Source organism: Pelodiscus sinensis, chromosome 2 (assembly GCF_049634645.1).
Source record: "Pelodiscus sinensis isolate JC-2024 chromosome 2, ASM4963464v1, whole genome shotgun sequence".
NCBI lineage: Eukaryota > Metazoa > Chordata > Testudines > Trionychidae > Pelodiscus > Pelodiscus sinensis.
The window spans coordinates 112,689,518-112,977,875 of NC_134712.1; the positions used below are offsets into that span (position 1 = coordinate 112,689,518).

General features: G+C 43.5%; 2 protein-coding genes and 2 long non-coding RNA genes across 16 annotated transcripts; 2 read left to right on the top strand and 2 right to left on the bottom strand.

Moving 5' to 3' along the window:
• Positions 1–957: 957 nt before the first annotated feature.
• On the top strand, positions 958–21,551 carry SSR1 (signal sequence receptor subunit 1). Of its 2 annotated transcripts, XM_075921287.1 has the most exons (9): positions 958–1,145; positions 8,369–8,487; positions 13,706–13,793; positions 14,011–14,273; positions 15,123–15,199; positions 17,247–17,325; positions 18,225–18,318; positions 19,049–19,063; positions 20,287–21,551. In XM_075921287.1, the coding sequence occupies exons 1-9, from the start codon at positions 1,067–1,069 to the stop codon at positions 20,352–20,354; spliced, it is 882 nt and encodes a 293-aa protein (XP_075777402.1). In that variant the 5' UTR covers positions 958–1,066; the 3' UTR covers positions 20,355–21,551. The 2 variants fall into 2 exon arrangements, with proteins under 2 accessions (XP_075777402.1, XP_075777403.1); XM_075921288.1 differs by lacking the exon at positions 19,049–19,063 and having other exon boundaries at positions 960–1,145.
• Positions 21,552–47,574: 26,023 nt separating this feature from the next.
• RREB1 (ras responsive element binding protein 1) lies at positions 47,575–224,428 on the bottom strand. Of its 10 annotated transcripts, none has more exons than XR_003087285.2 (13): positions 223,586–223,909; positions 144,767–144,880; positions 141,530–141,729; positions 135,019–135,108; positions 132,664–132,827; positions 104,839–104,983; positions 103,566–103,705; positions 81,516–81,705; positions 76,399–79,147; positions 67,192–67,356; positions 57,325–58,062; positions 49,556–51,407; positions 47,575–48,095 (listed from the first exon to the last, which is right to left on the bottom strand). XR_003087285.2 is itself a non-coding variant. In XM_006138792.4 (13 exons), exons 2-13 carry the CDS (start codon positions 223,623–223,625, stop codon positions 50,887–50,889), a joined length of 5,256 nt encoding a protein of 1,751 aa, XP_006138854.1. In that variant the 5' UTR covers positions 223,626–223,666; positions 224,311–224,428; the 3' UTR covers positions 47,575–50,886. The 10 variants fall into 10 exon arrangements, 9 of the variants coding, with proteins under 9 accessions (XP_006138854.1, XP_014436903.1, XP_006138853.1 ...); XM_006138792.4 differs by adding an exon at positions 224,311–224,428 and having other exon boundaries at positions 47,575–51,407; positions 223,586–223,666; XM_014581417.3 differs by adding an exon at positions 223,942–224,191 and having other exon boundaries at positions 47,575–51,407; positions 223,586–223,786.
• Positions 224,429–227,887: 3,459 nt separating this feature from the next.
• Positions 227,888–249,278, bottom strand: LOC106733045 (uncharacterized). Of its 3 annotated transcripts, none has more exons than XR_012901662.1 (4): positions 249,036–249,277; positions 240,185–240,320; positions 239,196–239,432; positions 227,888–232,848 (listed from the first exon to the last, which is right to left on the bottom strand). It is a non-coding gene; the product is annotated as an uncharacterized LOC106733045 (long non-coding RNA). The 3 variants fall into 3 exon arrangements; XR_012901663.1 differs by lacking the exon at positions 227,888–232,848 and adding an exon at positions 235,721–239,098 and having other exon boundaries at positions 249,036–249,278; XR_001369291.3 differs by lacking the exon at positions 227,888–232,848 and having other exon boundaries at positions 235,721–239,432; positions 249,036–249,266.
• Positions 249,279–277,500: 28,222 nt separating this feature from the next.
• Positions 277,501–281,452, top strand: LOC142826766 (uncharacterized). Its single transcript, XR_012900999.1, has 2 exons — positions 277,501–277,751; positions 281,066–281,452. It is a non-coding gene; the product is annotated as an uncharacterized LOC142826766 (long non-coding RNA).
• Positions 281,453–288,358: the final 6,906 nt, after the last annotated feature.

Here is a 288,358-nt window from a genome sequence, read left to right on the forward strand (position 1 = left end):
CTGCCAGCGACAGGCCAGCTGAAGTTGCATGTGGCAGTGGCACCTCTGGGAAGCGGCGGGGCACAAAAGCTGGGGTGCTGCGGGTTGGTCCCACAGTACCGCCCCTCACCTGAGCGGCACTGCAGGACCAACCAGGCAGCACCCCAGCTGCTCTGCCCCAAGGCTTCCCCAAGTCCGCTGCTGGTCACTTTCAGCAGCGGCAGCAGCGGACTTGGGGAAGCGGCGCGGAGCAGCTCCAATTGTCCAGCTGGCCAGAGCACTGCCAGGTTCCAGTTGGTGCCGGACTATTGAGCATGCCGGACCACTGGATGCTGGACAATTGGAGTTTTACTGTACTATGCATGTCTTTACTGGTTTGTGCCTGGCACAAGCGCACGCAACTGCCATTAATTCCCATGATTTAAGAAAGAAACCACCAAATACTAGAAAAGTGTCACAACATAATCATGAGTTAGCAACACAATAAAACCGCAATCTCAGCTTGTGGAGCTGTCAGGTCCTGGTGAACGATGCACGCTGGAAAGACCCCAGTGCCTGACATGTCCATTTCATCAGTACCCAACGCTGTGCCTGGCGCACGGACCCTTTGGGGACAAAGGAAGCTACCGGGGCAGTGACAGACAACAGCTCGCCGGGCCCCTACTACCACAGGCTGTGCCTGCTGCGCTCCAGCGGCCTGTCTCGGGGCCACCACCGGCAGGGCGCTGCGACAGCCTCTAACACCAGCTCCTCCGGCCCCGCCCTACGCATAAGCGGGGTGGGCCCACGATAGTTTTGACCCAAGCACAACTTCGCACATGCGCAAGGTGACGCCTTTGCCTGTGCGCGCTAGGGGCCTCGAAGACCAGAGCGTTCCTCGTCCTGCGCATGCGCCGGCAAGGCCCGCCGCCAGCGCGTACGTGTTGAAGTCACGTGATCCTCTCTCGCCTCCCCGGCGGAGCCACGTCCTCTGCGGTTGGGGGGCGGGGTCGCAGAGCGTGCGTGGCGTGAGGGCGCCAGGTTCCCGGATGGAGGCGATCGCCATTTGGGCAGGAGCAGCGGCGGCAGACGCTAGGTGGCTGTCACTATGAGATCCCTGACCCGGCTGCTGCTGCTCGTGCTGCTGGCCTTCCCCGCCGCTCTGCTGCTCGGCGGCCGCGGCCCGGGTGAGAGCTCGCGCGCGCGCGCGACGGGGAGACGTTGGGATTTGAAGTTCGAACGGGAAACGTTAACCGCTTCCTGGAGCGCGCGAGGGGCTGGGCCTGAACTTCCCCGGGTGGCAGGAGAGACTCCGGCCTCCTGGCCATTGAGTGACAGCCCGGGATCCCTTGTCCAGGCTGGAGGCGGCCAGGTGCTTCGCACAGCTTCGCTGGGGCGGCCGGGGGGCGCGGGCAGTTCCCCTTAGGGCTGCGCTGCTCGCGGGGCTGACGTGTCACCGGTCTCCCCGCACGCCGCTACCCCTGACCAAAGGGCCCCGCGGCGGTAGCTTCCCCCCGGACACGTGCCGCGCACCCCGCTGCCTCCTGGCCGCAGGGCCGAGCTTGGGCTTTGGCCCCGCTCTGGTGGCCGAGTGTTTTTCCCCCGGCGGGTCCGTTTGACGCCGCTGCCAGGCGTGACGACCCCCAGCGAGCCTAGGCGGCAGCAGCAGCCTCGGGGTCAGGGACTGGCTGGCTGTCGTGCTGGCTGGCTCGCCGGGGCTGCAGGTTGCGCTGCAGCTGTGTGAACAGTAACTTTCGAGCAGACCTCTCCTGTTCTTAGGGGGAGGGAGGAAGCATTAGGTCAAGCCCCAGTAGGAACGAAACTTGGCCGTGTGACTAAGCACAGAGGCTGCTAAACCTAATTGCAGCAGGGAGTGCTTGAGAGAGCTCCAAGGGTCATTTTCTGGAATCGCTGCACGAATTGAATGAAGCATGCTTTAATTTTACAAGAAAATGCATTGGCAGCCAGACTCTTCTTTTTCCTTGCCCCCACGTGTTCTTCAAGTAGTAAAACACTGGTGTCTGTTTACACTACAACTTTATCTGATTTATGCTTTGAAAATTGCTGATATTAAGTGCAAGAGGGTTGAAGGACAACGCTCCTTGCACGCTTTTCTGCCTGGGTACTGCCGAATATAGCATATGTTCTTCTTCCCACAAAAAAGGCTTTTTTTTTTTTTTTACTATTGCCACATCATCATTCCTTCTGAAATCCATTGAAGGGATCACAGATTAAAGTATTCTTTAGGAAGCATATTTATGTAGTGAGATACAACAGCAGGCACTGGCTGTAGTTAATTTAGTATTCGCAAGCTTTTAACTTTCTGAAATTTTCAAGGGCTGAAATTTTAATTGTGGGTAAGAAGTACACTTGATAAGTTTCAGAAAGGTCCCTCGAGAGGCTCACTTTTCTGATCTGTAAAAACTAAGACTTTTTTTATTCATTTAAAATTTGAATTCCTCAAGTGTGCTAATTCTTTGAAGATTTGGGCCCAGATCCACAAAAGTTGTAGGACTTTTGACGCTGAGCCTTGTGACACCTAATTTTTAGATGCCTAGAAAATCATAGGAATTACACTTGAATTTAAGAACCCTGATTTAGGCACCTAAGCTCCTAGATCATAATCCACTTAGCCAGTCTAATAGGCAGGGAACTGCGTAAAACCAACCAGAAAGGTGGAAATAAGTAATGAGAGTCTACTTTAAATCCACATTTTTCTCTAGTCCAGAAGAGGAGGATTGATCCTGGTAATCCCATACATGGAGCAGTTTGGGATGCCTGCCCTGGGCCCTTTGGCACCCTCCCCAACTGTCCAATCGATGGGACAGTCCTCCATGGTGATGTGAGGCCTGAGAGGTTACCTGGGGGTCCCAGCATGGGGTGGCAGCAGGGGTCCCTTTCCGCATTCACTGTAGCACCATGGTCACCAACCAGTAGATCGTGAGCTACCGGTAGATCTCAGGGGCTCTAAGAGTAGCTCTTGAGCCCTCTCTGAACTGTGCATCTGCGCAGTACATTTACATTAGATTTCCTCATTTGAGGAGCAGCTACTCACTGAGCAACAACACCGGTGAGTAGCTGCGAGGAATGGTGGGAGCTGGGAGGTCGGGAGGGCTGAAACACCCCAGCAAGCGGATTGTGGCTTTCACAGCTGGAGCTAGGCACAGCCTCCCTGGGCTGAGCGCAGGGCAGCCGGGCTGGAGCGAAGAAAAGCGGCTGCCCGGCCAGCTGGCCATGGTGCTCAGCCAGGGTGCCACCAAGCTCCATGTGGGCAGGCGCAGAGGAGAAGCTGCCTGGCCTGCTGGCTGTGGTGTTCAGCCCAGAGGAGGCTGAACTGCGCTCCAGCTGATTGGGCGGCTTCCCCTCTGCGCCTGCCCACGTGGAGCTTGGTGGCACCCTGGCTGAGCACCATGGCCAGCTGGCCAGGCAGCCGCTTTTCTTCGCTCCAGCCCGGCTGCCCTGCGCTCAGTCCGGAGGTAGTGCGGGTCAGAGGCTTCCCTCCGTGGCTGGTGTAGGGAACTCCCTGCCCCCAACCTTGTTCCCTCTCCTCTGCCCCAAACTTGTTCCCCGCCCTCCTGCCCCCCCCCCCCGCAGAAACTTGTCCCCCAGAACCCTGCCCCCCCTGCAGAAACCAGTTCCTTCTGGCACCCTGTCTCCTACTACAGAAACCTGTCCCCCTGCTCCCCTCTGCAGAAACCTGTACCCCCCAGCACTCTGTCCCCTGCTGCAGAAACCTGTCCTGGCACCCTGCCCCCTCTCCCCTGCCCCCACTGGCACCCTGTTCCCTGCTCCAGAACCCACTAGCACTCCTCCCCAGTACTGTGTCCCCTGCTCCCAAATGACTTTTCTATGGGTCAGTGACCCCTGACTCAAGGCAGGTTCCTTGCTATTCTCATAAATAAAGACAATGCAGAAACTTTTTGTGTTTAACATAATATTCTATTTAAAAATGAAGCCTGGCCAACAAACCCCCAATTGGGGCCAAGCCCCCATCTGGTCACAACCACTCCTGCACTCCCCCTTCCCCAGACCATAGATCTGAGCCTATAAAACACTAGAACCTCATGCCCTCAGCCCCTCACATACCCCTACCCAAATTCCTGCACCCTCACATCCGCAAGCCTGTGGCTTGCTTAGTATCCCAACACTGCCCAGCCTGGAGCCCCCTTCCAGAGCCAGTGTCCCCTTCTCCACCTCCTCCTGCATCCAGATTTCCTCCCAGAGCTTGCACCTCTCACCCCTTCCCACACCCAAATCCCTCATTCCCACCCCAGAGCCTACACATCCTGTCACAACACAGCAAGGGTCCAGCTAGACTGCAGGAGTTTTTCAGGATTCTGGAGATATCCCAGAAAAACTCTTCTGCATCCAGGGTTGCGTTTGTTCTTCCGCTTTTTTAGTGGATGAGCAAACAGGCTCTTTTGGTCACCCCTATATTCCTCTTTCCACAAGGAATAAGGTGGCTTCTAAAAGAAGGGTTTTTTTTTCTGACATTTGGTCCAGTGTAGACAGGCCAAATGTTGGAAAAACCTCTTCCTACAGAAGAATAAAAAAAATAAAAATAAGCAGCAGTATAAGGATTGGGGATAGCAAGTGATGGAGAGGAAGAGAATAGAGAGGGTGGGGCTTCAAGGAAGGGGTGGGGAGGTAGATCTTGGCTTGGTCTGTCATTTAAAAAGTGATCTTGGGTATAAAAAGGTTGGAGACCACTGCTGTAGCATCTGGAGTTATGGAAAGTGGAGTGACATAGCAGCGTGCTCTACTCTAGCATCTACCAGCCAGGTTGCTGTTTTTCCACTGCAGTTGTGGGAAGCAGAGCAACCCAGCCCATTGTACTCAGCTCCCTCGAGCAGCACAGGCCTTGGGGTAGCACAGCTGGCAGGGGCATTAAATTTCCCGACGCTGTGGTGAAGCAGAGTGACCTAGTTGGAAGATGGTGGCAGAGCAGAGCAGGCTGCTGGGATGTTCCACTTCTGGTGGTTTCTGCTACCACAGTGCAGGATGGGTCGATCCCTGCTGTCACCCTGTGCCAGGCCTCCCTCTCTCTGTAATCCCTCAGATTATGACTCTTGGGGGAAGGGGCTTTGAGCAAGGGATGCAATGGTGATGGACTGGAATAGGGAAGGAATGGAACGGTTGCTACAGGTCCCGTACCCTGCTGTGGCTGGCCTGTAGAGACATCTCCCACCACCTGCCCTCTCACCCCACCTCCGCGTTAAGCGTGATAGGGTGATTCATTGCCCTCCATGCTCTGCAAAGCTGCTGGTTTTCTGTTTATCTAAAATGAATGGAATATCTCCAAGTAGTTTATATTCTCCTGAACCGTGTCAACAATTTTTGGGGGCTTTACAGTCCCATTATACTAAATTAGCTGGAGTTACTCAGCGTTGCTCGGGAAGCCGGAGGAACAAAATGTAGAAAAACAGTAGTCCATTATCTTTTTTTTTTTTTTTTTTTTTTTGGAATGGTAGAAAAGTTGCACTGATTTGTATAGGGCTTAAAATATAGGTCTGCGTCATTCCCGGAGGGGGTGCAACCCCGGGTGGAGGGGTGGTTACATGCGGGAGGGGCGCCCGGACTCGCGCCAGGGGCTGCAGGTGTGCGCGTGGGGGCCAGGGCACTGTGTGCTGGCGCGGGGGGAAGCGAGAGGAAGAGGATCGCTTATGTAACCTCGCAGGAGCGGGCGAGTCCTGGATGGCACTGGGGGCCACAGGTGGCGGGCACAGGACGTAGGGTGGGCGGGGCGTCCCCTGAAGCGCAGCGTGGTGGGTTACATTTTGATTTTTACAGCTTGAGCTCGGGCCCGATCATATCCAAAAGTACCTTAAAACCTTCTCCTGGAGGAAAGGTTATCCCATGCAAAGTCTGGTTGTGGCAGCTCTTAGTGTGTCCAAGTTATTAGCGCACAAACTTATAAACATTCTCCTTTATATATTAGATTTTAAAACATTATCTTTCCTACTTATTTCTAGGTAGGCTGATGACTCCAGGCCATGCTCAGGTTTTGGGCCCATGGGGGAAATAGTAAAATTGCACATGGATTGCTGTTGAGTGTATGAAGTAAATAGTAGGGATGTAAAACAATGTTAACTGAGTAAAGGGGGACAAGTTTGAAGGTGGGGCTGGAGTGGCCTGCCTGCTGCTGAGCTGCAATGTTCTTTTCCACCCGTGCACCCCACAACAGAGGCAGGAGCTATTTCAGCCCAGCCAGAGCAACCCCTGCCTGTGGCCTCCCCTGCCATAGGCGTTCAGTGAGAGCAGCCCCAGTTTGTGGAGCGCCCTGGCCTGCCATGGACAGAGGCTGCTCCGGCCAGGATGACAGCACTTCATGTGGATGGAGGCTGCTTCAACAGAGGTCCAGTGCACTGCAGGCAGGGGCTCCTTCAACCTTACCAGTTAACTGATTAAACCTTCACATCCCCATATAACTTTGCTGTATAGACATAGCCTAAGTAATTTCGAAATAACAGCCCTTATTTCGAAATAACTTTCCTACTGTCTAGACAGCCAAACTGCTATTTCAAATTTATTTCGAAATAGCGGAGCGCTTATTTCAGATTTGGTAAACCTCATTCTACAAGGAATAACACCAAATTCAAAATAGCTATTTGAAATAAGTGCTGCATAGACACTTATTTCAAAATAGGGGGCCTTCAGCCTTCCCAGGGTGCCCTGGTGGCCACTTTAGTGTCAGCTAAGAACACTTCTCTCCCTCCCTGGAGCCCTTAAAGTGGTAGACTTTGGCCACAGTGCCTGTGCCTGTTCCAAGCCTGCCAGGCCAGAGCCAGCAGTCACTGCCCCTGACCCAGTAGCCCCAACACATGAGCCAGCAAGCCACTGGCAGCCAGCACTCCACCGCTCCCCAGGAACCTGCCAGGGCCCGGAGAAGGCGGGCGCCTTCCTTGTCCAGGGTGACGATCATGGACCTTATTCAGGTTTGGGGGGGGATGCCCCCAACGTCCATGATCTCCGTACTAGATGGAGAAACGCGTCCGTCTATGGCAGGATAGCTGCAATTCCCCCCCCCCCCCCCCCAATTTTGTTAAATAAAGAGTGTGTGTTCATGAAAATACATGTATTTTATTTGACATCAGGAAGGGGGGTTAGGGAGGGGTAAGTGGAAGGATGTGAGGGAGAATTGAGGCACAAGCCCCCAGTGGGGCAGACCAGGGAGGCTCTTAGTGCTCCTCAGAGTGGAAGCTCTCTCGCAGGGCCTCCTGGATACTGACAGCACCCCGATGGGCCCTCTCAGATGGCAGCCTGCAGACAGTGCAACCAGGCTTACAGGAATGTGTCCAAGAGAAGCACCAGAGTGCCCAGGGGCAGCTCTGGCTCCATGTTGCAGAGTGCTGTGATGTCCCATGTGAGGGAAACCAGAGCACGCAGACACACAAATGCTTTGCTGTCCCTCATCGAGGTAGACAAGCAAGCAGGAAAACCTGGGAACCGGCTGTTTGGGGGGGTCCCTTTAAGCACAGACCTCAGATAGCCTCAGGCAGCAGCCCCACACAAGAAGTCCTAACCTGGTGCCCTGCTGGAACTGGTTCTGGCCAGCCTTAAATGCAATTTAGAGTCCACTCAGTGTGGACGCACTATTTTGAAATAGCAGAATGGTATTTCGAACTGCATTTTGGGTGTAGACGCGTTATTTTGAAATAACACTGTAGTGTAGACATACCCTTAGAGAACACTTTCATATTAGTCACAGCAAATGTTATAATAGAACAATGAGACGTTCATGGTAAAATCAGGTGTCTATAAAGCAGTTTGGTTACTTTCTAGTATTGTAAAACACCTTGACAAACCTTATATTAACTTTTTTCTCTACAGCTGTGTAGAGAGCTTTAATTTGTTTTGAAACTGCGAGTATGTAAATTAGTAGGTTTTAAAAACTTAATAGAAATTGAAGGCTCTGAACAGATAGCGATTTCTACTTATCTAGACCAAAACTTTTTCATAATACAGTAGATTTCTGATAATCCGGAACCTATGGAATTTAGGTGGTGCCGGATTATCAGATATGTCGGACTATCAGGAGGTTCTATAAGCAGGTTATATATAATGTATACATTATATACTGTATATAAAGTGTTAACTCTTTTTGTTGTACATACTGTATACAGTATACTGTAATGTTTTAGTTTTTTTAAGCCTTTTACCCTTTTTGCTCAGTTCAGCTGCTGCCGCCGCTGTTACCTTGTGACTTTTTTTTTTTTTTGCCGAAGCTCGCTCACTAGGCTCCTGCCATTTTGATGCCGGACTATCGGATGCCGGACTATTGGAGTTTTACTGTATTTTGGAATTAAAATGTCAAGCTATTTATCTCCTGCTAGTAAATGAAAGTCTTGGAAAACTCAAGTACACCTATGAAAAGTGACGTATGGTATTTCCTTCTTGTTTTTGTTACTAGGTTCAAGTTTACTAGTTGCAGCCCAAGATGCAACAGAGGATGAAGAAGCAGTGGAAGATACAGTAGTTGAAGATGAAGATGATGAAGCTGAAGTTGAAGAAGATGAACCCACAGACTTGGTAAATGTGCAGATTGTTTCAAAGTATTAAACAGTTTCTTTATGCTAGTGATTAGATGACTAGAAATGAAGTGGCCAAAGAAAAATATAATCAAGGACCATAGAAATATTTTCAATTTGGACAACTAGGAAGGATATAAGTAGAATAACTAAATAGCAATTGGAGCACTGATATCTTAAAAAGAGAACAGTTAAGTGAAATTGCACAGTTCATACTTTTTCCTACTTCAACACACTTTTAAAATATAATGGTATTTCTTCAGTGTAAATGTGGTTTGTTGTGTCTCTTTGAAAGTTCACTTAAGCTCTCCAATAATATTTAAAGTCCAGTTTTGGGGCCTGTTTTTGCTTCTATTAATTTACATCTGTAATCTGAAATGAAATTATCTAGTACATTTGTCACACCACCTGAAATGTCACTTTCCTTTTGAGGCAACTATTTTGAAGTTTTAAAGTGAGATGATTTATATAGTGTAATTAGTCACCTCTGGAAATTTTAACCTTCAGCTGTTTAATACCTCTTAGAGGCTAATCTCTTAGGCTACATCTACACTGCAGGCTTCTTGCGCAAGAACTGTTTTGCGCAAGAGTTCTTGCTCAAAAAGTTCTTGCACAAGCGTGCATCCACACTTCCATGTGCTTTTGCACAAGAGCATCCATGGCAGTGTGGACACTCTTGCGCAAGAAAGCTTTGATGGCCATTTTAGTCATAGGGGTTTTTTGCGCAAGAACCCAGTGTTACCCATCCATGCTGCCTTCTTGTGCAAGAGCTCTTGCACAAAACAGTTATTGCGCAAGAGGGCTTATTCCTCGTGGGGAGAGGAATAACTCTTGCGCAAGAAACCGCCTTTTCCAACGCTTTACTGTAAATTTACTTGCGCAAGAACGCACGTGCAGTGTGAACACTTCAAGTTTTTGCGCAAGAACAATCGTTCTTGCGCAAAAAGCCTGCAGTATAGATGTAGACTTAGGGTATATCTACACTACAAAGCTATTTTGAAATGACTAGCACTATTCCAAAATAATTCAGTCTGTCTACACAGCAGGCAGCTATTTCAAAGTACTGTCAAGCTGGAGGACTTCTTACTCCGACTCCTGTAACCCTCATTGTATGAGCAGTAAGGGAAGTCAGAGGAAGAGTGCTCTATTTCAAAGTAAGTGCTGTATAAACACTCCCTATTTTGAAATAAGATATGCAATTGACGTAGCTCAATTTGCGTAGCTTATTTCAAGTTAAGCCCTGTTGTTTAGATGTACCCTTAGTATCAACTGATGTACATTAATGCTAAGAAATTAAAATACAAATATTAGGTGTTTTTGGGGATGGGAAAACAAGGGAAAGTGGAAACAAGATGAGAAGGGTGTGTACATTTTTATATTTAATGAAAGCAAAGAATTACTTATTACAGTAGAGTCCCGATTATCTGACCTAAACGGGACCGACAGGTGGTCAGATTACTGAAAATGTCGGATGATAGGGACTCTACTGTAGCCGGCGCCGCTTGGTCCCCATCCCTGCCTGGCCCTGGCCCCTTCCCTCCCTGCAGCTCCCTTGCGCGGGCCGGGAGAATGGCCCCGTCGCTGTCCTGGAGCTCCTGATGCCGCTCCTGCTGGTGCCGCTTCGTGCCCCGGAGCTGCAGGCATAGCGGCTCCAGGAGCGCGATGGGGCAGCAAGTGGAGCCATTCTCCTGGCCCGCACTTTATCCGACCCCGCAGCTCCCGGGGACGAAGCGGCGCCGGCAGGAGCGGCATCAGCGGCTCCAGGACAACGATGGGGCAGTGAGCGGGGCCGTTCTCCCAGCTCGCGCCGTGGAACTGCTGATGCCGCTCCTGCCAGCACCGCTTTGTCCCCGGGAGCTGCAGGGTCGGATAAAGCGGAATGTCGGATTACCAAAGGTCAGATAATCCAGACTCTACTGTATCGCTAGGTAAATATTTGCGTTTTACAGGTTTTCATCAAATTTGATACCCTTTCATACTACAGGTTGAAACTCTCTAGTCCAGGACCTGATGGGTTCCGAATGAGAGAATTTTCTGGTCTGTGGGAGGTCAATATTGTCAAGCAGCATTACCAACATTTCCACTTCTTACGGGTCAGTTAGAGGACGTTTAGGGGTAAATTAGAGCTAAATAACAGCACAGAACACTGAGAGGTAGGATTGGTGGCTATAAACAAACTTTGAGACCATGGGAAACTTGGCCACACCTATGAAAAGTGGACATCTAGCTAACTAAAATCATTCTGGATGACAGATATTTCTGGATTAGAGAGGTTCAACCTGTACATGACGAGTTTAACAGCAGTAAGATACTATTCAGCAGGAATTAAATATTGGTAGAACTAATGAAACTCATTCAGTGTACATCTTTATTTAACCACCCCTAGTAGTAAGTTGCATTAAAAACATAGAAAGTTGAAAACTGTTAAATATGGTGGTCAAACAAAATAGTATCACAAGATGTGGCTTTGTATTATAATATGAAAGATCTATCTTTCTGGTTAATGAGCTTAGTTTTCGGGTTAGTAAGAGAATAGAGGTAATTTTCTGGAAATCTTAGGGATAAAGTAGTGAATGCTTTAAAAAATGAAAATAGGTCACTTTAGTTTGCGTTTGATTTTTTTTTTCAACTAATACTTGGTCCAAGAATAAACATAAGAATATAAGCTTAATTGAAGCCTAACCTTGACCAGCAAGTTGGCAACATTTGGTTAAAAGTAACTTTCACACATTTACAAAAAATCATAAATCACATAAAAGTTATTCAAATAGAAAACAGTATGACGAGGTGAGGTGTATCTCATTTCAAGGATTGTAGCATCGGTAATACTCTTACCAGTCTAGAAACATCTTTATTATATAGAACTGCTGCCCTTAAGAGTTCCTAAATCAGTGAGGGGCAATCTAGGCTGTAAATGGGCCATGTGAATGGCCATCCTTTATCTCTGAGTCCCGAGATTATCATAACCAAGACGGTCTACCAGGATAGGGTAGTTTTGCTAATTGTGCTTGCATACCTAGAATTTGCAGGTGTGCTGTTTGAATTGTAGTAGCACTTCGATTGGATCGAAGAGGGAGCACGTGGTTCTCAGTGTTGTGTGCAATCAGCATGCCCCTCGCTTCATGTCACTTTTATAAGACTGATTAAAAAAAACCTGTGCAAACAAAAACTGGCAGAATCTGGCCACCCTGTCCATGGGCAACAGTAAACAAAATGTCTCATGGGCCACAGAGCGTCTGAAAGGGCCACATGCAGCCCCAAGGCTGCAGGTTAACCACCATTCTCCTAGATGAGCTGTACCAGCATCCCCTACCCTACCTTGCCCCGTGGGTCTGCTGCAGAGGCGGAGTGGGCAGACAGCTCTATGTGAGCCAGTACATACGGAGAGCTGGCTTGAAAGCTGGCTTCCCATGAGATCCAATGCTTGTGGGGAGCCTGCTTAAAAGTAACTGATGCAGAGGTAGCAAGGAGGGGAGTTCATGATGTTAGGATTAACTGATAAACCCAGGTTTATCGGTTAACCGTTTACACGACAATATGCTATCATTCCTAAACACTACTTTGATTAGATCTAGAAGCCTGCTTGAAATCTTGAAGTTATTTTTAAACAGTGACTCTCCTGTTACTTTAATCAGAAGTCTTATCTTTTAAGTAGAACTGAAAGATGTTTAAGACCTCGGTTGAGATTGTCTTCTTTGTTACAGTTGACTACTTCTGACTCCTAAAATGGTGTCAGAGTACCACGCTGCTTAAATTATTTAGTTATGTCCTCAAATAATGCAGAGACAGTACTAACTTTTACACCTCTCTTGGTTGGTAAACAGGGAGGTCTGGTTTTGGCCATTTTTAAGTAGTTACTTTAAATGTATTAAGGAGATTTTTAGCATAATCCTATACAGGCAGTACCCGGGTTACATCAGTCCGACTTAAGTCGGACCCCTAGTTACAAACGGGGGTTGGGGGGCGCAGCTAGTGTGGGGTGCCTCCCCCACTGTCGCTGCCTCCAGCAGCGCGGGGGGTGCTTCCCCCCCAGCAGACCAGGGAGATGTGGAGCTAGCGCGCCCCTCCTCCCCCAGCAGACCAGGGAGACGCGGAGCGGCTTTTCTCAACGCGGAGGACGCAGGCAGCGGGACCGCGGCGTGCCTAGGCGGGACTGCCGCCCGTGTCCTCCGCGGCAAGAAAAGCCGCTCTGCGTCTCCCTGGTCTGCTGGGGGGGGGGGGGGACGCAGCCATTGCACCACCCCCCTCCCCAGCAGACCAGGCTTTTCTCGCCAACGCCTGGGGTAGAGCAGCTGGGGGGCTGCCGGGTTGGTTCCACAGCGCCGAGGTGCGGCGCTGCAGGGACCTACCCAGCAGCGCCCCAGCTGCTTTGTCCCAGGCGTCCAGATTCAGCCACTGTTGAAACTGATCAGCGGCTGATTCCAGGAAGCCCGGGGCAGAGCAGCTCTGCCTCAGGCTTCCTGTAGTCAGCCGCTGGTCAGTTTCAGCAGTAGCTGACTTGGGAATACCTGGAGCAGAGCAGCTGGGGTGCTGCCGGGTTGGTCCCACCGCGCCAAGGGTCGGCGCTACCAGACCAACCCAGCAGCACTCCAGCTGCTCTGCCCCAGGCGTGTCCGATTCAGCTGCTGCTGGTCAGTTTCAATAGCGGCTGAATCTGGATGCCAGTTCCGACTTACATACAAATTCAACTTAAGAACAAACCTACGGTCCCTATCTTGTACGTAACCCGAGGATTGCCTGTATTGCACAGACAGTTATTTACAAGAAGGATGACATGTTCTGGGTTTTCATTTTATTATAAAGTAATTAGATGCTGAATGACAAAGCAGCCTTTGGCTTAAACCAAGCTCTTTGCTCCTTTTAAAAACTAGAGTACAACCACGTAATCAGGGAATACCGTACTCCATAATTTTAGATTACCACCTTCTACGTAACTCTGGTATTACAGAGCCTATGAACTTGCTAATTATGCAGCATTTAACTTTCAATGGTGACTTACATGGCTGGAGAACCAGTAGCTCAGGGTCAAATTGAAGCAAACAGCCCGCACCATCAGAATGGTTCTGCAGTATCAGCAACTGTAAATGTTGTGTGGCATCCTGTCACAAAATTAGTGGGACAAAATAAAATATTACGCTTAACATAAGATTCTCATAAAATGTGCACAGTCTTTGCTTCACTGTTTGTTATAAGTTTTTCAAAAAATTCTCTTGTCTTAGACAGAAGAAAAAGAGGAAGAAGACTTATCAGGAGAACCTAAAGCTTCACCTAGTGCTGATACAACTATTTTGTTTGTGAAAGGCGAAGGTAAGATGTGCATGTGTCTGTAGCAATCTGTCAAACACTTGACTGTTGCTGAGTGTTTGCTAGTTTTAAATGCCATTACATGTGCATAAAACCATGTTGAAGCTGATAAAATGCTGTAGATTTTTTTTGGGTCTGAGCTTAAACTGGGATTCTTGTGCACTTTAACATTGATATGAAATATAAACTTTTCTAACCTTGAAATATTGTTATGTTCTAGACTTTCCAGCAAACAACATTGTAAAGTTCCTGGTAGGCTTCACCAACAAGGGCACAGAGGATTTTATTGTTGAATCTCTTGATGCCTCTTTTCGGTACCCTCAGGACTACCAGTTTTTCATTCAGAATTTCACAGCTCTGCCTCTGAACACAGTGATCCCACCACAAAGACAGGCCACATTTGAGTACTCATTCATCCCTGCGGAGCCTATGGGTGGTCGTCCCTTTGGACTAGTTATAAATCTGAACTACAAAGACTTAAGCGTAAGACTGGTTTCAGCATTACTTTTACTTCAAATTTAAAGTGGAATTGGGGGCAGGAAGGGAAAAGCTAATCCAGTTGATAGTTTTTTAAAAGCATTTCATGTCTGCGTAGATACCATTAAATGCTTAGACCAACTTGTGTTTTTTCTGTTATGAATATGTATTAGATTCTGTCTAATATTTTGTGTGCTATAAAATTACACTTGAACTTACATCAGCTAGGGACATTATGGCACTTAAGGATAATGAATGGTGCTCTGTAATTATAGAAAATGTTGACTTTTTGTTGATGTATTTCCTAAACTCACTGAACGAGATTTGTATAGTCCTATGAGTTTGAATGAGTGAGTAGTGTTGGCAAGTGTTGTCATTTTCTTTTTAGAGGAAGATTTATCATAGGCCATAATGGGAGTTAGGTGCATGGCTTCCACTGACTGTCAGGAAGAATTAAACATGTAATTGCTTCTTGCACCTTTGAAAGTTCCCTGCAGTGAACCGTTTAGTAAGAACCTCAGTGCTCAATAGAACTTCTCTGTCATACCAGAAAGGCATGAAATTGGTAATAGCCTTTGTGCTAAAGCCATGGACACTGTGCTAAAGCCATAGCACATGTTCTTATGGAAGTTTTTTATATAGTTACCAACAGTATTGCTTTGCAAGTCTTCAGCTAGCTCCAGTTTCAGAACCTCTTGCAGAATTTTCTCCCATAGCTATATTATTTGTCTTTTGTTGTGAGCTAGTCAGTTCCTCTGCTTTCCATATAATAGTTTATCCTCAGCAGAAATTAAACTGTTTTTCTCCTCCTTGGAGAGGTTAAACTGTTTTTAGAAATAATCATCATTATTGCAGGGCAATGTGTTCCAAGATGCTGTCTTCAATCAAACTGTTACAATTATTGAAAAAGAAGATGGATTGGATGGAGAAACGTAAGAGAAATTTGAATTTGGTTTTGTTGGCAGCAGTACCTTAATTGGTGATATTCTAGATGTGGTCACTTAAATGCTTTTTGTCCTCATTTCATGGGATGCTGAAAATCCCATAAGGCCTGATGATGGTAAAACATTTAGAGGAGGGGAGAGGAAATGTTAACTGAACACCTCAGAAATAAAAACTGTACATTCATGTTTAGTGTGAAATAAAAATGATTGGGTATGTAGTTCTCAGACTTCAGAAATTCTATACATAATTCATGTTTCAGAATATAGCAGTATTACTATTCCAGATAAGATAATTTTCACTACTTTTCACCTTGGAGATCCACATTCAGAGCATAAGTATGGGCTATTGCTAATTGCGTCAGTCTTAGGCTGTATTCCTAAGTAAGATTATTTGTATGGAGGAAGGACGACACAGAGGGTTCATAATATTGAGATGAGATTCACATTTTGAAGGTTGAAGAAACCGTGATATAACTTTATTTGAGGCACAGCTTTAAATTAGCCTAAAGTTCTTTTCAGGTGGTAACATATAAATTGAGTTAGTCTAATTCCTAGCTAACATGCGCTCATTAAAAGTTTGGGGAAATGCAAAGAGGTAAAGGTAAATTCCTATGATAACAGAATTACTTGCCCCTGGAAGTAGCTTTCAGCTACTTTGTGCAGAAACTTACCTTTTCTGCTTGATCTGCAGATTAGAGAGATTCATTATAAGCATTTAACTAAATTGTTGGGTCTTTTAAAGATGATGTGGTGTTCACACTACTTGTTAAATATACATTAACATATTGAGTGAGATTTTCAAAATCATCTGTCACTTAACTGCTTTTGAAAATTCCATCTTTTCTAATAAGCTATTGAGCGTTTATAGATGTGTGTACTAGAATGTGCCTGCTTTTTGAAAACTTGGGGTTCATACATTCTCGGAATTGCTTGTCAGCTTCAGCTTGTGCGACTGGTTAGTTTAAGAGGGTAATTTACTGTTCATAAGAATAAGGGAACATAATCTCGTAAAATAGAGATTTTAAACTACATAACTGGAATCTATGGAAAAAAGAATTCCACTATCGCCTTAGTCTAGGAAATATATAGGCTGTTTCAGAATTCAGTTGTAGAACACTCTTTCCATAAGTTCTAATTTATGTACCCATTTCCTAATTAGGAGGCTCTCTGTCACCAGTAGAGATTTGAGGGTATCCTTGCAACATGTACATTGATGTGGAGCAGTGTTTTTTATAAAGTACCCTTTAAAAAAAAAAAAAAAAAAGGTACTACCCATACCTACAGTTTTCAGACACACACATTTTTTTTCTATCATTGAAACACATTTGTTTAAACAACGTAATTGTAGCCAGGCAGGCGATGAAATTTTTGGGTGTGTAAAGTACAAAAATAATAGTGCTGTAAAACTTAAACACAAATTCAGTTTTCTCCAACTTTCAGTTGTTGACGTACCCTACAGATTTCTCTCGAGTACCCCTAAGGTACCACTCGTATCACTGTTTGAGAAACACTGATGTGGAGAGTAAACTTATAGAAGTGATTCTCATAGCTTGTGAATCTGATTAGTAAAGTTAGCAGACATATTCTCTCACATGCACACAACATCTTAATGTGGCATGATACGTTAATTTTAGCAAATGTGAACTTAGAGAAATGTCAGTAGCTAAATACATATTTGTTGAAAGCTGCCAAATGGCACACTTTTGTTTAAAAAAAAAAAAGCCATTTTTCCAGGTAAGTTGTGCTTACTGTAACTGATCAGAGTCAAACAACTCTAATTGGTTTACTCTTTCACAGAAATTTGTATTAAGGATCATTATTTCTCATCATCCATTCTTTCTCCTGAAAGAGACTGGAGAGAGATTTCATAAAATTAAAAAAAGGATGGGGGTGCATGTAAAATCAGTGTCTGCAGAGATTCTTCACCGACCTGATGAAATTTCAGCTGTTACTTTACATTCTTTGTTTTAAAAAACTGATTTGACTTCGAAGTGATGACCCTTTGCAATTCTTTTTCTCCCTCTTACGAAATAAGAATCTTCATGTACGTGTTCCTGGCTGGACTCGGCCTACTTGTCATTGTAGGTCTTCATCAACTGCTAGAATCTAGGAAAGTAAGTAAACAATTATGTGTATGTGCTTGTTTATCATATACAGTATTATGTTGATGCTGAACTATTAACTTCCAAGTTTTGTGCCATTGTGAAAATTTAACTCCAATAAATTCCATTGAAGGGACTTTAAACAGTAATGTCTTATGAGCTATTTTCTAACTTTAAAAAATATGCTGGATCAGCTGCTTCTCTACCATTATGCATTTGCTTAACTTCTTCCTCCATAACAATGTGTGAACCTTCTGGAGTAAAAGGCCCTGTTTTTCCAAAGGGCATACAGCTATGAAACTACATTTTTATTTGTTTACAATCTCATGGAAGGTTTGTATTTACAACCTCATGGAACCCCTTCTTCATTTTCTCCTGTTATTACATGATCAGCTGTTAATACCTTGTCTTAACTTACATTATTCCAGCCGGAAAGGTTAGAGTATATTGCTATATGTATGTAATTGAACTTTTTCGAAATGATAATAATTATACTGAACATAAGAATAGTGTGCTGTAGATTTGTGCTTTTTTTATACCCATCAGTGTTACAGTGCAGTGATCTGTATGGGAATCTAGATATAATTCCTGCCATGTGGAATGAGGATAATCAGAATTTAAAAAGCTTAAGATCTGACACCTTATGAGTTTTGACAAATTACTTGAGCGAACTTGAAATCTTAAATTAGGTCACAAAGAGGGTTTGACACTAACTGTTCACAAGATTAAACTGTATTATTTTATGTTTGCTTAATGACAGTTAGCTGTCAGTAAGTACAGTAATTCCTTAGTTAGGTTTAATACCGAATTAAGAGTTCCTTTAATTAGGTTTTAGAGCTTTCTTATGGAAAGCAGCTCTGTGCATATCTCTCCTTGTGAGATAAACATATTATTGCCTCAAACTCTTCCAGAGAAAGAGACCAGCACAGAAAGTAGAGATGGGTACATCAAATCAAAATGACGTTGACATGAGCTGGATTCCTCAAGAAACTTTAAATCAGATCCGTAAGTAATAAGCCTTTTGCAACTGGAATACTGTTCATTTGTTTTATCAAAATGCTAAAAATTTTTTACCAGATTCTTAAGCCACCTGCTTCATGAAACAACTTCAATCTAGAAATGTCTTAAGCATATGCACTTGTTTGTCATAACTGTTTTACGTATTACACGGTAATTGGTTATTTAAAATGAGCTGTTTTTAAAGGTGCACTCTACCCACACTTTTATGGAGCTAACAGTGGCTGCACCACAAACGTTTTTTCCTGTCTGCTAGTAACTTTCATTAGATTCCATCTTACCAGTTAGCTAGAAGTTAAGTCCACACTAGGTGTTACATGACAAGTGATCTCTAAAAGCTTTACCAAAAAAAAAACCCCTTTTGTTACCTATGCTTTCATATATTGGCTTTAAGCACTGCTAACCCTCCAACCAAAGTTTGATCTCAAAAATCTTAAGGAGTCCTACTGAGAAGTCCATTTCCCAGTAATGAGGATTCAGTCTGTAGAATGAACCCATCTAAGTTATCAAATGAGCATCAAAGTGTGTAATCTTGTACTTATTAAATACAAAATATTAAGGTAAAGTGGTATAAGTGATATTCAGGACCCCATTACAACAACTTCTGTTAAGAATGCTAAACCCAAATTCAGTTTATGAATTTTTGTAGGCTGTTTGAATGCCTGTGGATATTTCTAACTTCTCTTTTGCTGTCTTTTTTCCTTTCCTGTGGCTTCAGGGCAGAGTAGAAAAGGTGAGGCACTTAAACTTTGATGGTGCTTTGTAGTAATTAGGGGCTTTTACTATGCATCTACTCTAACCGGGCTCTGGTAAAATCCTAATTAATCACTGAATGTGGGTGTCAGTAATAGCATAAAAGCACTGGTAAGATTACAAGTTTGATGGTTGCAGGTAAACAATGTATTAAAACATCTAACAGATATTGATCCTCCTTTCGTTTTCATATTCTTGTGACTCTGTTTTGGTAGTCTAGTTAAATGGTTAATTAGGTAACCATGTAACCCCTGAAAATCTCAGCAATTACACACTAAAGCTTCTACCTCATACTGCAGAGCCCACAGCATTCTTGGGGAGCCTGCATATAATGGTTAACCATTAAATGGTTATACTCTTACAAGTGTGTAGGTTTTTTCCCCTCGTAGTACTTCATAGATGAAGGCTGCAATTGAAGAAAGATTTTAGCGAAGAGAACAAAAATCATGCATATGGCACAACCAAAAAAGTCTGAAAATTCTTCTAATCGGTTTGCATAAAAAGCACCCCTAGAGCAAAAGACAGTTGTAGAACTGCCATAATCATTTTTGTAAACTACCAGGATTAAACATCAAATGATTATTTTGTAGTATTGTAGAGCTTGAATAGTTCCTAGAGCCACAGGATTTAAAATCATCATGGCTAATATCTCTTTTGCCTCACTGAATTCTGATGTGGTTACCTCAAAACATTGAATGAATACGTGATTCCAGCTGTCAGAGCAAAGCATTAATCTCTGGCAGTTATGCTAGAAAATAGTATGCAAATTCTGGAAAGTGTTTTTCACAGAAAGGTAGAAACTTTCTAAAGTGTATTGATTTTGGCATAGCTTTAAGGGAATCAGTAGAGCATGTATTCTTTGTAGCTGGGTATAGATCAATGTTTTGAATGCAAAGTACCTTTCATTAGTGTATATTTAGCAATTTTATACAAATAACTAAATATATTTAGTCTTGTGAGGTATGTGTTAAAGAACATGAAGCTTATTTAACTTTAAATACTGTGCTAATAGCATGTTCAGAAACAAGTAAGGTTTTCTTTCATTTCAGATCTTCCTCCTGTAAGGCAGTGTGCTGGAAAGCCAAATGGCAATTTCCATTCTATTCAGGAAAAGCATGAGAAAACAGATTACTTAATTTAAAAATGTGCTCTTTTAATCTAAACTACTTCAAATAGTATAACTTGTTTTCTCCTTTTCTTCAGATAAAGCTTCACCAAGACGGTTGCCCCGCAAAAGGGTACAGAAGAGATCAGTGGGATCTGATGAGTAAATGTTAAAACAGTTTAGCCTTTACTAATCTTTTCCCCTGCCCCCCCCTCCTTTTTCGGGATTGGAGTAGTGCACAGAAACCATATCAACATGAGGAAAATACTACTCGCTATTTGGACTGACAAGTTTATCTGACCATAACATTGCTGAAAATGTACTTCTCGTCCCTTTTTTAAGATAACAAAATTGCTTTTGGGGGAGTGGGAGGAGAAATAAGTTAACGATTAAGATTTGTGTGTATAAACAATTGATCTTTACAGAATCATTGTGGTACCTGAAATGTGCCTTTAGAGTCCTATATAATGCTGGCTTGTCATCTGCATACCTTTCTAAAGTTTTTTTTTTTTCAGAAATCAAATGTGTAGCTGCCTAATCTATTCTGATTGTATCCTGTTTGTATAAGAATCTTCATGCATTTTTATTATGTAGTATCAAAGCTATGAACTTCATTTTTTGCTGCCCACTTAGCTTAGCTACTTAAGATTTTTTGTTCCTGTTTCAGTGATGATCCACTGATTATATGAACTTTTAATGTAGCTAGTATTCTAAAGGCACAGCCAGGTGTAACTCCTTTTAGCAGTATAGAACATATTTTTTGCTGCTGTTTGATATAATGCGCACACTGTGAGACCTAAGAATCCAAATGTATTTGTATAAAAGTTAGAGGAATTTTTACAGCGGCAAAACTTGTGAAGCATGGAATGGTATGTAATCTATATAAAAGATTCTTTTTACAAAAAACCCCACCCTGTTACATTTGTTTAAATTGTTAACTTATTGACTTGTGCCAACAATTCTGATATTCTGAACCATAGAGGTGACTTCGGAATGCTTGCTCAAATAATTAATAGGTCCCAATTGGTGTTCAGTGACTTCCCCATGCTTACAAAAACCTAAAAATCAGATAGCAAAATGTATTGAGTTTCTGAAATTATATTTGATGCAAAAGATGACTGTCTTATAAAACTATTAGGCAGAGACTATTTAATGTACAGTAGAGACTTTTTGTAATCCAATTTTAATTTCAAATATAGCCTGCAGGTGTACAAAGCTGAGTTCTTAACTGGCAGTAAAAAGAAATTAACTTTGACCCTTTATTTTGTGGCATTGTGTGAAGTACTCAAATTTTGTTGTAAAAATACTTTTTTTTTTTTTTGTATTAAAGTAACTGAGTCAGTGAACTGACATATTGGCAATACCTAAATCTTACTCAGACTTTAAATTGGATTGGGCTTCATGCAAGTTTAGTTTGGCTTCCTTCTTCAGATTGATTCCAGTACATTCTCAGTTAAATACATGCTAGTTCAACATGCATGTATAGCTGCTTCGCATATTTTAAATAGAAAGGTAAGAAAATATTTTTAAATAAGGAAGGAAAGATACAAAGCTATGCATCCTCAAATAGAATTTGTTTTGTGGAAGACTCTAGTTCCATGATTACAATAGAGATCTGTCAGGCTACGTCTACACTGGCCCCTCTTCCGGAAGGGGCATGTAAATTTCACTAGTCGTCGTAGGGAAATCCGCGGGGGATTTAAATATCCCCCGCGGCATTTAAATAAAAATGTCCGCCGCTTTTTTCCGGCTTTTAAAAAAGCCGGAAAAGAGCGTCTAGACTGGCCCCGATCCTCCGGAAAAAGCGCCCTTTTCCGGAGGCTCTTATTCCTACTTTGAAGTAGGAATAAGAGCCTCCGGAAAAGGGCGCTTTTTCCGGAGGATCGGGGCCAGTCTAGACGCTCTTTTCCGGCTTTTTTAAAAGCCGGAAAAAAGCGGCGGACATTTTTATTTAAATGCCGCGGGGGATATTTAAATCCCCCGCGGATTTCCCTACGACGACTAGTGAAATTTACATGCCCCTTCCGGAAGAGGGGCCAGTGTAGACGTAGCCTCTCTAAAAATGTATAGAAGTAATTTTAGTATAGACAGACAACTGGATTTTAGTCTTGCATTCTCTGAGACAGTAAAAGGAAGGAACATTCTTATATAGATAGGTGCTTCTGAAAATCCAGTTTACATACCTGTCTGAATCATTAGGTGCCTAAACACCTTTAAGGGGAAAAAAAGTCCATCTCTTTGCTCAGGTTGGGAAATGCAGTGAATTGGGACTTAACTATAAAACAGAACTTTTTCTTGGTGCTTATTTCCTGATGTGCTTTTGTTCTGCAGGGACTGAGCATCTGAGCCCATGACAGATGAACAATACCTGTAAATCACTTCCAAGCCCTGGGTCTGAAACAGGCCCTAAGGTCTGAAACTACCTGACTGACACTACTAAACTACAAACTTTCCTGTAAATGAAGTGTGAAGTATTTTGACACTTGTCTTGGTGTGGAAAGTAACTAGAAATATCTACTTCCCTTTAACAGTGTTTGACTTACAAACTTGACAGTATAGTTTGACAGTAAAGAACATTGAATTACCACATTTCAAGATCTAAAAGATTATTAATTCTTGTACAGGCTGATCATAGTAAATCAAATAGACAATCATTTGAAGGCTACCTTCAAAACAACAACTTTGTACCTCAGCTAATGCAACCAACCAGCCATTTCAGCTAAATGGAGGATGATTTATCAGGTCATTCATACTACTTATTCTGCAAAGCAATTAAGTCATTAGGGGAGAAATTGGCAGCACCCCTTGCTGCTTAATTTTGGGATTATGCCTGGTACTTAACTTCACTAAGAATTTTTCCAGCATGTAGTGATGAGCAATCATCATATTGACAGAAATGTTAAGTTTAAGTCTGGAAATAGTGTTCTCTAATGTTTGTTTCCTTGAGACTATGGAAACGAGGACAATTCTGAATGTGAGTAGTTGTGTAGGAGACAGTCTTCGCCCAGGAGGCAAACCCATGCACTGTACAAAAGCAAAAGGATCACAACACATTTAGGCTATGTCTACACTGGCCACAATTTCCAGAAAAGCCATGCAAATCAGGTGAGTCAGGATAGGGAAATCCGCGGGGGATTTCCCTATCCTGACTTACCTGATTTGCATGGCTTTTCCAGAAATTGTGGCCAGTGTAGACATAGCCTTACTCTTCTGGGGTAACATGGATATAATTTGGAATAACCAACTTCATTCACTTTACTGTAAATGAGAAAGAGGACTTCATTCCTTAAACTTCTAAAACCGTTAGATAAATGGTACAGCTTGAAGTTCCCGAGATTTAATAGGAGCAGCTCTTAGACTACACAGTGCTCAGGTGAGTGTAGATTTTAAAGTAGTGTTTAGAAATATAACAATGCTTTCATTGAAGTTGAACTGAATTTTTGATCTTTCCCAGTTGTGAAGCAACTTAATGTAAATCTAAGAACAATTGTCAGTGGAACAGCTTTCAAAAAGTTGTATAAATAAATTGTTTAACTTACTGGTATAATAAGTTGGCTTTTGAGAGCCAATTCTTTAATATCTCAAGGTCACACTTGGACCCCCAGCCAGTTGGAGGGGTAAAGAAGGTGGCTTTACATGGCACAAAAGGAAATGGGGCCAATCTTCAAATGTCTAAGTTTGTATGGGGTGTTGTGGTAGAGGCTGGGTATAATATAAAAGGAAAGCATATTAGTGGAGGTTAGTGTGCTAATTTTACTTAGCAACTTGAACTGCAGAGAATTTATTTTATAGTTAACTTCTTTTCAAGGCATTACTTCCAACACAAGCAGGAAATGTTTCTAGTACAATTCACCCTTGACTTAGGGGTGGGACCTAAACCGGAAGGGGCAGGGCCAGGATGCTTCTGGGCTTTCCCCCAGACCCTGGATGGCCTGGGAGTGGGGGAGCATGTGAAGCTTCTTCCTGCCCTGCCAGGGGCATAGGTGCCTCATGGGAAAGGGGGGGTAGTGGGACTCCCCCAGACCAATCATGGGGAAGCTAAGAAGTATCCTGGCCCTGCCCCTTCTGGGGCAGCCTGGAGCCATTTCAAATTTTTAAAGTGACACCCTGCCAAAAATTATTGCCCACTCTGGTCTATGTACTAGTCTCTAACTATACAATTTGGTTGTATGGGATAACAGGCTACTTTACCTCTGCAATTGTACACCTGAGTTAAGTATTAGCTTTTTAAGGATTACCCATATTACTTAAAGGTCATAGTTGGCCTACTTATGAAATACTGGGCATGTTTATCAGGTCACTAATCAAAAAAGAGAAAGTTGTTAATCTTTCCCACAGGAAAACTTGCATTAAAATTAGTTTCACAACATCAGTGCTCATAATAGCATGCTATTCATGTGTGAGTATCAAACAGTTCATGTTATCAGTGCTCCTTTTTCCTTCATCCTATGCTCTTCAATTGCTCTATTACTGAATTTTTGACTTGATGGAGATAAGCACAGAAGTAAATCTGAGTGAACTGCTTTCCAGGCAATTCTGATACAGGAGTAAGTGCTTGAAGCCATACTTACAAATGGAATTTTGTATGAAATGCTATGAAGGACCATTGCTAAGTAGCTACAAGCACAGATGAAGAAATTAGATGGAGAATATTGTAGTGATGAGCCTTTTGCAGATTTAGTATGAATTTGGGAGACCTTTAACAAGGCTGTACTTAGTGTTACAGATCTGTGAAAAGGGAATAATACTCAGTCTTTATGCACTGTTTATAAAGGACTTTTGAAATCCTGAATGGTGTTCAGAACCTATAACTTACACTGAAGAGCACTGAATTAATGGCAGCTGGAGGGAAAGGTCAAATATGAGTCCCAATCTCATAAGTATCTGGGAGGGAGTTAATGTTGTAAAGTTCTTTTGAAGATGAAAAATGCTAACTTAATAGAAAAGCAGCTAATGTATACTTCTCACGAGTTTCAATATTGTGCTGCAAGACTTTGCCCTACGCTGATTTGCCCTTATTATTATTCACTGCTTATATGGAATAAAGTACAGCAGCCATAGAAATCTGGATTTCTTTATATACATATACACCATATTTTAGCAAAATATATGAATAAAGAACCAAAAGGAACTTTTACTATAATGAAGTGTAGGTTCAGAATCTGACTACACACTCTTTCCATTCTGGCTGCAGTCCTCTAATAATCTTAGTCACTTTTTCCATGTAAGCAATTTAGTAACCACAGCAATGTTATGATATTGAATGGGGGCAAGAACATGATCCTTACAGATACGGTTTACGGATCCACTTTGAGAACCAGTGAAGGGATGGCCATTCTGGACAACTGAGATTTCAGCTCACTGAAGTTGTACCACAACTAATACAAATTCAATTTACCTTACCTGCAAAAACAGTTTGAGAACAAAATCACTCTTGAAACAACATCTCCGATTTTTCTGGTGAAGCAAACTTGAAATTTTTAGCATTTTGTAGTTTGTTTTTGTTAAATAAAGTACTGGTATAGCACTAAAGTCTGATTAGTATTATGTAATTTTTGTGGGTGATGAAGTAATTTAACCATGCATACACGTTTAAGCTGACTTAAAAACTACTGTATTGAATTGTTGGACACAAACTAGCAGACTTAACTCTGTGGTAAAGAATAAAGTACTTGATTGAGATGGAGGGACCAGCAGCACCCACTGAGAATGTAACTTATATTCACTCTTTATCCTCCTTGAAACACTTCAATAAGACATTTAAATTTACAATTACCAGGAAACTTTCAATTACCTTCTGCCAGCTTGAAAGGGTTTACGGATTCCTAAATGATTGGCTGCAGCTAGGAGGCTGAAACAAAATACTTAAAGAGTAAATTCATGGTCTGTTGCCTATACTGTAATTCATAAAATCAAACTTTCAGAGAACATATGTACCCTCCCCACTCATGTTAAGCTTAAATTGCTACAATAAGGGGCAGCAGAAGTAGCAGTTTTCAATTTTCTAATGTTTGTTTTCGGCTACATCTAAACTACACCCCTCTGTTGACAGAGGGATGTAAATTAGACTTATCGAAAGTGCAAATGAAGCTGGGATTTAAATATCCTGTGCTTCATCTGCATAATGGCAGCCACCGCTTTTTTCGAAACGGGGCTTTTTGGGGAAAAAACAGCAGTTCAGAGGGCATTTTCAACAAATGCCCCATTTCAAAAAATGAGTACAGGATCTTTCAAAAATGCCCCATCTAAACTGCTGTTGTTTTTAAAAGCCCTGTTTTGAAAAAAGCAGCTGCTGTCACTATGCAAATGAAGCATGGGATATTTAAATCCCAGCTTCATTTGCACTTTAGATACGCCTAATTTACATCCCCTAGTTGAGACATAGCCTTAACGACTGCAGCACCAGAAACCATTTTGACTTATACTCCGTGTTAGTCTTAGGTATCCATTCCTGGCACAAGTATTCACATAGGCTATGTCTAGACTGGCAAGTATGATTTTGCGGAAAAACTTGCCAGCTGTCTACACTGGCTGTTTGAATTTCCGCAAGAACACTGACGATCTCGCGTAAGATCGTCAGGGTTCTTGTGGAAATACTGTGCTGCTCCCGTTCGGGCAAAAGCCCTCTTGCGCAAATGATTTGCGCAAGAGGGCCAGTGTAAACAGCACAGTACTGTTTTCCGCAAAAAAGCCCCGATCGCAAAAATGGCGATCAGGGCTTTTTTGCGGAAAACCGCGTCTAGATTGGCCACGGATGCTTTTCCCCAAAAAGTGCTTTTGCGAAAATGCTTTTAACAGAAAACTTTTCCGTTAAAAGCATTATCGGAAAATCATGCCAGTGTAGATGTAGCCATAATCTAATGCTGGAATACAAAACCACTAGACCAATGGCCACTAACCAGTGGATCTTGGAGCCTCAGATAGGTGAGACTGATTTGGCCAAGATGTTATCAAGGGTAGCATTTCAGCTGTACCCTGCCCCCGCCTCAGACTGCTGTGCAACTCCTGCCCTTTGCCTTAGAGTTGTCCCCTCAGGAGCCTCCCACTTGCTGTGCAGGGGAGAAGAGGGGCACTAATGTTAGGGTGCCCTCTCTCCCACAGACGGGCGAGGGGGCAAACAGTACTTGGGATGGAGTTTGAGCTGCTTTTGGGAGTGGTGCAGGGCAGGGGTGAGCTTGCCTTAGCCTCACTTCACCAGCACCCAGAAGCCACCTGAGGTAAGCAATGCATAGCTGGTACCCACATTCCAAAACTCTACCTCAGTTATGAACTCCCTCCTGCAATCCAAGCCTCGGCCCGAGCACCCCTGCATCCAGAGTCTACACCTTAGAACCGTGGTCCAACCAATCAATCATGATCAACTGGTCGATCGCCAGTGTCCAAAATATCAGGCAGATAAGGTTGGTCCAATCCCCTAAGGTTTGACACTAAAAATGGACACATTGAACTTGGTTTCTGTAACTATTTAACTTAATTCTGCTAGTGTTATATTGGCAAATGTTTACTGACCAACACAATCCTTTTTTACACTTGAATATAAAATACAGCATTAGAATTTGGTAGTTAATGGAATACATGTTGTAATAGTCAAGTTAGTGGCTGCTATTAAATTCAGTCTTTACTAACAGTTAATACTAAGTAGTCCCATTCCTCCGAGTCTAAAGCTAGGGCAAACAGTGTGGTAAAATAGCAGTTATGGAAGAGGTAATGACTTGGATCTTACAGAGAAAAAGTTAATTACCAGCTAAATTACAAATTTTGGCTTCCGCTTTGATAGGTTGTACAGTTAACATAGAAGAGGTGCTATCTCACTGCATAATGAACACAACAAAACAGAGTGTGTATTAAAGAAAAGAAAAAGCCTTTCCCTTAAATGCTAATGAAACTGGCAATCCTTGGAAGTGAAGACACTATTCAGTCTTACAAAAACTTACAAAATGGTATGTGTAAAGTATAGAGAATATAGGAGGTAAGGTAAAGCAGGATCAAGACCAGATTGATCAGACAGGGAACATGTGACAAGGCAGGCTTAAAAGACAAGAAAAGCTAAGCCAATCATAATTATTTTCAATGGGTGCAGAAAAGCTCACATCTCTCTTACATTCATGAAGAAGCAAGGTTTAAGTCAGACAACAGGAACCACTATTGCAGTAGCAGAGAGGAATGTGGTATGGTCAAGTATGTTAAAAATTAACCTTGCTCAAAGTACACAATTGAAAATAAACAATATAAAGAAATTCCCCAAGTGACAGAACCTTAATGTTACACTACTTGCAAGTGAAAAGCTGCCCAGCTTTTAACCCAACATAGCCAGCCAAACAAGTCACAACAAACACTCCCAAGGCATTAATTACCCAGAAACTCTCAAAATAGAGCAAATGAATAACACAAATGATGTACAGATCCAAGAGCTGAGACTTACAACACTTCCACCACCATATGTGTGAAACAACATATTGGAAGAATACTTAGTTATCAGGTCTTCTGCACCTCTTCCGTTCTGGGTAGCTCTGTCCACAATACTAAACTCATGGTATAGGCAGCTAATAGGAAGTGGCTTCCACAATCAAAGTGAGAGTGCTGATCCCCTCATCATGAAAGGTACGTGTGGTCATGGTCCTCCAGTCCTCTCTCAGATGGACACTTTTGGAATTACCACCAGAAAAACCTTCCAGTTAAATACTTCTGCCTTAATAAGTCAAGTATTATTATTTCCCCACTAGCTACCCTAATAAATTAAATACTCTACCTGCCATCATCACTCCTTATATATTCACAGTCCTGTACTTCACTGGCATTGTAAAATATCATGTCAAAGCTTTAAACTCTAGGAGTTGTTTAAAAAGTGACAGGCAGACCATCTCCCTTTGTATAGTCATTCAAAACTGAATACATCTGTTTGCCTTGCTCTCTTACACATACCAGTCTGCTTTTTTACTCCTTGTATCTTGCAGAGCTAACACAGCTAAGAGGCAATTTGCTGTATTCCTCACTGTGACTGGGGAATGCCAGGGCAGACAAGTTGTGCACTTTGCTCTTGATCCCTGACAGGGACAGGAAAGGGGAAGAGCAATCACCCACCCACCCACACACACAGTCCCCCGGCCAGAGCCCCTTCGCACACCCCAACCCTGACTCCTGCACCCTCCCCACACATCCCCAGCTCTCTGCTCTGAACCCCTCTTTAAGGACCGGAGCAACACTGGGTAAATGTGCTAGTAAATATAAGTGGTTGTGACATACAGGCAGTCCCCGAGTTACGCGGATCCGACTTATGTCGGATCCGCACTTACGAACGGGGCTTTCTCGCCCGGGAGCTCGCAGGCAGCGGGACCGCCCAGAGCGCAGCGGTCCCGCCACCTCGACCTCCGGGGCGAGAAAAGCTGCTCCGGGTGCCCCTGGTCTGCTGGAGACGGTCCCCAGCAGACCAGGGACACCCAGAGCAAAGCCGGGGAGGCGGAGGGGTCCCACGCCTCTGAGGCTTTGCTCTGGCAAAGCCTCAGAGGCGCGGGACTCCGCCACCGCTGCGGCTTTGCTCCTGGTGTCCCTGGTCTGCTGGAGACGGTCCCCAGCAGACCAGAGGCACCGGGAGCAAAGCTGCAGCAGCGGCGGGGTCCTGTGCCTCTGAGGCTTTGCCATAGCAAAGCCTCAGAGGTGCAGGACCCCTCCGCCTCCCCGGCTTTGCTCCGGGTGTCCCTGGTCTGCTGGGGACCGTCTCCAGCAGACCAGGGAGACAGGGAGCAAAGCCGGGGAGCACGCGGGCAGTGGACAGCCCAGACCAGGGAGACGCAGAGCAAAGCCGCGGAGGACCCGGGCGGTGGGACCGCGGTGGTGCGTCTCGGTCCCCCGCCTGCGTCTCCCTGGTCTGCTGGGGGGGGGGGGCACAGCTAGTACACCTCCCCCCAGCAGTCCAGGCTTTTCTCCGGACGCCTGTGGTAGAGCAGCTGGGGCGCTGCCTGTTGGTCCCGCAGCGCCGCTCCGGGTGCTACTGGACCAACCTGGCAGCACCCCAGCTGCTCTGAATCTGAATTCAGCAGCAGCTGAATCTGGACGCCAGTTCTGACTTTCATACAGATTCAACTTAAGAACAAACCTACAGTCCCTATCTTGTACGTAACCCGGGGACTGCCTGTATTCTAGTGTCGTGGGGGGTGGGGAGAGGAATCTTAACTCGTGGTCATGGGATAAAACGATCTGCAGCAATAGAGAAACAAGTCAGAAAGAGCCCTATTTTCATGTTAATATCTCATGCCACACCATGTGTTCAAAACATGAGCCTGGGATAATGGACCTCACCTCATATCCTAGTCTGTGCCACAAATGAGAATGAGAGGCTTTCTAGCTTTCATCCTAAGCAATCCAGGGCCTTCCTTTGGCACCTATCTGCAATTTGAAAGCATTATTTTTGGACAGTCAGGTGCTAAATAACGTTTGACCATGCTACACAGAATATGGAGGCAACTGGTTATACTCCCTCTTTTGGTGACCTGTATGGAAGAAATCTATGGTTCAGTGTAATCTCATACACAACAGCCCACCACACACAGCCAAACAACCACTTAGCAGCCTTCCTTGCCTGAACAAGTCATAGAAACAAGTGCCAGTAGACGAATCTGACACCATTCCCTACTAGTCAATCATTTAAAACTCTCTACTTAAAACCAAATACAAGAAGGGACGTAGGTTCTGATCCTCCATTTTCCTGCACCTTATGCAATCATTTACACCAGTGCAAAGTGAATAAAAAAAATGCTACCATGGTGCTGTGGAAGTGTTTTTAACTAGTCCAAGTAACTTCACAATTTCTTTGCTCCCTAGTGACTTGATTGTCCATTCCAGATATGTAAATGATAACACAAGTGCAGGGCAAAGTGAATGTAAAATAATACCAGATCAGAATGATAGCTTTGCACAAGTATAAGTGACTGGACAAAGTCCAGGGATTCTAGAGAATGAGATCACAGTGGCTCCAGTTCTGGGAAGTTCATAAACAAATGCGTAAGTCTGTCTCTATTAAGGACTGCCCTTAAGTATATCCTTAACTATCTAACCTCTATGGAATTTACACATGTACTTCTGCACTCTCCCTCAATAGGGATTTTTTTAAAACTAGGAATATGTTTAATAAAAACATAAAAGGTCCATGTACTGCAGGAATCTGTATGCTTGCTGTGTACAGGTTTTAATAACTTAAAATAAGTCTGATTGCTGCCTCAACCTGCTTGGTACACATCCATTTGCCTTCAAAGGTTGTAAGAAAATCAGTGTAATCTGTCAAACCTGCCATCATTTTAAGTCTTGTCTGTCACAGAGATTTAAAAACAAGGAAATAATCCAGCAAATTCCAGGACTGTATGATACACATATGTTCCTACAAACTTCATTTACAGAAAAATGTGTATGGAAGTCAGAGAACAGACATATTTCTCATTCAACAACCAAGACTGCCAATGCACAAAAGAGCAAAACCAAGTCTCATTTTCCTGAGTGGCAGTCAGCCCCACTTACTTCCCCAGAGATCAAGATTTTAAACATTTCAAGTAGACCATAAAACCACCAGTTAATCTGCACCACTTGGGTGAACTAGTTAAGCATTAATTAAACTCACAGTAAAAAAAAAAAAAAAAAAAAAAAAAAAAAAAAAAATCTTACCACACATATTACTAGTCTGAAGATTGTACAGGCAGTAGTACCACAAACAGCCAGATGGGGGATCTCCAAAAGCAAGTTACTGTTCATGTTAGTAAAAGGTAAATATAAAATTTCTTTCCACCACACTCTGTATAAAGCAGAATTAAATTGAATGAAAAGATTGCAGATTAAACTGACCAGGTTTTTAATCCTTTCCCAGCATCTGTAGTCACATTTTTTTTCTCATCTCCTGTTGCATATTTGTTGTATGGTCTGAAGCGATCATGTTTTGATTATAAAATAATCTCCTGAGTGTGACTTTACATTTGGACTTGGTCCTTATGCTAATGTTGCAGTAGTACCATGGAGGGTAACACTGCCATAATGTGAGAGAGGCTGGGCAAAATACAATAGGCAGCTACTTGGTAATACAACTAAGTAATTAAAAAAAAAACACACTCACCAACTTCAGTCTGGATTCCTTATTCTTTTTCTTGTGAGAAGGATTTGATGATTAACAAGAAGAAGTCTGCATTTTGCATATTTTGCCTGTGGACAATTTGTACCTGAAAGCAAAGTTGTACATAAAACACAAAATTTGGGTCCAGGGGCTACTGAATGCAAGTGCATGATGACAAACTGTATGTAAGTTTCACCCACATTGCAGTTCACCGTCAGTTCCAAACCTCATCAACTGTGCTCTGCAAGTCATGCCAAACTCTGCATGGTGGTTTTTGTTATTGGAGGAGGAGATCAACAACTTCCTTAGAGACCTAAATCAGGATTTCAAACCCAGCCTCTAATGCTCCATGCCAGCTGGCTAGGTTATTAGCAATTCTTTAGAGGAGATTGGCCAAGTTGTGCCCTCATTTCTGTGGTTTTTGGTGAGGTCTAAATCTGAGAAGAATTTGACCCAATTAATCTACAAATTATTGTATATAACATGGTCATTCCAAGTGCAACTGACAAATAACCCATGCTGAGCAAAACACTTAATGCTGTCACCTCTTTATGGTGACCAGCAGAGGGATATCAGAATTCCCTGCAAGGAACTGTAAGACCTTTTAAGCCTGGTTAACACAATGTTTGTACAGGTGTATCTATTTTGGTTAATGGTAATTTTTAATACCAAAATATTTATGTCTGCATCCACGATAGGGGTTGTGCTGTTATATAGCCACTGAGGCTATGTCTGCACTACCTCTTATGTTGGTATGAGTGAGTAAGGCTATGTTTATACTGCACTTTTGTCAGTGGTAAAACTTTTGTCAGTCAGGGGTGTGAAACCCCACCCTCCACCCACCCGACAAAAGTTTTACCAATGAAAAGTGCTAGGATGGACTGCGCTTTGTTGGTGTGAGATGTTCTCCCACTGACAAAGTTACTGTGCTTTGTACAGTGGGAGAGCTCTCTCCTGCTGGCAAAGAGGGGCTAAAAGAGAAACCTTATGACTACACAGCTGTGCTACTTGTAAGGTACGCAGTGTAAATCACCCCTCTGAGCAACGCAAGTGACATTGACGCAGGTGCTGGTTTAGGTGTTGTTGCGTTGGTGGGAAAGCATCTGCTGACAAAGCTACTGCCACTCACGGGGGCTAGAGTAGTTAAGCTGAGGGGAGAGCTCTCCCCCATCAGCACAAAGTGGCTACATTAGAGAGCTTACAGAGGCACAGCTGCACCACTATAAACTCTCTCCTGTGGCCAAACAGAGGGAACCAACCGGAGGGCACCCCGCAGGGATACGGGCACTGTGTCCATTGCACTCCCAGGCTACGTCTACATTGGCATTATTTTACGCAAGAACTATCTGTGGAAGAGTTCTTGTGCAAAAACTCTTCCAGAAGAGAGCGTCTACACTGGCATGTGCCTTTGTGCAGATGTGCTTTTGCACAAGGGCATCCATGCCAGTGTAGACGCTCTCTTGCACAAGAAAGCTCTGATGGCCATTTTAACCATAGGACTTTCTTGCACAAGAAATTAATGTTGCCTGTCTACACTGGCCTCTTGCGCAAGAACAGTTGCACAAGAGGGCTTATTCCTCAGCGGGAGCATCATAGTTCTTGCGCAAGAAGCGCTGATTTCATACATTAGAATGTCAGTGTTCTTGCGCATGAACTCGCGGCCAGTGTAGACAGGCAGCAAGTTTTGGCGCAAAAGTGGCTGCTTTTGCGCAAGATTGTGCCAATGTAGACACAGTCCCAGCCTCCTCTCTTCACAGGCCTAAGTCCAGGCCCTAACTCTGGTTCTGCACATTGCATTCCCAGCACCAGCAGGCCAGCCTATGGCTCCGTCTCCACAAGTGCTGAGAAGGAAGTGTAACTGGTTTCTTTCTTGGAGGCTCACACCTAGTAAGAGGAGAACAAAGAGAAACCTCAATACTTGGCTGTTTAGAGACTCCCATCATATATATAGTAGCCCAGTGTCCATGAGTCTGTAACGCTGAAATGCTGGCTGTTCCCTCTGGGCGGCACTGTTGCTGAAATGCTGGCTGTTCCCTCTGGGCAGCACTGCTGCTGAAATGCTGGCTGTTCCCTCTAGGTGGCCCATGCTGCATGGGGAGTGGGGGGCCCAAACGGCCGCTTGCTCCCTCTTGGTGGCCTGGCTGAGCGGTGCAGAAGTCAGCCGAGCGCCATGGCGGGAGGGGAAGGGGGCGGGGCGGTGATGTGCAGCATGACGGCGGAACCAGGCCCCGCCCCCTGGCCGTGAACGTCACCGCCCCACCCCCCTTCGCCTCCTGCCGTTGTGCTCTGCTGACTTCTGCGCCGCTCCATCAGGCCGTCACGTGGGAGCAAGTGGCGCAAGCGACCATTTGGGCTCCACAGTCTCCATGCAGCACAGAGAGTGTGGAGCCCAAAAGGTCATTTGGGCTCTATGGTCCCCCGAATGAGAGGCAGGAGAGGGAAGAGAAGAGAAAGAGAGACAGAGAGAGAGGCAGGAGGTGGAGGAGAGCTCAGAGAGAGAGAGGAGGCAGTAGGAGGAGCGAGAGACCGGAGGCTCAGGAGAGAAGACCGACATGGAGGAGAGACCTGAAAATCCCATCTTATGACGGGCTAATTGGCTAGTTAAAAAGAATACACTAGAGTTTAAGACAGCTCATCGTGCTGACTAGATGTTATGGAGAGGAGTGCCTCTCATGGGTTCAACTCACTGCCACAGCCAGTGTTCCCTTTAAGATTTTCCATCCATGAGCAGAGTGCGTTTTGTCTTGTGCACCAATATTGAGGTCACGTGCGCGTGTGTGGACGTGTGCCACCATAGCACCCAAGTTATAAACCTCTTCCTTTTCCCCCTCTGCTGCCATGTCTCCCATCCTCCCCTCACCCCATCCGCTCCCCTGGTGCCTGCTGCTGCCTCCCACCCCTCATCCTCCTCTGCTGTCCTGGCTCCTGCCCTTCTCACTCCCCTCAGCCCTCCTGGGACTTGTCCCACCTCCCCATCCTCACTGACCCCTGCGCCTGCCCTTCCCATCCCCCCTGTGCCCACCCCTCATCTAGCTCCCATCCCCATCCCCTCTAACCACATACCTTGCTCCAACCCCACTGTCCTCATGCCTACCCCTCCTTTCAACCACTCTTCTTCCAGCACCCACTCCTTCCTCTTCCTTTCTCTTTCCCACATTGCCCCTCCCCTCTCCTCTCCACTTCTAGCATCACCCTGACCCCTCCCCTCCCCCCTCAACACCTTCTTATCCCCCCCCCCCACCTCCTCTCCTTTTGCTCTTTCCCCTCATTGTCTCCTCTTGTCCCCCTGGCATTTGTGTCTCCTCCACAATGGCCCTGGGTGCCTTCCCCTTTCTTCTCCTGCCCTGGCTCCCTCCTCTCCCCTCAGCACTAGCCCCTTCCCCTTAGTTATCCCCCTGCCCCTTTCCTTATCTTCTGCCATCCTGACACCTGCACCTGCTGGGTGGGGCACTATGGCAGGCAACGCCGTGCGTGCTGGGGCTTGAGCCAAGGCCTTGGTGCAATTTTTAGTACTGTGGCCTAGGCTCCAGCAGTTGCCACTGAGGCTGTGTGATGGCTGCTCAGCTATTCCTGGGGCAGGCAGTTACCCACCATGCGGACCCACCCTCAGGAGCAGTAGGGGCCACAGCTACACAACTTGCTGAGGGGGCGAGCAGGAAGGAAATTCTTGGTGTGCGCCCCTTACAGGGAACCCTGGCCTCAACGCCTCCTGCCAGTCCTGCTGGGAATTCGCTCTATCAACCCCCCAGGCACCCTCTGCTAGCAGTGTCTCACCACCATCACTTCCATGCTGTTCCATGTCTGGACCCACCTTGATCCTGATCCAGGGCATCCAGGGCAGAGCCCCATTGTATTGCCCCTCTCCTCTCCCAGGGGGAGCAGCAACCCACAGTCTTGTCACTCACTTCAGAGGACCCACTGCAGTCCACAGTGTGGCCTCTTACCCCAGAGGCAAACTGCAGTCTTCAGCCCTGGCAAGTGTAGTGGCCGGGGGAGAGGGGAGGGCGGGGGGAGGGAGAGGACCAGCCTCACCCACTATCCTGGACCTCAACCCAGGGACCCTTTAGTAGCAGCCTCTCATTATCCCTCCTCCAGTCCTAACATCACCTGCTTCTCTGGGTTCCTTCCCCACAGCCCCAGCACCTTTTGCACCTGACCCAAGCTCTCTTCTACCAGAACCTTGAGCCTTTCAGACATAGCAAGGCCGTCCCTACTGCACAGCCCTCTGGGAAGGAAGGAAGGAAGCCAGCCAGCCTTCCCCCTCAGATTCCTTGCAGTAGGCTCCCTTTCCCTGGTCTGCAGCTACCCTTTTATCAGGGTCAAATGTGCCCAACTTATCTGTAGATGCACCTGTGGCTGCCTGACCCTTAGCCTCTTTAGACTGTTTTTAACACTTGTAGAGCCAACATGAGGCAGATATCCTGTTATAGTGCCATAGAAATAATTTAGATTACATAAATGTGTCTGTAAATTTCCTAAGAACTCATGCATACACAGAAATGTCCTTTGGTCTCCCTAGACTCATTTATTTATATTTTAAAATTTATAAAAGCTTCCCTGACTCTTATTCAATTACTATGAGAGCTACAGAAGACAAAATGTGCTAAGTGATTCCCTGGGCTCATTGATCCGCAACTATCTCTATCACATTAGATAGCTTGGAACTACCTGTCAATATTTCACGTGGGCAGGGTGCAGGTACTTCTACCTGTGAAGCTGGCATTTTGCTGACACTTCATCAGACGGGATCCACCTGCTGAAAAGTAGAGTGATGAATAGAAAATGCATCTCCCAGTTAGACAGCATAGGAAAGACAATGTCTTTCTAGCAGATGGTTTAGAGTAAATCCTTTTCTATTTACATTTCTGGTTTTATGTTTACCCAAGCTGGGAAGTTTCTGTTCTAATGCATTTCTAGTTTCCTAGCTTACCTCCTTAGGCTTGTCCCAGTGGCAGTTGCCTATTTTATTAACAGTGTCTTGTTTTTAAGGCATGTGTATTTGATAAGAAATGAACAGAATTAATTTAAGGGCCAAACATTCTGCCATCAGTTACACTGGTGTAAATGCAGGACAGCTCCTTTGACTTCAGTACCCTGATGTTACACCAGCACAGCAGGGGAGAATCTGACCCTAAAGACTCAATCCTGCAAGGTTCAAAGCTCCCTCTATTCTTCCTGAGGGCACTTCACAGGACTGGACCTGTAGTAGCTGACTCATTTCTATAGTGCAGTGTAGTAGTTAGAATCTCTCTTCTACTACCTGGCAGTTTTCCTTACAATGACACTTTGGAAGTTCCTCCCCCTCTTTATTACTCTTTCATCAGTTCTGCCGAATCCTAGTCAGACTCTGATGTCTAGGAGATTTGTAGTGGTAGCAATAAAACAGGCTGCTAACAAGGAACTGTTAGCAAATCTCATAGCATCCCGCTGCTGCAATAGTTCATTGAAACACTGCCACAAGGAGCCTTTCTAAGCAAACTGTAAGTGGTAGCCAGGGAATTGCTGCCATCTCTTTTAATTAAAAAGGATATTGGTTAAACTGAGTACCTTCATCATCCAGGCAATGGCTTTTGCCAGGCAGGGGCTGAAAAAAAATGTATAGTAAGGAGTCCAAGAAAGCCAGGAAGACATTGAAAGATGACAGGCACCACCCTGGGTACCATTGCCAAATCCACAAGTGATGACATAAACCAATAGCCAAAGCAGGAGGTATGTCTACACCAGTGTTTCTTAAGCTGTGTTCCGTGGCACACCAGTGTGCCGCAAGGCAGTCAGAGGTGTGCCGCGGAGAACAACACAGTTCAAAATGGCCACCCTTAAAGGGGCAGGCAACTTTTTTCCTCAATAACTTTCCCCCCCGAACTCCTTTTTTTTTTTTTTTTTGCTCAACAAAAACATTGTTGGTGTTCCTCATAAAAAAAAATTTTGTTTGATGTTCCTCGGTCTTAAAAAGTTTAAGAAACACTGGTCTACACTGAAGAGTTTTTCCCGGAAAAATGGCTGTTTTTCTGGATAGACTACACTTATGTCCACAAGGCTATTGCGTTCTTTCGACAGAAAGTCAAAAGAATGGAGGGGTTTTTCTGACAGCCGTAAACCTCTTTCTCCGAGGAAGAAGCCTTTCTCCGAAAAAGCTTTTTTGGAAAAAAGCAAGTATGGACACGGAAGAGTGTTTTTTCGAAAGAAGAGGCTTCAAGAAAAAAGCACAGGTGCCCTGGTGGCTACTCCATCCACAGTAATCACAAATGAAACGCAAGTGTCCAATCAATGTAGATGCCATCTTTCGAAAAAGCACATTGCACATCATCACACTTTTGCTGTGTGGACGCTTTCTTTTGAAAAAATTTTGTCCAGAAGATCTTTTCCAGAGAAGCTTCTTCCGAAAGAAGCTTGCAATCTAGATGTAGCCAGGGAGGGCATTCAGTGCCAAAACCTACCCCCCGGCCCTCTAGTCACCATATGGATCCATTTAAAAATGCATTTCTTCCCCTCTCATATGATCCTGGAAGGGCACTCTAGCATTGGTAGGCCCAGGTCTGGGACACGGCCACATTAGCAGACCTCATGGGCTATGTCTACACTGCGATACAAAATCTGTGGCAGAGAGCCTCAGACCCTGGGTCAACAGACTTATGCTCACAGGGCTTGTTGTACAGGGCTAAAAACAGCAGTAGACCCTCCCTCCTGACTGGGTTTCGGAGCTTGGTTTCAAGACCAAATTTCCACAAGCCCATTTGCATCCTCAACAACTTCAAGAGAATGTTCATGGCCTCTCTACCATTGACTATTACATGAGCAAGGGAAAGTGAAAGAGAAGGTAGCTCTGAAACCCACTAGCCCAGGCAGGATGGAGCGCATTTGAGGTTTGTCCACATTAGGGATTTTTGCACTGATGTTGCTATACCAATGTATTACTGAAGTCTCCCCAGCGTAGAGGTGTAGTGCTTGTCTAAGGGGAGGCATCCATGTGATGAGTAACTGTAGCAATGCCAGTGCAAAGTTTTCTAAAGTTCATGGCAGACAGCAATATTTTAGCGCAGGAAGTGAAAAATGTAGTTTTCAATTCAAATGGTATGTGAGGTAGCAAGAAAGTTACTGCTTTTCTCTCAACTTGGATAAGGAAAATAGTCATTAATGTCACATGTATTTGTTTACAGTTGATTTCTGATCCTTTCCACTTAGAGTCCCATGTCAATCCCCCTAGTGCAATGTTTGGGTTGCAAATGCCACATGAAAATGTTTGTTAGTGAATACAAATAATCCAAACTCACTATTAGAACAACAACAAAACCCATCCAAAACATTTTTAGGTTGTAGGTTAAAGACCTGGGGCATTTTTATTGAAATTTGTGGCCACATTTGAACTGATGGCAGCCCTTCCTTCATATGCAGATCTTTTACTCTTGAGCTAATGAGAGGAAAGGTGAGCAGACAGCTGCGGATATATATCCAGAGTAGGACAGAAGACAGTTTTAGAGTGTTACCTAGCTCAGTCTAACACGTGTGCTGTAACTTGAGGCAAGATGAGCCTCTAATCTGTGCTACTGTACAACTTACCTTGTCTACGTTACAGTTATATGACATGTATGTTAGAACAAGGTAACACATTCTAACCTTGCCCATACTCTGAATCCTACTCTACATGAACCGGTTCTAGAAAGGCACATTCACCTGAAGGAATATCAGTGGTGTAAATTGGAAGCTCTTTGGCATTGTCTTTTTGTTCTCTGTTTGTACAATGCTTATCACAATCAGTTCCTGGTCTATGACTGGCATTCTTAGGCACTACCACAATACAGGTAACATACAACAACAACAAAGCGGTACTAATCACCTGAGAGCCTTTTGCACAGTCCAGACCTGATCCTCTGAAGTGCTGAGCACCACTCACAGAGTACTTAATGCCTTCACTTTAATTGACTTCATAAAGGCTTAAGAGCACTCAAGCTTCTCCAATGTTTGGGTGGTTAGCAAGGTCTTCCTGAATAAGCCTGATAAATTCTGTTTACCTGAACTTCCTGAGCCTGTTTTTCTGCCCATCTCTAGACCCAGAAGAGAAGCTATAAATGCTGAACATACTTGAACAGTTCTCTATGTTCATGCTGCTGACAAAAGCATTTTTGACCGCTTGCTTAGCTCTACTGCTCAGATCATGTATCATTAATGAGACTAGTATCAGAGGGGTAGCCGTGTTAGTCTGAATCTGCAAAAGCGGCGAGGAGTCCTGTGGCACCTTATAGACTAACTGAAGTGTTGGAGCATAAGCTTTTGTGGGCAAAGACCCATCCAAACATTTTTAGGTTGTAGGTTAAAGACCTACAACCTAAAAAGGTTGCTTCGTCAGATGCAACCTTGCATCTGACGAAGTGGGTCTTTACCCATGAAAGCTTATGCTCCAACACTTCGGTTAGTCTATAAGGTGCCACAGGACTCCTCGCCACTTTTATTAATAAGACTGTCTCTCAAGGTTCAGAGTGAGGGTATGTCTACACTACCACCCTAGTTCGAACTAGGGTGGTTAATGTAGTCATACGAACTTGCAAATGAAGCCCGGGATTTGAATTTCCCGGGCTTCATTTGCATGTTGCCAGACGACGCCACTTTTAAATGTCCGCTAGTGCGGACTCCGTGCCCGCAGCTACACGCGGCACGAACTAGATAGTTCGGAATAGGAAGCCTAGTCCGAACTATCTGTACTCCTCGTGGAACAAGTTCGTATGACTACATTAACCACCCTAGTTCGAACTAGGGTGGTAGTGTAGACATACCCTGACATTTTATATTAGCCAGGACACACTTATAAGTGACCTGGCTATGTTCCATATTCTACCGTGGGCTGTCTGCATAAGAATAGTACTGCCTGAAAAACAGCCCAGGGCAAATTATTTTGCACTTATCATATTAATTTTCCATTATAATATTATGGATATAATCAGACCTTTCATATTGAAAGGGCAAATTCTTCTTCTCAAACTGTATTGCTTATCTGTTATCTATTGGATTGTCCATTGTTTTACCACCATCTGATGGTAGGCACTAGAGAAGGCCAAATATGGTTATTATCCAAATGGCAGATCTCTTCATGGCATATTCTTCACTCCTGCATATAGAACTTCCCTTTGGGTGAGTGGCGGGGCTCCGATTAGAACAAGTGACAAACATGGTGTGGAGCTAAGTGGACTGCCTTAGAGATCGGAGTAAAGGGAGTTTTCTCTTCACGTTTTCCTGTTGAGAAGATCCTACTTTCAAGTAGGAATAAGGGATCTTCCGGAAAAGGGCTTATTTTCCGCAAGATCCCATCTAGACTGGCGCTTTTCTCCGGCAAAACCCTGAGCCGGAAAAAAGCGGCAGCCATGTTCATGCAAATGCCACGGGGGACATTTAAATCCCCTGCGGAATTTGCAATTCCAAAGTGTCTCATTAGCATCCCTTTTACGGAAAAGGGTGCCAATGTAGACACAGCCTTATAGTTTCCACTGCTCTGATTTTTTAACCAGTTGTGGAGATTGTCCTGGTCCACACTACTGAATTACTTCAACACAATACAAGTACGTTACTCAGAGGTGTGAATAATTCATACCCCTGAGTGATGAAGTCATACTGGCCTAAGCACAGGTTTAGACTGCACTATGGTGGCAGAAGAAGCTCTCCTGCTGACATAGCTACTACCTGTAACAGAAGTGGATTAGCTAAGCCAATGGGAGAGGCTAACACTGAAGTCTTGGTGCACCTCCAGGCTGAAGCAAGCAAAACCTATGACTGTGGCTTCTTGAAGAGGATCCTTCAGGAATACAATGATACCTCAGCATCAGAGGAGAACACAGCCATAGCAATCCACAAGGCACTGCATAAAGATGGGGCAGTAGTACCCTTTCTGGTTAGTGTTCTTGCTTGCTTTCTGTGGTGGCCATTCATGTGGTGGCCACACATGAATCCTGTAAATTGCATTGGTGCAGCTCAAGAACTCCATCTGTGCAAATCCCACAAATATTTCAGGGATATTTCCAATCATTACAATCCTGGAGGCCAGCACAGTACTAACAGCCTTGCAAACTTGCATATCTACTGTGCCACCTGTGGCTTTACCAACCTTGCTCTGACTGACATCCACAGACTGTTACAAATCTGCTGGTGGCCTTCACGGAGCAAAGGCCACACACTTGTCCTTCTTCCACCCCTTTGACCCATTATCTGCAAGCATTGTCATGCAAGAATAGGCCATCTTCATCTGTCCATGGTGTTTACCATCTTCTTGGATGCAATCCATCCATCGCTTCCTCAGCTTTCTTAGATGCTCTTTCCTACCATCCTCGTCTGAACCAGCAAAGTCATGCTTCCTAGATTTTGCCAGACACCTCATAAACTCTGACTTCCACCCTAATGCTTTCATTTTGAAATCTGTCACTTCATGCAACTCCTCCTATGGTACAAAGAAATCACAAACACCTAGTGGGCTTGAACCTGCCATCTTTTTACCCCTTCCATAAAGCATTGTGAGGTGCACTGTTGCACTTTACATTTGGGCTTTTAGTCTCACTGGCATACAGTTGTTATATATAATACCTGAGATGTTATTGCACATTCTTCCAGCACTCCCTGGTGTGGACTGTAACTCACATTCATGATCACCATCTTCTGCCACCCAGCAACATAACTGAATTGGGGTCAGTCTGGTTTAATCTCTATGCCATGTTCCTTTTCAACCCATGACAGCTTAGCTGGTCATATCACTGATTTACTATTTCCTCTATGGGGTTGTTTTTTTTTAGGCTGTCCTTATCACTATGCTATCTGCATAAAGCAGCTTCTCACCTTTTCCCATCAGGATCTTCCTATTCACACCATCCAGCAATGTGATAAAAATCAGCAGACTGAATGCCAACCCTGGTGCAGTTCAACTTTCACTTCAAAAGGGACTTGTCATTCCAAAATATGTTTTGATCACTGTTTAGTGGCACCAGCTGGGGGGCTGGGACTGGCCACTCAAGCCAATATATAGCACACAGCTGCTAAAGTGCCATAACATTTGGCTCAATTTGGTGCCCCAAATTTCATGGTGTCCTATTCAGCTGCCTGGTTTGCATATTGGTAGGGACAGCTTTGCTGCTAGGTGTTCCTGGGGCAAACTATTGGAAAGTCCTAACATCTTCAGGTACAAGAGATGGTTTAACAACAGGGATATCTGCTGCTTCTGTGGCTAACTGCTTTTGTGGCATCCAAACTAGAGAAACGCCTCTGTTTGGCCCGACTTACATTTTCTGGTGGAATCTTTCCTACTTTGAATGAGAACAGATTGAACAGCCTTCGTACATGAATAATTGGGTCAGATGATCAGTCATATACCAGGGTGTGAGGTACAGAGAGTTTGGGTTGGGAGGTTTGATCTTGCCATTCTTCCGGGTTAATAGATCTAAGAAGGGATGGATGCTGTTGGAAGGGCTGGCATTCCTAAGCAGACCAGAAATCAGAATTATTTGAACCAGCTGGGTATGAGAATGACTCCAGCTTTATTGTGACGAATCTTTCAGAGAATCTGCAGGAACATGTTTGGATTGTTTTCTGCTTTTCTAGGTCCAAACACTTTGTGCTCCGAAACCACACCAAAATTGTAAGAGTCACAAAGAGGGAAGCTTTGACACTGGCAACTGACGAGATACTCAGGGACTTGTGCAAATATGACTCTACCCTCTGTAGTAGGGCAGTGGTCACCTCCCCTCCTCTGAGTCAGGGTGTATCTAGACTACAGAGTTTTGTTGACAAAAGTGGACTTTTGTTGACAAAACTATACCTGCATCTACACTACTGCTGAGTTCTGTCGACATAATGTCGACAGAACTCAGCAGTTTTGTCGACGCTGGTAAACCTCATTTTACGAGGCATAACGCCTTCTGTCGACAGAGTTTCTGTCGACAGGTGTTATTGCATGTAAACTGTCCTTTGCGTCTACCTACCATGTCGACAAAGCAGTTTGCTTTGTCGACAGAACTGAATGTAGTGTAGACGCTCTTTGTCGACAGAAGTTTTGTCGACAAAAGCCTGTAGTCTAGATGTACCCTCAGAGAGAAGCCACACCACCTCACTACGTCATTAGCATCGCTGTCTAGTATCAATGGACTTGGTGAATCAGGTGCTTGTGCCCTCACCATCTTGGTGATCTGGAGCACCAGTCTATAAGTGCAAGTGCTCACAGCCAATGAGTTTATATGTTCTGGCTCTGAGGCAGGGCTGCACTAACAAGCAGTCTCTAGGCCCACACCCTCAGGACCTAGACTGTGCAGCACAGCACTCAGCCTGTCTTCCTAGCTCTGGCAGATGACAAACGTTTCAGCCTACGGGAGGGAGGCTGCTGTCCCGGAGTTGGGGTTGGCAGAAGGGCAAGAAGGGTACGTGGACCCACCCTACCTCACCAGGTCCCAGCCCAAGGCCCTAACAGTGGTGGAATGTGGGTCAGCAGGAATTCGCCCACAACATGTTGACATGGATTCAGGCCACAACCCAACCAGACAATAATCTAGAGTCTAGTGTCTCTAGGCAACAGTACCCCATCTACTTTACATTTAACCGGTTAACTAATTAAACTGGATTTGACATACCTAATGATACTAGTTTTGCAAATCACTCTGAGATCTCTGGAGGGTGAAGTACTTTATCCAGCCCTAGCAGGCAAGGCTGTAATACTAAGGATTAAGACCTTCTTTTAACATTTGGCCTCTAAAGGCAATCGAGCTATGGAGAATTCAAGTCCCTCACCCCTTTCATTAGGCAATGAGATGTGCCCTTTTGTTATCTCTTGCTTTTCTTTATGCCATTTCCTTGAATATTAACACAGATCATCAGTCTAAGGGTGCTGCCTCAAGCTCATACAACATTTACACCTACTAGGTGGGTACAGGGCCAGTTCCAGGAATGTCAGGCGGCAGCTGGATTTTCAGTTGTATTCAGATAGTTGTAGCTGCAACAATCAAAGTCCCTTGAAGTCTACACCAGTGACTTGTTTTTCTTAGCAAGTTTCCCTACATTTCTGAATCCCAAGCATCAATCTCCACAAATGCAAGCACATTAATCAGAGTGGCAGGTTTTCGGGAAGTCAGAAGGCTGGTTCTTCCTGTCTTTTGCTCCGGTTGACTCTGAACAGAGTGTATGGAAGGATTTCAATTCATCATGGGGATAAGAAATACAACTTTAAGGAACAGAATGGGTCACATGAATCTGTCCCAGTCTCTACTCATTTCCTATTCTTTCTCCACTCCTTGCAAATATTGCGGGTGTGCCTCCCCACTACTGCTATTACCTAAGAAGATAATGGCAAATACAAATATTTTTATTCTTTACCAGAGATTTCTTTGCTGAGTTTCTGTCTTCTCTTATCAACATTTCATATTGCTGGGAATTCATTCATTTAGCTCTGGGAGCAAATATTGGGCTTTTACACACCTCCTACATTTTGAGAATCGCCTCCCATTCCCTCACCCCTTTTGGATGCCAACTTTATGCTTGACACCACTCAGGAAGGTAGGGATCTGGTTCCCTTCCCAGCAGAGATGCCCTTAATTCTCAGCAATGGTTCCCTGCAGTGCTCTGTGAAGGAGCAAATTCAGTCTTTTCCCCATGCCTGATGGTTGGAAAAACCATGCATATAGTTGGCACTCAAAAAAACAAGTTGAAACCTTCCATACTTATAATTCCAAAACAGGATAGTTCTGTTGCCCACTCTGTGGGAGTTTTGCTTTAAAACATCTTATGCCAATAGAATCAAAATAATCTATGCAAAGCTTAAGGTTTAACTCACACGTGAAAGAACAAACAGGTAGCATTTTTGGCATATAAAGGTAACACCGATAGCCCCAAATTTCTTGGCACTTTCCTGACACCTCTGCCAACTAGCTGTCAGCCCTACAAATGGTCTTCAGAAACAAGTGCCACTACGGCAATGTGAAGACTAGCAGGAGCAAAGTAAGGCAGGTAGCTGCATTGCCCGGTAGTATTATTTGGTTTCTTTCCTAAACTGTTGCAGAACCAGTTCAGGAAAAAAGAAATCATGGCAATCACTGGGCCAAATTCAAATGGAATGGAAGATAGTGTAAGTTACATGTCAGCAAATGGATTTCTGGGGAGCTTAATTTGGTGTGATTTAAATATAAGAGGCTAACGAAGGGTGTAAAGTACAGCACCACAGACTCCCTTACACGTCACTTCACAGTGTTAGAAGGCAGGAACAATCATCCAGAGGGAGGGAATTTTTAAAAAGAAGCAGATTCTGAAACTCCCTATTTTTCCATGGGCATCTTGAGCCTGACCCAGATGGTCATCACTATCCCGTGAAAGGCATTCTGTGTGGAGGTAGACACAGCACAAGCTGGAAGGCCACATTTATCTGGCAAGCTAAAATAAAGCAATATTCCCAGGTACTAGCACACAGCTGTCTACTACATCCTAAAGATACCACAGCTATACAACATTTGGAAAATGCAGCCATGATGGTAGCCATCACTAAACACCTATTTCATGTATAAAGAATACTATTTGTACAAGTATAGTACAAACTCCTAAGAAAGCCATTCACTTACATCAGGGGTGGCCAACCCATTCTGGGCAAAGAGCCAAGATATCAGTGGATCAAGCGTGAAGAGCCGGGGCAAAGTTGGGGTGAGGGGTTGCCCCTTTAAGAAAACACGTTTAGTGGCTTTTTGGCCACAGCAAGCTCCCGCTGGCTGACGCCATCTTTACCAGCAGACACCATCTTTAATGGCCACGCCAGACTGCTCCCCTGCCTAGGTCAGCACAGGGAGCCAGGAGGAGAGGGCTGTTTTTGAGGTTGCAGGGGTGGCTTTACGAGCCATGGGTGGGGGGGGAGGCTTCGCGAGCTGCACCCTGGTGGGAGGAAGTGCCACATATGGCTCACGAGCCGTGGGTTGGCCACGGCTGACTTACATGATCATGAAGCTGCAGTTTAAAGGTGGAAACAGGCTAACGTTGAACATCTGAAAACTGTCATCATCAAAATTTTGCCTCAAACTTTAGTTTAAATTTTGACCAAACCCTCCCCTCTAATCTCCCCCACCCCCAGATTTTCAAAAGTTGTGATTTGCCCCAAGCTGGTTGGAATACTAAGTGACAAAAATGTTCAAAAATCTTTTGACCATCTCTAGTTCAAACACAGCCCAACAATAAGGGAGAAAGTAAGACCACCCCTACACATAAATTAACTCTGGTTTATGTGTAACCCTTCACAGATAGGCTTAAGAGCAAATTAAAACAAACCCAACAAGAAGAGTCGTGTCCATTTTGCAACCTATAATTTTTAAATATAACATTTTATTGCTTAGATGGTTTGATACAGAACAGCTTTACTTTCAATTTGAATTTGGAAGTACTGTACAACTGAATAAAGAGAGGAATAAAAGTACCAAAACAAATGTGTGATTCTCTGTTCATGTGGCATAAACCAGTCTTGTACACAACTCGTAGCAGCAGTTTAAGTTCCCTTTAGAAAAAAATATGAATTCTACACATTTATTATTGTTTCCTGCATGGGCTGAAATCACTAAGATTAAATTTCCTTCTTGAACAGAAAGGAGAGAGAGAGACACACACGCACACACAGAAGGGGAAAGAAGATTATGAATCATTCTGAAAATGGAATCAGACTGTCACACGGCTCCAAAAAGCCATTTGAGGATAGTCACAAAACATAAGTTTTCTCTTTTTGCGCTTTCACAGTCAAGTGCTTAATGTAGTGATTGAATTATTTCAACGCTAAGTCCATTGCAGCTCTGACAAAAGAATTTCAGAAGATCCATTTTTTTTGTAAAAGCCCTGAGAAAGGAAAAATAAAAGGATTCAAACAAAAAAAAATAGAGAGAGAGCGCGACAAATTAGCTGAACATGCAAACTAAGCCTAAGATTCACCCATAGTTTAAACATGTTATAAACTTCACAGTTTAATATTGGGGAAAAAACAACAACAGAAGTTTTCTCAGTCAAATTCAACTAATGAAAATGTCAATAAAATGTGGCAAGACCTTATAATCTACTAGGATATAGATAAAGGCTAAATAAAGCTTTAAATCAATAGTGATTATTGCTAGCAGATGTCCCGGCAGACTGCTGGGAATTGATTACTTGCTACATTGTTCTGCAGCATATAGTTTAGTAATGGCTTCTCCCCCACAATATTGCGCGGTTTAGTGTGGAGAGCTGCAAAAAAAATCCCAAGAATTAAAAATAAACAACAAACAAAAAAACCAAAAATACCCAAAATAATATAATTATTATAATAGTAATAAAAAATTAAAGGATGTGTGAACCTGTTTAAACTAAGTAGAAAACACCAGGTAAAGTTTTAAAGGAATCATTGGTTCTCATATTTATTAATCTGAAGTAACTTATTTCAAAACTGGTTCATACATCCCTAATAAAAAAAAAAATCACATATACCTCAACCATTTTTTCTTATTTTAATATAAGAGAATATCACTTGAGAACATTTTTCTTCCTTTGAATTCTGTGGAGTTGGATTTCAGTCTCCAGAAATGTGTTGATATCTCTCTTCTTCCAAGTCTAAGGAAAGCAGGACATGCAGGCCCGCTGACGGGGGGAGCAAATGGAGCAATTGCCCTGGGACCTGGGGCTCCTGGCCGCTGCTACTGCATCAGCAGCTGGAACCCCAGGCTCTTTAAATCACTGTGGGAGTACAGCTCCGTGCAGCCCTGAGGATGGGGGTAAGGCTCAGTGCCATAGTCCAGGCAGCGCTGAGGGCTGTCTGTCCTATCCCCATCCCTTCTGACTAAGGGCCTTCCAGGGCATGGAGCTGCCCCCCCACCCCACCTTGCCCAGGAGCCTGTGGCAGCCCCTGAGGACATGTGATTTTGCAGGGGAAGGGAAGGGAGGATCACGGTGTGGGTGTGGGGGCTAGGTGGTACAGAACGGCACAGTGAGACTCCGGCAATACTATGGCTCTGTCTGTCCGAGAGATCATGACCGAAGGACAACAACAGAATGCTGAGCATACCTAAAAATGCACAGCTACAGTAGGATACATTTTGCTTAATTTAGTAAATGAGGGTGGTTGGAATATCTCCTGTTGTAGGCAACAGGAGGCCTGTGGAAAAACCCCAACTCCCAGCATTAAAGTAGTTAAACTATCAATATGCAATTTCGGAACACACACTAGTCTTCAAGCATCAACCCCAAAACCTCAGGAAGAAATAGTTGTTTTGTTTTAATTTATTTTATTTATTTTAACATAACATGTTTTATATTTGTAGTTTTATTACCAGTAGTATTTTCTTGCTTTAGAAAAAACGGTAGCAAGATCACGGTAAGGCTCGCATTTCTTTCTTGCTTTCTTTCAGCTGGAAGACTGAATAACTTGCTCATTAGTAACAAATGTCATCACTGCTGTGATCGGAACCAAACTACTATAGCATTTGCAGTGCCTTCCTCACGCACTTGGGGAAAAGGGAGGAGGGGAGACGATCCTTTCACGACCCTCTCCACACACGGCCATGCAGGCACGCTATCACTAGTGAGATGTTCCCCTGTACATTTGTGAGGATTACTTGCTGGCCTCCATTTGATTCTCCAGTCAGAGGAAGGCTTCCATTTAAGTACAGTAGAAGAGCTGCAACATGAGAGGGGAATTGGTGAAAGCTTAAACAGAGGATCCAAGCTGCACTGTAGATCTCCGAGGGCAAATATTGCCCATTCGTTTCTGCTGACTGCAGAGACTAGCAAACTGATGAATTTATAAAATAATAATAAAATAATAATAATAATATATTGAAGCAAATCAAACATATATAACAGCGGGTGCATAATTTCCATAGGTTAAATTGCTATGTAACTCTTCTCTGTGTACTCAGTCCACAATGGCCAGAAAGAATGTCTTAAAATGGTAACTACACCACCATTTCTAATGCTGAAAAGTGGAAACAAGTTATGAGGTTGAAAACTCTTTGTCTTTCCTGGTTTTGGCTTTAACCAACTTTGAATACCTTCAATGACCATGTCATTAATACCTGTAACTGGATTAATGCTCCATCATATGGCAAAATGCAAGAACACACATACTGAGAAAAATCAGCATCTCATCTGTATTTCCTCTGGCTATCTCACTTGAAATTCATGTAATTTTCTTCCAGTTATTGGCTGTGGTATCCAAGGGCTTTCCCCACCCCACTGCCCCCATTTCCAGCTCAGAGAACAAACACAGCGACTATCACAGATATACAAGAACAAGCTCACACACACTCACACACACACACACACACACACACACACACACACAAACACACCAATACAAAAGGTAACATTAATGCTTAAATGAAAAAGGTCCTCTTCAAATAATTCATTAAAATATTACAAAAAAATCAATTTTTTGGGAAAAAAAATCTATGATACCAAAAGACCTAATAAAGTAGTAAGGCACTCAGATCAGTATATACTGTTGTCTCTTGCATTATTATACTGAAAGGCATATGGCACTGAATCCAGTCTGCCATACTATCCCACAGATGAAGGTTACTCTTACAAAATATACTCCAAAACCTTGCTCTGCTGGCTTTTGTTTGTGTGCTGGGATAGGTCCAATTTCATAGCAAGAAATTCACTCAACTCCCAAAAGCTGTGGTGCATTATCTGCAGAGGCAAGAATGTGATTCATGGGAGATTTTTTGTTGTGCATCTCCAGCAAGTCCTGAATGAAACCTGACGGACTCTCGTGATCACAGTTACCCCGAGATTCCTGATCTTTTGTGATCTGTTTCTGTGCATTCTTGCTGGACTCCGCAAGGCAAGTACTGGATATTTGTCCAGGGGTTTTCTCCTCTTTGCAAAGGGAATCCTTTGCTACATTGGCCAGACTTTCTTTTCGGTTTCTAGAGACAGATGAATGGTTACCAAGGCCTGCAACTGAGTCACACTCGTTTTCCGAGATGGGGTTAGTGCCACTGTGGACCGACTCATTTTCACTGTCTTCTTCACACCTAGACTGAGTTTCCTCTTTATCACTCTCCTTTTCATGGTTCCTAGCATTCTTGACTTTCTGGTGTATGCGCTGATGACGAACCAGGCTGTGTTTCAGAGTGAAGGTCCGTTCACAGGTCTGACATTTGTATGGTCTTTCTCCTACGATAGAATTAAGATAAAAACATAATGGTCAGATTATAAATACATTTCCCTCTCTTTTCAGGACAGTACAACATACAAAACTGCTCTAGAAAGACACTGAACAGCCACATCAGACTTAACTGTCTTATTTACAGTGTGGGGGGAAAGGTAGGTGGTTTGATTTCAGTTATAATTTAAAACGGCTAATTATGTACTGTAGATAAACAGATATTGCTGGGACATAGATGGGGAAGATGTATAAATAAGCGGCTTAGGGTTTGCAGATACTTGGTTTAGTCTTGTATTAAGAGAAAAGTTTGTATTATAATAAAGTGCATATAGTAATTAACTGGGGCACAGTATATACATTAGGGATGTTAAATAACGGCTATTACTGTAACCATATAGCTGCTAAAAATTTTAGTGGTTACACGGTTACATGCTGGCTCACTGGGAGTAGGGCTGGCAGCCAGTGCAGTCCCGGCTGCTGGTCCCACTCCCGGGAAGCCACCTGCTCTCTGTGCTGCAGAATCTCATACAGGGCTGGCGTTTAACTGTTTGGGTTACTGGTTAAACCATTACAGTCTTATATCCTTAGCATAAATAACATTGCGATTTCCATTTTCAGCTGTCTCTGAGGGGCTAGATTTGTTTTCTGTGGATATTTTAGGTGAGGGACTAAGTTACATGTTCTTTTTTAGCTGTTGGAAGGAGTGGATCTGCCAAAGACCATCAGTCCTCAAACTGACCCTGGGATTGTCTGATTTTTTCCCCCACATCTTGTATTTAGTGTAGTCCCAATGTGCACTGTAGGATTCCCTTTTATGTCACCTGCTACTTGGATATCAAGGCCAACAGTTAGGTTACTAAATAAAAGCCCTGATTCAGAAAAGTACTGAGCTTCTGCTTGGGAGTTGCACATAAGCAGCACCTTTGAAAATGAGGCTGCTTTTTTTTTTTAGGTGTGTCAATTTTAGGCACCAACATTTGTAGGTACTGGCTTTATTGAAATCCTATACTAAAAAAAATGCTTGACTTGCGACTTCAGTAGCAACTGATATTTACAACTCTATCTAAAAGCTATGTAACCATATGGTTTCAAAATCTGTCTGTAAAATGAATTTTTATGAATTTACCTCCAACTACCCTACAGAAAACACAAGACAATGATTTTACAGAATTCTTCATTCTTGCCCATGGCCAGCAGGATCAGGTAGAGAGAGCGCACATCCAGCTCATATGGTTATTTTTTGTTAAATCTTTAGCCATCATATAAACCTCATAGGATTCTAAAGGCATCTGCTATAACATGTATTTTTAAAGGGACAATGCTGTAATTTGGGTTGATGGGTTAGTAATCAGACACACTGTATTCAGCAGCTATAATAATCCATCATGTCTGTTAAAAGTCTATGCCCTTAAATGAGCAACTGTTCTCCCAGAAGTGAAGAAAAGTCTTGTGAAACTCAAAGATGTTTGTGAAACTGAGCCAATGGCATTGATGCAACAGGTTTTTTTACAGGATTAATCAACTGCTCCACTTTCTCTTCCCCGCATCCCCCAGAAAGAATGGAAATTACCACAAAACACTAAAGATTAGCCCTGGGTACAAGTAGGGAGGAAGGGACGCAAAGATTGAATGAGGCTGATGGGCCCAGTTTTACTGGGCAGCCAATATTTTAAAAAGTCAGGCAGCATGTGAGAAAACATTTCTTCCTCAAACACAAGTGGAAGGATGAACATTTTACCCACAAATTATTAAACTAACAAGCATGGAACTTGCTTACAAATGAGTCTACATATAACAAAACTCCATAGAATCATAGAATACTAGGACTGGAAGGGACCTCCAGCGGTTATCAAGCCCAGTCCCCTGCCCTCATGGCAGGACCCAGCACTGTCTAGATCAGTGTTTCTTAAACTTTTTGAGACCAAGGAACACCAAACAATAATATATTTTTTTTATGCGGAACACCTATGAAGATTCCCCCCCCCCCCAAAAAAACCATTGTTGTCAGACAAAAAAAAAAAAAAAGAGACAAAAACAAAAAAGAGGTCGCAGCACATCTGCGAGTTGTTCACAGAACACCAGTGTTCCGTGGAACAGTTTAAGAAACACTGGTCTAGATCAACCCTGATAGATGTCTGTCTCACTTGCTCTTAAATATCTCCAGAGATGGAGATTCTACAACCTCCCTAGGCAACTTATTCCGGTGTTTAACCACTCTGACAGGAAGTTTTTCCTAATGTATAACCTAAACTTCCCTTGCTGCAATTTAAGTCCATTGCTTCTTGTCCTATCCTCAGAGGCCAAGGAGAACAATTTTTCTTCCTCCTCCTTGTGACACCCTTTTAGATACTTGAAAATGTCCCCCTCTCAGTCTTCTCTTCTCTAAACTAACCAAGACTAATTCTTTCCATCTTCCCTCACAGAGCATATTTTCTAGGCCTTTAATTAATCCATCTCTTATTAAGTAAAATGAGAGTCCAATAGCGATTCAATGTGTAAATGCTGAGCAAGCTTCAAAGCATGTAAATTTATCAGAGGTTCCCGAGTCAGAGATTAACTTTACTCTCAGAAGGGTCTGGTTAGAACCAGGAAAAAAAAATTTCTTTTTGGCAAAAATATGTTCACACAAAACTGGCAAAGTACTGCAAAGGAACCCTACTGTAACTCAGAATCTGGCCCTGTTTAATGCTGCACAAGCTCTTTCGTGCACTACACATCCTGCCTCCATGGTCAACGGAAAGGAAAACAAATTATGCTAGTCTGGTATGATTCCACTAATATGATGGCTTTTAGATCTTTTTAAAAATGTGAGTGCAATTCAGTATTCATAAATGTGAAGAGACCACAGCAATGGATTGGCCCATTCTTAGTAAAATTAATGAGAAATAATCTCATCCTGCCTTGGAGGAGAAATGCACTAGAGAGGGGTTCATGGCTCTTCCATATCTTATTTTATTCTTCCAACAAAGCATTGTACAAATTTCCCCCACACAACCCTGCCACTGCACCTTAGTCTTAACCCAAAATATTCTTACCATGCTTACCCTAGCCTTCTTTTTTGTTTTATTAATAGGTCTTTTTTTAAAAAGAAAACCTTTCAAGAAAGAGAAAGCATCTCATAGATTTTTGCCACAAATAAATTTGAATAAACAAGGGGAAAAAAGTCAATGTAAATAACTGAAAGAGTCCCCAGTTGGGGGGGGGAGGGGGAGGAAAGAGAGGGGGAGGACATCACAAAGACAATTTTATAGAAACAACAAGCCATGCAGCTAGTTAAATGTATTACATTTGGGGAAAAAAATCACGCATTATTTTTCAAGACTATTACAGAAAAAGTTAAACTGATTAAAATATATTTGAAGTTACGCAAAGAAAGTGGGAGAGTAGGAGAAAGCGAAAGAATCCAGTAATAAGTCCAACAAGCCTTCAGGAACAATGAAAATATTCAAAGTATCTGATGCATGGATTTTTGAGGAGCTAGTCCTCAGAAAGCACAAAAACACTATTTGGGTCATCAGAAAGTGCTATGTTAGACTTCAGAATCCTTCCCCCCAAGGCTTTCTTGAACACAGGTGTATCTTACGATATAGTGATTTTGTAATGGACACAAATAAAAACAAAAATGAGACCAAACTAGTTTTTCCTTGTGGCACCACTAATCATGTTAAATTGCGGTTAATTGACTAGTCAAGTAGTTGATGGAATTTCTATCGACTACTTGACTAATCGATAGGCACTTCCACATTTGTCCTTTGAGCACGCTGGGGCTCTTGTACATTTCAAAGGAGGAATGTGGAACTCTGCCTGCAGCCCAGGGCCAGAGGGAAGTCCCTCAGGCGTGCCTGCTTTGAAATGTACAAGAGTCCCCAGTGGGGGCTTTTGTGCATTTCAAAGCCACAAAGCCCTCATGGAGCCGGGGTCAGTGGGGGACTCAGTGTTCCCCGCTGACCCCAGGCTCCATGCTGCGCTGCATGCTCCAGGGTCAGGTGCGGACTCCCTAGCAGACCTCAGGTTCAGCGCGGCATTTCAGTGGAACCCGAGATCAGCTGAGGACTCCCCAGCTAACCCAGGGATCCGCACAGCATTTCCTCAGAACCTGTGGTCAGCTGAGGACTCCCCAGCTGATCCCTGTTCAGCTGAAATGCCGCACAGAGCCTGGAATCAGCTGGGGTGTCCCCAGCTGATCCTTTGGGGTCCATGGCGCTGCCTCTTTGAAACACTGAGGCTGACCCCGGGTTCTGGGGAAATGCTGCATGCAACATGGGGTCAGCTGGGGAGTCAATGCTTCTGCGTTTCAAAGTAGCAGCACCGCATAGCTGATTCCCAGCTCAGCTGTGCAGCACTGCCGCTTTGAAATACTCCTCCTTCTGCCCTCTTTGCTGCCTCATTTGATAGAGGCAGCAAGGAGGGGGGCAATTGACTAGTCGACTGACAATCTGATAAGCATTTGCTTATTGGATAGTCAACTAGTCCTTAAACACCACCACTTATTTAGCCATGAAAACTAAATTCACTGCAACGCTTATCCTTCAGGCTTGTAGCCCAATTTTCAAAAGTCATTTTCATTGACATCAAGAGGATCTGTGGATGCTGAGCACTTTGGAAAAGTCACACTAGTGAAGATTTGGTATGGTTTTTTTTAAAGACTTCAATCAGAAATTGGTTTTACATTGGAGAAATTAATACGTTAAGTGTCTTAGTGTGGGTTACTTAAGTGAAGCTTCACCTCTGATTAAAATTTAAATATGAAGTACCCACATTTAACTGGAAAATATGCATCAATGAAAAGTTATGCCAAAAAACAGCACACAAAGGAAGTCCCTTTTCCTGATGTCATTCCAGCTTATTGGTAAGTGAAATTAAGTATGCTAAAATTCTACACATTTGGAACAGTGCGAATGATTCCCATCACTTTGGGCTCAAACTTGTCGCACACTGCAATGTTGAACAATATGTTATTGCATAAGCAGAACCCCATTTATTCCAGGACAATGGCACAATGAAATCACCAGAGGGCATTGTACAAAATTTATTCAACCTGTTATGCTCACGTTCACAGAAAGAGCAACGGCTGATCAGAGTGTTGCCTCTCTCTGAGAGACAGCGAGGAGTGTGAGCAAACTTATCCACCATGGCAGGGAAATGCTGGGTCTGTGGAATCATATGATAAACGGATCCCATTCCTCCAATGTATTCCATTTATAGTGTCATTACACTCCAATGTGCAACACAATATAAGAGAAGTGCAGACACACAGAAGGGGAGAAGCAGCTGGATATAAAATCTGTTCAATAATCTCCCCGCTCTCTCTTGAACTCCAAATTCCACAGCACGATAAGTGGAAAAATAACCCTTTAAAAATGTATGCTAAATACTAACCCCCCCCCAACACACACACAGATAAATATATAATTAACAATGTATTCCCACTGAGTTTTCAGAAGATGTACAGGATTTTGAATGTTTACCCTTCTCTCCCCCATTCCTCTCCTATCCATTTTATGTTGCCACAGAAACTTAAACTCGTCTCATAACATAGTTTGGTGTAGGGATGTAAAATTCCATTTAATTAGTTAGCTGGTTAACTGATTAAATCAGGGCAGGAGCACCATGGACGAGGGCCTGCTCCACTCTGGCTGCTTCTGACCCTGTGCTGGGCTGCCGGCTGGGAGCCAGCATCCTGCCTGTGGTGGGCCGTGGGGCTGCTTCTGGGTAATGGTTAACTGTAACCCAGTAAGCATCACCCATTAAGATTAACCAATCACCTGTGAGTTAACCATTTACTCACTCACATCACTATTTGCTTGTGCAGCAATTAGAAATCCTGGCTACTACTGAGCTCCATCAGGCTGAAGAGCTCAGACAGGATGCTGACCAAAAGCAGCAATCTCCTCCCTGCAGTTGTGTTCCATGTTCTCCCCTTACCTGTATGGGATCTCATGTGTCGTGTCAAGTCCTGTAGAGACCAAAACCGCTTGTTGCACACAGTACAAACTTTCTTCCTCTTGTCTGCTTTTGCGGTACTCTTAGTCCCATTAGTCTTTGGCTTTTTGTCGTCATCACTCTTCTCAAAGGATTTTCTCTCTGTGCTCTCTCCCTCAGAGATGCTTTCACTCTCTTCATTCTCCTTTCCTGTGGTGTCACAGTCCACAGAAGATTCTAGCACCTTTAAGTTCATTGGGGGCTCTTCCTGATCAAGAGAGGAGTCCTGCTTTGGGGGAGCTCCAGCTCCACACTGAACACTTTTGCTTTCATCCTCACTGCTCTTTTCATCCTTTCTGTCCTCACGAGCATGGGCCTTTTTGTGCCGGCCAAGAGTGCCAGCAAATTTGAAGGTTTTTCCACAAACATCACAAGCATGTTTCTTTTCCATCTGAGAGCTGTTACCTGAACTCTGGTCACTCTCTGCCAGCTTAAAGTCCATCAGCTTGCTGGCAAAATTGAGGTCAAGGCTTTTGTTACTTACAGAGTCTTCTTCCGGTCCCTCTTCATACTCATCTGCTTTTTCTTGTGCAGCCTCTTCTCCTTGGGGTGAGTCAGCCTTTTGCTCTTTTTTGGGACTGCAGTTGTTTTCCGGTAGCTCCGTTTCTTCCTCTGGGCGCTCTCTCTCACAAGAGGTCAAATCTAGCACCGCACCTAGAGTCTCCAGATCTGACTGACTGTCTGTAAGCAAAGAGAAGGAAATTTTTATCAGTCAGTGATCCTCCACCAGAATTAACTACATGTTCTGTGAAGGCATTACAGACTTACTAGCATCACTTCTAATTCATTCAAATTATCTACTAGCCATGGCTAGTAAATGTACAGCTAAGAAGAACACAACAACAGACACCCAAAATGAGGCCATTAGGAGTTTGCAACTACATACTTTCTTCTCCAACATAGAGCTACTGGGTTCTTGGATCTCAGTTTCATTGAGCCATAGCATAGTAACTCTCACTACAGAGAACAGATGGTAATGCTCAGATACCAAACAAGGGAGGTAAATGCAGTACAGGCAGTCCCCGGGTTACATGGATCCAACTTACATTGGATCCCTACTTACAAACGGGGTGAGGCAACCCCGCACTAGCTGCTTCCCCCCAGCAGACCAGGGAGACGCGAAGCTAGCGCCCCCTCCCCCCAGCAGACTAGGGAGACGCGGAGCGGCTTTTCTCAGCAGACACCTCAGCTTGAGAATAAAGGACTGAGGGAAGTGAGGTGTGGGAGAATAAAACTGAGCTCTGGAGAAATGTTTGGCTAGAGTTTCCCCTACAATATGTAACAGTTCCGACTTACATACAAATTCAACTTAAGAACAAACCTACAGTCCCTATCTTGTACGTAACCTGGGGACTGCCTGTACTATTATAAATGCATTCCAAAGATTTGCCATTATTTATTTATAGAACAGGAAAGCTTTATGCATTCTAAGAGACTACTTAGTCTATTTAAGATGCAGTTTCTACATAATGGAGCCCCTCTGCAAAATAAAAAAGTGCAATTAATTAATGTAATTAAGTGTTAAAGATTATTATATTCCAAATTTGGGTAGACAAGAGATACAGGTCTTATAGCGACATACATCTGACATACAGAGATCACCACGGAAGTTTGTGCCAATAAAGGATTCAGTTCTCTATAGTGAACATATTTATAAAAATGATACCACAGGCTAAACCTCTCTAGTCTGGCACTCTCTGGTCCAGCAACATCTGTGGTCTGGCATGATTTTAGTTAGCCAAATGTCCATTTATTGTGCAATGTGGTCAAGTTTCCTCAGTGCCATACAGTTTGTTTACAGCCACCAGCAATCAGTGTTCTGTGCTGCTATTTATCTCTACTTTACCCCTAAATGTCTTCTAAGAGCCCAGTAAGCAGTGGAAGTGTTGGTAATGCTGCTGGACTAGAGAGGTTCAACCTGTACTAGGGATATAAAATCCTGATTAATCAATTAACTGCTTAAAAATTAGGACTGGCTGTCATAGCTGGCTCCTGGCCCTAGCCGTGCAGAGCTGCCTGTTGGCTGGCTGCCTCACATGGGGGTCTGGCTACCCATTCACATCCCTAATCTGTATAATAAACTAAGGCAAAACCAGCAATGAGCGACATCACCCACTGATTTGTAATCCCTGCAACAACCAGAGTGAGTTAACTGCAGCAAGGGAAGTTTAGGTTGGACATTAGGAAAAACTTCCTAACTGTCAGGGTGGTGAAACACTGGAATAAGTTGCCTATGGAGGTTGTGGAATCTCCATCTCTGGAGATATTTAAGAGTAGGTTAGATAAATGTCTATCAGGGATGGTCTAGGCAGTACTGGGTCCTGCCACAAGGGCAGGGGACTGGACTTGATGACCTCTAAAGGTCGCTTCCAGTTCCAGTGTTCTATGATTCTATCAACCTCAACTACTGTGAGACTCCCTGCTTTTATCAACTTGTGTCATATTCTTAATATTGCTTAAAACACCGCTTGAGTTAAATTCCTTCTTTTCTTTAAAGAAAAATGGAGGCAGAAACAGAGAGCTTATAAATGCTATACAAAGTGTGTTTATGTAAATGGAATATAATCCAGATTTGGATGGCAAAATTGAGAATGATGTACGGAATGTAATTGTAATTATTGTGCCTCTTCTCAGTTAAGATTACAGGACACAAGCAAATCAGGTTACCAAAAGCCATGACTCTCCTTGCTTTAGTCAATTGTTTGCAATGTTAATATAAACCTAGACGTTAGTATTCATCAAGTGAACAGTATTACCTTTTATTGTTTATCACAGATCTAATATTTTTAAATGTGCTCTATGTACTCGCAACCAAAATGTTGAACAAAATAACTGTGGATTTAGTGTTTACCTTCAAGTCAAATAGCTGCTTAGTAACTATAGAGATTTTAAATTCTTTTCTCGCTGACACATACTCAGCATGTAGATTTTGTCTCAGAATTGCCTAGATTTCTTATGGACCTCAAAATGTCAATCCAGTCCATTGCATTGAGGCAGAACTAAAGCATTATCTACACCATCCCTGATCTGTCAGCAAGATGCAATCTCATTTGTTAAATCAGAATAGATTAGTTTACAAAGGTCGTTAAATGTACCAAGGACCATTGAAGTTTTTAGTAGGACTCATATTCCAACCCGTGAAAACATAGGACTCAACCATAAATTGACACACAAGAGATTTTAAGAAAAGAGAAGACTCTTCACAACAAAGATCACCTGGAAGTTCTTCATAAATGTTTGTGTTCATATGTTGCCCTTTTGGATAAAATTAGCACACAGTTTATATATAGTGGATTTTCAAGTTGGAAATTACAAGAAAGACTTGTGAACAAACGAGAGGGCCATCTACTGTCATTTGAGAAATTGAACTGAAAATGCTATGGCATAACTCTAAAATTAGCACTGCTAACAGAATATTTATTATATAGCAGAAGTGGTATTCATAGAAAATGCTTCTAGATATTGTGATATTTAAAGTTATCTACCTACTGGTTTTATGGTGGCATTTCGGGCAGGGAAGCAGAACTCCACTGCCTTCTCAAGAGAAAAGCCTCAACTACAGTGATGACCCCCTTATTACATGACAGGCAGAGGTCAAAACAAAAGGGAGGCACATGACAGGTTCTTGAACTACAGGCACCAGTAAATCATCATCATCACTAACCAATCTATGTAGAATATGAGTGAGAGGGGCAAAGAAAACCTGCATCCACCCCAAAGACCTGTACTAGCCCGGGGAAGTAAGGGCAGGTCACAATGATCTTGAAATATTGCAAACCATCCTAAAATGGCTGCCATGTTCTATTACTGTCAATGGGATTGAAGCCATGGGTTGACCCTTAGCAAGACAGGTGCTATCTCCCATTGTTACCAATGGTTTGAAGCCAGGGTGGTCTCAGTGAAGATGTTAAAAAACAACAAATAGTCCTGCAGCACCTTAGAGGCGAACAAAATATGTAGATGGTGTCATGAGCTTTCGTGGGTACAACCCACTTCTTCAGTGAAGATGGCGGCCCTTTAGTCACTACATGAGGGCCTGGAAGGGATCAGAATTGGAAATGCCAAGAATGAGGCAGTGAGGGCAGCAGGCAGAAATAGTATGTTAGGGAACAGGAAAGGAAATTAGGAGGACTCAGAGGACGGTGGGAAGCAGGAGGTGGAACGAGGGGATGCTTGGATGGTGAGCATGCTGAGGCTAGCCCCAGCTGCAGGGGGTGCATCCTCAGCCTGGCAAGGTGTACTACAGGGCTACTCAGCTTTGGAAGCCCTGAGGGCCACAATGATACTCACAGCACATGCTGAGGGCCGCAGCTTAAGTGTGGTTGCATATACATGCAAATATAAATGCAAATATATTTTCTACCTCTGGGGGGTAGAAACGCCAACATCCTGTACCCATTTTTCCAGCCAGCCCACGCACTTGCGTCTTTCAATGCTCACCTTGCCTGGGAGACGCCTCGTTGTTGTGGAGCATGTCCCCAGTAGAGGCCATGTTCAAAGGATCCCACACACGGCCCACATGTTAAGCCCCATGTAAACCCAAACCGCACCGCGGACCACAAACAAATGAGCCGCAGGCTGCGTGTTGAGTAGCCCTGGCGTACTAAGTAGGTGCATGCTGCCATGTGACCCAGGATGGGCAGCAGGGCCATGGAGACCCGAGTTAGGAGAGTAAGCAGGGTCTCTCATCCCTGTCCCAAGGCCGCAACTGAGTCCAATTGATGAACCCACTGCACTTGAACTAACTGTCAACTTCTTGCTTATTTGGAGCTCCGAATGTTGGCATGTGTGTTTAACAGAAGGGCAACAGCCTTCCTAATTTTGGATTTGGAGCTGCCTTTGACCAGCCAATCATCGAGATAGGGATAGCCTGGACCCCTCAGGTAAGCCGTTACCATTGATATGCATTTCTTTCTCCCAGCCTCGGGGCCATGCCAACCCAAAGGGGAGGTCAGTAAACTGGTTATGGTTCAAACCTACTGTTAACCTAAGAAAACACCTGTGGCCATCGAAGATCATGATATGAAATACGAGTCTTTGAGGTTGAGGGTGGCATTCAAATTTCCCAGATCCAATTTGGCGATAGGGATAATCAAAGCCAAGGAAACCACGAAAAACTTGAGCTTTACCAGATAGCAGTTCAGGTTTTGCAGGTCCAGGATAGGATGAAGGCCTTTTTTTGTTTTCAGAATTAAAAAGTAATGAGAGTAGAAGCCACGGCCTCTGTTCTGGGGCAGTACCTCCTCCACCGCTCCCAAATAGAACTTTCCTACCTCCTGTTTAAGAAGTTTCTCATGAGAAGGATCCCTGAAGAGGAAAGGGGAGGGTGGGTGGAAAGAGAGGGTAGAAGAAAGCTGGAGGGTACAGTCATGCTGCACTTGGCTAAGACTCAATAGTCCGGTGTAATAGCTCTCCAGTCTGTGAAGAAGGACTGGAGATTGGCCAAAAACATTTGAGAAGGATCCGATATGAAAGATATGTCGCCCCCAGGTTCATCCTCAAAAGAGGTGTTTGCCAGAGGGCGTGGCATGGCTGGAAGAGATGAAATGATCTACAGGTCTGATGCTTCCCAGAGATATGGGTTTCTCGGAGAGAAGAAAGACAATCTGTGTGGGGGGGGTCACTAAGGGTACGTCTAAACTACATAGCTCCGTTGACGGAGCTATGTAGATTTGTTTGTTCGGCAAAGGGAAATGAAGCCGCGATTTAAATAATTTCAGTTTCATTTGAATTTAAATGGCTGCCCCGCTCTGCCGATCAGCTTTTTGTCGGCAGATCGGGGCAGTCTGGACGCTCCCCTGCTGACATGAAAGCCCTTTATCGACCTCCCCAGTAAACCTCATCCTACGAGGCATAATGGGGAGGTCGATAAAGGGCTTTCAGGTCGGCGCGGGAGCGTCCGGACTAGCACACTGAGCCGACAAACAGCTGATCAGCTGTTTGTCGGCTCAGTGAGGCAGCCATTTAAATTTAAATGAAGCCGCAATTATTTAAATCGCGGCTTCATTTCCCTTTGCCGATCAGCCTAATCTACATGGCTCCATCGATGGAGCCATGTAGTTTAGACACACCCTGACACAGGCCTGTTGCACCTAGCACATGCTTTAAAGCCAGGGGAGCAGGGATGCCCATCCCCAGGTGTGTGTGTGGGGGGGAGACTAGCTAACCATTAAGTACAACTACTTACAAGTTATTATCAACTGGAATGAAACTAGTTACAACTTAATAGACTACTAAAGCTACAGCCAAAGCTGGAGCATGCAGTTCAAAGCACCATCATCACTGGCAGCAAGAAGGAACTGAGGGAAGTGGGAGCTCAGTAGCACCCTATAAAGAATAGCATGTGCATGCTACTGCAGGTGGTGTTGGAGCAGGGCCCCTATGGATACTGCTGAGGGAAAATCTTCTAGCACCAGTGCATGTGGCAAACACAGATGCCTAAGTCAAATGGACATGAGGAAGCACTTGAAGAAGAACTGAGGGTTATAATGAAAAAAATGTTTTATACTCATATTAATATGAGTAGTTACTATCAGGAAATGGCTTTATAGTTTCCAAGGAAGTTACAGAAACCCCATTCCCTAACCCTAACTGCAACCCCATCCCATAAGGACATTTATAAACTGGAATAGACAAAACCAAGGAACACTGCCTCTCATAGGTGTAAGATGACACATTTTTCGTTATCATCTGAACAGCTTCCACTAGGTGGAACCATTTAGCAAGTTGTGGGTTTTTTTAAACACATATGGTACACTTTTTCTTAGCTCCATCCCTGAAGTGAACACTTCGAATCCCAAGGGTTTATGATACCTAAACTCTAGAGTTATTTTTTCCTTCATCATATTCACTCAAAATATAGATGACTGTTATCTCCCCTATTAAATCTAGTCACCTTTAATGAGAATAGTACACCATAAATATAGCTAGTTTGAGGATTTCAGTCAGATTCCTAAAACCCTTCCAACTAAAGAGAACATTAAAAGCATAAAAGGACAAGTGCAATTTATTTAAAATAAATAAATCCCATTAACTTGTAATAAATGAGTGTGTGCATACTTATAGTAACTGGTAAAAAACCAAGATGCTACAGGTTCTGCTCCAACAAAACCTTCAAGTGTATAGTCATTATTCATGTGAACAGTGCTACTGACTAACATGAGGGAAAATGTTAAAGCCTAAAACCATGTTTTTATGTCCCAGAAGTAGAAATCACTATTTGAATACATCAGAAAGTCTAGAGAATTTCCCAGCTGTTTTAAGGCGAATTCCATTATTTAAGCAGGAAAGTGTTTTTATGCTCTATTGATTTAATGCAAATGGGTCTTCTATATAAGATTCTCTACTAAATAACAACACTTGCCTTAAGACAACTTAATGGCTCTAATGCTAAGCAGCTCTTCCTCCTTTCTCACAAACTATGATCCTGAACCTGCAAAATTGCTATGCATGGTAGTTTTGTAGACCAGAGAGACTGTAATGTCAAGCCCTCTGTCCTGCTAGAAACTAACAATGATCTTTTTAACATGTACTGGAGGCTGCAACACTCATCACACCATCAACATTCTCTAATGCAGACAGGACTTGAGAGATGTAAGGACAAATCAAGAAATGGAGATTTCTAAGCAATGGTAGATTCTGCTAAACACAATAACTATACTTACCGTAGTAAATACTTGTTCAAAAACCAACTTTTGGAAAAAAAAATTCCACTTTGAAGAGCGGAGGTTGGCTTATGAATGGGTTCTAAAAGGCAGAGCGACAGTGGGAGATCCAGTGTGAGCCAGGACATATCAGTCCTGGCTCGCGCCGGGTCCCTGACGCTGCGACTCTGCTTTTTAAATGTAGATTCTTACTACATTTAAAAGGCAGAGTGGCAGCAGCGGACCCAGCATGAGCCAGGATACAGCAGTCCCAGCTGCCACCGGGTCTCAGATGCTGCGGCTCTTACTATATTTAAAAGGCAGAGCCATGGCATCTGGGACCCAGTGTGAACTGAGACTGCTGTGTCCTGGCTCACGTCAGGTCCCTCGCTGCGGTTCTGCCTTTTAAATGCAGTAAGAACCTTAGGTGTCTGGGACCGAGCCCCCCCCCAAACTTACAGAGAAAAAAATGACAAAAAAAATCACTGGCCTGCTTATAAGGTCCCAGACTGCTGTACTCTGGGGTTGGCTTATAAACAGGTCAGTGACTTTTTACCATTTTTTCTCTGAAAATGCAGGGGGCCGGCTTAAAATAAACAGGCTTATGTTTGAGTATATACAGTAGAGTTTGTAAATGTTTGCCTGGCAGTGGTTCTCAACTTTCTCATACACTGTGGACCTTTTCTGAAATATATCTGTTTCTCTTTCTGTACCACAGAATAAAGAGGCCCTCTCTTAGCTAACCCCCAGTGCCAATTCCATACCTTCACTGCATCATTTAGAGCGGGGCTATTCAACATACAGCCCGCGATGTGGTTTGGGTTTACGTGGGGCTCAGCATGCGGGCGGGATCCTTTGCACATAGCCTCCACTGGGAACATTCTCCACAATGGCGAGTCAATGTAATGGTCTTCTGTTGATATGCATTTTAGTAGTTAAATTCCTGGACTGTCATTGCTCATTAAAAGTGCTGTCATATGGGTGGAAATCGGATAAATATTGCATTTTATTAATATCAGCAGAACTGTTTTAAATGGGGCCTGCGTGTTGTGTAGTCTTCCTTTAATCTTTGTATTCATGCCTGTCAGTGTGAAAGAAGCTATTTGCATATATATTTTCATGTATATGCAACCACACTTAAGTTGTGGCATGTGCTGAGAGTATCATTGTGGCCACTACGGCTTCCAAAGTAGAGTAGCCCTGATTTAGAGCATAGCATTTAGTCACAACAACAAAACAAAGTCACTTTCCTATGTTAGATATGGATATTTTATTATGCCTTCACACACACACACTCTCTCTCTCTATCTCTCTCTCTCTCTGTGTAGGTCTTCACATTTATTTCTACCAATTTTTTTCCCTCAGGCCTGAAATCTGACTTTGTCTCTTCTGTATTGTTATACTTTTCTTTGTTTATTCTTTATGGTTTCTCTCTCACCTAGGAAGTAGGAACATACTAGGGTTGCCAGATGGTCTACCAAAAAATACCGGTCACCCTCTTCTGGGTACATCTACACTGTAGGCTTCTGGAAGAGATCTTCCAAAAAAACTTCTGAAAGAGAGCGTCCACACTGCCAAAGCACATCGAAAAAGCAATCTGCTTTTTCGAAAGATAGCATCCATTCAGTATGGATGCTATCTCACATTTAAGCTGTGATTACTATGGACGGAGTGGCCACCAGGGCACTTGTGCTTTTTCCTCTTTCCTCTTCTTCTGAAAAAACTCCTTCTTCCATGTCCACATATACCTTTTTCTGAAAGAGGTCTTTCGGAAAAGGCATTCTTCCTTGTAGAATGAGGATTACCAATGTCAGAAACCCCTGGCGTTCTTTCAATTTTCTTTTGAAAGAACGCAATAGCAGTGTGGATGTAAGTGAAGTTTTTTCGGAAAAATGGCCATTTTTCCGAAAACCTCCCTGTAGTCTAGATGTACCCTCTATTGGAAGATAGAGGTCTCTCCTGTGTAGTCAATACAGAAAAAACTACTGAATAATTACAATTACCCTTGTTCCTATCAGCTTGCCCTTTCTGAACAAACACCACTCCACCCTGAGAAAGCTAACTAAAGCCTTGTGTCATGCAGCAATGAATTTGCTTTGCTTGTCTTCAGTCTCCAAACAAATTAATACAACTTGTCTTGTTATTCTGAACAACCTGGAAGAACTACCTGTGCTATCATGAGATCCAGCATCACTTTCTTTAGACTGGGGGATAAGCCCATTTCTTCTCAGAGAGCAGTTGGCAACTCCATGTTTGCGCAAGAGGTGGCGTTCACAGTTAGATTTGGTAGAAAAGAAGACATCACATTTTTGACAGGGGAAGGGCTTCTGACCTGAAGTGGGAGAAAAAAATATTTATCTATCTTTCTAATGTGTAATAAGAGCCTCTCTCATTTCTTGCTGGTTTGAGACCACGTGTGGTTAATGTAGAGGAAAAATAATCGTCACAACTAAAATTCCATCCTTTTATGCTTGTGTGGATGAAGTTCCCTCTCACCTCCATAGTGTCCCTGGAAAACTACTACAATACACTAAGCTGTAAGCTCCTCAGTGGAGCTCCTCACTGAAGGATCTTTTCTTTGTACGCGTTGTGTCACTGAGCGGATGCAACTTCCCTCTGAAATCACCGGGAAGGCTTTTCCAATGACTTCAACAGAAGCTACATCAGGCCCTGAGTGAACAGCAATGATCATCTCCCTGCAGGAATATGGTCTGCATGTTTGGGATAAGAATTACAAGAGGAGTAGAATATGTAAAAGCTAGAAAAGCAAAACAGAACTGAGTACAGAAAGCTTTAAAAAAGCTAAAGCAAAAACAAATGCCATGCAGTGGAATCAGAACGAACAGAAACAGGCCTAAAAGATACCCCTCTGAAGAAGGAAGAGGTGGCGAAGAAGGCTATGTATAAAAGGAAATCAGATGCTGCAAGAAACCAAATGGTAGCCTCACCACCTTCACACAATGCAGAGAATATGGTCACTTTCCTTACTTTAATCTTCCATGAGTTAGGTTCTGAGCTAATTAGCATCTGAATCTGTATTAGGGACTAATGTGTCACTTAATCCTGTATCTCACCACTGAACTGTGGTAGTAAGATGGCGCTCTTTGTTGTACTGTGTTTCTTTTCTTTCTTGATTTTCTCAGTGTGGATTCAGCGTTCTGCAAGTGGCATGTTATCACTGTCTACAGGCTGATAAAGTGTTCACTTATTAGCTGGCCAGCTAATTATGTTGGCTGTAAAATTAAGACTTGAAATATTTATACCATCTTTGTCTCCACTTGTACTTGGCTCCTTTCCATAATCCAAATATAAAACAGAACTTCAAAGTGGAGGCCCTTATGCAGTTTGCTGCACGTTCGCTCTGTGCAGTTCCATGTTTCTCTGCATATATGCAGTAGTATGGTTGGTTTGAAATGATTTATAACTCAGAATCAGCTTCTCAGATTAGAATCTTCTGACTATTTCTAACATGGAAAGATTTCACACAACCATCTTTGTATAAAACAGTCTCATATATTTATAGCAGTTACAACCTGAATCATTTGTTCTTCTGACCTTAGCACAAACACACACATTAGGCTGAGGTCTTGAGTCCGAACTACAAATCCTGCTTGTTGCGCAAAATGTACTTCCCACACATCCCTAATAGGGATGTAAGCGACTAGTTGTCTAATGATTTGACTAGCCGCTTTCCCTCCTCTTGCTGCCTGTATCAGAGAAGAGCAGTAAGAGGGGTGTGTGTGTGTGTGTGTGTGTGTGTGTGTGTGTGAGAGAGAGAGAGAGAGAGAGAGAGAGAGAGGGTGTGTGTGTGTGTGAGAGAGAGAGTGTGAGAGCTGGTGCTGGCTGACTTACAAGCCAGTCCCCCCCAGCACCTTCTCTGCAAGGGGAACAGGGGAGGCAGAGGGACTGGGCATGAGCCGGGAATCAGCTGATTCCTGACTCATGACCAGTCCCCTGCACTGCACTTCAGCCTTTTAAATATATTAAGAGCTGCCAGATGGCTCTTAACACATTTAAAAGGCAGAGCCCCAGCGGGGTTAGCTCCCAGAGACAGAAGCTAACCCCACTGCAGCTCAGCAGTTCTCTCCCCCTTATCAACTAGTCAATGGAAATTCTATCCGCTAGCTGATTAGCTGGTTAAATGCCATTGAACAGCCCTAATCCCTAAATATTTTGCGAACATCAATTTAAACTTCAATAGATTAAAGAAACACTGTTAGGCCTCAGAATGGCCAGAGACTTTGGAGTCTTTAAAATAAGAACGTCAAAACTGGACCATTCACTCTCCCTCTTTTTTTAATTAAAAAAAAGTTTTACATAAGAAAATGCAGAAAACCCTGGGCAATACTTTTAATAGTAATGAGGATTTTTTCCCCCCTCATTGAACTGAAACACTTTCTCAAAAGTACTAGTTCAAATAGACTCAGGATGTGGCACTAATTCTCAGAAGTTTGTCCAAACTTCCACAATTTTTAAATCAGGTACCAAATTACATGAAGAGACAATGTTTTGGCCTGCAGGCTTTTTCCCTGGCTTTAAATAACAATTGTTCTTGTGAGAGGATACCTCCTGGAAATAGATGCTTCAGCTTTTTAAAAACTGATTAGGAATGAGTTTGTAGTTTTAATTATTTAGTTTTTCCATAAAGACAATCCTTGCTTGGCCTGAAGCTTGCACATTTGATGTAAGAAGACTTATTGTGGAACTCAGTAAGCAATGCAAAAGAACTACTGTCAGGGTCAGGCAACTTTCAGAGAATCAACCTTCAACTGCATCTATTTAATACACAAAGTTATGAAACAATTATAGCATAATGTAAGAGTTTTTTTTAAACTTTCTTAGAATCAGCTTATGGTATTTTCAAAATTCATATATATTTTTCTACTGTTCCCATAAGGGGAAAAAATTACTGAGACAAAGTGTTAAAGAGAATACATCAATTCAAAATTAGTTTGCTTCAGATTTGGTTATTAAAATAAATACTTTTTAAAACCTCATTATTAGTTACTTTTCTTATTGGTGCCATTTTATATTTCTCAGTATGGTCAACAAAACAGACTTGTCAGTCTCATTTTATTTATACAGGCTGTCCTCGCTATAAGACCAAGATATGTTCTAAAAAACTTGGACTTACAGCAAAACCACTTTAAGAGGGGAATTTTTTTCCAAATGCTGACTTCCATTTGCACAAATTGTTCTTGGTTTTTTCTGCACGATTTAAGAGTGGAGAATAGGAGGACTTATAACGCATCAGTTCCTACAAGCGTCAATGACTTTAGTGAGGAACGGATGTATACCGGGGCGACTTATAGCAGGGAGGGCCTGTAATTGATTTCATTTCAGGGTCTACTGGTTACTTTGCAAGGTTTTTAAGTCAGTGTTTATTTGTTTAAGAAAGTGCTTCCACCAGTAAGTCTGAGCTACATCTCAATGTTAAAATGTTAATGTCAAAAGCTCATTTTTAAAACTTAAACCATGGGCCAAATTTGATCTGACAGCATCCATTAAAAGAATTATTCAGAAAGGTTTTTAATGAGCATGCCACTGATTTAAAATACATACGATTAACCTTCTGTAGACTCAGGGATCTAAATACACCAACCTTTTTTTCCTACACCATGCACATGCAAGGAACAAAGTGAAATTAACCATCTCCAAGGCACCTTCTTGTTTATTTCACTTTACTTTTGGAACACAGAGGAGGAAGAAGGGAAGAGAAGCAGCAGGGATGTGAGGATGGGAAAAGTAAAGTGAAAGGAAAGGAAAAGGAGCAAATGCAGTCAAACAAAGAAAAATGAAGACAAATATATTAAAAGGACAAAGGTTCAGGTACTCTCAGACATAGTGGTACTGATACCACTTCTATGCTCTTCCAAATAAGAGTATACCTGACCCATTGATACCCAACTGCGAGGTGTGCATCACAAACCAAACCAATGGTATTTCATTTACAAAACAAATTCTTCCATAGAATATTTCCTGCGGTCGCAGAGATGTACGGAGGTGAAGATGGGGAAGTGGCGGAAAACTATATATGAGTAGACCGTGCAAGGGATGAAGCAAGAAATATGGAGAAGACAGATGGGGAACTTAATGATGGTGCAAGACACCAGAAATGAGGAGGGTGCAATGGTGCTCTCGCAGCATGAAAGAGGAAGAGGTCAGCATGCCAGGGAGTAATAACAAGCATAAAATAGATACATTTTAAACTTTCTGAATATTTGTATAAACACACTTGTTTAATGTTTGTATGTGAACCCTAATTTAATGGTTGAAATGGTGGAGCTTTTCCTCAGTAGAGTGCTGATTTGCTACGCTAACTGGATAATTTAAATACTTGAGCTTGGGACCAATTGCAGATAAATAACAGATGGGGAAAGATTATTCACCACTTCCCCTACAAAAATCAATCTCTTTTATTTATTTCATAACTGCTTACTACAGAAATATAGGAGAATGTGGGGATACAGACAAGTGGCAAAAGCCAGGACTGTAGGCCTGGCTAGTGAGAATACAGTATCAAGATTTCCCCCTAACTCCTTCAGATCTGTTGAGGCTAGGGATATTAAAAGTTGTTTAAAATAGTAACTGAGGCTATGTCTACACTACGGGGTTTTTCCGGGATACCGTATCCCGGAAAAACTCCACTGCGTCCAGAGAACACGTCTGTTCTTCCACTTTTTTTTTTTTTTGCAAAAGAGCAGATGCACACTTTTGGAAGCCCTGTCTTCCTCCTCCAACAAGCTCTTTCGAAAGAGGAGGCTTTTCTGAAATTTGGTCCAGTGCAGACAGGCCAAATTTTGGAAAAGCCTCTTCCCTAAAAACTATCGGAAAAAGGTACGCAAATTGTGCTTTGCAATTTGCATACCTTTTTCTGATAGATCATTGTAGTGTAGACATAGCCTGTGTAACTGCTGAAAATCATAACAGTTGCAAATGCTGCAGGCTCTGCAATCTATAGCTTAAATAATCTTTATAATGCAAAGTCCACAGTGAAGCCTCCCTAGGAGTGAGGAAGAATTTAACCCATAACATTAATAAGTAAGCATTGTCTTAGCGGTTAATTAAACTCTCACATCCTTAGTTGAGGCCAAAAGCTTCAAGTATTTCCACATTAGGGAATGTATAGCAAACTGAATAAAATAGTCATAGTTTTGATTACAAGATTATAAGATTACATAGTTTTGATTACAAGAAGGCTAAATTGTTTGAATGTTTTCTGACTTGCTTTGAAGTCCAACTAGCGCTACACAATACAATCTGCAAGAGAGGTGTGGGGAAACGGTTTGTTCCCAAATCTTCTCCTAGCCTGAAGCTGTCCTCCCTCAAAAATTCCTACTGCATAGCTTTTACTGTCACACTTATCTCTCATCAATATTGTATCTACTATACCTGGTTCCCCACAATTTTTTCTATATTGTCACACATGTGACAGAAGGCCCCATTAATGTTTCAAAATATTTACATATTGTTTTGGTTATTCACAGTTGCCTTTCTGACCAGTGCTTTGTGGGCCTTCCTATCTCACTACTCCAGGGTCAGCCTGTTTAGTCTCTGAGGCATTGTCTACACTAAGTTTTTTGTTGCACTGGTATTCTAGTGTTACCCACGCTAAACTGCATGAATGCAAGTCATAGTTTATATCAGCAAACCACATCAACACTAGGAACATATGCCAGTACAGTTATACCGGTATCACTACACTGATGGCTAAAAATCTCAGTGTAGACAAAGCCAGAATGTATCAGGCTGAATCTGAACTAATTGTAACAATCACTGTGAGTGGTGCCATGAGCAGAGCGGCTGGTCAGAAAGAAGGAGGAGACTCAGCTAGACAGACCACTGGTCTGACCCAGTCCGGCTGTTTTTATTTTTTGTATCTGCCTCACTTAATGCTATCAGGGTATGTCTACACTTGTACCCTATTTCGAAATAGGGATGCAAATGTAGGCATTCGAAATAGTACATGAAGCCGGGATTTAAATATCCCATGCTTCATCGGCATAATTGTGTCCGGGTGCTCCTTCGAAATCGTGCTATTTCAAAATAAAACGCCCTGTGTAACTGTGTTATTTTGAGAGAAAACCCTTCTCTTGAAATAACTGGTAAACCTCATTGTATGAGGAATAACAGTTATTTCGAGAGAAGGGTTTTCTCTCGAAATAACGTGGTTACACCAGCATTTTATTTAAAAACAGCACGATTTCGAAATAGTGCTCGGATGCGATTATGCTAATGAAGCGTGGGATATTTAAATCCCAGCTTCATTTACTATTTCGAATGCCTACATTTGCATCCCTATTTCGAAATAGGGTGCAAGTGTAGACATACCCTCAGTGGCCAGCCATCAACGTAGCTGTAATGGTGCAAGTCCCTAGGGTAGAGAAGCAAAGCTGCTATATGAACTACTGGAGCTTAGAGATAAGGTAAATTCCACTAGTGCATGTCATGACTTATTGTGGTTTCCTCTGTCTACACTAGGTGTTTCACTGGGGCATGAACTTTGACGGCTAGTCACTGATGGCTGAAAGCCAGTGCAAACCCCAAGTGTAGACACATCCTAAATCTAATGTTCTGCCTCACACACTGGATGCTGCTTTTTATCCTCTTTGAAGGGGGGTGATTTAGAAGATAATTAAGAGAGACCTCAAACACCCTTTACCTCTGAAAACAAGCTGTGTATTTAACAAGACAGAACAATCTGTTCTGTGCAAGGCAGAAGATAATAGTTTTACTGTTCTGCAAATTACATGCTCATGTCACCCAAAGTGTACTGTAACAGGGATTGCTCTATGGGTCAGAGTGCATTTAAATCTCTTACAAGCAGTAAACTCCTTTGTGAATTGACACTACCTGGTTAATGTACAGAATTTCCATGGGAGAGAGGCTTGCTTACAAATGCCTGTTATTCTTCTTCTGGATGTCAGGATTTGACATTCATTAACACAAAAGCAAATGCTAAGACTTAAACTGCTATTTCTCCTCTTTAAATACAAGAAAAGACAGACTAGGGGTCCAAGACTGCGGCTTTGCTTCTCTTTGTACCGGGATGAGAGTCTACTCCTTGCTTGCTGCAATGCTAGTAGAAAAGGGGAAGTAAAAAGCAATGCAGTATTCACCGCAACATTCACCTCCTCAAAATGCCCTTGCAATATAAAAAGTCAAATTTGGTTTACACAGCAACACAATATTAAGAAAAAGTTCAGAGGAATATATAGTTAAATCTCCTTGCTTCAGGGCATACACCTACCTTCTAAGGCTATGTCTGCACTACCATAATAACTCCCAAAATAACTACTTTGAAATAAGTTTATTCCTCTTTACTAGAAGGAGTTATTATTTTGAAATAACAAGCCTGTTATTTTTAAACAACAGGTTTGGTGGTGTGGATACTCGCCGTATTATTTTAAATAAGGAGAGTTATTTAGAAATAACTCCCCAACGTAGACACACCACTAATGTCTGGGGGTAGGAAGAAACATCCCCTATGATGCAAGTTATTATGTAGCTGTTCATTTTGATACTTCTTGCACCTTCCTTCCAAGCTGCGTGTTCCCTGTAAGCTGCAAGGCAGCCCAGCTTCACAGGTGATTAATCAGCCCCGCCCAGTCAGAGGCTCAGGGCTCCTAGCACAAAGCTGACTGACTGGGCCAGGCTGATTACCTGTGAAGCTGGGCTGCTACACAGCTTAGAGGGAACACTGCTAGCCACTATGAGCAACCAGTACCAAACTAGAGACACCATTTGTTTGATTCAGCATAGCACACTACTCGCCTAGGCTATGTCTAGACTGCAGGCTTCTTTCGAAAGAGGCTCTTTCAAAAGATCGCGTCTAGACTGCAGGCGGATCTTTCGAAAGAGAAATCCGCTTTTTCGAAAGAGAGCACCCAGCGAGTCTGGATGCTCTCTTTCGAAGACGGCCTCTTTACATTGAAGAACGCCTTCTTTCGAAAGAGGAACTTTCGAAGGAAGGCGTTCTTCCTCGTGAAATGAGGTTTACCGCCATTGAAAGAAAAGCCGCGTTCTTTCGAAATAATTTCGAAAGAACGCGGCTTGAGTCTGGACGCAGGGGAAGTTTTTTCGGGAAAAGGCTACTTTTCCCGAAAAAAACCCTGAGTCTGGACACGGCCCCAGTTGACTACTCTACAGGCACTTCCACATTCCTCCTTTGAAATGTACAAGAGCTCCCACTGGAGTTCTTGTACATTTCAAAGGAGGAATGCAGAACTCCGCATGCAGCCCAGGACCAGCGGGAAGTCCCACTGACTCCAGGTTATATGTGGGTGCCAGCTTTGAAATGTACAGGAGTCCCCAGCGGAGGCTCTTGTGCATTTCAAAGCCACAGCGCCCTCATGGAGCCCGTGCTCCATGCTGTGCTACTGCTTTGAAATGCCACACAGAGCCCGAGTGAGCTGGGGACTCCCCAGCTGACCCTGGGCTCCATGTAAATGTCACGTCGACATTTCAAAGCAGTGCCACAAGGAAATCCCCCCTTGAAGTACCCCCTCTTTCTCTTATCTTATAGAGGCGGCAAAGGGGGGAGGGGAAATCGACTAGTCAGCTAGTCCTCAACATCCTTAATTCTGCTACAGAGTTTTATATTTATTTGTTCTAAGTTTTACATTTCCTTCTATACTTACTGAAGCTGGCATGCTGCTCATGAAGAAAGGCAGCCAAACAATCAACATACTACTATGTACTACATAAGCTCATTTTCAGAATAAAGTTAAAATTAATTGAAAACTAAGGGACAAATTTTCTTCCTACACATAATAAAGGAACTTCACTGAAATCAAGTGAGGCTACAACTACACTATGAACTCAGACTATGATTCTCTTGTTGCATACACATATTTGCACTTACACTCATTGAGCGAGCATGAATATAAATAGCAGCAGCAGAGGGAAGACTGAACAGTGCCAAGTACAAACTGCCTGGATATGTACGTGGCTCAGCTGTTCCACTGCTGCTGCTGCTACTATGACTATACTGTTATTTATACTTGAGCTAATGTGAGTATGTGTACACAAACAGGGGGAATCAGACCTCTAGCCCATAGTGTAGACATAACTTACCCCTTTGATAGTCTTGGCTACAGAAACAAGGAGGGATATATTACTGAGAAACACCATAGCATAGAGGTGCATTATTATACTCCTAAATAATGGAAATGATTGAGAAGTCACAAAACAAAGAGCAAAACTGTTCAGACTACACAACAGGGGAAAAGAATGAACGAACGACACCCTTCCCTTCCTTTCCCTCCCCTTCCTCCTGCTACCCTGGTGTGCCAAGTCTCGTCAGAGAGCCTTTTTCAGGGGGAAATAAGCACAGTAACTATACTCTAAGCATGACAGCATGAGGCTCTCTTACCTGTGTGAGTGAGCATGTGGCGCTGCAGGGAACTCGCCCATGGAAAGACCCGGGGACAATAAGGACAGGTGATTTTTTGCAGGCAGTTTGAGTAAGCATTCCTCTTTCCTCTCAGCAGCTTATCATCAGCAGTTTCTCTCTCATCATCACTTGTTCCATTCCTATCAGCTTCCTCTTTGAAATCATCAGTGGACTGCAGAAATGGACTAAATTTATTAGTGTCTGTGGTAGCCAACATCTTCTCTATGCTAGCAAACTCCCCGCTTGACTCCAGGTCCACACCGCTGCTCGCTTTAGGCTTGTTTTTCGTTCCTTTCTTCCTACCTCTTTTCTTAGCCAATCCAGCATCAGCCACAGCAGACGTTTCTGGAACATTTGGATTATACACCTGCAGAGTAAGGTCACTGGGAAGACTGGAATCTTTCTGGACAGCCATCGTGATTGTCACTTTGGGTTTGGAGTTCCCTGATTTATCAGAACCAGCAGAGCTACTCACTGCCTTGGGACTGGAGTCTGCAGCCTCTGTTTTCAGCAACGCAGGAGCAGAAGACACAGATGAAATGATCTGGGCAATGGAAGCCAGAGGTGGCAGCTCTTTAGTTACTAGAGGCTTTGGCAAAAGAGGTGGCGGCTTAGGCCTCAAGGGTCGCAGCAAGCCAGGGTTGCCAAGAAGAGCTGGGGAAATGATTGGGACGGTCAAATGCAAGGGACCCTTCAGTGGCTGGGAATGTTTGAGGGCTTCATTCTTCTCCATGCTGCCGTTGGCACTGAAGGCCAGAGGGCACTGCTGACCGTTATAGAGCTTGTCATTGTTCCCAAAAACTTGGTCTTGTTTCTTGGCTTCACTCTGGGCATCATCTTTCTCCTTCTTGAGGGCTTTGGGAATCGACAAGTCTATGGGCTCCATGGAACAGTCATAGTGAGACAGAGGAGAGGCGCCAAACAGGTTCTCCTGCTTCACCTGCACTGAGCTTAAGTTTTTGTTCTTTTGTGAGAAGTCTAAGGGCTCATCAAAGTCCATCGGGAAATTACTTGCAGGTTCAAGTTTGATCGGGACATGAGAAGGTGCCCCCCGCAAAAAGCCATTCTGCGGTTCCAGGAAAGGCGTGATGGACTTGCGGTCCATGTAAGTGCTGTCCTCCAGTAGCGGAGGATCTGGCTGGTTCTCTTGAGGACTGCAGTCCACTGCCAGGATGTAGTTCTCTATCTCCCTCTCTTGCACATGTAAGTGTTGCTTGAGGATATGGTGAATGCAGTTTCGCTTGGCTGAGAAGGCAGTGCCGCACTCTTTGCACTCAAATGGCTTCTTCTTCTGGCAGCCGCTGTGAGTCCTCATGTGGATACGCAGAGCGCGATAGTGCTTGAGGTCTTCCCCGCAGATTTTGCACACTGTGTCGGGGGAGCAGAAAGCATCCACCATCTCCGCTGCATTGCTGGTGACATACTCAATGTTCTTTTCTATGTCCTTCCTTGTCACTTTGAGGTGCTTTTTGCGCAGGTGCCTTTCACAGTTGGCTTTCACTGTGAAAGGGTAGTGGCAAATTTTACAGATGTATGGCCTCTCTCCACTGTGCGTCCGCAGGTGCCGAATTAGCGCTGCTTTGTCAGCTGCAATGTATTCACAGATATTGCACTGGTAAGGGGAGATGCCCAAGTGAGAGCGAATGTGAGCCCTCAAGACGCCAGAGAAAGCAAACACCTGGTCGCAGAAGCGACAAGGGTACAAGACTTTCCTCATGGTTGGTGCTTTCTTGTTTGCTGCCCCTGCAATGATGGCCTTGAGGTCCCCTTCTGTGACTTCTTGCTTGATCTTGGCTTCCATACTCAAAGGCAACAGGGCTTCTATGATACTATCTTGTTCCAGCTGGGTTTTCATTTCATGCTGACTCAGAGGATCTGTCTGGAGCTGAGGGAATAATTGTGAAGGACTGGATTTGTTTCCTGATTTGGACAGCATAAGGTGAGTACTGGAAGTGGAGTCCACAGAGTTTTTGATCAGCCTCAGCGGCGGCGGGGGAAGGCTTGGACTGATGCATCCAGGTGACGCTTGCTGTGCACTGATCAGCGGCGGTGGTGTAGAGGTTGCTACGACTGTTCGAGGAGCCACCAAGGGCTTTGGTTTCAGTGGTGGCATATGTTTGAAAATAGATTGCACGGGGACAGCAGGAGCCTTAGAAAGTGGCGGAAGACTTATCTGAGGAGGCGCTGAAGAAGCCATCTTCAAGATCTGCTGAATGTCGGCCAGTTCAATGGCAGACTCGTTGGAGATTGGTTTTACCACAATACTGCTGTCGGGCTGAATGATAAAGCCCTTCTGGAAAGGCTGCAGTGACAGGAGCTTCATGTTCTCTTTTGTAGGAGGAAAGACTGAAAAAGAACCTCCCCTGGAAGCAGCTTCCAGAGAAGATATATTCAGCAGGCTAGTGCTGCCAGGTTCCTGAGGTAGGTTACTCTTCAGTGTTCTAAGCTGCATTTCCTGGACCTCATCTTGCATAACCTCCTCCTGTTTGACAGGCTTGATGTCTTTGGTGTGCTGTAGGCCCAAGGATGCCATGTAGACTTTCTGGTCTGGGTTCTCACCTGCTGGGGTCTTCACCTGCGGTTTGTGCTTTTCTTTTCCCTGATCAACCATATGGGTTTGTGTGTGCAGTTTGAGTGCCGAATGCATGGGGAATGCCTTGTTACATGTCTCACAAATAAATCGATGAAATTCACTGATGCATCTTCGCAGATTCGTTTCACACCAGACCTACAAGATAGCCACAAAATAATGTAACTGACCTACTGTTTGAATGAGAAAGCCTAAATATCAAACAAGCCTTATGTTTCTGCAGCAAAAGGAAACACTTTCAATTCTCCTCTCTCAAGAGGCTGCAAACTTTATGGGAAACTTTTTCCAGTGTAAACTAACCTTTTTCAGAAAAAGAAGATTAGGGTGTTTTTTTTTTTTTAAACAAAACAGCCTTTTATATAATCAATCAACAGAAACAAATCATAGCATAAGTTAACAAGTAATCTGATTAACAAAAGAGAAAACAATTGGGGGGGGAGACACAAAAAAGACGAGAGAGGTTTACAGCAAATGAAATTTATGCAGATTTATTGTTAAATATCTCATAGGGGAACATATCTAAAATTCATGCTTTCTTTTACTAGGGTATGTGTGAATAAATGCAACCCTTGGGCTCCTCGTATGTTGCTATTATTGCTCATGTGGGGGCCAACTTTTTCTACCATTGTTTTATACATGCCATGCTTATTCCAGGACATCACTTCCAAACAGCACAGGGAAGCACTATGTATACAAAATCTAAATTTTGATTTATTCTGGAATCCTCTACGGTTTGAAACTGAGACAAGGAAGAACAACAAAATGATGTGTCTAAGATGGAGGCGGGGAACCTTTTATGTATTGGGGCCGCTGACCCACAGAAAAATCAGTCAGGGGCCGGATAAAAGTAAAAAGCAAGGAAAAACCCCTCACTGACGTGACCCCCAACTAAGAAGCAGAAAGACACTCCCCACATTTCCCCTTGCACGCCAGAGCCTACGGGGGCCTAGACTAGTAGATTTTGTGGGGTCTCCCATACACTCTGGCGTGGGGCTAAAAATGAGGTTTTCAATGTGTGGGAGGGAGCTTCTGGGAAGTGTGCTTGGGATGTGGGGTCTGGGCGGGAGGAACGGTGCAGAAGGTTAGGATTAGTGGGTGCAGGAGTAGGGTATGGGGTCTAGTGATGAGGGGGCACTTACCTGGATCTAGGCAAGATAGATCCAGCCCTCAGGCTATAGGTTCCCCACCCTTGGTCTAAGAAGACATGTTTATGGCCTAAAATTCATCTCCCTTTAAAGAAAGTTAACTCTTGTGTAGAATCCATGGAGAATGCTTAGATTATATTTTTATATACACTATGCATATCTCAATTGTGCATGTACAAATAAAATATGTGTACAAATAAAATAAAAACGTGGGGATGATAATTACGTGATAAATTGCATGAATATGGACCTATTTATCCAGCTTTTTTAAGACTAATTCTGACTTTTCAAACTCCTGAGGAATTTTAATAATAAAAATAATAAAAGAAATCAATCTGCCAAAAATGTTCCCTTGTTTTTTGAATGTGGAATTCCTTCATAAAAAGCATATCAATATGAGATACAGATTGGGATTGTTATAGACAGTCCTGCACCAGTGACAGAATTTAGGTCTAGTATCTTGCTACTTGCCAGAACTAGAAATCAGAAATTATTCCCACTGGGAAGTACAGATTGCTATCTTCCTAATGGGGCAGCCACTGGACCTGGGTGGTCCTGAAGTATTGGACTTTTAAATCCAGGCCCTTCAATATACAAAAGTCTATTCCAGGATGTGGGCTGTTATTGTAGGATTGTGGAGCTTTTTTTGTTTTTGTTTGGTTTTTTTGAGAGGCACGGCAAACGTATTAATTTTCATTTTCTTCTTCTGATGAACTTTTTTCTTTTGAACGCATAACTAAGCCAGATTGGCTCTATAAACAGAGGGATATAAACAAAATTTCCAGTGCAAAATTTTACAACTCAAAAATATTTACAAAAGTCTATAGCACATTCAAAATTTATGCAGGTGTGAGGTTATAGATGTTACAGGCACAAGTTTGGGGGAACTTTCTAATGTCACCCAAAATGTTGCCATGCAGAAGTAATACGAATTTCCCAAACTTTATGCTTATAAAGCCTCTATACCACACCAACATGTACATATAAAGAGCTGAGCAAAGCCCATCATTTATGTCCAACTATATCACATGTCTTGTATAAGTATTTTAAAAGTGGGACAAAAGTAATTCTTTGTTTGGAGGGCTGGAAGAGTTCAGATGGTCTTCAGCAGCCCAAAAAGCTTTCCTTACAAATATTATAAAAGCTCGTGAGAAACTAACCTAAAAGGCATCCTCCAAGATCCTGCTTGAGATCTAACATTTTTCAGGAGGAGAACTGTGGAATCGATAAAGGTTGAATATGTTCTACAGCATTCCACAAAACATTCTACACCTACTCCCTGCATGACCTAATACAAAATCCTTCAATTAATGCATTGGATGAACACAGCTGTGATTCTCAGAGCTAGGGATATATAATACCTGAGAAATGCGAGGGAATTTCCTGCAGGAAAAGTCGGTGAATCCCAAATCGTGGAAGCCTGCTGGAATTGAAGGATTGTTCTGAATGAAAGGCTTTCCCAATGGGTCTCTTGGAAGCTGCTTGTGAATAACTGCATTATGACGCAGCAAACCCCGATGAGTGCGAAAGGTAATACAACAAGTGTCACACCTTGAAAGAAAAGAAACACAGTAAAAGATTACAGAGTGATTTTACATTGGACAGTATTTTTTCTGTCATACTAATAACTGGCTAACAGTAAATAAAGTCATGGCCCATAAAATGCTTAGTAGAACAATTATGACGGTTTGTAAGTCATGTTCACTTTCTATCAGATTCTGGCTAGTACAGGAAGTTCAGAGGAAGTTCAAAGAATGCAACACATGTCACCTGAATGTTATATATTAACGGACAATGAAACATCTGATGAGAGACGGGGACCACAGCGTTCTGACACTGTTCCCATTCTCCTAAATAATCTACTTTGATAGATTTATCTTGCTTAGTTTAAATACAAATTCTGGTACTTAAATGCTGAAAACATCATAATATCGTAGTAGTGGTGAAGTGATGAGAAGTCTAACTGAAGTCAACAAGCATCAGAAATCATATACTCATAGTCTTTTTAATTATTATTCACTGTACTACAGAATTTCTATTGACCCTATAAACAAATGTCTATGTATGAAATAGCAGAAACTGTTTTATGCTCCACTTTACTGTCATATTTTCATTGGTTTCTCTAAAGTAACACTACTTCACACCTCCTTTTAAATTAGAGTATAACCTAATTGGAAAAAGCATCTGAAGCAGATTCAAAAGTTCTCTCATCATATGAACACACCTTTCGCTGTCAATGTATTCCAAATACTGGATGTAGGTGTGAACACATTTTGATACCCACCCCTTAGCTATGATTTCTTGTTTGTCTGAAAGATCCGTCTTAAATCAGATTAATCTGAGAACCAAACAACAGCAATATTTACACAAAGCTGACTTGAATTGTAAATGCTACATTTACAATGCAAGGTTCTCAGAATCCAGCCATACAAATTCAAAGCCAGGCTGCTTTGCAGTGCTCCTGTTCAGCAACATGTAGACCAAGTGCCAAGAACAAGTGTAAACAACTTTATTAAATATCTGGTATCTTAGATTTATACCATGACGAACTCAAATGTCAACACTGTAAATCTTAAGCAAAACTTTTATCTCCACTGAATTCAAACAATTCAGAGGTACCTTGCAGCTATACTGTCAATTTTGCATTAAGATGTCCCTTTCACAGAAGTAAATACCAATGAATAACAGTAATTTAAACTCTGTCAGCAGAAATTTTATTTGCAGTATTTTTACATTAAACCCTATTTCTTGCATATCTGCTACGCTGTGCCCAAGAATGAGATTTTCTGCAATTTTCAACTCATTTGTCCCTTCAACGGCTCAGAAGAAGAAGAGAATTGCAGAATCCCATTAATAAAGAAGTTAAAAAAAAAACACTAGCTGGTGTTCTGATCTGACTCTTCTGCTCTGCCGTACCTAAATCCATGGTAGTTTTACTGAAAGCACTGTAACTGCCTTCGAAGTAAGAAAACATCCTGCAATTGGAAAGAGCTTCTCTGACTGTTCTGAAGCAGTTTCCTTCTGTTCTGACCACTAAATCACTTCCACTGCTGCTCTTGAACCACATTGCAAATGTTCATTGAACTTCTTTTTAAAAAATTTCTTCTCTAAAAATAAAGAGATAACCAAGTCACTCACAAAGTAGCTGACCTCATAGTATCCAAGTGCTGACAGAAACCAGTGTGAAGTATATGTAATACTGCTTTTGTCATGCTGTGTAGAAGGACAGCACATGAATATTATGCTCTTGAGCGGTAGTCTGCTTTATCTCCACTATCAGTTCACTTGCATGTTACCTTTATAACTACTGACAGTATACTGTCTGCATGCAATTAAATATGGAATCATAGACATTTACAAAACTTCAAGGGCTCTGCTAAAAGTAATGACAACCTTTGGATAGGCTAGACTCTTAAAAACCAATGCGTGAGAGTTCTTAATATCACAATTTGCAACTGCTCTGTTATAGGTACACTGACAATATATCCTGGAAAATCTGGGACAGACACGATTTTAAATCTCCTATCCCGGTGTCCCAAGTATTGAAATGTCCCAGAAAACAGTGGGTGGGGGAGAAAGCCCCACGGTTCCCCACGGATACGACTTGCACATGCTGCCTTTTCTCTGTCCCCGGCTGGGACAGCCTTGCAGCACTTCCTGGAGGCTTTCCTCTTTGCTCCCATTGGTCAGAATCTGACAGTAGGATTTGTCCTGAGCCAGGCTGGGGCAACCGCTAAGCAGCTGATTAGTGGATCTGCTCTGTACATGGTAAACTGAACTCTCAACACATTACAGTAAACTTCCGATAATCCGGCACCTTTAGGACCAAGAGGGTGCCGGATTATCAGATATGCTGGACTATCGGAAGGGGGGGACTATGAGGGGTCTGGGGTGGAGTGGGGGGGTATGCGCCCCTCAGTGCTGTGGGACCAACCCGGCAGCACCCCAGCTGCTCTGCCCCAAACTTCCTAAGTCAGCCGCTGCTGAAACTGGCCAACGGCTGACTCCGGGAAGTCGGGGGCAGAGCAGCTCCAATTGTCCGGCTGCCTGGGGCACTTCTGGGTTCCAGATGGTGCCGGACCATCAGGAGTGCTGGACCATTGGATTCCGAACCACTGGAGTTTTACTGTATTACCACTGGGACTAGGAACAACAGACTGTCCAGTTAGCGGCTTCACCCAAATCAGTAATGAAATTTGCATACATTAGTGGATTTGAAGCTTTTTTTCTACTCAAATCATTAGACTAATTAGGCAGAAACCAAAACGGATTTTGGTTAAAAAGCAATAAAATGTAATTTCATTCCTAGGGCCACGTAACTACTAGCTCTAGCTATTGTGTATGTACAGCAAACAGAGATATTTTAAGAACTTGATACATGCTTTACATGGGAAACCATTTGCCAGAGTGCAAGGTGGGAGTAGCTATGAGAAATTAACAAAATCGATATTAAACTTCAGTCATAATGTCAGCTGTTTTCCCATAATATTTCTATTAATTTGAAATCCATTGCTAATCTTGAGGGAGGTAAACTCTTGGTATTCCTGATTCCTGGAATCTGAAATCACAGTTACAATGTATATGAAAAAAAAAAATTTAAATAGAATGATTAATAGGCAAGGGTGCATCAGCAGTGACAAAAAGGAGGAGGGGAAAAGCTCGCCACAAAGTGACGTGGATAGGTGTCTATCTCACCTGGCCCCAAGTGCTTTAGAGCAGGGGTTCCCAAACTTTTTGACACGGGGACCAGTAAATCCAGTCACGAGTTTCTGGAGGACCGGTAACATTCATTTGCATAATTGCGTATTCATTAAGAAAATGATGAATATTCAACTAAGTTGTTTCTGGTCCTCCCAAAGCTCCCAGTGCCAGCGTTAGCAAAGCTTTAGATACAGTCTCTGACAATATTCTTGCCAGAAAGTTAAGGGAATATGGATTGGATACATGGACTGTAAGATGGATAGAAAGCTGGCTAGATCAGGGTTTCCCAAACTTTCTACTTTAGTTGGAACCCATTTTTTTTCAGTACTCTTTTTTACAGCCCAAAAATATAAACATGTATAAAAAAAGAATGAAAAATGAATACATTTTCAGTGTTTCATCCGGCTGCATCCTCCGCCCAGCCTGGGCCAGGACTTGGGGGACCCGGCGCCGCATGAGCACTCCAGGAGGCGGGAGCAGGAGCAGATTGGGGTAAAATATCTGGCTAGGAGGGAGAGTGCAAGGAGGGGCAGGGTTGCCAGGTGTCCGGTTTTGTACCAGACAGTCCGGTATTTGAGGGTTTTGTCCGGGAAACAAATTGAGAAATTACCAGACATATAAAATGTCTGGTACTTTCTAATTAGGTACATTTTATTATAATTAGGTGCATCAATCCTTAGCTGGGAACTTCCTGGCTGGTAGATGTGCTCACGATGCGTGAGTGTGTCTACCAGCCAGGCAGTTTGCAACTACTCGAGGGACCGTGTGTGTGGGCGGGGGGGGAGGGGGAGGGGGAGGGGAAGGGCAAAATGGAATCCCTGGCCAGATTCACTCGTCTGCCAGGGTCTGCATGTGGCCAGGTCAGTCCCACTCCCCCCCTTCTCCTCCCGATCTCCCCAGTCCAGCCCTGCTGCCCCCGTCCAGCCCTGCTTCCGGTGTCCGGTTCCCCCCGCTCTCCACCAATCTCCCCTGGTCGGCCCTGCTCCCCCGAAAGCCCCCCCACCAGCTCTGCTGCCCCCATCCAGCCCTGCTTCTAGCATCTGGTTCTCCCGTCCTCCTCCTCCTGATCTCCCCCGGCCAGCCCCCCCCTCCAGGGCTGGCTTGAGGCATTCCTGCACCCCGGGCAGTGGGCGCGCAACTCATGTGCGGCTCCGCCCCCGGGCACACAGCACATGTGCAGCCCCACCTCCCAGCAAGCTGCGCACCTTACAGCTGCGATCAGGTGTGTGGTGCCCAATTGCAGTTCTAAGGGGCGCCGCGCGGCACCCCTTACAGCTGCCATCAGGCGCCCCCCATAGGTTGGCGCCCCGGGCAGCTGCCTGGCTAGCCCTCCCCTTAATCCAGCCCTGCCCCCGTCCCCCCAGGCTCCTGTCCAGCCCTGGTTCCGCGGCCTGCCCTCTCCGATCTCCGCCGGACAGCCCCGCTACCCCCAACCCAGCTTCTGCCACCCGCCCGCCCCCCACCCCATCTCAGCGGGACAGCCCCACTACCTCCAACCCTGCTTCCATTGGCCGCCCGCCCGGATATCCGCAGGACAGCCCCACTGCCCCTAGCCCTGCTTTTGCCACCCTCCCGCCTGGATCTCCGCGGGACAGCCCCACTGCCCCCAGCCCTGCTTCCCAGCGATCGGTTTCCCCCCGACCTCCTCCCAGCCCGCCCCGCTCTGCTCCCCTCCCGGCAGCCATGCTGAGGCCTGGTATTTTTTTCCCACAGCCCGCTATCGGGCCGCAGCCCATAGTTTGGGAAATGCTGCTTTAAAGCATCAGGAGCTTGGCCCCCTCCTCGGCTTTGCATTGCTCAGCTCCTGCCCGCGGCCACCTGCTGGGAGCTGCTGCCAGCCCAAGTGCGTGAGCAGGGCCTTCTGCTCCAAGCTGCTGGCACTAGTCCAATTCATAGGGCACATATACCCCAGCTGCCAGGAGCCAGCACCAGCTCCCCACAACAGCCCTTTGCCCCTACACACAGTGCTACCAGCGCCAGCACATACTGTGCCCCTGCGCACAGCACCACACACACACTGTCCCTGCCCACAGCACCACACACACACACTGTCCCTGCACACAGTACCACCACACACACCTCTTTGCCCCTGCTCACAGTGCTACACCCAGTCCTCCCCACACCCTATTGTGCCACCAGAGCCTACTCACACACGCTGCCTCCCTCTACAAACTTCACCATCTCCACACACCCTCTCTCGACACACAGTGCCACAAGCATCTCCACACACATGCACGCACGCACAGCACTATCATATGAACCTTGCCCCTACACACACACACAACACATCACCGTCACACAGCACAGCAGTACCTCCTTCAGGGCCCAAACCTATACCGATTGGTAAAGGGTGGTGGGAGGAGTTCTTAGAGGGGTAACATGACCCACTTCTAGACCAGTCATCTGCCCCAGAACTCCCCTTGATTGGTCAAATCTGCTCTCAGGGCGGTTCTATGGGGCTCAAACCCATTCCTATTGGCAGAGGACAGTGGGAGGAGTTCTCAAAGGGTTATAATACCCTTAAAGGGTCACGATGCCCTTTATTTTTGGTCACATGTCCATCTTAACCCTAGAAGTACTGCTTCCAGGAGTGGGACTCTGTGTGACCGATGGGCAGGGCCTAAGGAATCGGGGGGGGGGGGGGGGGGGGAGGGGGCGGGTGTGGCTAATGAGGCTGAGGGTGTGGTTAATGTGTCCCTATTTTCAGTTCAGAAAATATGGTCACCATAGTTATAAGGATGTAAAATCCCATTCAATTGGTTAAACATATTATTTATCCGATTAAAGGCAGGGTTGGTGGGGGGAGCTGCTCCAGCTGGGCTGGAGTGCCTCTCCCCTCCCTCCTGCTCACTGCTGGCCTGAAGCAGCCTTCTTCCCCACCCTTGGGCCCACTGCAGAGACTATTCCAACCAAGGACACTGGAGCAGCCCCTGCCTGCAGGGTGCCTGGGCCCACTGCATGCAGGGGCTACTCCATCTCAGCTGGAGCAGCCCCTGTTCATGGTGGCCCTCCCATTGGTGCTAGAACAGCCCCTTGCCTGTGGCAGGCGGAGAGCTGCTCCAGCCCCTACCAGTTAATCTTAATCGGTAAGCCTCATCCATTAAGGGTTAACCAGTTAAACAGTCACATCCCTATTCAGTTACTAGGCCTGTGGTACCTGTTATTCCTTTCTTTAAAAAACAAAACCTACAACAACCCCCACATGTGACACCACATGGGAAGGATGGCAGCAAGGGTTAAATAACTACCAAAAAAACTGGAAAAAACATACAGGCACAAACTCTTAGAAAGGATGAAATATCAAACATGAAAGCAAATGGTGTCATAAGTAACTTTCCATGGTGCCTGAATAGAGGAACAAACTTTCAAGTACTGCATGTATTATAGCATATGGTTCCAGGGTATGAAATACAACCTAGGTTATGTCTACACTTGCAGCCTATTTCGGAATAGGGCTTCAAATGTAGGCATTCGGAATTGCAAATCAAGCCCGGGATTTAAATATCCCGGGCTTGATTTACATCTTCTCAGCCGGGCACCATTTTTTGAAATTTACAAGTCCGGAATAACTGCTCACATCTACACGTGGCAGTGAAACGGGCGTTCGAAATAAAGCCCTATTTCGAACTACCTGTTAAACCTCATTGTAGGAGGAATAATAGGTAGTTTGAAATAGGGCTTTATTTCAAACGCCCGTTTCACTGCCGCAGTTATTCAGGGCTTGTAAATTTCAAAAAATGGCGACCGGCTGGGAAGATGCAAATCAAGCACGGGATATTTAAATCCTGGGCTTGATTTGCAATTCCGAATGCCTACATTTGCAGCCCTATTCCGAAATAGGCTGCAAGTGCAGACATGCCCCTAGTTACTTTGTAATTCATGTTAGTCCAATCAGAAAGTTTATTTGGCCATGCCGTCTTATTATTTATTTGTACCATGGTAATGCCAATAGACCCCAATCATAGATCAGAGCCACAAACACATGAGTTTGATAGAAGTACATTTTGGTTTATGTACATCCTAACCTTTCAGGTACAGCATATCCTCAAGCAGATAAAGAGATGAGTTAAATACAGGTAAGAAATGTGCCTCAATGCAAACATGGCAGCTGTTACGCACTCTGCAATAGGTCTGAGACAGCTCTGGGCATTAAAATCTGTTTTAGTGAGAGGCAAGAAACAGAGAGCTTAGAGTTCCCTTTTAGTATTTTCAAATAATGCCATAATTTCTTTAATTGCCACCTGAGCGGTAAAAGTAAATAGGAATACAAGGGTCTTATCTTGTCTCCATTTACGTTATCAGAAAGACAGCACAGCTAATGGAGTAACTGAACACAGAGTTCTGCAGGGAGAGTTAACAGTCAATCCAGGCTGACACCTCACCCCTATGATCTTATGCCCACTCTGTGTGTGATCTATACAGGAGGCCCCCAACTTGCAAAGTGATTGGTTCTGGGGAAAGCGTCGCAAGTCGGGGGTGTCGTAATGTGAACCTACATTTACGTTAGGCACTGTGCACCGTCATAAATGCAGGCCAAGGACCTACATCGGGGGGTTTCGGCCCCTTCCGCACTTACAAAAATGGCTATAAGTGCAGGGAGTCGGAACTTGGGTGGTAGCAAGTTGGGGGCCTCCTGTACTGGCTGCATTTACTCTGTCCTGGGTAGGCTAGAGCTCTGGTGTCCAACATGCTAGCCACTAGAGGCTATTTGGCTGGTTGAGTGTGGTTAGTTAGCTATAGCAGTAGCCGCGCTCTAGTGGCTACTACTTCAGAACTGGTTGGACACCACGGGGTTAGAGCTCTGTCAGAAACCATACACAAGATTCTTTCTTTGAGCAGAGTCCTGACAGCTGTTTGTGCTCTTATGCCACCTACAGTCCAAGGGTCTGTTAGTCTTGACTCGGGGTTGGCAAGAGCCCTCTTTGAAAACTGGCAAATGTTTTCCATTAAATATTCAAAATAGAAATATGTAGGAAAAAATGGATTTTCACAACTGAATTTTTACTTGTTCGTTCCCTTCCTCCTACCCCCGGCTGGATGAGACAAGAAAGAAGAAAGAAGAAAGAAAAAGGTCAACTGATTTTTTATTTGGTCAGAAAACCCTTTTTGTTCATTAAACATTTGACAAAAAAGTCATGACCAGCTCTAATTGGCAGGTAATATTGCCTTTCTATGTTGGTCCCTAAGGTATATAATCACTGTCCCTTGATGGAGCACCTTAAAGCAGTATTCAAGCTATGTGAGACAGTCAATAGGGAGGAGAGAAAGTATGTGCTGCTCTCCTCTCTCAGGGTATGTCTACACTTCATTCTTTTCTCTCTCTCTCTCTAGGAATGCAAATGCAGACACCCGTAATTGCTAATGAAGCGGGGATTTAAATATTTTCTGTCGAAATAACCCAGTTTTTTCTCTCGAAATAGCGCTATTCTGCAATAGCGCCATAAGGCAATTATGCAAATGTAGTGCGGGATATTTAAATCACTGTTTCATTTGCAATTTCGGATGTCTGCATTTGCATTCCCTCTCTCTCAAGAGAGGAATGAAGTGTAGACATACCGTCAGATGCAACACACAGATTCTCTTGCAGTTCACACTCCTCCATCTCACAGACAGAAACAAAGGGTCGGGCAGTGAGTCAGAGAGGAAGGATCTCTGGATTTAAATCACATAGTGTAGGGAATAGAAATCGTGTCTCACACTCACCACCTGTTGACATGGCTTCAGCTGAGAACACTGAAATAAAACCAGCATGAAAAGACATCACCCAGAAACTTTTGGAACAGCCTCTATCAGCCAGAGACACTTAACTCCAACAGGCCACTCCTAATGTTTCCCAGCTAACTCTTGGCACCTCCTTTCTAAAATCCTCTCCAAGGACAATGGAGGTCATTGTAAATCCACCCTGATGCTGAGGGATGCACAGAGAGTGGCAGGCTCTTAAGGTCTCACAGGATTTGCAAATCTCACTCGGGTTTGTCACTCTTCATTACAGATTCAATGTATAGCCATTTTGCCCAGAATTGTGCATGACAGTTTTTTCATTAAGTACCAAAGACCTCTGAGCTCTTTGTGTGCCATTAATTTAGCTTTCAATGCAATGGCACTACAGCTATATAAGTGCATGCCAATTCTACGACAAAGACATACGGATATTGGTATATTTTATATGGTAACTGGTAAGGGAAGTTTCACATTATACTAGTCAACAACACGCTAAAAATCTTAGTATTATTTCATTTTGAAGTAAGTCGTCATGCTTCACAATACATCACTTTGTAAACTTGTTTATTTTTTTACATATTCAATTAAGATGTAGGAAGCCAGGCCTTAATCCTTTTGCTTTATGCACAGCATTATCTTTCAACTTTTAAATGAAAAACCACATACAAATACAATCTTTCTATGTGGAAAGCATATTCCTAAGCAGCAAAGAAAACAGCTGTTCATCTGTACTTAATGGCTTTGCAAAGAGGACTATTTAAAATGTGAAAAGTCTGACATGTCAAATAAAGAAAGTATTTGAAACATATGGCAATACTTCAGTCACAATGAATAAGAAACCCCTTACCATCTAACAAATATGTCCCAAGCCCACTGCCAAGTCAAATAAAGATGGGATGATTACCTAAAACACAGAAGTCCACAAAGGATTTTAGCAGTGACACCTGAACATCTGAAGGGGGTAAAGGCACTGTGCTTGCAAAGAGGTTTCCAGCTGTACTTGATGTAGGCTGCAACTGTTTTAGAATGTTCTAACCTTTGCTGTAGTTTTCTATAAATGTGAATGCAAAGTGAGCTTTATCTCAGCATATGCAAATAAACCAACAGCTTTCTCCAACTAGAGGCAATGAGGGGGAAAAAGAAGTTGCAGTGAATTTGGGATGGTTTCTCAATCACCTTGCACCTCGTACTGGCATTCAGATCTATGCAAACCAGGTATAAAACACTAACAATCTGTTCTGGTAGTGTTTTATACTTACTTTACATTGGTGCAAAATTCAAGGAAGGGGAGAAACAGGCTCCAGAAGTTACCAGTGCCAACCTATAATGTTAGGGTTCCCAGATGGTTTAACCAAAAATACCGAACCTCCCCCCCCCCCCCCCAAAAAACCCAAAACAAAACACCAGAGAAAACATTCTGTTGAGGAAAAAAAAGGGGGAGACCAAAGCTGTTGAGAAAAAAAAAGGGACCCAGAGAGTTAAGTAAAAAACAAACAAAAACAAAACCCCCCCTCAAAACAATGTGGTCCCTTTAAGAAACGCTTTTGAGGCTTTTTGGCCCTAACAGGTTGCCGGTGGCTGACTGCCATCTTGCCTCCCTGCACTGGGTCAGACAGCTCCCCTGTGGAACCACTAAGCACCCAGGATTTTCACCTCCTGGCCAGGAAAAAAAAATCATAAAATACTGGACTGTCCAGTTCAATACTGGACACTTGGTAACCCTATCTAATGTAGATGTGAAACAACAATGTAAAGTGGTCCACCTTGTTGCCAATGCAGCACGTCTACATTAGTATAGTAAGGATTTGCAACAGTAATCACACCCATACAAATTATGTTAATGTATACAAGCCCTAAATTTACAAAGGAATAAAATATATAATTTAAAAAGGAATGCTGGCATGGAAATAACAATTAACATAAAAACATTTTAATGTCCTCTTGAAAAACTGTTAACTATGTAGTTTACTCAAGAGGCAAGCCAAGATGTGCAGCACTTATGACAAAAGCAGATATGCAAGAGAGGTTTACATTAGCAGGACCTACTCATTATCTTATTCTCTGGGCCAATCCTAATTTGTCAGCAATGTAAATAACTTAAAAAAAAAAAACCTGAACGGCTTTCCTTAAAAGGAGATGCAGAATCACTTGTACAAGTAGTTCACATTGTTAAGAAGTGACAATACAGACATATAGCAAAGACTCTTAATTTGATCTCTCATCATTTTAGATTTCAGAAGTCATTGTCTTTCAAATTCTAAATTATTATATCTCTACTGTTCTGTTACGAGAAATTAAAAATAAACATTAGCTTCCGTTTTATACAAGACCCAGATAAAAGCAATGGTTAAATGTCTTAGGTGTTTAAGCTTCTGGATCTATAGCCGAAGATGACTAAAATGTAAAAAATTCTCAGAGCTGTGTGGATCATGACAATGCTATTCTGCAAGTATGGAATTAAGCAAACAAAAGCTACATTAAATTTCCAGTCCCCATTTAAAAAGGATTTTTAAAAAATGCATGAAATTTTTCCATACCGACTTTGTCCTTTTCTAACCAATATTTTAAGTGACTGTCACAAACAAAATTTCAGTATATACATACATTACACCGTATACACAGTATATGACAGAATCATTTAACAGAAAACTATACAAATAAAGCATTCAGCTCCTCACACTTGAATCCCAAATGCATCAATATTATTAAGGTAGAATTTATATGGAACTCCTTTTAAAGGGCCAATGCAATGTGCTGGCATTTTACATGGAAAATGGAACAAGGTAGGGAGGTTATGGTGGGGGGGGGGGGGGATAAATTATGCCTTCTCATCTAATTTTTTACTCCAAATGCATAGGTGGGAGAAAAGGACTGCAGTGGAAACACAATTCTATCACTGGCTGTTGCAACTGTGGAGAAGGCTGTAATAATCCCCTCCCTCTCCCCCCCAGAAATAACTTTTTTTAAGGTTAAAATTTTCCATTTTACTTGTAAAGTTCTTATCAAGCGACAGACCGATTGCTTCTTGAAAGTATTTCACGGTTCACATTTTACTTATCTTGCCTCCTATTCTAGGAAGAGATGGGACCGAAGGAGAGCAAATTGGTTTATGTTCCTATTTAGCTCCACCCAGTTCCAGACATTCAACTCCTTTCTGGACAACCCCTTTCCCTCCCCTGCCTCTGCACCCACAGCTCTGACAAATGATGTCGAACAGCTGCTCTAATCTCTTCCAGTTGCTGGTAGACAGAGTGATGGAAGAGTGGCAGCTCTCTCATCCCGGCTGCTGTCTTCCAAAGATCCCAGAGAATCCACTCAGCTACAGTCACAGATGTCTAATACATGCCCTCTCCCATTTGCTACCCTTCCAACAAGCCAACTCCATTTTTTTCCAACTCTGACTCAATGCAGTGTGAAACACAGCAAGAGTCTGACAAGTTTTCTTATGTAAGGGTTAGTACAAAAGCTGCACATTACAATACTACACTGTGCAAAATCTGCACAAAGCACAAGGCTGAAGAGAGACTTCCCTTGTAAAGTATAGGAGGTTTCTGACATAGCAGACTAAGCCTCTGACGCAAGCAGTTTTAATTAAGTCAACAAATGTGGGGCTTTTATTTTAACTTTTCCCTCACCCTCCATGGCCTCTTCTGATTTGCTTTTACTTTGTTCTCCCTGTTCCCTTCAACCTACTTTTCTCTCTCTGCCCTCAAGACAATAAAACAAAACAAAAACAAAAAACAAAACAGAAGAAGGCTGGAACCATTTAATCAGGCATTCTATTTATAGGATGATGCTTAGCAAGGACACAATGCTACGTACATTCCAAATGCTGCATATTGCCCTTGTAGTCTGGACCAACATGTAAAAGCTTGTGCAGCTCTGAGATAAACCACAGTGACGTTTCAAAGACAGCATTTTAGAACCTGTTGGTATGCTGCAGAGTCAGTTTCAGCATGACTATATTGTGACTCCTATACTCAAAGTAATCCAGGTGAACCTGACCATCACCAGATAAAATCACAAGTTACTTTCTGAACAGATTTCTCAGTTAGGTCTTAACTTTCTTCCCTGCCCTTTTTTGGTAGCAACTTAATGAATTCTGTTTGCTTACAAAGGACTGATTTTTCTACTGTCAAGGCAGATTCTGACATCTTTCCTCATGCAGAATTGGACCTCGGTCTGTGAGCAGACTCACTGACTTCAATGGAATTATTTATGGAGTTAGGTATTGTTTAGCATGAGTAAGAGGAGCCAGAATATGGACCATAGTTATCTGTATAACAAAAAATTCAGCCCACTTTCTTATAGCTTAGTTAATAACTTTGACTCTAAAAGATAAACATTAAGAAAGCTACTTGACAGAATCACAGAGCTAGAGGCTACACATGACCAGAACCAATTTTGATCCATTTTTTAAAAGACTATTACAAATGTACCATAGGGGCATGGGGGGAGGAGGGGGCATGTATAGTTCAGCATCAAATGGCTACAAAAAACTCCATATACACAACACACATGCTATGTATAGACTACATCTCTCTGTCGACAGAGGGATACAAATCAAGCACGTCGAAACTGCTAATGAAGCAGGGATTTAAATATCCTGTGCTTCATTAGCATAAACATGGACGCCACTTTTTTCCAAAATCGAGCTTCTTTTTCGGGGGGGGGGGGGGGGGGGGGGGAAGAGAGAAACAAAAAAAAAAAAACCAGCAGTCTAGACATAGCTGGGAAAAAGTAAACCCTTTTTCGACAGATCCTGTAAACCTCATTTTTTAAGGAATACGAGATCTGTCAAAAAGGGTTTATTTTCAACAGATCCGCATCTAGACTGCCTTTTTTTTCCGAAAAAGCTCCATTTCGGAAAAAAGTGGTGGCCATGTTTATGCTAATGAAGCACGGGATATTTAAATCCCTGCTTCATTAGCAATTTCAACGTGCCTAATCTACATCTCTCTGTCGACAGAGAGGTATAGTCTAGACACAGCCACAGATAGGTTAATGTACAGATGTATCTCTGAGCCCACAAATGCAATTTTACCACTTGGACCCCCATTTGAAAATTCAGTCCCTCATGTATCACAATTTTCCTTTCAAATATAAAATAGATGCATGTTTCAACAAGCTTTCACATAAATTCATAAAAAATATCTGCTACAGAAGAGAGCCCCAATGACTGTTCTCTCTCACTACACTAAGGGAAAAAGCACATCTCTCTCCAAGAGCTTGTCTCTACACTAGAACAGTTCTCTCTTGATGATAATAGGTGTTAGCTGAACCTGTACTGATCATGTGGCTTGCCCAGGTCTTGCAGCTCAACCATGCTCAACAGGTGTTCAGCTGCATTTTGTCCCCAGTTGATGCTGTCACTAGACCTACCTAGTCTTTTTAGTGCCACAACCCCTGGGAGATGAGATGGACAAGCACACGAAGGACCTCCTGTATCAGCTTCAATCCCTTTCCCCTTCATGAAGCTCCATGCTGTAGTACACTCAGCACATCATCCTGTTTCCAAACTAGATATTCAACACCCTGCAACATCCTACACAGCTTCACATAGGGGATGTCCTCTCTGCAGCCACTCACTATCTGATATCCTATCCAGGAGTTTCAGATTCCCACAGTCACAGCACAATGCGGTCCCTGTATCGGCCAGGCTGTCTCCACGTCTGACCAGGATTCAAGTGCTCTGTTCAATTTCCTTGTTCTCTTTTAAATAAAACCATGAGCGTGCACTCTAGCTAAAATCCGAGTCTGTTCTGACAAACCAGCACAAGGACAGATACTTTCATAAACCTCTCCCTGTATTATTTCTCAGTTTCATTTTATTTAGTCAGTGAATAAAGCATTCTCCAGCTTGGCTGCATGTTTTTGTTTTTGTTTTTTTGCAGAGGGAGGGGGAGAAGAAGGGATTGGTTTTGTTTCCTGGAGACCATTAGGATTACTTTCTGCCAAAGTTTATTGTTTGCTTACAGGACTTTTTGGTTTGAAGCCAATCTCTGATCTCGATCACATGGGCGACTCAAATCAGCTCACTGGAGTTACTCTGGATTTAAATTATTCTAAATGACAACAGAGTCTGGTTCCTTGTTTCTATCAGCAGAGCACTGTTTAAACTCTTCAAGCAAGTAGCTCTTGTGACAGAACAGAATGCCAGTGAATTGAACTGACAACTACGTGCAACTGACCCCTTTGGCTTACTGTTTTTAGCTCCACCCTGTCTAGTAGCAGTGACTAGAGTAGGTTGGGTGAATAATCCACACTACTACAATTTAAAATCACTGTAATTAGAAAGGCGGAATAGCAGGATTTTTAACTTGCCAGAACCAGAAATAAGGAGTCTGGGGGTTCATCTATTCTGGAATATTTTGTACCTGTCCTATGGCATTTGCTATTGGTAGTGGTTTAAATTCTTGTGTATACTGGGCTCAGGATTATTCAGCACAGTACTATGAGAGCGATGTTCAGATTTACGACGTGCTGAAAAAGCTTGGACCTGATTTATGCTGACACTGGTACTAGAGAACAGGTATGCAATTTTATAATGTTACAAAGAGCACACACCTTTGGCATTGAAGGCTGTTTCAGGTGGCAGTGTCATCACGTATGCAGATAAACATAGAACTTTGGGTCTTGGTAAACAAGTAAATTAGTTTCATCGGCATTTTGTTTTCAAATATATTCACTGTGTCATTTTTATGTCTACAGGTATATCCTAGAAAAATATAAACTATTTGTGATTTTAAATGAATCTTTTTTTGTTGGTGTTTAAAATTTTTTTCGTGTACTTTAAGAGAATTCTACAATTCAGTCTCCTGACTAATTTCTCTATTGATTGTTGATTAAAGGAACCATCATAACAAAGTACAGAAATATACTGCTGCATGTGAGAAATATTCCAGATACTTTTTAAAAGTTTCATTACTTATCAAATATAATTTTGAATATAAGAAGAAAGGCCCTTTCATCTTGGCTGGACTTTGAAAGTTAAATACTTCCGCAAATTTTTGCAGGATTGAGGCCTAATGTTGCACCTCTGTCCAGTATCCTGCAACCTACGACAGGTATTGCCAGGAAGTGTACCAAACCCAGTCTGACCTGAACTGCAAGTAGGAAACCATCTCTCGGATATAGGAACTGATCTCTTCCACCTATGTGATGTCATATACCACCAGGATTCCATGGTTTGAATATAAAAGTTCAAGTAATTTTTCTGCTTAGACAATGCTGGCAACACCTCTTCAAGTTAGTACTTTCCATTTTAGGCAAATCTAAGACACAATTTTCAGTTGCTTCTAACTTTGCCACACTTTGATTGTTAGGTCTGAAATTTTCCATGCCTGGTATCTGCCTCTGACTGTTGTTTCCCCCTTTTTTGTTGGGTAAAAGTTTTAGCAAAATAGATCTGCTGAGTCTGAAAGTAAAGTATGACAAAATGTCAATTCCCCCTCCTTCCTTAATAAGTATTTGCCACTGTTTTGTTGAGAGGCTCTAGCACCCTCCCCAGCATTTGAAATTTGGCATGGGGAGTGTTGCCAAAATGTGCCTTCACTATTTTTGTGAAAATCTACTCAAATTTGTTTGAGTTATATGCCTAATAAAAACAATTAAAAAAAAATAAAAATCATTACTTGGACATGCTCAACATAAATTCGTAAGATTTCATCTTACTGAATCTACAGAGAAGAGCCTTCTACAGTTTCCAGTTACCCCAGCGGTAAATGTCATTACAATGGATCTAAAGTTCCCAATCCTGCTGATAATCCATGGAGGCTGGTAGTGGGGGGGAACACAATACGTTCCAGATAATGGAATTTCTATTCTGTCAGTTTGCTGGGGTCCTGCAAAGTAGTTAAGAGTTAATGAATCTGCATTTAAAGATGCTGTCTTGAATGGCCCAAAAGAATGCATTTTTCAGCCAGCTCAGTTAACCTAGTTTTTAACACTATAAGAAAATTTCTTTTATGGCTCATTAAGATGCAGGCCAACACACGTGAAGCCATATGAGCTCACCTTGCCATTGCAATTAAATAAAAACATGCATTTTAAAATGTGTCTAGCTAGCCTCCAAAATGAATAGCTCCTCCCTAATCTCTTTTCTGCTGGGACAGAAGAATGAGTGTTAGGGATAGGGAAAATAGTCACTGGGTCCCCCTAAAGCTGTGCAAATAAAAGGTAATCTTTGGGTAGAATAAAACCACCAAGTAAGTGAAAAGATTTTTGGTGTGTATGTACATTTTTTAAAACACCAGGTTTTACTTTAAGCCTGTTCCGTTGTACTTGCCAAAGGAAAGAAGAGAAACCTCACACGCTGCCTCTAGAGGTTTCTCCTCGGGAAATCCTTACGTTTCATACTTCTTGAGTTTTGCTGGTGCTGCTGATGCAGTTGTGAGTTGTCTATCAGGTGACATTTACAGGCATGTTCCCATGTTTGACAGCAACTGGGAGCCACAAAAGATTCCAGAGAAGCAAGCCTCTCTGTGTGGGATTTCTCGTGTTCCCTGTTGGCTGCGTAGCGGTTTCCCAGCTCTGCTAATTATATCAATGCTCTGATATAAACTTGCCAAAATAGCTGGAGCCCTGCTGCTGCCCAGGCTGCAGAGAAATCACTGGCTTCTTTAAATAATCCAAGCAGGGGAGGAAGAGGATAAAAACAGCACTGTTGTGCCACCTCCCACTGATAATGGTCACTGCAAGAGAGTGAGACAATGTTGCTCTATCCAACTAATGATGCTAATTAGGGTGTGGCATCCAGAGATTTCAATGGGATGAGAGGCTACCCAGAGAGGTTAATTCCATAAAAGAATGGCCAATTATTACCATAATAAAGGGCCGAGCAGTTCTTACCATAATTATCAGACAAAGATGCGTGACTTGAGATTTTCCGTAATCAAAAGGTGCTCTCTCAGAAGGAGCTCTGCTCACATAATCAATGGATTAAGTATTGTTTATTTTGCTGTAAGTAAATAATGGGATGCTCACAGCTCTGAGGCTTTGCATAAGCAATCTGCACTCAGGAAGACAATGTCCTGTGTCTTTTCCTTTCACTTTGAACAGCTAACCCTGTCTTTTAAAGTTGTTCATTTGACAACACTGGGAAGGGTAAATGGCCCAGAGGCTACAAGCCACTGGGCAACACTCTCTTTCCTAATTTTTACAAGCAAAAGGTGTGAGAGAGACCCTGTTTACACAAAAGACTTTCTGAAAAATAAAGGGCTAACACCAGTGCAGCGCTAAATCTACATGATATGGTGATTTAAACCACCAGCAACATTTTTTCCTGTACTGTGTTTATGTCTCTGCATCCACTGGGAAAGCTACACTGGTGACCTAGATGGTGCGAGGAGACTAAAAACAAAATAGCCTTTACAATATTTAAACACAGACTCTGAAAAAGATCAACGTGGGAAATTTAATCAACAAAACACTGTCTACCACCGGGAGATTTCCCCAATTCTAATAATCAACAGCCAGTCACTGATGCAGCAGTTCCATACAAACCCCATGTATAGACAAAGAAGCCACGGTTTACACTGATAAAGTATCACTGGGTTTCAGTCAGGGTACACCATACTTGCTCTTGTCCAGACTACAAGTATGAGGAACACCGACAGCTGTACATGGGACAAACTCCAAGTGCAGGCAAGGCCTAACACAAAGGTTTTTCCTTTTAAATCAAGACCAATAAAAAAAAAAATCTTTTGCTTGCCTGCACCACAGTGACAGTACAACCAGTTGGCACGGATGTCACATCAGTGTGCTTTTCCCTTGTTTTTTTTTTAAATTAAAAATCTCTAAATTGATTAACACCTAATACTTAATATTTTACCTCCTAACTAGAAGTTTTACCACAAATCCCACTTGACCTTGTATTTTAGCACAATGCTTCCCTCCCTCTCTTGCAGTTAATCTCCCAAGACAAATCCTTCTCTGGAGTCTAACTTCAGGGATGAATATGACCTATCATGGATCAGTGTACTTTCTTTGATAGACTGTTGTGCAGCTGTCCTGGATAGTCTCATGGTCTCTCACTGCTCCTGGTTCCTTTGGCCCCTAACTCCTACTTGGCCATGCACTTCCTGACTGCCACTCCTTTGGAGTGAGGGTCCCATCATGGGGGGTGGGGGAGCAGAAGCACTAGTCTGCACATCTCACATGCTATATTGGGCCAGCCCAGGCCAAACAAAGCTCTGAGGCCTGTCTAGAGCAGGATGAAAGGTGTGTTTTAAAAATATGTTAGCATTATTTAAGAAATCATTAAAAAGTTTTACAAATCCTCTTTATATCCCAATGCCAAAAAGCACACAAAGCACAGCCTCACTCTAGTGCAGTGGTTCCCAACCTCTTTTATACCACAGACCGGCAAACTCATCCATAAACTGTTGGCAGACTGGCACTGAAATATTTGCATCTTCATTATAGTAATTAATTTATTTGCATATTTGAGTATTTATTATGGTAATTTTATCCCATGGTATATCAGGCAAATCAAAGGAGGAGGGATATGATGGTTAACAAGAATTTGAAAAACTGCTGCACACACATTTTAAAAAAAACCAATAAAATAGTTACTAATACTTGTTAAAGACAGACCAAACCTTTGGCCTCAATTGCACCAGAATTAAAGAGGCAGCAGTTAACAGACCTGACCGTGCTGACACATTCTGCACTTTCATCTTTTCCTATGCACTTAATAATGCATAGTAATAATGTGTGTGCTTGCTGATGGGAGCAGCTGGAGGCCAGAGGGAGGCTCCCAGCAAGTGGGGAAGGAGGAGAACAGGGTAGCAGGGGAAGCCGCTCTCCATGCTGTGCTTGGCCTCGTCAGCCAGGGCAGTCAATCTCCACATGGTCACCGGTGTTGGAACTGGGGCCATGGTGAGGCTGTCTCTACTGGGTCCTGGCTGCCTGCTGCCCCACTCACCCTGCTTCTGAATGGAGAAATGGGTAGAAAGGGAGTTCCCTGGACAGGTGGGGCTAAATAAAAGTTGGGGGTGTGGCCTGGCAACATGACACAGCCCGGCAGACAGGAGTTCGCAGACCAGCAATTGAGAACTGCTGCTCTAGTGCACCCCCTCCCTGCCCACACAGCTTGATCTCTCCCTGGCTTATAGCTATGGAAAGATTTCAGTCCCTCCCAGGAAGCACAACTGTGCTACCATGAGGAGACATGTAAATCGGACCAGCCTGAGTCATTACCACCAGGCTACAGGGAGAGCCTATCCCCACATGGCAGCAGCAGGGTTAGCCCTGCTGCTACCACCTTTCCATTCTGTGGAGCAACAGAATCCATCTAGCTCAGCTTCACTATGTATATGCTTGGGAAGACATCACGTCCTCTTCATAAACGCTCTAGAACGGAGATGCTGACATGCTTATTTTACTGACCTTCACAGTTGTCAGCTCAATAAGTGCATTTATGGAGAGACTATCTTCATGGGTAACTGGACCCTTGGGGGAGGGAGTGAAGGGAGGACCACCCATAGGGACGGAAAGAGGGCATGTGGAGGAAACCCCACTTAGCAAATTTTTGGTGGGGACATGGGGGAGGAGAGGTAGTAGACCTCATGAGTGCTACCATGATTATCTCAGTCTTCCTTATGCAGGAAGAGGAGAGGAATATACAGAATACTGGCATAGAGACATCACTTGGTATTTTCTATTCCGCCTAATTAATATTTACTGGACTTCCTCCCTCTCCCCTACAAATGCTTGTGATTCCTTTTAAGCATCTTTTATATATTTTGATGGAGTGATAGTATAATTCTGGACACTATCTGATGTGGTTTTAAATTTACATGCAATACGATCTATTTGATCTAACAAATAAAATTTCACTCAGACCCTGCTCTGAACCAGCCAATAGAAAAACAATTCTTCAGAAATAGATTTTTTTTTCCAGAAGGGTAAAGAGTCAACAAAGGTGTCCAAATACTCGGAATATGAGATGCTTTATAAAAATCAACTTACAATGAAGCTAATGCTCATAGTTTGATTAACTGCTGTTCTTACATGGAAGATTTTTAATTTAGAAGTATTTAAACCAGACTTGAAATCTGTGTTATTTATGTGCTCATGCACCTGGATTTACCTTTTTCTGTTATAAAAACAGGAAATGTCACAGCAGTCATTCTGATAAAAAAAATAAAATCTTCTTAACCTAATGAGATGACATCTAAAAAACTGTCTAACTGAAGATTGTTCTTTAACAATTGTTTGACATTTTACATTTCAAAAGGTAAAGCAAACAAGTGTACATTCTTATATGGTTACTAATTATATATGGGAAATCTTCTGCCCTTATTCAATCTAATTTAAAACAAAAATTATTTCTGCATGATCAGTTACTGTAATCATCCTCTCCATCTATTCCTTCTTCTCCCACCCTCCAACCCAAAGAGGGAAGGCAGTTAATAATTAAAACTAGGGATGTCAATGTGTAGTCAACTATATGATTAACTGATAAGCCTGGTCTTATTGGTTAATCCTGTTGACTACATCCCTCCCCCCCACTGCCTCTGTATCAGAGGCAGCATCATGGGGTGTTAGGGCGCTCCATGGGAGTGGGGCCGGGAATGTGCTGGCAGCCAGCCCCACTCCCAGGAGTATTGAATAGCTGTGTAACTTGATGCAGTTACATAATTATTCAAGTACACAGTATTTAACATCCCTAATGAAAAATTATAACATACTTTTCATCTTCAAAGAACTCTGTACATAGAGCAGGTTACAATTTTACAAATTTCATGTTAGATCAAATTTTTCATTTTTGCCAGCTTTTCCAGCCATATCTGCAAACAGCATGGAAGCATCACAGTGCCCCTGTGAGACAATCTGTATTGCTCCTCATCCTCAGAAGAAGTGTCTGGGGCAGAGAGGTTAAACATTCAAAACCACAAACGGAGATTGTTAACAGTGTAAAGGGTGGAACGAGCCTCTCACACAACCCTCTGGTAACAGGGAGAAAGTCCAGGCCTATTTCTTACCTCAGTGAGTTATCAGGATGGGTTTCCATGTGGGTCTCCAGCCCATACTTGCATACAAATTCTTTAAAACACACGGGACAATGATAAACTTCCTCCTCAGCCTTCTTCTCCACGTCACTGGACTGAGCCTCCTCGACAACCTTCAGGCAGATGAAAACGCAGGTCAGAAGGACTAGACTCAAGCAGGGAGGCAAACATGCACTCCAGAGCCTGTCACAATGTAACAGCCCATGACTTTGCTACAGGCTACTGAAAATGACTCTCACTTCACAGACTGACAGGGCGCTGCAGGATCAATAAGAGACAAGAGCTAAATGTTGACTAGTTCTTTAGAAGGTGCAGCCCCATCGCCTCAGATCATCATCTCTTATGAGAGCTAAACAATTTATAAACTACTTAAATAGGAAAAATGTGAGTGTGATGTTCACTAACAACATTACTCCTCCCCTCCCCACTTCACAAACCAGGCTGTCAGCCTAGGTTATTTATGCCAATGAATCACTGCCAGTCTCTAACTCGAGCGGACCAGAGAAGAGCAGTAAAATTGTTCATGGTTTCTACTGACATATTCTAATTACAGGAAATAAAGAAGGAACAGAAACAAGAGATGTCTACATTGAGTTGTTGCTAGCCTAAAGAGCATAAAGGTTCACTGTCAAATTTAATTTGGCATTGAGTTTATATTCTGTATAAGCAAGCTGCTATGAAGCTTAAGTACATTAGAAATATTTTATTTTAAAAATGCTAATGGCAACTTATTTTTTTCAAATGAATACATGTTTTTTGCAATGTCTGAAAAATAAACATTGCAGCAATATGCTAGTATGGGAGAATCAATGTAAAATGAACTACAAACTGACTATAAATTTTCCAGAGAAAAAATTTAAACTATTGTCAAGATTGAAAGTAAATATTAGTGACTTGAGTGATAAAGGCTTTTCAAGACTGTTAAGGTTATCAAAAAAATAACTCAATCCTCCATATATCATGCTGAGTTTCAACCTAAATGAGGGAATTTATTCTCCCTCTTCCCCATCTAATTTTTTTTCTCCAAATTGAAATACAAAAAGAAAAAACAACTTAAAAAGTGAAATGTAAACGAGACATTTATGCATTGGTATTTTTAAAATATTTATGATTTTATCCTGACATTGTTTTCTGTGTAGGTTCTTTTATGCACAATTAGGTAAATGTACAAGGCAAGAGACTTAGAAATCAAAATGGGGGCAAAAGGCGGTCAGAAAAAGATTTTGCAACATGCATTTTAAAGAACCTTTTTTGCTGGGGTTCGCTCCTCTCTGTCTGTCTCAGGCTCATGACTAAGTTTCCTCTTACAGGATAATCGTCTGCGCTTCAGAGGAGATGGGGGAGTTGTACTTGCAGTGCTGTTTGGATCCTTCTCGTGAATCTTCATGTGTCTAAGTAGAAGAAAGAGGAAGACACTCTTTCAGCACCCAGGTCAGGATTCTGAAATTCAGCATAATTTTAATCCAAAATATGTTCACAATATTTGACTTTAAGCAATAAACACAGCTCCCATAAACTGGATTGTGCCTTTCAAGCAACACATAATGTAGAGCCTGATCCTACACATGCTACTACTGAGTGCATATTGTGAGTACTCCTGTTACAGTGTTTGCAAGATGAGGCCCTTAAAATTCACTCATGCAGCATGTTGCCCTTCTTTCCTATGCCAGAATCTGTATCAGCTGAAAAATGGCATCACAGTGTCGAAGGAAGCATCACAAAACTTGTAAACATATCCCATACATGAATGAAAATATTACGCCCACAGTTTGATTTTTTTTATAGCTTAAAACTTATAAAACAAGGTCAGTCTTATTCTGTTGTATGTATCTTCCAACTCTGCTAACAGTACCCCAAGCATGTTTGTAAACTCCCACATCACTATTTAAAAAAAAAAAAAAATTTTCACCCAAAACAGCAAGAGTAGCTTGTATTTTACTGAAAAGGAGTAGTTTATAAAAAGCACAGATGCATGTTAAAGTTAAGACCAATCATGTAGTTACAGACACTAATTTATCAAATGCAGAATTGGGTTCCCCTAGTGAAAGTTAGCTTGACTTTGCAAGTTAACCAAAGCCTTTACTATAGAACACGCATCACTGGATGGCAACCCAGGCAATTAACTCGTGTCATTGTGGCCAAATCACTTGAGCAATTTGTGCCTCTGTTTCCCCATATGTAAGATGGAAATCATACTCATCCATCTTTGCAACATGCTAAGAGACCCTTGAATGAGAAAGACGAAACATCATATCATAAAGGACATTATAAACAAGTAAAAGATGCACTGAATACATACAGCTATATTCAGTATAGGAAATGTACCATTTATAAAAGCAATTCTTACATTGTACCTAACTTTTTACTTCCGTACGAGCTTCTGGGAAAAAAAATTCAAAAAAACCCACTCAACTTAGGTGCTTATGCCTCATGGGAAGTTCATTGTAACTTGGGCTCCTAAATCACTAGGGTATATTTGGAAATTTTACATCTATTGGTTTAGTCATTGTTTGCTGACAAACCAAAAGGCAGTTTTGTCCAGGTCTATAGTGGTCACAAAGACTGGGATTTTCCAATGAACCTATGGATGGGAGGTGGCACAGCAACTCCAAACACATTTCTAATGGGATTTTGGCACCTTGCTCCATGAGCTGAGATCAACATTGCACCATTTAACTTAATTGTGCACAACTGTATTTGATTGTAATAAAGTTTACAATTTAGATAAACCTAGTATGTTCCTGCAACAGGCTGGATGCTGTGACAATCTTTAAAACACAATCAGTTATTTTGAAGACTGGCTATATGTAAGTCACCCAAAATTCAAAGGTTAATGTTCGTTGTAGATGCCAGGTGCATGATATGCAAAGATAACATAATGAATCAAACTGACCCGTTGCGACTCCATTAAAGCCAGTGGGATGAATCGGAGCCAATATGTTTTACATATGTGTATTTCCTTTTCACAACATCTGAACCCCCAACTCACAGCCACACAAAGAGCTAGGGCCTTGACAATGCTGTAAAATCAGGAGTAACTCCATGTTTAGTCAATAGAATTATGTTAATTTAAAACAGGTGCAAGATCCAAAATAATCTCACAAGGCGCCAAAAGAAATCAGAGACACTACACTCTTCACAAGGTTTGGCCTCCCTAGAGAAAGATTGCGGCTTCCCCTTTGCATCCACACAGCAGTTCTCCTTTGCTTTGTCTCCCTCCATCAGCTAAAGCATAGGCAAGAAGTGAGGGAAAACAGCTACACAACAGAACATGGAATGGGCAGAGCCTGGACTCTGCACAGCTCCTCCCTCACAAACTATGCTGACCAGGGTTCAGGGGAAGGAATCTGTACAAGGTAAGATAAGACTCCAATGGAGCACAGCAAAATAAACCCAAGAACCCAAACTGTACCTTAGACAGCAAAGTAAAGTGTTGCCCCTTCTTTAGGATGTGCAATTACTCCAAAACTGAGCAGATAAGTTCCTCGCTCATACATATGGCAAATATTCAAAACAGCTTCTCCAGATTTGCACAGTCTAGTAAATTCACTCATTCTCTTCATTATTTTAGAACAGCTTGGGTTTTTTGGTTTTTTTTAATGAGACAACAATAAAGTCTACAGGCAGGATGCCTAAGTGCACTGAAGCCAGTCACATTTCCCCAGCCAGGTTTATTTTCTTTTGGCATTGCTCTAGTTTCCTGATCTAGCCAATCCCAGATCTTTCTACAGTTAATACATCTCTATAGGATAAAGAACAGTTATTTATGTTCATATAGAAACACAGAAGAAGAACTGAACAATTTATTCACTATTTTATGCAATAACTGAAGGGAAGCTTGAAAAAACAACTGGGGGAAAAGAGTGAGTACTTTAGAATTCAATTCACTGGCAAGGTATAAGCTGGAAGAGGTGAGGGATCTTACTTTTTCTAAGGTAGTTTTCCAGTTAATAGGCAAGCTTGAAAGGGAGTTACAGATATCCGTGTTGCCCACACACCTATATTAGGCCAGTATATTTAACTTTTTGGCAGTATGACTGACACATAGCTAACATTATTTGACCAGTGTCTTTTCAGAGAGTCAGTACAAGCAAGAAATTAAACACACACATACAATACAAACCTCCCCAGAAAAACTGTGTACTTTAAAAGAAAATATGAAAAAACTCATCTTAAAGATTCTATTATATCCCTGATAAGTGTGCATAGTTCCTATTCATAGCCACAAGTGTAAAATATTCCTTAGGGCCATATTATCTTCTCACACTATTACTACACCCAGTTAGTTTCAATAGTTTACATGAATGCAAGTGAGAGGAAAATCAGTCCCAATAGCACAATGGTTATAATTTTGTTCAGATTTTAATTTTGTATGGTTGAAGGGAAACAGTCCCAAACTTCTGAGTCAAACAGGAAGACCCCGTGACTTTTTAGTGTACTGGTCAAACATCACAGACTCTGCCAGCTTTCTGTGTGGAATCATTTAAAAAACAAAAGCAGCAGATTCCAAGTTCTCAAATAAATTCACAATCTGCCCCTAGAATACAAGGAACAGAGTTATTCTTTAACAGGTTATACAGGTTGCACTGCATTGAATGGCTGGTGCAGAGAAATAGGATTGCTAGAATAACAACCTAAGATAAGGAAGCAGCAAGATAAAGCAGACCAGTACAAAGGACAGACCATCATCATCTCTTTTGCTTTGCAGCAGGGACATCACAGTTCAGTATGCCTTCAGTAAACACCATCATCTGACTTGTGCTGAACTGTAACAGATTCACAAACTTTTTTTAAAAAAATATGGTCCCTTCATTAAGCCACACCTACAGTTTGGGAACTATGGTGGCATAGCTACCTGGAGAGTAGACATGCACTATAGTGATAGAGGGAGGTTTTCCATTGCTGTAGAAACATTACATCCCTAAGCAAGGATATTTAGCTCAATGGAAGGTTTCTTCTGTAAACTCTAGCTGTGTCCACACCAGGAATTAAATTGGCACTCACTGGGGTGGACTTTTCAAAACACCTAAGCCTTGAGCGCCTAAGTTATATTGACTTAAGTTTAAGTGTAGATTAAGTCATTTAAAATTTCTTAACTGTGTAGTTTGTTGCCTTGTTCTCCTTTAGAAATGCTTTCTTTGATTAGACATTTTATGTGTAGCATTCAAAATGCTCGGCCTCACACGTTAGCTAGCCAAGATGCACAGGGAACAGACATGAAGCTGGGCTGAAGCAGGGTACTTTTCCCACTGTGATTATATCAACGTATTTTGGTGTGACAACACTGGCATACTTTGACTCTGAAAGCTGTGACTGTAAGTCAGTGTGATCTTCAGAAATACGTTCAAGTTAAATGAGGCTTTTTAATTCTAAAGCTCAATAGGACATTTCAAAAGATAACACAAAAATAATACAGAAAAGCAGATATTCAAACAGACAACTGTACAGGAAGTCCCCGACTTATGTCGGCTCCGCACTTACAAACGGGGCTTTTCTCGCCCCGGAGCTCATGGGCGGCGAGTCGCCACCCGTGTCCTTCAGGGCGAGAAAAGCTTCTCCCGGTCTCCCTGGTCTGCTGGGGGGGTCCAGCAAAGCTTCTGGACCCCCCCCCAGCAGACCAGGGACACCCGAGCAAAGCCGCCGCCTGGTCTGCAGGGAGACAGGGAGCAAAGCCTTGGAGCACGCCCGCAGCGGGACAGCCCAGGCGCGTTTGGGCTGTCCCGCTGCGGGCATGCTCCGTGGCTTTGCTCCCCATCTCCCTGGTCTGGGAGCAGACCAGGGAGACGGGGAGCAAAGCCTCGGAGCACGCCAGCAGTGGGACAGCCACGGCGCGCCTGGACTGTCCCGCTGCCCGCGTGCTCTGTGGCTTTGCTCCGCGTCTCCCAGGTCAGCAGACCAGGGAGACGGAGCAAAGCCGTGGAGGACTTGGGCGGTCCCGCCACCCCCGTCTCCCTTGTCTGCTGGGGGGGGGGGGGGGTGCAGCTAGTGCCCTCTCCCCTCCCCCCCAGCAGACCAGGCTTTTCTTGCCTACCAGGACGCCTGGGTTAGAGCAGCTGGGGGCTGCCGGGTTGGTCCCGCAGCGCCGCTCCAGACCAACCCGGCAGCACCCCAGCTGCTCTGCCCCAGGTGTCCTGATTCAGCCGCTGCTGAAACTGACCAGCAGCGGCTGAATCAGGACGCCTGTGGCAGAGCAGCTGGGGTGCTGCTGGGTTGCTCCAGTAGCGCCAAGGAGCCACGCTACTGGATCAACCCAGCAGCACCCCAGCTGCTCTGCCACAGGCGTCCCAAGTCAGCCGCTGCTGAAACTGACCAGCGGTGACTACAGGAAGCCCGAGGCAGAGTTGCTCTGCCCCAGTCTTCCTGGAATCAGCCACTGATCAGTTTCAGCAGCAGCTGACTTGGGGACGCCTGGGTTTCTTAAGTTGAATCTGTATGTAAGTCAGAACTGGCATCCAGATTCAGCCACGGTTGAAACTGATCAGTTTCAGCAGCGGCTGACGCCAGTTCCGACTTACATACAGATTCAACTTAAGAACAAACCTACAGTCTCTATTTTGTACGTAACCCGGGGACTGCCTGTATTTCAAACCACTAATTTAGGATACAACGTAGTGTACCAAGGTGCTCTAAATTGGCCTCTTTTAGGGGTAGGTATTGAAGCGAAAATGGAGGGCCAGTCAAATTCTCAGCTGGGACATTTCTTTATTGACATCAATGGAGCTAAGTGAATTTACACTAAGGCTTTGTCTACACTGCAGGGTTTTTAACCAAAAAGCCTTTTGTGGAAGAGTTCTTCCGCAAAAACTTCTTGCGCAAAAGCACGTCCAGACCTCAAAACACATCGCAAAAGCGATGTGCTTTTGCACAAGAGAGTGTCTACACTTCATGGACACTCTTGCGCAAGAAAGCTCTGATGGCCATTCACAGAATGGCCATCAGAGCACCTGTGCTTTTGCCGAAAGGGGTTTCTTGCACAAAAACCCATCCAGAGTGTTCACAGCTACCTTTTTGCACAAGAGCTGTAGCACAAAAAAGAGTTATTCCTCATGGAGAGAGGAATAACCCTACCGGCAAAAGCCCTCTGTTCTGTCGATTTTCTTGTGCAAAAGCGCGCTTGAGGTGTGGATGCTCCACCAGTTTTTGCGTAAATCTTGTAGAGTAGACATAGCCTAACTGTGGATCTGACCCAAACACACATGAGAAATATGGTACTTCACACAGGCCCTCTCAAAACTATGCTTTAGGTAGGCAGCCAGAGCATGTGCATGCCCACACATACACAGGCTGGAACATGAGGGTGGAACTAGGACTAATGGGATTAAATTAGGGAAATGAAAATGTAAATGGACCACTGAGAGTTATCAGTCTCTGAAATAATCTACCATGGGATGAATCAGAAGCCTGATTACTTGGAATTTTTAAAATTCGACCAGAAAAGAAAACATCAGAAAAGGCATTTGCAGGAAATAATCCTGCAAGGGAAGGGGAATGGACCTGATTATCTTAAAAGGTCTGTTCCATCTCCAACATCTAAGCTTTTAAAAATGCTATGCAAAAAATGCAGATATCTTTCTCCACCAAGTTTTTGAAGCAAGTTTCTGTGCAAGAACATCCCTGCCTTATTCCCTCCCAAAATTCCACAAGTGAGTCAAGATTATCTGATAATGCCACAATCTTATGAGTCAATCCCCTAGCAAGATAGGTATTTTTCAACTGTTTTAGTGCTTTTTATTTACCTCGCCCTCTATCAGTGTCATCTTCCTTTTCTCCCCCCAGGGCCAGTCCCCTGGACCTCCATCCCCCATCCCCAGGCAACTGCATACTAAGGATCATATTTAGACAGATGCTGCAGCTCAAAAAACTGCTTTTCCTTCTCTATCTTCAGCCCTACTTTGATCCCCAATATATGGTTTCAGGATAGTAACACATGAGTAATCCAGCGCTGCTGCCGTTGAAGAAAGAGTGAAAAAAGTGAATCTTTAGTTTTGTTATTCTGAGGGTGTTTGGGATTGTTTTGCTCTGTTGGGATGACACTGGGTGAATACTTCATAGAGCAGGGGTGGGGAACCTACAGCCCATGGGCTGGATCCGTCCCCATGCTTGCTTTGATCTGGCCCACAGCCAGAGTCAAATTAAGAAAGGGGCTTTAGTGGTGCGGCCCTGGGGTCTAGGCTAAGGGGAGTCCCCTTAGCCCGGGGCGTAAGGCTGCAGCCACTAAAGCCCGTGTTTCAAGCTAGCCCTCCCTGGTGTGTGAGGAGAGGTGGCTGTGTGCCCTGCTGTTCCTCCAACACACCCCTTCTCCCCCTGCCGGAGCTGGACCTACACTTTCCTTGCTTTCAGGTATCACCTCTAGCAGCTCCCAATGGCCAGGAATTACAGCCACCTGTCTCTGCCCCACCAAACGGGATCTGCCCCATGTAAGTGCCTCACACTCCAATTCCCTGCCCCAGCCCGAAGCCCCCTCGTGCACTCTAAATCCTTCCCAAACCTGAACTCCAACTGCCTGTCCCAGTCCTGAGTCCCCTTTAAGTCCCTAACTCCCTCCCAGACCCTGCACCCCCAACTTAGAGCCCACTCCAGCACCCTAGATCTCTCCTAGATCCCACCTCCCCAGCCCTGAGTCCCTCTTGCACCATAACTCCCTCCCAGACCTGCACCCCAATCTCCTGCCCTGAGACCACTCACCTTGGCCCCAGCCTGTATCCCCCTCCTAAACCCCAAATGCCTCAATCCCAGCTCCACTGCAGAACCCAGAGACCTCACCCCCTCCTGAACCCACCCCCTCCTACCTCCACCCACATCTCCCTCCCAAATACTGAACCCATCATTTTTGGCCCACCCTGGAGTCTAAGGATGGGGCCAAAAATCTAATAAACCCAAAGCCCCCAGAAGAGTTAATCTGGCCCTGCCCACTGCAAGGCTCAGGGCTTCTATGCACAGTGGGGCAAGCCAGCGCCTGCGTTCCAGTCCTGTGGCAAGTCTCAGTCTCGGTGCTCCCCCCATCTCCAGACTGGAGTTGAGCAGAGCCCTGGCATGCCTGTGAGCGAGATGAGTCTCTTCTTCTCACTTGGGGGCCAGGCTAGTGAGCTTTTGGTTTGGGTTTTTTTGCTTCTCACTGGTGTGCGGCCCCCAACCGAAAAAAGGTTCTTTGCTATAGAAATAACACCTCAAAAAGGCCTGCACCAGTGGTTCCTATTTCTCCTGATCTGACCTCTAGAAAGGATGCTGCCTAAAGTTTCAGGGGGAAGTGCAGAAAATGCAGAGTGTGTCAGTTTGAAAGGAAAGCTTAAGACTGAAATTCTCTCATGGCAGGAGGACTATCCTTCAAAGATGACTGAGGGTGTAGCAGGATAAAAGGGTGATGACTGTGGCCTTTGACCAACAGCCGCGGTTGGAGTCCTTCTCTTACTTCTGCAGCACAAGTGAGACTGCTTGCCAGTTGGGATAGGCTGGTCTGACCAAAAGAAGGAGTGGTTATTTACCTGGTACAAGAACTGGAGTTTTTCCAGATGGGTGCCCTTCTGGGTGCTCCAGGTCAGGAGAGCCTGTGCACTCTTAATTGGCAATTTTTGTCAGCAGTGTCTGCAGGTTTGTGCCAGGGCCCCACAGACTATCGCACTCCAGCACGAGTATATAGAGGGAGGAAGCAGACCCACTATCACGCCAAGGTTCTTCTCAACCCCCAAAGTCTAACAAGAGACTCCAAGGCAAAGGGGGAGGAGGGTGAACGTGCGCGCACCCTCCCCCCCCGTGAGTGCTCTACATCAGGTGACTCAGAGCAGTACCTCCCTCAAAGCTCTCAGGGAAGCCGAGAACTTGGATTTAGTACAGATTGTAGAACACCAACATCACCTACAGCAGTTCCAAAGGGGGGGACTGATCCACAGCTGAACTGAAGGGGTAATCTAGAAAAAAAAAACACCAACAGGATCTCTCTCTCTCAGGTAATGATGAGCTCCCAGGGAGGAAGACAATGGAAGAGATGATCCCTATAAACGAGGCAGAAGGTGAGGTGTAGCATAAAATCTGGAGTGGGAGGTTGCTCATGACCCTTGACTATTGGGTCAAAAGGGATGTTTTTGAGGATATCGCTGACTGGGAGATTGCCAAGGAGGAGGGCCAAGCTAGTTTTGTGGGCTGGGAGTGAACAAGGCAAGGTCACTCAGTTGTCTATGACCTGCCGTATTTTTGTTGTAGATTCATTGATACTCAGAGATTGTAGGGTGGCTTTAGTTTCTTTGAGAGAACGAAGGGACCCATCCCTTGGTGTCACCAAATAATTTGGGACCCTGAAAGGAAGCACCTCTGCAGTATTTTGCACCTCCCAAGGAAGACTGGAACGGTGACTAGGAAGTTCAGCAGGACTACTGCTGCATTCACAGAATGTGCAGCTGTATTGAGAGCACTGAGTGAGCCCAGGAGAGATGCTTCGGCAACTGTGTGGCCTTCTGTAACAAGAGCCTGAAATTGTCCCCTCTGATCCTAAGACAGATGTTCAACAAAGGCTGAGAATTTAGAATTGTTTGCAAAGTCTCAGTACGCCATTAGGGCTTGGGAATTGGCTACTCTGAACTGCAAAGATGCAGAGGAGTAGCTCTTGTGACCCAGAAGGTCCAGTCACTTCAGCCCTTTGTCTGATGATGTTGAATGGCACTGGTGTTGTCTATTTCTTGGTTTTTAGCAGCCTCAACCACCAGAGTTGGGTGTAGAGGGGAAAAAAAATCCCTAAACCTCTACATGGAATAGAATACTTCTCGTCAAGCCCTGTGCACATAAGCAGGACAGCTGCAGAAATTTGCCACAGCATGTGTGTTGGCGCCAAGAGAGCATAGTTACTGGAAACAGCAATCTTGTCTTGGGGAAATGTATGGAGGACGTTTGACAAGGAATGTTGGGGTTCCTGTATCTCCACCAATGGAATCTGTATATTGTCTGATACCCGTTTCATGTTGAATCATCATGGTAAGATGTGCAAAAGGCATGGCAGCCTCATTTGGTGAAGAAGGACTTGGCTGCTCTGTGAGATGTGCCTGAGGAACAAGGCTTCAAGTGCCCTCAAAATGGGGCCCTGTGGAACAGGTTGCTGTGAGGAACCAGGGGTTCCAATATGCCCACTGAGGTGCCTAGGGCACAGCTATGGACTCGTGGACCCATGTGACAAAAATCACCTGTCAAGAATGCACAGGTGCACACACCTCCTCATGAAGAACACCCATAGGGACACTGCTTAAAGAAGAACAGCAAATCCATAGGAAATCCAAGAGGCACTCTCAGTGAGATATGGTTGAGAAAGTCCCAGGCTCAAAAATCCCGATTAACTGCTAAGCACAGCGTGGCGAGTGTATAGGCAAAATACACTTCCCCTCACTGCTCTGGAAACACAGAGGAGGAAAGTAAATCTGGCCATCACCAATCCAGACTGATTGTTTGCCAGTACAGCCACTCTCCGAGTTACGAACAAGTTACGGACCAACACTTGGTCCATAACTCGAACTGTTCGTAACTCGGACCCCATTGAATTACACGCGACCGCGCTGTTCGTAAGTGCGGGTCGCATTCGTAACTCAGGCACCGCTTTTACGACCACTCCATGGGAGCTTTGGTCATAAGTGCGAATGGTCGTAACTCGACCGTTCGCAACTCGAGGAGCGGCTGTATCACATTCTGGTTTCACAGTCTACACATTATTCCATACCACTTCTCCACAGCTTTCTTCATTTTACCCCTCTATATGCCATACATCCCACTGAACTACAAGAGGCCTTTTCTCTCCTCATTCAATTTCTAAATGCCATCCCACAACCTGATCTCAAAATCAAATGGATGGTGCCACACATCTGACATCGATCTGAAAACAAGAGTAAAACCGTCATGTATTACTACAGCATATATAACTATCTAAATATTCCAGTAAACAGTTATAGTGAGGAATGAAATCAGACATGCTCAAAATGGCTTCTTTCACGAGTTACCACTTCTGTCACAGAAACTATTCCTCAGAGCAAAAACACTCCAACATCTACTAACTGACAAAGCTCATCATTCTGTGGAGATGTAAACTGGTCAGATGTGAAGCAGGTCCAGCTGCCCTGACTATAATGTAGCTGAAAAATTACTGTAAGTATGATTTGCTGCTTATTCTGATACCTCTTTTCTCTGCTTACCTTCACTGTACTCTTAGTTTATGTTAATAAATTTACCAAAACAAAATCAAAATCACCTACTTTCAATAATCTACAAGAGGAAATATTTACAATTCAAAATACAAATTATATAAAAAGGGGCCTGTTTCAAGACTTTACATCCACATTAAATTCAAATGAAGTGCTAAGGATTTAAGACAGGCCAGATTTTGGACCATTACACTTTTTTTTGTCCTTCCACAGGATGGAAAGTGGCTCAAAAGCAGCAGAGTGCCAACTTTAATTCCATTCATATCAAAACCAGGACCCATTCTGACACATTTCCAGCTGAAAACATCTGTGCAATTATCATCATTTCACTCTGCTTGGCAGTTCTAACTTTATCCAAGTGGCCTAAAAACTATAAAAAAGACAAAACACATTTCACTGTACAGATTCATTTCAGTCATTTGAAGCAAGAGGGGGGAAAGCCCAAACAAATACAAAATAGGTTTGGGCAGCAGTGTTTTCAGGAGTCATCAATCAATACAAAGAAACTGTCAGCCCTCCCCCAGAGTCTTGTGAAGATGACGGGAGCTTAACTCCAAAGTACAGTAACACTATATCCTGGAGTTAAACCTGCAGTAGTTTGTTTGTCAGAACACAGAGTCATCAGTCTGTATTAACAATATATGTTCACTCCTAATAATTACAAGCAGTCACTACTTAAGAGAGTCTAATTCATTCAACACTTTGTCAGCTATAGTTACTGGGATCAGAAAGATGCAGCTAATTCTGAAATGAAACATGACTGGTATTTGGAAGGGCTTTTGTTTTGTTTTTCCTAACAGTTTATCAGTAACAACAGTCACTATTCTTATCCTTCCAAAACACTTCTTCAAAAACTGAGAGAAATTCTGATGCCAAAACTCCAACCACTCTGTAAAAACTCTACTAACACCGATGAGAGATTTCAATGCTGAGATTTTGCTTTTATTTCAAGTATGCATGTGGTGCTGAATGATTAATGGCTTGGACAGGCAAGGAGCAACTCACAGTGACAGAAAATGTGTGTGGCTATAGCAAAGCTAATAAGAAACCTAACACAATACAAAGGAGCAAAGTGACCTCAGCAGAAAAGATGGCTGTGGCAAACAGGCCAGGGAAGAGTTATGTTAGAAGCATTTGCTTGCTCTAACTTCAGAGCAGTTAACCATGGCTATAAACATGTAGGGTATTTCGTGTGAGAGAACGAACACACTGGGCTGTAGGTTTACTTTGAAGTGTCTGGCACTTTCTAGTACAGCAATATCTGTGGCCCGGCATGATTTTAGTTAGCCGGATGACCACTTGTCATGCAGTGTGGCCACAGTCCCATGAAGTTTGTTTACAGCCACCAGTCCTGGCTCTCTGTGTTCTGTGCTGTGATATAATTCTAATTTACCCCTAAATGCCTTCTAAGAATCCAGTAAGCAGTGGAAGTGTTGGTAATGCAGCTAGATAATATTAACCTCCTGTGGTTTGATAAAATCTCTGGTTCAGCACCCATCAGGCCTTGAGGGTGCTGGACTAGAGAGGTCCAACCTGTACAACGATTTGACTGATCCTGCACTGAGCTCCATGCATAGTGAAGCCCTTTATCCACATGGAGCATTCTGAATTTCTCCAGCACAGACCTCATTGCAGGATCAGGGCCTAACAGGCTAGGGAAAACCTTAGATTAATATCCCTTCAAAACACTAGCAAGGCTGCCAGGCCAAAAAATGCTCATCCGGAAGACTAGTTCCAGATTCTTCAAATGGTTGAAAGGTCACTTCCTGAAAGAGTCCTATGCAAGGCGGAGGTAAACCTTAGGTTAAAGTCTATTCTTGGATGTCTCTTTGTTCTGTGTTTGTACAGTACCTACCACAATGGAGTCCTTGTTCATCACTAGGACTCCTGGGGCAGTACAATAATACAGATAATAATCTAAAATTGACTAGTATCTACTCTATATAGATTCTTATACTGCTCTCATCACTGTAGGACTTGAATGACTTCCAAAGCGTATAAAATAGTATAACTAACATCTGCCAAGGGTTTGTTCTTTCATCATGGGCATCTGGTGGTTTAGGTGGGAAAAGTCTCTGCCTTCCCAAACTGCCAGCCTGGCCCCATGCATACTCTGCCCCCAGAATGCCTGATGTAGGTATACTGGGGGGTGGAGTGATGCTACCCTGTAGCGCCCACCCTCCCTGTGCTCCAGGGTGGCTTGGGCCATGTAGCTGCCTCCCTCCCTGGTGCTCTGGGAGGCTTGGGTCAGCTTGGGCCATGTGGCCACCTCTCTTCCCGCTGCTCCCAGGGGCAGGGAGGCACCAGCCATGAGGTGCCTCCCTCCCTGCTCCAGGGATTCTGGGGCATGCACACTCTTCCCCTCTCCATGGTGGGGGCAGAGCCTCAGCAGAAGAAAGGCTATAGGCCTGCCTCCCCCAGCCCCAGCTGCACCAACTGCCCACGTCTCTCATCCTCTTCCCAGGGGGAGAAATGCGTGTTTTATTTTGAATTGCATGTACATGCAAACACACACAGTGTTATCTGTGTATTAGAAAAGGCAGGGTCAAAGAAATGTGCTTTACACTTAAAGCAGAAGGTGGTGAGGTTTGTGATGGTCCTTAGTTCCTGGGGGAGTGCATTTGATAGCCACCCCCCAAGAGAACTCTATATCCTGCCCAGATAAGCTTTAATAGAGCAAAACAAAGACCAAGATACCCTAACAACGATTTCAGATATCATCATCATGATCACAATCATAACTGTTTAGAACTATCAAGTCAATCTGAAAGCTTGCAGTTTGCAAAAGCTGCTCATGATTAATTTCAGATTCTGGTTAATAAATTCCTTGATGGAGATACCAGTGAAGCCTGTGAATTGTAGTCAATCCCAACATAAAGCTTTCTGAAGTATGCCAATGCATGCTATAGCTATGAGTGTAAGACACGCACATACATACTTATGTTTTAGTAATTTTATCCAAGAGAATATTTTGTTTTGCCAAGAATAAAAAATAGCAGAAATTTGTGCCTGTGTGAGAGAGATCTACAAAAAGGAGAAAGAACTATTTCCGTAAAGCAGATCTCTGTATATGTTGCATTAGCAAGTATCTAAACAACTAACTTGCTATACCAAAGGCAACAAGTTCAAACAGGTTTAGATGGCTACAAATGCATTCCCATCTTTGCTTGACATTATCCCTTCTCTCCACCAAAAGTGTTGTCATAACACCTCAGGGGGAAAAAAAGGAAAGAAGAAAAGAGGCAACTATTCCAAAACCACATGCCTGATGCTGCTGTAAAAGTGAAGTGATTCACTAGTGGGAGCCTAGTTTTCCCAAAGGGGAAGAGAGGTTCATTTGCAATTGTAATCACATACTGCACAAGCAGAGTTTGAGAGAGAGAGAGAGAGAGAGAGTGTGGAAATGCAGGGTGAACTTCCCAATGCTGCTCCACCCAAATATCTTAGAGGCACCTGGCAGGAACGGGCTGTGCAACATTAACAATGTCAAATGGCATACATACGGTGACTCTGCACATAAAAGAAGCTCTGCTCACTGAGGGATAGAGTTTAAACACATTCATTTCACTTTTCCAATGGCCCTGATTCTGCAAGCTATGTAAGAAATCCCTATTTGTGCTATACCACAGATGCATATAATATAAGCCTACCTACTGACCCTCATATTTGGATGTTTGCATTCAATACAGTATCATAAGATATTCCCATTAAAAATAACTTAAGAAGAAAGCAGGTTTAATTCCAGCACAAATACAGTGCACTGCAAAGAAAATAAAAAGTATTACCCTTCTTTAAAAAAAAGTGAAGAAATTTCAGGTAAACTTTTATTCATTAAAAACAAACAAACATGAGGAGCAACATGTGTCCAGATTCAGACTCAGCCTAATCCATTTGCCAGTGAACACTGCTAATGGCAAACAGCACTGATCAACTTGTTATATTATGTGGCATAGAAAAGAAAACAATAGTACACAGAAACGCTGAAGGTGCTTTACAAAGGGAATACATGTTTAAAAAATCTCAAAGAAAATGCTCTATATTACAAAAACACATTCTAGACAAAACAAGATCTCTGCACTATCATGTCAGCCTTATAAATCAGTGGTACTGATTGCTGGGGGAAAGAGGGCAGGAAATGCAGACCACATCATAAGAGAGGAATGTCTTGTGAACCACCTTCCCTCCCAGTCCTGATTCTGTGGCCCACCTATTTCACCCATTTCCATTTGTGATCACATAGCATCCTTGCGGTAAACACAATTGCCTATGTGGGAGAGTAACGTTAAGAAAATATTTAATGAGTTTCTTAGCTGTTTTTTAGTAAAACTTAGCAGCTAGAAACAGGAGTCTCAGCTCCACAGAATTAGTCTCCTCTCTATGGGTCATCAGACATTGCACTGTGGAATACTGACCACAGTTTAGGAACTTCTGCTCTAGAGCTATGAACTGGGATGAAGATTTGGACTGCTGATACATCTCATCATCACTTTCAGCTATGTTTGCCACTGAAGAGGTGTCGCCTGCCAAAATAATACAGGTGCCTCTATTTTAAAACAGCAGGGAGGGTTTCTCTCCCTGAACAGAGAGTTGCCTCTTCCTCTTCCCAGGACAGCTTTCTCTATGACATACTAGAGAATTTGTTCAGAGGAGTTATTGGACATAGACCTGATCATGAGTGTCCAATAGCCTAGGCAGGGGAAGGCTCTGCCTTCCCAAACCGCCAGGCATGGCTTTGCCCATACTCTGTCCCTAGAACGCCTGGCCTAGACATTCTGGGGGAGAAGTGTTACTGCCCCCACCGCCTGCCCTCCCCATGCTCTGGGATGGGGAGGCTAAAGCTGCATGGCCTCATCTCTCCCCAGTGCTCTGTCATTGGGGCTACGCCGCGTGTCTTCCACGTTCCCTAGTGCTCCGGGGCCGCACTGCATGCCCTCCTCCAGCGCTCTGGGAGGCTGGGGTTGTGCTGCATGCCCTCTTCCCTCCTCCGGTGCTGGGTAGGCTGGGGTTGTGCTGCATGCCTTCTTCCCTCCTCTGGTGCTGGGGAGGCTGGGGCAAGCGTACGCTCACCCGCTCACTTTCCATCCCCATGGCTGGGGGAGGGGCTCAGCAGAGTGGGGGCGGGGCTGGAGGCTTTCCTCCCTCAGCCCTACCTTCGCCTACCACCCATGGACCTGATCATGGACCTCACTGAGGTCAGAGAGAGTCTTCATTGGGCTTTGGGTAAGGCCCTATGAGAACATAACTCTCTCAGCTTGGATTGGCAAGAACACCAATGTATCCTGCAATGGAAGACAAAAAGATATCTGTTTAGCAAGCACAACCCACCTATTTAATATATAATGGCACCATCAGTTTACATAAGCAGGTATCTTCCCCATAGTGAAAACCCACCACCTATGTATTAGGTGTAACATGCAGACAAGTAGCACAGAGGGGAAATGAGCATGCCAGGGTTCTATTGCAGCTATTTCACTAATCCAAATGCTGAGGGAATTCTGTCTCTAGTCCTCTTCTGTTTCCAAGAGACCATTTATTGCTAATGAATGCCATTTTTTTAAAAAGGAGAAACTGATAATAAGTGCATATATTCTGAAGTCTGCTAGTTTCAGCATGCTAAACCTGAACAGGTTGGGCAGCTTACATACGGGGGGCTGGGGAGGTTAAAGCTAGATGTGTTAAGGTGGAACTACAGCCAGCACAAACACAATTTAAGACACAGAAAAAAGTTTTCTTCCTCATTCTCTTACCGTCTGTCTATCTACACTTACAAGGCTGCAGCTGCACTGCTGTAGCGTTTAGCTGAGACATTAAACATGCTGATGGAGACCATCTCCCATTGGTGTGTACACTCTACTTTCCAGAAAGGCAGTAGCTATGTCAACGGGAGAAGCCCTTCACATTACATACTATTGCACACATACTCCCCGACCCACAGGATGTAAGGGAATATTCCAACATGCAGAGAACATTTCTTATAAAACCTCCCAACCATTCACATTTTAAGCGCTTCCTATATTAATCTATTATTTCCTCACCTGTTCCACCTTGTTCAAACTCAGCAATAAGGCATATTGACAGATATTCTTAAAATGTTAAAAATCCTATAATGAGGGATTGAAGCAAAAAACAAACAGCTACCAAGGCCCAAAGATATTCCTAAATCGCTAGTGCTTGCTCACCTGGAATTCTCTTGCGTCTTGCAGCCTTATGTTAAAGATGGAGAGTGTAGGCAACTTTCCTGAGCAGACAGAATACTAAACCCTAAAGCAGGTGTTGCTCCTGGGCAGGTACTTATGAAGATAAAGGTCTAAAATAGCCTAGTGATCAGTGACTAGAATCTGCTGTGGCATGTTCTCATTTGAACTGTGACATGGGAAACAAAGAAGCACTCAGCTGTGCTGAATACATGCTTTTATATGGAGAGTTATGTTATTGCCTTTGATAAAATTGGCATTACCTCTGTATTCCAGATCATATTCCTCCTTACACACACATCCAAACCAGAAAAATCAAACCTATTGTCAGCAGAGCACTAAAGTGTTAGACAGTTTTAAAATAAGCAAGATCTGATTTACGTAGATTAAGAGGGTCTGAGACCACACACACACACACACACTCTCTGTCTCTGTCTCCTTGACTCACTTATCTTCAGGGACAGAAGAGGCCTGAACTTCCTTGCTCTTCTGGATTCTAATCAAACTTCAAAATTAGGCCTTGTGTCAACTTTCTTCATGGCTCTTTAATAGAAATTGAGGAGGAAGGTGATATTGTCAATTGTCAGAGGTGCAATTTAATCCACACCACATTAAGCAAGCAAAAAAAAATTCACATCTTCTGAATCTTTATGAGAAGTGGAAATTTCTTTCTTGTGCAGGGAGATAACCAAATCTTTCTGTTTGGGACTCTCTCTCTGTGTACTTTTAAAGTATAAGCTCAGTTTTTATTGATCCTTGACCAGCAAGATTGATGGGTATGTATTGAGACCTAGTGGCATTAGCGCCTTCTGCTTTACTGGTGTTCACAACACTGCCAGTTTTCCTCTCCTTCACTTTGAATCTTAATAGGTGCCCAGATACCCAGAACATATCTGCTGGTAGTGTTCGTTTCCACCCAGTCTGTGCTTTCACTATATTTACACAGTCTAATACTGAAAAGAAAAACACATTTTTAAATTAAAAAGAAAATCAAATGTGTGGGGTGTCAGTTTTCTGCTGCAACTATAATTAAAATCATCTGTTACTTCAGAAACAATTAATTCTAACAGTGCAGTGCTCAAGAATTAGGGCTTCTGCAAGTACTGAACAAAAACTATCTTCTCTCATATGCTAATGTCATAGCACTGTGATATTGGCCAATTATCCTACATTCATCATAAGACTGAGTTCAAGACCAGTTCAGTTTAAGGAATACTGTCCAGTTTTATTTTCATGCAAACCAAACATTCTCAGGAGCTAAGCAAGGACTCATCCTAGTGTGAGTGGATCTAAAATTAAATAAAAAGGAGAATCTAATGCATTGCAGTGTCTATTTTAAATTCAAAAAGGTCAGCTAATTCATTATGTTCATACAGAAAATATAATTTGACTATATTACACAGTAATAATGTCAAAATATAGTATTTTGTATGATGCTAATTTTAATACCTTCATTTGTTTGTCCAAAATATCTGAATCGTGGATGATGTGAGAAAATCTGATGTTATATATTACATACTTATTTTTAAGGCATATAGGCTGAACTTTTCAAAACTGCCTAAGAGTTTTCAATGTCAAATTCCTATGCTACATTCATTCTATTCTTCCACTGCATTTTCCCTTTCCAAAAAACAGAAACCTTGTCACTGTTTAACTATATAGAGCCAAAAAGCCTCTCTCAACATGCTGTCTAAAAAACAAACAAATACAAGACAGCATGTGTAATTGGATTGTACACATTCTATTCAGACTTTGCATGCTCTGAAGTTGTATGCTATTTAGTGTACTGTATCTACCTCTCACATAAAATATATCAGAAGTGATTCAGCTCCATAATTAGCAGAGGAGGAATTCCTGGGTGGGTTGCAGGGAAAGGAGGCTTTGGCAGGGTCATAAGGAGTGTTTGTTGAATCAAAAGTTGCGTGCAAATACCTAAGGTATATGCACACACGCACATCTGCACCTGATGCATGTAACTATGTTTTTAAAAAGTAAAGGAAATGTGGTTTATTCTCAGGGACAGTATGTGGCTCTCACTCATTTTTAAACCAAAGTTTTGCAAACCTCACAAAAGTGTACTCATTGACTAATGAAAAATGTATACACTCAAATCTTAAATGTAAGCTGCTTTCAAGTGCTCATAACATACAAAAGTGGGGAGGGATGGATTCTGAAAAATATCTTAATTAGGAGCCAGAACTGTACCATTCCCAAAACAAAAACAGCAAGAGTAATGACACTGCATGCTTACTTTATCCTTTTCAAAAAAGTATGGGAAATTGTTTGCCACTGGGAAAAAAAAGCCTATGAGGATGAAGTGCCTACTGAACTAAAAAAAAATAAATAAAAAGAAAAATACTTTATTTGACCAAGAATCTTTGTAACAGTTTGCTCCTGTAATTCTGCTCTTCTACTTAAGTTTCAAAATGTTTCCATGCATGAACTGTATGGGAGAAATATTTTCGTTGAAATACCTAGGTCGTCCACCATTCTTTTCTAAACATGCTATAGAATCTTTAACAGCATCCAGAAACTGTCAAGAAAGGAGCCAGTATGTATCAAACCTATCTTCTGGTATTTACATTTTATTAAAACTTCAAGTTTTATAGAAGGTATGTTTTTAACAGATAAAAAAACCATTTAAAATAGGTACAGGCCATCCTACTCATAACATTAGAAGAGGATCCAGGTAAGAATGACCCTTCATCCTGAAAAAACTATTTTGGGGAAGCGCTAGGGATATTTTCATCTTCTACACTGAGTCCTTAACAAGTTTTGCTTCAGCAAAACCTGACCACAGAATTAAGTCAGGCAAGCCGTTTTAGACAATCCAAGTTCCTTTAATAAAGCATCAAAATTACATTAACAGAGCAATTTATTTGTTTTGTGTGTTTTTTAAGATTTCAATTTACTGTCAGAGCCGAGAGACTTTCCGAAGGGTTTAATCTGCTAATTATTGGACACCAATAATATACAGATAGAGCAAAAGCATGGATTAAAATACTCTCCTAACATTTATCTACTCCAACACTTATTTCAGACTTCTTCAGAAAGAATTTCAGCTTTCAGGAAAGCCCTCTTTACAACATTTAAAATATGAAAGCATAGACCCAATTCACTATGAATGAGAGTAAAACCCTGCCTGCACTCATTCTAGCACAAATGTGTGTGGATCTGCATGCTCTAAACAGCAGTGATTCTGCGCACTCCTCTCAACTCTGCCAATAAGAGAGTTTGCATTTTCAGGTTTATGACTCAACCAATTTTGAAATATAGTTCTTTAGTTCTTTTCAAGAAAAAGTTTTACAACAAACTCCTCCACAAGGTTGTGGACATTATAAGACATAAGAAACAATGAACCCACTCTTTTCAGTGTTCTGCAGATACCCATATTGGAATAGGCACTCTTCTGTGCTGATAGCAACCTTTCCTTTCTCTCAAGGAATTCTACTCCCTGACAGAATAGGAGGAATGCCCCCCCTCCCCCCCACACACACACGTCAACAACCCTCTCCCATCAAGTGTAGTGTAGCAGTTCAGCTGAGTCAGTGCCTCATTCAGAGAAATAAGAAAAGTAAAATAAATTAACTTCCTTTCAGTGTCTATCACTCACTGCTGTTCCTTGAACTGAACTGCTCTTCCAAATGAAGGCTCCATGCCAGCCCAGTGCTTCTGGCTGTAGAGTGTACCTTCCAGTATGGAACTCCAAAGTGGCAGGACATTTTGAGCAGACTGGTAGCTGTGACAGAGACCTTTCAAAGATACCCTCACTCAATCTGCCGAGTGAACAGTTACTGCTCCCCCCATAGAATGCTGGGCCAAAGGCATCCAGTTCAGCTGTCACTTCAGCTTCAGAACTGATGCTGAAACAGTGCTACCCTTGTAGCACTGGTTTGACTGTCCTCATGCAGAGAGGACGTAGGGTCAAGGAAGATGACAGAATAAGAACTGTAATAAATCAGAGGCTGTGACTCCTTCACAAAAGAAATAGAAGATTTATTTCGAAGGTTGAGAATGATAGCTTCTACACCAGTGGTCACCTACCAGTAGATCTTGCAGCCTCTGACAGGTTATCCTGACTGGTTTGGCTGGAAAGCTATCAAGTGCTGGTACTTCAGTTGACCCACTGTCATGCTGCTCCTGCCCTCTGCCTTAGAGTTTCCCCCCTAAGAGCCTCCTGATTGCTGTGCAGGACATGGGAGGGAGGAAATGGAGGACACTGATATCAGGGTATCCTTCCTCCCCTCCACTTCCACAGAGAGAAGGGGGTGGCGGGAGCTTGGCAATATGAATCTCTTTCACTCTGCCATTCTCACAAACACACACTGTTCTTCACTCTCGGGTTGTTACTACTTTTACTGCTTGCAAAGTGCGTTACTTTTGGTTCTGTGGCTGGTCTGTACATTTCATAATTTTCATTTCTTTCTTACGCTTACATTTAATTCTTTGAGTACTGAGTTCTAAAATGCCTAACCTGTCGTGGCTGGAGTAGTTATCCCTGTGGTAATTGCTACTCCTGGAAGTGGCTGGCATGTCTCTGCAGCCCCTGAGAAAGGCAGAGCAGGGGGTCTCCACATGCTGTCCTTGCCTGCAGACACCGCTCCTGCAGCTCCCATTGGTCAATAATAGGAACTGTGGCCAGTAGAAGCTGTGGGCTCAGTGCCTGTAGATGAGGGGCAGCACATGGAGCCATTGCTGTACATGCCAGCTGCTTTCAAGAGTGGTGCAGGGCCAGGGCACGAGTAAACCTGCCTGAAGCCCGCTGCTCCACCACCCAGAAGGTATCTCAGTTAAATGGTACCCAACCAGAGCCTGCTTCCTGAACCCATGTTCCAGCCCTGAACCTCCTCCTATACCAAGAAGTTAGTCCCCCTGCACCCAAACTCCTTCCCAGAGCTTGCACCCATAAACTCCACCTGGACCCCAATCTCCCACCCTAGGCTAAATCCAGAGCCCCTCCCACACTCCCAATCCCTTGGCCCAAGACCAACTCCTGTGCCCCAACCCCCTACCCCAGCCTGGTGAGAGTGAGTGAGGATGGGGGAGGAAAGGAGATGGAGTGCACAGGGTGAGGCCTCAGAGAACAGGTGGAGCAGGGGCAGGTCCTCAGAGAAGAGGCCGGAAGGAAGAAGGGCAAGGGTATTTGGGTTTGAGGTAGATCTTACATTGCACTTAAATTAAAAAAGTGATCTTGTGGTTAAAAATGCTGGGAGACCACTGCTCTACACATCAGGTTAAAAATGTAAAAGCAGCCAGACAGGCGATGAGGGAGGCTAGGATAACTTCAGGTTAGTATAAAAAACAGACAGCTATGAAAGGCCAATTAAAGGGCTGGAAATTAATTAATTTAGAAAAGAAACAAAAAACATTGTATATACACATGCAGCATTCACATGTCTGTGGATTTCCCCCTCCCCCTGTTCAATGGCTTTTAGGTAAATACAGTACAGTACTGGAAAGACCTCCAATGCAGACCAAGGGACATTCAAAATTACCTTTTTTTTCTTCTACAGCAGGTCCACAAATCACTGATCTATTAAGTATCACTAGCTGCTCCCACTCTGTGCGATACCCCAGCATGATCTCTGCTCCGGCCACCACCTATGAACAACTGGAGTCTGCCAAGAAGGGTAAACAGTCTCTCTCCTCTCCACTTGGCATAGTTTTATTATCTTTTAAAATATTATTGTTATGTAATATTAAAAAGAAAACCAGAAAAATTGTGCAATCCTAGGAAATGGGGACTTGCCTGACCCTTCACAGACAAAACATAGTTACAGGTGATGCTGAACTGCAGGCATGGTAACATCTGAAGAGTGCCTGGAAAAACTTTGTGCCAAGAGGTAAATAGAAGTCATTTTTTAATCAAATGCTCGTGTATGGCTTGTTGGACTTGATGTGTTTGAAATACATATAACAGAAATTGCTTTGGACTGCCTTTAACTAGAAATATTTGCTTGAGACAGATGTACCCAATGTGCAAAATAAACCTTTTGATACTGAGTGCATTATAGTGCCACACAGTAATTTCTCTTGACATTTATCATCTGCTTGCTCCTCTAACACAGGGGTTTGAGTTTTTGTGGACTTTTAAAATTAACTATCACAAAACAGAATGTCTTTAAACATTCAGGTTGTAATTCTGCCCTCAGTGAAATCAATGGCAAAACTTACATTTGCTGCAATAGGGGCAGAATTTCATTCTGTAGGTAGTCTGAGATCATCTTCTGCAATGACAGACTACACTACTACAGCGTGAGATTTCTGCAACTTTCTTTGAGCTGCTGCAGTCTGAAATTGTGCACTGAAATAAAAGCCTTCGAAAGGTTTCTTAGTTTTTAAGGTAAAATGTCTTGACCCCACACTCAGATAGCTGGACAAACACTTGGCAGTGGAAATGACATTTCCAGGGTGTCTATTCCTGGAAACTGGATAGACCCATCTTAATGCGCTAATAGCTGCTGCATGCATGCCTTTTGCCTTAAAAGAAAAACCTCACAAAATTCCAAGCAGTAGTATTGTTTTGATACATTTATTCTCTTTAGAAATGTCATATCTTTTGTCAACCATGGCCTGCATTCTGGCTGATCTACCCCTCGAGGATCAGGTTTGTATCTGACTTGATCTGTGTAACACATGATCTTGCAAAATGATGACAAGAGATGCTCCCACCATGAATCACAGCAATGAGCTAAGCAGGAGGGCTCGGAATCCAAACTACCGTCTGACTCCTGTTTGGCAATCCTTCCGGCTCAGCACCAACAGGCATTAACTGAGCCATGCTGGAAAGCAAGCGCCTCTGTGGGCAGCTGGCACGGTTAGCTCAAGGATCATCAGGTCTGTCAATCCATCACCTTTCATGGGCACTAAAACTAGTAATTACAGCACAAAAGGAAAGAGGATTATGTATTCCAATACATGTACATTTATTAGTAACATGTTTCTGTCCTACTGTTCCCTGATTTTTTACTGTTTGGAAATCACTTGAGAGAAATTGTAGGCAACTTTTCAATTAGCATTTCCCCATTCGGACTGGCCAGGCAATCTGTAACTTAGAAGACAGAGCTACTATTTGGAAAGCAGAGACTTAGGGTATGTCTACACGGCAAAGTTATTTCGAAATAACAGCTGTTATTTCGAAATAACTTTACCAGCATCTACACAGCTAAACCGCTATTTCGAAATTAAATCGAAATAGCGAAGAGCTTATTTCAAAATTGGTAAACCTCATTCCACGAGGAATAGCACCAATTTCGAAACTGCTATTTCAAAATAAGCGCTGTCTAGACGCTTTTTTCAAAATAGGGGCCTCCAGCCCTTCCCAGGGTGCCCTGGTGGCCACTCTGTGCACATTCAATAAAACTCCTCTCCCTCCCCTCTCTCCGGAGCCCTTAAAGGGGTACACTCTGGCCACAGTGCCTGTGCCAGCTCCAAGCCTGCCAGCCCAGAGCCAGCAGTTGCTGCACCTGACCCAGTGGCCCCAGCATGAGCCAGGCAACCAGTGCCAGCCAGCCCTCCACCGCTCCCCAGGACCAGTCTGCCAGCTCCCAGGAGCCTGCCAAGGGCCGGAAAAGGCAGGTGCCTGCCTGGTCCAGTGTGGAGATCAGGGACCTAATTCAGATTTGGGGGGATGCCTCCAATGTCCATGATCTCTGCACTAGACAGAGGAACGCAACCGTCTACAGGCGGGTGGCTGCCAGCCTGGCCACCAAAAGCCACATGCAAACCCAGGAGCAGATTCGCATGAAAATAAAGGAGCTGCGGCAGGAGTATGCCAGGGCTACAGAGGGCAGCTCCTAACCAGGGGCAGACGCAGACCCCTCCCCTATTTTGATACCGTGGACAATATCCTGGGGGGCAGAACGGTCCGTGCCCCCCAGATGGTCATCAACCCTGGGGCAGAGCTTGCTGCCTCCTGCTGCTCCAGCCCCTGCTGCCTCCCCAGCTACTGCTCCTCCTCCTCCTCCCACTCCTTCTCCCTCTCCCACTTCTTCCTCCCCACATCGCCAGGGACACCAAGGCCCCCACACCCGCAGTGCTGGGAGACAGCTGGGCCAGCAAAACCCCCAGCCCTTCTCCCCCTTGCCTCCCCCTGCCAGCTCCCTCCTCCCAGGTTTCCCACTCTCCTCTCCCACCTTCCCTCCTGCCCTCTTCCACCTTCTTTCCCCAGTCTCACCTCAGTTTCACCCCCCCCACACACACACACCCTAGTTGTGTTCAATAAAGAGGCTTTGTTGTAATAAACACGTGTCTTTTATTGTACAGCAGGAAGGGGGGTTAGGGAGGGGTAAGTGGAAGGACATGAGGGAGGAATGAGGCACAAGCCCCCAGTGGGGCACACCAGGGAGACTGTTACTGCTCGCAGAACGTGCTGCCAGGCTCGCAGCAACACGTCCAGGAGAAGCATCAGAGTACCCAGGGTGGCTTCAGCTCCATGCTGCAGAGTGCTGTGCTGTCCTGAGTGAAGGCAACCAGAGCACGCAGAGAAAAAAATGCTTTGCTGTCCCTCAGCGAGGTAGGCAAGCAGGGAAACCTTAGAACCGGCTGTCCGGGCGGGAGCAGGGGGGAAAGGAGGGTCCCTTTAAGCACAGGTCTCAGATATCTTGTGTGGCTGCTGCCTGAGACTAACTCCTGACCTGATGCCCTGCCAGAACCGGTTCCGGCCAGCCTTAAATGCGATTCAGCGTCCTATCAGTGTGGAGTGCAGTTTTGAAATATCAAAACGCTCTTTCGAAATGCATTTTGTGTCTAGACGCGTTATTTCAAAATAAGCTATGTCAAAATAACTATTTCGAAACAAGATATTTCGTAATAACGCTGTAGTGTAGACATACCCTCAATTCTTAGTGACACCAATGAACCTCATGTTCCTACTCACTGGAGTAAATGATGAGACACACAGAACACAAAGCTAAAAAGATGGCAAAGCCTTAGCATTTCACCCCCGGTTTGGGAAATAGTTATAAACAAAGCATAGAATGCTGAAACATTGGAGTTCTCACCCTCCGCTGCCGCCAGTCACATCATCTTGGGCTCAAAACAAACAATCCTGCCCTTGCCACTGCAGGGAGTACTATGTCAGATGCACAATATGTGAGAGAGGTGAAAAAAGTCAACATGCTAGAAAGGGTTGATCTATCATAAAATGAAATTAATAACCTGAGAGCTCCCACTCTGTCCAACTTAAAAGATAGTTCCTTCCTCTATTGGCATTATATGCAACAGAAAGAGAAAATGTCATCCTGCAAATATGCACACAGTTTTAAGTTGTATGCCAGGTAAGTGTGTTTAGTATTATAGCAGGGGCCCGATTTTTATCTTGCATTTTGGCAGCCAAATAAACATTTTAGGTGCCTTATTGCCAGATGATTCAAGTTTGAAAATGTAGTTCCTTCCATATTTAAATGAGAGACTTTCAGCAGTGTTTTTATAACTCCACTACTTCAGCACAAGATGAATCCCTTAGAGCACAAAAACTATCATGAGGGCAACTTTGAAAAGCAGCTGAGACCAGTGTTTCACTCAGCTGAGACCAGTGTTTCTCTCTTCATACCCACCCCCTCTAATCAGTAAATTATACAAGTAGGCAGATCCAGAGGAAAACAGATTTTCATTTTACAGTATGTTTTCAATACACATCATGCAAAGAGGATAAAACAGCATGAAAAAGAGGCAAAGGAACACTGGCAAAATATTCATCTATGCTCTACCCCTGCTTAACTGAAATCACTTCTTTAAAACCCATTTTTGCAGCACCACCTACACACCAATTGAAGTTACTTACACTTGAATGAAAGAAAAACAGACAAGACCATAGTCCTAAAGCCCTACAGAGAATTAGCAAGATGTGAATGTGCTACCACTCAGGACACTTCTTTCCCCTTACCTGTCTTTTTGTTGAGTTGTTTGGTACATTGTAAGCTCTTTGATACATGGAATTAATCTTCTTATGAATTTGAAAAATGTTTGGAATATTTTAGATATTACAGCAATACAAATGAATGAAGTAATTGTGTGGGACAAAATTGTGGGTGTGATTAAGTGTTTTGCTTCCTCAGTCAACAACAGTATGTATTATTATATATAAGACAAACTACATTAACTTTCAACTTTGACAACCCATTACAGATCCAGGAAATTCTTTGTAAAGAAATAAGCTAACTAGAGTATGAAAGTATGTTAAAAAAAAAAAAAGACAAGTCAGAGAAGAAGCCCCTAACTGTGGTTGTTTAGATACTTAACTACTCAATGCACCCACAAATCATGCAGATGTCTACATGAAACTTCTTGCATCTGCCAACCTGCAGCTGCAAAGTAAGTCTGGTACTTGCACCTTTAAAATTTGACCCTATGTCATGTAAGTGACTTTCAAGGAATGAAAATCTAACCTCTGTGGCACCTGAACAAATAAAGTAATGCTTCCAGACCCATTATTTGTACCCACAGTTGACCATGCATGAAGACCTAAAAATCCATCTCCAATTCTTACATCCTTCTAAAATCTGGCATTCTGGGGGATTATTGTGACACAGAATATATCATACACACCTCCTTTGTTTCTCTCTGCAATAGTACACTCTACATAATCCACACTTCCCTGCCCATGTAAGAGTCTTTTCCTTACTCGACAGTCATGCCGAGAAAACACAATGCTCCCACATACCACAATCCTTTCCATGCTCCTGTGTCATGATCAGCACTCACCTGTGCATGTTCCCATTGGTGGTGAAGGATTGTCCACATACTGAGCATTTATAAGGCCTTTCACCTGAGTGCACCAGCATGTGGCGATCAAGGGAGCTTGCTGAGCTCAGAGACTTTCCACAGATGCTGCAGGAATGGTCTGTCCCTCCAGTGTCAGTGTTATGCTAAAGAAAGCAATGATTTTCATTGAATTCCTCCTCCTACTGGCCACAATACAACAGAGAACTGTAACAGCTTCAACGCAGCAGTTGTGTTTTGTTTTTTTTAAAGAGCTACTTAGCAGGGAACTCTCTCTCTAACGCAGGGGTGGCCAACCCATTAAACCAGTGGTTCCCAACCTTTTCCAGATGGGGGCCCATTTTGACAATTCAGGAAGACTTGGTGACCCCGGGCAATTCAAAAAATGTGTGAATGGCTCCTTAAGAGCTACCTGGAGAGACACGTGGCAGCCCTTTTGAAATATAATGGCGACCCACATTTGGGTCCTGACCCATAGGTTGGGAAACCCTGCATTAAGCTAAGAGAGCCAAAAGAGTGGCGGAAAAAATGCGAAGAGCCACACCAGAATTGTTGAGAAAAAAAAACCAACAACAAAAAAACAAAACCACCACAGGATTAGCTTTTTGGCCACATCAGGCTTCCACCGGCCAACGCCATCTTGCCGCACCGGACGGCACCCCTGTACCCAAGGGCCGTTTGTAGAGGCGCATGGGGTGGCTTCACGAGCCATGGGGGAGGCTTCGCAAGCTGCACTTTCGGGGTGAAAAGCCGCATGTGGCTCGCGAGCCACAGGTTGGCCACCCCTGCTCTAAAGGGTAAGCCTTCCATGCTTTTCTTTTCATTAACTCTTACGCTGCCACAAACATACACATCAGGAATGTCTGGGTGATGTAGGCTTATTGTGAGGTGCAGCATATCAAGTGCAGAGTGTAGTGAAGGAGAATGGAAAGGGATCCAGACAAATGGTTAAAGGGGGGGGAAGGGAAGGTTTTTTAAACTAGGCATGTAAGCGAGTAGTCAACTAACCAATAAGCCTAGGCACCTTCAGCACTGTCTCTGTCAGAGGCAGAGACAACAGTGTCGGGGGTGAGGGGAGGCTACTGCAAAGCAGCCTCTGTCTGTTGTAGGCCCAGGCTCCCCACTGGAAACCCTCCCTCACTCCACCCCCCCCCCCCCCCCCGTGGAGAGAGGCTGCTGCTGCGAAGCAGCCCTTGTTCGCAGTGGCCTGACTGGGTACAGCCCAGAGCAGCATCTACCTGTGGCTAGCCCAGGCCACCGTAGACAGGGGCTGTTCCAGCTGGGCAGGCAGCCTGGCGCCAGGTCTGGGACCTACCCTCCTGCAGCTCTGCAATTTAAATATAGCAGAAGCCTGGCTGCCTGCTCTCCCAGCGCTTACTACATTTAAACTGCAGAGCCACGATTAGTGAATTACCTGCCTCTTAACATAATTAATTTAAATTTGAAAGATCATTTAAAAATATTTATGCTTTTTTTGCCATGAAAGAGTCAATTTTCATTTGTTTAAAGGGAGTAGGCGACAAAATGCAGAGCAATAGTTTGCCTTTGGATAGACACCAGATTTTTATGGGTATGTATGTGCCTTTGAGGCTAGAATCTGGCCCTGAATTATCAAAACCACTTGAGGATCTTTAGACAGACTAAAATCAGTGTGATGTGTAGACGATGATGTTAACTAAAACTATAGGTTTTAAGGGAAAACTGAAATACACATTTACCCAATGGACACCAGAAAGTGAACTACAACCTCAGTGTCCAGAACAGATCTTTATTTGTTCCTTCTTATGAAAAAAAAAAGACAAAATCTCCTTTACAAAACTACCTATGTTAAGAGAGAGAGAGAGAGAAGCAGAAGGACACAGTAAGCTTTTGGCAAAAAAGGTGCTGTGTGCAAAGTCACTTCTTTTGTCTAGCTTCCCAAAGTTGCTGCACTCTGCGTAAGATACAAGTGCTTCCATGCTGGCCTGATTTAATAGCTCCCATGTTTGTGGTCCTTAATTTGCATGGCTGTTCAAGGTGAAACAGACAATAAAAGCAGGACAGGTCTTGCTACTGGAAATGTTTTTCTGAATCCTCAAATTACTTTAAACCTCCTTCAAGAGGAAACATTTCATTTTTGGGAATAGGCTGGGGTAGAGGGCAAAAAACCATACGTTTGTGTATTCCAGTTTTTTTTAAAAAAATAGGAAGGCACAAAAATGTATGTGACAAGCAAACCATATTCAGAACGAAGGACTTCTGGGTTTGGACAAGGAATAATTTTTGTTACTGAAATATGGGTCTCTAAATCACTGCACTCTAATAGAAGAGAACTATTAGGACAAGTAGTCTGCATACCTGACGAATGTGCATAGTTAGCTGGTGCTGTGTAGTGCAAATCTTCTCACACAGAGGACAGGTATAGGAAGACTTTTCTTCTTTTGTTTCCTGTAAAAAAAAAAAAACCACACACAAACACACATAAAAGTAGAGAAACCCAAAAGCTAATATCTCAACTGCTGATGGGGACTGAAAATAAGCAAGAAACATAATAACATCTCTCAAAGAACAGTATGATAACTTGTATTTACACAAATCATCACCCTGAAAGATCCTTAAGAGAAGCTCTAGAAACTTTATAATTTACAAACATGAGTCACTTTACCCACTACAGAAATGCAGCAGCATTTTACAGCTCACAGCAACCCTGCAACAGCAGTTTGGTACAGGAAACGAAGGCAACCATTGTGACCACCTGAAACTATCAGCAGGAATTTAGGTGAGCAAAGTGCGATTACCTAAATGGGAAGTGGGCCAGGACATGAGGGTTAACACCACTAGTCTTCCAATAAGGACCAATGAGATATTTAAGCAAATCATAGGGGCCCACATGTTATATCTCGTGACAGTGCAGGAATGTGGTATCTTTAACATAACACAGGGAATGACTGCATCTATTGAATCACTAACACTACTTTTTTAGAGCATCTTGGGTTTTCCCTGGAAATATCCCACCCACATATGGGCTAGATCCAACCCTCCTGAAGGTTGCAAAATGTGATGAAATGGCAGTTTTCAAGAGGCAGTAATGCAGGAGTGTATGTGACAGACATAAAATGGATCTTATTTTTCTTTCACCCAGGTGAGAAGAAGAAGAAAACTATGGTCAAACCAGAGTAAGAGCAATGAGAGCTTTAAATTAGTAAGTACACCCTTGAGACACTGAATCAACCACCAAAGCAAGGATACAGTGGGATTCAAAGTGGAAACAAATTAATTTAACTCAATTGCTCAGGACTCCTGGTAAGTGATAAAAGGCACATCCTTAGAAGTACAGTGATATGTTATTACTCCAGACTCCAAACAAAAGGTGTCAAAACTAAACGAGGTTCTTCTACAGCAGCAGTTCCCAACCGCTGGTCTGAAGACCAGTGCTGGGTCGCAGTGGCTGCAGGAGGTGGTTCAGTGACTGTTTGTGGTGGCTCAGGGGGCCGGGGTGTACCCCAACCGTGACCCCCAAGCCACTGCAAACAGCTGGCTTCAGCTCTGGCAGCCACCTGCCACGTGGTGACTGCCAGAGCTGAAGCCGGCTACTGTGTGGCAGCTCTGGGTGCTGGGGCACATATTTTGACAGACAGAGAATATTTTATTTGCATATCTACAAATTTGTTATTTGCGTAATGAACAGGGCTCAACAATTAGTGTAATCTACTCGCCCGTGGCGAGTAGATTACAAGCCAGCACAGCCGCGCAGCACGGTAAGTGCATGCACAGCGCGGTCTGCGCACGTGCAGCGTGCCGAATCATGCGGCTGGTGAGCAGGGCTCGCTGCCGCTTGGCAAGTCCTCGTAATGACTATGCAAATAAAATGTTGCCGGTCCACCAAAAGTTTGTGAATGGGTTTGCTGGACTATGATATAGAAAGGTTGGGAACCACTGTTCTACAGAAGAGTGCAGATCTCCACCAACCAGGAAGACCCTATGTTTGTTATTGAAACTTCTGGTATCTCAAGAATGCACAAAAATCAGTGTTGTGGCTGGCAAGTATGATGTTTACACTAAAAGGGTATGATCTATTTGAACTTTCTTGTCTGCTTTTTTTTTTTTAAGTATTCTTGGTGCAATAATGAAAAAAAAAGACAAATAGCTCCTCCGAGAGAGATACTGCATATGTATTGGTGCCCATCTGTTTCCTCTTTCTAAACAAGCTCCCTGAAAATGTCAAATAAAAAGAACTTTTTCCAGAATGTGCAACATACACAGGAATGGAAGGAATGGCTAAACATCTCTTATGGTTAAGTACTACTAACTATGGTTAAGAATTTAAAAGTAGGGATGTTAAAAACGAATAATCAGCTAATCGTGCAGTCGATAGAATTTAAACTGCAGAGCTGCAGCAGGGGTAGCGCGAGCCGGGCTGGTTCAATCCCAGCTTGCACCGGGTCCAGCAGCCCCTGTTCACAGCCAGCACCAAGGGCAGCGAAACACAACTGGCAAGCCCAGCAAGGGGCAGCCCATGGGTAGGCTTCATTTAGGACGTGGCTTCCCAGCGCATCTCATTTAACCCTCCCTTTCAGGCTCTGGCAGCTGGGGGACGGGAGTGGGGACTGCAGCACGTGCTGCCTGCCATGCACATCCCACAGCTCGGGGGAGGCGAGAGCCGAAGGGCCGTGGCAGCCCTGGGTGGGCTCCAGGAAGGCAGCGCTGGGTTGGCGAGGGACGCTTGACCAGCCTATTCGTGCCTCCAACCCCGCGGAGCAAACTGCAGAAGCCATTTCAGGGCAGTGGCACCCAGGCACCCCGAGGGCCGGAAAGAGCACAGCCAGGAATCACAGGACCAGGGTGGACAGAGTACAGGAGGCTGGGCTACCCAAGTGCTGCCCGCACCTCTTAGGGCTCCACTCGGCCATTTGCCCTGCTCTGTCCATTCAGGCTGCGGTGCCCCCGAGCCGAACCACACAGCGCTCGCCCACCCGGGACAAAGCCCCAGCAACAGGTTAGCTCTTGCCCCTCCCCGGAGCCCAGCGGGTTGCTGCTGCGGGTGTGCAGTGCTCAGCCTGGGCTCGCTCCAGTCGAGCAGCAAGCCTAGCTTGCTAGAGCCTTCTCCCAGGTGCCCTCAGGGTGCAGCCAGTCTCGCTGAACACCCAGCCCAGTGCTCCGCACAGCACCGGCAGTGGCACTGGCCCGGCTCGCCACAGGAGACCAGCCCACAGACCGCCGCCAGCCCAGCTAGTGAGGTGAGACTGCATCTCCCCAAGCCCAGCCTGGGAGTGCCGAGCTTGCCTGGCTGCTATACTCTGCCCGCCCGAGCTTTGGTCCTCAGCTCCTGGCCTAGTGCGAGCCAGCCCTGGCCCCTTCCCTGCTTGCCGGGCATGAGCTGGGCTCTGGGAGAGCAGGGTCAGCCCAATGCGTGGGACAGGCAGAGAGCAGATCCATGGCTGAGCTGTCTCCAAAGCACCTGGCTCCTCCTGGGTCCTTGGGGGGCAGGGAGGAAATGCAAGTATAGTAGTTGAGTACTTGACCGAGTATCCAATAAGCCTAGGCTTATCGGGTAGTTGAGTACACGACTACTCTCTTACATCCTTATTTAAAAGGGGATGATGCCAATCACATGCTAGGGAAATTATTCTGAAGTCCTACAGAATGGAATAAAGCAATAACCTTGCTATGGTTTTTATGGTTTGTGTTCGTTGGGGGTTGTTATTTTGGGTGGGGACATGTAACCCCATAGATAGAAAAATAATTCTCTACTAAATTCTATAGAATTGTTCAAAAAGGATGGTTATTCTCTATTAATCACTAATAGAACTTTCCTGTGTGAATAAATGGCTATTTTTTCCTGCATCTTTTCAACCCAAACAAACAGAATAAGCAATAACACTGATTTCAAATCCCAGAAGCATGAGACTTGTGATCTAATTTACAATGATTAGCCTTTCTTGACTTCTCTCATACACAGAAAAATCCTCTCACAGTTAACACAGCTACTGCACAACTCTTTACTATAGGTCTTACTGTAGCTCCTGAACATGGGTCAAACCCTCATATGTTTATCATTCACAACACACTAAAAGCCAAAAATATTAAAAGAGAAGTAGGAAAAAAAGTCAAGAGATCTGTATGTGCCCAAGAAAGCTGATCAAATCTGTGCAGTAGTACATATCACATATGGAATATATATGGAATTAAAATACACGTAGTCCCCTCCACAGATGTAACTAGATTGCACACAAAAAGTTTGTGTAGTAACTGTTCAGCTCCAGTTATACTGCAGCCGCCCTGTTAAAGTTGGCTCAGGGCTCAGAGAACAAACACACTGTGCTGTGAGGAAAATCCCTGCAGCTGCGCTGACAGTTTAGATGGTGTTTAATCCCCAGAGTATATCTGTGAAATTATCAGCCTACTACTTTTTCCTTTTTTAGCTAAGAATACAGTTCTACATGATGCAATTAATTGTTTCGAAGGTTGCTTTCTAGACGTCTGCTCTTTGAATCAGCAAATGAACAAAAGATAGAGTTCACCTTGAAGCAAAAATCAGGCACACACTACAGAGCTCAGCCAGAGCTGATTACTATTGACTCTAGGGTTTATTATTAACTAAAACCCAAACTTTCTCCATCGCTCACATAGTACAAACTGAATGCCATGATACAGGTCAACCAATTCAAGGGTGGCTAAAGACAGAATTCTGGTGACCAACTCAATGCAAACAAAGTTTAGCATCACTTCTGCAAAAACAGTATCTCTGAAGAATTAAAAATGCAAAATTAATCTGAGTTGTTGCAGTTGTGCTGGTGAAAGAACACTTCCTGAACTGAAAGATAAAATTAGCAGCTCATTTGTTGAGTATACTTTCTTATAAATAAAGCAATTTTGCACTGCCTTTCTGCACCAAATTGATGGCAAATCTCTTTAGGAGTTTCACATTGGATTGATCTGTTTTCTCGTTTTTCTCTGATCTTTTCTCTTAAAAGTGGCCTGAACCTCTTTTCTTCAGGAAAATTATGAGTGAGTGTGTGTGGGTTGTGTGTGCGTGTGTGTGTACACATACTAGAGCCAAGATAAAGGCGTCAACATAAAAAGAACCATAAACGTGGGACAAAGATCTAAAGAAGAATTCTTCAGAGACACAGAAAACCAGATAAATTATGTTACCCTTCTATTTTAACTTGGGTAAGAGGGGCGCAGTTTTCACCAGAATTTAGATCCTTATCTGAAGTTCACTGTCACAATTCATCACTTTGAATGTGCTTTGCTGTAAATAGAAATTTGCTTCATCGAGATTTGCTAGAGGTAGGATACAAAACAGATTGATACAAACTTTATAGTGTGCTGAAATCCTAACAGTTCTTCTTTTCTTGTGATACAAATATGTACTTCACTGGTGTTAACCTATCTCCCCCTAAAAGCATATTGGCTATCTTATTAATTTTAATTTATTTTTACACTGTAAGAATCCCTCTTAATCCTGTCACATTTACTCCTTGAGTGTCCCTTGATCAGATGCCCGCTGAAATATCAGGTGGACTAAACGTCAGCAACTCTAACAAACTCTCCTGAAGCCAAATCACATGGTGCCCTTACAGCAGGCACCTGTTTAGTAGCCCTGCAACAGACCCCATACTTAATGCAACTTTGGACTGTGAACGAACGTTAGCGAGCAAATCTTTCCTGCCAGCTGCTAGACAGTATTCGCCTCGGATCACACTTGTCTGTCTTTGTGTCACCCTGACATATTTTTCTTTTCAATTAACCTATTTTAGCCTAGAACAGTGATTCCCAATTGGTGCTCTGTGGAACCCCAGGGTTCCACAAAGCGAAAGTAAGGGTTCCGTGAGAACTCAGCACTCCCCTGCGCCCTCTTAAAGAGACAGAGCCTTTTTGCGGCAGGAGTCAGTGGGTCTTTTCCACACACCCCCCGCCCAACAAATTTTACCCTGGCAACCCTAGGGGTTCCTTGAAATTCTTTCAAGCTGAAACGGGTTCCGTGGCCAAATAAAATTGGGAAACACTGGCCTAGAGGAAATAAAATCTAAGCCAAATCAGAAATCCTATATCTCAAAGACTAGTTTGCAGGCTACTAATAATTTGCTTCAGGAACATCATATAAACAACACTGCTTTGCCTGATGGAATTCTTTTCTTTATGTTGGTATTGATATAGTGCCATCAGCGGGCAAATGTGATAAATTTGATCAATCCTTATGCATTTACACAGTAAGTCTATGTACTTATTTAAAAAAAATAAGTGAAGGAGACACCTCATGGAACAAAAGTGTACTGGTAGAGGAATGGAACAAGGCCTTGACTGAGCAAAGCATATAAGCAAGAGTAATTCAGTCCTTGTCTTCACTTAACAGGAGAATGATGTGGTGGAGATCGATCTCTCAGGAGTCAATTTAGTGGGTCTTGTAAGGACGCACTAAATCGACTGCTGACTGTACTCTCATTTATTTCAGCACTCTATCAGATGGGAGTAAGGGGAGTCAACGGGAAAATTTCTCCTGAGGACCCCCAGCAGTGGGGATGCCTCAGTAAGTTGAACTAAGGTGCATCAACTCCAGTTATGCTAGTCATGTAGCTGGAGTTGTGTACCTGAGTTCAACTTTGCCCCCTAGCGTAAACCAGGCCTCAGTGGGAATACTTACATGTTTAGAGTTAAACACATGTTTAAGTGCTTTGCTAGGTCAGTGTGCAAATAACAAGGTCTTTCTATGGTTATTCTGTGTAAAATCCCAACTACACGTGGATTTGCCATGCATTTCAGCTAATTCTCCATGTACTAACTGAAAAGCAAAATGATTATGAAAATTAGCTCTTTTCCTCCACTTTGCATCTCCCTCACCCACTGCCGTGTTTGGGATATATACCTGGTTCCTCCTGCCAATCCGATTTGGTGCAGGAGACTTCGACGGGGACTTGATGTTTTGAGAGTTCCCGCCATTTTCAGCCATCTTCCCCACACTCATTACTGCTGACATCATGGCATCAATGGAGGACAAGTCAGCACCTTCCAAACTGTTTGGTAAAGTTGATGTCTTGTAACTGTTTAAGCTTTTGAGCTGCTTCTCTGAAATTGTAAACAAAAAATTTTTTGCTGAGATTATCTGCTGGAGAGCAAATGGTGTGTTCAACAGCATGCAACTGATGGAAGAGACATGGTCCATGCCTCAGAGAATTCACAACCTGTGTGATCTGAAAAAGTAAAAAAAAAACAACCCATAGTTCATAAGAGCATGGGGTCCTTTATTAATGGGAAAGCTACTCAAGTTTTAGAAAGCATAAGCCAAACTGCAACTTTTTCTTTACTTTTGTTCACATAAATTTAGTTTTCAAATCCCCAATACAGTACAGTAGAACCTCAGTGTTGCAAACACCTTGGGAAAGGAAGCTGTTTGTAACTTTGAAATGTTCGTAAAAGCAGGGCCAGCCCGAGGTATTCTGATGCCCTGGGCACACGGCACCGCCCCCGGGCACATGGCGCATGCGTGGCCCGGCTACTGCCGCGTAGCCCAGGGCCTGCCCCTAAGGCGCATGGCGCAAGCGCGGCCCAGTCTGGCCCGGTTGTTGCTGCTGGCGCGTGCGCCAGGCCGTGTAGAGCCCCGCAGCCGTGGGGGAAAGGGCGTTGCTGGCTGGCGCTGCAGGGATGCAGGCAGGCCGGCGCTGCGGGAGCCGGGCGTACGGCGCCTGATGGTAGCTGTAAAGGATGCTGTGCACCCCTTACAGCTGCTAGTAGGTGCCTCCCATCATTTGGTGCCCTGGGCAGCTGCCCGGCTCACCCATGCCTCTGTCCGGCCCTGCGTAAAAGAAAACATTATGGTTGCTCTTTCAAAAAGTTGACAACTGAACATTGACTTAATACAGCTTTGAAACTTTACTATGCAGAAGAAAAACGTTGCTTTTAACTGTCTGACTTTAAACAAAACAAGCACAGAGGCCGTTTCCTTACCTTGTCACATCTTTTTTTAAAACTTTCCCTTTATTTGTTTAGTAGTTTGTTTAACACTGTACTGTATTAGCTTTTTGTTTGTTGGTGCTGCCTAATTGTGTACTTCTGGTTCCCAATGAGGTGTGTGTTGACTAGTCAGATTATAACTCTAATGTTTGTAACACCAAGATTCTACTTACAATCAGTAATCCTGGGTTTAATTCAGATTTACCTTAATTATGTTGTCATAATGCAGCATCTTGTGTGGCGTCCTTTGACCACAGTGAAAGACTGGAGCACTAATCATGAGCAGTTGCACTTGCAAACACATTGCCATGGGGTTTGTAGGTGTTCTGGATAGTTTTACATCAAGATACTTCTTGTATAATATAGAACAGGGGTGGGCAAAAGGGCCTCCGCGGGCCGGATCCTGCCCGCCAAGTGGTTTGATCCGGCCAGTGGAAGCCCTGTTGCTCCCCCGCCCCTAGGCCAATTAGGGCCTGGCGGCAGAGGAGTGACCAAAGCCTTCACCGCTCTGCCCCCGCGCTGCTCGCAGTTAGCGTTGCCAGATGATTTCAACAAAAATACCTGACACACTTGACATTACATCACAATCTACAGTACATCTTATTTAGAAAATACCGGACATTTATATTTTCTCAATTTGTTTCCCGAACAGAAAACTCAAATACTGGACTGTCCGGTTCAAAACCGGACACCTGGCAACCCTATTCGCAGGGTGGGGGCAGAGCGGAGAAGGTTTTGCACGCACTCCCCCACCCCCAAGTCTTAATTGGCCTGGGGGCAGGAGAGCACAAAAAGCCTCCTCCTGCCTTGCCAGGAGCACGTAGCGCTTCAAAGCGCCACGCGCTGCTCGCAGGCTGGGGGAAGAGCGGAGAAGGCTACATGCACTCCTCGCCCCCAGGCCAATCACCCCTGAATGGCCTGAGGGTGGAGGGAGTGTGCTACTAGTGAGTGCTAGTGGGAAGGGGGGCAAAGGGGCTCCGCCCTTTCCCATTTAGGCACCGCCTCTTCAAAATTTTTGAAGTGGCCCCCGGGGAAAAATTATTGCCCACCCCAATGTAGAATATACACAGAATATTTTTTTTATATCACATTTATATGTAGGAAGGATATTCTTGTTTCAGATACTGTACTTAAATAGTTGGGGCAATCGGTATGTGGTGTTCCAATTTATGGACATATTATGTAAATGTTAACATACCAGTAAGTCTTTCATATTCTGCTTCAGAAACATAAAACCAACATGCTCTAAAACCCCAGCAAATTTATCAGTCAAGATGAACAGTTGAGAATCTAAGGGTATGTCTACACTAGCTCATTAATTCGAGCTAGATAGGCAAATCAGGCAACCAGAGTTGCAAATGAAGCCCGGAATTTAAATATCCCGGGCTTTATTTGCATGTTCCTGTCCAGCCGCCATCTTTAAATCCCCCTTAGTTCGAACTAACTGCCCACGGCTACATACGGCAGTTTAAAGTTAATCCGAACTAAGTCCTTAGTTCGGATAACTGTTACACCTCATTCCACGAGGAGTGGAAAGTACATACTATACGGAGAAAGCCACTAGAGACATGACGTGCAGGAGATATAAAAGGGGACATGTATTCTCGATCCCCTGTATAATACATTTTGGGAAAAGAGATGCATGAGCATTATAAACAGGTGTTTCATAAGAGTAAGCAATGCTGGGCCAAGTTACTTTGAGCCAAAAAAGAGAGTCTTCATTTGGAAGCCTTGGAGTGGGAAGTGAATCAGGCCAGGTCTACACTAGATCCAGCGGCTCAGCTTAAGGTACACAATGTAGAATACTTAGCTGGAATCAGCTTACCTCAAGCCAAACCTGGTGACCTCCGCACAGCAGGAAGCCAATGGAAGGAAATGCTCCCATTGGCTTCCCTTACTCCTCTCAAAAGCAGGAGTACTGGCTGCTGGTGGGAGCACCCTGTTAGTTTGATTTAGTGAGTCTTAACTAGACTCACTAAATCAAACTTCAGAAGATCGATCGTAGCAGCAGTGATCTTCCATTAAGTGTAGACAAGACCTAAGTAATTAGGTATCTGCTCTCTATATATGTAACGAACAGGGATGGGGGAAAACTCTTAAAAGTCTTGCTGATCCTTTAAATTAATGAAGCAATTCTAGTTAAATAAGTTACCTTCATTTTCCTCTCTTAAATGCTGAATAACGAGGTTTTCTTCTTGCTTGCTCGTCTCCCCACTTAGTGTATTAGGCTTAGTAGAGTCTAGAATCTCTATATCACTCTCTAGTACTGTAAGAACGAAGGGAGGGGGAGAGAGAAAGAGTACATTAACTATGAGGTGGTTTTAACAGAGAAAGACTTCATCCCCCTAGTTTATCTCCCAGATTCAACTAGCAAAAAAGGTGGTAGAGCACATCACAGACACTTCTGACATCTGGCTGAGAATTTCAAGTATATTCTGAAGCAGCAGAATTCAAGTAATTCAAGTTCTTACATTCTGAACTTTCCTTTTAGAAGAGTTACAGATTATTCTAACAGATGAATTCATGATGACCCTTTGTTTAACACTAACAATGGAAAGGATTACTGAAATTGCGGGGACCATTCAGCACATGACATTTTTCATTGCTCATACTGACCCAGTTTATTAGGATACTTTTTGAAAATATTCATAAACAATATTTGCTGATGGAATTTTTTTCCTCCCCCTTCTCTTTTTTTTGGAAGCTACACATGCACTTATCAAGCTATTGTCAACAACTCTAGTTCTGCGATAAGGACACCTCTCTAGGTCAAATATGCCAGAAGAGAGTTTTTTAAAATCTTTTTAGAGTACAGAGCAGTGGCAGACATTCCAGGAACACAACAAAATGTAGCAAACAAAAAGTGATTCCTGGGGGGAAGATTTTTCCTCAGCAAGTAACATGCAAAACACCATTATAGTTTTAAAAGAGAGTCGCACTATGATAACAGTGAAGAAAAATAGTTCTGTTACTTCACAATTGAAAGTGAACATCAGCCTTTGGCAGTTTTAACATCTCAAATTTCAAAATGATGTCTATCAGCAGGCCTTTAAACGGTATTATGAGTTTTTACTTCCCTATACACAAAGTCATTAGCACATCTTACAGTAATTATCTCATTTAAGGGCTAAGGTATCACCGAGCATACACAGTATGTTTGCACTTCTGTAGCACTTTTCCTCCGTGGATCCCAAACCACAGTGCAAACATTAATTAAATATTATAACATTCCCGTGATGCCCACCTTTACAGACAGAGAAACAAAGGCATGGAGTTATGAAGGGCCTAATTCTTCCATGTTAGCTCATTCTCTCAGTTCCTCATTAAGGAAAGGTCCTTAAGCAGATGGGTAAAAGCTAAACGAGTAGTCCCTGAGAGCTTGATTCTGCCAGCCTTCCTCACACTGAGAGAAAATATGTGTAACATAAGGAACTACTCAGCGTGAGGTTGGATTAAAACCTAGGAATCCTGACTCTAATCCCGCGGTCCACACACTAAACAATTCAGCCTTCTCTCTAAACCCGACTTCTCAAAATTATGTGTTATACTAGTGGTAGGCAAAAGGGCCTCCTGGGGCCAGATCTGGCCTGCCAAGCAGGTTGATCCAGCCTGCGGAGGTCCTGCCGGACCCCTGCTCCCAGGCCAATCAGAGCCTAGGGACGGGGGAGTGTGCAGCGCTTAGAGTCAACTGACAGGCGGTAGACTCTAAGCGCCGCATGCTGGAGGGCAGGGAGCGAGAGACTTCACGCTCCCACGATCCCCACGCCAATCAGGGCATGCGGGCAGAGGGCAGCGCGCAAAGTCTCCTCCTGTTCTGACCCTGTCCTGCAAGGAGTGCACAGCACTTAGAAGTGTCACACGCTCCTTGCAGGATGGGGGCAGGGCGGAAGGAGACTTTGCATGTTCCCCTCATCCCCAAGCCCTGACTGGTCCAGGGGCAGAAGGCAAGTGTGCGAAGTTTCCTCCCATTCTGCAAGGGGCTGGGCACTTAAGAGTCATCTGCCAGCTGCTGCTCAGTTGGCAGGTGACCCTAAGCGTGGTGCTCCCTTGAAGGGCGGGGGCAGACTTCACATGCTTCCCCCCACCCCCAGGACCTGATTGACCAGGGGCCAGGGAGCGTGTAAAGTCTCCTTTCACCACCAGGGTTGTGGGTGCCTACAGGGAACCACCAGCTGTTCAGAACAGCTGGCGTTTTTTTGGGGAAGAGGGAGAGAAAGACTTCACATGGTCTTCCACCCCCAGACCAATCAGGGTCTGTGCCTAGGGAAGTGTCCGGGCCTCGTCCCTTCTGCCTGAGGCCCCGCCCCTTCTGGGACAGCCCGGGGCCACTTCCGAAATTTCTGAAGTGGCCCTCAGTCAAAAATTATTACCCACTCCGTATTATTCGCTCCTGGATGGCGCTCTCTCTCTCTCTCTTTCCCAATTTTAATACCTTTCCACTCAATAAGCACTGATTTTTCCTTCTGATGTGGCTCTGATCCTAGGAAGGGCTGAGTATACAATAGCCAAGGGTTGCAGGTGACCTGCACGTAATTATCAGGCACTCTGTTTTTAGTAGAATTCAAATTAATTTCATTGTTTATTTTCCTCATTTTTGCACAGTTCTTAGACCAGGGATTTTGTTAGTTGCAATGTCCGCTTACTTTATTTTGGTCCATAAAAGTGATAGCTTTTTACTTTTTTAATCTTAGCAATGGAAGGGTCATGCAGGAGTCAATTTATTTTAAAAACAACTATAAAAGTAAAAATTACAATATTTCCCAAAAATTTTAAAATTGTTGACAGTGGCCCAAACTTAATCTTGCTTAACAGCATCCCTTTAGTTAATAATACATTGGAAAAACTAGAAAAAAATATTAAACCATTTTTCTGTTTAAACAAAAAAAGCAAACTTAGTTCACCCATCTCTCTACCTGAGGACATCAATATCTATTCTTGAATTTTTCACCCAATTACAAATATTCTCTCAATCCTTAATTTTTAGGTACTTCCTAAAACAGTTAAAAAAAAACCTATTAAAATCACTGGTAAAATAGAGTGTGGTTCAAGGTAGTTTAAAATTCTGAAAAGGGCCTTTTCAGACAAATGAATTCTAAATTCCTAGAATTGTTTTTAGTAAGTATTAGTATTTATTCAAACTGACCATCAGAAAGAAATAAAAGGGCAGATGTGCAAACATCAGCCTGAATCTCACCTTCAGTTCTGCAATGTCTGTGCAAGTATGCATTATGTACATATTTCAGAAAGGGCACAATACAGTAAAATTGCAGCTCATTTCAGCTTCTGTGTACAAATAGTTATTTTATGTCTGAAACAAAAATATAACTTTCTGCCAACTCAAACAAGATGTTTGGATACTGATCTTGTTTTTAAAACAGGAGACCAATTTTTTCTGTACATTAAAAGCTTCCTAGTTTGCAAATAGTTTAAAGAATGAAATTTAATTTCTGCAAAAGCAAGTATTATTGGAGTAGACTAAATATATTCCAGCGCTGTTGTGGAAGGGAAAAAATATATCACTGAAACAAAAAGACAACAGCATGCATTGATTCTGGAAGCAGAACCTTCTATTTGCAATGGCATATAGCAACAATAAGAATACTAGGCCAAATCACTTCTTCCTGTGGGAAAACCCATGGCAGGGAGGGGCCCTGGGGCAGGAAAATTCAGTGAGGTTTCTTTTGCAAAATGTATTGCGCATCTGTGTGTGTGTGGGGGGGGGGGGGGTACATTCCTCCTGCCTGCGAGTAGAAAGGAGAGGATTTGGCCCATTGAATCTATATCAGGGAATTTACTGGGGAGACAGAACCAACAGTATGAAAGTTCTATAACTGCACAGCTACAGGATCGTCTGTCTCCTGAAGCTCTCAGGGATTCCTCTGCTTATTGCTGTCCTGTGCATTTATCTCCTGCCCAAAGAAGGAAATAGGAAGGTCCACAGTGAAGTGGGAGCTTAGCTTGGAAGCAAGTACAACTTCAGGCTATAGTCATCTAACTTAATTCCCTACAGGCTAAGCATTCCCATCCCCACTCAAAAATCTGTCTCCCTCCTCTCCGCTTCACACACACACACAAATTCAGAGACAGACATGTGACTGCCGATTCCCTAGCAAGAATCTATCCCTTCCCTCTGATCCTGGCTGCTCAAATTGTGCTGTGGCATCTGTAAATGGATGAGGCCATATAGGACCACAGAAAGCTAAGGGCTACAAATTACTGTTTGTGATAAACGCGAGATCTGAAACAATTGATAATCAGCTTTGATGGGGCGGTAAAGCCGAGGCCTGAACAAAAATCATGCAAAACGTGTTGCTTTCCATTCAGTCTGAACAGGAAGGCATTTGCTAGATCTATTTCCTCCTTTGGGATAAAATGAGACTCCACAGTATGCAGACGCTTCACCCATCGTCAACATTTACTCCCTCCTTCCCTCTTCCCTCCCCCACCTCCGGCTTTATCTGAAAAGAAAATAGTTCTTGATGGTTACAGCATCTTCTCCTTTCATTTTAAAAGCACTATTGAGAGAGCAGCAGGAGAACCTTGGTTACAAGCTTTAATTGGGGGCTTGAGGGTGGGAAGAGGGAAGGAAGAGCTGAGGCTTCTCCGTAGTCACTCGGCTCACCACAGAGAAGCAGCTAGAGAAGCAAAAAGTGTGCCCCGACCCTTTGGAGCTATTACAAGTTTTTACTACAGTTTGTTCTACTGTCTTGCACATGAGCGCTCCCTTTGGAATAGATAGGAAGAAGCACACAATACACTCAGTATGAGCAAGGAGAGGGAAACCCTGATGTATAGCACAAAGCAGCTCATTGTTCTGCTAAAAAAATAAAATAAAAACCCATATTAATGTTTAAGTATAAGCCGAAAATTAATTGGGCCATAGAAAATTTAATACTTTCAGCCGAACACATTCTTGGTTTCATTAAACACATTATGTTCTATGTGATGGATAATCTTTTCTTTTGGGGATGAGAGGATTCCCATCTTAAAAAACACACACTACATGCATTTCATGTTCCTTTCTGGGCCTAAAAAGCATCACTACTCCTACTTACCATCCCCCTAAAATGACCTACTTTTTCCAATGAGAAGTGGAACAAAAGATGGACCCCTCACAAGTTGCAATTCACTTCCATTTAGAAGTCCAGTACCTAACCTATTCACCATTAAAGTTGCACTTGGGTCTTCAAATTAGGACTTGAGTGAGACTTTAGTAGTACATAGGTCTCATGCTGAGTCTTTGCACAGGAACAAATTTCACTCCTAGTGCAATGGGAATCTGTTTCTCCCCACTCATTCTCCCATGTTACATCAAAAGCAGGATTGTAGTTTTAGCAAAATTTTGCATCAAAGCTTCCAGAATTACTGGAAGATAAGGAAGAAACAAGCTGGGTGGGAAGAAGAAAGAGTGATGCTATTCAATACCACTGCCTCAAGCAAAGGAAAACCAAAGAAAGTTTTCCAACTGACCTTTTTTAATACCAAGTCTGCCCTGGCTACTGAAGTATTGGTGCTGGCGAGGCCCCAACGGCAGAGAAGTTTACTGGTAGCGTCACCTCACTGTCACCACTGCTGGAGCAACAGTACAGAGCAGCCTAAATGAAAAGAAAAGCAAAAAGAATAAGACAGCGGAACAGGACTTTATGGTGATAGTTCTTTCTGCTCATTAGCATTCAGTCAAAACAGGCACAAAGACTATTTCCCAAAATATCTGACTACACAAACGCAAAGGTAGAATTTTACTTGGAGAAAAATGTCACTTTAAATGCACGAAAACCAGAGCAGCACATCTTTAAGGATACCCTAAGTGAAGGTATACTTTGTTATGAGATTCTGATGTTGTTATTCATATTAGGGTTTGTTAGCAATGTTTGGTGTATTTATATAACTATGTCTATGTAAATGTAATGATTCATACTTTTGCTTTGTTGAAAAAAATTACCAAGCCTTCACTCTCAAAGACCCTTCAATAATCCACATGCTCAGGGCTTGACAAGCGGCGGCGAACCCCGCTCACCAGCCATGTGGTTTGGCACGCTGCGCATGTGCTGATTGCGCTGCAGTGCTGTGCCGGGCTAAAATCTACTCGCCATGGGCGAGTAGATTGCCCTAATTGTCGAGCCCTGCACATGCTTATTTTTCCTCTATGAGAGCTTAGATAACAAAATACATACCTACTAGGGATATTAAATATCAGTTAATTGAATAACCTCATGAATTCTTATCGGTTACTCAACTATTCTCTAGTCCACAGGGGGTGGGGCTGGCAGCCAGTGTGCTCCAGCCCCACGCCTGAGGAGCCCCCTGCCACGCTGCACTGCTGCCTCTGTATCAGAGGAGGCAGTGTGGGGTGCCAGCTGAGAGCCAGTTTAAAAACCAGCTCCCCTTGCAGGCCAGCTGCCCGTCAACTCATGGTGCTGCCTCTGATACAGAGGCAGCATTGTGGAGTGCCAGCAGCCTGTCTAGAGGGGAGTCTGAGCTCCTGGTCCCGGCATGAGCTGTAACTGAGCCACGCTGCCTGCCTACCTGGCTCCTAATACACTTTAAATGCAGAGCCTCAGCGGGGGAAGGTCACAGACTTGGCGCAAGCTGGGACTGAGCCAGGCTGCTGGTCAGCCTGCTAAAAAATGTACTGGCAAGGGAGGCGGGAAGGAATGTGTGTAGTCTAAAGCATGAACCTATAAGCTTTAGCTTAGCAGTTAATCGACTACACTATTACATCCCTAATACCTACCCTAAAAGTATGTAGGATTGGTCACATGGGCAAGTTAATGAGGTTGAAGAAAATACAGCTCTCTGATTCACAATTGTGTTATTCCAAGTGGATAATGTAACTATACTGAAACCAATGCCGTTATAGTGGTGCACAACTAACATGATGCACTGGTGAACCTGTCCCCTGACATTTCTTAGATATATTCACCAGTACACTCTAGCCACCCTATGCCACTTCTGACACACAAAGCAGCCCTAGTGTAACTATGTATTTGATGCCTGTCTTGTCTTTTGTGCTTGATTTCTTAACTTTAAGGTTGCATCAATGTTTCTGTATTGTACAGTTATTTACAACTGTGCACAGTAGGTGTGAAACATTCCCACTCTGATTGGGTAGCATTTTGCACAAGTGTCAGTGATTACACAAGGTGTGAGGCACTAGAGAATCAGATGATAGATGATGATCACTACTAATACACCCATACTAAGGTCAGGAAGTTGCTGAAGAGTGTAAACACCCTTCCCAAACTGGCAGCAATTGCACTCATGAACCGAGTATAAAACTGCTAGTTCGTGACACCAAAATCTAGAAGAAGAAACTCCTTACATCCTCACTGCTCATTCTGTTTCTCGGTTTAGCTCATTTAACAACCAAGTCCCAGGAAATAGGGTTCTACCTGTTTCAGTATCTTCAAGAACTTGCTCAAGTGAAGAGGAGATCAGGACTCGAAAGAATCTGGATAATGTTGTTTGCAACCTTAAAATTATCAGCTACACAAGCCAGGGCAAACAAGCAAGCAACAAACTGAAGGCTCACAAAGATCAGAAAGGAGTTTTTCATCCATCTTCTCTCTGACCCCTCATGCTATAGCATGTCATGACTGGAAATGAGGAAGCAGCTGCCTTCCTTCTAAGCAGGAGGAAATGACAACCATCAGGGAACGAACACTGGATTAGATGGACCTTTGGTGTAATCCGGTATGTCTATTCCTATATTCCCTCTGCTTGTTAACGAGAGACACAAAAGCATTACTGTGTCTGCCATAAGAACTGCTTTGCATGTGTTCTGAAAGCTAAGACAGCTGTGTGAATGACTTAGCGTTCCAGGAAGTAGATGTGTTTCTTGGCTTTAAGTCTGGTTTATTTGCTTTAGACGGAGTGGCAAGCCATGCAAGTTCCCTTCCTCCCAGAGTGGCACTGGCTGCAAGGAATACTGAGCTGCTTGAGACTTCACATAGCATCTTTCAGTAAACAGAGGAGTATTTCCCAGTTCTGGACATTATTCTGGTCTTTGGACAATCTTGAATCAAACAATACTAGAACTGGAAGGGACCTTGAGTCCAGCCCCCTGCCCTCATGGCAGGACCCAGTATTGTCTAGACCAGGGGTGGTCAACCCATTTAACACAGAGAACCGAAACAGCGGCGGACAAAATGTGAAGAGCCGCACCAGAATTGTTGGGGGGGGGGGAGTGCCCCCCCCGAACAGAATTGTCAAGCAAAAACAAAAACAAAACATTTAAAAAGGAGGCTGCCCCTTTAAGATGGCTGCCATCTTGGGTGCCATTTCGAAAACTCCGCAGCTCCGACCTGGTAAGCACAGGAGAGCCGGGGAGAAGGGGAGGCCGGGGAGGCTTCGTGAGCTGCACTTTTGGGGGGCAAGAGCCACATGCAGGTTGGCCACGGCCGGTCTAGACCATCCCTGATAGGTGTCTGTCTAACCTGCTCTTCAATATCTCCCGAGATGGGGATTCCTCAACCTCCCTGGGCAACTTATTCCAGTGTTTCGCCACCCTGACCCTAATGTCCAACCTAAACCTCCCTTGCTGCAGTTTAAGCCCATTGCTTCTTGTCCTATCCTCAGAGGCCAAGGAGAACAATTTTTCTCCCTCCTCCTTGTGACACCCTTTTAGATACCTGAAAACTGCTTTCATGCCCCCTCTCATTTCACTGGGTAAAGTGTCTTTTCTGGAGAAAGACTGACAAGAACATGGCAGTGTGAGACAATACTGGTGAGAGCAGCACCAGGGACTGGTCCTCAAGTATCGAACCTTGGGGCAGAGCCCGGGGGAGAAGTATTCTATTCAGTTCTGTATGGGTTCTTACATAGCACTCATCATTGTAATAGCTGAGCTCCTGCTAGCGCTCTGTATCTCTTGGGGATGCCTTAGCAGGAGCCTCATGTCTACATTGGGGTGAAGATACAAATCACGCCCCCAAGGAGAATAGCCTTATGTATAGCCAGGAACTGTTTCTGCAGGGATGCCCTGAAGAAACTGAGGAAATGCCTTCCCTGTAGTGGCTCCTGGATCCCCTTTCCCTCACTATGCAGCAGTGAGAAACCACAGTTGCCCTTTGTCCTTGGGGAGGTAAAGGGGTACATGTTAGAGCCATCTAGTGGTGTGTTCTGATGAGTAGTGCCTCAGCTATCAAAGCAGCACTTGGCACTCACACTGGCTCAACCAGGAAATCTCTTTTACTGAATCAACTTCTGTTGCTGAGAGAGAGAGGGAGAGAAATTTTCGAGCTTGCACAGAGCCCTTCTTTAAGCCTGGGAATGGTACTCAGGAGTGTGACAGCTAACTACAAGATGGAACAGATTGTCTACTTATGCTAAACAATCTGTCCCATCTTATAGTTAGCTGTCACATTCTGAGTACCTTTCCCAGCATTGAAGAAGAGCTCTGTGTAAGCTCGAAAGTTTCTCTCTCTCTCACCAGCAGAAGTGGATCCAATAAAAGATATTACCTCGCCCCACCTCGTCTCTCTAGTATCCTGGGACTGACTGGGGTACAACACTGCTTTCGATCAGGAGAGACAGGTTGGGACTATGAAATAAGGAAACATGATCTAAAATGCAGCAGGCAGAGAGGCTTATCATTGGCTCTTCTTGTTTGCTAACAAAACTAAAATGAAACAAATGCAGATGAACCATAATATAGCCAGATCATTAATGCGAACACACTTTGGAAAGGCTGTGTATGCCGAGATGTCGGCTACTGCTTTAAAAGGAAAGGATGGCCAGGCACTGTATTCCAACTTATGCAAGGGATTTCTCATCCAGGAGCCTCTACAATAGAACAGATGGATTAAATCTGGAAGAACCAGGTGGAAAGCCTGTGGTGAAAAGCAAGAAACAAACAAAATTTAGAACCCAAGACAAAGTGCTCCTGGAATTGAAAAATGTCTGTGGGGGCTACTTGCAGGCAGAGCTGGACAACGGTGTCAGAGAGGCTGAAATCCCACACAGTAAGCCAGTCCGAGCCATGGGATTCCTGCTGTAAAATGAACAGGACGGGAGAGAGAACCTGAGGAGAGGCATGATGCTGCAGCTTTGCCCTTTAAAGGCAGGCCAAGAGCAGGCATCTGTGTTTCGTGCAGTGCAGCCAGAGCCTGCAATCAATTGTTTCTGAGGGAAACTACAAACCAGGACTTCTGTGTCTTATCAATTGGTCATGCAGATGCATAGGCATCCACTGAAATGACTCAGTAGGGGACAATTGGTCTGGCTGTTCTTATTACAGCATGGTGAAAACAGCAGTCGTAGTAATGCAAAGACGAAGGAAAGCCACAAACTGGCAATGTCGAATTGCTCACTGGCAATCAGTCTTTGCACCTGTTGGTTGAGGAGGGGCGGCCTGTCAGTCCCAACTGGTGGATCAGATGAGCAGAAGTGTATCAGACATCACTCTTCAGTTTAAAACCCTGCCCTAAAGCTGTTCAGGGCGTCTTTCCTCATGGATTTAAGATGAGAGGGTTTGAAACTCAGATGTGCGTGTCAGGCACTAGTTTGTGCAGCACTTCATGTCCTAACCTTGCACTCTTTGCCATGTGGCTGGAGTTGTGTTGGCTGCAACAGGAACAGGCTGAGGAAGGATCAGAGGAAGGCTGGATCATCAGCGTGAAGCATGCACAGGAAGCAACAGCAGATCTCCTGATAATGCTTTTGCATGGGGGAGAGGGGGGGAGCCCTGGTCTGGTCACGATTTTTTACCCCCTTAGAGGGATTTTTTTTTAAGAGACTCACCAAAGGCTTGGCTATATGGGAACTTTTAGCAATATTGTCACTCTGGAAGCATCATAGCTGAACTGCAAAAATACACTCTTATCCCAGAATAAGCGTCGACATGGGGAGTCTATACCAACACAACTATACTGATATAACTATGCCAGTCAGTTTCCCTTTGTAGGCAAGCCCTAAGTGGACAGTATAAGCATAGTTTGCCAAGGATCCTTGAAGAAACCCTGAAATTCTGCTGCTGGTGCAATGCCTCTGCCACGACCCATCTCCTTTTATTGCAAATTCCAGTTTCCTCTCTCACCCCACTCTCATTTGGAAACACCTTACATAGTGCACACCAAAACACTTTCCACTTAACGAGATAATTTAGTAAAACGGTGCCTGTCACTACAAACTAGGGGAATAAAAATATCTGGGATCCCACTTATGATTTTATCATGTCGTGTCTATAACCTGATGGAGCCATGTCATAATGAGCATCACAACTTTTGTTAAAACAAAAAGTGTCGTATGTATGTTTCTAGCCCTCAAAGTTGTGAAGCAAAGCTGGAAAGCATGAAACCTACAGGTAAAAAACCAAAAAAACCCTAGAAATTTATTTTTAAAAGTCTTACGCCCTCAATCGTGTGTGTGTGCGCGCGCTCATGCAGGAAAAAAGTTTATCGGATCAAATTGTTTTAAGAATGTGCAGCTCTTCTCACTGCTCTTTTCCAGGGAGTGTGCTTTGCTGACAGGATTAACTACTGCCAGACTCACAAAGCTGGGAGACAGCTGCCACATGGCAGCCATTTATTACAAAGCACCACTCCTTTAAAGTCAGGAAAGAGACAGACCCTCTAAATTTTCCATTGTGTTATCAGCAGGGTTCCCCTGCTGCACAGGCTTTAGCCACTAAGGTTTTTCTAACCACACACTTCCTTTTCTCCCCATCATCATAGTCCTGTTGTCTTCTCTTCCATGAACATAGGAGCTTTCCTCTCTACTGTGTATTCCAGACCAAAAAACAGAACAACCCCCACCCAACCTCTTAAAACGGTTACAAGATCAGAATTTCTGTATAACTCACATACACACTAACTCACTCCTCCACCTGACAATAATTTTTAATTAGAACGATTTAATTTAACACCAAGGTACTATAATAAAAATTCTGACCCCACATATATGATTTCTTACCCATGCTGAAAGCATGCTTCTTTACACCTGCCCTTTAATTTAAAACATTGACTATGGATCACAGAACCCTATCGTAGGCTGCTCTCTAAACCACTGCCTAGTGCCATTGACCTCCTCCTAGCCCACATGACCACGACCGACCGGGCAGACACACATTTCTTTCCTTCTTGGAACAGCCTAAAACCTGACCCACTTACAAGCCACTATCCAGCACTCTTGCATCTTGTTCTCTAAATAAGTTTGCAGATAACATCATTCCACTCTGAGCCAGACACGCCAAGGTATCACACCCATTATTTCCATTTAGATTAGATACTCAATTGTATGTTAGTCATTCCCTCTCCTTCTGTGATTTCCATCCCACATCCGAGATGCAAGCCAACTATGTAAACTTAACTTTGTTCATTCTACATACACTTGCTACATATGAGAGAGAGCAACAGGTCACTCAAACTGAAGCACAGGACTCTCTCTTTCCCCCTCTCCCTCCCCTCCGGCAAGGAAGAGAGAAAAGAACTATTCCAGAATAAAATGTATTATTTTCATTGACAAGGTGAAATTTTTCTAAAGCAGTTGTATTACATGTGGGCACATCCATGCACTCATTTAGGTGGGCAGGACTACGGTTCTCTGTAGAAGCTTACATTTTGAAATAAACAGTTTAATGTGGTTTTCTATTCAAACGAGATACATTTAATTATGAGAAACTAGCACACCCAGCCCACATTGCTCAGGTCATTAAGGAAGGGCTCAGGGAAGTGGACTTGAGGTGTGCGATGTAGGTGCAGGAGTCAAGGCAGGTGCTTAGGGGTGTGAAGGGCTCAGTACAGGGAGCTGGGGGTGTGAAGGTGTGGAGGGGGGTGCAAGACTCACAACAGGGATTTAGGGAACAATTATATTCCAGGGTAGAGGTGTGGGTGGGTTTGGGGGATGCAGGACTCAGGGTTGGGGATAAGGAGAGGCTCAGGGCAGAGGGTTAGGGGGTGCAGGAGTCAGGGAGGCATCTGAGGGCTCAAGGTAGGAAGTGGGAAGGGGGGGGAGTGCAGGAGGCTAGCCAATCCCTGGGGCTGGCCGGAGCAGCAGGGGCCATGTCGGCTCACCAGCATGTGAACTTACACACATACAGTGGCCAGCAACGTTCAGAGCCCCACCTGCAGCTGGCTATTCTCTTACGGGTGCGCCCACTCCCTTGTGGTCCTTTTGCAATATAAAGGTGCCTGCTAGCAGACTCTTCCCATTGTGTTTTAGGAGAAACAATTGTATTCCAGGCACATCCCATTGTCCTGGCACAACCAAACCCTTGCATTGCTTTAAGCTGTAAGAGGAAGCTGTATACCGAATTTGGTGGTCCTAGCTCTTATCATTTAGAAAAAGTTCTTGAACAAAACAGACTCACAGAGGGACAGACAGACAAACTCTCTCAACTATGTAGCAGATGAAGTGGACTGGCAGCTATGCCTTCTGAAGTATGCTGAGATGCAAAATAATATTGCTGTTTCTTAACGCTGTGCTCCAAGAATTGTCTTGGAAAAACTATTTTTAAAAAGGACAACAAACTGTATGTTTTCATGAATATAAGAAAATGAAGCAAGAATGTTTAAATTAATTTGGAGCAGCTGAGCAATACACTTTCCTCCAGGATCAGCAGGGCTTCCACAGAACATCAGCGAGGGCTTCTTTTCATATCCAATGACGCAAAATGGGAAGAGACTGGAAGCTCATTGGGGAAAAGGCTTTCTTTTTATTCTGTTTGCATAGTGCCTAATAATAGTGACCATGACTAGAACTCCTTGGTACAACAACAGTACGTGAACTTGATACCTTATTAATTATTATTATAATAGCAATTTCTCTTGGAATTCTACAGTTTGCCGGCTTTCTCAGAGGAGCTTGGGAAGAATTCTCAAAAAAGGTTCTTTTGAATTTGGCTTACAGGATGGCAGGACACAGAACATCTCCACCTCCACTCCCATCCCCAGTTGTATCCACTGATCTTCTAAATTCCTTGTAGTATTGCTTTTGGTCCAATGGACTTTATACAAAATCCACAGGCACTGCAAAAGGATTTTACGAAGTACACATGCCTCGCCTCACAAGACCTACAAGGACTCCAAAGAGGTCAGCACAGAGCTCAGAGAGCTCTGTAAGTTCCGTGGTGCTAAGCGAGAGAATGCCAGAAATCAGCTGAGGAGGCCTGATAACCACTTGAGGGACAGGCTGCTCCTGTAATGCTGTAAGTTCTGTGATCCATACCTGCTGAAACTCTGTAGCAGGAATAGTTTTAAGTTCACGGAACAAAAGTCATTTGGCTCAAAGAGCTAATATCTTTGCTATACGGAGGGTGCAAACAAAACTGAAGTCAACAGACTTGTGACCACCTGTGTCAGCAGTGAGTTTGTCCCTATGAGCGTAAATCCTCTGATGAATGTACCAGTAAAGCTTTTCGTGATCATTAAGCCATAGCCCTGGTGGTGTGCAAGGATCCTAGGAAAATACACAAGATTCCAGTGAATGACACAGCCATACAGGAAATAAGACATTATTGGAATTTGGGAAGCATAGTTACAGAGAATGGCAGATTGGAAACTGAAGTTAGAACCAGAATAGCAAGAGTGAAATAAATGTTCTGGAAGAATAATCATCTGATGAGACTGGACATCTCTCTCCATATGTATACAATTTTTTTTCCTGCGGGACGACAGAGCGAAATCATCATGTCACTCTGCATCTCCAGGAGCCCTGACCACATGTCCACTCTATAAAATAGGGTATATATGTGGCTCCATCCCCGTGTGCTCCCTGGAGCAGCTTCCGCCTGCCTTTGGGCCCCACTCCCAGACTGCCTGACCCATGCACCTGCCATGCAGCTTTGTTCTGTGCGTCCTGGCCAGTGCTTGGGGACCACGCTGCAGGTGTCCCCCGCGAGCAAGTGGCTCTGGCATGTGCCATTGACCCTGGCCCAGTGTGCTCTCCCAGGATCTCTGTCTCTGTGCGCCCCCTGGAGCAGTGTCCGCTCCCAGCCTGCCTGGCCCTGCTGTGTGACTTGGCTCTGTGTGGCTCAGGTGCGCTCTCCCAGCAGCCCCAGGGAGCGGGAGAGGGGCAGGCTGGGACTGCCACACCTTGGCCCAGCCCTCCCTGGCAGCTGGGGAGAGAGCCAGAGCTGCTTATGCTGGTGAACATAGTGAGCAGAAACACCACCCCTTTCTAAAGCTAAAGATTCAATTCTGACTTAAAAAAAATCTACATTTGGTCAGTATTCAACTACAGCTATGAATCACAGACATTCAAATGATGAACAAATAACAGACCTTCCAATTTTGATGCTACAGGAGAATTCTGAAAGATGCAATTTTCAGGGTACATTTTAAGAGGTTCAGAGGTTGAAGCATGTTTACAGGCCTGGGAGGGAAAGATGAAGGTAGAAGATGATGAGGCAGAAAAAGGAAGTTCATAGATGGACAATGTGGGATGCTGGGTGGATCAAAAGGACTATTCATCAACAGAGAGACTAGCAAAGGACCATACAGAAATGGCTACTGTAAAGCTGCACTACTGTAGTGCTTCTAATGAAGACACTCTAAGCCAATGGGAGAGTTGTTGGCTTAGTAACTCCTGCCTCCGTGAGCAGCAGTGTTACATTGGCCGGAGAAGCTCTCCCGCTGGCTGCCTGCACCGCCACTTAGATTGCTATAATTTACATCACTCACAGGTCTGTATTAGTGTCACCCCTGAGTGGCGTAAGTTATACCGAAGTAACCTGTAGGGAGACGAGGACTCAATTATGGAGCTACATAAGAGGAAGAACAATCACAGCAGTCTATCTTTCTACTCATCCTCACTGTAAATACTCAATATGAAGAGATTGTAATTCCTAGCATATGATGTTCTACTTGTTTGTAGAGCCCTGCAAATCCACCGATATTCGCTTTATATCTATGTGTAGATGTGGATATCCATAGTTCATTTTTGTAGATAAGGACATGGATACAAATTTTATATCTACACAGAGCTCTACTTGTTTGGACCAAAATAGCACCGTGAGCTGTTCTTTCCACCAGCCTTACAACAGCTATTAGGAAACATCAGGACAGTTGCAATGTGCCTCATTCTAGACAGACACTCCTATATTTCCTGGCAAGCTGGTTGAGTGTTTGTTGCTGGTCCTAAACCATCCTGGACTCTTCCCCTACAGAAAGAAGGAATTCTACTGCTCAGACATTATATCTACAGATGATAAAGACAACTCTTTGAACAATCCATTTATGAAAAAGGTAACTTTCTTCCTTCTCCCTTTGAGGTACGTATTGAATTCCTAAATATAGCTTGTTTCAGGCCTAACAGCCACAATTACACTTATGACTGAATCTAGAGACATAAACACAAGGTAATCATATAAAATTTCATATGAAAAGAAAAAAGCAAAGTCCTCTGGCAGGATGGTGTTAGTTTGTTACTGAAACTAAATTAATCAGTTTTCAAATTACATATATACACTCTGTACATCAACAGTTAATGTTAATTCACATAATGGTCCTGCCATTCAAAGGCACTAGGATGAGCATTGTGTGCGAGAAACACCCTCCCCCCCGACACACACACACACCGGTTCCAATTCTAAGATTAAGTTGTTTATAATTCCTGACGACATGGGTTGGTTCTGCATGCACTGATACCAGTTTTGAGCTGGTTTATGTCGTAAAGTGTAATTTCATTGAGTTGAGTGCTGCCACTCATAACTTGCACCAAGGTAAGAGGAAAAAATCAGGCCAAGAATATTTAAGATGAAAGTTAGCAAAGGTTTACAGAATGCTTGACTGAAAGGCCAGTTGGACAGAAAGATGACATTATCATTCAGAAAAACACACACACACACACACACACACACACACACACACACACACACACACACACACACACACACACCACTTGAATTTGTACTTTTCTGTAGAGACACAAACATAGCAAATAATGAAATGATGGAAGCAAATGCTCCAAAATTAGTCTCCTTCCAGTTTAGACATCATCCCCTCGTAATATAATGTTTCAGTGAGATCCTAATAGAACAGAGCTAATTAGGGCAAGGGAGATCGCCTAGTATAACTGCAGAGGTTGAATCTCTGGATGAAGTAGTAAGTATATATTTGAATTAGTTAAAACGAGAAACCTGCAGGGGAAAGTAATACCACCAGTTCTGAATCAATGTTATCAGTATGATGTGGCAGCAATCTGGTTAACTAACCTGCTAATTTCATATATGGTGATGTGGTTCAATTTATCTACTAAGAACTGGGCTGAGGCCACTAGACTCATTTCACTTGTTCCCTAATTCAGACTTCAAACGAAGTTTCAGAAAGCAAGAGAAGGTAACATCATCACTTGTCACTTAACCCCAAGTCAAAACAGCATCTAGGGTACATCTTAGGAACGTTAAATTGCAAGTAATTTACTAACTGAACAGTCGATAGGACACCTCCCTAGGGCTGTTGCTATACTTCAAAGGCAAAAGCACCACATGGAGCCTGGGGTTAGCGGAGGGGGGGGGGACGACGACGACTTCCCCACTGACCCCGAGCTCCATGCGGTGCTGCCACTTTGACGTATCTCCATCTCTACACACACCCCTTTGCTGCCTCTTTCTGATAGAGGCAGCAAGGGATGGGGGAAGCGACTAGTTGACTCGACTATCTGATAAGCATTTGCTTATCGGATAGCTGACTAGTCCTTCACATCCCTAGTACATCTACACTGCAATTAGGTACTCACACTATCCTATGCCAGCTGTCTTGGGCTTGTGGTGCTTTTTAACTGCAGTGTAAGCACTGAAACTTGGGCTGGAATCTGGGCCCTATGATCCTGCAAGGTGGGAGGCTCCAAGAGATCTTGGCAGCAAAAGCTCAAACATCCAATTAAACTGCCTCTGTGCCCAAGCATCACAAACCCAAGTCAGCTGGGAATGGCCAGCCATGGATACCTAATTGCAAGATAGATATACTTAAATAGGTTCTTCCATATGTAATTACTATGATCCTGTACTATTTACTATATATTAGAGAGTGTGCATCTGTCTGTGTGTCTATCCATGAGTCTGTTCATTCAAGATTTCCTCCTAAATGGTAAGACCTAGGGCCTCCAAATTTAGTTTGCAGCTTCCTCTTATCATAACTTAAAGCAAGGTCAGGGTTTGGTTGTGCTGGAACAATGGGATATGCTTGGAATTCGATTGTTTCTCATAAAATGGAAAGACGGGTCTGGTAGAAGGTAGAGTTATACTGTAGAATGACCACAGGGTGGGGACAACAAGGGACTAGAGATGGGGACCAGGACTGCTATAACCCCATTGGGCCAGCAGGAAGGTGGGGTGGAGACAGGGACATCTATTTACTAGGGATGTCAATGGTTAACTGGTTAACCAGTGGGGCAAGGAGCTGCTCCAGCCTTGTTGGAAGGGGGCTCCAGGCTGGCCATGATGGGGCTGCTGCAGCCTAATCCAGCTGGAGCGCCCCCCTCCCTGGCCCAGTTTAAGCGGTTAACCAGTTAAACTTAATATTTAACTAATTAAACAGCATTTTACATCCCTACTATCTACTATATATTTTAGAGAGTGTCTGTTTGTATGTCTGTCTGTCTGTCCCCCCCATCCAGGGGACATGCATCTCTCCCCCACTGTGTCCGCAGCAACAGCAGCGACCATGGAGAGGCACTTCTAACCCGGTCCCAACCTGCTGCAGCGACAGAGGGCTGGGGTTCTCCTCTTTCCCCGAGACAGCCTGCATACTGAACCCCTGTTTCCCAGCCCCACCCCAGAGCAATGATTTAAATGCAGGGAAAAAAAAACCTTATTTGAGTTAAGGACCTGAGCAACGCTGGGTAAATCTTCTAATATAATTTATAAAGGTAAATAAAACACACACAATAAACCAGGGCGGGAGGGGGAACACGATTTACAGGATGAACTTTGTTACAAACACAAAACACTACAAAAAAATAGGAACTTCAAACATATCCCATAAAATTCTGTGCGTGTCATCATAGTCAAAACTACAGATGCCAAAAAGTCTGTGGATTCCCCACCAAATCCTCTTATAGCCAGAAAATATCACAAACAAAGTTATTTCTGAAATAACAGAGGACTTTAAAATAGCAGCAAGACAGCTCCTAGAAAGGTGTGTGTATTGGGGGGGGGGAGGTAATTGTGAGGATTAGCACATCTGTGAGGGAAGTCAGAAGTTCTATCTTGGCTGTGTTTCATACCTCACTAAACCCAAGGGAGTGATCAGTTCATAATTGTGCTCCCTAGGGTGCCTAATTGCTTAGCTGCCTTACCAAAACAAAATGACTATGCCAGCGTAACTCACACTAAATAACAGAAACACTATCCAAAGAATAGCAAAACCATGTTTGTTCTTTTATACTAGAACCAGCAAAGATTACATTTTGGTCGCATATGGCACACACGGAACTCAGAAGACCTAAATTTGAGCACGTCCTTGCTACTAAATTGGTAACAAATGCTCTAAGCACTCTTTCCCAAGACACCAATACTGTCATAGCAGGGAAAAGAGAGAGGAAAAATTCAGTAAATAGAGATCAGATGACTTGAAATAATCATTCCATTCATTTAAACTCTTCTCCTAATTACTGAAGGCCCTACAATCAGGAAGGAGCTTCAGATATAAAAGTTGAGAAGAAAATAGCTGATTGGATTCTAGAGGCATTTGAAAATAAAAGCCCCTGTCAGTAGCAGACATGATTGCTTAAAAGCTTGAGAAGGCCACTGCTGGCTGTAAAGTAGCTATGTATATAGTCAAGGAAGCCTTGTTTAAATAGTTGTTTGTGATGAAACAAAGAGTCCAACTCTCCTCTCACATACTGGTTTTATAGCAGCACAATTTCACCACGCTCAGTGGAGATGCTCAAGATTTACACCAATGTAAGCGAGAATAGAATGAGGCCCAACATCTTTCAAAGCACTTGAATAGCGTAAATAAGAAAGAACCCTTCTCAGCAAGAAGACCCCAGTTCTTCCCTGTCTCTTTATCTTTTCTTAACAGTTTACCATGCAGTAATAGGAGGCAACCCCAGCTGCAACAACCTACACTTTTATCTTCTGCTGACCAGGCAACGACACAAAGCTGAGTGCTGGATTTCCTGCTGCTTGCCGAAAGGGGCTGTTCGGCTTGTTTAAATATTGCTTGCCTTGAGAGCTTTGGAGTTGTGCCCAAGCAATGTACTGTATCTTCCCAGCATCCATTTCAGCATGTACTTTAAAGGTCTCTAAGTTCGGTGTACTATGCCCTGCCTCGCTGCGGGAGGGGCCTGATGCCTTTAGAAAAGTCATCTTGGTTTTTTTTCAAATCTATTCACGTGCCATGTTCTGGTGCAGAGCTAACAAAGGGTCCCCACCCCCACACTGAAAAAACACCTCACATTTAATTCAACAAAGGAAAATTTTCAAGCCATTTAAATCCGAGTAAAGTATGTTCTGGTATGAAGTGTTATTGCGAGGAAGAAAACAAATGTCATGTATTGTCTATGAACGGTTATCAATGCTCAGGGCACAAATAGCCTGAGATAAAGCAGAACCAGCAGCAGTGCATTATTTTCAATCACAGAGATGACCTACAGCAGCGGTTTCCAGCCACCAGTCCGCAGATGGGTGGCAGGCCACGAATACCTGCCTGACAGGCCGTGGCACTCTGCCAGGGCACGCCCCCAGCTGCTAAAAAGCCCCGCCCACTGGGGGAGCTCCATTTTCTATAAGGTGAATGCCTGCGCGTGTACTAAAAATTCTCCTCCCACTCTCCCTCCCATGGTGAGCGGTGCTGCAGACTGCCCCGCGTGCCACAGCTGGAGCCGGCCCACAGTGAGGCTGTCCCTACTGTGGCAGCCTCTCCTGCCCCGTGGCAGCCATGTGGTCCGGTTGGCGGGGCTGCTTGGCGGGCGGCTACCCTATGTCCTTTCTCTTGCAAGCAGCGTGTTCAGCACCAGGGAGTGGAGCTTTCGCAGCCATGAGCATCCCAGCCTTTATCGATACTGAGGAGGATCAGGTTAGAGGCCTCGGGGAGCCATGCTGGGTGTCTGCAATTACCTCCCCACCTCCAGCAGGGCCTGGCTTCCCCCGTGGAATCTCCCCTGCCAGCTCCGGCCTGCACCACGTCTGGCTGCTTCCCAATGTTCTGGGGTGCAACAGCTGGCAGGACCAGTAGGAATTGTGCAGGGGGAGCTGGGCTTCCCAACACAAACCAGCAGGAGTCAGGGGGGCGTTACTACTGTCCGGCTGTCAGGTAGGTGCCGTGGGCCCCAGACACGCATGGGCCAAGTGACCCTGCAGCTCTGGGTCCTGACTGTCAATGGCCTGGGGAGGAACTCTGGAGCCTCCAGAAACATGTGCCCACCCCTGTCATCTGTGTCGCAGACACCGCCGATCCCAGGCACGTGTCGGGGGCTGGGCTGTTGCCAAGCCTGGCAGGGCAGGGGTAGGGTCTCCTCTCGGACGTGGAAGACCAGTTCGCTGCACGGCGAGAGGACCATGCGGAGCCTGGCATTACAGACTTAGAGCAGCAACAACCCGGGCAGCAGCACTCGGCTGGTGGCTGGGAGGCAGCACAGGGCTAGGTGAGGGGGGCAGGGCAGGCACTGGGGGCTCTAGGGCGGGACTAGTGCTGGAGGACTCTGGGGGCAGAGAGCTCTAAGAGGCAGAGGGCTCTGGGGACGGGACTAATATTGAGGACTGGGGGCAGGCTCTGAAGCAGTTGGGTGCAGTGGAACTCTGGATATAGGAGGCTGGCACTGGGGGCTCTGTTGGGGGTCTTTAAGGAGCAGGGGCTGGCACGGAGGCATTTGGGATGAGGGCTGGCACGGGGGGGGTTGGATACGGGGGACTCTGGGGTCAGTGGCTGGTACTGGGGGTAGAGGAAGGGTGGGGGACTCTAGGGGTTAGGGCTGGTACTGGGAGACTCTGGAGGCCGGGGCTTTTGGCGGATGGGTAACACTGTATTTGCATATTCCTTATGCATATGCAAACATGCCAAAAGTTTGTGAATGGATTTGCCAGTCCCTGGTATCAAAAAGGTTAGGAACCACTGGAGCTACAGTACAGTGATTCCAAGTTACACTTGGTTTAAAAAGTCTCCAGATTTTCTTTTAAGCCACACAACTATTTACTTGTTTGGGACAGTGAAATCCTGAGCCCATATGACATGACTACTAATCAATCTACAAATGTGGCCTGGTGAGTGCATGTCCATGTGAAGATTACACAAACATCAGTGATCACAGGCCAAACATAAGCCTTTAAATTTGCAAGGACACACCTCAGGAACAGCAAGGCCAGACAGACTGAGAAGAGCTGATTCATACTTCCTGAGGCGGTCTGATTCTGTCAGCATGATCCTGGGTTGGAGGGCGAGGAGGGAGCGGGGGAGGAGTCTGCTGAAATGGCATTGTAGTGGCACAGCATGATCACAGTGCCTCTTCACTAAGGATAAAAGTCAGATAGCCAGTTCAAGCCTAAGAAGTGGGAAGTGCTGGCTGGAGAGCTAGAGAGGAGCTGTGACCGTGATGACTCGCATCACTTGAGCAGGAGGGTCTTTGTGGGCTGAAATTTGGGAACCCTGTTTGCAGACAAGCAAACTTATGAATTAGCACCACATAAATAAGTCAATGTTCTGCAAGCTGTCTGTACGTCCCCTAATTAAACAAATAACTAATATACGAAACACAAATGGGGCAAGAATTAATGCAGCTAACACTCCTCTACAAAATCTTGGTAAGCAGAGATTAATATGAAATCTAGCCTCAGAATAACAAAAATGTAAATAGAACATCTCCTTTGCTTCTTCTACCAACTGAGGTCTATTTTAAATTATGTTTCTATGAATTTATGTGTAGTAGGCTCCCCTCACCACTTCTCTCTCAAAATTCAAATTTAATAACTTTTCTATACACATGCCTCCTTCTCTCAAAAGGAAAATCATCCAGCACAAGCCATTTCAAAATGTTCCGTTTACAAAATTATCATGTAGACATGAGTCAACCTTGATAGCAAGGTCAATGAGGAAATAACATTGGCTAATAGCATCAGTCCACATTGGCCCAAATGCAACAAAACACGGCAAACCCATTCAGCACCCTAAAAGACACAGTCCTTATCACCCCAGACCAGGTTAACAGCTGATATGGACACAGAAGAGATAAAAATCCAGATTTAAAACTTTCTTGTGAAACTTCTGAATAGAAGATTCTTGGAAGGAAAAGCAATGGTGTACATCTCATAAAGAACTTTCAATGAGGTGCTACTTAACATGCTTTGCTGAGGATGAAAGTATAAAAATATACATACACCCACAAATACAAATATGTTTAAGACTACTATTGCAAGGAAATTCAAATCTAGAAGTGAAAACTTATCATTAACGCATTCTGCGATGGCTCAGTATTGAAGCTGGGATGAGAAATCTGTGCTTGAAAGTTGCATGCTATTCTGTTTCTGTGCTCTAAAAGCTATAGGTTCAATGAGGCAAGTTAAAGATGAAGCATCAGCAAGTTGAGAACAAACATGTGGTCCAGTTCTATTTTCATGCCACCCATTTTTTGGAACTTTTTTTTGCATTCCTTGTGCTGCCAAGGCCTCTTTTCATTTAGGAAAATCCACTGGAAATTCATTTCTTCAACAAAGCTTTTTGACAATAGTCCTCCTAAACAAGAAATATATAATACTAAAGCAATAATCTCCACCCTGCAGGCTCATGCAGCATAGTATTCCTCTGAATAGGGGAAAAGTAGAGAGCGAGTACCTGTTACAAACTGCTTGGTCTTCTACTTATTTAACCTGGGCTTCCAGTCATTCATTCTTTGCTCAAGCATGATAAGATCCAGCTAAATGGAGTCTGAGGCGTGAAAAAATTCCCAGGATTATAAACTTTAGAGAGTTATGGTGTCCAACCAGTTCTGAAGCAGTAGCCACTATACTGGCTACTGCCATAGCCAACTAGCCACACTCAACCGGCCGCATAGCCACATATTGCTAGTAGCTAGCACAGATGTTGGCAATAATTTTTGCCCGGGGGCCACTTCAAAAATGTTTAAAGTAGTCCCGGGCCATCCCGGAAGGGGTGGAGCCTAAACAGGAAGGTGGGGGTGGGGGAGCCCCTTTGGCCCCCTTCCCACTAGGCACCAATGCCCCGGAAGAGGCTTGGCACGGTTCCTCCCCTCCTCCCCTCCCCCCGTGCGAAGCCTTCTCTGCTCTGTCCCTGTCCTGCAAGCTGCACACGGTGCTTTGAAGTGCCATATGCTATTCACAGGGCGGGGGCAGGGTGGAGAAGGCTTCAGGCACTCCGCCATCCCCAGGCCCTAATTGGCCTGGGGGCAGGGAAGCAGCAGGGTCTCCATAAGCTGGATCTACCCCCTTGGCGGGCCAAATCTGGCCCGCGGAGGCCCTTTTGCCCACCCTTGGGCTAGCATGTTGGACTCCATGGTTATAGAGTGAAGGCTCGTTGGGTTCAGGGGTAGGGATGATAGATATCATGTATTTTAGTAATAATATAGCCGCAACAATTTTTAGTGGTTACACGGCTACCAAAATGCTCCCTGGGGGCAGGGCCAGAAGTATCAGAGGCAGAAGCGTAGGGTGGCAGGTGGAGCCGGTTTGTGAGGGGAGCTGGTTTTAAAAGGGGCTCCCCGCACAGACTAGCTCCTGCCTGCTGCCCCATGCCCCTGCCCCTGATACAGAAGCAGCAGCACGGGGCAGCAGTGGGCCCATGCTCCCCGCAGACAGAGGCTGCTCTGGCATCCAGGACCCCAACCCCATGCTGCTACCTCTGATAGAGAGGCAGCAGCCTGAGAGGATGCGGGGGAGAAAGACAGGCAGCTCCACGGTAGCCGATACATGCAGGGAGCTGGCTTGATAGCCAGCTTCTTGCATGTACTGGCTCCTGTCTGCCCACTTCACCATCCGCACTGCTGCCTCTCAATCAGGGGCAGCAGCAGGGCCGGCCCAACAACATTTTGGCACCTGAGGCGGGGAGCTCAAATGACGCCCCCATGCTCCCTCACTACACCAGCAGCAGACACAATTTTTCTACACTTTGGGTCCTAGCGGCACCCCTCCCCACAGTCTGGCACCTGAGGCGGCTGCCTCAGTTTGCCTCATGGTAAGGCCAGTCCTGGGCAGCAGCGTGGTGGGCATGCGGGGGGAGAGGCTGCTCTGAGGGATCTGGCTCCCCTTAAGGACCAGTTCCTGTCTACCCCCCATACTGCTTCCTCTGTGGGAGGCAGCAGGGGTAGGAGGAGGAGGTGGCTTTGTGGGAACCGGTACCTGTGGAAAGCCAGCTTAAAAGATGGCTCCCCATGAGCACCAGCTCCCGCCTCCTCCTTCCCCTTCTTCACCCATCCCTTGCAGCCTCTGGCGATGTGGGTGTAGTCATTTGCATTAACTAATAAACCCAGGTTAATCATTTAAACGACTATACGCTAACATCCCTACCTTACACAGAAGCAACATTCTACGGTCTGATTCTCTATCCGCAGAACCTGGTAGTTTCACTCATAGTGGTCACAGTTTAGCAGTGGATAGGAAACCAAAACGTAGAATTTAGGGAGCAAGGCATAAATAACGTTCAGAGCAGGATAACGTTCAGCGCTCACCCGCTGATTTTGCATTTGAATTACTATGCTCTGTTACAGCGAGACTATTTGCCGACTACACTGCTGCCTCATTTCACTCCACAGGGATACAGACTTTGGTGCAGGAGAAGGAAGGGAAGCACCACTTACAGCAGCCAACCAGTAACCATTTTTCCATCGGCCTACAACAATGGTTTTCAGCCTCTGGTCCGCAGGCCCCGTGGGGGTCTACAGATCATGTCTACTGGAGGGTAGGCAAAATATGGCCTGCAGGCTGGATATGGTCAGCCAAACATTTTCCTCTAGCCTGCCATGACCTTCTAGGCTGGGGCCGCTAAAAGTCCTGCTGCCCAAAAGAGCACTCAGGCAAGCTTGCCTGCCTACCTGCCACAGCCGCAACCACGCTGCTCTCGGAAGTGCCACACCTGGATGTTGGTAGGAAGCATGTCTCTGTGTGAGCACCCCTTGGGGGAAAACCAGCTAATGGGAGCCATGGGAGCAGTGCTTGCAGGCACAGGCAGCGCACAAAGACCCGCTGTCCTCTGCCCCCAAGGGGTGTGTAGAGACAAGCTAGCCAGCAGCAGCCAGCCACTTTGAGCAGCATATGGAGCCATGGCAGGCAGTTTGTTTGCCTGTGTGCCCTGTTGTGCCACCAACTGGGAGCGCCTCCAAACCAGAACTAGCATCTCTCACCCCCTCATGCACTGCCACACACATTGCACCACCTCCTGCACCTAAACCCCATCCTGTACCTAAACTCCTTCCCAGAGCCTGCACCCCTAACCCTTGCCCAGAGCTCCCTCCTGCACCCAAATTCCATCCTATACCTCACACTCTTTCCATTAATATAACAGAAAAGTGTGGCGTGCCCTCCCACTCTGCCCCTGGTCTAACGGGTGCATGAAAGATTGTTGTTGCCATAACAGTGGTTTTCAACCTAGGGTCTGCAGAGTAATACATGTAAGATTTCCAAGGGGGTCTGCATGTCCATTTGAAAGTTTTTTTGGGTCCACAAGTGAAAAAAAGGTTGGAAACCACAGGCCTAAAATATTATCCCTCCCACTCTCCCCATGTCTCAGGAAAGACTGACTGGGAGGCACTATTTTGTTTTAATCGAATGAGCAAACAAGGCAGAGTTAAGTAAGCAGATTAACAGGGTAGAGTCACTAACTCTTCCCCTCCCTTCTGACAATAGAAGCAAGCTTCATAACAAGAAGCACCACTCACCTTCACAGCAGCTGCAACAGAAGCCCTTCTGAATCACTGCCCTTTGCAATTCAAAGCTATCTTTTTGGCCTTTTTCTTTCAGGCCATTGCTGTTCACATTCATTCCTTCTATTGGTCATGTTGAAAACTTCTGCCACTAATAAAAAAGTTATTGCCAAAATCATCATTTCCTCATATTCCCATATCCTTGAGAGACTTAATTAATTAGCAGACTGACCCAATGAAATGCTGAGCCCCAAGAGTCCAAGCAAATGGTTTCTTTCAGATCTTCCTCCATTTTATTTCTGGGCTAAAAATGTATTAAGTACAAGTGTAAGACCCTGAAAGTAAGTTTTGCATATTGAGTTAAAAATGAAAACATCTTCACTGGTCTGGGATTAAGGAAACACTTAAAATGTAAACAATTTGAACATCTCTGGAATGAAATGTTAAGTTCAGTGATAAGCAAAGCTTAACAGCTGTTCAAAACCAACAAGAAAATAGAAAAATATCTGATGCTACCTTAATTTCTCAACCTCTGACCTAGAAGAAGAGCTAGTACTGTCAAGGGCACACTACTTGCTAGGTAATAGTCCTAGTTCTAGTTTCGCAAATCATGAAGAAAAGGAGATGAAAAACTGCTTTGACTTTGGTTGAACTAAATTTTATATACATTAAAAGGCAAACAAAACTTTGATGAACTAAAATGTTTTGAAATGTTTATCTTTATGACACCATGAACACTAGTCCAAAGGAAAAGTTCAGAAGGTTATTTCTATGTCAAACTACCTGCAAATCTGCTTTGTTATCTAGAACTTTCTGTTTAACATAATAAGGATGGATAAATGGATAGATAGATTCAGTAGAGGTTACTTGCAGAAAAAAGATACACATTCAAACTAAAATCCTTCCCATCAATCCAGTGTTGTTGTTTTCACATGGAAACATTAAGTGTTATCAGGAAGAAAGCAGAAAAGGAAAGTAACTGGTGTGAACCAACACTTGTGTCCTAGAAAAGCACAATGGTGGCTAACAGGGCAGAACTTCTGTTTGCACAACTACAACACTCACCTCCTAAGAAACTACTTCCCATCTTGCTCTTTTGCTATCTGCTCCTCAATGGTGTTCTATTTACTGAAGTTTAAAATAAGTGGAGGCAACTGATCTCTAACCATGCAGCAGAAGAGTTGGCTAATACCACGCCAGGACCCTACCACATGTACAAACCACTAACGAATAAAGCTGGTAGTGAATTGCAAATTTTTGCCTAAATGAAGTGCTAAAGAGGGCTCTCTCAGTGACATGCATAGGTTGCAGACCTACAAATCCACTCTACACAGTCAGATTTACAAATATATAGATGCTCTACGCATTTGCTTCCACCTGGTGGATTACTGAAGGTAGAAACTTCAGTATTTTTAAAACAACCATGTACAACTCCCCCTAAAATTAGTCTCCTGCGTAATCTATGGGCAATTATACCACACTGCTATAGTGGGGGGAGGGGAGGAGCCTCACTAACCATACATTGACTTTTTTCATTTCAGTAGTGCATTTTCTGGGGAGAGTCTCTGGAGTAAGGAAAAAAAGTTTTAACTTGTATTGTACATTCTCTCGTAGCAGGGAACTACCCACTGCAGTATCACACTACATAGAAATTAGCAATGTGTTTAATAAACTAAAACATCTTTGAAGCTACCGGAATTATAGAGCATACAAATATCAAACAAACAGATAATCAGTGAGAGCATTTGAACTAACCCCCCGCACCACAGACACACGCAAAAACTCCTTCTTAGACCTTACTCCTTAAAAACCAACTTGAATGAGCAACTTGCTTGTCCTTGCTAAACTAACTGCAGTTGTAGTATAATCAGTATACCATAACCCCTTTTGGATTATTTGTTAAAGTGCCAGCCTTCTTCTGTCTCAACATAAAGCATCAGTGGATTCTGTGTATTTGAAATGAAGAAGAAAAACATCTTAGGACTGTGAGGTGTGTCACATTCCACTGCTTTGTGCACACCTGCTGTGTGGAAGGAAAGGTAAATATTGCTGTAGTGTATCTTTCTCCCACAGACACAGGGAGCAGCTCAAAACAATATTGGAATCAGCAGGGCACCAGTACAAGCGAAGGCTCTAATTCTGCAAGTGGATCTACACTAGGGATTTTAAATTTAATCAACTGGTTGATGGATTTTCCATCGACTAGTCAATAAGCGGGGGAGCTGAAGCTGGGCTTAGTTCCCGGGCCAGGACCTAACGCTACTGCGGCTCTGCCTTTTGGCTCTTAATACAGGCAGTCCCCGGGTTACGTACAAGATAGGGACTGTAGGTTTGTTCTTAAGTTGAATTTGTATGCAAGTCAGAACTGGTACATATTGTAGGGGAAACTCTAGCCAAACATTTCTCCAGAGCTCAGTTTTATTCTCCCACACGTCACTTCCCTCAGTCCTTTATTCTCAAGCTGAGGTGTCTGCTGAGAAAAGCTGCTCTGCGTCTCCCTGGTCTGCTGGGGGGGGCGCTAGCTTCGCATCTCCCTGGTCTGCTGGGGGGAAGCAGCTAGTGCGGGGTTCCCTCGCCCCGTTTGTAAGTAGGGATCCGATGTAAGTCGGATCCATGTAACCCGGGGACTGCCTGTACATTTTAAAGGCTAAAGCGTAGCAGGAGGGACCCTGTGCAAGCCAGGAATCAGCTGTCCTGGTTCACGCCGGGTCCCCCCGTGCTTCTTATTTTTAAATGTATTAAGAGCAGAGGCGCAGCATCTGAGACTGGGCGTAAGCTGGGAATCAGCTGATCAGGGCTCTGGCCCCCAGCTACATGTGGTGCTGCTGCTTTGAAGCACCCCCTCTTCCCCTAGAGGCAGCAAGAGGGGGGAGGAAGCAACTAGTCAACTAGTCCTTCACATCCCTAGAAGGTGGCACAGCAAGGAGTTCTGGCCCCAGCTGCCAGGCAGTAGCAGGGGCTGGCAGTGGCTGCAGAGGTCCAGCAGCCACAGAGCCCTGGCCTCAGCAACCATGGAGCTCCAGCCCGGGGAGCCATGGCTGGACAGGCAGCCGCGGGGCTTGGCTAGAGTCCTAGGCGGAGGAAGCACAGGCCATGTTGGGAAGGACCTCCTCTCATTCAGCAAATCCCCTTGTTCGAGACCAGTCAGGTCTTGAGTGTGCTGGACAAGGGAGGTCCAATCTGTATTGTGTACAAGGTATATTAGAGATAGGCAAAGTCAAGATCCAGAATTGTAATAAATTCCAAACTTCTTCAGTTTCCAGACTGAGGGTTTAGGACAACAAATTCCAATCTGGTCTTATTTTTAGTTTATATATGTGTACATACAGCTTTCTCTGTTTACAAGAAACTTTAAGAACCTATGATTATTTCCAAGAACTACTCTTTCACTTTGTTGTAGCCATGAATACTTCCCCTTATCTAACCAATACATTTTATAAACTGTATGCCATATACCAACAATGTTAATAAAATATTCCTTCTTGTCTTCCATGTGTACCAAACTATACCCAGACCTTACAAAGGGATTTTATATTGTATTTGAATAAAGATCAGGTTAAATAATGCATGTTTACATAATCCAAAGAGAGCTTTATTGATAGACAGACATTCTATGTACATGCACACACCGAACATCATTAAATAAAAGAACATTACTAAGATTGTAAAAAGTCAAACAGTCAAACGTTTAGAAATGCCAGAATTAAGGTTGCCTATGCAACATCAATTTGACCCCTTTGATCCTAAGCAACAGAGTAATAAAGCTTGAAACATTCTGGTGACTTTTTCTTTGACAAGAGGCACCAAACAACGTGCTTTTTCAAAGAACATTTCTTGAACATGGCTAAACCATTTTGGCTGAAATTTCCTCCCTCCTCCCCTCCACCACCGCCTGAGGCATACACTCACCATGTAAAATTTCAGTCCAAATGGTTAAAGTTTGGTAAATTCATATAATAGGGCCCTACCAAATTCATGACTCATTTTGGTATATTTCATGGTCACAGGTTATTGAAAAAATCTGAAATGTCATGGTTTCAGATATTTAAATCTGAAATTTCAAAGTGTTTTAACTGTGGAGGTCTCAGCCCAAAAAAGGGTTGTAGGATGGGGTTTGCAGAGCTTTGTAGAGGGTCACAGCATTGCCTCCCTTACTTGTGAGCTTCTCTTGCTGCTGGTGCTGCCTTCAGAGCTGGGTGGCCAAACAGTGGCAGCTGCTCCCTGAGAGGCCCCCGTCAGAAGGCAGTGTCGCTGCCAGCAGCAGCACAAAGGGTGGCATAGGTTGGTACTGGCAACCTTACTTCTATGCCCCTGGCCAGAAGAGGTGGATCTGGCTGACCTGGCCCCTGGAACAACTCATGCAGGGAAAATAGTCCCATCCCTTTGCACCCAGCTAGGTCTAGCAGCTGGAGCGCAGCACCTGTAAGAGTCTGACTGGGGTGTACCCAACCTTGCCTCTTCCCACCACTCAGAGGTTAAAGGGGCTTTGAGCTGTGTGTGTGCGCATGTGTGTGTGTGGGGGGGGGGGGATGACCACAGCACTCCTCACTTGACCATGGTGCCTCAGGAGCTTGCTCATAACACCCACGTGTAAGGCCAGCTGTGCCTCCCCCACCAAAGCAATGACCCTTCCATATCATGTTATCTTGGATTTTGCACAGCTGCTGCGTTCGCACCGTCTTCAGAGCTGGATGCCCAGCCAACAGCCACCACTCTGACCTCCCAGCGCTGAAGGCAGCACAGAAGTAATGGTGACAATACCACGACCTCCTGCAATAGTCAGATTTCATGGGAGAGACCAGATTTCACGATCCATGATCGTTTTTTTTCATGGCCCTGAAATTGGTAGGGACCTAATTGTAAACAACTTTCAAACAGTCTTATAAATGGGAAATGTCAGGCAATCTCAATGGATGGCACTACCAGCCCTGTCCATAATTCCACACGGAGGCATCTGGTCAGACTTCTCTTTCCCACTAACTTGCTATCTTCTGAATACACCAAAAAATGAATAGCTAAGAGCAGTGTTTCCTGATTTTATTTGGCCACGGAACCCTTTTCAGCTTAAAATAATTTCAAGGAACCCCTGGGGTTCCCAGAGTAAAATTTGGCAAGCAAAAAAAAAAAAAAAAAGCCCCACCAGAGGGGGCGGGGCAATGCTGCGTTCTTGCGGAACCCTTACTTTCGCTTTGCGGAACCCTGGGGTTCCACGGAGCACCAATTGGGAAACACTGGCTAAGAGAATACTGAATCAGTTCATCCTGTAATGTAGGACTCTAATTCAAAATTATTGGAAGTGGCTAATTTGGCTTCTTTGATTATTTTCCTTGTTTTCCATATTAAAATAATTGGTTGCATTTTGTATTTAAAGTAAGTTATGGCGGCATCTAGAAGTACTACGTTTTATGAACACTGATACATCACTTTTCACGCTCACGTTTAATATGTTTTGTCAGTAAGGTCCCGCATACACATCTATTCACTTGGCATCATTTTTTTTAAGTTGCTTTGTTCTCCAAGCCCAGTGTTGCTTGAGTTCATCTCATCTTAACATTCTTCAGAGATGCTAATGTTTTCAGAGAAACATGACTGTTTCCTGGACTTCACTAGCTAAGAGCGGCAACCCCTTACCCAATACATAGGGTTGTTCCTTTTAGGCACTTCTGACTTACTCAGATAAACCTAGAGGAAATTTGTATTCAACATACATGCTACGTGCAACTTGTGTACACTACTGCACACACAGCTTCTTATTTCCTTCTAAGAATGCCACAGGGGAATGCACTGGTTCAAGTTTTTCCTTTTCCGATAGTTCTCAAAGCACAGGCACGCCTTACTTTTCCTAATTACTGAGAAAGGTTAAAGTTCACTGATTTTATGATACCTGTAAGTCTTTTGATGAAGCAACAGGGGCTAGCAACTTAGGAATTAAAAAAAAAATAGAGTACAACTCTCAGATCCAGATGCAAATTCTCTGTGGATTTAAGAACACAAACTCAACCAGAGCTACAATAAGAGCAAACTGTTGGTCACTTTCAGAATATATCAATTATAACTGCAACACAGATCTATGATTAAATGAATCCTTTCATATGCACAGCATATTTCCCATTTTGGGAGTATTCATATATTTTGTTTTCATCACTTCCCCTTAATGCTTGCTGCTCAAGGACCAAATCCTCAATTCTCTTTTAAGTGCATCAGGTTTTTAAATGATGCACTTAAAACTACAAACACAATGGAATGGTCAAATTATTTTTTCTGCTACGAATGTAATATTTTGTTTTAAAAGCTTCTACTCCTTTGGGCTTTTTTAGTTGTATTTGTTGTTTTGACAATAGGGAACAAGTGGTTTCCTGTTGCAAAAAGTGTGATCTTTCAACTTCAAGATGTGATTTAATACAGGAACTGGAATCTGTGTACAGTTAACACGCATCACACCACAGTCACAAGGCACAAACATGGAGGATGTACCTGCAAGGTACAATGCAACACACTCATACAAATATACACACTATATACAACCACATCTTTTTCTGATAAAAAATTAGGGTCTTTTAAAGCAAGAGCATGTTTATAATATGTGCACCCAGATCTACTCAATATATTTGTAAGCACAGTTACTATTTTATAAAGCTACACATAGGCAATCGATGAAAGGGCTGTTGGGGGAGGTTAGTCCCCATCCGCTCCCTTCCCCATGCTCCCTTCCTTCCCCCACTCCTGCTGTAACCCAGAGTATTCCCACACCAGCTGCTGGTCCCAGACTTCCCTGAGCACCTCCAACCTTGGAGCACTGGGTGGGCAGCACAGCCACAGTGCCCCCAAAATCCAGAGCACCAGGTGGGCAGCTCATGGGTGATGCCATGCCAGGCTGTTTGAGGCTCAGCCTCCTCCAGCCTAGGATACCTGCTGCCCATGTTAAGAGATCCTTTAGTCTCTAAGGGTATGCCTACACTAGCTCATTAATTCGAGCTAGGTAGGCAAATGAGGCGACCGGAGTTGCAAATGAAGCCCAGGATTTAAATATCCTGGGCTTTATTTGCATGTTCCCGTCCGGTCGCCATTTTGAAATTTCACCAGCCCGAACTCACTGCTGCGCAGCTACACGTGGCAGTGAAACGTTAATTCGAACTTAGTCCTTAGTCGTGGAATGAGGAGTAACAGTTAATTCGAACTAAGGACTTAGTTCGAATTAACGTTTCACTGCTGTGTGTAGCCGCACGGCAGTGAGTTTGGGCTAGTGAAATTTCAAAATGGTGACCGGACAGGAACATGCAAATAAAGCCCGGGATATTTAAATCCCAGGCTTCATTTGCAACTCTCGCCTCATTTGCCTACCTAGCTCAAATTAACAAGCTAATGTAGACATACCCTAAAGGATTTCAAAAGTATTTCCAAACTAAATACAGGAATCAGGCAGCCACTTCTGGAACAGGATGACAGGGACCAGGATCACCGTTTGACAGTGCAAAGGTAAAGAGAGGAGAAAATGTTGCTCAAGAATTCTGGAGCAAAACCCTATTCACATAAAGTGCTGTGGGAGTTTCACTGTCTACTCAGAGCAGATTGGAACTAGGGGCCTGATTCTCCATGGCCTTGCATCTTGAACTGCAATTCAGACAGGCTGTGTCTACATTGGCCCCTATTCCGTAATAGGGATGCAAATGTAGCACTTTGGAATAGGCAAATCCGCAGGGGATTTAAATATCCCCCGCGGCATTTGCATTAACATGGCTGCCGCTTTTTTCCGGCTTGTAGATAAGCCGGAGAAAAGCGCCAATCTGGACGCGATCCTCCGGAAAATAAGCTCTTTTCCGGAGGATCTTGAAAGTAGGAATAAGAGAGCCTCCGGAAAAGAGCTTATTTTCTGGAGGATCACGTCCAGACTGGTGCTTTTCTCCGGCTTATCTACAAGCCGGAAAAAAGCGGCAGCCATGTTAATGCAAATGCCGCGGGGGATATTTAAATCCCCTGCGGATTTGCCTATTCCAAAGTGCTACATTTGCATCCCTATTACGGAATGGGGCCAATGTAGACACAGCCACAGTGTACAAAGAGAATATGTTCCAATCTGGTAGAGAGTGCTTGACCCATTTTCAACAAGTGCAGCTGAATACACAAAACATCAAACAGAAGAGAATCAGGCCCTGTGTTTCCAAAGTCTCAGCTGAAAAATTCCCACATGGTAAGATTATCTCTACACTTCAGACATGCTTATGGCACAGCTGCGGCGCTGCAGCTATGCTGTTACAGTATAGACACCTCAGCAATGGAAGGGTTCCCCTCCGTCTCTGCCCCCCCACTTAATGTAGTAAATCCACTCCCTCCAAAGGCAATGACTAAAGTCAAGGAAAGAATTCTTCACTGATCGAGCTTTAGCTGCACTGAGGCTTAGGCTGGCTTAACTATGTCTCCCAGGGGTGTGAATTTTTCATGGCATTAAGTAAGGTAGCTATGTCAATCTAAGTTTTAGGTGTAGACCAGGCCTCAACTGCATGAAACTCAATTTATCTGTCTCAAAAGGAAGAAGGGCTGGGTTGATCCTGATGCAATTTAAACCTGTAGTTCCAGGGGATGATTATGGTCTCTCTGAACACCAGTGTAAGTCAGAAGCAACACCACTGAAGTCAAAACTATAATCAATGTCACAGTGACCAGAACCAAGCCCTTAGGCTTATAAGCCATCTGCTACAGCATAGTATATTGCTTAAAAAAAAAATCGACTGTTTATAACAACTAATCTTAGTATAACATGATTCAAGCAGGATTGTTGTTACTTATATTCTGGTGCTACTCATCATTATGCTAGACATCATCCAGATTTACATGGAAGTCCTCCCTAACTAAAGATTTGCAATCCATGGCCTGCATCCCGCACACTGCTCTTTATGGGCAGACCCCTGCTGTCCCAAACAATTCCTTATATTCAGCAGGACTCTACGTGGGATTTCAGCAGAGCAATGTGCAGCCCCAGGTCCGGGACAACAGACAACATATAAACAAAAATGCATGCACCTTTTACTCTATAATATCCTGGAACCAACATAGCTATGGCAACATTACATATATATATACACACACACAGGGTCATTAAAAAAAAAAGACACCTGCTCTACTTAACTGAGTCTCTGCTTATCCTTTACTGTGGGAGTCACAGTAGAAGTGTTTCATCAAGAGGGATTTGCAGGAGAATGTTTAGACAAGTTGAAGAAATCAGAGGGCGTAATGAGTGTACAAAGTTAGAACTGGTAGAGACCAGAGTGCCTTTCTTGGTACAGTAAATAGGAAAGTGGCTATTCTGTTCTTCTGCAGTGTTAGTATCTTCTCAAACAAAGAAGCCTGATCGAGCCAGACAGAGAGGGGCTTATCAGCTTAAGAAATGGGAAGGATGGTCCAATTAACTGCCAAGCAGTCAGACATAATTCACCCTGATGAGGCCAATAAGAGCCGACAAGTCAGAGAAAATGCCTGGCCTGCCCACTTATGTAACAACCATGCTGCAAACCATCCTTCTCTCAAAACTTTCCCTAAATAAGGACCAGTCATCAGAGGAAAACAAACCGAAATCAAAGCTATGTGAATGTAATGATACCTGTTTGATGAACCAGTTCTTCTAGCTGCATGGGTGGCTGCTAAAGCTAGGATCCAAAAACCATGGGCAGTGGAAGCATCAGAGATACTGCACCTGGTATCTTGTGTCCAGTGCTCCTGGAGATATGAATGTCCCACACGGCTTTCCTCAGCCCCACATCCCTAAATTGTCTCTAGTCCCCAGCCATTTTTGCCAATATGTGGAGAATCAATAACTCCAGAGGAAGTCCCTTCATGGCATTCAAAATGGAAGTTAAGTCACTGCAACAACTGAGTGACTAAGCTGTGACTCAGGGAGAAAGAGGTAAAAGCGGGATTAAAGGGGGATATAGAATAGTTACAATAAGCTCTTTGCAGTCCACAGGTATAAGAGAGGCGTATAACAGATGCTTAAAAAAGTCAGCAAACAGAAGGATCATAAAGATATGAACTTCATCTGCTATTAAACTTACTGAGAGAGAACAAGATCTTTATTCTTACATGAATATAAATGCATGCATAGGAGCCAGTCCTTCTCAAATGATAATACAACTTGTTTTGTATAATCGTCTTCATTTTTCACGGTGCCAGGCTTAGAATGTCATGATCAGAAACATGTGTTTCGCACACAATGAACTGAAGCGTAAAACCTGGAGTGTAAAAACGGTGGAATATTTATGTTACATATGGCAACATCCTATTTGTCAGTCTGTTACCAGGAGCCCAGGCATCTGTGTGTTACTAGAGAAGCTGCTTTGCAATGGGTGTTATAGTGAGCATGAACCAGACTATATATGGTATGTTTATTGAATGTTTAGACATAAACATGCTTCCAAAGAAATGATGTGCAGTGTCATATAGTGGATCTGGGACTAGCTGCTGTAAGTCTCATTTAAATACTTATTCTTCCTATTATACTCAGATGCATCTGACTGTGGATGCCCGTGAAACCTCTAGAAAGCAGGTATAGTTTATACTGCACAGTAATTATTAACTATGCAGAATATCAGCCTTCCAGCTCCACCCTCCTACATTCCCTCTCTCTCTCTGCCTCCCCCGCTACTTTTCCTGCTCTGACTGTTCACAGTGCAACCCCATAGAGGGCATGAAAGTACACAGAAGAATGTTGCTGCAGAATGTTGCCTATTCTACAGGATGACGGGCACAGACAAGTGCACCATCAATTTCTTAAGAAACAGCTGGCAGGGAGAGTGCTCCAGGAGAGTGCTACAGCTATCTGCCCACCCCCTGTTCAAACCGAGTGTCTTCATGAGACTATTTCATAACCGAAAAAAAATCTTGATTGGGTGGAGGGAGGAGGGTGTACTGAAGATGCCTTAAAGCACGGAGAGAAACTTCATAACTGGCTTCAGAGTCTTGCCTAACCTGTTCTGTGGTATGTTCTGTTTAACTCTTTTTTGGCACCGAGATCTAGAGTGCAGCCCCTTTCTCCTGCCTGGCTCTATTTCACACTCTGTCACACAGTAGCCCCACCCAGACTCCAGGAAAACCACTAAAGAAAACTAAAGACTAAGTCCATCCAGAGATTTAAAGCAAACCAACATCATCTTTATTATATGGAATTGGATCTTCCTTATCAACTATTCAGGACTGCCAAATCTCAAGTGCCAGGCTTCCCACTTTCACAGCTGTTCTTTGCCACGGAAACTTCCATTCCCGAAATATAAAACTCTACCAAATCAAAGCAAAAATCAAACAAAGAAATAAAATTAGTAACCTAGGATTGTGATGGATTCTGTGCGTATTTTTTTTTTTTTTTAAACAGAGTACTTTCCCTGAAAATCTAGCACGGCCATCACAGTATGGTAAAGGAAACATTTTTGCACATTATGTGGGGCATTTACAGTGTTAATGGATAGCCTGCAGATCAGAAAATTTACCTGCTTAGCAACAAAAGCATCAACGCTAAACTATTCTGGTTCTCTTTAACTCAGGATAAGCAGTTTCAAACTGTTGGGAAGAACTAGGTGATGGTTCAGAAGCCATTTTAAACAACAGACCTATTAATCATGGGAGTTCAGCAACACAGGAACTGTGGATAAAAGAAGGAAAGTCGAAAACAAGGACCTTTAAAAACTCAGCAACACACACCACGATTCAGTTGCAGCATCAACATACATAAAAACACATTTCAAGAAACAAATAATGTCATCTAAATAGAAAGATGACCTTCAGAATATATGATATCCCCCAGACCGCTCAGTATGAGACAAAATTATATTGCAAGGGTTTTCAATAAGGTTTTTACAGACTTTAGGAAAGACTTCTAAGTCCATTAGAATCCTCCTCTCCCCTGCTTTCCCCCTCCCCTGCCAAAGAAAGAAAGAAAGAAAGAAAGAAAGAAAGAAAGAAAGAAAGAAAGAAAGAAAGAAAGAAAGAAAGAAAGAAAGAAAGAAAGAAAGAAAGAAAGAAAGAAAGAAAGAAAGAAAGAAAGAAAGAAAGAAAGAAAGAAAGAAAGAAAGAAAGAAAGAAAGAAAGAAAGAAAGAAAGAAACCCTGAAAAGACAAAACATTTGCAACACAAGGAAGACTGGAGCGTTGAAGATGAATGCTTGAACTAAACTTTTTAAAAAAAATCTACTAATGTATAGAACCTGTTGCAATGCAGAACCTCAGACATTTTTATAAGTCTGTTCCATCCTATCTTTTTTTGACACCAAAAGAAGAGAGACTCTTGGAAACCTGAACACATTTTTAAAGCTGTATTTACAAGATCTTTCTTATAAGCCTCTCTGGGAAAGGCTGCCTTTGAGTCTGTGTCCAGGATAATAAAAATGCATACCAAATAAATAATAATCATAGGGAAAGTGGATCTGCTTCTCTTTTTGGATTTGCCAGGATGCTGAGACATGCAGAGTATCTTGTAAGTTTTCCATTTAGTTACCAGAAATGATCCTTGATCAGTTTCTTGGTCACACTGGGGCCTGAAATTTGTTATAATTATTAACTGTGTTCCAGTCACATGAAAAGAACAAGCTCCCCCCTCCCATCTTCATCCCGTGGGTAATTTTATGTGGGTAGTGAGTGCAAGAAAAAACAGTAAAAAGGGAAACTCCTCAGAGAAAGAATGCACATTGCACTTCTATTGCTATTTGGAGGATTAATTAATGAGTTAGAATTGGCACTCTTCAATGTCTCGAATCATTTATGTACCCAAAGACAGATTGAAAAAATTCCTAATAGTACTTCTTTTTTTTTTTTTATTAAGGGAAGCTAAAAATGTTTGCAATTATATCTTTAAAAAGCTGAAAAAAAGGAATATAAATATATTTCACTACAATAGCACTTTTAGAAACTAATGATAGTTTTCATAAGTTCCCCTTTTTGTGGATGCGTGGAGAGGAGACAAGGGGTGGGAATCAGTTTTCTGATGGACAAATCCTTGCCAACTTTGGCATAGTTTAATAAAATTACAGGCTCTGATTAGCTGCTAGACTTCAAAGATGCAACTGAGAGCCCAAATCCACTTTCTCCTCAAACTGGCTGTACTTGTATATCCAAGTGAGAAATGGTCCTCTAGTTTATATCACTGTAATTTAAATGAAACACACACACACACACACACACACACACACACACACACACACACACACACACACACACACACACACACACACACACACACACAAATGTAAACTATGGAAATCTATACTGTGAAACATTATATTTACACTAGGACCAGAGCAATGCTGGACATTCAATGATAAATACAATCCCTTTCAGTTTCCCCCAAACCTAACTGGATACTGTGTAAACTAGGCACAATCCATCTTTACAGTTTCTACTTTAGGTACTGAACATTATGAACCTACAAGAATGGCCAGACTATAGAAGACAAGGGTTAGTGGAGAAATGAGTCATGCCTGACATCAAAGATGTCAAACACAGCTGATATTTTTGAGCCATAGGGCTTTTAGTTTTACGTTTTTTAAATTAATCTGTTACACAAAGAAGAATCCCAAACATATAGATATCTTTAAAAATACATCTAGGATTCTGGTTAAAAAAAAAAAAAAAGGAAAGACGAAAAATATCAACAAATATTGCTGTTATCTCCAAAACACAACATACATTTTCCTCTACAATTGCTAAGTGAATACCAGGATTACTTGATCTCTGTTGTATCATGTGTCTGTTTATAAAATATTTAAATATTAAATCTGTATCAAGTATGCCCCATCCAAAGAAATTAAGAATACGTTTTCCTTTCATGAACAGAAATCCAGCAGACAGTATCAGGAACCAGTAAAATCAGGAAATAAGTCTGCATCTCCTTAAGATTAGAATCTATGCTAATTCAGTAGCTTTTATATGAATCTTTTTCAGTACATAAATATTCTTTACACAATTTGCATCTGAAAAATGTAAACCATTTCACAAAAAGGCAGACTACTGCTGTGGACAAAATGGTGCCATTTAATACAAAAATCCAGTTTATGCAAAGACCTGTTGTAGTGCATGCTGGTCCCAAGCAGAGTGGGATGCAGCCAGTTATATCCAACAGTTGTGCCCTCAGCAACAAATGGTGCATTCATAAAACTGGAAAAGCCTCTGTCTAGGGGCCCTAAGTCCTGCAAATGGAACAATCAGTTGCTGACGTTTTCTGAGGGAGAGTATGGCTAAAGGGGCTGAGCGAGAGCCATCCGAGCTATAGAAAAAAATATGTGCAAAAAAATATTAATAAAGAAATGAAAAAAACAGAAACCACCACTGAGTATCATCACACTCTTACTATATTATCTGGGGTCCAGCAAGCCAAGTATACAGCAAATGCCACTCAAAAGGGAGGGATACACAACAGCAAGCAAATCAAGGAAGGAGGCAGGAAGAGAATAACTTGTTTAATGAACTGGCATTTTTAAATAAAACTCAGGAGTATACAGGACCCACATTTGACCGACCAAATAAGCTTTGCACAATTTCATATTACTGCCTTATTAACTATGCCACCTCCAGATTGCTAACAAAAAGGGAACATCTGGTACTAGCTAAATGTCAGCTTACACAATCTCTTTCATAAATTTTTTAAAAGTTAGAACTCTGCTGTGGCATCCATCAGAGCTGTTTGTTACAGCTGAGGGTCTGTCAGGGCTTACACTAGATGCACCCTGAAACTGTGACTGATGGGACTCAAGTTTTTGTTTACACTGGTCTGAAAGCCTTGAAGTCAGGTTCTAAAATCCAATTGTCTTTGGTGACTATACGTAAATAGAACATCTCAATGTCTACAGAATTTGACACTCACTATCCTCTAAAACAAAGAAGTGTATCAGCTTTGCAAGCCTTGAATCACTAAAGTCAAAACTTATTTACCTCTCAAGCTTAATGAAACACCGAAGTAGCTCAATACAAAGTATGACTAATAAGCATTTGGATTAATAATTATTAGTACAAAATTTCACTATATGATGCTTCTTCCATTTTGCCTGTTTCTACACAAAATCCAACTGTAATTCAGTGGAGAATCAATGCTCAAATTAGTCATGACAACACACATCATAATCATAAGATTAAAGTTTATGCTCACTTGCCTGGAAATTTTTTTTCCAGCTAAGACAGACCCTCAGATACTACAGTGGGTCTCCAGGTTGCTGGCAAGTCTGGGGGGTATAGGCACACTGGCTCAAGAACTGAGCCCTTTCTCCACAAAAATCTGTTAGATGAGACAACTCTGTAGTTGGAAAAATTATATGTCCTGTGTTACACAGGAAGTCAGATTAAAAACCAGAATGTTCCATTATAATCTTCTAAAAATCTACGGATCTATAACTGAAAAACGGACCTTGATATTGTATGCCCTGAGCAGGTGTAAAGCCTTACGTATAATATTAAAAAGTTCAATGTTCGTTTGAACATTCTACTACAGAGCATGCAATAAATACCATTTCCTGGGGTGAATTCCAGCACTGTTACACATCTGCACTAAGGAAAAGCCATAACAGCAGATCTCTCATTTGAAGAAAGGAAATTTTCAAATACATAGGATATATTTCCCTGTTCTTCTGCACTGACAAGTCCACAAATCCTCCAGTGGGTTGGGAGGATATCAGCTTACCAACAAGCACACATTGCCAATTAAGATACTATAAAGTCTTTATGCTGCCTTGTGGAGAATGGAAGGCAGAGAGAAAAGGCATAAAGTAGACTGATCAGCCAAGTTTAGGAAGTGCATGGATGCTGGGTACTCCCTGCTGCCTTCTTTTTGGGAGAAGAACTCCATCTTTAATGTAGCAGCATCGGAAGGCAAATATACCTAGTTCAACACTGCCAAACTTCTGCCTCGGTAGATAAAAGGTATCAATGCATAGGCACAACCTTGCCTGGTCTATTGTTTGGTGGCTAAGTCAATCCACCATGATGGTGATGTTCTTTCTGTAGATCTTATGAGCCTTGCCAGACAGGAAGCTCTTCCTAAGAGTAACAGGCAAGCTTCCCACTACAGAGAAGCAGATCTGATACCCTAGTGCAAAATTATCTCTCATTACCTACATGTTCAAAAGCTTCAGAGGAGTATTACTACATGTGTTTGGTACTGACATAAACAGTGGGCTGAGGCCTCTGCTTATGTTTCTCTGTTCCCAAAGCTGGATGGTGTACTTATTTTCCTTTGTCAGCCATCTCCCTAGGCCAGTGGTCCCCAACCTTTTCAGGTTGTCGGGCGCCAGGGCGCGGGGACACTTGCCCGCCCGGGGGCGGCCCCCCCCAGCCGCATGCCTGGGGCCGGGGCCCCCCCCATAGCCACGCGCCCGGGGCCGGGGCCCCCCCCGTAAGCGCCGCGCGCCCGGGGGCGGGGCCAAGGTCGGGGCCGGCGCCAGGGCACGCACGGCGCCCCCGGGGGCGGGGCCAAGGCCGGAGCCAGCAAGGGCACACGCAGTGCCCCCGGGGGCGGGGCCAAGGCCGGGGCTGGCACCGGGGCCAGGGCACGCGCGGCGCACCCGGGTTGGGGACCACAGCTCCGTGCGTGCATGTAAAGAGCCCGGCGGGCGCCATGGCGCCCGCGGGCACCGGGTTGGGGACCACGGCCCTAGGCTGTTCCTATGGAGGAATCTGTTTCCTTAGATCGATCCCAATCCAGCATAGTTCTGAGATTGGGAGTCTCTCAAGGAATCTGAATGTCTCCATCCACATGTGGAAAAAGGGGGGAAGAGTGAATCAAACTGGGAGAGAGTTGAACTTTGGAGGCCTGGTCATGGTGGCAGCAGTCTTAGTGGAAGCTCTAAAACAAAACCTTATTTGTCTCCCATTGGGGAACTAGATCCAGTAGGCTCGTGATCCTCTGCATTTCTTCCACTAAGTTTTTATTCAACTCTTCCATACGCTGTACAGAGTATTCTGATCTCTCTGCTGAGGAATTACTGTTTTGTGGAGATCAGATCTGTTATTGGGCAGGATCTCTCTGCCCTGTTTGTCCAGGAAACCATACTATTAGCAACTGAATTTGTTAGGAAAGCTCTAAACTTGCAAAATTTTATTTAAAAAGCCCCAACAAATTTTTGCTGAGAACTTTCAAATTGTACAACGGGTTATAGTTAGAAGCCTACAGCTGAGCACTTTGTCCTTGGATAGAGCCTTTGTGAGGATATAATCTAGAAGTGGATTAATGTATATTCCCTTCTGACTTCGTGAAGTACTTCAATCTGTGGTTAGTGTAAAAGGACAAGGCAAATTTGAGAGTTAAAACCCTTGAGAGATGAGGGTTTGACTTTCACAGGTCAGTAACAGGCATGTCTATCCACACAAAAGTAGCTATAAAGGCAGACCAAAGTGGTGGGGTCTCTAGGAGAACTGGATAGTTTACCCCAAACTGCAAACAAGCTGGAAGATTTACAGAAGAATACCTGGGGCTACTGATGTGAAAGAACAGAAGTTGGTTACTGGATAAGGTTTCCAGAACTTGGTAAGCCATGTAGAGATTAAAAAGTAGTATTTGTCTTTTCTAAGTACTTATTTGATCAATACAATTTTATTGCCAAAAAGTTTGTATTGCATTTGCATAAATGATTACGATAATACCAATTGAAAAGTCATTTTATAAGCAGATTAAAAAAAAATCCTGCCTAGAACATGCAACTTTTTGCTGTATCTTATTTGTTTATGGTGATTTGTTAAATGCTGTTATTTAAGATCAAAATCACAATAAGTTCTTTGTATGTTTAGGTGAGATACTGCATCACTAAAAAGGTTGTAATTGCACAGTTGCCTTTAAAACCAATCTCTTCCTGCTCCCCCTTCAGCAGAGAGTTGCAGGCATGAAGATGCAGGCCAAAGTACAAGGAAAGAGCCTGGCCAACTGTAGCAACTGTAACTTCCCACCTCCCTTCCCTCATGTGGTGCTTCTGGACCAATCATTATGCTCCACCCAGCTGTTCTGCCCTGCTCTCACTCCACTGACTGACAGCAGTGCACTGTTACAGCAGAAGGTGTCATCCATCAGGGAGAGAGTGGAGAGAGAACTCTACAGTGTTCTCACAGTGTACCAGAAACTTTAGATATCACAATCCAGCCTGACACATCTGCAGTTCCCCTTCCCTCCCCCAAGGCAAAGTATGAAAAGCAAATAAAAAATTAAAGCTTGAACCTTCGTTTTATGTTACAACATATGAGTTTCAGTTAAAACAAGCTATATGTACTTGTAACTCATTTCAGCTACAATGCCTCTTCGTGACTGTTCTTCACACCCCTAAGCTGAAGGTAGAATAAAGTGGCCGATTCACCCCTTTCACACTGTTGTGACTCCACTGACTTTCATGGAGTCAATCCTGACTTATATTCTAATAAGTGAGAGGCAAATATGACTCAAAACATGTTCAGCTGAGAGAAAACTGTTTCCTCTCTCTCCCCCCCCCCAAAAAAAAACAACCCTCAGCTCAAGCAACCTGCTGAATGAGGCAGCTAATATTTCTATGTGAGATTCCTCTAATATCCTGCACTGAAACTATTTTCATCACCAAATTTAAAAAAAAAAAGATGTTAACTATACACATATGCTGCTTGTTTGAGAGCCATCTTTGTATGGCAGAGAGTGCCACAAATTTCACTATGTACAGTAGGTTTAAAATTTTTTTTTTGGAAGATTTAAGATAGGGACACAACTTTCTGCCTTGTCATAATCTTTAATTATGTTTCCTAGAAAATAAAAATAAAAATTAGCATTAAAATGATGTAACTAAAAATATTATTTTGTTAGAGATAGGTAATCACGTGTATTGATTAGCATAACAAAAAAAAATAACAAAATACTAAGTACTTTGCCACTTGCACCTGATATTTCATAAGTTATTTTTATGGCAGGCCTTGCTCTGTGTTCTGATTACTGTTTCTTTGATACCTCACATAATTTAATAAATTGCAATAGAAATTTACTTAATTTTCCCTGCTCAACTGTTCAGTGTGTATGTTACTTTACAGAGAATTCAGTAGCATTGTATCACCTATACATTTTTTTAAAGCAATCCAAGAAAATCTTCATGTCATCTAAAAGGAGAAAAGGATCGTCTAAACTCAATTTCTAAAAAAAGATTATTTCCATCATTTCTTCATGGGAGCAAAGATCTCTTTTGCTCCTTGGACTCCACTTTGCACTGTTGAAATCAATGGGCATTTTGCCCTTGCTATATAGGAGCAGGCCCAATTTGGAACAAAGTCACTGAAAAGTTAGTTTGTCGTTCTCAGTAGTAGTGTGTTAGGGCAGAAAAATCAGAACAAATCCACATAACCAACACTCGCTGCAATGAAAAAGAAAAAAAATGCGTGTTCTTTTTTAAAAACACAAACTCGTCCTTTTCACAAACTAGTCATCTCTGTCGCCTGTTAAAAATAACGAAAAATCTACTATCCTTTTGACCTTGGACTTGTTCATTTCATCTGTCTCTCTCGGCACATGTTCTTTGCTAACCATTCAGCATGCTAGGAGCCCTGATAAAAGTGGTTAATGTTTACTGAAACCTGCGTATGAACTGTACTAAACCTGATGGGGGGGGGAAGAGAGGAGAAGAGAGGCAAAGTTCTGCTAACAGCATCCATGACCAATCCAAAAAAAAAAAAAAAAAAAAGCGCACACATTTACTTCTTAATCAAGTTGTTTCACGGCCCAAATCCACCCCTTTAATTATTTAACAGTCACTCATTCTGTGAGACTCATACTCAAAGTTGTGTTAAAAAAAAAAAGAATTAAATTTGCTTTCTGTAACACAAAAGAAAAATGAAAATCAAGTATTGGTTACTGTGAGATACACAATTTAACCCAAAGAATATGTTTTGAAAATATCAGCATGTGCAGAAAGGCTTAGCAGAATTATTGAATTCCTTCTTCCAGTTTTTTTGTTGGAAGTTTTATACATCAGTGCTTTAACAAAATTTTTAAAGCCTCTCCTTTAAAAAAAAAAGTCTATTTCATAGGGGGGAAACAATATTATTTTGGCTGTTCAAACAAATTACAATGTTTAACATTTCATCAGCAACCTGAGCCAGTTAGTTAAGAAGTGAGGTAGGGCTTTCTCATAAAGTGCTTATCTTCAAACATTTTTAAAATGTGTATTTTAAAATACAGTTAATAGTAATTTCAGTATTTTGATGATCTTACCTTTCTAGTTTGGTTTTAATAAACATATTAAGTTCATGCCAAGAAATATACAGCACCACTCTTGGTTTTAAACTTACTGACATTTTTCTTCAAAATGCCCACATTTGTATCTTTTTTTACAGCCAATAGCACTACCAGAAAACAACTCACCACCTTGTCTCTTTCCTTCCCCCATTGTCTTTTTGTCAGAACAGGATGCTCTCAGGTGCTTAAAACCAACTTTTTTTTTTTTTTTTTTTTGTACTAAAGGGCTGCAATAGAACCACAGTCACCTTGGAAACAAACATCACCCACTGTTTGCAGAGCAAACAATGGTACCTTTTCAGCCAGTATGAGGCAGGCAGGGCAAGGGGCAGCCAAGCAATTCTGGGACTTACAGGAGTGTTAACATATTGCATTCATTCAGTGCGTCAAAAAATAGTTCAGTACTAAAAGTAAGGCTCTCTCAAAGTGAGAGCCTTTGGCTGAAAACCACAGACAAGCTCATAAGGCTAAGAAGGTCAAACCAGTCTCCCAGTTCAGTGACAAACTCTCTTTTCTTTGATAATCTAACAATTATTTTTAATTGCCTTTCACATCACATGCACCAGGCAAACTATTTAACTGATCTTATTCAACAAAAAGTGTTCAACTTTAAAAAACACTCGCAGAAGTTTCATCAACATGTCAAAATATTTTAAAATAATTGCTTAACATGGCCTACATAGGCTTGTAGTATACTGAATGGAAAACTGATTTTCAAAAGAGTTTGCAGCAATATCGGGTGGAGCTATAGATTCTCCCTATTTCTGATAATCAGGCACTACAGCCAAGTGTACAAGTAGAGAAATGGGGTACTCCTGACTTCAACTTCTGAAGAATCATGGCCCATTTGACTACAATGGCTATTTTGTACACAAATAAGTGTGACTTGAGAGAACAATGATGTCTAAAACCAAGAGCAGTTTAACAACAGATTAATTTTGTTCCTCTGTAGATTTTCTTCTCCTTTTGTGATAAGTAGAAGCAAATATGGTATACTTAGGAATATTCAATAAAAATGTGAAGCCTAAGAAATGAGCTACATTTTTACTGATTTTAATTTATTTTATTTTAAATGCAGGGTAAATTATTTTAGCATTTAAAGGGAGTAGGGGATTGTGGAATAATTAAGATAGTAATTATGAATGTAAGTGCTACAATAATTAATGTATTTTATAGAATTTCTGCACCAACTAGCAAACACCTAATTAGTTTAGATCAACAGGGAACTAAAATCCAACTGCCAGAATGTCTTTCAGGTCTTTCAACATAGGAATGTAAAGTACTAAGAAATTATCATCGTGTAACTTGTGTGTGCAAACTAACATTCCTCTAAGCTATGAAGTAGAGCAGTGTTTCTCAAAGTGGGCCGCGGGTCCTCTTTGGCAAAGCCGCTAGTGGGCCCATACCGCTTTGTTTACCTAAAAAGTCTGTAGCCATTGAGCCTCACAACTCCCATTGACCCCGTTTCCAGCCAAGGGGAGCCATGGAAAGTGGTCACCCCACTTCCTGCTGCTCCCCTTGGCTAGAAATGGTGAACCGTAGCCAGTTGAAGCTGCAAGGCTCTGTGGCTACGGACCTTTTAGATAAACAAAGCAGCACGGGACCACTAAGTGGCTTTCCCAAAGTGGGCCCACAGCTCCCTTTGAGAAACACTGAAATTCACCAATTTTGAGAACTGTGCTGATGCGATGGAACGGGCAGGGTGTGACGGTGAAATGAATGAAAAACCATGTGTCGATATACAGGTTTCCACATCACAACAGAAAAGTTTCTACAAACTTGACAGCTCTATGGGAACACATTCCTATTTCTTGATCCATGAGGAATTGCCTTTGGCAAATAAAAATTTTAAAAAAAGATTTAACATTCACAGCAGCAAATGATACCAACTGTAACAAGGGAACATCAGTGCTTTATTGCTAGCCAGCATTGGAGTGTTAGTTCCTCTGGTCTTGATTGGCAAAATGGGTGTGTACTTTTCAGTCATCCAGTTGGTTTAGGCTAAGGGACCAAAAAGCTCTCTTAACACTTCTTACTATGTGGAGACTAACACATTTGAAGCTGTGCATGGCGAGCTAAAATGGCTTCCAAGGTGTCAGCCTGAACTGAGTGCTTTTTCTATTGTGTTTAGTTAACTCGATTGAGTTCAGCTGAAACACTCCCCTTTTGCCTGTCAAGACAGAGACTCGCTCTCTGGCTCACTGCAGAGTCATAAGGAAGAGGAATTAACCAGTATAAAGTGATTCACATTCACCCATCCTTTTCTTACAGCTACAAAACAAAGAAAGCAAGCACATGACTGGTAGCAGAAACAACTCGAGGACCTCATTTCATACTTATGATATGCTTCCAACAGTCATCAGTATGAAAAATAGTGTTAGTTCTAGCAGAATGAAGAGATCATTAAATGCCTCTAGCAGTGCCACATCACAGCCTTAGAAAGACAAGGTGGGGTGAGGTAATATCTTTTATTGGACCAACTTCTGTTTGTGAGAGACAAGCTTACACAGAGCTCTTCACACAGACCAGAACTGAAGAATAGCTCTGCATAAGCTTGAAAGCCTGTCTTTCTCTCAGTAAGAGAAGTTGGTCCAATAAAAGATATTACCTCACTCCACTTCGCCTCTATAATGTCCTGGGACACATGGCTATAACACTGAATACATCATAGCCTTGATAGAGCACTATTTCTTCTTACAAATCCAAGGTTACTTTAGAATTAAGGAGTAGCTAGAACTGTTTAATTGCTTAAATAGGATGCTCGTATTTTACAATAAAGCTATGGCTTTGTCTACACTTAACTATTTAAAGTGCAGCCGTGGCAGTGCTTTAAATTAAAAGTGTGGCCATGGCACAGTTGGCTGTAGATAAACCACCTCTGTGAGGGTAGTAACTAAGCACTGTGAGTATGGCTCCCAATGCTGTGGGATTCACACTGGTGCTTTACAGCACTGCAACTAGCTGAGCTTGGATGGGGGGGGGATCTACACCCACGCCAGAAAATTATAGTGCTGTGAAGTGCCAGTGTAGCCTTGGGGTGTGTCTACACTGCACCGTTATTTCAAGATAACTAGCATTATTTCAAAATAACAATGCAAGCATCTATACAGCCATTCCGAAATCTGTAAACTTCATTCTATGAGAAATAACGCCTATTCTGAAAGAGATATTTTGAAATAAAGCATGTACAGACGCTCCACTGCTACTATTTCAAAATAGCCCCTCACCAGGGACATTCTAAGTTATTCCTCTCTAGTGTCTCCTGGGGCTCTAAATCAAGATAGCACATGTACATTAGGGAAGCCTGCGCCTCGGACTCATTTTGAGGCTTCCCTGCATTATAGGCATGCTATTTTGAAATAACTATTCTGGAATAGCTTATTTTGAAATAAGTGTGCAGTGTAGATGTACCCTTGGCCTCAGTCTACATTAGCATTTTTATCAGTAAAACTTCTGTTAGACCCCTAATCAATCTAAATTTCCTGACAAATGCACCCATGTGGACAGTGCTGTGCCAACAGATGCTCCCCTGCCAACACAGCTACCGCTGCTCATTGGGGATGGTTTAATTATGCCTAGGAGAGAGCTCTCAGGTGACATTAGGGATTTTAAAATATGTGTAATTGGCTAACCCATGTAACCGCTGAAAATTTTCAGCGGTTATATGTGGGATGACAGCCAGCTCTCCGGGAGCCAGTGCATGCCAGGAGTAGGGTTGTCTGATGGTTTCTGAAAAAATACCGGGGAAAAAACCGTGGCCCCTTTAAGAAACGCTTTTGAGGCTTTTTGGCCTTAACAGGCTGTCGGCGGCTGCCTGCCATCTTGCCTCCGTGCGCTGGGGCAGACAGTTCCCCTGCAGAACCCAGAAAGCACCCGGGATTTTCATCTCCTGGCTGGGAAAAAAAAACATCAAAAAATACCGGACTGTCCGGTTCAATGCCTGACACCTGGCAACCTAGCCAGGAGTGGGTTTAAAAGCCGGCTCCCTGCGCATACCAGCACCCACCTGCCACCTCTCACTGTTGCTTCTGTATCAGAGGCAGCAGCATTGGACAGTAGGCGGCTCCCAGGAGCCAGACTGGGAGCCACATGAAGCTGTTTGGGTAACTGATAAGCTCATGCTTATTGGTTACCTGTTTAAACGGCTGCTATACTTTTACATCCCTAGCTGGCATATGTCAGTTACAAAGGAGATCTTACAGCAGAGGAGCTGCAGCTGTACAGTCTGTCCTATAGGCATAGCCCAAGATTACCTTTCTGCAGTTTAGCTTGTGTTGCTTTGGAAGTCATTTAAGCTACCTCCCCTTCCACCACTAAACAATGCTACTCTTTTTCTGGAACAGAAATGGACGGATGGGGAGTTCTATCTTGTTTGTTTAAACCAAAATAACTGGGGGAGAAATCAATTGTGTAGACAAACTCTTGAGTTTCTTCTTGGAAAAGGCATTGCTAAAATGCTTAGCAACTAAAAACGGCAAACATGCATACACGCACAATATAAATGCTACAGAAATTCATTGCCATGAGTATTCTTCAGTGTTAAAAAACTTCTCTGAACTGCAAAGGAGCAGCAGAAGCAGCAGTTGCTGCTGAAGCACTACCAGCCCTTCCCCCCTGTAACCATCCCCACCCTCTAGGAGCTATCTCAAATCCTCAGGCTGTGCTGACTGCCAGCTGACAGAACTGTTTAGTCAGCAACTAGAGAGAGAGAGAGAGAAGCAGCCATTCTCTTCTCCATCACTCCCCTGCTGCCTTCCCTCATTACCTTTCTCTTCATAAACAGCCAGCAGAGGAAACATTCTGTGTTCCACAGCCCCTCCCTTCCAAACAATGTCCATTAGCAGTTTTGTCAGCAACTTATCTAACTTTGTGTGTGGCTGACTTTTTTTTTTTTTTTTTTTTTGCTTTGTGTTCGTAACTCTCCTTCCCTACCCCACCCCCTTAAACCAAGCAAGAAGAAATCCAGAATTACAGCTTCAACTGTAGCAACTTCCTCCATCTTCTGTGAGAGTATCAGGTCAAGGAGCTCAACATGTTTCACTTCCTTTCTGAAGCACAATAGCCAGGCCCCAGGTGCCAAGGTTAGCTTGTCCTTTTCCTTTCCTGAGCTGATTTCCAAGTTCTTTTCATACTAGCCTCTCCTCAGTTACAAAAGACTTGAAACCAGGCAGCATTACTAGTGCAATGAATAATTACTTTGCACTGTTAAAGTGCATTTCCTCTGATGCAAAGTGGAAATCCTTTATAAAGGATTACCCACATTTTACAGAGAGGGAAATTCAAGTCTTGTCTATGCAGAAAAGCTGCAGAATTTCAACTATGCTGGTATCATTAATAGAAGGGATGTGAAGGTGTAACCACATAAACAGTTAACTGACAAGCCTGAGCTCATCAGTTCATGTTCACAGTTACATGCAAGCTCCCGGTACACATGGGGAGCCAGCTTAAAAGCTGGCTCCCCGTGCACACCAGTTCTCAGGGAACCACTTGCTGCCCTGCAAGTTACCACTGAAATTTTCAGAGATTACACACTTACATAATTACACACATTTTAACATCCCTAATTAATAGCTGTTCAATCACACTTGCGTGGAGGCAGATTTACAGAGATGAAAGTGCTTAGCTAATATAGCTTATTCCCATAGAAGAAGCAATGGGAGCTATAACCATATAGCTGCATCAACGGTAGAGGCTGTATAAGTATATAACCATAGCTATTCAAAAATAGATAGATATATCACACCTCTGACATAGTTCTACAAAACTGTGTGGAGATCAGGCCTCAGGCACAGAATTTAGGCAATTTGCCCAAGGCTACACTGCAAACGAACATCAAAACAACACAGGTTTCCAGACTCCCAGACCTTTGCTCTAACCCCTAGTGCATACAGTCTCCAAATGTGAAAATGTACATCTAAAACTGAGCATTCCATAGAAATGAACTGTAATTCTTGGGGAATATATGCTCTGCACATCAGGAAAAAAAGGCAAAAAGCATACACTAAAATAATGAATGCAGCTAATTAAGGAAAGAGTGGACTCAAAACAGCTATTCTTAAAAACTATTACTATCAAAAATGTCAGTTTTTAATATTTAAAAAATTGAACAGGAAAGTGAAAGGTATAATTGCTCTCACAGAGGGTGCTAAACAAATTTTGTCTTTACGTCTTTGTATTCTGGAATGCAAATTCAGGCCTCCTGATGTTGAACTGGTTTTAAGGAACTGGGTCTGTTTACTCACCTGGCAAAACAGTCTAATTCTCAACATTAGTGGAGGTGGGAAAAGAGAGAAACTACTGCCTATGCTTCATGAAACTACGCATGGCTTATATAAAAATAACATGACCCGAAAGAAAATACTGTCAATGTTAAGATGAACTAGCATTTAATTTTGCATCTATGAAGTAGGTTCTACTTCACAATCAAAAATCTGTTTTCACAGGGAAAGAACAAACAAAAAAATCTCTCATACATGAGTGATGAGCTGATCCTGGAATGGAGCTGTAGCTTAAACCTCTATTCAAAATGTTAACTATAGAAAAATCAATGTATTTTTTTAATTCTGTATGTCTATTCATCATTGCTTCTTGTATCATACATGTAAAAATTAGTAAAGCCAAAAAAAAAGTCCGTCCCCACCCAACAACTGGCACAATAGTGATTCAACTTAAACTCTTTGCATGGCTTCTGTGAAACCTAGAACAGAACTCCTTCCTAACTCACTCCTTTGTACTAAAATCATTGCAGTCAGTACAGGGACTACACAAGACTGTCCAGAGTAGGGTTGCTAAAAATTAACCAGGTAACCATATGTCTTACCAGCATTCTTACTGGTTAACTGGAACCACTTTACCAACCACCACCACCACCAAGGCCCAGCTGGTAGGACCATGATGGGCCTAGAGCAGCCCCTGGGCTGTAGGTGGGGAAGGAGCAGTCCCCTTCCCCCCCCGGACAGCGGTTAATCAGTTAAATCGTTTAACTGGTTAACTATTCTGGGTGTTTTTACAACCCTAATCCAAAGCCTACAGGCAGGCAACGGCAATATCTACATATTTAAGATGGAAGTTTAGACCTCATTGTGAGTTTTCTAGCTTTTATACCCTTTTGCCCTAAGCAGTGATAAAATAACTTCAGAAATTTGAAAACAAATGAACATTTTTTAGTTTATTTTATATTGTGGATAGTCTAGCTCAATAATATGAAGGCCTCAATACTTCTCCATACTCCTTGTTTTATTACTACACTTAATCTGCACTAACACAATCCAGGAAGCACATTGCCAAGAGAATTATTGCACTTTTATAGTCAGGTGTTCATTAGTACTTGGCTTTTAGCACACCTCAAGTCATGTAACTTATAAAATGACTTTAGATGTGCAACAGTTGCTCAAATATATGCTCCACCCTTACAAATTACTGTTAGAGATGGTTAAAATGAACTGTTTATACAGAGGACCAAATTCTGCTCTCTTGGTTACACAGATTTACTTGGATTAAATCTTGAACAAAGTTACTCCAGATATACACTGGTATAGCCAAAACAAAACTTGGACCACAATCTTTGGTAGAAAAACAAAAAGAGATGTCCTTGTGGGGAAAAAAGGTCTTTTTACAACTTGTGTGCAATTTAAACTGATTGTCACATGGACACAAACTTAAAAGAAAAGACTACTTAAAAAGCAATTTATAGCAGCAATAAAACTTCTGTATTCCACCTGCTAGCAAAAGAGATTTGTATCCAAGAAGTGGGGAGTGGGATGAGGCAGGGCTCTCAGACTTATTCATACAACAGTTATACAGTGATGTCACAGGAACACTTGGCAGCCAAGGACACAATAGTGAGGTCATTAATTCATCATTATAGATTTCCCAGTTATCAAAATAGAGAAAGAAAGCTATTTTGTCCCTCCTTACAACTTAGTATGAAAGATAAGAAAAAGGCATCTTCAAGAACAAAACATAACTCTATCCATCCACCCAGAGAAATCCATTTATAATTTTTCATTAGTATAAAAGTGCCTCTCTGTTTTGACTTATTTCACCAGCACTGCTTGTTGTCACATATCCTGTTGAGTATTCACTTCTGACTGATGAAGCTGTGTGAAATAGCAGCTTGGAAGACAAACATCACAGCTTCTCTCAAACAGAACAGAAGGACAGTTGAAGAAGTAGTGAACCCCGTATAAATGCCTTCTGCTAGTAAGTCTGCCTTTTTTTGGTGTGCTACTAGCATTAAATGGCATGAAAGCACCTACCAACTCGAGGAAGTCAAAGAGGAAATCTGCAATTAACTTTAATGGAGTTGCAAATCAAGAATACAGATGGTTTATATCAAAGGTTTAACAAAGCACCTTATAAAAAAGGGATACACTATACCTGCATGACATACCAAAGCCACCCTCCAAATCCATGGCTGCCAAGATCCATGCCTGAGAAGCAGAACAGATGCAGTTCTTTTGCACAGGTGATGACTTTGGGCACTCAACCCTGCACAGGGTGTACATGCATACACCACAAAGCACAATGTAACAGAATCTCCCTGCAGTTCAAGAAGATGCTATTGGGATGCACAGCTGTGTGGATTCCATGGCCCATCTCAAGCAGCAGAAGCAAGCTGGAAGGCTATGTTGATAGCTGAAGTAACCTTGGTAGAGTGCCTCTGGGACTTGGGCAGTGGGAGACAATAAGGGGAAGGAGGAATCATCCTCCTTCTCCTACAGCTCCTCCACAAAGATATCCAATGCTCAGCCTGCTACTCAGGGGCAGGATGCCAGGGGATTTGGCCGCATAGGTATGTTCTTTTCTCTAGTTTGCAGCTGTTAGATAAACATAAAAACTTCCAGTTGTCCAAGTTACACACCTTGAAAATAATTCAATTAGCACAGAACCAGAGTCTGCTTTCACGTTTTTTACATCCTGGAACTCAACTGACTGTGAAGTCACTCCTGATTACACATGTGAAAGCAGAAGTCAAGCCCACAGTCCAAGTCCATGTCAGTATAGGGCTCAATTCATTGGCCCACGTGTGAGCTACACAACTCTCTGGACAGCACGTACACAGAGCACTGCCAGAGGCCTTAAGACCAAACTTGAACCCAAAAGTAAAGAAACTCATGGCTCATACCCACAAACATGCTTGGCAAATTAATACCCCTAAAATGAAAACCTCATTAGCTGATCCCTCGCTTCATTTAATGGACATAGCCCAGCATCTACAGCCCATGCTATGAGAATGGTTCTACACAGAAAGGCAATGAAAATTCAGCATCCACTATAAAGCAATGCAATACCATAATTAGAGCTGGGACCTAATACTTGTACTTTTAAAGACATTCATAAACATTTTTAATACTAAGAAACTGAATGCAACCATTATACTCAACAAGCTCAATAGAAGAGTAGAATCCAGGGTTAAAAAACAGAATTCTATTTTTAAAAGTTACTATTTTCTAACACCCAGTAAAGGGACCTTTACTACTCAAGAGACTCAGACACCAATACATTAAAATGTGCACTATTTACAGCTAAATGCAAAGCTGAAGCAAGACTGACTAAGCCTTTTCATCAATCCAAAACACTGAGTATCATGCAGTATACAGGATACGGGTTACGATGAGACTTCAGAAGCCAAGGTTCCTCTAACATGAGCATTAAAGAGTGCAGGGCACTTTTCATAAAAGAAGAGTTTTCTTCCTCCTGACACGGCCAATATGTCTCTTCTCCTACCACCTTCCGCTCCAGAGTAAGGATGTCATCATATAGATGAATACACGATTAACTGATCATCTCAGGCTTATCGGTTAATCTTGTCAACTACACATCCCACGCCTTGCTGCCTCTATCACAGGCAGCAAGGGGGGGGAGCAGGGGCTGGTTCCACCTGCCGCACCGCTGCTGCCTCTATGGGAGGCAACAGCATGGGACAGGGAAGAGCAGGGGAAGCTGCCACGAAGCAGCCTCTGCCTGCGGCGGGCCCAATCTCCCTGCATACAGAGGCTGCTCCACAGCCCATGGAGAAGACAGAGCTTGGACCTCCACAGACAGGGGCTGCTGCCACCCTGCACTGCTGCCTCTGTATCAGAGGCAGCACCGTGGGCAGGCAGGAATTCCCCAGGAGTGGGGCTGACAGTGCACTGGCTGCTGGCCCCACCCCCAGGGACTATCAAATAGTCGTGTAACCACTAAGATTTCATTCAGTTACACAACTATTTAATGACACGATATGTAACGTCCCTAATCCAGAGGTGGCTGCACTCCGGTAGCACAAAAGTATTTATACAGTAGTAAAGCACTTTAGTATCTTTCAGTGGTTAAAGAGCTGAATAAATGGGGTAAATTTGCATAATGAGAAAAGCAAAATCATTTTCTTTGGAAAACTTCTTTTAAGCTTACTTTTTTTTCCCAATCCAAAGGTGTGCTAATTCCTTTACAGCAGTGTTTCCCAAACGGTGTTCTGATGAACCGCGGGGTTCCGTAAAGTAAAAATAAGAGTTCCATGAGAAAATTCCATTACAATAACATTTTATTTTTAAAAAATTAATATTATGGTTTTTTAAATATGTGCAATTAAAATGTTGGTCTCAGGACCTTGTTTAGCATTTGTTTATTATTATCCTTACTTATTTGTGGTCTACTTTTTCAGCTCCATATATTAGACTTTTGTTAGGGGTTCTGCAAAATTCTTTCAAGTTTAAAAGGGTTCTATGGCCAAATAAAATTGGGAAACACTGCTTTACAGAACAGAGAGACAGGTCCCTGCCTTAAGGATGTGACATACAAATAGTTTGGGAAATTATAAACCTAAGGTGATGGGAATAGAAGGGAGTAGAAAAGAGTTATAGCAATAAACCTTTTTTAAAAGTAGGTCCTTGCAATTCCTATCCTGAATTGTTAGACCACAGTAGACTGGTGAATCCTCACTTCCTTCGCCTACAAACCGCCAAGTATTTCTAGGCTCGGATCAGTATTCTGACTTTGTGTAGCTATTATCGCATGAGTGTGGATGGTAACAACGACACCCCCTTGGCTGGACAGGACAAATGCTTTAATTGTGTCTGGCCAAGTTTCATTCAGAAAGGTTCTAGTTGTGCGTGGAGAGCTTCCGGCTACCTCTGGGTAAGTGGGGAGTGGAATCAAGTGTGTGTGTGTGGAGGGGGGGGAGATACTGGACACACTGTTCTTGTAAATTAATGATATCTTTCAGAGGTAAGGCAGAGATCAGGAATCCCCTTAATTGTTAGGCCCTTGATCAGTTATCCATATCCTGATGTTAAAGGGCTGGCCACAAATTGCATAATGCATGAGAGAGTGGGTGGGTCCTTAATTCTGTATGTTTGTCTTAAGTGTTACAAGGGGTAGGTGAGTCTTGAAAAAAAAATTCATTAAAAACATGTTATATAATTTGTGGACCACTCACTCCTAATGATTGTGCTGTCTCTCCCTGTGGCCCATCTTTTCCTATTGGGCAAGTTTATGAAGATGAATAGCGAACCCAAGCTGTAACCCTCAACATTCCTTCTGACAATGGATTTGTCTTAATTAAGAAAAAAAGTATATTCTTAACATTTATTAAAATCCCAGCACAGACAAGGCGAGCTGTATTTTAAACAGGTGTCAGCTATTCAAGGTAAACCCGTGACTTTAACTCTCCAGTTTAGTGGCTGTAAAAAGCAGCGTGTCTTGTCCACTCTGGACTGTTAAAAGTTTTAGTTAGAAAATTGGCTACCATGTTCTAGCAACACACATTTAAATGCTAGTTGGGACATGGCCAGAGATTACCTATCACTATCATCGGAGTTATTTTTCAGCTCTCCTGAAGGGTCCATCTTGCAGTGCTCTATTTTGTCACTCCTGACTTTTCAGTCTGTATCTGTAAATGCTTTGGATTGAGGGTGACACTTTAGTATGTGTCCTTATACCACCTACGGTGCTCCAATCTTGACTGTAGGCTCTGGTTGATATTGTAATAGGTACTAAATAAAAATATTAAACAGCAGTGTCTGTCTCCTATAGTGGTTTCGGTGATGCAATTTGGGGTAACACACAGTCACTATGAGCACACACATCTATATATCTTTGTTCAGGCTTGATCACTGTGCTGACTCTCTTCTTGTGCTCTGAGCTACAGTGCCTTAAATCAACTGAAGCATTCTGACTCAAGCCCTACATCTGAACATCAAAAGGAGCTATTGGCCTGGCTTTTCCAGCAGGGGTCCATTGATTCTGAAATTTCTTTCCTTCATAATCCAAGAGAGGTCAAAGTTTGTAAGATTTCAGATCATGGGCTGGTTTAAAGGTCCATTAATTTACTCAGGCTTTAGTGCAAGTGGTCACTGTTGTAAACCTGTCTACTTTCACAAGCACAAAAACGTACTTTTTAAATGCAAATAATTCATAATGTTCCACCATTCATCACTTGGAACCTAGATCCAATATATTAGCAATCATTAGATGTTGCAGTGCTATTACAGGTTGAACCTCTCTAGTCCATCACTCTTTGTTTTAGCAATATCCATGGTCTGGCATGATTTTATTTAGATGAATGTCCACTTATCATGGGGGTAGCTGAGTTTCCCATACTCCCCAAAAGTTTGTTTAGGGTCGCCAGTCCCGGTTCACAGTGTTTTGTGCTGTTATTTAGCTCTAATTTATTCCTAAATGTCTTCTAAGAGCCCAGTAAGCAGTGGAAGTGCTGGTAATGCTGCTAGACAATACTTCCAGAGCCTGACAGAGGTCCAGCAAATTCTCTGGTTCAGCACCGGTCAGGTTCCAAAGGTGCCAGACTACAGAGGTTCAAACTGTAGTACTTGTATGCCAGCTATTAAATTACGGTAATTTATGAACCAACAGTTTTTTTGCGTTTAGCTTCCTAGATAGGAAGTATAACCTATTGGTGCAGGCACAGGACTGAGAGCATCTCTGTGCCACTTTCCTAGTTGCAAAAGTGGGGATGCTTCTTATTCTACTACCTCATTGGGCTGTTGGGACAACTAATGTATTAAAAGTTCATGACAAACTTGCTAGCTTTCTAGGCAGATATTAGGGATGTTTATGGTTAACCAGTAGAGCTGGAGCAGTTCCCCACCCACTGGGGCAGGGAGCTGTTCCAGCCCCAGGGGGTCTGCTGTGGGTGGGGAGGTGCTCCAGCTGGCTAAAGCAGCCCCTATCCATGGGGGAAGTTGCAGCCTCTCTGCCCAGCCCTCCTTTAACCAGGTAATCAATTAAAGGGGGATTTTACATCCCTAGTGGCTATACAAAGTGCTATTCCTGAACATAACGTAACCAACACTTCAGCCTGACAGAGGACCATGACAAAATCCCAAAGAGTGTCTATGATATTTGTCATTCACAGTACGGTATACAGCATCGCAGCAAGATATTATTGTACTGAGCACTGCGCCAGTAGCACTTTACCCTGCTAATACAGCCGTCTTCTGAAAAGCGTGCGACAGAGGCAGGAGACTGAACAGATCCCACAGCAGAGCCTCCTCTGCCAACATGTCTCAGCCCTGAACTGGAAGAATTACTCCCAGGACAGATAAGATGATAAGTCACTTCTCACAGATATTCAATTCAGGACCACTCTACTGTGTGCCAATTATAGCGGGGAATTTTGCAATGTGGACCTTATCTCACAAAGGTCAGACAGCGAACTGGTGGCAAGGACTTTAATGCATTGCCCCCCTGAACTGGATTGGAAATGGCAGCCTACAAGGCATAAAGCTTCACCATATCTTTTTACTAATGCCCTGAGCCTTCTTGCCTTCCCTGATAGCAAGGAGAATAAAACAAAAGAAGGTTGGCTTTATGCAAGGCAACCTCTGGTCTTCGCCTCTGTTTTCTTCACACATTTCTCACCCAATCATTCCCCCTCTTCCCCTCAGAATTTAAGGAGTGCTGGCTATGCTGACATCAGTGACTGGCTCCTGGGGCTAAAGGCAGCTGTTGCTGCTCCTGCTTGTGGCCAAGAGCCAAGTCTTTCTGCCTTTCTGGTGATGCTCCCCTTCTGCTCCCGCCTCTTCCCCTCCCTCCCAGACCCACATGTCTGCAGGGTGGGTTGAGATGGTCACCGGCAGCCTTTCCAAACAAACTGAAGCAGAAAGCTAACTTTCATTCCCAGCCGCAGATCAAATGCAATCAAAATGTCAATCCCAAGTTTTAGCTCTCCTAAGCGAAACAACCGTATTTTCTTGCTGCACATCTGAAGCCCAGGTTATCCTTATGACAACTTTAAATGTCCTTACATGAAAATTGAATCCCAACTACCATATTGGATGGGTATCTTTTTTTGTCAAATATAAGGCAACAGAGGGGGCAGCTGCTTTGTACAGCTACACTGAGGTATTTGGTCCACAGAGCTGACTTAACCAGACCAGGGAAGGTCACATGAGTGTAAGGAAGATCCTCAGTGATGCAGAGACTTTGTAGGGATTCTAATTATATTCTTCCTTCACTTTACTAGCAGCACAGCAGAGACATAAGGGTGTGGCTAAAAGAGATGGAGACAAATCAAGGCTTAGCTGCATTTTTTTATTTCTGGTGACCAGAACACCAAGAAAAGAAGAGCTAACCATACACTGAACTGCATCATGATCCAGGGAGTGAAAAAATGACCTTTAAGGCATCTTTGTTTTTACATCTTCCAGCCTAAATGCTATGGCTCTGCAGCCAGACCCAGTATGCCATGTTAACAAATTTTGCATAAAATAAAAAAAATGTGTAAGCTATTGAAACACTACACAGTTTCTGTTTAGATTTTACAAACACTGTATTTGCGTTTACTTCAGATCTCTAATTTAATATAATTTTTAAAAGCTTAGCAACATTTACTCAAAGCCACCTCTCAATGAACTAAATTCTGCAGCCATTTCTCAAGCTAAGGAGTATTTATTTACTCAACAAGTCTCACTGGTTTCAATGTAATAAGTACAAAGCATACAGTGATGAGTATGGGTTGCAGATTCTGTCTAATCTCAAATAAAACTTTTTTTAAAAGTTTAATTGAATCAAATTTAATTTAACTTTGCCCACAGTTTGACTGACTTTAATGGAACACCTTTTATGAATGAAGTTATGCATATATTTAATATCTGTATGATTAGGGGATGGCATAAGCAAAAGATTATATTACCCACACAGATACACTAGATCCCTAACATGTTAATGAACAGTATTTGGGTTCTGAAAGAGCCTTTTCTGCACTGCTACAAGATGATAACTAACAGATTTAATATTCACTTACTTCATAGGCAGAGGTGTGGGTTTTTTTGAGAGAACTGCCAGGAGAATGGAAAAAGGATAAGAACAGGTTAGGCTCTTGGCACTCAGTTTATCTGGGCTCAGAGGTGTGCCAGTAAAGCAACTACACAAGTGCTGCACATCACACACAACAACATGTCTAACACCTTGAGATGCCAGGAAGAGAGCCACCTATAAAATAATGTAATTTACAGTCAAGATTACACACACAAAGCATTAAAATGGTTACTTGATACACTCTTGAGATGCAAACTACTGTACTTTCCTTAAAGAAAAAAAAGTGTTATAGACATTCCCATCGCTCAGTCTCCTTCTCCAACCCCAGCCACAGAATGGAAAGGGACTGGTGCAAATTTAGGACAAAGTTTCAAGAACAAGCTAGTCAAATTTATTAAAGTCTTCATGAAGCTCAGCAGGGCAGAACCCATTCCTGTTTGCAGAGCTTATTACAGCAACATGACTAAACATGCTTAACAGTGCAATTTGACAGGATGCATCCATTTGCTAAAGAAAGATGCAGTTCTGTTAGATGCAGCACCAATGCTGTCACATTGTTTTTCAAACCATGTCCTGAAAAGAAACCTGCTGCAAGCATTCTTAACAAGTCATCTATCATATCACTGGCCTTTAAGCGTTTGACCGCTGCTTGCTGTGCATCTATGGGCAAACATCTGATATCAGCTTTTACCAGCTCTAATAACTCTGAACTTCACTTGGTTGGGAGAAACCCATACATAGTAGAACCCTGGTGTTCTGCAACTCAACTAGTTAGTACTTAGGTCCACATATACTACCTTTAGTTTGGTTTAATTTAGGTAACCTCATTAAAATGGAGCCTTCCCTGGGAGGGGGGTGTCTCTTTTAGCAATTTTCATTAATCAGTATGCTTTCATATTTTATAAACCAGGGCATATGATATACATCCTAGCTGGCATGAATTTATTTTTTTAAATCTTAAATGTGAATTATTTATGCTGAACCCTAAGGAATGAAAGTTAGATTAGGTTTTGAATGGAAAGGGTGAAAATTTTAGTAGAATTCTATACTGTACCAACAATGTGATTATTGAGAGAATGGTACAAGGCTCTGTTCCCAGTTTCTTCCTAGATTTTAATGCTTGACATGTTTACATCAGTGCCTAAAACAACACAAACAAGCCCAAACAGTAGATGAAGTGAAGTTTTAAAATATGCTCTGTGTTTTGAGACAAGCATACTCACTGAAAAACTGAAACAAAAACTAAACAACCAAGCTACATAATCATGTATATTTACTGTGTCACTGCACAAAGATTCAGCAAGTCTTTCCTGTGAAGAAAGTATTCATGAGAAGTGCCCAATTGGCAATCCTGCAACCAAAGTCCTCTGTTTATATGCCAAAGCCAGGATGGTGGTAGTACAGGTTGAAACTTTCTAGTCCAGCACACTCTGGTCCAGCAACATCCATGGTCTGGCATAATTTCAGTTAGCCGGATGTCCACTTATCATGGGGTGTGGCCAAGTTTCTCACAGTCCCATACAGTTTGTTTCCTGGCTCTCAAAGTGCTGTACTGTTATTTAGCTCAAATTTACCTCTAAAAGTCTTCTAAGAGCCCAGTAAGCAGTGGAAGTGTTGGTAATGCTGCTAAACACTGATGACCTCCCAAAGTCTCTGATTCAACACTGGTCAGGACCCAAAGATGCCAGACTAGAGAGGTTCAACCTGTACAAGCTCAAGGATCACCTCCAGGTGCAAGAGGGAAGTTAAAGTAGAGACAACCAAGTTGTGCTAGACACTGGACAAACATGGCAAGAGATGAGAATCTCTGCACCCAAAATGTATAGGACTTAGGATAGAAAAGGTGGAGGAGACCAAACAAGTTGGCAGAAGTAAGGAAAAAAGGATGAATTAAACAAAAAAAACCCAGGTTAAGCTATTTTAACAAGTAATTGTTCATATCTATGCCCTCCTTCAATTAATCCATTAAACTATTAACTCCTCACTTGTGTGGGCCAATAAGGAGACAGAATCAATTTTGGTGATTTTTTTTGCTATGTCTACACCTACACACTGGGAAATAGTAGACCAAGTACTAAACCAACTCATTTCTGCAGCATGTTGTCTGTTATTGAGATACCATACATAACTACAAGTACTACACACTCATTTGCATTGGTCTTTATGACTATTCAGAACATTTGACTCTCTAAATAACCTATTAGTTAGCACTGAGAAAGGTGCCGTTGTATTCAAACTGCTTGCTAGGAACTGTCACTGAGCATGTGACAGGTACATGAGGTTGTGTTTTTCCCATCCAACACAAACTATTTTTGGTCCAAAGACTTTTCACTGTACATTTTCAAAAGGAAGCACAAGGAGCAGACTTGGAAATAGTTACTCTAAGTTAAATGAGTCAGGCAAGTACATTCAAGAGAGCAGCTTCCAGAAAACTAAGTCAGATCAGGCACCAGCAGATACTTCCTCAAGCAGTCACTCAACATTTTATATGGCCAAATATCTAAAGCCCAGCTGACTAAGAGAACTGTATGTGATATTATTAGTTTTCAATTGCATACAAACAGTGGATTCAGAACTCTCACACTGAAGGATTTGGTGTAAGAGCTACTTAATTCTGGGAATAAACTCTGACCCAATACGAATGCCTTAGATTGATACAGAGAGAATCCTCCATGTGTATCTCTCACTCTTTCTGCATAGAAAGCTGGACCCTGAGTTTCCCACAGGAAACTAGAAGATTAATACAGCCTCTGGGGTCACTACACTGTTAAGGACAGCTGTGAAGGGAGCACTACTGCCAGGGAACCAGAATGGGGATAGACAATTAGTCCGGGGTGGAATTCTGTATTTGTTACATTTAGAGCAGGATGAATAAAAATAGATTATTTAAAAAAACAAAACAGATTTTTAAAATTTAAGCTGTTTTTTTTAAATTATCAATAAAATGCTAAATTTCTCATTTTAAAATGTTACAATTAAATCTTATCACCAACATCCTATTCCTACACTTACAGTCTCATAAAAATAAATTAATGACTCTAGTCTAGTCTAACAACCAGCTCTTGCCCCTTGAAAGTCCTGGGCTTTCAATTTCTGTTAGTCTGCTGAGAAACATGTGCAAAGCCAAACCTGGGATGGATAGGATTGCTTTTTTTCTGTGCTGATGTGGTGGTGAACGTGGGCCAAGCACTGCAGAGTTAGTTAAAACACTGTTTAAAGACAGAGAGACAATATATAGGCGAGGGCGGAGGCAGCATGGAAAGGAACATTAGAGAGGACTGTAAAGGAAAAGGGAAGACAGTACTCAGCACACACACAGCTTCCTATATTCCCCTACATTTTGCCTCACAGAATCTGTCATGGTTTCGGAGAGTAAAACAGACCCTATCTGGGAATATACTGAAGAAATATATTCCCTGGGTAAAAAAGGAGAATGAGTTAAGTGTAAGCAGAGCAAGAAGATGATACAAGGCATATCTGCACAAATGGAACATCATAAGGAAAACTGCTTATTGGGAGAAAATGATGTAGATGTGTCAAAAGAACAGCGTGAATCAACTTTGCAATGCATCATTCCTCAAGACTCTCGCTATGCCTTTTAGAATAATCGATGTGCTGGAGGTTGCAAGAAAAAAAAAGTTTAGCTTAGCTAATCTTTATGGCTTGTTAAATTAGTTAACTAGGTTCAGACTATCACCCAAGTATACAGTACAGTGGCGTTTCTCAAACTGGGGTCCCCACCTCCTGGGTGGTTGCGAGTACCTTAGAGGGGGGTCGCGGTATCACAAAGTTTGAGAACCCCTGCAGTACAGAAAGCTGCAGTAAGAGAAATCTAGAATTGCTAGTTGTCATGTTATTTTCTTATTTTAGAATACATAATGCACGCCTCTTATTTTGGAACATCATGGTCACAGACCATAATGGTGATGCCATAAGTCTATACCCTATTTTATTTCAGCATATTTGTTTTCAATGGGACTTACTCCAAAATTCAGTGCACTCTAAGCACAATCAATCTTAGCTTTTTGGGTAACCTGGAATCCTGTCTCCATCAAAATGACAGTGGGAGTGGGGAAGATGAGAACTCGTAAAAGTTTTAAGGATACTATACATTTAGTGTTTTGAGGACTTCTCTGTTACAGTTAATAAAATTTGGAAGAAAAAGTTTAAGGACAACTGTCAGCTGGTAACTCAGGAGACTGATTCAACAGCAAATGTGAAACATTTATGTAACCTTTAAGATTTGTTTAATAAAATATAATTGCAGTTGTGTTTGAGTTTATGATTTAGTTCTTACCATTCCTAATGTACTGCTGCAGCATCTGCAGCTTGATAAAGGTAATGATTACAGGTTGGACCACCCTGGTGCTACGCTTCAAAGGCAAAAGTGCGGCGGAGAGTATGGGGCCAGCAGGGCAGTCCCCCAGTGGCCCCATGCTCCCCGCAACGTTTCAAAGTGGCAGCACCACATAGAGCATGGCCTGCTGCTTTGAAACACCATGTGCAGCCCAGGGCCAGCTAGGATGCTCCCAGTCTCCATGCGGCATTTCAAAGTGGCAGCTCTATGTGTTTCCCCAGCCAGGGCCACCACTGCTGGGGCTGCCCTGCTGATGCTGGGGATTCCGCGGGTTCCCCAGCCAGAGATGCCCACCTCCGCCAGCCCTGCTTCAGCTGGGGGTTCCCTGGTGGAGGCTGCCCAGTCACCTCAATTCCTGGATGGGGCCGCCCTGCAGCTGAGGGTTCCCTAGCTGGAGCCAGGGCTCCCCAGCCTCATTGCCACGCCAATGCTGGGGGTTCCCCGGGCGGGGCAGAAGTTGGCTCCCCGGGCCCTGGGGGTTACCCAGCCACCACCTGTCCTCATTGATGCTGTGGGCTCCAGGCCAGGCTGGGGGCTCCCCAGCCCCTGCATTGCTCCAGGACAATTTTGGTCCAGCAACATCCATAGCCCTGCCAGCCACGGATGTTGCCAGACCAGAGAGTCCCGGATTTGTTAGGTTCAACCTGTATTAAGTACTATTTCCTATATTAACAACAATCAAGTTATCTAAAAAAATTGCACAAAGTATACCCTCTTAGCTGTTGTAAAATTCTGTACTGAGCAGTAAATTAACAAGCTTTAGTGATCAGATTTGTACTATCGTATGAATAAATGTGAAAAAGCATCAATGGGACACTTGATTTAAATCAATGGGTTTTTGTTTTTTGGTGATTGAAATCAATCCACCCTCATTTGGCGCAATAGTACAACTGCAGGATTCCCCAAGGAATGCATTTTGAAGATAGCATAGAGGCAAATGGAACCCATGGCTTTCAGGGGGAGAGGTCTATGTGGGAATAAACAAAACAGGAATTAAAAAATAACATGTGTTCAGCATGGCCCACTTAATGTTCATGTGAGAACCTTAACTTTCATGTTCCGACTTTTGAGCATTTAAGAAGAGTCACCTTAGCTTTTTTTCCCTCAGGGTACAAAAAAAGAACCATGAAAAATCCAGAGCAAGTAGACTTAAAGAGCTTACAAATTCCACCAGCTTTGCAAGCAGAGCTTGAGAATTGTCTGAATTGCAGTTAATAGGGTTGCAGATACAGATTCTGTTGGTTCCCTCCTGCAGTGTTTAAAATGTGCATGGTTTCCTTATAAGCTACTAGGCGTCCACTCTGACTATGACATATGGCTCACTTCATCCTCAAATGTAGCTAATTAAGGACAGTGTGGCAGTAATTCTGTGCACAGCAAAGCTACCTAGCTGTTTGGTCTTTGTATAAATACAAAATAGCAATAATAAAATTGAGGAGGGAAAGAAAAAGTTTCTTCCATAAAACTGACAGGAGTTGAGAGTTTAGGGAGAAAGAATGGGGACAAATGCTGCAGATCTTAAATGGATCAGAGTTTCCAATGACTTGAACAAGATTTCTGTTCAATTATAAACTACAGAAATTGATGCACAGAATTACCTAAAATTTCAACAGGATAAGATTAGTGGATTTAACACTTTTACTGATTCAAATATCACTAACAGGAACCTAACAGGGTAGGAAAGTCACCCGTCTGCCATGAAAGTTATTGTGGGATTCATTACTAGAAACTGTCAAGGCCTTAACTTTAAGTTTCATTTGGAAGTCACACGAATGTACAAACTGAAACATATTTGGGCCAGCATATTAGGAAAAAACAAATGTTAGCTCAAAATGTCAAAAATTCTCTCGAGAAAGAGAGATAGATCATTAATTTCAGACAGTAAAAAGTGTATATTACATCTACACAGAAAAGCACTTATTACCTTCATTTTACTTATATCCCTTATCCCATAAGTATCTTGTATATGCAAGATGGAAGATGTTGTTAACCCATAAAGCCTTTTCAATCTTTAATCTCTATAGCATTCAATTATTCTTACTGTAATTTAGTATCTTCATTAAAACAAACAAAAACGGTGTATGAACTATAGTGAAACATTCAAGCTATAACATAAAAAGAACATAGGGGAACAATTGTTGGAGGGGGAAAAGCTGTAACAGCAGGTGACTTACACATGGCAGCCACATTAAAAAGTTCATCGCCATGTACTGCCCATTGTATGCATGCAGTTCCACTGACATCAGAGTGAGTTCTACACATGGATGCAGAACGGCATAGGGTCATTAGTATCTTGGCTGCGTCTCAAGTTTTCAAAACACTAAAAGCTATTAGGCATCATAATGACTTGTGTCAAGACAAGTATTTTTTCAATGATTAGAAAAACCCACCTGATTTTAGTAAATTCCTTCCTGCTTCCCCCAACCAAATCCGACAACTGTGAAAATTATTTCTAAATTGATTCCTCCCATCCTCTAAAGCAGGGGTGGAGAACCTCAGGCTGGAGGGTCCGATGCAGCCCCCAGCTTGCCTGGATCCAGCCCTAGGCTCAGGGCTACTTTCCCCCCTCCCTCAATACAGGGGAGCCTGTACCTACTGTAGGACTGGAGCACACACAGTCTACTAGCCTGGGTCCCACTAGGCTCTGGTGTGCGACAGGAATGTGGGGAGTGTCTTTCTGCTTCTCAGTCAGAGGCCACAGGGTTGTTTGGTTTTTTTTGGCTTCTCACTTGTGTGCATCCCCGGACTGATTTTTCTGTGGCTCAGCATCCCCCGACCCAAAAAAGGTTCCCCACCTCTCCTCTAAAGGAAACAGAAGACATCTTGTTTGCTAGACCTACCCAACGTAAATCTCTATGGGTGAGCTATAAAATAGAGAGTTAAAAAGGAAGCATAGAAACTATATACAGGGAGAACATTTACTGCTATAACATACATGAAAGTATTAATATGAATTGCTGTATGGTACAAAATAAGTTGTTAAATGGATCAACTATAAGTTTAACCAGTTAACCCCCACCGCGCCAGGGAAGAAAGGGGACTGGATGGAGCAGCCCCCCCATCCATGACATGTTGGGCCCGGCTGCTCCGGCCAGGCCAGGCGCCAGTTAACTGGGTACCCCGGTAAGCATGCTGGTAAGGCAATACTTAGCAGTTAAGTTAATAGTTAAACCTTTCCGTCCCTACTTCTGAATAATTACATCACATACAAGATGAAGAGATCCTAAACAATGTCCTCAAAAAAGCAAGCTAAGCAAATGATGAAAGAAATAAAGTCGACCTGCATTTTTAGAATTCAATGTTTTGTTTCCCTTATTGTTAACAAAGAATCAAATTAGGGATGTAAAAAACGCCCAAAATAGTTAACTGGTTAAATTATTTGTTTAACCAGTTAACCACCGGCTGCAGTTGGCAGGAGCTGCTCCTGCCCCACTAACCACTGCAGCTGGGGTCCTACTGGCCGGGCTGCTGGAGGGAGAGGGGGGAGAAGAGAGGGCAGGCGCCCTCCAGTTAACCAGTTAGCTGGAAAGCATGCTAGTAAGGCATATACTTACTGGTTAGCCTTTAACATCTCCGAATCAAATACCTACATAAACTCATTAAAAACTGGGCATCAAAGTTCATTCCTCTTCCAGCTTCATGAGATAAATTATGGCACCTATTCAATCTTTGCATAATATACAAGTTTATTTTTGCTTTCGCATAAGCTGAAGCAAAGTGTGTACAAAACCTGTTAGAAAATAACTACAAAAAGCAGACAGCTGTTTGCAGAACTGATCGCTATTAATCTTAACGAATTAAAACAAGAACTACAACTCATTAGAATAGCATAATATTTTTTGCATCATGATGGCAAGTCACTCATGCCCATCAGTGTGAGTACAGTTTTAAAAGATCCAGGATAAAATTTGCTAAAGTGCCTAAGGCTATGTCTACACTTCAGAATAACTGACATTATTTCGAAATAACAAAGTGTGCGACCACACAGCAAGCCGTTATTTCAAAATACCATCAAGATGGAGGACTTCTTACTCCGAATCCTACAACCCTCATTCCATGAGGAGTAAGGGAAGCCAAAGGAAGAGAGTTCTTCCTTCGACTTCCTGCTGTGTACACAGTGCCAAAAACTGAATTAAGCTATTTCAACTTCAGCTACGCAATTAACGTAGCTGAAGTTGCATATCTTCATTCAACTTTTCCTCTACAGTGTAGACGTGCATCTAAGGCATCTAAGTCCCATTTTCAAAGTTATTTGGAATTAGTGACTTAAGCCGTGTCTACACTAGAAGCACAACCTCAGTGATGCAGTTGCACTGCTGTATGATCACTGGTATAGCAGCGTTATGTCACCTGGATAAAGTTCTCCCCTTGACATAAATTAAGCCGTCCCCAATGAGCCAATGGTAACTATGTTGACATCAGACTCTCTCCCACCGACATAGCTTTGTCCATGCCAGTATTTCTGCTGGTGCAACTTATGTCATTCAGAATGTGCGGTTTTTCCACATCCGAGTGACATAAGTTATAACAACAACAAAAGTACTATGGTAGACATAAAAGCTTCTGAAAAATTTACCTTAAGCTTAAAAAAAGAATATTATTCTTGTTCCAAACATATTAGCTTTTTGTTTCTAATCTGAGAGAGATCAAGAGAAACTTGATCTGATTGACAGGTATTGTACCTCCGAGATCTTTCTCCAAAACTGATATGATGAAAAGACTCAAACAAAATCCAAGTAATCCACCAATGTTAGCTAAAAACTCTTTTGCGCTATGTTCATAGAATCATAGAATACTAGAACTGGAAGGAACCTCGAGAGATCATCAAGTCCAGTCTCCTGCCCTCATGGCAGGACCAATCACAGATCATCCCTGATAAATATCTGTCTAACCTGCTCTTAAATATCTCCAGAGATGGAGATTCCACAACCTCCCTAAGTAATTTATTCCAGGCTACGTCTACATTGGCCCCTTCTCCGGAAGAGGCATGTTAATTTCCAACTTCAGAGTAGGGAAATCCGCGGGGGATATTTAAATCCCCCGCGGGATTTAAATAAACATGGCCGCCACTTTTTTCCCGGCTTGGGGAAAAGCCGGAAAAAAGCGTCTAGACTGGCGCGATCCTCCGGAATAAAGCCCTTTTCCAGAGGATCTCTTATTCCTATTTCAAAGAAATCCCCGGCGGATTTCCCTATTCTGAAGTTGGAAATTAACATGCCTCTTCCGGAGAAGGGGCCAATGTAGACGTAGCTCCAGTGTTTAACCACCCTGATAGTTAGGAAGTTTTTCCTAATGTCCAACCTAAACCTCCCTTGCTGCAGTTTAAGCCAATTACTTCTTGTCCTATCATCAGAGGCCAAGGAGAACAATTTCCCCCCTCCGCCTAGTGACACCCTTTTACATACTTGAAAACCGCTATCATGTCCCCTTTCAGTCTTCTCTCTTTCAAACTAAACAAGCCCAATTCCTTCAGCCTTGCCTCATAGCTCATGATTTCTAGACCTTTAATTGTTTGTGTTGCTCTTTTCTGGACTTTCTCTAATTTCTCCATATCTTTCTTGAAATGTGGCACCCAGAACTGGACACAATACTCCAATTGAGGCCTAACTGGACCCTACACTAACATTTAAGTAGTGAGATCCTAACGCTACATTTAATATTATTTTTGAGAACAACGGATTGTAATGAAAACTGGGGGGAGGGTAATCAAAGCTGTTAAAACCTTTAATCTAACAACTCACAGCATGCCTATTTAGTATATAACTATATCTTGGGGAGGGAAGTTTCCAATAGCTTTTCTCAGCCCTGTTAGTCACATCCTGATGGAACTCAGAGCCTACAGGTGAATCCTAGTTAAGCTACTCAGCTGCTCTGTATCTATGACTTTACAAAGTCTTTCAAATAGTGGAAGCATTACCTGTTTGAATCACACTGAATAAACAGTCTCCACCCGTCACCTACTTCTTTTCTCTAAGCACCTATTCACAGGTAACTACTGTTCTTATTGATTGGTAGGCAGGCCAAATTGATAGCTGAAGTACCATTAAAAACAAGCTTCACTGGAATGTCTCAAGATTGCTAGAGGAAACAGAGGTCCTGATTCCCTTCTGTTACCTTAAGGTAATTCCAGAGTAACTCGACTGATCCAAAAGTGTTGTGCCAGGTTTACTCTAGTTTAACTCAGAGCAGAATCTGGACCACACTTCTCTTGTCCTTTCCAGGTTAGTTTGCACTGCACCATTCCCACTGCTATGGGACTGTGAAAATGAGAAAATCTTTTCAAATTGCCTGTTAACTAGACCTTTTATTTCGCAGGAAAGCAATACTATGCTTTGAAGCAGTTAAATATTCATGTAGGCACAAAAACAAAGAACAGGATGCTTTAGTTCTGCCTTAAGAGTTGGTTGTAGCCTCTCAAATCATGTATGTCCTACTTTAAAGTGTTCCTGTATGAAATAAATTGGTGGCCAGGGTGGGTCTGAAAGAACTTTTAAGGTGGGAAATGCCAATGACTGGTTTGCATACAAGATATACCATCCGCAGATTTCTGCTCTGGAACAACAAGGGAAGTCAAATCTCCCCCAACTCCTGTTCGGATGTGTCCCATAGCACTGTACTTCCCAGCCCATCTATTTTCATTAGTTATTAAGCGCTACTCACTGAACCTGACCCTGCAAAGCTAAGCAAATTTCTGTTATTTTCCAAGAAAAGTGGTATCAAACTTTTCAACACATCATAAAAAGCAATAAGTGGAGAGTTGGATTTCTACTCAGTCTGGATCCCCCCCAAAGAATATTTTTTTTATCCATAACATCTTTATATATGGTGAATGAAATATAACCATTGCAACTGCTGTTTTAACTAAGATATGAGAAATGGAAAGTACACCTCTTAAGAGTTCTCAGAAGAGGCTCAGAGGGGTAGTTGTGTTAGTCTGAATATGCACAAACAATGTGGAGTCCTGTGGCACCTTAGGGTATGTCTACACATCCAAATTATTTTGGGATATCAGAGATATCCCGAAATACCTACCCTGCATCTTTTGAATGCGTCCGCTATTCCAAAATATAACAGACATGCTATTTCACCATCTCATAAACTTTGTTGTTCAAGGAGTAAGGGATGGCTCGAAATAGCACTTTATTCCAAAATAAACTCGAAATAAGCTATGCAATTTGCATAGTACAAATTGTTTATCTTATTTCGAGTTTATGGTGCTATGTAGATGCACCCTTAGAGACTAACAGCTTTATTTGGGCACAAGCTTTTGTGGGTAAAACCTACTTCATCAGTTTATGCTTTAATAAATCTGTTCGCCTCTAAGGTGCCACAGGAGTCCTCAGAAGAGTCTGTTTTCGTTTTCATTTTCAACACCAGCCTCTAACAAATCAGATTTTCCAGCCAACAATAAGAAATTGGCTATTCCTATTGTTTTCCTTGAAGAGAACACTGTTCCTCCTCCTCCCAATTCTATATGTGATCTCACAAGACATTTCTTGGCAAGGTGGCAGTGTATATGAACACTATGGTCATAATTAAAATTATATGAAGAGAACACAGTGCAAACTCTGCCTCTTTTCAAAGCTTCAGTTTGCTCTCCTGAAATGCATTCTAAAACTGTGAGGAGAAGCTTGGGGGAGGAGGGAGGAAGGAAGAACATTGGTGATAATGCAAACTACGAACCATTTTGCTTGAATTTAGAAAGGTGGTGAAAGAGTAACAGATGTGGAAGGCAGGCATCCTTACTACTTTCAGCAGAACTTAAAATAGTACTGCCAATCTCCTCTAAGAGAATGGAATGATTATCAGCTAGGAAAAAAAAAACCTTATTGTCACATTATCACGGAGACTCTGGCTCAAGACCTGTATTCATAATAATGGTCCAGGAATATATTTCTTTTCTATAAAAATCTTGCCAATATTTAACAAAATTTCATACGATTTCACATTTTAAACCTTTAAATCACTACAGGTGGTAATTTTAGTTATCAGTCATCAAAACTTAAAGAGGATTTTCTGCACAGAAAAAGAACTAAAACTTTACTAAACAAAGCAGAATGTACTTGTTTTCTGCTTGTTGCTGCAGAACTTTTGGTGCTGCTTTTTCCAAGACTGTCTGCACAAGCTGCTATCCAACATGCATCAGTTGCTCACAGTGCAATGAATAACAGATAACTCTTCAAGGACATTTGTAAAGGGCACAAATCAAGGGCCCAATTCTGCAAACACCAAAGCACATGAGTAAGTTTGCTCACTTGAGTAATCCCAACAGGCTATTTAAATGAGTAAATTTACTTATATGCCTAAATTTTTTTCCAAGATTTCAATCCAAGATGTTGGTTTTACACTTAAAGAACCACTGTAAGTAAACTGAAAATTTTATTAAACTTAAAAAAAAAAAAAAAACAGAATCCCTTACAAATAATACACTTGGGTTAATTTTAGCATCCTTCTGTTTAGCTGCTTAGCAACACTTATCCTATGACCTTCTAAGCACCACCTACTTTTACAAGGGATAATGAATATAACCAAAGGGATTTCTCTCCCTATTTTTATTATATATACAATGCAAGTACAAGATTATTTTTATTTCAAAAAGGCCAAACTATGTTTCTAATTAACAAAGAGTTTTCACTAACTAAAGGAAAGTAAACTCATTGTGCAGTTATGAACATATTATATTATTATTCCAAACAAGTGACAAAATCCTTAAAATAAAAAGCAAAAACTGAGAAATCTTTGTAGTATGTTATGTTCTCCTTGGGTATTGAAGAGTTTATTAATCTTACTATGGACACACAACATAGACATTCAGCTTTTTTCAACCCTGAAACTTCAGGAATCTCCTGACCCTCAAATCCAAAATAAAGACCATATGACCAAAAGGTCACTGAATGATGTAAACGGTTAAGAATGGATGCACCACCTGTACCATGAGTCAGACTGACACTATACTGAAATCTGCTAATAAATGAAACTTCAGTCTTGGAAGAAAAAAAGACAGCTAAACTTGAGAAACTAGGTTTAAGGCATGGGTTACATTGCTTTAATACTAAAAAACAAAAAAATTATATGAAATTATACCATGGGAGGACTGTTAAAGGATAAATTAATGTCTAAAGAAAATTGTTTAACAAACTGAAGAGATAACTTTAAAAAAATTATTTCCTATTAAAATAAACTTGTAGAAAGCATACTAAATCGTGTCTAAATGATGATTAAAAAAAAAACAGCTACAAGATACCAGTCAAGTTCTAAATGTGAAAACCTAATCAAAGAGAGAGAAAGATCAGACCAAATTGCATTGTACCAAGTAAAGACAGTAGGTGTGTTCCCAAATGAATGTTGAAAAGAAATGTTGTGGTAACCTGACTGATTGGGTGATGGATCCATGCTGTTTCTGAGTTTCTAACACAAAGGGGAGTCTATTCTCCCATAGATGTACCTAACTCCCATTAATGCTAATGGGCATTATGCATGCACATCAATAGAATATACCCCTAAATCTTCAAAGGGAAAATGAAAACCTAAAACAAATATGACTGCTGGCCTGGTCATGAGTCACTGACTGCATCCCTCTCACACACACCCAAAAACTCTGTGGAAAAAGCAAATGTGGTAACTTTATGTACTTCAAAATAGTAGGTCTCAACACAGAACTTCAAGCTTATAATAGGTTTCCACTATAAACTTCAGAGATGGCAGGTCAAATTATGTCCAACAACTCCTACTGTAGTTGTTAAAAAGCAATTACTTGTTTTAAAAAGCACAGCAATTGAATGTAGGTTTGAATTAGAAGGGCTGGAGAAAATAAAAAAATGACTATGATTATTTTCCCTCTCCCACATTATTCCAAGTCACATCTGGATACTAGTCGAGTATGTAGTATAACAGAAGCAAATAACCACACTTGATCTTATCTAAATCATAAGACATGCAAAATAGAATGGTGAAAGTTAAGATCTACTTTGTTTTTTTTTTCCTTCCAGAAATCACTTCAGTAAGCTCCTTCCTAAGATTAAGTCATCTCTTTGCTCCTTTCAGCTATCACCCATCCCAGAAGAAAAAAAAACCAAGCCAATCCCACATTCTCCCCATCTTTTCCACTGATTTTCCTAAATGATGCAAAACATCCTAAAATATACTGCAGAGGAAGAGCTAATTAGGATATTTAAAATCACCAACTCAAACCAAACTGCACCTTGTTAAAAAAATAAAAGACTAACTTTCCATTACACCCATCTCCCCAAAAGAAACTGAGTTTGAGGGAGTATTGGTGCTGCTGCTGCTGGTGACTCTGAAGCCGTGTAGAATTTCGTAATGGAATGTGAACTGCTCATCCGGATCTGGGCTCGCGTTCTGTCTTCTACCCAGTAAGGAGCAGGGGAGGACAAATCTGCTGAGCAAGGAGAAATACTCTCCTCCTCTTTTATAACCCATCAAGGATGCATTGCAGAGCGCAGAAAGATAATGTATCTCAGAGGTTAAAAAAAAAGGGGGGGGGGGTAGAAGGGGAGGTGGAAGAGAGAAGGAGCCAGAGGAAACTTATCAACGACATGCCAAAGTTCAATCCACCACTCCCCCTGCCTTCTCTAAAAAAGTGTAAGCATCTCCAACTAGTTTGCGTCTCCAGCTACCCTACTCTGCCCGACAACAAGATGCGTCCGTCCCGGGAGCACGATGTTGCACAACTAGAAAATTGAAGTTGAGTGCAGAACGCTGCAGCTTCTCCCTCCCAGGCACCCATATTACCGAGCGAAACAAGCCCAACTCTGGACATGGTGCCGAGCCCAGCTTATGCAAACTCAGTCTTGCTTACACCGAAGGGAGGAAAAGAGTGCGGGAGGAAGGGGGGGAAGAGAAAGGGGAATCAGGTTCTTGTAGTTGTGACTAGCAAGCCCAAAGGAGGAGGATCCGCATCCTCATTGCAACTCCCACTTAGCCACAGAGAGAGAGAAAATATGCTGATCCACAGAAGAGAAGAGAAGGGAAAACCTCTCCCCTGCTTCTTAGCAACGATTAAGGTCGCAGTTTCCTAAGAGACGAGTCTTGACTAGTCCACATCAACATGGGGGAGGGGGAGGAAACTTTCTTTGCAAAAAGAAGTCCTTATTCCAAGAGATCTTACAAGTTATTAACACATCCCCACACAAAATTGCAACACGAGTAAAGGATAAAAAGTTGGAGCGCAAAGAAGGAAAAACTATGCAAGATCTGGTCCAGCGAGGCGAAGGATTAGCCAATATACCCCGTTTTAACAGCACTGGCAAAAGTACATATGATCTGAACTATTTCCCCTATTTCGGATGCTGCCCAGGCTCCTTCCTGTACTCGTGACGATGTATGTGTTTCTTTCCTCCTACAATCCACATCACACACACACACACACACACAGATGTGCCTCTGCCACGGCACAATGGCAGAGAAAAGAAAAGAGAAACACAGACAAGACACTCTAAGAGTGAAAAACTCTAGATACTTCTTTTAAAAGAAGCGGCTCTGCGAGAGTTTGTAACTTTACAACAACAAATAAAAGCCAGGAAGGGGAAAGGACAGGACACACATGATCATGCAAGGTCCCCACCTCCCTCCAAGGGCGGGGAGGGAGGTTAAGAAGAGAGAAAGAAAGGTATCAAAGTGCAAATTAAAGACACACTTGGATGCTTCGATTCACCAAAGAAACAAGGCGAAAAGTTAGCAAAGAGCTGTACAAAATAAAAAGTTTTCTACCTTAAAAGAGGAGCCTTCATCTCATTGTAATCCAACTCCCCCCCCCCCCCCCCGGGGGATAAAATGGGGGAAAAAGGTTACGGGGAAAGGGCGGTCTTATAGTTAGGATAAAGGGGTGAATTGGGTTAAAAGATGTTTCTTCCTCGCAGCCTCATCCAAATTGTGGTAGTTGCTGGTTAAAAATAAACTTTGCAGCAGGAGGGGAGATGATCTGGCCAGATTCCTGAGCTCAGACGGTTTAATATGGATGAGCATCAGGTCCTGCTGCAGGCAAAACGCTGCTGCTGGTTGGTAGAGAGTCTGCAACAGGCGGGGGGGGGGGGGGGGGGAGAAGGAGCAAAGGAGAGAGGACAGGAGGGAGGAGCGGGGGGGTGGGGGTGGAAGGGAAGAGGGAGGCTGCACAAACTCATCATCTTCTCCACCACTGCCAGCCAAACTTTTTTTTTAAAGAGGAAACTAAAACAAAACAAAAAACCTTCTCACTTTAAAAAAAGTTGACCAAGAAACAACTTTTCCCTTGAAAAGAAAATTACAACTTCTTACACCCCTCTCTCTCCGCCTCCCCCTCCCCAACAAATATTTTCCCTTTAAAAAAAAAAAGAGACCCTTAGACTTCACCCCTGCTGCTGCTTCTTTGTACGAGAGTGAAAAGTACAGGTAGAAAGGTCCGGCCGTACTTACGCTTGCTTTTGCCGGGGCTGGGCTGTTTGCGTCGAGACATGATGGGGGTGATGCCCTGATGATGGGTTCGCAGAGAGAGAGCTGGAGGGGGGGGGGAGAGAAGAGACGCAAAGTTGTTCCGGAAAAAGGAATCAAAATGGCGTTTCTGTGGATGTGCAAAGTTCATCAACTCCACAGTAACTTCCCTTCCTCCTCTTCTCCCTGAAGGGGCGACGATGGGCGCAGTTAGGGACCCCTCCAGCTCTGCAGCGGTGCTCTGCGGGCGCCCCCTGCCCGGCGCCCCCTCCCCCGCTCCCCCCCGCACACGCGCGCACACACACACACACACACACTCACTGCGCCTCGCTCCCTCTCACCCTGATAAGTAGACACATCACGTGTTGCTCCTGCTAGTCTCCTGGGGACGTGTTACTCAGGCTGCCGCTGCTACTAAAGCAGCCTGTTGCAAGGAGCAGCATCTCTATCTCTCCCCTCGGAGCGGGGAGGGGCTCCGCTAAGGAGAGAAGTGAGCAAAACTGCCCCCCCCCCCCTCAGTTGCGTGGGGCCAGCTTCCTGCCTGCTAACTTTCGCGAGCTGGCAATTCCCAAATAGATAGCCCCGGTCCCATCTCCTCAGAGGTGATTCATAAGCAAGGGAGAACAAGCAACTTCTCGGCCCAAGAGGGAGGTGCGCGAAGAGGGTGGGGGGGAGCTGCCAGACTAGAAAGGCTCTCGCTAGCAATGTACCATCTGGCTGCTGCTCCCCTCCATTACAGAGATCCAGTGGCAAGGAGGAAACGCTGCTGCTGCACTGAGCAGTTGAGTGCTGGTGGCTGATAAAAGCGTCAGGGATGCAGACGGCGCAGTATCTTCACTGAAGGGCTCTGTGCGTGTGTGTCTAGCTGCTTAATCCTTTGTCAGCCAGGTGCCACGCATTCAGCCCGGCCGTCTAATCACTGGGAAAGGAAGCCCATGTTGCCCTTAAGCCTGCTGCTGATGGTGCAGCATTCCAAGCATTAGTACGCTTCCAAGCATAGGCACGATGTGCCCAAGGCTGCATGCAGCTGACTTGCATCCTCCAGACAGTTTGAAGCTTTGTAAAGTTTTCACATATGGATACAGTAGACATCAGTATTAAAAAAAAAAAGAAACTAGGTGAGAGGTGAATCAACTTCTTTTCTTGTAAACAGCACAGTAGTGGGGTTTTTTTTTCCTGCTTGTAGCTGTTTGAAAACACATTTTTTTAGAGAGAGTTTGACAGTCAGTACTTCAGGCTGTTCATTTGAGCAACTAAACTGGCCTGGCCTATCATTACTCTATTAAAAATTAATGTACATCCTATTTCTGATTTTTTTTTTCAAATAAAAAGTGGGATATACTATATTTCCTCTACCTAAGTAAGGTGAAATAACTCAGAACTCATCATCACATATACCAAAATTTTATCTAGTGCAAAGTTTATTATAAACTTTGAACACCTTGTTTCTTACTAGAATCAGTCATACTCTCTAACAAAATAAATTCAAGAGCAACAATGAGAAAAGCAACCACAAAACAGAGGACATGTTTGACCAAAGGTAAGATTCAGAAATTTGCATCACTTAAAAACAAGCCCATCAAACATTGAGAAGTGCTCTCACTGTACTTGGCATTATATGGCCATTTTCATTGTTTTAAAAACGAAAGTGTAACAGAGATTTTAGCAGATTAAAGGGTGATGTAGAAGGGTAATTCTAAACAAGTTTTATGAATTTCGCTGAAAACCCAGGAAAAGCAGGCAGTTATGGGACTAATCATATGAATAAATAAATAAAAACATGTGACAACTCTTAAACTGAAATCTTAACTGAAAAAAGGCAGTCCACAAAAAAAGAAAAAAATTAAGAATATTTCTGGAGTGTGCCACAAGGAGTAGATGAGGAACCAGTTCACTCTTTCAGGAAGTGGTTATTTATTACATTTCTTAAACTAAAACTAGTAAAATGATGTCTTTGAAGTATCATTTTAATTAAAAGAGCAAATATCACTTTTGTTAGAAATTGTTCATAGGACAAGCAATATTTCAAAAGGGATATCTAAGGTTTTTAGAATTCAAGAGTCAGACTAAAGACAAACTGCTCGCATCATTTTATTAAAGTTGGTGTCATATCTTCACAAAGAAAACATTTCAGTAGGATAGGTAAGCCAAAATTCATGTGTGTATATTTATGAAGTCAGTAATTAAATCTGTTGACAAGAGCCCATCACTTGTAAGATACCAGTAATATATAAAGCTTTTTATTGTGTCATTCTCTCTTGAGAAGTTTTTTAAACGCGTGACTCAAAAGTGAGTGTAAAGGAGTCTATTATATGTGCTTCAACAAAATTAAGTATATTTTACATAAGGAATAATGAATCCTTTCCCCAGACTTTAAAATAAAACCAGAGAAATTCTATGAAAAAGTTCTGGTAGCCTCATAAATGTACAAAAATGAAACCCAGTCATGTAATCAGAATCCCAAGATGACAATGAAATCTTTATATGTTACAGTTGGGACAGTGGTTTCTGTACACAACTGATATTTTAATCAGTTACATGTTGTGCAATGTCATGAAAATATAACAGTATATACATGGTAAGCATTATTGTTATTTCAGACTTTCTTAAAGCCAGGTTAAAAGTGCCTGCAAATCAGTAATTGAAATTCATAAACTCTTACAAATATATTAGTGTATGCTAAAAAACCAAAATTGTAATGTATGAGAATTCTAAAGGAGGGTTCATATTTTATCAAAACCAATACTGGAAATCATGGAAAAAACCACAGTGCCCTGAACTATTTAAGATTTGCATGATTAGCCCCACCATCACATTAATTGTTTAGTTATGGTAGAACACGTCTGTGATAAGAAAATGGTATTTTTCCAAGCTCAGCCCATAAAAACAAGCTCCACCTAACTGAGATGCCAAAATGAGATGACATGAACAGTGGGCTGTTCAAAACGCTGCATTACATGATCTGCTTGGCTGGGTTCTACTTTAGGGGAGATCAGATGTCCTACTCATCTCCACTTGGTTTGATTATTGGAAACAGTAACAAGTACCATATATCTCTTGTTAGATGTGCTTTGATTAACAGTTAAATAGTTAACTGTAGACATGTAAATAATCACAATTTGGCATCTGAGTTATCACTCCATTGAGATGAATGGAAAGAGTTCACACATTTTAGAGCTATTGTTTCATGCTCTACAGTCTACAAATTGAAGTGGACACCAATTACCAGGATTGAGATTCCATTGAGGATGTCTTCACTGCACAGTTAACCCGAGTGTCAATCACTGTACATTTATAGATGGTCCTTGGCTCAAAGGGTTCATCTTCACACAGTCTTTCTGGGCTAGGCATTGCACTAATTTAGCTGTGTCAATTTATAAACTAAATATAATTGAAATGGTTTAATTCCTTAATTTGGATGAAGATATGCTGGTATAAAGGTATCTTACACATGTATAATTCATTTCTATATACTTACCAAAATATGCTCTCTACCAATATAAATTTTATACATATATAATTGCAACCACACTAAGGACTGCACTGATTTAAATCAGTTTATTGAAATACATTTAAAAATTGCACGCAGGTGAGGCCAAATATTTGTAGTAGAAGAGTTTATACACACATTTATACGAGTTTAGTTAAACTGGTTTATTTACAGCAACGCAAACCCTTTTGTGAAAATCTTATTGGTGCTGACAATATAACCTCTGTATAGCTCATCTGAGACCAATACTTCTAAGACAGTCACTTATGGAAACTTGTACCAGCTCTACAAAAACTATGAACCATTTTATTCAATTTTATAGACACTGTTGACACTGCTACCAATCCTAAAAGATGGAAGGTTTCTTGTGGACATAGACAAAACAGAATAATATATTTATAACCAAACAATAGTATCTAATTTAGCAAACTCAGAAATCTAGTACTGAATGGTGGATCAGATAGGGGTTTGGACTAAGGATGTAATAGTATAGTCGATTAACCGATAAGCAAAAGCTTATCGGTTAAGACTACATGCATTTCCCCCCACCTCTTGCCAGTAAATTTTTTAGCAGGCTGGCCAGCAACCCAGCTCAGTCCCAGCTTGCACTGGGTTCTGGACCTACCCCAGCTGTGGCTCTGCATTTAAAGTGTACTAGGAGCCAGGCAGGCAAGCAGCCCAGCTCAGTTCCAGCTCCTGCCAGGTCCTGGAGCTGAGCCTCCCTTCTGCCCCCCCCCCCCCCCCAGACAGGGGCTGCCCTGACAGGGGACTATAGAATAGTCGATTAACCAATAAGAATTCATGAGGTTAATCGACTATTCAATTAACCAATATTTAACATCCCTAGTTTGGAGCATGCAGCTATTATAATGCTGTCATAGGAAAATTGAGAGGGTTTTAATGTCTATAGCAGCCCTATGCAAATACAGTGAGTCAAAAATTCCTAGTTTAGAATTTTTTACAAAAAAGTAGTAGAAGGAACATATTTTCTGAAAAAGTTCATAAGCCAACAAAACCCAACATCTGTTTTCTATCATTTCCATATGCAGGTGTAATACCTGCATAGGCCAAAGCATACTAACTCCACAGTTTACACAAACCTTATCTAATAACTCCAGAAAACTAACAGTCACATTTCCAGAAATAGCCCAAAGTGCTTGATTTTATAAAAGCAAGAGATTAAAAGCCTGATTCTGAGTTGTCAAAAAGTGTGAAAAATTAAAATAATTTACTTTTCAAGCTTTCTTATTTTACCTCATGGTTTACAAACAAACAAACCCAACCCAACAACAAAAAAGCACCACCTCACAAAATGAAAACTTATCTGATTTTGGATAACACATGGGGACTATCAGGGAAATGGTTGAGTTGTGATGAAGAGATAGTACCTATCATTTCTGATGTATAAAAAAACTAGTCAAGCTCATGGAGAGATTATTGTCTCTCCAAAAGTATTACTAGAGATATCTTAAGAATACATACACTCCTTTAATTCTGTCTTTAGCTCCCATCTCCTATAAGTTTGTCCTCCTTCTCTGACTACCATTCATTTTGAAATGTTTGTTTTCCCAAAAGTGCTCACAATTAATGTCTACTTTCTAAAATCATATCAACACAGACTGGAAAATCTTCAGACGCAGATGGGAGGGAACCTACAGCTCAGGCCGGATTCTGTCCATGGCTTACTTTGATCCGGCCTGCGGCAAGTCTCTGTGCTGAAAGGTTGAGCCTAAGCATGCACACACACACACATACACATCCCCCCAACAGGGCTGGAGTGTGAGTGGAGCCTGGATGCTCTGAGCTGAGTGTGAGAGAGGTGAGGGTTTGGGATTTTTTTGCTGGGTCAGTGGCCCTGATCAAAAGAAAGGTTCCCCAGTCCTGTTTTACCCACAGTATATAATGGACCACACACATCCACGGTTCTACAAACAAATGTTATAAACAATGAACTATACCACTGACATATAAACCAACTATTTTATAAGTGTATTACAGGCTTTCTTGCATTATTAAATTGATTAAAAGCATCAGGGATATGTTGTTGATATGAGAATCAATTGTTCCCATCTTAGTGGAAAGACAACTTTGCCCCACCCTCAGTTTAAATATCAGAGACACTGATCCAAGTTATTCAGCAAGAGCAGAAAAACAGGATATGTAACTGTATAAAGGCCACAGTTAAATGATGCTATGATGTCTTGAAGCAAAGAGATTGAAGTGAGCATTTGCTCTGAGAAAAGATAAGGGTTATCTAGTAACTCAGAAATTTTATTCTGATTAGATATTATCAGTATTCTCTACTTAGGCCATAGAACATGGAAATCACCACATAAATATTAGTATTTTTCACCTTTACATACCATTATGAGTCATATCACTTCTTAATAAATCATTCCTCACACCAGCTTGAACTATTTTACTATAATACATGGAAAGTGGCAAGTCAAGTATGGTCTAAATTATTGGCCCTGACTTTACAATACAGTACCTTCAAGCTGCATTCTTATGTAGTGGATGGGGCAGCCACAGAGAGCCAATGATCCTTCGCCACCTGGCCTTAGGGTTCAGTGGAAGTTAGAGCAGGTGGGGCCCTACTTGAGCTTCTGCTAGTAGAGTTGATGCCAGCAGAGGACTTGGAGCACTGGGGCGAGGTTCTCTTTCCCACCACTCCGTCAACATGCAGGGGTCAGATTAGGGATGTGAATGGTTATCCTATTACAGTTAACTGGCAGGATGGAGCCGCTCCCCCACCCGCCGCAGGCAGAGGGCTGCCCCAGCCTGATGGGGCCTGTCATGGGCAGGAGGCAGAACGCCACAGGCAGGGGCCACCAGCCCAGCTGGAGCAGCCCTCTTAATACGTCATGGGCTGGGGCACTCTAGCCCATCTGGAGCAGCCCCTGTCAAGGGTGGGCCCGGCCTGACGTACCATAGGAAGGGGAGCTCCAGCCCAGCCGGTGCAGCCTCTGGCCGGACCAGAGCAGCCCCAACCTGTGGTGGAGGAGGAAGGGGCCGCTCCAGCCCTGTCACAATGTCCCGCCTGCCCCTGTTTAAATAGTTAACTGGTCAAGCATAATGGTTAAATGGTTAACTGATTAAACGGAATTTAACAACTCTAGGTCAGATGATATAGATGTATAGCGCAAAGCGAACTCAAAGACTCAGAGAATCCAGCCATTGGGGTTTGTAGAAAAAAGCTTTTATAAATTTAAAGACTTCCTAGAATTTCTATAAATTTAAATGCTTCCTAGAATTTCCTTTACATTTCAACCAAGTCTTTTTTTAAAACTCCAAAACAAATAAACATACACTCTGTTTTTTGTATAGCTGCAGTATTCTAGTGTAAATTACATTGACTAAAAGCAAAAGTAGAACTGACTAGCATGTGTTCATTGTCCAAGATGGGAACAATGGAAAAAGTAATCAGACAGCATACCTGGTGAAAAGTTAAATAAATATTTTGTTAAAAAAATTTAAATTAAACTTTATTAATTTCAGCAACAGAACAACAGAGTCATACAAACCATTTAAATTATAACATTTAGATCTTATCTAGAACTTTTCAAGACTCAAAGCTCTTTTCAAAGAAAGTATCATTATCCACATTTTACAGGCAGGGAATCGGAGGCACTTAGCCTCAATGTGACTTGCCCAAGGTAACTCAGCAAATCAATGGCAGACCTGGGTATAGAAATATAACCTTACAACCAACAATAGTGTCTTAAAACAGGATTATTACAGTTTTAATAGTTAATATCCTTACTCATAAAAAGTGAACCTGGAAATGTCCCTTCGAAGAAGGAATAAGAGATCCTCCGGAAAAGGGCTTTTTTCCGGAGGATCGGGGCCAGTGTAGACGCTCTTTTCCGGCTTTTCTAAAAGCCGGAAAAAAGCGGCGGACATTTTTATTTAAATGCCGCAGGGGATATTTAAATCCCCCGCGGATTTCCCTATTACGACCTGTAAAATTAGCATGCCCCTTTCGGAAAAGGGGCCAGTGTAGACGTAGCCTAGCTGTGTGTTTAGCCTGACCCTATTTTCCTAAGTGTGGTATTGATTTTGAAACCTAGCAAAGACAGTTTACATGTTGATATTAACTATTTCACTTCTAGTCATTTAAGGCCTGATCCAGTATAACTGAAGTGAACTGGAACATGACTTTAAGCAGAAACATCCAGCTAATGAATCACCAGGTGCTTAGATATATATGATTAGAGAGACAAAAAAAGGTGGTATAATTTTATTTGTCCTCTGAGGCAGCAGCAATATTGTTCCTTGCAGTTGTGTGGACAACTTTATTTTATTTGAGTGGGGCTAGAACTAATAATAAAACTGTTGAATATGGCTTCCATGAGCAGTTTGGTTCCATAACTAAATGTGTCCATTTTAAATAAGGCAAGCTAAAAACTTCTGTCCCAAACTCAGTGTTTCTTTATTATTGCAATCCCTAACTTCTCCAGTGCTTTGTTCAGTTAAGTTTTAAATGGTCTCGATTATGGAGCTTCAGTCACTCCCTTGGGGTATGTCTATACTACAGCGTTATTTCGAAATAAGTTATTGCAAAATAACGCATCTACACACAAAATGCATTTCGAAATAGCATTTGCGAAATAGCGCATCCACACAGAGTGGACTGTGAATCGCATTTAAGGCTGGCTAGAACCATTTCTGGCAGGGCACCAGGTCAGGACTTACCTTGTGTGGCTGCTGCCTGAGGCTAACTGAGGGCTGTGCTTAAAGGCCATCCCCTGCACAGCTGGTTCTCAGGTTTCCCTGCTTGCTTGTCTACCTCGATGAGGGACAGCAAAGCATTTGTGTCCCTGCGTGCTCTGGTTGCCCTCACTTGGGACATCACAGCACTCTGTGGCATGGAGCCAGAGCTATCCCTGGGTGCTCTGGTGCTTCTCTTGGACATGTTGCTGTGAGCCTGGCTGCACTTGCTGCAGGCTGCCATCCGGGAGGTCCATCAGGGGGCTGTCAGTATCCAGGAGGCCCTGGGGGAGAGCTGCCACTCTAAGGAGCACTAACAGTCTCCCTGGTCTGCCCCACTGGGGGCTTGTGCCTGATTCCTCCCTCACATCCTTCCACTTACCCCCCATAACCCACCTTAGTTGATGTATAATAAAATACATGTTTTTTTTCATAAACACAAACTGTCTTTATTTAACAAAACTGGAGGGGGGGGGGGAATGAAACTCTGGTGAGACTGGGGAAAGGAGGCGAGAGAAGGGAGGAGAGAGAGTGGAAGAGGGGAGGGGGAAACCTGGGAGGAGGGAGCTGGAAGGGGGAAGCAAGGGGAAGAAGGGGGAGGGGAAGCTCAGGGCTCACTGGCGGGAGTCTCACCGGGCCAATTATCTCTCAGGACCACGGGTGCAGGGGCCTCGGCGCCCCCCGGGAGATGGGGAGGGGATGGAGAGTGGGGAGGGGATGGAGGGTGTGGAGGGAGAAGCGGAAGGGGGAGAAGGAGTGGGAGGAGCAGCGGTAGCTGGGGAGGCAGCAGGCGCTGGAGCAGCAGGAGACAGCAAGCTCTGTACCAGGGTCTGCAGGTGTTGGCAGATGGCACGGTCCTGGGCAAGCTGCTCCCGCCTGAGCTCCAGGTCTTCTTGCATCCAGTTCTGGAGGGTGCGGTGCAGGGCTCGCAGTGCCCCCAGGTGCTGCTGTCGGTACCCCTGCACTGCACAGGTGGTCCTGCGGAGCCCTCGGGTGGGGGGGAATGTCCCAGGAGGGGTGGTGTGCCCTGCACGTGCAGCTGGTGCGGCTATGGGGAAACAAGAGAAGTGGTCAGTTCTCCCTGGGGACACAGTGGGTGAAGCCCAGCCCCCCTCTGCAAGGTGAAGATGACCATTCCCTGCACTATCAGAGCCGATGTGCTTGCACAAAGGCCATGATCAGAATGTCCTGCTATCCCCGGGAGTGGGAGCTGCCCCGAGACTGCACCCATGCCCCCGTGCTGTGTATAATGTGGGTGAGGTGAGGGGGAGATGTCACCTGCCTCTGTGTAGAGTGGCCTTGTGGAGGGAGGGCGTCCTGCTGTGTCCCACCCCGGGGTCAGGAGCATGACATGTCTCTTCACACACACATGTGACTAACAGGCCAAGGCCCCTGTGTGGCAGCCAACTGGGGCCCCATGCCCAGGGTAGCATGGCAAGTGCTAACACATGCACAGGTTGCTGCGTGATCTGTGGTCAGCAAGGCCCACGCATGCGGTCCCTGGTCTCCCTCCCCGCCCCCCCAATAAGGGGACAGTGATGGCACTCACATGTTGTTGCCTCCCTAGATGACACTGGTGACGGGTCTGCTGGGATGGCGTGGGGGGTCCTGGCTGCATGGCACACTCCCTCTGGGCTTCTGGTGCTCCTCCTCCATGCCCTGGTCAGGGCCCTCTGCTCCAGGACCGATGACCCCCCAGGGTGGCATGGACCGTCCTGCCCTCCAGGATGCGGTCCAGGGCATCAAAATAGGGGCAGGTGTCTGCCCCTGTTTGGGAGCTGTCTCCTGTGGCTCTGGCATAGGTCTGCTGCAACTCCTTTATTTTCATGCGCACCTGCTCCTGGGTTTGCATGTGGCCTTTGGTGGCCAGGCTGGCAGCCACCCGCCTGTAAACGGCCGCATTCCTCCATTTACTGTGGAGATCGTGGACATTGGAGGTGTCCCCCCAAACCTTAATGAGGTCCACGATCTCTGCACTAGACCAGGAAGGCACCTGCCTTCTCTGGCCCCTGGCAGGCTCCTGGGAGCTGGGGGATTGGGCCTGGGAGTGGAGGGCTGGCTGGCACTGGCTGCCTGGCTCATGGTGGGGCCACTGGGTCAGGGGCAGCAACTGGAGGTGGCACAGGCACTGTGGCCAGACTCTACCCCTTTAAGGGCTCCGGGTTTGGGGGAGAGGAGAGGAAGTTTTCCTGGCTGTGCCCAGAGTAGCCACCAGGGCACCCTGGGAAGGGCTGGAGGCCCCCTATTTCGAAATAAGCATCTATACAGCACTTATTTCGAATTTGGCATTATTCCTTGTAGAATGAGGTTCACCAAATTCGACATAAGTGTTCTGCTATTTCAATTTCATTTCGAAATAGCAGTTTGGCTGTGTAGATGCTAGGAAAGTTATTTCGAAATAAGGGCTGTTATTTCAAAATAACTCTGCTGTGTAGACATACCTTTGGAGACTGATTCACACTCTTATAGATCTCACTGTTGCTTAAAGATTTAAGGATAAAATAATTCAAGATTAATATCTTTAAAAAAATCTGAAAATCTCACACTTTAAAAAAAATCTTTTGGATCTTTTATGATCTGGTAAATAAACCTTTGTAACTCCACTAATTTGTGAAATCATCTCAAACAGCTGATTTTGAATTAGATGACAAGTTACTGGAGAAAGTTTTTCACAAAAATTTTGTTGACAAACATACTCGGTTTATGTTGGTCATTTTGATTGTCATTTTCCCCCTTTCTCAACAAAGAGTGGACCCTTGAGATCTTGCCTAGTGATACTAATTGTGTTACTGTGTGTCATTTATCTGTCATGCATGATTGAAGATTAACCTTAGAATCTCTTTTAGTGACACAGTTGTCTCCACAGTTATCAGTGTAGTCTTCTGGAGTCATTATAAATAAAACGAAAGAGTCACTGAGAATTATGCCTATTATAATTATATACTCTGAAGGAAATGATAGAGAGGTGGCAATCTGGAACAATGGGGGAGGAGAAGGGGATTGTTAATCAACTTGATGACACTATGGGTAAGCATTTTTACCTCTGGACTGTATGCAAAGTGTGAGGTAGAACACAAATGAAAATGAATTTGGTGAATTCATCCTAGTCCCTATTGGAGAGTTATGCACATATTAAAAAACACCTCCTATTGAAGGATGCTTACATCCTCCAAACCTAGAAAACAGAAACACTGAATACAGCATGAAAGTGCAGAGCAAGCAGCACCTAAAACTAACAAAGAGATGCAATGTAGCTTATTATTCCCCTGCCTATTCTTTTACTTTTCTTTTCACATTTAGTCTTGTTATGGTATTTATTCTGGTGATGCCATACATCATAGAAATATGTAATTCAGTTTTAGGTAGGGTATAGTTTGCTTAAGTGATATGAAATAAAAGTTGTGGCTTTTTCTGGAATTGCAGTGGATTTACCTCAAAAGAGTCATGTAAACTCCAACTTACTGTTTTCAAAACATAGCTTGCTTCAGTAAAAAGTCTATTTACAAAATAAACCAATCCACAGATTCACTACCCATTTTGACACAATTCACCCTGATTTGCACTCTTTGTTTAGGGAAGTCTTGGGGCTGGATCTAGAAATGGTATAAACTGTGAATAACTGAAATAATTATACAGAGGGAGTTTACACGGTTCATACTTGCACTACCATAGCTTGACTAATACTGCTGTCATTAGTCTGAAATTATTATGAAAAAATTACTGATTCAAACTTAACACAATAAGGCTGTGTCTACACTGGCCCCTTCTTCGGAATAGCCATGCTAATTTAGAACTCTGGAATAGGGAAATGTGCGGGGGATTTAAATATCCCCCGCGGGATTTAAATAAACATGGCCGCCGCTTTTTTTCCGGCTTGGGGAAAAGCCGGAAAAGAGCATCCAGACTGGCGTGATCCTACTTGAAAGTAGGAATAAGAGATCCTCCGGAATAGGGCTTTATTCCGGAGGATCACGCCAGTCTGGACGCTCTTTTCCGGCTTTTCCCCAAGCCGGAAAAAAAGCGGCGGCCATGTTTATTTAAATCCCGCGGGGGATATTTAAATCCCCCGCGCATTTCCCTATTCCAGAGTTCTAAATTAGCATGGCTATTCCGAAGAAGGGGCCAGTGTAGACGTAGCCTAAGAGTATATTTCCGGTAACTATGAGGTAGGCAGGATTTTGTGTTAGCCTGTTGGTCCTATTGGGGTCCGGGAGGTGGGTGGGCATTAACCCGCCCATATCTAAAGGACACTCCGCAAGCCAGGATCCAAACAGACCTGGACACCAAGTGATTCTGGGGGTCAAAGAAAAAGAAAAAGACAACAGGGATGGTTGTGAGGGTCAAAGGGCTAAAACAAGAGAACCGGATGGGGACACCGAGCAAAGAACCCTGGAGAGTGCTCACTGCCCCTCAAAGATCTTGAGAGAGCCAGCGGACGCCGTCCAGTGGAATTCTGCCTGGATGTGTGAATGGATGCAGGAGCAGAAATAGGCCACACAGTCACAGGCTCCTCCCTCAGGCAACCTCTGCTCCCTGGTTTTATAAATTGCCATCTTGGCCATAGCCAGGAGGAGGTTGACCAGGAGGGCCCACGACTCTGTGAGGCCACAGATGGGGTGTGCATAAATTAACAGGTGAGGGGAGAAGTGCAGCCAGAACCCCAACAGGAGGTTCTGGAGAAGCCGAAAGAGAGACTGTAACCTGGCGCACTCAAGGTAAATGTGCGCCAGGGTCTCCCTCTTGCCACAGAAGGGGCAAATGTCGGGGACAGGGGTGAACCGCACCAAGTACACGCCTGTGCTCATAGCGCTGTGGAGGATTCTCTAGATGATGTCCCCAGCGGGCCATGGAACCAAGGTAGAACAGGGATTGGCCTACTGGAGCTCCCCACCCTCTACTGGTGGTAGGAGGTTCCACCCCTTAGTATCTGGGCGGGACACAAGGGTGGGGAAATGGAGAGTGTGAAGCACAAGTGTGTACATATGACTCTTTGGCACAGTTCGAAAGGGGACCAGCTGCAGTGTGTGCAGCCGGCTGTTATCCTGTTGGTAACCTAGTTAGGAACCAGGTTAGGAAAGATATGAAATATTTCAATGCATCTGAGCAAGCAATGTGACTCTGTGACTACCATTAAGCACAATTACTTGGCCAATTTTTAGGCTAGTGATGACAGCAAGAGGTAAGAAGGTGAAATAAAAGGAGAAAAGCAAAATTACTTGTACACAAATGACAAAAGCATAGGCAGTAAGAGCTTGGCCTATACTTATAAATGAGATCAACCTAGCTATGCCGCTCAGGACTGTGAAAAATGTAGAGGTCAGCCTAATCCTTGGTGCAGGTTATGGTTTAGGTGGTGAGTAGATTGATTCTTCTCTTAACCATCACTACAGCAATGGAAAAACTTCCATTAATATGTGATGTGCCTATACTCTGACGGCACAGCTTCAATGGCATAGTAGCTGTAACATGCACATGCTGAACTGGAGTTACCTACTTTCTAGATACCTACTTTCTAAAATACGTCCAGAGCTGGGAAATGATGGGGAATTTAATACACAAACATTAACTAAAGGTAACGGCTACAATTGGGTCTGAATTAGGGAACCGTCAGCTGGCTCCTTATGGTCTCTTCTCTGCACAGTATTCAAGCATAGTTTGGACTCAGTGGTAAATTGGGGCCAAGATCTTTAATAACATAGTCATATATGATTTTTCAAACTAGAATATTATATCAAGCCTTTTTTCCTATAAACTTGGAGATGTGTAGCATCTTGTCCATTTTTAAAATTCTTGTTCTTCATCATTATTATTTCAGACTAGAACTTCTGATCCTTGGAGAATATTATTATTCAGCTACTAACAGTGAGGACACAGTAACATCTATCTTTACAAAACTATCTTTGCATGTATATCTATGATGTCCAAAAGATTTAGGGTTGTCAACCATCCTGGTTATCTCAGGACAGTTCCGTCTGACAGAACTTCACAAAATTAAGTAGTCCCACACATCTTTGTTGATCAGTACAGCTTGATATAATGCAACAATAAATGTCATTAATTGTGAATTGATAATTTTCTCTTCAAATGTAAAAGGTTACAACACTGACTTTTCTGGAATGCTAGGAAATAAACCAAGTATAAGTAAGGTGAATGACAGACAATGTAGAGTTTAAAAAACCATGGGTCTTAATCAAACTAATCAAATGGCATAATTTATTGGAGAAAGCACATATGGGATTTGTCATACAGGTATGAATAAGTGGTCCATCAAGTTAGATGACTCTGTACTTCTAGTAGTAGATAATATCTCTAATGCTTTAGGGGATGATAGAAAAGAAAAAAAGGAGGCCAAAATTTTCCAGTGTAGGTAGGTGCATAACTCCCTATTTGTTAAACACCTAAAACGTGGCCTGATTTACAGAGGTGTTCAATACTTGTATTCAGTGGGTGCCAAGTATTCCTGAAAATCAAGTCATTTATTTATACAATTAAATGAGAGCTAAATGCTCAACTACAGTAATCAAAACTTTAAAATTAAAGTCTTAAATACATATGGCCAATTGCACAATCACTGGTAAATAAGGGAAGGAAAAATCCTTCCAGACCCCAAAAGCCATTAGCTGATGCCCTGAAGTGAGAGATTTGATTACTGCTATCTTAGACTGTATAATGACAAACGTTAATACTAAAATTACCTACTCTCTGTCTAACTCCAGGAAGGCTGACTTTGATTAAATGTGGTAACACCATAAGGAATTTTGTTTAGAATACTAGATAGTTTGTGAAATCTGCTGCAGAGAAGAGGGAAATATTTGAGAAACAATTACAAAGAAAACACGTTAAATTCTTCCCAGTTAAGCCTAAATGGTGGGGAAGGGTTATAGAGGCCAATGTGCTTAAGCCAGGATGTAAAAAGTAGGCTTTTAAAGATATAAGCAATCTGATGAGATGGCTTGAGCAACCCATAAAAGAAGAATGCTGCAAGTTTAAAGGATACATAGATAAACTTTTAAAAATATAATTAAAAAATATATATTTGATTTTTTTTCAATTATATTTCACAGGAGACAGAACTTGATTAGCTCACAATAGAGATTTGGAGATGGGGATAATGAAATGATCTGTGAAACAGGCTTTTTGCTCTTGCCTTTATGCAAAAAGAAGAGGATGGAATCAGCAACGTATGACAGGAATCCTCTTTTTTGGTATGGTGAGCAGAAGTCAACTTGCACACAATGTTAAAAAGACTGGATAGAAAACATACCAGACAACACACATTCATGAGTTGTAAAGGTGACCTACAAATGGTTTAAAAAGAAATCCTACATTAGCAAAATGTTAGCTGATAGCTGCTGAATAACAGAAAAGTCTATAGATTATTAACTTAAAACTTACGGGGTCTGTTTTTTGTTCTAGAATCCCACTATGGAAATCTCCACTCTGAATGATGTAGGTGCACTATGTTAGTAACATCTCATCCATAGAGCCCCACTGGAGGCTAGAGAGAGCCAACACACAAAAAGGCAAGTGTTGTCTTCTTACAACAGTACGTGGTTAAGAGCATAAGCCTGGTCACACGATTGGTCCATCTAGTCCGGTATCCTGTTGTCCAATAACAGCTGATGTCAGATGCTGCAGAGGGAATGAACAGAACAGGGCAAGTATGAAGTGATCTCTCCCCTCTCGTCCAGTCCCAGTGTCTGGCAGTCAGAGGCTTTGGGAAACCCAGAGCATGAGGCTGCATCTGGGTCATCTTGACTAATAGCCATTGATACACCTATCCAATGTTCCCTCTAATATTTTCCATCCAAGTGTGGATTTTTCATTCATGTGTGAAATAGTTTTATGTGCACCAAGGCATGTAGGAATGTGCATCACCAATAGAAACACAAAACATCTAATTGTGGGCACCCTCCTAATCAGCTGGGCGACATAAGAATCTCTCCTAAGCAGACACACAAGCGCACAGCTTACCGGCAATACTGGACCTATTCTCCTTGAACTTATCTAATTATTTTTTGAACCCAGATATACTTTTGATCTTCACAACTGCCCATTTATTCCTATTCTTTTTTTACCTTTTAACTAGTTGTTGACTCATGAGAGGATCTTCCCTCTTAACCAATGATTGCTTGCTTTGCTTAAAAGCCTTTGTCAAAGGCTTTCTGAAAGTCCCAGAACAGTATCCATTGGATCACCTTGTCCACCTTTATTGAACCTTCAAAGAATTCTGATAGGTCAATGAATCAGTGACCAGGGAGCTTTGCGAACAGGGGCAGCTAACAGGGAGTTTCGAGAGGGAGTTCTCCAGATAAAGGAGGAGCAAATACAGGACCCTTGAGGTAAGTGGCTGTGTGTAGTGTGTGTTTGCGTTTCGGGGTTACCTGCTGTGTGCTGAGCTTGTGTTTGTCTGTCTGTTTTTGTTTGAAGGACCGTGTGTGGTTAAGAGCATAAGAATGGTCACACCAATGGTCCGTCTAGTCCAGTATCCTGTCGTCCAATAACGGCTGATGTCAGATGCTGCAGAGGAAATGAACAAAACAAGGCAATTATGAAGTCATCTCTCCCCTCTCGTCCAGTCCCAGTGTGTGGCAGTCAGAGGCTTTGGGATACCCAGAGCATGAGGCTGTATCCCTGGTCATCTTAACTAATAGCCATTGAGAGACCTATCCATTGTTCCCTCTAATATTTTCCATTCATGTGTGGATTTTTCATCCATCTCCTGCTGGGAACATCTGCAAACATCCCAGTTGGCACCTATCAGGAACTAATTTTCAGAGTTTGGCCCTGTGTTTTTATAGTAAAGAAACCAATTATTAGTTTTCTCTCAGCTTGTATTTTCTTAAATTCTTAATCTGCTGGAGAAGCAGGGAATTAAGAAAGATGAGGACAAAAAAGCAAGAAAATAAGGTGCATGAAAAAAAGACTGGGTCTGTTGAGCCAGTTCACCTTAGTAAAATTTCTGATGGCCTCTTATTCATGGTCAAGTTTGCAATGCTTCCAGCTAAATTAGCACCCACATCCTTATACCTGATGAGAAGCAACGATCTTCATTTTATTATTGAGGATCTGGTTTTCGGAAGTGCAGGGCACTCTCTTCTCCCAGAGTATGTCTAGACTACATGCCTCTGCTGACAGAGGCATGTAAATTAGACTACCTGACATAGTCAATGAAGCGGGGATTTAAATATCCCCCGCTTCAATAAAATAAAAATGGCCGCCGCACTGTGCTGGCTCAGCTGATTGTCGGCACAGTGCGGCAGTCAAGACGCGGATCGGTCGACAGGGAATGCCTTTGTCAACTGCTCCTGTAAACCTCGTTTCACGAGACATAAGAGAGCGGTCGACAAAGGCGTTCTCTGTCAACCAATCCGCGTCTTGACTGCCGTGCTGTGCCGACAATCAGCTGAGCCGGCACAGCATGGTGGCCATTTTTATTTTAGTGAAGCGGGGGATATTTAAATCCCTGCTTCATTGACTATGTCAGGTAGTCTAATTTACATGCCTCTGTCGGCAGAGGCATATAGTCTAGACATACCCCCAGTGACTTAAGCAGAGGTGGCCAAGAAGGGCATCAACATGGAAAGAAATCTGGGAGTTGGGAGGAAAGGGGTCTGGAATAAAAGGGGTCCAGCACAGTTTGAAAAGATCTGGTCCAGGCTCCTCCGCCCAAACCAGAACTGCAAAGCAAACATTGCCAGGTGGCTTTGGAAGGGTACTCTCAGAGTCCTTTTAAAGTGTGTAGATCTGACTGTAATTCTTTTCATTGCTCTCTGGGCTTGGGTGGGAGGGTTTGGAGAACAGCATAGCCTTGGGGGATGAAACCAGATTTCTCTTAGTGAGTTAGTTAACAGGAATTCAGAGAAAATAGGATTGTACTGTAGTGACTGTTTCTGATTAAATGAAAAAAAACCCCTACAAATCCAAGAGTCCAGTCATTGCGCAGCCTTTTATTTGAGTGTTGTCTAAAATATAAGGTAAGAGGAGCTAGGAGAGCTGTTTAGCTTTCGATCCCATTTTAAAAAGACTTGTAAAAGTCTTAAGTTTTGAAAAATTGTATAGCATGTAGAGGTTTTAAATACACCATGTTCTTACATGCAAATCCTTTGAGCATCTTATGAAGCATCTCTCTGGAAGAAGGGTTTTTAAACACCTGACTTTTGTTTGAACACTAACAAAATCAGGGAAATGTGTTTTATGAACATTCTTCTTGTTCAAAGTGTTCAGTTTCAGTGTTCAGGTTCTGCACTGATATTGTTTCAAAACTGTTTTCTCAAGGCTCTCTAGCACATGGTGTTATGAAAAAGTTGTCAGACTGGTTTTAAGGCATCATTTCAGTACTGATAAGCAAAAAGTTCACTAAAGTAATTATAAATAAGATAAAGGCAGAATAATCCTGTAACTTTCTTAAAATCTTAATGTTGAATTCAAACTCAATACTTTAAAAAATCCCAGCTGTTGAATTAGTAAACTCAAGCACTCATTTTTTTAAGTTTCTAGAAAACTACAGGGATGTTTCACCCACTGTTCTGTAGAAAGAGGGTATGTCACATCCTGTTAGAGTCTCTGCTTTTAAACCTGTTTTGTGAGTACTCTCTGAGTGAATCTACAAATGCAAGCAACTTTACAACTGCACTAAGTGCATGTCAAAAAGAAAATGGAACATTATTGTATTTTGGTTGCTAAAGGTGAGACACTCAACAAATAACATGGTTTTCTTAATCTAGCTAACGATTTAATCTTGAAACTACTCTGTTTAACAATGCCATCATTTAAATGGTAATAGGCTTTGAGGTCCCTATTCTCCATGGTGGAGGATCATACCTTTGCTGCTATTGTTTCATCCTGTTTACAGAGAAGTTTCTGCAATTCAGTCTGGTAAGAACAAGGCACTGGGGATATAAAGCTTCAAAATGGGGTGTGGTTAAACCTGTAAACTTTTCTTAATACGGCCCTATTTATTCAACAGCCAACTGAAACTAAGCAGTGCACTTTGGTAGGGTGCATTATAATTTCCCAGGGGAGCACAAGCTGAGTTATAAACCATTTGGGGGGGTGAACTAAGTTGTAAATGATGGTCTTATAAGAGAGGCTGTCTACATTTGTGTTGAAACTATGTCAACAAGAGTGACTTTACAAAACCGTGCAGACCAATCTATTAGCACAGTTTGGCAAAGCAGTTTTTATAACACTTTTCATTTTTGTCCCCTGTGGCCAGGGAGATCAGGTTGGCACTCAGCTAGCAGGAACATGTTAAAACTGTTCTTTCCCACACTGCTTCAGTACAAAGTTAGACAGGGCCTAACACTACCTGACACGTCCTCCCAAAACAATGAAAGCAAAACCACTCTCATTATCCACAGTCCTGATTTTTCCCAGGCAGATTCAGGTCTCAGAGCTGAAGCTATGACTGACTCACTCTATGTTCCCAGTTGGCCCACTGCTTCACTATCCAGCCACTCGCTGGCAGGCCAGCTCCACTTGGGAAAATTACACACGTTCCTCTGAGATGTCACAGTCAAATATCAACCTTGCCATATAGACTGTGGGCCTAATTCTCTGTTATATAGCTAAACTGTGCTTGGTGCAGAAATGCTTTAAAACATCTTTGTGCCTCCTGATGTTACTGGCCCTGGTCCTAGGGATGTCAACATGTAGTCAACTACACAATTAACCAGTAAACCTGTGGTTATCGGTTAATCCTGTCAACTACACGTATTCCCCACCCCCACCTCCCTTGCTGCCTCTGTATCAGTTGCTGTCATTTCTCGAATCAGAGGCAGCAAGGAGGGGGAACTGATGTCCATGGGGAGTTGGCTTTTAAGCACTGGATCCTGTGGAGCCACCATCTCCCACCCCACACTTATGCTGCTGCCTCTGATAGAGAGGCTGCAGCGTGGACAGTGGGGGAGGGGGGGGTCAGGCAGGAGCTGGTGCACATTTGAAGCTGGCATTCAAGCTGGCTCCCCACATATATCAGTTCCTGTGGAGCTTCCTTCCCCCTCCTTGCTGCCTCCCACAGAGCTCAGGTCCTGCCCCCATGGACTAAGGATGTTAAATATCGATTAATTTACTAGTTGAGTAGTCGAAAGAATTTCCATCGACTCTTAGACTAGTTGATAGGCACTTCCGCATTCCTCCTTTGAAATGTACAAGAGACCCAGAAGTGGTTCTTGTGCATTTCAAAGTTGGAACTCCGCGTGCAGCATGGGCCCAGCGGGCTCCACGTGGACGCTTCCCCTTTGAAATGCACAAGCACTCTGAAATGCCGCATGGAGCCCAGGGTCAGCTGGGAAATCCCTAGCTGATCTTGTGCTCCGCAAAGCATTTCAAAGAGGCTGCACTGCATGGAGCCTGAGATCAGCTGGGGACTGACTCCCCAGCTGTCTCCGGGTTCTGCCACGGCATTTCAAAGGGGCAGCGCCACATGGAGCCTGGGATCAGCTGTGCGGCGCTGCCCATTTGAAATGACGCAGTGGTGTTTCAAAGCAGCAGCACCACACGGAGCCCATACCCCAGGCTCCGTGTGGCACTGCCACTTTGAAGTACCCACCTTTTCTCCTCCCCCTGCTGCCTCTATCTGATATGGGGGGGGGAAGAGAAGCGACTAGTCGACTCAAGTATCCAATAAGCATTTGCTTATTGGATAGTTGACTAGTCCTTAACATCCTTACCATGGTCAGGGGTTGTTGCCATCCCACACGGCTGCCTCTGTATCAGAGAGCAGCACCGCGGGGTGGCAGGTGGGAGCCAAACTGACTCCCCTCGTGGACTGGCTCCCACCTGATACAGAGGCAGCAGCGTGAGGTGGCAGGGGGTTCCCTGGGACTGGGGCCGGAAAGCACAGGCTGCTGGCCCCACCCCCAGGACTATCAAATAGTCATGTAACCACTAAAATTTGATGCAGTTACATGATTACTCAATTCAACGCTACCTAAGGTCCCTAGTCACGGCCTGCCTATGCCTCAGCCTAGATTAGAGCAGCCTCAAGGTCATGGTAGACTGACTGTTCATGGCTGTAATGGGCTTTTAGAGGTCACTGAAGCAGACAAGAAGATCTAGAGAGTGCTCTGGCCACGCCTCCCTCTCAGACGCCACCAGCATGTGTTTGACATTATGTGCGGCAATAGGCGATTCTATCATCACAGTATTTTCCCCAGCATAAAGGGATTCCCTGATGGCTAGTTGAACAAACTTGACATCCCTGTTGCTCTGCCAGAGAAACATACAGGGTACGTCTACACTGCACAGCTATTTTGAAAAAAGCTATTTCGGAATAGCTTATTTCAAAATAGCACATCTACACTACAGGGAAGCCTCAAAATTAGTCCGAGGCAGACTTCCCTAATGTAGATGTGCTATCTCAACTTAGAGCCCCAGGAGGCACTGGGAAGGAATAACTTAGAATGGCTCCGGTGAGGGGCTGTTTTGAAATAGCAGCAGTGGAGCCTCTACACACTTCTTACTTCAGAATAGCTATTTTGGAATAGGTGTTTTTCCTTGTAGAATGAGGTTTACAGATTTCACAATAAGCTGACCGTTATCTGGAAATTATTTCAAAATAATGGAATGGCTGTGTAGACATTCGCATTATTATTTCAAAATAACACTAATTATCTCAAAATAATGATGTAGTGTAGACACACCCACAGTGGTCCTAATGTAGCAGTAACTCAGACTCGGTGTGTCAATAACTAAATTAACTAAAAAACAACAAATGGCCTGGTAGCACTTTATAGACTAACAAAACATGTAGATGGTATCATGAGCTTTCGAAAAAGAGCGTCTAGATTACAACCAGTACTTTCGAAAAAGCAAGCCGCTTTTTCGAAAGAGAGCACCCAGGCAGTCTGGATGCTCTCTTTCGAAAAAGCAGTTTGCATTACATAGCGCCTTTTTTCGAAAGATCACTTTCAAAAAAAGGTGTTATTCCTCGTAAAACGAGGTTTTCCGCAGTCGAAAAAACTGCCGCATTCTTTCAATTTACTTTCGAAAGAACACGGCAGCAGTCTAGATGCAGGGGTAGTTTTTTCAAAAAAAGGTCAGTTTTTTTTAAAAAGCCTGTAGTTTAGACACACCCATAGTAGCTGAAGGTCTGCCACAGTGCTAGAAAAACAATAGACTGGAATCTTGGCATCTGGATTCGTGATTGTGAACCTCTGCAGGCACCCGCCAAAGTTAATGAGACTACATGGGTGCAGAGACTCACACTCATGGGTCCCATTGAAAGACTGACAGTTATGAACTTCTAAAGGACTGGTGGGAGATTCCACAAAACCAAATAACATTCACCAGCGTTTGTCCACAAAAATAAATATACAAAACTAAAACCAATTATTTATCTTAAAGCTATAGGGAAAGGCTAGCTACATCTTTTCTATTTGTCTTTCTGTTTAGAGAGACAATGGACTAAATTCATTCCTGATGTAACTGAGCATTTAAACGTGCACTTAGTTTGCAAAGAAAACAAGATTAGCATTAGAGTTTCTTTTATTTTACTATCGGTTACTTGTTTTATGTGATTATTTTTATTCTTAAATTTCATTTTAATAGCAACTGACTTCCTAAAATGTTCAAGCATATTTATCTCACACACAAAGTGAAACATTATGATTCATCATCTGTGTCCTTGAATCAAAGGGCATGACTGGGTTTAAAAACTGAGAAACTTAGACCAGCTTGCAGAGAAGAGAGAAGTGGGTTACAGCATTACCCATTGGATGCAATATCCAAAGGGGCCCCAATTTGAAGCAATGGGATTAGCTGCAAATTCTAGTCCATTCACTTTTGATCCTTAAAAAATATACACATCTTTCTATGTCCAGGTATGCTTCAATCTTCAAATACTTGCATATTTCCAAGTGAATCAATGGGCCTGATAAAACTGGTTTACAATGAGAGTAGAATCAGGCCCCATGAGCAAGTAGTACACTGGACTTTTTCAAACATAATGTTTAAAAAGAAATCAGCAATAAAACCAAGAAACTGATCTAATGTCATATGTGCCTTCTCTGTTTTCTGCCTCTCAGCCCTTACTCTGAAAAGCAAAACCCTGCCCTGGTGAATAAAAGTCTGTTGCACTACAGGGAAAGATGGAAACCAGACAATATGAGCTGGAAGGAATAGGGAGGAATGCTCCATGATTGGGCCTAATGTTGAATATTTGTTGGTTGTTCTTTTGGCTTTGTCTTCAACTTCTAAATAAACAGCAGAGCTGTATGCAGCGTGTCTGGTAAGCTGAGGGCTATTTATTAGCAATGAACACTAGAAATGAATTAAAGCTTCCTACCAACACCAAAGCAATCAGCACGAATTACATTCTTCAAAAATCTGGAAAGGTTTCTTTTACACTTAACTTTTTAAATTAGCAGAAAATTTGCAAGGAGCCCTCTCCTGTAATGTTCTGAGTGACAACAGGGAGAATCAAATACTCAGCATCTCAGGGGTTAAAGCCTTAGCCAATCAAAAGGCAGATTATTTCCATACATATTTTATAATTAGCTTATGATATTCAGAGGATGGATACCATGGGTTTCAACAGAGCAGCAAATACAAATCATGCATTAAACCTTAACACATTCTGGGGTGTGGTGGAACATTTTACAAATGTTTCTTTATATACTTGCACTCTAACTGCCTCTACAGTTTCAGTTTCCTCATCCACCATTAGCAAGGTTCACCTATGATATTTACTGCATCATTGCATCCAAGCCAAACTTGGTTACTGAGGCAACTAAGTTTTTCTTCTCAAAGGGTCACAAGGAAACACATCCTTCAGGGTCCCCTGGTAACCGTCAGCCAGTATAACTGGGGAACATCAACAGCGAAATGCCTGCTTTCCATCGCTAAGGCAGCGCCGCCTATGTCTGCAAGGGGGGGCAGAGTCTAGTTACATTCCTGACCCACTTTCACATCCCCTCCCTCTTCCTCCTCCATCTCCTCCTCCCATAGCAGCAGCCAGTAAAGGCAGCAGGAACCTCCATTTAGCAAGATGCCGACCCCCTCAACTACCAGACAGTTTGCTGTCTCCTAGCAAGCAACAGAAGTACTGCAAGTTTCTTTTATTTGTAGCACCGGAGCGAGCGAAAAACCACTGCCACAAGTGAGCCTAGAAAAGGCATAATCTTCCCCTTCTTTCATTCCTTGTGCATACAGACCACTCTTTCTCTTCAGCCTTCCTCCCATATGTGGCTGTGCTGGCCCCTTTTTGCCTAGGCCCCACACTCTGGTGGATATACCTTCCTACTTCTGTTCTTAATGAGACTCCATCTTTTCCCCATCATCCACATACCCTCTTGACGTGATTGGTAATGGGGCTGCATTTCTCTTGCCTTCCTTCATTATATGTCTCCCCATGTCTAAAATACACTGTGTATGCATCTGCCCCCACCTCTCAATGTGGCTGCTCCTTCTCTCACCCACCCTTGTCTTTCTCAGGCTTGCCCTCCTCTCATCCCTGGGGAAGCCAGACATTTCAACATCTCCTCCCACCTGTGGTACAGGGGAATTGAGAGGATTAAGAGGAGGGACCTGCATCCCCCGGGAAATGAATCCTCAGTGCTGTGGCCCTGCTTGCTTACTTTGCAAAATGCCTCCCCACTTCTTGCAGCCAGCAGCAAGGCATATAAACGCACCCCGCCAGGGGTAGAAGAGCAAGGTACACATACACCCCTCGCGGGACACACTGCTAGCCCGTGTTTATCCCGACCCCGAGCATGCTGTTACCAGCCTTCGGGCCTTGCTCAGTGTGTGGGGCAGAGACGCTGCTGCTGCAAGAGCCTAGTTTACGGTAATCAGCCCCAATCCCAGCTCCTGCACTTGCTGTGGGCAGAGAACCGGGGCAGGCCAACGGAGAAAAGCAAAGCGGCTGCTACTACACAATAACGGGCAATAATTTCCTTATCTGACTTTAAAGTCTGGGACAAGCCCCCCCCCCCCCCCGTCTCCTCCCCTCCTGTGGCGCGTGGCGAGGCATTTTCTCGACGAAGAAAGTATTGCAAGTGCCCCCAGGTGCCCATCGGCGTCTGTGCCAATCTCCCTCACTTCTACGGGCCACGTGTGCAAACTCCCCTCCCCCGCGAGCCGTGTGTGCAATTCCTCCCACCCCCTGGCGGGTCATGTGCACCCCCGTGGGGCCACAGACGCATCCTCCCATCGCTGTGATGGGCTACGTGTCCTCTCCCTCCGGGGCCCTGTGTGCACCTCCCCCCGCCCGAGCCGTAGGCGTCCACCCACCCTGGGAGTCCCCACGGGCCAGCGCTGCACCGACTCCCGCTCCCGGCAGCGTCCTTGTCCCTGCCTCCGCTCCCCCGGCGCCAGCGCCACGGCTGGGTCCTCGCCCCTCCCCGGCGCCCCGCAGAGCCTGCGCGGAGCAGCCAGACCCGCCTGGTGCCTGAGCCGCGTGGCCCCGCAGCCGCTGTCGCTCGAACTGCTCGGCAGCGCGGCTCGTGCTTCCCCTCCCCGGGGAGTCCGGGCGGAGCAGCAGGAGGCTTTCCCAGCCCCTCGCCGCAGCGTGTGCTCCGACTGGGAGAGGGGCTTGCAGCCGGGCGCCGCTCAGCGAGAGACGCTAGGAGGAGGCTAGGGCTAGAGCCGGCGCGCTGGTCCCTGCTCTGCCACCGACTCCCCGGGTGGCCTTGGTCGCGACACTCAGTAACCGCGCTCCCCTGCCTCCCCGCCTCCTCATCGCCAGGTTTCTATGTCGTTGTTTATTTTTGCACAGCAGTGTCGTTTTCCTACTGGAAATGTCGATAGGAATCCTTCCCCACACACACACTAAGCCCCTTTCCAAACCGCTCTGCTTCCCACTTTTTTGTTTTATTCTCCTCAGTGGACACAAGCATCTCGCTGTCTGAGCTTAGTCAAAGCAATATCTGGGTTAAGCAAGTGCCCTTCCCATTAACTTTTCTCCAAGTTCAATGATTGTACTTTCAGATTCACCAGCCATTGCCTCTTTCCTCTGCTTTTTCAGTCACATTAGAGCATTCTCTGGGAAAGTAATGCTGAGTTCCTTACAGTGCTGGTTGTGTAACTCTGATTCTATAGTCCCTCACACTGAAGTTCCATTAATAAAAGTTTTACTCGCCAAAGTTTATTTGGTACTCTGGGTCCAATTCCCAGTGAACTGTTGGCCACATCACAACACCCTCAGTATGTGTTCTAGGCTGCAGTAAGGACATTTCCCTTTCTAAGAACTTTGCACAGAAATGCCCTTATGCATGTATATTATTAGCCCACTTAGGAGTTCAAATGCATTATGTCATCTAAGGCATGGTTAGATTTCATCCCCCACATTATTCACTTTAAAAAGGAAATCAAAACAAATAATAGGGAAAAACCTATCTTGTACATAAGCCATGGAATATTGGTACTTCAAAGAATATTGCTAGCTATACACTAATACATAGGTTGTGGAAACAGGACACTAGTACTTAATTGCAGGCCTTGTACATTTTCTTAATCATATAGTTAAAGCTGAAAATAAACTTCCATACTGAAATGTGACATGCTTATTCTCTGATCACAGGTGGCATTTTTGTGTAAAGTGATATCATTTCAGAGTAAGGAAAATTGATGCTTTAGTAAAAATGTTCTGATTAATTTTGCTCTTAGATAATTTAAAACCTATTTTGTTTCAAATTTGAACTTCATAAATGCTTTATGTTCTTGTTAACACATGCATATTTGAAAAGTTATGCACCGTGCTTAAATCTTTGCAGGATTGGGGCCTTAGTCTTTAATGATAGACATGGGCTTTTATTACCTGTGTAAGAGCAAATCAAATCCAGTTGTCCATATATATATGAATGTGTGTATAACATGGTTTCTACACATTGAAACGAACACACCCGTATTTTTAACAAATGAGACATTGAAATAAATGGGCCTGATTCTCATTGATACCAAGAACATTTTACACTCCTGTAGTATAAAAGGGTCTTAAAACATATGTAAATATAATTTATTTCAGCTTTACACTGCCAGAAGGATAAATCCTCTGTTGCTGTAAATTGCTCATTGAGTTCGCAAGCTGAGGATCGGGTCCTTCCCAATTATGGTGTAAAGTTGACCTTAATATAAATGGGTATGTCTACACTACAGCATTATTTCGAAATATCTTATTTTGAAATAGTTAATTCGAAATAAGTTATTTTGAAATAACGCATCCTCCCACAAAATGCATTTCAAAATAGCACATCCACACTGAGTGGACTGTGAATCGCATTTAAGGCTGGCTGGAACCAGTTCCGGAAAGGCACCAGGTCAGGACTTACTGTGTGGAGCTGCTGCCTGAGGCTAACTGAGATCTGTGCTTAAAGGGCCGCATTCCTCTCTCTAGTGCGGAGATCATGGACGTTGGACGCATCCCCCCAAACCTCAATCAGGTCCATGATCTACGCACTGGACCAGGAAGGCACCCGCCTTCTCCAACCCCTGGCAGGCTTCTGGGAGCTGGGGGACTGGTCCGGGGGAGTGGTGGAGAGCTGGCTGGCACTGGCTGCGTGGCTCATGCTGGGGCCACTGGGTCAGGGGCAGCAAATGCTGGTTCTGGGCTGGCAGGCCTGGAGCTGGCACAGGCACTGTGGCCAGAGTCTACTCCTTTAAGGGCTCCGGGGTTGGGGGATAGGAGAGGAGTTTTCCTGGTTTGGCCCAGAGTGGCCACCAGGGTACCCTGGAAAGGGCTGGAGGCCCCCTATTTCGAAATAAGCATCTACACAGCATTTATTTCAAATTAGCTATTTTGAATTTGTCATTATTCCTCATAGAATGAGGTTTACCAAATTCGAAATAAGCGCTCCACTATTTCAAATTTATTTCGAAATAGCAGTTTGGCTGTGTAGACGCTAGGAAAGTTATTTCGAAATAAGGGCTGTTATTCGAAATAACTCTGCTGTGTAGACATACCCAATGAGAATTAGGTCCACATGTCTTTCTTTGACCTGATTCTGATCTTACACCAGTTTTCCACATGTATAAATTGATTTGTGAGATCAGAATCAGACCCTTAATGTATTTATATCAGTGTGAGATCACATCAGAAAATGTGTCTGTGCTTTTTATTTAAAAACAATTAAACACACATCAATATATAATAGACTATTTCAGATGTGCAACTGTTTGGAAATTCAGTATTTCCTATAGCAGCTGTGGCTCAGACCCACATGACCATTTTGTGTTACATACATGTAGTTAAATTATATGTATAATATGATCAAGTTATGGTTGCTTTGGGATCCATGACTTTGAATTTCTTACTTTTGTGCATTTACAGTTTCAGGAACCACGCTTTTGCAAAGACTTGTACTTACTTAACTTTATGCTCCAGGAATCATTGGCACTATTTACAATATGCAAAGATGAGCAAACTTGTGAGCTTTTGCATGATTGGGACCTAAACAAAGACTTGATTTTTCTCTTTTGTAGTCTGTTTGAAAAGTAGATGAATATATCAGATGTATTGTGACTATTGTGCAAGTTCATCTTTTTTCTGAATGGCATCAAGTGCAATGGTCACCTATAGAATGAAGTGGGAACAGGTACAAAAACTGAAATGGAAAGGGAGAGATACACACAGTTGAGAAATAAGTGTGGAAAGACTCAGGGTGCGTCTGTCGGAATAAGCTATGCAATTTGCACTGTGCAAATTGCATAGCTTATTCCGAGCCTAAGTCGAAAGACCTTATTTTGAAATTTGGTGCTGTCTACACAGCACCAAATTTCAAAATAAGGCACTATTCCAACAAATCCCTTAACCCTCGTGGAACGAGGATTACAGGGATGCTGGAATAACCCACTCACTATTTCGGGAAATAGTGGGTGCTTTTAAAGAGGCAGTGTTGCTATTTCGGGATACTTCCGGTATCTGGAAATAGCAACGCAGTCTAGATGTACCCTCAGTGATGGATGCAAAAATTCACAAACTTCAATGTCTTAATATTTTTTACGGGAGTAACCATAATCTTTAGGTGGTTTATAAAAATATGCTTTCTAGTAGGGCGTTAAATTACAGTGTTACAAATAATATTTAGATTTGTAAATGTATAAGAACATGATTGTGACAAACTATGAGTAAGTTACTTCAATGTATTGTTATTGATAAACAATATGTGCCTGCTTGTTTAATATAGGATCTTAAGTCTGCAATAAAATGCCATATGAATTAAGGAATAATGCACATTATTTTCAAGGGGAAGTGTAACGGAGCTGTCTGTTGCATGGATTCATTAAATAAAGGGTTACATTGCAGTACTCCAGAGTTAAGGTTTATACATTAAACAGGTTATTGGAGGAGGTGGGGGGGAGAAAACCCTAACCAAGGGCTTGTCTATATTAGGAAGTTGTATCATTTTAAATAGATATAGTTAAACAGGACAATCTCCTGAGTATGGGCACGGTTATATGAAGTCATAAAGGTGCTTTATATCATCATAGCTATTTCTATACTGGAAGGGGCATAATATGTTCATGATAAATTTATTAATGAAGTTATAAGATGTGGTTGCTTACAGGAAACTAGATTGGATGATCTAGGAGGCCCTTCCAGTCCTATGCCTCTAACCAAATTAGTTACATCAATAAAACATTTAAATGTAGAATAGGTTCAAGGGTGCTAAAAATGGACTGATTTTCAGGCATGCTAAACAACCACTGCTCCCATTAACATCCATAGGCTCTGTGGACATACTGCACTTCTGAAAATCAGGCTGTTAAAGTGCCTGGATTCGGTGACTAATCGACTAGTTGATGGATTTTAGGATTTTTAGGTATGAATTTAAACACTAAACTCCAGTCACCAAAATTTGACTTTCAAATATTTGGAAACAGGTTTTCTATCTTAATACATGTGGGCAGGGTAGAAAGGTTTTACAGAAATACCTACCAGCTCTCCATACCAGACTGGCTTGTTATTCTGACTTTTTTTAGGATAATTTATAAACGGTCATTGATGTAGACAGTGCTCTATGTTAAGTAAAATGAGCCAAACTAATAATTTAATCTGTATCTTCGGGAGTTCACATTCTAAAAGCATAGTGGTTACATTCTGTTGTGTTTCAGATACAAATGCAGATTGCTAAACTACCATTAGTCAAAATAAGTCATAAACTAGATACCGAGGAAATTTTTGAAGGAGCAAAAGGAGGGAATTTGGTGGTGGCTAGAAGGCAGGTTGTTCTAGGACCTGGTGTATGAGGCAGCATGAAAGAAGGCATCAAGTCTGGAGTGCACAAAGGGTAGGCTTAGGAGAGAAGCATGAGACGGTTATCTAATATCTGCTTCATGGAGACCTATAGCAACAACAAGAACAAACAAGAAAAGGGAGTGGGGTGAAACTCTCACACTGACTTTTTATCCTTTTATTGCAAAACAGGTAAATGGTGTCCTGTCTAAGGCCTTCTCTTCACTGATACAAGAGTGCGTTTGCTACCTTGGGGAGGGGTAACTCAAGCTGTCCTGAGGGTAAACACATATTTAGTGAAGACAAGAGACTGACTGGGTAAACTAGATGAGATCAGCAGTACACCCATGTCTGGGGCTGAGATCAGGTAATTCACCGTAACACTAAATTGCCTTTTCTTTACTGAGTTTTTAACTTACTATCGTTCATGCGTGCTAGTTACTTCCCCTCAGTAAAAACTACATCTTTTTTTAGCAGTGAAGATAAGGCCTTGCTGTGCCTCAAACATCTTCTGTAAGAGGAATTTCAACAAGTACCTGCCCCAAAGATTAATGCTGTGTTGCATTCCCAGGCATGCCACACCTCAAACACAGGTCTAGCTTCCTCCAGGCCCCAGTGTAGCAACAGAATCTTTTCCTGCCTGGTAAACCAAGGGATTTGTACTCTGATTTTAGGAGTGAATCTCCTAGAGCTGCAAACACAGTCTAACAACAGATTATTAGACAGGAACCTATCACACTACAAGAACCTTGAGAGTCTTTCATGGTTGAAAAGAGGGTTTTCTTTCTTTCCCCTCCCTCAACATTTATAAAGTATGTTTACTTTATACGTTTATTTCTTATTCTTAATTGTAGAAGTAATACACTTAAACATATGTATTTTCTTCAGCACTGTGTCTATTTTGAATTGTATCATTCTTCCCCCCCCTCCCCCGTAAATTCATAGGAGGCATTTCTGCACCTGGCAACTATGAGAATACCTGAAAGACAACACAGTTAATTATAAGGAATAAACACAACTGGGGCAATAACCAGTTTCTATATATGAGCTAATATTTTGCTATTTAGCTAAAACGATTATTTGCGATCAGGTGTCAGTCAGTAATGTCTCTGGTGCACATAATTGTAGACTTTACATGTTGCATGGCAGAGAGCCAAAGAATTATAGAATGGAAAGTATTGTATAATAGGTTGAGAGAAAAAATAATATTTTCAATGAATTTTCAACTTGTTCTGATTGCCAGCCTTTTATATTGGGATACCAAAGCCAGCAACCTGTTGTATGGTGAGAAAAGCAGCTCTCTTCCATCAACTTATGATGTATATGGCAACAAATTAATACAGTGAATCACAAGATATTCCTTCCCTCTCATTTTGGGTGAAATTTACCTTTGTGTGAGTATCAACCAAAGACATGCACCACTGAAATCTGTGATGATGCATAAGGACTTAAGTGGTGCAGATACCTCATGCTGGCCTTCTGCCTGGGTGAATTTCACCCTTTATATACACTATATTTAGTTATTTATGACATTTGAGTTTGCAAGAGAGAAATTCCAAAACAAAACTTTTGTTGAGCTGGAGTTAGCATATCAAGTACATATCAATAAGTTAAAGGAGGGAACCTTTGATAGAATGCAGTATTTTTTTTTTTTGAAAAGTGCATACCCATAAAAGTCTGAGCACCATAAAATTAAAAATTAAACAAACAAAAACCCATACACCATAAAATATGGGTAAATATTTACCTGCATGGGTAAATAGTTAAAGTACCCTGATAATGTTAAAACTGCCCATACTCATTCTACATCTGCAACCATGACATAACTTAACACCTATACAGGATACATCTATGATATTGACAATGACACATATCCACATTACATTATGCTATTCCCAGCACATTCAATGTGGGCCATCTATCCAGCCTTTCTGAACTGGTGAGTCATGAGCCCTGGGTTGGAGGATGCTACAAAAAAGCAATTGGTGCATCATGTGCATATTAAAAGAAAATTAAAGGTACAGAATAACTTTGGAGTAGCCACAACTTTGGTACAGAGGAATATGGGGGCAGGAGGGAGACTCTCAGGAGGTGCAGGAAGATACATTTGACAGGGACATTGTTATTATTTGGTACAATTTTTACTCTTAAATTCATAGTGTGTGTAATGGGGTGGCCAAAAATTTTGACTTTGAAAAGGTTGAGAAACGGAGGAAGTTCCAGTGCACCTGGACTGATTAATTACTGTCCAACTGGGCTAACACGGTGCTTGGGCCATGTAAAAAGGGAGACAGCTGCAGGCAGTTAGGTAGATGCCTGCAGATGCTGTAGGGAATAAGGAGGTATTGGAAAGGGGAAAGACTAATCTCCAGGCAAGAATTGCTTGGGTAGCAGGAAGACAGACCCTCATGGAGGAACGGTAGTGAGTGAAAGGCATGAATTGTTAGAGAGAGGACAGGCTTCTGGGAGGAGAAACTGGACATAGGTGAAACTGAGATGAAATCTTTAAAGGTTTGAGTTTTCTTGTAAAATTCCTTGTGCTGGTGAATCTTTTAATATCTGGCCTGTATGGATTCTTTAAGACAGGGGTCTCCAAACTACGGCCCGCGAGGCCCTCTCATCCGGCCCGTGGAGACATTTTTGTCTGGGCCCTTCTTGGCGCGGGGGGGGGGGGGGCCCTGTCAGGGGTGTGCGGCGTGTACTCACGCCGCGCCGGGGCAGGAGAAGCGGGCCGCTCCGCTGACAAGCTGCCGCGCGGCGGCAAACGGCGCAGGGGGCGGAGGTTAGCACGGGCGGCGTTCCCCCGCCCAGACTGACAGGGCAGCCGGCCAATCGGGGCAGGATGGGCGGTGGTGGTAACGCCCGCCCGGCGACGTGCGGGGGAACGTGAACCCCGGCGGGAACTTTAAAAAGGTGACCCCTTCCGCCCGGGGTGGGGGAAGGAGTGAGCGGTGGCAAGCAGGAGGGGAGGACAGTGTGCAGAGGAAGGGGAGAGCAGGGGGAAAAGCCCCCCCCCCTTCCGGGAGAAACGGATTCGCAGGTCACTGTTGATGTTAGGGACAACAAATCTAAAGCCAGAAATGTCTGCTATTTTGGCATCCAGGAAACAATTTCACCATTCACACTAATACAGGTGTTCATGTGTAGTGTATCAATGTGTTATTAAATAATAACTGAATAAAATAATATTAAATAAATAATTAAAAACAACATCCATGTTTTGATTGTTTTTTATTTGGACCTCAAGTGTGTAGTCGGCCCCCGAACTGCTGTTTGATAGTTAATGCGGCCCTCGGGCTGAAAAGTTTGGAGACCCCTGCTTTAAGACAAACTGGGACAGGCCTCACTCGAGCCGTGCTCGGCCAGAAGGGGGTGCTATAGAATATGTGTGCCTAAGTGACAGTTCCTCAAACATGAATGAGCTATGTTGACAGAAAAGGCTACACTACTACTGTGTCTATACAAGGGCTTTTTCCTGAATAGCTATGTTGGGTATTGGTGTGATTTTCTCCCCACCCCCAGCCCCTGGCTGGCAGAGTTATGCCAATATTACTTTTAAGTGTAGACCAGTCTTGAGATGGTACTTAAGAAAACTGGAGACTTAGTTTTTCCCCCCGACTCTGAAAGGGTATGTCTACACAGCAAAGTTATTTTGAAATGTATTAGCATCTACACAATCCAACCGCTATTTCAAAATTAAATCGAAATAGTGGAGGGCTTATTTCGAACTCGGTAAACCTCATTCCACGAGGAATAGCGCCTATTTGTAGCTCTTTGTAGACCTAGAATAGGGGCTATTTCGAAATAGGGGGCTTCCAGCCCTTCCCAGGGTGCCCTGCTGGCCATTCTGGCCCCAACCAGGAAAACTCCTCTCCTCCCCTCCTCCCCGGAGCCCTTAAAGGGGTAGACTCTGGCCACAGTGCCTGTGCCAGCTCCAAGCCTGCCAGCCCAGAGCCAGTACTCGCTGCCCCTGACCCAGTGGCCCCAGCATGAGCCAGGCAGTCTGTGCCAGCCAGCCCTCCACCGCTTCCCAGGACCAGTCTGCCAGATCCTAGGAACCTGCCTGGCTGGAGAAGGCGGGCAACTTCCTGGTCTAGTGTGGAGATCATGGACCTGATTGAGGTTTGGGGGGATGCCTCCAACGTCCATGATCTCCACACTGCCAGCCTGGCCGCCAAAGGCCACATCCGAACCCAGGAGCTGGTTCGGATGAAAATTAAGGAGCTGCGGCAGGCATATGCCAGGGCCACAGGGGGCTACTCCCAAACAGGGACAGACCCAGACCCCTGCCCCTATTTTGACACTCTGGACTGCATCCTGGGGCGCAGGACGGTCTGTGCCCTCAGGTGGTCATCGACCCTGGGGCAGAGGGCCCTGACCAGGGCATGGAGGAGGAAGAGGAGGAGAAGGGCCAAGAGCCGGAGGAGCCCGGAAGAAGTGTGCCGTGAAGCCAGGACTCCCGAGCCGTCCCAGCGGACCTGTCGCCGGTGTCATCTATGGAGGCATCAACATGTGAGTGCCATCACTGTCCCCTTATTGGGGGGGGAAGAGAGACCAGGGACCGTGCGCGTGGGCCTTGCTGACCACGGATCACGCAGCAACCTGTGCACGTGCGAGCATGTGCCAGGTCACCCCTAGGCACATAGCCCCAGCTGGTTGCCACACAGGGGCCTTGCCCTGTTAGCCACACGCATATGTGAAGAGACATGACATTCTCCTGACCCCGGGGTGGGACACAGCAGGACACCCTCCCTCCACAAGCCCCCTCTACACAGAGGCAGGCGACATCTCTCCCCCCCCACACACACATACACACACTATACACAGCACAGGGGTATGGGTGCAGTCATGGGGCAGCTCCCACTCCCAGGGATAACAGGAAATCCCAAACATGGGTTCTGTGCAAGCACATCGGCTCTGATGGTGCAGAGACCTGTCATCCTCGCCTTGCAGTGGGGGGCTGGGCTTCACCCACTGTGTTCCCAGAGATAACTGACCACTTCTCTTGTTTCTTCACAGCTGTACCAGCTGTGAGTGCAGGGCGTACCACACCACCAGGGACATCTTCCTGCACCCGAGGACTCTGCAGGCCCACCCATACAGTGGAGGGGTACCAGCAGCAGCACCTGGGGGCACTGCGAGCTCTGCACTGCACCCTCGACCACTGGGTGCAGGAAGATCTGCAGCTCCAGCGGGACAGCTTGCCCAGCGCCATGCCATCTGTGAGCACCTGCAGACCCTGGGGCAGAGCTTGCTGCTTCCTGCCGCTCCAGCGCCTGCTGCCTCCCCAGCTACTGCTCCTCCTCTCACTCCTTCTCCCCCTCCCACTTCTCCTCCCCCCCCCGGGGATGCCGAGGCCCCTACACCCGTGGTGCTGGGAGACAGTTGGGCCAACGAGACCCCCAACCCTGATCCCTGAGCTTCTTCTCCCCCTTCCTCCCCTGGCCTTCCCCTTCCAGCTCCCTCCTCCCAGGTTTCCCCCTCCCCTCTTCCATCCTCCCTCCTCCCCTCTCCCACCTTCTTTCCCCAGTCTCACCTCAGTTTCATTCCCACCCCCCTACCCCAGTTTTGTTCAATACAAAGACTTTGTTATAATGAACACATGTGTCTTTTATTGTTCAGCAGGAAGGGGGGTTAGGGAGGGGTAAGTGGAAGGACGTGAGGAAGGAATGAGGCACAAGGCCCCAGTGGGGCACACCAGGGAGACTGTTATTGCCCACAGAACGTGCTGCCAGACTCACAGCAACACGTCCAGGAGAAGCATCAAAGTGAGGGGTGGCTCTGGCTCCATGCTGCAGAGTGCTGTGATGTCCTGAGTGAGGGCAACCAGAGCACGCAGAGAAAAAATGCTTTGCTGTCCCTCAGCAAGGTAGGTAAGCAAGCAGGGAAACCTGAGAACTGGCTGTCCGGGGCAAGAGGGTCTCTTTAAACACAGGCCTCAGATAGCCTCAGGCAGCAGCAACAGAAGGTACCTCCTGACCTGATGCCCTGCCAGGACCGGTTCCGGCCAGCCTTATATGTGATTCAGCGTCCTATCAGTGTGGATGTGCTATTTTGAAATAGCTAAACACTATTTTGAATTACATTTTGTGTCTAGATGCGTTATTTCAAAATAATATATTTCAAAATAACTATTTAGAAATAAGATATTTTGAAATAACGCTGTAGTGTAGACATACCCAAACTGACTTTCTGCCTAACATTAGGAACTTAGGTCCAAATTTTCAAAATTTAGATGCTCCACTTCAGACATCTAGGGCCTGTTTCAGATGTGCTAAGGACCTCCTATCACCAGATGAAGTCAACAGAAGCTACCTATGCTCCGTAGTACCTTTGAAAACAAGTCTCTGGGGGTATGTCTACACTACCCCGCTAGTTCAAACTAGAGGGGTAATGTAGGCATACCGCACTTGCAAATGAAGCCCGGGATTTGAATTTCCCGGGCTTCATTTGCATAAACTGGGCGCCGCCATTTTTAAATCCCTGCTCGTTTGAACCCTGTGCCGCGTGGCTACACGCGGCACGAACTAGGTAGTTTGGACTAGGCTTCCTAGTCCGAACTACCGTTACTCCTTGTGGAATGAGGAGTAACGGTAGTTCGGACTAGGAAGCCTAGTCCGAACTACCTAGTTCGTGCCGCATGTAGCCGCGCGGCATGGGGTTCGAACGAGCGGGGATTTAAAAATGGCGGCGCCCCGCTTATGCAAATGAAGCCCAGGAAATTCAAATCCCGGGCTTCATTTGTAATTGCGGTATGCCTACATTACCCTCCTATTTCGAAATAGGAGGGTAGTGTAGATATACCCTGGGTGTCTGAAGTTATACACCCAAATTTAGGTGCCATATTAAAATTGAAGTTATTCTGTCACAATTTCTGGATCTGCTTAATGGTTATGATAACACATACTTGGAGTTCCAAAGCTGTGGTAATGAATGCTTTTGAAATGATGTTTGTAACTTTATATGTGCAAAGGCCTTTTATATATGTATGGGTATGTCTACCCGGGATTTAAATATCCTGGGCTTCATTTGCATGTTCCCGGGCACCGCCATTTTTAAATGCCCCGTAGTTCGAACTCCCTGCCCACGGCTACACAAGGCACGGACTAGGTAGTTCGAATTAAAGCTCCTAATTAGAACTACCATTACTCCTCCTGCAATGAGGAGTAACAGTAGTTCGAATTAGGAGCTTTAATTTGAACTACCTAGTCCGTGCCGCATGTAGCCGCGGGCAGGGAGTTCGAACTACGGGGCATTTAAAAATGGTGACGCTCAGGAACATGCAAATGAAGCCCGGGATATTTAAATCCTGGGCTTCATTTGCAAGTTCGAATGCCTACATTAGCCACCCTAGTTCGAACTAGGGTGGCAGTGTAGACATACGCTATAAGAGAAGAGCTCTTTGGCTGTTTCTGATATCTAATTTGTCATTTCTATAGCTCTCAAAGAGGTATGGGGAAAATTACATTCATTGAACCTGCTAAGAAAGAAGATAATATGACTAAGAAGGTTGGGTTTTGGTGAGGAGGGTTCTGGTCTGAGGAAACTTTGATTCCTTTCACTAGTTTGCAAACATTTCCCTCACATATCACCACTGGTCTAAACAGTGGCGTTCTCCTTAACAGAAGGTTATGATGAGCAGAATTACCCTCTAAAGTTGTGTAACTGGACAGGATTTGGTTTGTCCAAACACAGGAAAAGCTTAGTCTGCCCTTCATGCTTTATACTTTATCCTTTTTTCTCTTGGGGGTCCAGTTAACTATTTGACTGAGAGTGTCTGCATCACTAACTGTTCTTGTTCTGTGCTTTGGGTTTTGCGAAAATTAAAGTGAAGCATTGGTTCTCTTCTATTCATGTGAAGTTTTCCCAGTTCTTTCTCATTAGTCACTACCTCTTTCTCATCAACATCACCTCTGTGCTTAGTACAGTATGTATCAACAAGTTGTGGTACTTAACTGTAAGTGAGAAATGGGTCCTTTTTTGTGCGTCCAAACACCCAGTTTGTGCCTCTGTGCTGTATATAATCTTTCCAGGACTTTATTTTTTTATGATGTTGACAGATAATATAATTGTTACCGATCTACAATTTTCACAATTGTAGGAAATTAAGGGTGGGTCAGATAATTATGTAAAGACAGGAGATGTTCAGATTCAAAGAGTTAGAGCTTTTGAAGTGTTAAAAACAGAAATCGTGAACAGCACATCTCAAAATATACAAAGGAGATTTCCTTAACTCAAACTCTAGTAAGTTCTCAAGTAGAATTGTTTTACTTTGCTTGTCTGTAAACTTTTAAAAATACTTGTCAATAATTTCTCAGTTTGTGTGTGTACAATGAAATCAATATTTACCAGTAACAATTTAATCCTCCTATGCCAGTGTTTGCTGCTAACGGGCCATGCTGGTTTGTTTATCTAATGGCTCCACAGGCACGGAGTCTCATGGCTCCCATTGGCTCCGGTTTGCCATTTCCAGCCAAGGGGACCTGAAAGGCTCTGTGGCTGCAGAGCCATTAGATAAACAAACCGGAGCAGCCTGTTCGCAGCTTTCTCAAAGTGGGCCCATGGCCCATTTTCAGAAACGTTGTTCTAAGTCTAGCTGCAATGATACTTTCACTCCTGGAGGAAACCAACTTAAATTTCTTACAGGTACTGTCCTATCTCAAGCCCCCTCTCCCCTCCTCCCATGGTAGAGGAGTCAGGTCAGGGGCTTGGAAGGTGTGGCAGGACTCCAGGGCAGGGGGTAGGGAGTGTAGGAGTAAAGGTAGAAATGGAAGGGGGCTCAGGATAGGTATGTGGTGGGTGCAGGAGTCAGGGCAGAGGGGTGTAGGGGCACTGCCCAGTTGCTGGATCCCTGAGGCTGGTTGGGGACCATGCTGCCTGGCTATGTGAGTACTGGTGCTGGCCAAGGTGGCTGGGAACGTGCTGCCTAGCCAGCAGCATCCAAAACCCGGCCCCCCGCTGGCCTGTCTCTTCCTAGTGTGACACACTGATACTGTTTACTTTCACCTTTGCTTCCCTCCCTTTTTATTACTCAGTGAACTGAATGGAACTGTGCTGATTGACTGACACTAGGTGGTGATCTGGCTTCTTTAAAAACAAAGAAAAAAAAATTCCAATCAGTTCACTGATATTTCTACATCCACATTCTCTCTCCACTCCCTCCAGACTCCTAACTGCTACTTTGATGTTGCTTAGCCTTGGCTTTCTCTACTGCTTAGAGCTCTTCTAAGGCTAAGACTCAGCTAGACTGGGAAGAGATATTTGTCCACAGCTGAGCAATCTGGGCACCAACAGGGCCCTATTTTTTAGAGAGGGCCAACATGCATGTGTATTCTCCTCCCTTCTTCCTCTTGTCAGTAGTCAGTTCATTAAGTAGGCTGTCATTGGCCACCAGGCTGAGATGTATACAGGAGCAGAGGGCTGGAACCAGCAGGGAAACGTCCTTCTCATAATTAGTGGTGGAGAATAGAAAGGATTCAAATGTAGTAAACAGTCAGGGCATAAATTGTTTCAAACACATGCAGATGCTGTAGTTCCCCAGTGCACTCCTCCTCTCTCAGTCTGAAAATACAACTTGTGCTGTGTCCTGGGCTGCATTAAGCAATCACAGGATGGATTGCTGACTCCACTATGTTACCCACAGCCACTGACTCTGTGGAGGGAGGCCCTTAGTTTTAAAAACAATCCTGTAGCAGAAGGGTGAGCCACTGTCTCAGAAGGGCCTAGGTAGACACACAGAAGAAGTTTGGGGCTGTTGCAACCTTTAACTAATATTGGCAAGGAGGAAAATACAGTATGATTGTATCTCTCTAAGGTTCCCAAACTGGGGGGCACGCCCCGCCTGCGGGGAGTGAAGAAATTCCAGGGGGGGCCAAATGTCTGGTATTTTCTGTTTTTACTGGCTTGGGCATCCGCCAGAACACACGCAGTTCGGGCTAGCTGGGGAGGGGGCAGGATGGTGTGTCCTGGGCAGACTTCAAAATGGCTACCTTAAAAGGGCAATGCCTGCTCAGCTCTCAAAAGAGCAATCTTTTGGGGTTTAGTTTTTTTTTTTGCTCAACAAGTTTTGCTGTTTTTTTTGGGGGGGGGGGGGCATGAGGCTTTCTCAAAAATCAAAAAGGAGGCGTGATGCCGAAAAGTTTGGGAACCACTGCTCGAAGGCATGGAAAATAGGGAGAAGGCAGAGAGTGATTCTACTGGTGCAGAGCCAGGGCATGGGGCAGAAAGACATTGTCAATAGAAAATGTATATGGAATACCTGAGAATGGGAGGAGAGAGAAGAAGAGATGAAAGGTAAGAAGGACAGCAATAAAGAAGAGAGAGAAAGAAAGAGGGAGGGACAGTGAGGGATCTGGAGAACAAGGAAAGGAAAGAAATGGGGAGACACATATAAGAGAAAAAGTGTCAGAAAGAAAGAGAGATGCAGTGAACTAAATGAAGAAATATGGAGGAAAAATAAATTAAAAAATTAGAGATGGGTAAAAATGGAAAGACAGCAGGGAAAAAGCAGGATAATATATAGAGTGAATTTTATTTTATTCTATTCATGCTTAATCACAGTTTTTCCTCAATTTGCAGGAATTATTGGGTAAAATTGCATGGTCTGTGCTTTGCAGGAGGTCAGATTGGATTGTGATTGGGGTCCCTTCTCAATATACAATGATGTATGGATCTATGAATTGTGTTTCCTGGCTGAAAAGGAACCAGCTGTAAGCCCTGCAGAGGTGGGGATGGGAGGAATCTCTGGGAAAAGAAGAGGCATACCATCAACTGAATTACACTAGTCTTGTAAAACTAGTTTAGATGTGGTTGTAGGATCAGAGTCCTAATTAATCATTGTTTTAAAACTCTCCCCCTCCCACCCTGCAGCTAAGAACTGTTGCTCATCCATCACATCAGTATATCTATGACTGTCTCTTGCCTGTAACATTACCTTTGTTTTTAAAGATAGTTTAGAGCACTGACACCTTTTTGTAACTTTTGCTTTGCATTACAGTTTCATCAGAAGTACAAATTAACACATACACATCCCAAGGAAAAACTAAAGCCCCAATCCTGCTTTCATTATGTTTGTATTTGCACGTACATTATACAAAAATCTTCTTTTGGGGATAAGCTATGATAACTTGCTGTGCACTAAATAAGAGGCTGGATTCTCATTTACACAAAGGTCACCTCACATATTTGTGGAAGTACCATGGGCCCTGGGGGGCGGGGGGGGTAATTATTTATTCCCACTTTAAGACTGGTTTATGCTGGCAGAGCCATACAAAGTGATATTTATGTAAATGAGAATCAGGCCAAAGATTTTGTTTTTAAAATGGCTTTCAAAGTAAACCAGTTCAGAGATGTGGCATGATTACTTTGTGCCACCAGAGGGTACTGTTCAGTACTGTGAACCCAGAAAGGAATGGGAATAGGGGAAAAGCACAAGAGAGTGGTGGAAGTCATAAAACAACAAAATGTTTTCCTGCATGTTAGGCCCCTAAATCCAAATCCTAGAGAGGCCTGGTAGCAGCCCATTCTCAGTCAGCAGTGTTATTCTCTGGATTATTTGGTGTGTTTGTTCTTAACACTAGTGATCTTTGCCTCTAGGATATCTCTCCATAGAGAAAGTGTGGACATATTGATCTACAAGGGACAAATAGGCCCAGTAGATAATGTGTTTGTGAGATCTGGAGGATATCTGGTTGAAACACAACATTTTCAAGCACTAACCTTTTATAAAAGTATCAGGCTATTATACCCAACTTTCCAGCAATGTAAGAAGGCATCATTTAGCAGAAAAGATTTAAGGAGAGCATTAGTATGTGAATCATCTCCCGGTACTAAGCTTCTGTGCTTATATTCAAGGTATGGTGGCATGGCATTTTACCTTTCTTCTATTGCCCTTTCTTCCATCATCTGCTATTACTTCCTTTACACTGAGATAAATAAACATGCATTTATATCTGATTTCCTATATGTGTGGCGGTGTCCTGCAGAACATTACTTATAAAGCCTTCTCATCACATACACACATTCCCTTGCAGTATGATTGTAGGAACAAATACCTGGGATTTTATCCTCCTTTGAACTAGAATATAGTTTCATAGCTTTACTGTATTATTCTTCATTTGGTTAAGGGTGGAGACTGTTTTCATCATTTGAATTGGGAGACAGAGCAACAGATTAGGAAAGTTAACAACATGGCGAGAGAGAGAGAGAGAGAGAGAGAAGCAGGATGGCTTGCTGACTCTTCAACTTGCTTCAGAAAAGAGGATGGTAAAACAGAAGAGCCGTTTGTTCACAAAGACGGCAGCTTAACAGCCACACCCTTGTCTGTGGTCATATTCTAACACCGTGGAATTTAGACTTGGTCAACGCTTCAAAGTTAGGTCAATATAGCTGTGTTGATCAGGAGTGTGGGTTTTTCACGCCCCTGACTGATACATAAATTTTATGCTGACCTAAGCCCTAACTACCAATGTAGACATAGCTATTTGCACATAAGAATATTTCTGTCAAAGAAGCTATCATTGTTTGGGGAGGCGGTGTTCTTACACTATTGGGAAAAACACAGCCAGTGTCAGCTGTGGCCTGGTCTGCACTAAAAAGTTAGTTTGACTCAGCTACATGACTCAGTGCTGTGAAAAATCCATATCTCTAAACAAAGTTAATCTGATCTAATTCCTAGTGTTGATAGCAATAGGTTGTGAGAAGAATTCTTCTATCTAACTACCAATTCTAGGGGCACATCTAGACTACAAGCGTCTTTCGAAAGAGGCTTTTTTGAAAGATACTTTGAAAAAGAGCATCCAGACTACAACTAGTACTTTCGAAAAAGCAAGCCGCTTTTTCGAAAGAGAGCACCCAGGCGGTCTGGACTCTCTCTTTCCAAAAAGCACAGTTTGCATTATATAGCGCCTTTTTTCGAAAGAGAACTTTCAAAAAAAGGCATTATTCCTCATAAAATGAGGTTTTCCGCAGTCAAAACACTGCTGCGTTCTTTCGATTTAATTTTGAAAGAACGCGGCAGCAGTCTAGAAGCAGGTGAAGTTTTTTTTGAAAAAAGGTCACTTTTTTTAAAAAAACCCTGTAGTCTAGACACACCCTAGGAGAGATAGTTTACCTACACAGATCCCTTCCTGTCTTGGTTGTGAGTGTCTACACAGAAACACTACAGCAGTACAGCTATAGCAGTTCAACTGGGTTGTGCTAGCATTTAAGTATGCATAAGCTCTGTCAGTACAGTGAAACCTTTTTTATCAGGCACTCTGTTAACCAGAAAATTTTGTTACCTGGCATTGCCCCCAGCCACAATATTGTCACATCTTCAGGCGCACAAGCCTGGCTTGGTTTACCATGATTGGCTTAACAATTTTTTATTTAAGAAGTACTAATCATCTTTAACTCAAAATAGAAATGTGAGACCAACTACAAAACTACCAATATTAAAAACTTCATTTCTATTATTATTGTCCATTGTTTTTTCCTAGGTTGATGGGACCCTCAGATAACTGGAATTTTTGGATAACCGGAATCCCCAAACGTGCCAGATAACACAGGTTTCACTGTACTATGGGATTATGCTGGTATAGCTATGTCAACATAGCTGTGTATCCCACTGCAGGATTTTTATTGAAACAGCATATATGCAAGCAGAACAGAAGATTTTAGGCCAGAAAAGCGCCCTTTTCATGTTCTGGCAGTTTTATCAAGCTGATTTTTTTCCCACTAAAATTTGTGTGAGTGTTGGTCCACTAAAATATGACATCGACTTTTGTGACAAATATTGACAATCATGTTCTAAAATGCTTTTCATTTTTCAAATGTTACCTTTTTAAAAAAGTGTTGTGCCATCTTCTATTCCATTGTTGTTACTGGAATTAATGAATTGGGTAGACTGTATAGCAGGGGTAGGAACCTAAGGCCTGGGGGCCGGATGCGGCCCCCACCTTGCCTGGATCTGGCCCCTGAGGCTCGGGGGGTCCCTCCCAGTATTGGGGAGCCTGTGCTGGTGCTCCATCCCCCTCCACTGTTTCCCCACAGGGCTATAGCACACAAAGTCTACTAGGCTGGACCCTCCCAGGCTCTGGTGTGCCAGGAGAATGTGGGCAGTATCTTCTCCGTCTCAGTCGGAGGCAGCCTCAGTGAGGGTTTTGTTTTGGTTTTTTTTCTTCACACTTGTGTGGAGCCCCAACTGATTTTTCTGTGGGTCAGCGGACCCTGGCCCAAAAAAGGTTTCTAACTCCTGCTGTATGGGGTACACCACCACCACAAATGGTTTTTCATTGGCTGAAAAAATCATATTCTAGCGGCTTACCTGCTTCTTCCTCATTCATTTACCCAAAAGGTCTGCAAAGATCAGACCAGGTGTTGATTTTTCATGGAAAAACGTTTGAAAATTTCACAGAAATTTCAAAAATTCAAAATAAATCTACCAGTCTTCACAAATGTTAACTTTCCTATCTCGAGAACTTAGGTGAAAGGCTTTGCATTACTGAAACCATCACCAGCTGGGTGTCAGAAATATTTATCTTTCTTAGTGATGATATTGGAAAATTAGGTGCATTATGAAGATATTACGCCTCTGAAGCATATGACTTTTTCCACTTTCAGAGACAGGTACAGTATTGGATTAGATGCACCGTTGATCTTTTTCAATATGGGAGTTCTGTGTTTCACGTAACTCTGCCAGTTATTTTAACAAAATAAGATGTTTTGCAGCTTGACAAGAGCAAGGAAATTCAAAAGTAAGGAGGAGGCACTTATCTTTAATTCACACCTATGATATTTACAAAAACAAAACCAGTCAGCCATAAATTTGAATTTGTGGCTTGTGTCACAATTGATACGGTATAAAAGCAATGGACTTTTAAAACTTTTTTAAAAAAAGAGGAATGAAAACTTTTCAGGTGAAGGCATCACAATGGATAATTGTTTTAAAAATTATCATTCTGTTCCTATGGGGTCTGATTCCACACCTCAGTATCAAAGTGCCTAATAAACAAATGACGGTGAACACAAAAATCTCTGGGATCTTCCTCTCTCCTTTCTTCTATAGAGAGGTTTTCTTTCTTTTTTTTTTTTCTTTTTTTTTTTTTAGTTAACATGGTTTTGGTGGGGTTAGGTCAAAGAAAGGAAGGTTAGGTAGAAAATGGGGAGTTTACATCTCATTCTGGAGGCTCTGGGGTCGGTAGTTTAAATAGTTTCATTCTGAAGGTGTTCAGGATGTGCTCTGGAAGTGATTTCTACAATTACAGACTGGTCATTGAGAAAACTTTCTGTCTAAAGCCTTCATCCCTTAGGTTGCTGTTTCCATTATTCCAATGGAATGCACCTGTCATGGGACAGTGTGTAAAGGGGTCCTTAGGTAATTTGGACTAAACCTTTGAAAATAAAGACAAAAAAACCTTGAATTGTATCTAGAATCCAACCGAGAGCCTGTGAAGATAGTGGAGTTCTGAGGTGATGTGCTCCTGCTAGCCTGTTGAGCGAATGGCCTAAAGTGCTTTGAACCAATCAGAGCTTTCTTAAGCATAGTGGCTTCATTTGGCACTGAGGGCTTCCAAATTTGGAAGTTCTGTATTCACTGACCCCCAAGCCAGGTATGAATTTGATACTGCTGTGTTCTGCCTCCTGACCAGCAAGTTAGCAAAGGGTGATTTTTGTACCTCTGGCTATTTTGTTTTCCTAAAGTAGTAATGAGTTAGCTCAGGTGAATGTTAAGGCTGCAGTTAGTTCTAACAGTCTGAGATTGGAGCATTTTACCATATTTTGGAGAAGTTTGGATTCGGATCCAAGCACAAAGTACAGGCTCCTCTCTAAATAAAAGTCGCAAGATGGGAAGATACTCTGGATTAGTGATTTAAAAGAAAATGTAGATTTTACATGTATTATTACTCTTATGGCATATGTTTGCATGCTGTATTCTCTGCAGCAGATACTCAGAAAGCACTTTCATTGTTGGAACAATCAGTTTCACACATGCACAATGGGAAGCGACTATCTAGGAAGGAGTACTGCAGAAAGGGGTTGAGGGGTCATAGTGGACCACAAGCTAAATATGAGTCAACAGTGTGACAATGTTGCAAAAAAGGCAAACATGATTCTGGGATGCTTTAACAGGAGTGTTGTGAACAAGAAAACGGTAAGTCATTCTTCCGCTCTACTCTGCATTGATAAGGCCTCAATTGGAGTAGTGTCCTGTTCTGGGCACCACAGTTCCAGAAAGATGTGGAGAAATTGGAGAAAGTCCAGAGAAGAGCAACAAGAATGATTAAAGGTCTAGAGAACATGAGCTATTAGGGAAGCCTGAAAGAACTGAGCTTCTTTAGTTTGGAAAAAAGTAGACTTGAGAGGGGACATGACAGCAGTTTTTAAGTATCTAAAAGGATGTCACAAGGAAGAGGGAGAAAAGTTGTTCTCCTTGGCCTCTGAGGATAGGACAAAAAGCAATGGGCTTAAACTGCAGCAAGGGAGGTTTAAGTTGGACATTAGGAAAAACTTCCTAACTGTCAAGGTGATTAAACACTGGAATAAATTGCCTAGGGAGGTAATGGAATCTCTATCACTGGAGATATTTAAGAGCAAGTTAGACAGACATTTATCAGGGATGATCTAGAGGTAGTTGGTCCTGCCATGAGGGCAGGGGACTGGACTTCATGATCTCTCGAGGTCCTTTCCAGTTCTAATATTCTATGATTGTGACAGGGGATTCCTAATCGCCAAAATAAGAATGTGGCAACGAGTGTTCTGCAGAATAAACGCTGTTTGCACCCAGGATATTCTGCTTCTGCTGCTCTGGTTTCTGCTGATGCGGTTTGTGTCCTGATGAATAGTGTGCAATGTTAGTTCAAGATAAGAGCCTTCTGGAAAGACTCTTTTAAATACAAAGCCCGGTGGTTCTGACTTTCTTTACTGGCAGCTGATTGACTAAATGGCTATGCCTGCTACCAGTTAGCGTGTTGCCAGAGCTGTGAATCACCCTCTCCTCCTCTCCCCCAACACTACTTAACTAAATGAATGTCTTTCTCCTTAGTCAAATAATCATTTGAATAATTATAATTTGATGAAGGCTCTGGAAGAATATACCCCGTTATCACAATGCTTGTGGGTTGAAAGGCAAAGGAGAAACTAATATTTTGGGACATTGGCGGTGTCAAGCAGCAAGAACTAAAGCATGTTCTGCATCAATATTTGTATTGCTATCTCCAGTATTATATTATCACTGCTAGCATTGCGGTCTGCAAATGGTGGGTGGGAAGGTTTCGTTGATGATTTCCATGGTTTAAAATACTTTGTATTCAAAAGCACTTTCTATCCTAGAGTCACCAAGCATCTTTACAAACTTCAGTGCATTAAACCTTTCAGCACCTCTGTATTATTATATCATTGCACAGATGTGGGAACTGATTTGCCTAGTGCAGTGGTCACCCACCAGTCAATCATGATCAACTGGTCAATTGTAGAGGCACTTCCAGTCGATCTTGATGCAGTGTTCCCAGTCGCCCCTTGCCCCCCCCCCCCCACTGCAATGAGGAGCCCGCGCTGGAGCTACAGCCTCCTGCCCCTTGCAAACTAGGGGCCAAAGCTGGCTTCCTGCAGCAGTTGGGGGGGAGGGAGGGGGAGTCCCGCAGCTCTGCGCTAGATCCGGCTTCTCAGGAAGCATGCGCTTGTGCTGCTCTTCCCTGCCCACAGCAATGCATGTACTTTCTTGCCTTGCCTTCCTTTCCCTGTGCACCAGGGAGACAAGGTCTGTGGGGGTGGGGGCGGTTTAAGATGGGAGTAGAGGATCCGGAGCGGCTGGATTTCTTAAAGGAGCCACATGTGCGCTTCTTTCAGCGCTGCCTGCAGATCCTTCCCAAGAGATACTTGTCCCTGGAGACCTCCAGGTACTGGCCAAGCTGCCCCGACCCCTCTCCCCTGGCCAGACACCCACCAGCACATTGCCCCTGCCCCTTTTCCTCTGGCCAGACACCCACCAGCACCCAGCCCCTGCCCCCTCTCCCCTGGCCAGACACCCACCTGCCCCTTCCCCCATGGCCAGACACCCACCAGCACCCTGCTCTGCCCCCTCCTTCCTGTCCAGGCACCTACCCCCAGCTTGCTCCTGTACCCAGATTCTTTTCACCCAGATTCTGCACCCCCATCCCTATCCCACTCACTGGCAGTCCTGTCCCTCACCCTGGATCCCTCGTTTTTGGCCCCACCTCAGAGATTAGAGGGATCCACAACATCCATTAATCCTGGAACCCAGAAGAGTTAATCTGGCCTGGGGCCTTGAACCTCTGTCCTTCTTTTCCCCCCATTGGGCTGGAGTACCAGCAGAGTGAGGTGTCTCAGTTGGGGCCGCATCAGTGAGCGTTGGTTTTTTTTTGTGTGGAGGGGTTGGTTTTTTTGCATTTCACTCGTGTGGTCCCCGACTGATTTTTCGGTGAGTCAGTGGCCTGCTGGCCCAAAAAAGATTCCCTGTCCCTCCCATAAATAAAGACAATGCTGAAATGTTTTGTGTTGGACATAATGTTTTATTTAAAAATGAAGCCTGGCCAACAAGCCTCCAGTTGGGATCAAGTCCCCATCTGGCTGCAGCATCATAACACTCCTGCACCACCCACAGATCCCAACCCTGAGCCCATCATACACCTGAACCTCCTGCTCTGAGCCCCTCACATCCCCAAACTCCTGCACCCCCATAATCCCAGTTTTGTGACACAACACTCCTGCACCACCCACACACCACAAACCTGTGCCCTCAGCCCATCATACACCCAACCCTCCTGGTCTGAGCCCCTCATACACCCCACACCAAACTCCTGCACCCCAATATCCACAAGTATGTAGCGTGCTCAGTATCCCAACCCTCTACCTGACCCCAACACTCTCCAGCCTAGAGCCCTCTCCCCGAGCTGGCATCTCTTTCTTCACCTCCTTCTGCACCCAGATTCCCTCCCAGGGCTTGTACTTCTCACCCCTTCCCACACCCAAATCCCTCATTCCCACCCCAGAGCCCACACCTCCTGTCTCAACCCAGTGAGAGTGAGTAAGTGCTGGGGACAGCAAGTGATGGAGAGGAGACTGGAGAGGGCAGGGCCTCGGGGAAGGGGTGAGGTCTTGGGGAAGGGAGGGAGTAGAACTTGGCTTGCCTTGACACTAAAAAGTGATCTGGGGTGTAAAAAGGTTGGAGACCACTGGCCTAGTGTCTCATAGAATGTTTGTGGCAGAACTAGGATTATGATCTACTTTAGATCTTCTGATTGATGTCTTTGTGTTTTAACCAAAAGACTGTCCTTCCTTTTAACGTAGGTGTTCCTTCTTACTGACACTATTCTGTACTGAGTGATATCTGATTTCTATGAGTTTTGTATTGAATCACGAAATCTAGAAATTTACATCCTGCGGTGCTAATTTTGCTGCAGTTCATTGAAGATATCTTGACACTCATCATAGGAGTCTAGGTGAGCTAAACTCTTTAAAGCAAGGAATGATCCTCCTTGGTGGTACCCACACAGCACAATGAGTAATAGTAAGTCATAATTTCAGTATCCTGGCCAAAATTCAGTTTGTATAATAAGCATAATTATATCTAAATTTTTCCTGAGCTGCTGTTGAATACAGTATTCTTTACTTTCTGTCCTAAACTGCTGTGTAACATTTCTGTGCATAGATTTAAAGCTTCTGCCCCCTCCACAGTGGCTTCATTTCAGTGTTGGGGGAGTGATTCCTATAAAGCATCTGATCAGCACCTAAAGTTTTAGTGTTTTTCTTGGCTAGAAAGTGCTGCAGTTTATACCTAACATTTATTTTAACTGTACTGTACATTTTTTTAAATTGTAATATAATTTTATTGGGTTGAGACTAGTTGCCTTTTTCTCCTCTAAATATTTACAGTAACATGGGGAAATCCTACCCTCATTTACCCCTGTGAAGTTACTGGCATACATTGCAAAAGTGTAAATGAAGACAGAATTTATAGGACATAAATGTTATCACTTTGGAAAAAGGAGCACAATCTGGTGGATTGATTTTTAGGGTAGGTGTGTAGAGAGGATTCAAAAATTCCTGATTTCTGAAGGCCTGATGTGGACTCAGTTTTTGTACTTATATGTCTAATTTGGTCGGGGCAGGGGGAAAGATCATTTTCTTCTTTTATTACTTATATTGATATAAACCCTATTATGGATGCAATTGTGTAAGTATTAAGGTGCCTTATTAGCAGTACAGCACATTCTCCTTCCCATATCCAAATAAGGACTTGCCTACACAGGGAGATTTATTGGAAGAACTATACTGGGTATAATTATTAGGGCTGTGCAGACGCTGGACATGCCATTTCATGAAAAATGTCAAGATTTAGAAATTTGGCTTATTCCCAGTCAGAATTAAACCCTCAAATACAGAAAGTCTGCAAAGGAAAATGGCAACAAAGTCTATTAAAATGTTTCATTGGAACAAAATCAGAATGTTCCAGTTTTAACACTTATTTTGTATTATAATACAAAGTTTTAAAAATATAAACCCAAAAAATCTAAACCTTCCATTCTGAAAATTTGCAAATGGGCCATTTGATATTGTCAAAACTTTCCCCCCCATTTTTCTTTCAAACCGGTTTTCACAGAAAAATGTCTTGGTTTCACAGAGTACTTTGATTTTGACAGATCCGCATATTCTGATGGAGAGTATAATTCCATCAAAGTTTCTCCGGCAACTTTAATAAAGATACCACTAGAACTGCCCAAGTGGACACTCTCACTCTCCCGTCAGAGAGCCTTTTTGCAGTTCAGCTTGTCTTGCTTCCAAAGCAATGTGAGGAATTTCTTTATCTAAGGAATTACTCAAGAACGATACAAACCACTTCTTCCCTTCAGGACTGGGATTAATGAGAGCTGCTTCTGCAGCAATCATAACATCCAGATCCTGCTAGGTAAAGGAGCAGAGGGTTTAAAGCAGGGGTCTCAAACTCAATTTACCTTAGGGCAGTGGTCACCGACCAGTAGACCAGGATCTGATCCTGACTGGTTTGGCTGGGAGGTTATCAAGTGCCAGCACTTCAGCTGCCCCTCCCCACACTGCCCTGCTGCTGCTCAGAGCTGTCCCCTGGGAGCCTCCTGCTTGTTGTGCATGGTGGGGGAGACAGAGGCAGAGGGGAGCTGATGTCACTCTGTCCGTCTCTCCAGTACCCCATCTTCACAAAGTGAGGAGGGCAAGGCCTCGGAGAAAGGGCAGGGCAGGGTATTTGGGTTTGAGGTAAGTCCTGGACCGACAAATTCAAAAAGTGATCTTGTGCTTAAAAAGGTCAGAGACCTCTGCCTTAGGGTCAGTGCCAGTCCTCAGATTCTCATAGTGGGCACCCCTCTCCGGCCTGGCTTGGGGGGGGGGGGGGTTGGCAATCTCTGCTCATTCTCCCCCTCCCCCATGTGTCTACTCTGGCCCTGCTTCCAGCTCACATGCTCCTCCCTTGCATGTCCCCCAGCCCTGCCTGCCACTCCCAGGAGATTTAATCCTCCCCGGCAGCACCACCAGCAGCACAGCAGGACTAGAGCAGCTTCGAGCTGCTAGCTCCTTGTTGCCGCCCAGAGGAGGTGTGTGGAAAGTGGTGAAACAGAGTGACCAGTGAGTGTTGGGTGGCCAACTCCTTGCTGCTGCCCCCTGCCAGGACTCTCCCCCGTAATCCCAGAGACGGTGTCCCTCAGGTGAGGGAACTAGTGGGAAGGCGTGCATTGAAGGAGTGAGGGTAGAGCAGGGGTGGGAAGAGGTGGGGATTGAGCTTGGGGAAGGGTACGGACACACTTCCCTGGGCCACAGGGGCTCATGTGCCAGCCGCTGTGTGGGGGCCAGATTGTGGAACTGCTTGGGTCGTAGATGGCCCATGGGCCAAGAGTTTGAGACCCCCAAGGGTGCATCTAGACTGGCAAGATTTTATGCAAAAGCAATTGCTTTTGCGCAAAAACTTGCCAGCTGTCTACACTGGCAGCTTGAATTTGTGCAAGAGCACTGACGTTCTTATGTAAGAATTCAGTGCTTCTTGCACAAATACTTTGACACTCCCACTCAGGGATAAGCCCTCTTGCGCAAGAATACTTGCGCAAGCGAGCCAGTGTAGACAGGCACCTTAATTATTTGTGCAAGAAAGCCCAATGGCTAAAATGGCCATTTGCAAATTTTCTTGTGCAAAAGCGCATCTATACTGGGCACGGATGCTTTTGTGCAAAAGCACTTTTCGCACAAAAGCATCCGTGCCAATCTAGATGCTCTTTTGAGGAAATACTTTTAACGGAAAAGCTTTTCTGTTAAAAGTATTTCTGCAAAATCATGCCAGTTTAGACGCAGCCCAAGTCTAAAGTCAGGTCATTATACCCTATGCCAGACTCAGTTTGCTAAATCTCAGGAGACTGATACTGGGGGCAGAGAACACCAAGGGCGGCAAACTGTGTTATGCAATAGACATGTACTACACCTCACATGATACATGAAAACTAACTCCTGGCGAGCTCAGTGTGTTGCCCCAGGCAACTGTACTCCTGGCTCTTACATGTTGCAGCAACCACCAGCCTGCTGCACTTCTTATTCCCTGTCATGGAGTGGCGGGGGGAGGGGGGGAAGGACATGAGGGGGGAAGAGAGGCAGCTCAGGACAACTCCTACCTGAAGTGAAATTGAGACAGACTGCATGTCTATTGGGAAAGAGATGGTGCTGTCTCTGAGCAGGCCAGCACTCTGAGGAGGCTGGAGCTGTTCTCATTTGCATTTCTCTTGGGGCATCAACCCTGCGAAGGTCTAACCAGAGAAATGGACCTTTGCTACTGGACGCAGGCCAATAATGACAATCTTGCTTGTCATTTTAACCTCTCTCTGGAATGTGCTGTGTGTGACTATTGCTAGCTGTAGGTTTATGCTTCCTTTCCTCAGCTGACATTCTGCTTCCCACCTTCCAGAGAGGAGTCTTTCCTCCTGCAGTCTAGGCAAATTTCTCTCAGGTATTCAAGTGGACTGAATCCATTGCTTTTTTCCTCAGGGTGGTGAGCTAATATAGCTAAACGAGAGTGAGTGAAATGCTCAGCTGGTGCAAATGACTTTAGTGGAACTCTCACAATTGACACCAGCTGCAACTCTGCTCCCAGGCTTGAGTCTCACCAACTGAGCAATTTACAAAAGTTCCACTAGCTGCAGTTGTGCAAACCCTTTGATGGTCAGAGTATGCACAGGTGTCACCGAGGGCATACTTTAACCTGCAGAACCTTTCTTACAGGCAACCAGGCATGAGATGGTAGAAAACCCACATGCTTCTCATCCCACTTTGAGTTTGCAGGGCAGACAATTACATTTTTATGGCTATAATTGGAAGGTGCTCAATAGCGATATGAATGGGTAATGCATTAACTGGATATCCAATAAGCTGCACCCTTCCCAGGTAGGGATGTTAGCTTGTAGTCATTTATATATGATTAACCAATAAGCCTGGGGTTAAAAGCCAGCTCGGTAGAGCTGTCTGTCCTCACAGAAACAGTAGTATGGAGGGGAAAGATAGGAATTTGTCCTTGGGGGGAACTGGCTTAAAAGCCAGCCCCCCACAAGCACTGGTGCCTACAAAGCCACCTGCCCCTGGCACCACTGCCTCTGATAGAGAGGCAGGAGGGTGGGGGTAGCAAGTGGGAGCCGGGAGCCAGTGCAACATGGGAAGCTGGCTTTCAAGCCAGCTCCTTGCACCTACAGGTCCCCATGGACCTTTCTGCACATGCTGGCTCCTGTGGAGCCACAGCTCCTCCCACTACCTCCACAGAGGCAGCAGCATCAGAGGTAGGTAGGGGGGAGCCAGTCCTTGGGGGGGAAAGCAGCAGCATGGTGGTGGGATGGGGACAGAGAGGAGGAGGAGGAGGGCAGGTGTGAGCCAGCTGCCTGCCTCTGTATCTGCTCCCCTGCATGTAAAAGAAAAAATTCTGCCATTACATGTTTACAAAACGTTTGCTAACATCCCTATTCCAGGTGATGCTTACCAGGCAGTGTTTAATCGGCACCCTGGAGCAGCCTGCTGCAGGTGGAGAGATGCTCCTGCCCCATGCTGAGCTGACAGATCGCACAGGACTGGGAATGGCAGCACTGTAGGCTGGGGGTGTCTCCAGACAGGCTGGAGGAGTCCCTCACCCAGGATCCTGCTTAACCAGTTAAACTTAATGGCTGCGTCTAGACTGGCAAGTTTTTCCGCAAAAGCAGTTGCTTTTGCGGAAAAACTTGCCAGCTGTCTATACTGGCCGCTTGAATGTCCGCAAGAACACTGATGATCTCATGTAAGATTGTCACTGTTCTTGTGGAAATACTGTGCTGCTCCTGTTCGGGCAAAAGCCCTCTTGAGGAAATGCTTTTGCACAAGAAGGCCAATGTAGACAACGCAGTATTGTTTTGTGCAAAAAAGCCCTGATCGCGAAAATGGCGATCGGGGCTTTCTTGCGCAAAACCGTGTCTAGATTGGCACAGACGCTTTTCTGCAAAAAGTGCTTTTGCTCAAAAGTGTCCGTGCCAATCTAGACGCTCTTTTCTGCAAATGCTTTTAACGGGAAAAACTTTTCCATTAAAAGCATTTGCAGAAAATCATGCCAGTCTAGACGTAGCCAATGGGTGCGTCTAGACTGGCAAGATTTTGCACAAAAACTTGCCAGCTGTCTACACTGGCTGCTTGAATTTGCGCAAGAGCACTGATTTTGTAATGTACAAAATCAGTGCTTCTTGAGCAAATACTTTCACGCTCCCGCTCAGGGATAAGCCCTCCTGCGCAAGAATACTTGCGCAAGAGGGCCAGTGTAGACAGGCACCTAAATTTTTGGCGCAAGAAAGCCTGATGGCTAAAATGGCCATCGGAGCTTTCTTGCGCAAAAGCGCATCTAGATTGGCACGGATGCTTTTGCACAAAAGCATCCTTGCCAGTCTAGATGCTCTTTTGCAGAAATACTTTTAACAGAAAAACTTTTCTGTTAAAAGTATTTCTGCAAAATCATGCCAGTCTAGACGTAGCCCATGTGTAACGGGTTAACTGATTAAATGGAATTTTTCATCTCTAGTATTAAACATGAAACCCCTTCTATGATAATATTTTTAGAGTCTTTTCTCAGCTCACAACAGCACTTAAAGGTATATTTCCAATCATAACCCTAGCATCCTGGTCAAGAACTTTGGTCTCATTCATCGTTACTCTCTGCATCTTTCATAGAGTACCAGTTAGGCTGCTGCAGAACAGCTGCAAGAGCCCTCAGGGAATACTTAGCCTTTCTACATTGTATCTGTACAGCTGCCCCAGGTGGCGGGAGTGTTTTATCTGGCCTGGAGATGGAGCAGAGGGAGGGCGTGTGTGGGTTGGATTAAGGATGTAACATTTTGATTATTTGCCTAACCGAATAGTTGATGCAATTTGCATCAACTAATCGATTAGTCAAGGAGGGTGTCTCCACCTTTCAAGTGTAGCTACAGCCCTGGGGCTGTTGCTACAATTCGAAGGTGAAAGCACTGCAGGGAGCATGAGGCCAGCGGGGGACTCAAGCAGTCCATGGCTGGCCCCGGGCTTCCTCACGGTGTTTCAAAGCGGCAGTGCCGCATGGAGCCCGGAGTCATCAGGGGAAGTCCCCGGCTCTTGTGCAAGAGGGCAAAAAGGAACTGTCTACACAGCTCCTTTTTGCGCAAAAGCCTCTTGTGCAAAAATGGCCCCTAACTAATTATGAAAATGCTAATTTGTGCTTCATTTGCATAGGCTTTTGTGCAAGAGAGGTGCAGTGTAGACATAGCTCCAGCTGACCTCGGGTTGCATGCGGCATTTCAAAGTGGCAACACTGTGTGGAGCCTGGGGTCTGGCCTCAGGCTCTGCGGAGCTGCTGGTTTAAAGCACCCCTTCCTCTTCTCTCCCCCCCGCCCCCGCACTGCCACTTTCTGACAGAGGCAGCAAGTGGGGAGAGGAAAGCAACTAGTTGACTAGCCTGTTGACTGTCTGATAAGCATTTGCTTATCAGATAGTTGACTAGTCATACATCCCTAGGTTGGATGCAGGAGGGTGCAAAAAGGGGGTATGGTCCAGGTGGACTTCCAGCCTGTTTATTCTGGGCCCTGCACAGCATCATAAGTTTATTAGTGTCATTATTTAGGACAATTTTGGGAGCATAAGGATAAGGAGGTTAAGCATCCAGGTTCTATTGGGATTCATTCAGCTTCCTTTTCTTGTGAGGTTCATTCTGCAGTCACTACAGAGTCTTCCTGAATTTCTATTTAATTTTTTTTTAAAAGGGTTAGAAAAAGAAATGTTTGACTTGAAGGGAAGAACTCCACCTACTGAAGTAGAATACTGTGTATGTTGTATTTGAAAATAAAATCAATGGCTTGCAAGTATTACAATTTTGCAGTACAACGACAAAGAAAAATTATTAGAAACAATGAAGAATAGTGATAGAAATGTAGCCGTGTTAGTCTGGGGTAGCTGAAGCAAAATGCAGGACAATGTAGCACTTTAAAGACTAACAAGATGGTTTATTAGATGATGAGCTTTCGTGGGACAGACCCACTTCCTCAGATCAAAAAAGTGGGTCTGGCTCACGAAAGCTCATCATCTAATAAACCATCTTGTTAGTCTTTAAAGTGCTACATTGTCCTGCATTTTGCTAGAAACATGAAGTGCTTTTGTTTTTTGGAATCCCAAGTGAGCTGCTGTAAAGGGGCCTAACCCAGTGTGACTATGTCTGCACTTTCTGACATATGGTCCCTGAAAAGTTCTTCAGATTGGATACAGGGGATTTCCCTGCTGTAAGTCGCCCAGGTATACATCCATTCTGCACTAAAGTCGTTGACGCCTGCAGGAACTGATGCATTATAAGTCCTCCCATTTCCCACTCTTAAGTTATGCAACTCCCTCCCCCCCCCTAATTTGCACAAATGTCAGTCAGCCATGGGAAAAAAATTCCCCTCTTTACGTTGTTTCGCTATAAGTCCAAGTTTTTTGGAATGTATTTTGGACTTATACTGAGGGCAGCCTATACCAGAAAACTCAGTTCTGCAAAATTATTCATGACTTCTGAAAATTGTATCCTATACTTCTTGTTTTATAAATACACAAAAATCCCTTTTTACTTTGTCATCAGTACAGGAAGAAACAAAACAGCTGCAGTTATCTGTCCATTAAGACATAAAATCAGGGTTGGAATTTGGAGGCTTTCTTCTTGCTTGCTGGAAAAGGTGCGGCTTGTCCTTTTGCATATACACCAGTAACAGAGTTCACAGAGAACAAGGTAACCCGTGATGCAGTTGACGTCCGAGAATGAGAAACAGGATATCTTCTGTGCACTATTGTTCTCCCCAGAGACTCAGCCTGAAGCAAGATGTTTAGTTACATGCACCAACTTGTATAGACAGTGCTGCTTGCTTGAATGATGTCACCTGACTCCGTGCATTAGGCCTACATAATCAAGAAGGGTGTGAACTATAAAACTAAATGTTCTTTCCCGGTGAAATTAATGTCAGTGGCGCTACTTGTACTCCTGGGTTTTTATTTTTGTGTGAGTAACTTGGGAACAGTTGAGACAGTGGCTCGATTATGAAATTGGAACATTTCTGAAATCCATCATGTACTGTGACATATTTCCGTCTTTGACCAAACTGTTGGGTTCTTGCTGACTTCACTTTGGTAACTTTGGCATGAAGTATTAACAGCATGAATCAGAATTAGCTGGCACCTGTTCCAGTCAGTGTGGGCATGTTTGATCTTAATACCAACTGAGTTCAATCCTTTGGAGAAAAAAATACTAGGCCTGTTGTAATGCAGGGAGACAAGGCTAGATTTGCTGGGTGTGGAGCAGCATCAATTCATCCCTTTCAACCAGGAGGAGGTTTTTTACATGACAACATGGGCTGACACAGTATCTGGCATTATTTACTGGAGCCTATTATTACTGTCAGCCCTGCAACGTACTCCCACTGTACAAAACTCAAATAGTAAGAAAGCCCATGGTCTAGTGTGCTTATGATCTCATCCGAAGAGATTTATAAGGTTTGCAGATGGTACAAAGTTGGGAGGGGTGGCAAGTGCTTTGGAGGACAGGGTTAAAATAAAAAATGATCTGGACAAACTGGAGAAATGGAAGCTTCAGGCAGTAGCTGAGTTAGTCTGTACAGGATAAACTTAAAAAACAACAAATAGTCTGGTAGCACTTTATAGACTAACAAAACATGTAGATGGACTGAGGTAAACAGGATGAAGTTCAACAAAGACACATGCAAAGTACTCTACATAGGGAGGAACACATACAGTTGCGTACATACAGAATGGGAAATGACTATCTAGGAAGGTGTACTGAGGAATGGGATCTGGGATCATAATAGCAGTCCACAACCTACCTATCAGTCAATAGTGTGACGCTGTTGCAAAAAAAGCAAACATCATTTTGGGATGTATTAGCAGGAGTATTGAAAGTAAGATATGAGAAGTAATTTTTCCACTGATTAGGCCTCAGCTGGAGTCATGTGTCTTGTTATAGGTACCATATTTCAGGAACAATGTGGACAAATTGGAAAAAGTCCAGAGAAAAACAACACAAATGATTAAAGGTCTAGTAAACATGACCTGTGAGGAAAGATTAAAAAAATTGGGTTCATTTAGTCTGGAGAAGAGAAGACTGAGAAGAGACATGATAACTGCTTTCAAGTACATAAAAGATTGTAACAAAGAGGAGGGAGAAAAAAATGTTAACCTCTGAGGACAGGACAAGAAACAATAGGCTAAAATGGTAGCAAGGGAGGTTTAGGTTGGACATTAGGAAAAACTTGCTAACTGTCAGGGTGGTTAGACACTGGAATAAATTGCCCAGGAAGGCTGTGGAATTTCTATCACTGGAGATTTTTAAAAGCAGGTTAGACATGCGTCTGTGAGGGATGGTCTAGATCAGGGGTTTCAAACTCCCGGCCTGCGGGCTAGTCCCAGCCAGAGAGAGTGTGCTCCTGCCCAGTGCGCAGCACTTCCCCTGCAGCTTCTGCAGTTACAAGGAGAACGGGAAGAAGGGCGCAAGTGCTGCTGCTACGCAGTTGTAGGCTCCTCCGGTGATCCCCAAGCATGTGGCTTTGGGGAATGGGGTGCCATGAGGGTGGGGGAAAGGGCAAGGTGATGGTGGGAAGGGGCAGAGTTTGGGGGTCGGTAACGGATGCCCTCCCATTCCCGGCCTGCCAGGAGACCTGGGCCAGTTTGCGCATTACTCCAGCCAGGACTGACTCACGGGTCAGGAGTTTGCAACCCTGATCTAGATACAAAAAAAGTCCAGCCATGAGTGCAAGGAATTGGATTAGATGCCTCTCAAAGTCTTTTCTAGTCCTATAATTCTAAAAAGCACCGAGAGACCCAGATTGTCTTTCAGAAAGGACCCTAGAACAGTTTTAGGGAATTTCTCACCTGCTTCTATATCAGTGCTACCAGGAATTTTAGGATATAAATGGGAGCAGTCCTGCAACCTTCCTCTTTGTTTCTCCCTCTACCTACCATCTTATTATTTTGTTTCTCAGGTCTATGTTCTTTATAGGGGCTCAACTGGGGGGCACACAGGATATGCTGCACATGCAAGCCCACAGATTCACAAGTGAAACCTTCAGTGAAAATTATTCTGGTAATTAAAAGTAGCCATGCCCAACATAAAAGAAATGACAAGTAAAAATAACCTTGAGTCAGTATTTCAAATGCGGCTGTCACAGTCAGAGTGTTTTTAGCCATGTTGATTACGGTGACATCCACTGAAAGTTCGATCTGCAAGCAGAAACTGATAAAAGATTACCTTTGATCTACAATGGACCAAGAGCATTTAATGAACCTGGCAGTTATTTCAATTGAGCACAAGCTTGCATGTTCCACCCCCTTCACAGAAGGCTTGGACACATGGGCCTGCATGAAAGCAAGACATGTGAGACTATCACAGTAAGTATTGTAAGGCTGCTGTTTACGGTACAATGTACGTCTCAACAAATCTCCACGTTGAATAATTAGCAGATTATTTTACGTGATAATAAGCAATGCAGGTGATTGTTCTCAAATTTAAATTACGGGACATTTGATTTTATTCGTAACTTGGAAAGTGTTGATTTTGGCTTCCATAATGTCACTGTTTTTATTTTTTAAATGAAATACTAGGTGCAATTAAAACTACACATTAGTTAATCACTCTTTAATACATTGAGAAGAGGAAGTAAAATAATTAACATTAGCTAAGCAGTAATGCTCAAGAGGTGAACTGTGAGAGGAGAGGGAGCCCCCAAAGTAATGTCTTGCATGTCCCCCACCTCTAGAACAGCTAGTTGTGTCCTGGTCCTCTCATGCTACTCCTCAAGTGTCTGTTTTTCTGGAAGGCTGTTCTTCTAATTTAAATACTTCCCAACTCTCTCTCTCTCTGGCTTGGCTCTCCCCTGTATGTAATCCAGCTGAGTAGCAACAGGAGGGTCATGTTGGTACACACGCTCAGCAGCAGTGCACATGCACGAGTCAGATCAAATCAGCAGCTTGAGCCAGTCATTGATCACTCAGAATTCGTTTCGGCACCTCTGCTGTTTTACACTTAAGCTGCTACTTGGCCCCAAGTTTCATGTCACCTCCAGGGTTTGTTGCAGTCCAGCAAAACATTCTTTCACCGCCATCACCCTTCACCTTCTTTCAGGAAGCAAGATGCTGTTTTTATCTGTCTGAGACAGATGTGCCTACGATAAAACAAGAGACATTTCATAGCCATTGTTCATAGCACGGGGCTATATGGGAGGGAAGATGGAGAGACAAATTCTAGTCATGTTCCCCAGGCCTCATGGTTTTCCCTCTCTTTTCCTCTCTTCCATGATAGTTACAGCTCCCTGCGTGCCAGTCCCCTCCTCCACTACCTTGGCCCTCCCTTTCCTTTTTACTCTAGGGAGTTTTTGCTTTTCTTTTTTTTGTACTTGCCAGTGTAGAAAGATCTAATCATTGTTTTAGCCTTGTTAGCAAATTGTTCTACAGCCCTTCAAAGTCCATGGCTGTCAGAGGATTAGGTAATACGGTTAAAACAGGGATCAGTTCTGTGCACACACAGGCAAGGACAAACTGTTTTAAACACTGCTTTGTTGGAAACCGACTCCTAGTGGAATACGGTCTTGGGAACACAACTGTTTTTGCCAGCGTAGACAGAAGCAAAGTCAAAATGAGGAAAGATGGATTCAATCTGTGGTACAAAAGGGAAAAAATCAGTGGAGCCATCTCTTATTAAGTATCTGATTCCTTGGAGCTTGCCCTCACTGGCCTTTTAAGGGCAAAAACTCAGCCCTGAATGAGGGCTGAGAGTGAAGCCCCAGCTAGGAAAGTTCTTGCTAATGAGGGCCCAGCTGGGGGCTGTATAAAGAAGGACTCCTGGAGTGGGAAAGAGAACTGACTGCTGCTCTGGACAGAGAGCAGTAGGGCTCTGACTACCAGGGAAGCAGGAGGCTTTCAGGAGGTAGAGCAATGCTGGGGAAGGCTGGCCGGCAGGGCTGGGGAAGCTCTGGCCAAGTAAGCTCCCAGGCTGCAGGGGCTGAAGCAGCCAGAGGCAGCAGGTCCACACCCTTTTGCCAGTGATGAGTGGCCATTACAGAGGGCAGTTTGCCCCTGAGGCAGGGGCTAGATGAAGACTGCTGTGGGTCATTGAGGCAAGGTGGGTACAGGGGAACTGGATGTTCTCTGGGAGGAGAACATGGTGCCAAGGGGAATGGAGGACCCTGGAGTGCAAGCAGGATAAACACCAACCCCCGGAAGGGGGACTCAGACACTGGAGTGGGCACTGTTGGAGGGCAGTATCCTGAAGAGGATGCCAAGGTCCATGAATGACACAGGTCTGGACTAGAGAGGATGGCGAGAACATGGGAGACATCAGCTAGAGGGAGGCATCCAGCAAGTCAACAAGCTAATTCCCAGAGCAACCTGCTGGAGGCACCATGGTGGTGGGCCTGCCCTGTGACAGAGCACCATCTATAAAGTGGACAGAAATGTCTTAATTTTTCTAGAATTGTAAAAATTGTTTATTTTTGTTAAGGACTTAGTATCTGTGTTTAAAAAAAAGTGAAACAAGGCCAATTCTGGTCTGCTCTGGTATGAGTTCAGAATAACTGATAAAATCAGTGGACTGATTCTCAGTTTACAGGAGGGTAATTCAGAGCAGAATTTGGTTCACATTGTCTCAAATCCTGATTGTCTGCATCTCAGAGCTATGCGTTTCATAACATTCTTATAGAACACTAGAACTGGAAGGGACCTCGAGATGTCATTGAGTCCAGTCCCCTGCCCTCACCGCAAGACTAAACACCCTCTAGAGTCTAGACCATCCCTGATAGATGTCTGTCTAACCTGCTCTTAAATATCTCCACAGATGGAGATTCCACAGTTCCTGTAGGAAATTTATTCCAGTGTTTAACCACCCTGAGAGCTAGGAAGTTTTTCCTAATGTCCAACTTTATCTGGGTATTCTCATTAAACTAATATTTTAAGACTAAATTCTAACACTTTCAAAAGCATCACTATAAATAACTCATTACCAAAAGTAAGTCTTGGGGGACTTAATTTCTTTAGGTCAGTTGATCTCTAATATTTTTAGCCTCTGTGGTGGTGATAATATCTCCGTAAACTCTTTGTATGCTCATGCATTTCATTGTTTTTCTTTTGACCACACTCAAACCAAAACTCCTTGGATGCTAGGTATGGCGCTGAGTTGTAGACAATGCAGTAGATTTTCTCCTCCCAGATAAAAGGAGGGGCCAAAACAAAGATTCCCTCAAACTAAGTTTTATGATCTGTGTTCACACCATAGGAAGCATAGGTCTGAACAGACAAAATAGTGAAGTGACTACTTTGTCCTATTCTGTGCAGCTTCTTGACTTCTATTTTGGATCAACCAAAGTAGAAGCAGGCCAGGAAGTTCACACCCAAATTGTATACTTGGTGTGGGTGGACCAACTCCAGTCCTTGCTGGAGTGGAACTTTGACAACTTAGTACCTGATTCTGCTCTCATTAAAATCAGTGAGAATTTTTCAGTGATGTCAGTAGGAGAAGGATTTGGCCACTTCTTGTTGCTCGTTAGATATGCATGGAGAACCAGGTCCTGCAAGGTGTTAAATGCCAGTTGTCAATAGAAGTTGAGAGCTTGCAGAAGGCACTCAGCTTTTTGAAGGATTAGGCCCACGAGGCAGACGCAAAATCTATAATACCTCATTATTGAGGCTCAGTGATTTGAGTTAAGAAGCTGCCAGCAACCAAGGACACATCAGTCTACTGCCATATATTCCAAGTGACTCATCACTCCTGGGCAAGTGCTCATACACTGGCTATCTCCCAGCTAACCAGTCACCTTTGTCAAGAATCTAGCTTCTGCAAAATCCCCTTTCAAGGACTGCAGAAAGCTTAGCATCTTGGGAAATCTTCCTTACTGCTTGAGTGTTAATCTCTGTGTTGACTGATTAATCTCTAGTTTGCTCCTCCATCTGCAGAATGGTCCTTCGCTGGCAATGCTCTGCTTGGAACCCCCATTCTTGTGGAGTTGTGCTAGCTGACAGACCAGTCTCTGGAAGTGGGTGCTGCAGGCTGAAGATGTTTTCTGATCAGGGTGTTGCAGGGAGGGCACGAGTTAGTGCTATAAACCCTACAGCTATACAGCTTGTTACTGGGGAGTGACTTTGGCAGAGACCCACAATCACCTCCCATTGAAATCACTGTTTTTCTCATTCCTTCCTGAAAGTTAATACCCTCTCAGACCCTTTCACAGGTGCAAATAGTGAATCTCACTCTACAGTTGTTACACTTAGCTGAATGGAATATAAATGAGATATTATGCATTTGGTGATTGACTAGCCAGAATTTGACACTGCAAAATATAACAATGTGTTATTGGCAGTAAAGGAAAACTGTCCGCATTGTTGAGAACTTGTCATTGCAAGAATTGCTTTTTCCAAAGGCTCTAAAGTGGCATTACATTGATGTACTAGAAGCATAAAAATAATGTAAAGTTCATACACTATTTATTTTGTAACTTTTCCAGTAATTAGGCCTAGAGCATTCAACTTGCCATAAACATTCAGGATTTAGTTAAAGGCGAGCATCGGTAGAGATGAAGAAGCATGCCCTCATGTGGCAAAATCTTTTTCTTGTAATATCACTTTGTCATTTTTCTTCTAAACAGAAATGATCTGCTTCACCAGTAAAAAGGGATGATACCATGTATTCAGTATCTGCAAAGAGAATGGGTGGTTGGCTACAGAGCTGGATTACACACAGGCTTGCTCAAAATTACTAAACAGGTTTTAATTCACATCCTCTTTGTTATTTCTGTGCAAGTCTCTGTGGGTACGTCTACACAGCTGGGCAAAAGTCGAATTAAGATACTCAACTTCAGCTATGTCAGTTGCATAGCTGAAG

Bases quoted from the DNA above. Each gene is read 5' to 3' on its own strand.
- RREB1 (XM_014581417.3), bottom strand. From the start codon at position 223,751: ATGAACTTTGCACATCCACAGAAACGCCATTTTGATTCCTTTTTCCGG. The intron at 144,881-223,585 runs GTAAGTACGGCC...TCGTTCTTACAG, and splicing joins CAGCCCCGGCAAAAGCAAGC to TACTAGAGAGTGATATAGAG. The intron at 51,408-57,324 runs GTAAGGGGAGAA...ATTCTATCGTAG, and splicing joins ACACATGAGATCCCATACAG to GAGAAAGACCATACAAATGT.
- SSR1 (XM_075921287.1), top strand. From the start codon at position 1,067: ATGAGATCCCTGACCCGGCTGCTGCTGCTCGTGCTGCTGGCCTTCCCC. The intron at 13,794-14,010 runs GTAAGATGTGCA...GTTATGTTCTAG, and splicing joins TTTGTTTGTGAAAGGCGAAG to ACTTTCCAGCAAACAACATT. The intron at 15,200-17,246 runs GTAAGAGAAATT...TTACGAAATAAG, and splicing joins GATGGATTGGATGGAGAAAC to AATCTTCATGTACGTGTTCC.